Genomic DNA, 212700 nt, shown 5'->3' with positions numbered 1-212700 from the left:
TCACAGTGAACTTGCAGGAAATGGATCTTATGGTTTGAGTCTTCACTAAAATGTTACCACTGACAAAGGCGGCTCACTGGAAATTGATTTTAAAAAGTTATTGCTTAATAAACACATATTTAATATGATACAGCATCTCTAATTTCAAAGTAATGCTCTGGTTCACAAATTATGAAATTAACCAAAAAGAGATTCTCCCATTTTAATCCCCAGCAGGTCATTTAATAATTCACATTTAATAGTTTATTTTAAATTAGATAACACTTACATCAAGTTCTGTTCAAAAAAAAGGATACTGCAGGGTTAAATATTCTCATTAACAAGTTCTTTAGAAGGACATTATCATAAACCACAAACTTCTATGCCACTATTCTGGTTTTGATAATTGACAGGCCGGGAAAGAAAAAAACACTTTTACCTTGCAAATCATATCCTGCATTTTTTTTATTTATTCCATATGACAAAATAGTAACCTAGACTAAGACATCCATTTCAATCAGTAGATGTGTCAAGCCAACAAGGTTTAATAAAAATATTGGATATAGGTAACAATTCCCAACTGGTTCAGGTTGGTTTCCCAGCCCTACATGGTATCGCAGTATAAAAATAGTGTCTCTCTTCACCATGTAGAGAGGAACAACCAGCACCTGAATACAAAAGGGTTCAGTCTACCTACTGCCCTATTTACATTGCTTTAGAAGTCTTAAGTTACAGATCCGTATGGACAGAACACTACATGGTACCAAATGCTAACATTTGGGTAACAAAAATTCACACCAAAAAATGACACATAAATAAAACATTCAAATGCTGAAAATACAGCAACGTTAAGCCACCTTACAACTTGTTTTGTTTCATTTTATTTATGCTCTTGAAAGGTTGCCAAATTCCCACACTTAGTGCTTAAAAGGTGGAAGTAACACAGGATTGATGCATTGTTCTCATTGTAGGAACAACTCCCCTTGTGGTAAATACAATAGTTTTAGTGGGGGTATAAACAGCTCTTCCAGGATCAGTCATGTCTCTTCATGTTGGTTGGTCATGACAAGATGACAGAAACAACCAGTAAAGTGATACTTTTTAATGTTCTTTAAGAGAAACCTAAATTCTTTCGCAATGAGCAGATTGTCCCACTATCAGTCCATTCAAAATACCCGCCATGCAACTCCACTGTGTGATTACCATGTCTTTTGCCCAATCCTTATTGCAATATCTCTTCAAAAACAATTTCATACAAATGGAAGTTTGTACACCACCGTCCACCGTGCTTTCAATGCAAAAAAAATGAGGTAGTACTGTACACGAAACGGTTACTGTTAGTTCAAGTTTTGATTAAGCTCCACCCATCCCAATTTACTAGCTTACTTAATAATAATGTAGATTAAAACATTGTCACACTTCTTAATATGGTGCACCATTAATTAATGATCACCAGTTGTGTCACTCTTTTACCATAATGGACAGTTGTGCTTGATACCCAAAGCATTCCAAGAAGACAATTAGCCAGTCTGAATGGATTTTCCAGCATTTTAAACATTAATGAAAGTTTACAACACTTTTATCAAATTCATAACATATGTTTTCTTATTTTACATTTAATACTTGTCTTTAGTCTATGGAAATTTGTTGTTCAGTTCTAAATCTGCTGTGTTTAAAAAGGTCAAAAAAGATTTGCACAAAACTCTTTCATAGGTATTCATCTCAGCCGTAGCATAAGGTGCAAGGTACTTTACATATCCCAGCTCCATTACTGAATTCAAATTATACAAATTAGTTTGATGTGAAATTCCTCCAGTCAAAAATTTTAGTGAAAAACATCATTATGAGTGCAAAATTGGATTTCCCACTTTCTGTTCATGCTGCTGTATTCAGTTAAATTTGTTGCCGGTGGAATTTACCCTCTTAATGATCAACTGGCACAAAGATCTGACATTCAAGGGGTTCAACAGTGTCAACAGAACTTTTAGGGACACAATATTGGGTTTGTATGGCTTCACTTTGTTTCTAGGTCCTCATTTCATTTCATTTACTGTCCTACATAAAATAAAAACTCACAGAAGTATTACTTGTGCAGGGGCAGTATTATGATCATGTTTTGGAATAACTTGCTCTCAATCAGAATAAATAATTGTTACATAACCAAACTTGTGCTCAGTTCCATGAGTTGAGAACATTATCCAGATTTTTTTCCTCACAACTTGACATTTCTCCAGTCACCAGCCACATGCTCATTGCTGACTCCATGAAGATTGGGCACAGCGATATTAGTGGTTGCTTCTAGTTACTGAGCAGTACGTCAAAGTAATTACGAACAGAATCTGAGGGGAACAGATGCAAAAGAAGTAGATATCTCAACACCTCAATTACACAGGACATCACAGCATCTGCTCCAGCTATGCTTTTACACTTGATGATACTGAGTAATATCGTTAGTTCCAGCTCAAGTAAATCGGAATCAGAAAACTTAATGAATTGATGGAAAACTCACTATTCTAACTTGGAGTTAATTATGACATGCAAAGGGATTATTGTTTCCTTAAGAGCTCCTTGCTTCCTTCTTGTCCCAAACGTATTCTGCTGTCAACACAAAAGGCGAAGGCTCCATGAAGTGTGCAAAATGTTAGTGACTCTGCAGAGCAAAGGGGCAGAAAATCTTGTGCTCCAGTGTACAAATGCCCCTGTCTATGGTCACTGAAAAATGGAGCAAAGCCAGAATCTACTGGCATGTAGATTAAAAAAAAGACTATCCCTTTGTGCCTCATAATTTGACATTCTACTGCACCAACCACAAAGCAAGCAGGATAAAAAAACAAGGATTGCCAAGGTATGTTTTCCACGATCTTAACATTTAAAGGCGGACTTTAATTGGAGAAAATAATAATAAAGGTTTTCATGTTGTCACCTACTTTAAGGGAAAAATAAAATGTTCCGTTAACAATTTTTAACCAACTCAAAAATACAGGACTCTGGTGGATTCAGTTCCTTTTGTACAGTTTTAACACACCCATTAACACATTCGCATACATTCCTGTGTGTGCCATTTTAATGTAGAAGCTAAGCAGTGTGAAATAATTAATTTAACATCTATGCTGCAGTAGAAGAGAAAGGATTTTTTTAAAGTATTAACTGGGCTGAAAACAGTTGTCGTCCAATTGTGGATGCTTTTATCTTAAAATAAAAACACATCATGTGATGCAAATACATGTTTTAAAACTAAATGCAGTTCCATGGCATCAAGAATGTCCTAAATAGACTCTTGTTACCACCTGTCAAAATACATGTCATTTAATAACATATTAAGTACTGGGTTGGACCAGCAACAAATGTGTACCAGTTGATCAATTAAATACCTTAATAATTTTAAAATGGAAGCAGCCAGCATAGGTAAGGAAGAACCATCACATTGTTTTGCAATGGGTCTATGAAAATAACATTTTAGCACAAAAGTGTTAAAATAAAACAGACTAAACTTTTTTGGGAGGACTGAGATACTATATTCCATGATTAAATTTTAAAATGTACTTCAGTATACATTTGATTTCTGACAGTTTAAATAACAAATAGGGTGTGCTCTCTCTACATAAGTGAAATTGGAAGTGATTACATTTAGATTCAGTCCCAGTCTAAATTTTTTAAAGGTTGTTTAATGGAGGATTTCACTTTTTCAAACATAATCCTACCCTCTCTCATTGGAAGTACATATCTGACCTAAAAGGGCGAAATAGCAGCTTCTTTAAAACAGTTTAAAACTTTCAACCAAAAAGTCGCAATGGCATTCATTTGCAATTCGGAAAAAGAAAGAAAACTTGACAAGTCCACAAGTTTTGTTTTTTCCAATAGGTGAGAGAAGATACTTTCAAATATCATTACGTATCTGGCTATAATTTAAAAACATGTAGATATATATATATATATATATATATATATATCTTGCATATATTTCTGCCAATACCAAAATTGAGGGTGGGGTTGGACACTATTTCTGACCCGCATAATTTTGACAGTATAAGTAGTACAGACAAGCACATTTCTTTTTAAAAGTACACATCTCCAGGGACACAAATAAATCACCTTTTTCTCTTTTTAAAGAGTAGGACATCTTAAAAAGGAAAACAAAATTATAATTTCAAGTTTCTACTTTATGTGAAGACAATTAGCACACTTGTCCAGCCATACTCCAACCAGTTTATGGTTTCCAGGCCCTTAGCGATTCCACTCACAGTATCGTTATCAAGGAACTAAATTAGAGCTATGGCCCCACCCAGTTTCCAATCCATCAAACAGTTCATCTGTTCACGGTAATCAAGGGTCTATTAATTTTATGAATGTACAATTTTCTTTTTAGTTTTGAAGTACTTTTCTGTAAAATTTTACTATTGAAACAAGTAGTACCATGCAAATCTTGCAAGACAACTGAAACCATAACCAGAATTTGGAACTTTCATGATTCTGGGTATGAGTAAAGGAGCAAGAAAACACCAACAACTGAGTATTTGGAGTTGAAATTGTATCTTAACAACTATTGAAGGTATGCTCCAAAAACTGTACATAATATAGTACAAGATTCCAATGGTAAAATGGTCCATATGTTAATTATATTTAAGAGTGCCATGTTTTAGTTAATGCCAATTTCTTTGTTATCTTCAATAAATCTAGCGAATGGCCGATTTGCTCCTCCTTCTGTGCTTGGTTTCTCCAGCCCAGCTACAGGTGGACTGCTGCCTGTGCGAACCCTGTCCATTCCGCTGGTCACATTAGTTAAAGCAGGGATACCACTGCTGCCCAAGCTAACAGGAAGCTGAGGAATGCCTCCATTCTGTATAACAGAAATCTCGTTATTTTTCAAAGCTAGACCATTCGTAATAGCAGCAGCGTACTGGTTCCAGAATGTTGCATCAACATTCATTGCCCGAGCTGCCAAATCCTTTTGAAAGATCTCTGAGAACTTCATAGCATCACCACCAAGTAAAGCCATTGGGTTCTCCACTGACAGACGACGCCCTCGTCTTGCTGGAGCATTATTCCACATATGGGTTCCCATGTGAACCTAACAAAAAACACAAAACAGTAACAAAAAAAAATCCACTGTTAAAAGGAATATAATTTCAAACACAATACAGTTTGTTATATGCAATACATTTCTTAAATTACCCACTATTACAAACATCTGCATAGATTTTCTTTTAAGGGTTTCATTCTGCAGGGAAATCTTGAAACAGTGAAGTTTGCGAAATGCAAGTCTGAAATAGAAGCATAAAATGCTGGAAATGCATAGAAGCACCAATCAGCATCTGAAACAGAAAGATAGATTAGCATTTTGGATGCGTGGACTTTGTCAAAACGTTGTTTGTTTCTTTTAAAAGTTTAACAACCCAGCAGGCATTTCCAGCATTTTCTATTTAATTTATTTCCAATTTTCAATTTTTAAACATAAATTCACAAATTCAATTTTGCTGTGGTTATAATTGCATCTAATATTCATGACATTCATAATCAGGTTTTCAAACTGAATATTTAAAATATGATTGCACTTTATGGCTCTTAATCACAGCGTTGTACGTTAAATGATCTGAACATTCAAATATTTTAACACGATATTTTTACATTCCCTCACTATTTATGCTGTTTCATTTGGATTATTGGATATGTCAACAAAAGCAACTAAAAGTCTTTGACTTTTGACTCTGCAAAGCATTCCAGAGTGCTTTACAGAGGCCAATAAGGAAAAAAAAAGGGAAAAATCAAAGAAGGAAATGGCAAGGGACGGGATCATAAGCTTGGTCAGAGAGATACCTATTTTGTGGTGGAGACTGAAAATAATTACTTCAGTAGCTCTAACACTTAGCCTGATATAGTTGGGGCTCTTCCAGGATTGAATGTCGAATGTTATGTGACAACACAGCAAAGTTGGAGCATTTGGGAGTGGTACAGCAGTGGTAGCAGCATGTATCATCAGTGCCTATGTTTGGAAGTTGACCCCAAGTCTACAAAGGAATCTAGTAAAAATCTATGCAGTGGATATTAGGCTTGGCAAACGAATATAACTCAGGCTCTGTCAATTGTTAAATCTTTATTGAAGTTTCTTGATTTGCATTTCCAAACTTAAATAAGAATTAAGGAAAAAAAATCAATGATGACAGCCAACTGTTTGCTCACTTTCATGACTTGTCTGTAAAATCAATGAGGAAGAGGAGTCAAAGATGGATTTTCGGAGCATTTGGGGCTACCATTTTGTGGACTGAAAGAGAAACCAATAAAATACAGGAGGTAAGTGTAAAATCAAGCATTAGGGGACTCATATAGCTAATGAGGAATAGACTATATTTAATTTTATAGAACCAAACATCTCATGGTAGTGCTCATGGTTAAATAATTGGGGTCAAATGTTGCTAATTTACCACCCAGCACAGACTGGCATGAAATGTTTTAAATTCTCAGCCTTGTTTTCTAATTCTACTACACCCCATTTCCGTAAGCACTAGCCTGACAAACTTCCAGTATTTCTGCATTCCTTAATTCTGGCTTCTTGCGCATCCACAGTTTCTAGCTCTTCATGACTGGCGGTCATGCTATCAGCTGCCCTGGCCTCAAGCTCTGCAATGCCCTCCCCAAAGCTCTTTACCTCTTTATTCTCCTTTGAAACCTATCTCTTCAACCAAGTTTTTGGTCACCTGTGCTGACATTGCTTTGTGTGGCTTTGTATCAAATAATGTTTAATAATGATCCTGTGAACTAGATTGGGATGTTTTCCTTTGTTAAAAGTATAAGCTGTTTTTTTGAAGTCAGCATATTCAACATGCAGTGACTCAAATTTTCAGCACTTTGTGATCTCTGGTCCATCTTTTAATCAGCTTAGAATCTGAGGGAAAATGGTTTCCCAACACTTACCTTTTCATTTTCTCATGACAGTATCCTTTGATAAAATGCACAATAAGTTACTTTTGTTTCTCCAGTGCACTTGCATTAAGTGGTTATGCTTTAGGGCCACAAGTATAATTGTTGTGACAAAAGAACACTGTCAATGGTCACTCAGAGTTAAACTGTTGCAATAGGGTTTGCAAGAAATTTGCAGGTCAGAATGCACTCATCAGTTTAGTTTTGCTGCTCAATCATCTGAATATTAAACTTGCTTTGCATATGAAACATTTCAGCGCATGAACTGAAGTGGGATTCAAGACTAGTTCAGAGAAAAATACATTTTATCTGAGAAAATGCCAATATTCTTGATATAAGATGATGTCCGAGTCCATTTAGCATATTTGCAAGTTTTGATTTAAACAAGACTTCCTCTTCTTTGTCAATCACTGTATTTCTTTGGTAACTGAAGGTTTGTTATCAAGACACTATGTTAATAAAGTAACTATCACTGTCATCTAAACTCACGCAGAGAAACATGTTAGGACAATTGTCTCAGGATGTCTTTTTTTCTCAGTTTGCTTAAAGCTACAAGCTTTTGAAAACAACTTTTGTCAGGATTTGTACATCTAGGATTGCATTTAGAAATTTTCTTTTTAAATTGGGAAGGATGTTGGGTTGGAAATAAACAATTCTTACAGTGCTACTTGGCAAACATCCTGCTAAGTTAACAGTGATATTGACAATGGAGATGCAAATCAAGGAGTCAAAATAAAGGGGCATCCTCAATTTTGGAGAATTTTTGCTAATTCAAAATATATTTAATAGTTGGCTAGTTTAAAAAATGATTTTCCTGTACAATGTGTCTTATCTTATTGTTTAGAGATGTCTCAAAGTGATGCGGACACAAAGTGAAACATTTCCTCAGGGGCTTTGCAACTTCAGAGGAAATCCTGTTTTTCTTTGCAGAAGGGACCTCCAACTAAAATTATGGTGGCAGAAGCCTTTAAAAGGCATTTGGCAATCAATGTAATTGGTGTCATGACTGCTTGTTCGGTAGATGCAGCAGCCATTAGGTGCTAAATAAGTTCGCATAAACAACACTGAAAGAAATCATTATTCAGTCATTTTCTGATAATACCAATTGAAAAGACAGTAATCCAGGGCACTGGAACGTCCAGCTCCATGGTACTAAAAGTACTTTTACATGCATTTATCCAAAACTAGTAAAAGTGTCCTTGTTGCTCAAAGTATGAAATGCAAGGTCACTGAGACATTGACAGTACAAAAGGAGGTAATTGGCCCATTCAGTTCATTCTGGCTGCGGAAGATCAATGAAGTCAGTCCAACATCCTGCTCAATCTCTGCAGCTTTGCAAGTTTACTTTCTGACAATGCTCGCCCAATTTCCTTTCAAAACCACTGATTGTTTTACGTTCACCTCCCTCTTGGGCAAGCCATCACCATTTGCTGCATACAAAAGTTCTTCCTCATCTTCCCTGTATCTCTTGGCGTTATTTCTTAAATCAATGTCTTTTCGTCCTCATACTTCAGATAATTCAAAAATTTTTTTCCTGTCTACTCTATCAAAGCCTGTTATAGCTTTGTAACATCTGTCTTTGCTCCAAGGAAAGTAAAACCAGCCTTTCCAACCTAATCTTGTAATTAAAATCCTCTCCTCCATGAAAGAAAGCTGTTAAATCTCTTCTGCACCTTCTCAAAGACTTTCACATCACTCCTAAGGTGTGGTGACCACAACTGGACAAAATGCTCGAGCTGGGGCCGAACCAGAGCTTTAGATATGTTCAACAAAGCTTCTCTGCTTTTGAACTTAATGCCTCTATTTATGAAGCCCAAATGCTTTAATAACCACTCTCATTATGTCCTGCCATTTTCATTCACCAATGAACACACACTCCTAGGTCCCCATGTTCCTGCATATCTTTTAGAATTATAGCATTAAGTCCATGTTGCTTCTCTCATTCTTTCCACCAAAATGCATTCTTTCAAACTTTTCTGCATTAAAGTCAACCTATCACGTTTCTGTCCATTATTGATGTCTATTTAAATGCTTTCTCTTCTAAATGTAGTGGTGGGTGTAAAGATGGGTAGGATGCCATGTGCCTCCACTGCAAACAGGAAAGCACATTGGATCTTGGACCCATCATGTATCTGCCAGATCACTTCCAGGGACATAGGTATCCTGCCCCAACTAAAGCTGAGTGTCAATCCGATGCCAGCAGCCACTATGCAATGCAGCACCACTTCAGAGGCCAAGGTTATTGGTAGCACAGCAACATCGTGGCTCAGTGGTTAGCATTGCTGCTTCACAGCACCAGGGTCCCCAGTCTGATTCCACCCTTGGCTGACAGTCTGTGTGGAGTTTGCACATTCTCCTCATTTACATGGGTTTCCTTTGGCTGCTCCAGTTTCCTCCCACAGTCTAAACATGTGCAGGTTAGGTGGATTGGCCATACTAAATTGCTCATAATATCTGGAGATGTGCATGTTAAGTGGATTAGCCATGGGGAATGCAGGGTTACCGGGATAGGGTAGTGGGGATGCTCTTCGGAGGGCTGGTGTGGATTCGATGGGCTGAATGGCCTGCTTCCACACTGTAGAGATTGTATGATTTTAGGGAGGTCCAGAAGCAGTAGACCCAGTTCAGGGATATCAAAGACTCACGGGGAAAGGCTAAGGGTTAGAAGGTCAGAAGTAAGGGCTGGTGTAACTTTCAGTAGCCATTTCCCTGCCCCACATCCTGTTCCCCATCACCCACAGTTTAGATCAGATAAACCACCCAGCCCCATCCTCCCCCACTAAACCAGGCAGGCAAGCTACTCCATTTGCTTCTTGAAGGCAGTGGTATTCTTCCATGTAAAGAACAGAGTTAATCACAGTGCTGGCATGAACAATTCCTTAAGACACATTAATTGATCACTCAAGGGTCTCAACTGATAGCAGGGTGTGAAGACCTTCCACTCAGTTAATTCCTGTGGTGGCCGGAAGGTGTTTTGTATATCCTCAGTGCTTATCTATCTGATTATCTTCTCCTTCTTGGTGGCATGGTAGTGCAGTGGTTCACTGCTCCCTCACAGTGCCAGGGACCCGGGTTCGATTCCAACCTTGGGCAACTGTCTGTTGGAGTTTGTATGTTCTCCCCATGTATGCATGTGTTTCATCGGGTGCTCCAGTTTCCTCCCACAGTCCAAAGATGTGCAAGTTAGGTGGACTGTCCATACTAAATTGCCCATAGTGGCCAGCGATGTGTAGATTACATGCATTAGCCATGGGAAATGCAGGATTACAGGGCATAGGGTAGGGGGATGGGTTTGGGTAGGATGCTCTCAGGAGGTTCCATGTGGACTTGTTGAGCCAAATGGCCTGATTCCACACTGTAGGGATTCTATGATTCCATCACCTTTCCTGCCAGCTTGACAGTGGAAGATTTTGCCCTATGACATGTTGCAGGCAAGTCCTACCACCCTCCCTACAACTCACTGTTTGCCATTCCTCCAAGTTTGTATCGTTACCAAGTTTTGAATTTCTACTTTCTAATCCAAGATCCAAGTCACTGTAAAATTAACTGGTCACTACTCTTGGGAAACACTATTATCTATCATCTCACAGACTGAAAAAACAATCATGCACCATGACACATGCTTTCTGAATTTAAGTTTTATTTAATCCCAAACGTATACTTGCCTTCCCTAATCTGTACACCTCAATTTGGTTAACCAGCCTTTTAAGTGGTACCTTGGCAAATGCTTTTGTAAAATCTACATAGACAACATCCATTGCACTTTCTTCATCAACTTTCTCTGTTACTCAATAAAAAAACAATTAGATTAGTCAAGCATGATTTGCCTTTCACAAGCATCGCTTGACTAACTCAAACTGGTCCAAATGCCGACTGATTTTTGTTTCTCTTAATTAAGAATTCCAAATTGTTACCTCGCACAGATGTCTAATTGGCCTATAGTTGTCAGAATTGTTCTAGGTCCTTTGTTGAATAAGAATGCCACATTTACCTCTTTCCAATACTTTGGCACTTCCTCCATATATAGGGATTCTTGAAAAATTAAGCAAAGCCCACTGTTATCACACTTTAAGGAAAGATGATGGCCTAGTGGGACTATCACTAGGCTATTAGTTCAGAGACCCAGGCAATATTCTGGGAACCTGGGTTCAAATCCTGCCATGGCAGGTGGTGCAATTTGGATTCAATAAACACAAAGTCTGGAATTAAGAGCCTAATGGTGACCTTGAAATCATTGTTGATTTCAGGAAAATCCCATCTGGTTCACTAATGTCCTTTAGGGAATGAAGCTGCCATCCTTAACTAGTTTGGCTGACATGTGACTCCAGACCCACAGCAATGTGGTTTAGATTAGATTAGATTAGATTACAGTGTGGAAACAGGCCCTTCGGCCCAACAAGTCCACACCGACCCGCCGAAGCGAAACCCACCCATACCCCTACATTTACCCCTTACCTAACACTACGGGCAATTTAGCATGGCCAATTCACCTGACCCTGCACATCTTTTGGACTGTGGGAGGAAACCGGAGCACCCGGAGGAAACCCACGCAGACACGGGGAGAACGTGCAAACTCCACACAGTCAGTCGCCTGAGGCGGGAATTGAACCCGGGTCTCAGGCGCTGTGAGGCAGCAGTGCTAACCACTGTGCCACCGTGCCGGTTGACTCTTAAAAATTAGTGACAAGCAGTAAATGCTGGCCCAGCCAGCAATGCTCACATGCTGTGAATGAATCAAAAGAAAAGTCACACTTCCTTTAGCAGTGGGATGCAAACTATCTAGACCAGGTGACTTAACAACCTTGTGTATTGCCAGTTTTTCCAGTATCCTCCTCCTCCTTTTTAATTTCCACACGCTCTACTGCTTCCACTATCCCTGGTTCTACTGATACTTTTTCAGATTTCTCTTCCTTAGTAATACTGAAAACCCATCGGGTACTAGCCCTGCCTCATGTCTCTAAGCATATATAACCTTCTTTGTTCCCACTAGGATACTCTCCATTTCTTGCTACCGTTTTACTATTTACACTCTGGTAAAATATTTTTGGACTTCCTTTTATGTTGATTGCCATTTTTTTCTCATACACTCTGCTAATTTTTTCTTTCGTATCTCTGCTCAACCTATTATATTTTATACAGTTTTCACATAAGAAATGCACATAAATCCTCCTTTTTAAAAATTTCATCATCATCTCTTTCTCATCATCCATGGCTTCCCGTTTTGGCTCCCTCACCTTTTGCTTTTTTTGGAATGTACCTCGCCTGTACATAAAGTACATTCTAATTGATACTGCAAGTATTTAAAGCTACCACTTGATAGATTTTATGGTTCTCTGTGATTTCCCTGAGGATTTGCTCCTCTGACTCTCACTTTTCTATTGGAGGCCTATAGAATATTCTCAGTAGCATGATCCTAGCTCTTTTGCTTCTTAGATCTAATCAAATGCACTCTATCCTTGGGCTGTTGTGGAAATATCTCTTTCTAATACTACAATGATTTACCTTATCATTACTACCACTTCCTGTTTTATCCCTTCTCTCATCTCTTCTGATCACTTCATATCATTGTGCATAAAGTACTCTGTTCTCATTATTTTAAGTCATACTTCCATTGTTATCACAACTGAATATTCCTAGACTATTTGTGCTTCTAGCCCCCTAACTTTATTCACCATGCTTTGTGCATTTAGATATGTGCACTATAATTCTCTCTTTGCACTCCTTGGTGTCCTTCATAGACCCCTCCTACTATTATAACACACATTGCTTTCTCTGGTACTGTCCATCTCATGCATTGTTTTCTTTTTTACTTCTCTAAATGGCTGCGCACCACTCATATCAATTTAGTTTAAACTCTTCCTAACCACATTAATGAACCTTCCTGCAACTATATCAATGCCATTCACGTTGAGGAGCATCCTATCCTTTTTAATAGGTGAATAGATCAGAACTGGTCCTGATGTTCCAAAAATCCAAAATCATCCCTCCTGCATCATGCTTCAAGCCATATATTGATCTTCCCTACTTTCCTATTTCTACTCCAGCTAGAGCACGGCACAAAAGAATTCAATCCTTCAGGTTTCATGTTTCTGCCCAGAAAATCTGAGCCTAAAGACAGCAGAAATTGAAGTCATATGTCATTGATAATAATGTTTACCATAATGCCTAACTAACTCCGCTTTCCCAACAGAATAGTCTGCATCCCCTCTGTGATGTCCTTTACCCCAGCACTAGTGAGGTAGCTCATCATGCAGGGCTTCGATGATAGGTATTAATAGAAGTATGTCTACCCCCCTCTAAAAATGGAAACTCCTTCAACAACTGCATTCCTACACTTTGCTGTTCCCTCCAGTATAGCATTTAATTGCCCTAGTTTTTTCAAAAAATTCATTTTGTGGGCATCGCTGGCTGGCCAGCTTTTATTGTCCATCCCTAGTTGCCCTTGAGAAGGTGGTGGTGAGCTGCTGCCTTGAACTGCTGCAGTTCACCTGCTTTGGTTTGACCAACAATGCCATTTGAAAGGGAATTCCAGGATTTTGATTGAGCAACAGTGAAGGAACGCCAATATATTTTCAAGTCAGGATGGTGAGGGGCTTGGAGGGGAACTTGAAAGTGGTAGTGGTCTGTTATATCTCCTGCTCTTGTCCTTCTAGATGGAAGTGGATGTGGGTTTGCAAGGTGCTGCCTGAGGATCTTTGGTGAATTTCTGCAGTACAACTTGTACATGCTACACACTGCTGCTACTGACCGTCTGTGGTGGAGGGAGTGGATGCTTGTGGATGTACCGTCAAACAAGTGGGCTGCTTTGTTCTGGATGGTGTCAAGCTTCTTCAGTGTTGTTGGGCTGCACTCATGCAGACAAGTGGGGAGTATTCCATTGCACTCCTGACTTGTGCCTTCTAGAAAGTGAACAGGCTTTGGGAAGTCAGGAGGTGAGTTACTCATTGCAGTAGTCCTAGCCTCAGTGGGATGCACTCCTTCAGAGTATCATCAGTCCCAATATCTCCCATTCTGAATGCCTGTTTGAAAGTAGACTCCTGAGCTGCCTGCTTTTTTTGCCTCTTTCAAATGGCCACTACCTACTATCCTGACCTCTCACTGGTTTTGGAAACATATGCTCCAGGAATGTTTCATCCACTGCAGTCATCTGCATTGACTTGATTGACAATGAGCAATAATAATTGACAGGTCAGTTTTCACTTATTCATTACAACTAGAGTTGGTATCCATAACGTTTAAGACTCTATGGTACTCACAATGATATAGACGTGTATACAATACAACACATTAACACTGATCTAATTATTAAATTGAACTGACCTGTGAAAAGAACCTGTGCATGTAAAGCAGATCATACTCTGTTTGTCCTGAAATATTGAATTCTTTGCTGTAATTAATATCCGACAAATCTGATTCTATAGCTCAAACAATAAGAACAGGAAGTCATGGAACTGCTTTGGACCACAGTGAGGTGTTTTGTGGAAGAGGGAAGCATTCTATTTAGAATGGGAGCATTCTTTAAAAAAATGGCAATTGACTTCAGCCAAGCTGTGAAGATCCAAAAACTGATCTCAAGCAAAATAGTCTAGGGATAGGAGAAAATCAATCGTAGGGCTCCTTGTATTATTCAGTGACTCCTGTTGGATACAGCATGTGCAGAAGTCAAATAAAGACTGTGATGTTCCCTAAAATAAATATACTGGACACTCTCCAGGCTCAACCATGAAAAGTGGGAGAGAAAATACACAATTTATTATTACCATTACTGTTGTATAACATTTGAGTTTAAGAACAAGTTTTAAAAAGTTACAAGTTACTTCACCCAGGAACAATTTCTATTTAGTTAGATTTGTTTTTGTTGCCAAAATTTGTGTTAAAAGTGCTGAAGCATTGTATCATCAGGGTGCAGAGATTAAAGGAAGATATTAGATGGTAATGTAACCTGACTGCTTCTCTCCCTACCTGATGTGCAATACTGCCCAGGCATTCCAATACATTCAGGCTCAAAGCAGGGAGAGTAGCCCATGAAATCCACCTATGATTGAATGAAATCTCTCATACAATTAGTCCTATGTTGCACACCATCACCCATTTAAACATACAACAAATGTGAGCCTCGAAATATGCTTATAGTTTGTTAAAGAAAATGCGCACATGAACTAATGTACATTCCACCTTTTGAAATTTCTTGCTATTCCAGTTAACCCCTTCAGAAAGGTGTCTATCAACTATTTGATTTCTTTGCAATCTCCAATATTGTATGATTTTTTTTCCAGCTGATAACATCAGTTATCAATAAGCGTCATGATTTTGGACCAAATACTAATTAGAAAATCAAATTTCCAACTCAAACCACTGAGGAAAAACAATACAAAGTTATTTCTGGAGGAAAGAAATCTCAATGTTAATCATAAACGTTAAATTTGAAAACTAAAACAGAATTTACTGGCCTTACACGATGAATTAGCATGGAAGTTGCATTAATATAATGATAAGCTATGCTGCAGATTTCTGTCTTCTCCTTCTCCCCTATTTGACCTTAAACAGGCATGTCATCAACTACAAATAAACTAGCAAGCAATGCTTTGCAAGAATTGTAATCAACTGGGGCAATTTTACCCTAATTTGCGGGCTGAGAAACCCATGCAATCAAATGAGATACTAATTTTCACTCAGCCAAATTGGTGGTAATTTTGAACCTATGCTACCAGTTGGCAAATTGATAGTTTGGATACAACAATGGTCTCAAACCTGCCCAGGTTTAATCTCCATCAAAGTCACCGAGTAATATGGGGTGGGGTGTAAAATTAATGTCACACCTAATCCTTTGGATTTGCCATCTGGTGACCGGTGTCACAGTTATGCCCACAATTGCGCCCAATCTTGTGAACCCAAAATATCTAATGTGAGGACAATGCACACAGTTTGATACAAGAACAATGCTTCTCCTGGAAGAGGGCTTAGGGGTTGGAAGGTGTCCTAGAACCCCAGGGCAGAGCATCAGAATGTCACAAGCCATTAAAAGAAAGTTCTTCACTCAGAGTTTTGGACTTTTGGAATTCTCTACCCCAGCGGTCTGTGGAAACTCAGTCCATGAGTATATTCAACACAGTAAGACAAACCAGGGCCAGGACGTACACACTTAAAGGTAGGGCCCTGGGAAGTGTTGCTGAATAAACAGAGCTAAGGGTGCAGGTGCATAGTTCCATGAAGGTGGAGTTGCAGATAGACAGGATGGTGAAGAAGGCATTTGTCACGCTTTGGTCAGAACACTGAGTATAGGAATTCGGAAATCATGTTGTGACTGCACAGGACATTGGTGAGGCCACTTTTAGTATACTGCATACAATTCTGGTCGCCATTCTATAGGAAAGATGCTGTTAAACTTGAAAGAGTTCAGAAAAGATTCACAAGGATGTTACTGGGACTGGAGGGTTTGAGTTATAGGGAGAAGCTGAATAGGCTGGGTTTTGTTTCCCTGGAGCATCGGAGATTGAGGGGTGACCTTGTGGAAGTTTATAAAATCATGAGAGGTATTTAGAATCAGAATCCCTACAGTGTGGAAGCAGGCCCTTTGGCCCAACAAGTTCACACCAACCTCCGAAGAGTAACACACCCAGATCAAATCCCCTACATTTACCCGACTAATGCACCTAACCTATCATCCCTGAACACTACGGGCAATTTAGCATAGTCAATTCACCTAACATGCACATCTTTGGACTGTGGGAGGAAACTGGAGCACCCACTGAAAACTCACACAGACACGGGGAGAATGTCCACACAGACAGTTACCCGAGGCTGGAATCAAACCCGGGCCCCTGGCGCTGTGAGGCAGTGGTGCTAACCACTGAGCCACCGCATGGATGGGGTGAATAGCCAAGGTCCTTTTCCTAGGGTGGGGGAGTTTAAAACTAGAGGGCATAAGTATAGAGGGGAGGAAGATTTTAAAATGACCTGAGGGATAACTTTTTCATGCAGATGGTGGTGCGTGCATGGAACGAGTTGCCAGAGTAAGTGGTGGAGATGGGTACGATTACAACATTTGAAAAGCATCTGGATGGTTATATGAATAGGAAGGGTCGAGCGGGATATTGGCCAAATGATGGCAAAAGGGACTAGATTAATGCAGAATAGATGAATTGGACAGAAGAGTTTGTTTCCATGCTGTATGACTCTGATAACATTTCTAGATTCTAATGACATCAAGGGAAATGGGATAGCACAAGAATATGTAGCTGAGAGATAGATGATCAGCTGTAATCTAGAATGGTGGACCAGCTTGAGTGGCTAAATGACATTATCCTGCTTTTATTTTCCTCTGTATTATTCATATTTTGAAGCCCTATTGGCTCTCCATGCTCTTTGTTCTCAGTTGGGATAAAGGTATGGTGGGGTCAGGATTGAAATTGGTCTCAAGAGGTAGTTCAAATGGATGGTACTGTATCAGCTGTTGTTCCAATTGTAGAGGAGCTTCAGGATAACTCATCATCATGAATTGAACCGAAGTGGGCAGGGAAAATCAGATGGTAAGGTATTCGGCTTCCTGCATGATATGAGCTTCCCATGGGTTGATGACGCCTCTATTGTTCCAGCTTACTTATTCATATCTGACATTGACCAACACAGAATGTACCCATGGGTTTTGATTCTCCAGGTTGTCAAGACCCTTTTCCATTCATAGAAAGGTGAGAGTCTGTCCAAGGAAATAATGCCTGTGGCAATGTAAATTAATGGTCAAGTGGCCCCAAGTGCTGCCAGCTGGGACTATAGGCGGTCTCCAAGAGAGATTTTCTCTGCAGTCAGTCAACAGGGAATGTGGATGGGGTTGCAATTGATTATTCACTTGGGGTTCAGGCTGTCTTAGGGCTTGGAAAGGGAGATGAGGGTCGGGTGGGAGGTTGGGTTTGAGAGGCTAGGGGCATAACATATAATAGGAAATATGAAAATGTGATCTGGAGCTGGGGGTGGAGAGGGCGTTGTGTGGGTTTTAGTGAAGCCTCTCTTAGTCATTGGGGTCATGCAAAGGAGGATCCTCCCCCACCACACAACCCCACACCAGTTATGTAGTGAAAGGTATTCGGTTTCCTGCATGATAGAGCTTCCCATTGGGTTGTTGATGCTTCTACTGTCCCCTTTAAGCCTATACACAAATCATTGGAGGAGGTGGAGGAGGCTAAAATTCAGCCCACGGTACAAGAATAGACTGGGGAAGCGGGCTAGGCCAGCATTTGTTGCCCAGGCCTAAATGCCCTTGAGAAGGTGCTGAGGAGATGCCTTCTTCAACCACTGTGGTCCTCAAATATAGGTTTTGACACAGCAACAGTGAAGGAACAGTGATATAGTTCCAAGTCAGCATGGTGAGTGACTTGGAAGGGAACTTGTATGTGACGGTATTCCCATGCATATCCTGATCTTGTCCTCTGATGATATAGACTATGAGTTTGAAAATTCCTGCTGGAGGAGCCTGGGTGAATTGAATTATTATAGTGCCCTTAGCAATTATATATTTGCAGTCCAATTCAATATCAATCTTTAAAATTTGTATATAAGCTATACATGTAATAACATGTTGAAATATACAGCTTTAATAAACTAAGAGATTTTCAGGGTTTAACTCATGTAAACTTATAGCTACTAACTTCACAAAAGATAGTGGTTTCAGATAAAGGACTAAGAAAACAGAAGGCTGAATTTTGACTTTTGCACCTGAGACAGGAAGCAATGTTAAATGTAATCCTAAATAGCATGCACACATTCAAATTCAATCTCACAGATTTAGTATTAATTCACTGGAACAACATGATAAATTTAATGAAGTTAAAGTTTTGTTGGAAAAGAAAATCAATTTTGTCCATTTTATTATTACATGGCTTTTTAAGATCAACAGTTCTTGAAGCCCATAATCATAATTTTTACAGTAATTATATAGGATATCAGCAAAGACAGTTTAAAGTGCAGAATGAAAGTCATTTTGTGTTCAATCTATTAACTACATAGCTCAAATTGTACATTATATATTTAATCATGCCTTCAGCCAAAGCTATGTACATCATTGTAATATTATCAGATATCTTATAGCTCTGGATTTTGAGTTAAGTTTGCACATAACCATTATGGAACATTCTAATGCTTGAACAACACATATATATATATATAGCTGAAATCCTTATTTATCATATTTTGTGCATATGGTATCTATCTGCAAATGAATGAACTGCAAGGACTGTAATTTGATTTATACACTTGTCTGGAAATCTCTAGCTTTGTTGCAGCAATGTGTAAAATTTAGAATATTTAGGTTAAGCAGCTACTTACTGACAAGATTCTTTCAGTGGTTACGATGAATTTCTAAAATTCATGACTTATCTAAACTGACCTTTTTAAAGGGACAACTGCATTGCACCTACTGATTGTGAAGTGAGGTATTTCCTACAGGTATATGCTGGTCAGATATATTCCAGTGACAAATTAAATGACAAAAGCAGATAGGCTTGATTGCATCAAACGGGGGACGTTGTACCATGTGTAGGGTTATAAGAATGAATTGTGTAAAATGATAAGGTCTTTTAATCGTCAAGGTCACAGTCTCTTTTTTAAGTTTTAAAATAATATTTAACACCATACATAATGCATTAAGTTACATTTATCTTTTTTTATCACTTCATCACTTTAAATATTTCTCCAATCTATCAAATGTTTTCCTGACTTGTAATAGTTAGTGGATTGCAAATGCGTATGTGTGTGCATTGCTTGTAAATATGACCTAATTAGCACGCTATATAAAATCAAACCTCAATGCAGACATAAACAATGTGTGATTAGGCCATCTTTTTAATCATTAAAGCATTACATTTGCTGTTGCTAACATTTTGAATCATGTTTACTTTAGCAGAGCTAACAATCACACTAGGTTATAGTTGAACAGGTTTACTTGGAAACACTAGCTTTCAGAGCGCTGCTCCTTCATCAGGTGATTGACCACCACCTGATGAAGGAGCGTCGCTCCGAAAGCTAGTGCTTCCAAATGAACCTGTTGGACTATAACCTGGTGTTGTGTGATTTGTAACTTTGTACACCCCAGTCCAACACCGGCACCTCTAAATCATTACTTTAACAGGTTCATGATTTAAAGAGTTGTAGCCTATAAGTTCTTATCACTAATTTATACATTAAAATGATCTTACCTTAAGATTCCCTTTTGTTGTAAAAGCTCTGCCACAGATTGTGCAGCCAAATGGCTTTTCACCAGTGTGTGTGCGCTCATGGATCTGAAGAGCACTTGCAGAAGAAAAGGTCTTCCCACAGGATGGACAGTTATGCTGCTTGGGTGTCCGACGAGGTGGCGGTGCCAGAATGGGTGTCATACCTGGACTCATAGCTGTCTGTGGTGCAGATGGAGCCTGTATACCAACTGGAACCTGCGTACCATCACCTAGGGAGATCGGCTTGCTGTGACCATTGACTTCCATTTTGACCACGGTTGGTGCGGTGCTGGTGACCAGGCTAGGAGTACTTTGGGTGGGACCTAGAGTGGAGTTGGGTTCAAATAACTGAGAAGGAAGTTCTTTCATCTTGTGCGTCAGTAAGTGCTGTTTTAAATTACCCATAGTGGAGCAACCACGATTGCAGATTGTGCAAAGAAATGGACGCTCTTTAGTATGGCTGCGGTAGTGAATTTCCAATGCACTTTTACAAGCAAACGGTTTGCCACAGATACTACAAACAGTACTTTTCAACTTACCACATTCTTGGTTGGGGAACAGCATACTAAAAGCCTCTTCTTTGATGATCGGCCGACCCAGGTTGTTGGCTGTCAGATCTAGTGCACCTCCATTCTCCCGATGAGTTGATGGACTGTCTGCTTTTTCTGATTTCACTGATGTCTCATGTGGCTCTTCTTGGTTGCCAAATCCTGGGGACTTTGATCTTTGACTGTCAGCATTACTGTGTACCGGTGACAATACCTGCATTGAAGAAGAACACTCAGACATTGCTGGGCTACCTGCACTCTGACTTTCTAAGTCACCCACAGCGGAGGAGGAGTCATTAGTTAAGCGATCACTTTCCATTGATCCATTTTCAACAGATTTAATGCTGGAATGCTGTTGTGTGCTCAAAGCACAGTCTATTATCTTCATTTGATTTTCCAGTGCTGTGATACTAGAAATCACTGAAGGAGGAGAGTTTGGTGATGAACCAGAATAACATAACAATTGCTTTGAAGACTCAGATGTGGTAATGTTTAATTCCGCCTCCTCATCCATTGAATTTTCATCCATCAGTTCATCATCAGGATAGTTGCTCATTAGTTCAGCATTCACTTCATCACAGGCTAGGTCAGTGTCCATGCTATCTGAAAAGCCCTCTGGCAAAGGCGTATTTGGAATCTGTCCACCCATATGCATGCGAATGTGCTGCTGTAAAACAACAGCATTTGTAAATTTCTTCTGGCAAATGGGGCAAGAGTGTTGTACTCGAAGAGGTGGCTTTGCTCGGTGGACTCCGAAGTGTGTCTTTAAGTTGCCCTTGGTAGTAAAAGCGCGCCCACAGATTTTGCACTTAAATGGTCTCTCACCTGTGTGTGTGCGGTAATGCATCTTCAGAGCACTCTGGCAACTAAGTACGCGATGACAGATAATGCACTGGTTGGGGTCGGTCATCTTTTTGTCAATGTTCTCCACCAGCTGCTGCAATTTTGAGGTCTCAGATGTTTGCATAGAGTCTAATAGGCCGCCAAATGGGAACTTTGCCTTAAACTGACCAGATATTATGGGCAGCAGAGGGCTTGAGAGAGTTGTAGGAATGCTGTTCACTCCATTGTCCGCAGCAGTAGAGGATGTGGTAGAGCAAGGAGCAGAGGCAATTGACTGTCCACTCGGGCAGCCCTCTGCTGGCTTGAAATTTGAAGTAGGTACATTTAAACCTTGCACAATGGGAACCAAATTGCCACCATTAATTGACTGTGGAGATTCTGCAGTTATTGGAATGGTAGAATCATTCTTATTCATGTTTGGTGATAAAGACGCACATTCACTTGATGGAGGAGATGGTCTTTGAGGTGATCTGTTTAAAGGAGTCACAGTTGGGGACTCAGCCAGACTGGTAATACTTGATAGAGTTGGAGGCAACTGTAATCCAACTGAAGTTGGTAACGTTGACAGCACAGGTTTGGTGTCCAACCATGTTGTCACTGGCTTTTCTGGTGGTAAGGACATTCCATAAGGAATGCCTGTGCTAGTTGGGACATTATCAAGGTATTCAGGGACTGGATATGGATTCATCTGGATGTGAGGGTATTTTTCTTTATGCCTCTGAAAGTGAACTTTGAGATTGCCTTTAGTGGAAAACCGATTTCCACAAATATTACACTTAAATGGTCTCTCTCCCGTATGAGAACGGAGGTGAATCTGTAATGCACTGTCACTTCCAAAGACCTTAGCACAAAACCTACATTTATGCTTGAAAAATGGATCTTCTGAGCTTGTTTTGGGATCAAAAACAGAAACATTGGGTGGTTTACCTTTGCGATGTTTCATAAGGGCAGCCAGTGGATCTAGAGCATTAGTAGTTGCAGCAATGCTGACCAGTGGGTTTTGGAAGATCACACTACTTGATGTGTTCTGAGGTAGCAGTGGATTAGGTATGCTGGAAGCTGGGCTGAGAAGATTACCATGGCCAAGTGATGATGTTGAATACTGTAACTGTGAGGAAGTGTTACTTGTATTTGAACTAGAACTTGGAGTCAATGAAGATGAAACTCCAGTAGTGGATGGAGGCATGGTGGATTCTGACCTGGGAGATACACTGCTGGGCAAAACAGGAGTGCTAGCTCCAGAGGCAGGCTGTGCTATTTGCTGTGAACTATCAAAGGCAGAAGGGTGGATACTGGATGCCTGTCCTGTTCCCGAAGCTGAAATAACAGCTGATAGCTGGTTAGAAGAATGATTGGTGAATGAAACATGCTGACTAGCAGCGGATACAGGTGTACCTTGGGAAGATGCTGATGGATTTAAAGGGTGCAAAGTTTGTGGATTCATCATTGCTACTTGGTTTCGGATTTGTTCAATCAGTTGAAGCTGGTGGAGTTGCTGCTGTTGCAGAGCCATCAACTGTTCTAGAATCATTGGGATTGCAATGGTGGATACTCCACTATTTGAACTAGGACTGTTAGATCTGGTATCTTGTGAAAATTGTGCTACCGCCACTTTCGTACTTTGTAAAGTCTCTAAAGTCACATTAGTGTTTGGCATATTATAATTTGTCATGGAAGATGATTCAGGAATCTGAGGTAGCGACGTAGCAGTACTTGAGGTCCCTTGATTCTGGTAACCCTTGTCAGTGGAAGCATCCACCTCCATTGGCTCGTCTTGTTCTGCACTCTTTACCTCCGAGCTGTCATTTCCTTCCAAATGAGTGCTCTCCTCAGCAGCTTCACTCTCTCCTTGATCACTTGGGCTACTGGCAGGAGAAGGCTCAGGGAAGTCTTCTGAACGTGCTGCGTCCTCGTCGTTTACAATTAAGACTAGTGGATTCTTAGTGCAATTCTTCTGATGCTCCATGAAGTCAGACCACTTGAAGAATTCTGCACAGCATTTCTCACAGATGTGGGTTTCCTCACTTCCACTTCTGCTTTCGTTCCCACTATCAGCATCATCTGCTCCTTCCCCTGGGGCTGCTAGGAAATCAAAAGGACATATCAAGCAATGACTTGCAAGACTATCCCTCCCTCCAATTTCAAGTTTTTGCACATAAGTAAAATCAATATTTTTTTATTTTGTACAAATTACCTCACTTCAACACATCTCAGGTCCCTCTGTGTGTATTCTATCACTCTTTCTACCTAGCTAATCATTTTCTTTGCACAATCCATCAAATTATGAGGCCCTATCAATTGTGGATACTGCTGCTTAATGAAATTCCATAGAAGCTATTGATTTCCAATATTTTCATACAATTCACAGCTGCCTTGTCTGTTGGGTACAAATCAAGCCTTTGATGGACTCATTAGGATTCCCCTTTACCATCAGGTTCCTCATTTCCAGCAAAATTAGAGAAGCCTTTGCCAGTTCACTTGACATCACTAAACTAATCTGTAACCTTTCAGGCTCAAATCAGTAGCTGACAGGACAAACTGGCCCTCTGTTACTCAAATGTGGTCTTGGACTGACCAGATTTATTATCTTTATACAGCATCAAGACAGTATGGATTTAATGCTACTCGATATAATGTCCTAAATCAATGACCATATCTTTAGCCTCTTTCGAAATCTGAAGAGCAATGTACCCTTAAGCAGTAATTTGGCCACAGTAGCTTTTAAACTTTTGTCTGATTTAACTAAATTATTTCCTACCCTACTAGAAAAACAAACACGGTGTCGTATTTATTAAAAGTTATTCGTATGATCTCAAACCCATTAAATCCTTGACAACAGAAGGCCACATGTTACAAAAAGACAATTCTAACAAAATAAACTACTGCAAGAACTAATACTGTCATAAAAGGAAAGGTAAAATGTAGACCATTAGGCACTGGAATACTTTTCAATGAAACCTTCATACATTTATACCTTGTTTGCAGTGGTTCTTAGCAAGGCATTCATGAAATATGAGAAGGTGTCTTAAAACTAAAAGTTATTCAAAAAGAAGTTCAATGCCTGTAATTTTTTTGCAAGAGCACTCTCAGACGTCAACATTTACCTGTGGCTCCAGAAGGCGCTTAGTGAATTATGAGCCAGCATTGTGGCAGAAAACCTGCTAATTAGATATGAACAAAATATGTATGTATGTAGCCACTTCTCTGGACTAGACTTAGCACTGTGTGCCAAGCAACAATTTAACAAACAGAATACGATGGTACGTCTTAACAAGGACGATGATCTGAAATACCAGTTCTGTCTACGATAGCATTTATTACCTTTATTATGCATCTAGTAGACACCAATGCACTGTCACTAATGTCTAGTCTTTGTCATTTACCTTTTTTTGAAATGAAGTTATTGAACATACAGCTACTTCATATGTTATGGACCAGATCAAGCTCCGTCAAAATATATTAAGACAATAGCCTAGACCCTAACTTGTTCTTATTTTACAGTGAAGTGTAAGGCACTGCATTCCAGACTCAATTTGATTGGTCAAACTACTCAACATTATGCAATACACACTTTATTTTTACACTGCAGTTAAAATACAGGCAAAATAAAAACAAAAGAACGGTGAATGGCAAAGATCTTTTTCCCAGGGTAGGGGAGTCCAAAACTAGAGGGCATATGCTTAAATTGAGAGGGCAATGATATAAAAGGGAAATAAGGGGCATCTTTTTTCAAACAGACAGTGGTGAGTGTATGGAATGAGCTGCCAGAGAAACTGGTGGAGGCTGGTGCAATTACTATATTTAAAAAGCATCTGGATGGGTACATGAATAGGAAGGATTTAGAGGGATATGAGCCAAATGCTGGCAAATGGAACTAGCTTAATTTAGGATATCTAATTGGCATGGACGAGTTGGACCAAAGGGTCTGTTTCCGTGGTATGCAACTCTATGACAAATTGCCTTAACTGTAACACTATCGACATGCTTAACAAAATAATAAATATATTTACTGCTACTAACTAACTTTTCATGTTGCAACTGTACAGGACATTGGTTAGGCCACTTTTGGAGTATTGCGTGCAATTCTGGTCTCCTTCCTTTCGGAAGGATGGCGTGAATCTAGAAAGGGTTCAGAAAAGATTTACAAGGATGTTGTCAGGATTGGAGGATTTGAGCTATAGGGAGAGGTTGAATAGGCTGGGGTGTTTTCCCTGGAGCGACGGAGGCTAAGGGATGACCTTGTGGAGGTTTATTAAAACCTGACGGGCATGGATAGGATAAATAGACAAAGTCTATTCCCTGGGGTGGGGGAGCCCAGAACTAGAGGGCATGGGTTTAGGGTGAGAGGAGAAAGGTATAAAAGAGATATAAGGGACAACTTTTTCACTCAGAAGGTGGTATACCTATGGAATGAGCTGCCAGAGGAAGTGGTAGAGGCTAGTATGATTGCAAATTTTAAAAGGCATCTGGATGGGTATATGAATGGGAAGGGTTTGGAAGGATATGGGTCGGGTTCTGGCAGGTGGGACTAGATTGGGTTGGGATATCTGGTCGGCATGGACGAGTTGGACTGAAGGGTCTGTTTCCATGCTGTACATCTCTATGACTCCATATGTTCCAATATAGTAACATCCTATAAACACACCCTTCATAAAGGCAAATTCAGTAAAATAGGTTGTCTCACATGCAATTCCGGCAGCAGGAAGAGAACCCCAGCTTTTAACTGTAACACAGAGAGGAATAAGATCTTCCACATCCAGCTTCAAGACCCCAGCAGTGCTGAAAGCTAAAACTAAAAATCCTGGTTCTGGGGAGCTTGATCTCACCCATTAGGGCTACTTCTATTGTTCCAGCATTTTAAAAAAAACCTAAGACCTCACAAGCTATTTATTTTATTGGATTTGGGGAAATCACTTGGCACCTCTGCCTCAACCTTTCTTACTAATAAAAACCAGGACAAAATACACCTCTTAAAGCCATAATACAATCACACCTCTCCCTTTAAAAATTGAACCATCAATATACAAAAATGGCTTCGTTTCTAAAAACCTTCAGCCTTACATTGTTAATACACTACAATGCACATACCTTACATTTTCTCTAAGCATGCAAGCATTCGCTACTATAGTCCATTTCAATCTGATATTTCTCAACACCAAACTTCTCTCTTTTCCTGCATCAAAGTCACAACAACGTCAACAATTACATTCTCTCATGCTGCCACATTTCAAATTGAATGGCTGCAATAATAAACGCCATCTAAACAGTCTGAAATTTTTATCCTTAAATTTTCCCAAAAACTTCAAGGGGTTATGCTCAGTATATACAATTGTTTCAGACACATTACTGCCAATATAAGTGTTGAGATATTGCAACGCCAATTCTAACTTCATGGTCTCCTTCTCAATTATGGAATTTTTCTGCTTATGATTATTCAATTTTCTGGAAAAATACACAATAAGTCTGTTTATCTTCTTGCAAGAGTACATCATCAACACCCACGTCCCTCACATTGATAGCCACCTTGAATAGTTCTGAGTAATTTGGCTGTGGCTAACACTGGGGCAGTGGTTAACACAGCTTTCAGGCCGTCAAATGACTTTTAACATTAGTCAATTGACTGAAAATTTCTACACTTCTTCAAGAAGTCGGTCAGTGGAGCAACTGCACTGCTAAAATTCAGTATGAACCTCCAATAAAAAACACACAATCCCAGGAATCATAGTACTTCCCTCCTCATCAATGTTATGGAACTACAAAATAATCTTTGTTTTTACATCTCAGGGACTATTTGTCCATGTCCCATAACATAGTCCAGGAACATTACTTGGGTGTCTGCAACTCACTCTGTCACGCTAGGTTTATGAACAAGCCCGCCTCCTGATGTTGATTGAACATTTCTGATGGATACTCCAAACGTTCCTTCCATGTGTGACTAAGAATCACCAGATCATCAATATACACCACATAATTGAGTAATCCAGAAAAGATTTGATTGATTAAACTTTAAAACGGGCTGGTGAGTTTTTCATAACAAATGGCATGACTTTAAACTGGTACAGTCTATTTGGCATCATGAAATCAGAAATTTCCTTTGCTTTTTTGGATAAAGGTATCTGCCAGTATCTTCTGAGTAAGTCCAACTTTGAAATAGTAGTTGCTTGTCCCACTTTCTCAATACAGTTTTCCAAACATGGAATAGGATATGAATCAGATTTTGTAAGTGATAGTCTTTGTGATAGTCCTCACATAATCACTGGGTACTATCTAGTTTTGGCACCATTACCATGGGTGAGCTCCATTCGCTGGTACTCACTTCAATTATATTGTCTTTGATCATGCATGCAATCTCTTTTTAAACTGTGCCAACTTTAGAGGATTACGTCTATAAGAATGTTGGTTAATTGGAACAGCATTTCCTATATCTACATGCAAAATCAAATTAGTACTTCTCAGCTCATTTTCAGATATCTTGCATGCAATAACTCTTTCAGGTCATTTTGATTTTCCTCTGGAAGGTAACTCAATAATTTATCCCAATTGTTAAGAACTTCCTGATTGTCCAAACTTGAGTAATCCTTCTACAATCATTTTAGCTGTGATACCGCGTAATGGAATGGCCTCTGGTAATCTAGTGGACACATCCATTATTTTCAACAAATACTTAATCCCACTTTTTGTTTTAGGTAGAGATCCTGCGCAATCAATTAAGACTCTTGTAAAAGGTTCTTCATATGCTGGAATAGCTATTACATGTGCTGGTTTTTATCACAGCTTTAGGTTTTCCAATTACATGGCACATATGACACGTGTGACAAAAGTAAACCACATCCTTATGCAGTCCAGGCGAATAAAAATGTTTGTATTTTGACTTGAGTCTTCCTCACTTCCGAATGACCTCTGACTGGTAGATCATGTGCTACTTGTAACAGTTCCTTTCCATAATCCACTGGTGATACAACTTGAAGAACTTCTGCTCATTTCCCATTCCCAGTCTCGATTTCCTCATTAAGACTTCATTTTTAAGATAGTAACATTTTGGGATACAGTGAGATTCATCTTCTGTGTACAACATTTGATACAACTGCTTTAGTTTTTCTTCTTTATGTTGTAATTGAACTAATTGCTCAAACTAAAGATATCCACTTTGAGCTCCATTTGCTCTTGTTTCTTTTTTCTCAACAATTTCAGTAAATATAGTTTCTGACAACTGAACTTCACCTTTCTTATCTTTACCCCTATTTACTCCTCCTGCTTCAACCTGTGGCTTTGTGACTTTGCACCATACAGTTGGAAAAATCTCAGGTTATACTTCTTGTAATACCTCAGATACCTGATTTTTCACTGGCTTTACAACACCAGTCAGCGTCACTCCCACCCGTGATCCAGCTATATTATTATCAATGATCAACCATATTTCTGGAACTGGGAATTTCTCTATTACTCCTACCACTACTTCACCACTTTTCACCTGACTCTCCAAACTCGCTTTATATAATGGAACATTGCTCTTCTCACTGTGAATTCCACGTATTACCAACTTTTCTAGCAATACTCCTTCTGAATTAAAAATCTCATCTCTCACCATCAAAGATTGACTTTCTCCTGTATGTCTTAAAGTCTTAATTTCTTCACTTAGTCCTCCTAGCAGATACGAGTATACTATACACACACAATTAAATTCTTTAATGATATCTGGCACTTTCTTCTCAACCCACCCCTGACCAAGTTGTACATTCTTTTGCAGCTTTTTAGTTTTCACTGTGCTTTCCTTTCCCACTTCAACAAAACTCACTGGCTTATCCTGTTTTCCCACATCCACCTCCCAGTGCTTTTTCGAAACTACCAACACTGCAACTTCATGTGGCCTACTTTCTTACAGTGAAAACCTGAGAGATTTTTTACTTCTCTTTCTCCCTCATGGATTTGCTTTTTACCCTGTGGTAATCTGTCTTAACTGTCTTCAATGTGATCTCCTTTTTCCTTACCAGCTGAGGATTTCTCTTTCCCTCAATTTCTATCCCTCACAGATTGAAATTGATGTCGGAAGTCAAACTTTAATTTAAGAACCAACTCATAATCTGCCATTTAAGCTGCTAATCTTTCAGTCTTAACTCTCTGCTCTGCCACCAGCGTTCTCCCTACTACAAGAAGTGAATGCTTGAACTCCTCCAAAATAATCATCTAAGTGCATTACATGTTTGATGTATTTTCAATGCCCTTATCCACCCTATCAAAACTACTTTGTTTGACTCTTTCAAACTGTATGTACGTTTGACTAGGCTCCCTCCTTAGGCAGATGATATTTTTCATTATACTCCCCAGATATCTCCTCTGCCAGCGATTCAAATACCTCATTAGCTCTACCTACCAACATTGTGTGAAGCGACAAAACCCACATGGTCACCAACTACTTCATTTCTGTAGCTGCTTTCTCAAATGAAATGTAAAAGGCTTCTACATCTTTCACGTTGTACTTTGGTAATGCTTGGACATACTTAAGTAGATCCCCACCAGATTACTGGTTACAATGGGCTTGCTCTCATCACTGTCCTCATCACTACTCCTACCATTCACCTCTACTATTGCCATTTTAAGTCAACTTTGAGTTTTCTGTTCCAACTTCCAAAGTTCAAAAACTCTTCTTTCCTCTCTTTGTTCTGCTACAGCCTTCCTTTCCTTGTCTTTTTCCTCTGTTAAAGGTATTCTCACTTTCTGTTTTTCTTCTGTTTTCAGTCTTAATTCAAACTGTTTCATTTTCTTTTCATGTCAAGCTATTGCTGCAATTACCTCCCATTTTTTCATTGGCTAAGGCAACCCCAACTCCAGCTTGCTTGCCAATACCTTGCTTTTCTCTGCCTTGCTCACTTTCTGTAAAGTTACCAAGTGACTTCCTCCAACTCCTGGAAAGTCTTAGTGACTGAAAGAGCCGTTACTACAGTAGACACATCCTATTTAAACAACTTAATGTAACACCCAAAATAAAAAAAAACATCAACACTCACCACTCACTGCCTATGAGTTCAATAATTCTAAACTCAACTTGGATTTTGATCCTAACAAGAGCCTCCAATTTGTTATGGATCAGACCAAGCCCCCTCAAATTATATTAAGAAGATAGCCTCGATCCTAACTTTTTCTTATTTTAAAGGTACGTGCAAGGCAATGCATTCCAGATGCAATTTGATTGGTCAAACTACTCAACTTTACACATAACACATTTTACGTTTACACTGCAATTAAAATAGAGACAAATCAAAAATAAGGGAATTGGCTTAATTGTAACTCTATTGAAATGCTTAACAATATTAACTGTTCCAATACAGTAACATCCATAAACATACCATTGGCAAAGGCAAATTCAGTAAAATAGACTGTCTTACGTGCAATTCTAGCAGCAGGAAGAGAACCCTAGCTGTTATCTGTAACAGAGAGAGGAATAAAAGCTTCCTCATCCAACTTCAAAACCCCAGTAACTGCTGAAAGTGAAAACTAAAAATCCTGGTACTGGGGGAGCTTGACCCCACCCATTGAGGCTGTTTTTATTGTCCCAATTTTTAAAAAACTGAGGCCTCACAAGTAATTTACTTCATTGGATTTTAGCAGATCACTTGGCACCTCTGTCTGAGCCTTTCTTCATTAAAAAAAAAGGGATAAATACACCTCTTAAAACCATGGTATCATCACACATATTATAAATTATTCATGATTATTTAACATGCCAAAAAATACAAACAATAATGAAAATCTTTGGCATTTTGACAGCCTTCGTTCAAAAAATAAATCTTGGCTTTTCGAATACTTCAGCTGATAGCTCATTATTCCACTGGACCATTCCTGGTACTGGCCTGGAAGCTGTTTAGTGTCCATTTTTATTCTGTTTCTTCAGCAAGGTACTTGATAGGTGTTTGCAATTGGTCAGAATCAGTTGAGGTGTGAACACACTGGTCTCAATGATATTGGGTTAGGGAGAGGGAAAATTTGAAAGTGGTCAAGGTTCCTGGTCATCTAGTCAGGAACAAGTAATGACTCTACATGTCATTCTGATCTTAGCTGTGCTGAATCAAAGCTTCAATGTCTCCCCGCAGGGAAGGGATATCAGATTAGTGATACTGTTGTTGCGTTGTCATGACTGCACTTCCCAGCAGCCCGCAGCTAAAAAGGGCATTTACAGAGGTCTGAAAACAGACTGTAAGGCTGTCCTCTTGGCAGAAAACTCATGAGACCCACTGACACCCTGAATATAATGGAGAGAAAACTGAGGCAGCATGTCCTTCACGGATGTAAATTGTTGACCAATATGTACAAAAATAAAAGAAATGTTGTAAAGCTACTGACTTACAGCAGCATTACCTAGCACACAATACAGAGATGACTCTGAGAAGCAAGAACTAAGAGGATATATATATTTCTGTTTCTGCATGCTTTACGCATGTAAAATATATGCACATATCTTACAATATTTATTGCACCAGTAATTTGGACTACATTTACTTAATTACATTATGTTGCAACAGTGACTTTATTTTTGAACAATTTCATTGATTGTAAAGTGCATTAGGACATTATAAAGACATGCCAAGTGTGATAGAGATGTAAGCCTTTGCTAAAACTGCAACTTAATATAAACTTGTCCTCTGCAAATTTGTCTTTTGTCATTTGTACACGAAAATAGGTCTAGACTCTTGGCATGAGCAATTCTTAGGGTAATTTTCAGTTGTGGAGGAAGTACACACTACATGTAATAATGCAAACATGCCATTAAAAATATCGCTTACGTCATATGTGGTATGCACAGTTTTTGATGCAGTCATCCAGGGAGTGTGTTAGAAACAAATTCTTACAAAATAATAACTTTGGCATTTAATGGTCTTCAAGTGGATATGAATGCAGGCCTGCTGCATTTCATAAGGATAAAATGAGTTAAAAGATTCAGTTAATGGCAAACACTATTTTTGGGAGTGAAAGCCTAGGGTGTGAAATCAAACTTAACAAGTGGGCTAAATGCCTTTCAAATGTGATATTAAAATGAGGCCTGGGCTGTTCTGACAAATGCACTATTCAAAGAAGAATAGCAGGCTGAAATTACAAACTTGTCATGAACTTTTACCTGTAACACAGAATGATAGGATTGTAATGTGAGGAAGGAAACATTCTGCCCATCATGAGTTATCATCAGTCATCCAAACAATCTCATAGCCCTGCTCTTTTCACATGTATATAAAAATTCTTTACTTTCCAAATATACATTCAATTTCCTTTGATAGTTTCTGGGCACAATCTTAACCTTTCATAAATAAATGGGTTTTGAGTGAGTTAAAGTTTTTCTGTACAAAACTGTTTCTATCCCCCTTTCAGGGACAGTGCATTCCAGATGATAACAACTCACTATGGGGAAAAAAAACTGTCTTCCATTCCGCTCTGTTTTTTTTTTGTCTGTACCCCATGGCTATCAGCCCTTCTGCCAATGGAAAGTTTCTCCCTCTCTGTTCCATCCAAATCTTCATAATTTGGATGCTGTACCTCAATGGGCATGAGATTAAAAAGTAGCTTATGTGCACGGTTATGAGGCAGTGCATGCAAGGTATTAAAAGCTTTCAGGAGAAACTGAGGACTGCAGATGTTGGAGATCAGAGTCAGAAAGTATGTCGCTGAGAAAGCACAGCAGGTCAGGCAGCATCCGAGAAGCAGCACAGTCGACATTTTAGGCATAAGCCCTTCATCAGGAATGCATTAAAAGCTTTCAGTCATTCTGTCTACAACTTTTTGGCAGCTTTCAAAACCACTGTACCACCTCAGATGGTGTGGCAGTGACAATATTGCTGAAGTACCCTTGGGGATTTCTGGATGTGCAGCGATTGGCTTCCTCTTGGTTTGGCAGGTCTTGCCAGGAACTGCTCTACACAGCAAGCCTGATACCATCCCAGATAATCGATTCTGGTTATAGTGGGTTCAAAACTATGCCAACCTCAGTAATTTGTAAATGAGGAAGATACAAATGTGTTTCCAGATCTTTGCACTGCTATCTATTTTGAGTGGGTTAATGCTTTCATTGAAATAAGAGAGGGAAATTTCAGCAGAACATGTGAAACATTCATAGAGTTGTTGGTGGAAATTCAGGATTTGGGCCTTTGTGTAAATTTTAAGAATATAGGCAGAGACTTTCAAGTCTATCCTGCCAAGGAAATGCTGTCAAAATTGATTAGGTTTACTACTGAAAGCACAAAGTTATGGAATGCACGCTCATAAAGATATAGAAACAGAAAATCTGTGGCTGTCCAAAATATCAGAGTTAATAAATCAATGCCAGCATTATTGCTGACCACTGTGTACAAAAATGACTTGGAGCTGGGGACATAAATAATACTCACCAAGTTTGCAAATAAAACCAAACTGGGAGGCTCTATGAACAACAAAGAAGAGACCATTCAAATAAGAAAAGATGTAAAAAAAGTGGGATTGCGTGGCTGATAAATACATGTGGCAGTTAATGTCAGCAAATATATGGCCCAGCCAACAGATTGCAGAAGATAATTATTCTATTAGCTACCAATTCTAATGGAGTACATTTTAAAGTAGTTGCAACTCTGAGATACAGGTTTTACTGCCTAAATTCTGTGCTCTCTTATGCCAAGACTATAGTACTTTTGAGTCATAAAAAACTCTGAATTTCAGACCAAAAACAATTTCACATATGACAAAAGCAAAGAGCCTAAATTTAGAAAAAGGGGGCAGGGGAGGAAAAAGCAGCTTAGATAAAACTACTTTATGCAGAGACTGGCAAATGAACACAGGCTGATTGTAGCAGCTTATCCAAGAGAGAGCTGGTTAAATACCTGGTAAAATAAATTGATATGGCGTCATGCAAAATATTATGGGATATAATATTTCCTAGACACTGTAACTAGCCAGTCCATTCCAGGCCTGTACATTCCTAAGTTCCTATAATCACCCTTTAGGGAATTATTGCAATTACTAATTGCAAGCTGTGATATTCCATATTAATCACCTTTAGTAGAACCTTTTTAGAAAACATACTGAAATGTTAGGCAACGGTATATTTTTGTTTATTTATGATCAAACAGTTTAAGGATCAAAACACTCAGAATAGCTCTGTGATGAATAGATCATTTGATCATATTACCAAACAGTTGGAGGCCATTCAGTCCATCTAGTTCCACTTTACCCTCCTCCCCAATATTTTCCCATTGTTCTGCAATTATTTTTCTCTTCAGATCAATATCAAATTCCTCTTTGAAAGCTGTGACTGCATCTGTCTCCACCACACTTTGAAACAATGAATTTTAGATCATAACGACTCATTATGTAAAAGGTTTTCCCTTATACTGTATCCGATTTATTCCCACTGATACAAATTAACATTGTGAGAAATCCTTTTGCAACTATTAGATGTCCCCAAATGCTTGTATTGAATGAAGTGCTGCTAAATAATGGTCACACTTGGACTAGGGAATTTCTGCAATCGGCCTTGTGAAGCAATGTGCCACAAATAGCAATGAATAAACAACCAGGTAATTTATGTTCACAGCATTGGATATTCACGTCAGAGGTGGTGGTATGGTATAGTGGTAATGTCACTGAAAAAGTAATCCAGAACCTCAGGCTAATGTTCTAGGATCATGAGTTTGAATCCTACCAGTAAAACTATCATCCATGCGTGTGACTCTTGACCCATAGAAATGTGGTTGACTTTTAACTGCCTCTGGGCAATGAGGGATGGGCAATAAATATTGGCCTAGCCACTAACACCCAAGAACAAATTTTTAAAAATTTAATTTATTTCTTCAATTAACGTCATACTAACTGTGGTATTTATTACGTGTGAGATGGCAGAATTGGCTTTAATTTAATGCCTTATCAGAAAGACAGCACCTCTGACAAGTCCTCAATACAGCACTGTTTGCCTTATTACAAATTTCTCAAATGTGGCTAGAATTTGTAATGTTCAGACTCAAAGGGAAGTGTTCAATCGCTGAGTCCAAGTTTACACATCAGACCACATTGTACTGACACTCGTTATCCAAAAATTCCCGAAATAAAAGATCAATATCCAAGTGGCAAAGTGATGAATTAGAATGGTTATGTTGTATTTGATACAGTTATTGTTTCTGATTTTGTTTGTCATGTCAAGATGAAGGATTTCAATGTTGGGGGACAGAAGCTAATTTATCACCAAGCATTGCAGGTGAAAAAAAGATCGTAGATGCAGATTAAAGCTCTCTCTGTCCAGAACAACAAGATGCCTAAACCCACTGCCAGAAAAACAGTCTCAACTCACCAGTGCTTATTTTCTATTCCCCTTACAAGCAATCTTTATTACTTGTGTGAGATTACCAGCTAACATCAAATTACATCCAGTTTTGATATGAATGTGCAGTCTTTCAAAAACTGGGGCTAGAGTTCCTCCTTTCTCAAGGAGTGCTTTATGGCTGCTGATCACAAATCTCCTTGGAAAATGTGGCTTTACAGATAACTGTGATGCTGACAAAATTAAGTTAAATATTAACGTATCAGAATGTACTGAGGATAGCGATCAGTTCAAAGTTGCTTACATTGCTCACAAGCTACTCACCCTGTATAAATCTTAAATAATCCAGCTGTGAGGGAAGGCACAGAGAGAGATGGGTGCAACTGTATTAGGTGACAGCTTGAGGGCAAATAAGGAAAGCATATTTCCATGACTGCACAATGTAAACATTTATGATTATGTCAGGATCATCTTTCTATGAGGTAAGGAAGAGCTATAAATACGCAGAAGACAGATATGCGGGACTGCGTCACACAAATGAGTGAATGCTGTCTGCAGGACTAAAAGGACCTCTCAGTAAATGAGAGGGCGAAAATTATACAATTGCAAGAAGGATAGCAAAGTTGTCAGTTTTGGTATTACTGAAAAGTATTAGCACCAACTGATAACATGAATGATAGAAAATTGATCAAAACATACACAAAAACATTCTTTTATAGAAGGGGATGTTAACACAAAGATATAATAAGGTGCTAGAATATGATTATGTAAACTTGTGTAAACATTATGCAAGAAGGGGAAAGGAACATGATGCTTACAGTAGAGGGAAAAAAAAGAAAATGTTCTAACACTGTACAAGGCAAACATGGATATTTTTTAAAAATAATTTGTCAACAAGTCTTTGGATGCTGGAAGAAAGCAAATAAGTTATTCCATGAATTGCATTGTTGAAATATTCAAGTATTTACACTAATGTCACCTTAATGACTCCACAACCAATGATTGTGCCCTGGAGCATAATAAAGCATCTAATGAGAATGCAATACCCATAGGATACATGTGCTTATATACTCATAATGCGCCATCTGTTAACTTTTGAGGTAGGAAATAGACTTTTCTCTACTACAAACAAAGGGGCAAATTTACCAGAACTGCAACCACTGCACACTTGATCTATCCTCATGGAGGGCAGTTAAGAAAGCTATCACTGAAGAGAAGATTGACTCCAACTTATTATGTCTGATGATGAAAATTCAGGATTTGGTTAAGCTTGAGTGGCTGCCCTAAAAATCCAAATGTACAGCAATCAAGTCAGCATTGCTCTGGCACATTTTGGCAACTGGCCTTTGAGGTGGCTCCATTAGAGCCTGGAGAGAGAAAATAGTTAGAAAGGAAAGAGAGAAAGAGTGATAAAGAGAGCAAGAAAGGCAATTGAACAATTTTCATTCCCAATCCAGTGCACAGAAGCACAAAGATTCGTGAATCCAACTTTTAAAAATGCCTGCCCAGACTCACCATTTTCACTCCAGGGTGGAGGGCTGGATTGGAAGTCAGGCTAGGTGATCTGCGAAGAGCTGAGAAGGCTGCTAGTTGCCAAGGTGAGCTGGGTTAAAAGCCTACCTCTGGCTCCAGCACTGTGTCCAAAAATTAAAGTAAAAGAATATAAAACACTCCTGCAACCCTCACCCCTCAGCAGCACCCATACATTTCCCATGCCCAATCACAGACAACCAATGTTACCCTATGTCCCCTATCAATCCCCTATGGCCTCTCATACCTCTTTGCCAAACTTTATCCCTCTACCCTTTTCCTCACCTACCATGCCAACTCATTTAGTATACACTAGCACCCAAGCACACAGGGGAAACAAGTTCTATTATTTGAAGTTCTATATTGCCAAGTACACTTAATTAAGAAAAGCATTCTCCTTTGTAAAAAAAACATTTTGCCGGTTTTCTGCAGGTTCTATATGTATATTCTATATTATGCTTTGCTGACACATGGGCCAAAAATAATTGCTTATGTCCAGCATAGGTAAAAGTACTTTATGAGAATTAGATAGAGATATGACTGTGAAAATACAGGATAATGGAGCACTGAGCACATTTATACTAAAGAGATAATAGTGGGGACTGGATAGCAAGAGACAGGCATTAGTGGCCCTCTTTTGTAATTGAGGTAAATACAGTGGCAGGGCCATACTCACCACTCATTTGAATAAATTGGGCTTACTTGTATAATGTTTACGCATGTGTTGATGACAAAATATAGATATAGTGAGATTACTCATAGATGATTATTAAGAGGACCAGCTGTATACGTTGAATGTCCGTCATTGAAAAAGTGAAGAATAACTAGAGTAGCAACCAAGGCTATCCAAACCATAAGGACAGTGGACAAAAGTCTTAAGAGTGCCCAGTGTTGCTATGCAGACTTTAAGTTGCAAATGCGACACAAAGTTGAGTTGCACAGCAAATAGTGTTGATGAGAGAAGGGAAGAAATGTGGGAGATGGCGTTCAATTTTGGGAAGAATCAAGACATTTAAATTGGGTTTAACAAAAAAAAAACATTTTCCTTACTATTACAGCAAAAGATTTTATCTTTGCTTGGATAAATGAATTATGTAAAACATACATAAAAAGGATAAAAGTCAAAAAGACAAAAAGTTAAAAGACAAAAATTACAAAGTCATCTTTCCACTGTACAGAACCTTGTTAGATCTCATCTGCAGCACTGAGTATGATTTTCATACAGGTCTTTAGGCCTTGTGGGCAGACTCCTTCCAGACAAGAATGGACGAATAGCTGGTTGGTTACATGTTGGTGTGTGTTTCATTACTTGTTCCTGCACACTTCTGTAAAGATCCCATAGGGTCTTCAGATAAAATGGTTCTTGACACTAATGAAACTTCATCGGGATCTGTTGTAGATACATCACTGGACTTTCTGTATTGCATGCAGCTTGTCAGTTGGAATACAGTTGGTCACCAGTTCTATGATCGCAACTAAGACAGCGGGTAACAGTAGTCATTACAGCTTAAAAATGCAGAAATATTTTTGATATATTACTCAGAAGACATGAGTATCACTGGCGAGGCCTGAATTTGTTTCCTATCTTTAGTTGTTCATAAGAAGATGGCAGTGTGCTTCCTTCCCAAGATGTGCAGTTGAAAATGCAAGATATATCTAGTGTTGCTGTGCTATGCAATTGCTGAAGGCAATTAACAGTAAATCACATTGGTCAGTATTTGGAATTCCACATGGGCCAGACTTGGTAATGATGGCAATTTTTCTTCGATAAGGACTTTGGTTAACCAGATGGATTTTTATGACAAAACCGCAGCTTTACAGTCAATCATTACTGAGAAGTTTTAATAATTCCAGATTTATTAATTAAGCTTAAAATTCAGGCTGGTACAGGTGCAATTGATCTTCTATCTGTACAGCATTAGTCTAACCTCTGGATTATTACGTCAATGACATCACCACCATTGTCGTATTGTTCACGTTCACACCAGAATGGGGAAGAACCATCTACAAATGACATTAAATACAGTAACTGTATTATCAAACAAATCTTCCATTCATATAAACAAATTCAGATAGATTTGTGGATTTCTATATTTTTCCGAACCAAACTAGTTGTATGATTGCTATGCAAATAACTCTAAATCTTAAAATGACTAGTGTCAAGTCTACCCAGACATTAAACACTTAATTTTCAACTGCAATTGTTTGTTGAAATGGGTCTATTTAGGGATTGACAAAGGGCATAAAAAACAATTTTTTTTTCCAATCTTTTTACTAAAGTTGGTTAATTTATTTCTGGAGGTGCAGACAAACAGTGCTGTCTCTGCATGTGGAAATTCTACATGTAGAATTCACAGTTTTTTCACTAAATCTGGCAAGCACAGCAGTTTTAACCTTGGTTTCGGCTGGTAAAATTCAGTTAATTTACTGATGGCAGACACGCCCACCACATTAGTCAGTACTATAGCTGAAAAGGCATTTGTGCCAAAAAAGGTTTTCCATTTCATACATTTGAAAAAAAATCTTTCTAATCAAAATGATTTCAAGATCCTTGTCCTTACTTTGGAATCATTCCAAAGCCTCACTCCACCCTACCTTAGTAATTTCCTCTTGCTAAATGTCTCCTGTTGCACACACCCACTGCTGCTGTGACACTGTTAGTGCTTGTTCACTGCTCCCACTTGAATTACTCTGAGAGGTTTCCCTCCATTCGAGCAGCACTATTCAAAAGGAAATTGTTGAAATTTTGACTAATAATTTTGAGATAGTTAACAGCAGTCACTGTTATTTATGGCCAGTTGATACAACAATGTAAGCTGAATGAAAGTGTAGTTGAACATGAAAATCCAAAATCTGCTGTCCAAAATGCACTGCTCTATCATTACCTTATCAAAAATGGCATCTTGCTGACTGCCTTGACTTGAAATGCATTGAATGATAGATTGAGGTTGCTGTACTCATACACTGCATGCAACCTGAACCTCCCACAGATAATGAAATGTGGCCCATTTAAAAATTGAGTACTCATTTAATAACATATGAAGTATTAATTATTGCCACTTAATATATCTCTGGCTATGAAATTTAACCAGTACTAATGCAGTCTCATTCCTTCAGGTTTTAATTGTTGTTGGAGAATTTTTTAAAAAGTAAAATTTTGTGTTAAAATAAAATCCTTCTCCTTTCTGTCATATTCACCTCTCTCAGTTCCTTGTTTCTTTTTCCCTCTTCTTATTTCTCTGTGCATGTTTTGATATTTAATTTGTCCACTTTCCTTCTCAGTGAATGTGCTGTTCAAATTGGTCAATCTGAATAATTAAATAGATAATTTGTCGTTCTCAAGCTCCAGATGTTCTGTTTCCCCTTCAATGATGTTAGAAGCTTGTACTTTAAACAGCTTGCCACTCAAAAACTCCAAAGGACCTAAATTTGCAAGCGCAAGTCTAGGTGTCATAAGATGCCTTCTTACAACAAACCATGGCACGTTATTTTGAATCATTACAAGTATGTTTAATTGCTTATGCGTGAGAGGAGCAGGGCTAAATATATAACAGGACTTCAAGGTTCTTAATGAATGCACAATGGCTTGAAAATGTCAAGTTTAATTTCTACTTGCCATTTCTTGTTTAATCGTATAGTATGGGGTTTATGTTGCAGAGGGGTCAGGAGTGGATCCTTTGTCAGAAATACAGAAATTGCATCACTAGCTTGTACAGCCAAGCTGATTATTTAGCCCATTCCTGTTCAACGGGTAGCTGCATTTATACTTGCAGGTTAGCATACTGCTGGCTCCTGAGGCACCAAGGAAATGCTTTCTTTCAGCACCTCTGGAGAAACCAGCTCGTTTAAGTTGGAGCATGGCTACTGAACTCAAAAGCTCACATTAGCCAAGGAGTGGTGACACTTTTACAATGATTCTTGGCATTTCCCCAGCGATGGAATGAAACAATCAGTCCACATTTTGGCTTTTGATCTCTATTCAGTTACAACGCCTGGGAAGTCCATGTGTACAAATGTGTGTATATCCAGTGCAGACCAGATCAGATTTGATGTGATGACTACACCTGCTACCCTTGCAATCAGCCAGACAAACAACTGATGAGCATTTATGATGAATGGTCACTTCCAAATGATATCAACTTTCATAAAATCCTAACCCAGTTAAGAAGAAAATGCAGTAAAAACTTTGCTTAAAACCAAGGTTGTATCAGGAACAAATTAAAACTGCAGAATAGCCACTTGCTACATACTATCTAGTATTAAGTGCTTTTAAGAGAAAATTTTGCCAATGCTCTGAAAAGGAAAACTCAGCTAAAATCATTTTGATTTAATAACTTGTTATGATGTTTAAAATTTGCCTATATTTAAGCAAGATAGTAACGCAAAACTGAATTCTTTTGGGCGCTGCATGCTTTGGTTAAGAGACAAAATAGCTTACCTAAAAATCTCTTCATGCAACCTTACAACCCACCATCTCTTTACCGTGGCATTTTACAGAAATCTTTTTAAGATAGAAATCTTTTTACTCTCAAGTTTTCTTAATGAATACAGTATTTACTTTCCTGGCAGGCACCAATATAATTCATTACCTTGCAAGAAAGCCCTCTTTATTAAATGTTCCTACAGACCTCTTAATGCACAGTATCTGTTGCCTAATACACAAGTATGATCTGTAGCATTAATCTTGTTACCTAAATTGCCGCTGCATGGAAAGCTCTATAAATGACAATAATCTTATTGCTGTGTATTCTGATTTGTAATCTCTTCCCCCATTTTCCACTGTGAAATCCACATTGGCAGCAACGTGTCACTGTGATTCAATACTTTGGGCCACATGACTGCTGTACAGTTATCAGTTACACATTAAACAACCCACAGTTGGGTACATTTCAGTGGGATTGGGATTAGAGTGATAGCAAGCAGTTTTTCTTGCCTTTAATCTCCCACCTCCCCTCTGCCTTCCCTTATAAGCTTGATTAAGTTCAAGAAACTGGGTAGATGGTATCAATCGATAGGTTCACAACTAAAGCTTCTAAACTTTCCCACCGTGGGGCTGCAGCTAGTGCTTCAAAGAGTCTGTGTTATGCTTTTCCAAATCCATATTTTTGAATGTGAATTTTACTTTGCCACAACATGAGGTGAAGGGCAAAGACCAATGACATAGCACACTACCACAATTGAAAAGAGCAAAACAAAAGATTAGGCAAATCTGGAAGCAGTTGTAAGATGATGCCCAGTCCGGGTTTTTGAGAGCACATAGATTATAAAAGGAACCAGGTAATGAGAAAGGAATTGTGCTTTGTTGCTGGTAATTGGTGCATTATAGTCTAAAAGGATGTGCACCCAAGTTTTATGTTGCAAAATGAGAGTTTATCTTGCAGGAATATGATGGGAAAGTGTAAAGAAGCATGAGTGAGAACACTATCAATGAGATAGAGTGAGACTGCCAAGAGAACTCATGGCAGAGAAAGACACATTGGAAACCAATGGTGAGTAGAGGTTTCAGCTGATAGGAGTCTTCTAATCTACCTGGGGTGGCCAGGGATGTTACGTGATAATCTTTTGTGACATCAGCTTCATAGCAGTTAAAAACGATTAAGGAGAAAATAAGTGTTTGGCATGAAAGGGAAAAAAAACAAGGATTTCAATAGCTTTAGTAATGCAGGGAATGTAGGAGCTTTCTTTAAGGTCAGAGGAGACAATGAGGACAAGAATACTGAATGGTGAGAAAGGACTAAAGGTGAGGCCATTAAAGTTAATGAGACGTAGCTGTTAAGCTTGAAAGAAACAAAAGCAAAATGTGCAGAAGAACTGAAACTGCATTTTCATTGTTCCACTGAAGATAGGTGAATGGAACTAATTTAGAGTCATAGAGATGTACAGCTGGAAACAGACCCTTCAGCCCAACCCAATCTAATCCCAACTACCTGCACCTGGCCCATATCCCTCCAAACCCTTCCTATTCATATACCCATCCAGATGACTTTTAAATGTTGCAATTGTACCAGCCTCCAACACTTCCTCTAGGAAGCTCATTCCATACACGTACCACCCTCTGTGTGAAAAAATTGCCCCTTAGGTCTCTTTTGTATCTTTCCCCTCTCACTCTAAACCTATGCCCTCTGGTTCTGGACTCCCAACCCCAGGGAGTCTACCTGCGACTCTATTTTCAAGGAGCTATGAACTTGCACTCCAAGGTCTCTTTGTTCAACAATACTCTCTAGGACCTTACCATTAAGTGTATAAGTCCTGCTAAGATTTGCTTACCCAAAATGTATCACCTTGCATTTATCTGAATTAAACTCCATCTGCCACTTCTCAGCCCATTGACTCATCTGATCAAGATCCTGTTGCAATCTGAGGTAACCTTCTTCGCTGTCCACTATACCTCCAATTTTGGTGTCATCTGCAAACTTACTAACTGTACCTCTTTTGCTTGCATCCAAATCATTTATATAAATGACAAAATGTAGAGGACCCAGCATCGATCTTTGTGGCACTCCACTGGTCACAGGCCTCCAGTCTGAAAAACAGCCCTCCACCACCACTACCCTCTGCCTTCTACCTTTGAGCCAGTTCTGTATCCAAATGGCTAGTTCTTCCTTTATTTCGTGAGATCTAACCTTGCTAATCAGTCTCCCATGGGGAACCTTGTCGGACACCTTACTGAAGTCCATATAGATCACATCTACCGCTCTGCCCTCATCAATCCTCTTTGTTACTTCTTCAAAAAACTCAATCAAGTTTGTGAGACATAATTTCCCAAGCACAAAGCCATGTTGACTATCCCTAATCAGTCCTTGCCTTTCCAAATACATGTATATCCTGTCCCTCAGGATTCCCTTCAACAACTTGCCCACCACCGAAGTCAGGCTCACTGGTCTATAGTTCCCTGGCTTGTTCTTACTACCCTTCTTAAAGAGTGGCACCACGTTAGCCAACCTCCAGTCTTCTGGAACCTCACCTGTGACTATCAATGATACAAATATTTCAGCAAGAGGCCCAGCAATCACTTCTCTAGCTTCCCACAGAGTTCTCGGGTACACCTGATCAGGTCCTGGGGATTTATCCACTTTTATGTGTTTCAAGACATCCAGCACTTCCTCCTCTGTAATATGGACATTTTGCAAGGTGTCACCATCTATTTCCCTACAGTCTATATCTTCAATATCCTTCTCCACAGTAAATATTGATGCAATATACCCATTTAGTACCTCCCCCATTATCTGTGGCTCCATACAAAAGCCGCCTTGCCCTATTCCCTCCCTATTTATCCTTTTGTCCTTAATGTATTTGTAAAAACTCTTTGGATTCTCCTTAACTCTATTTGCCAAAGCTATTTCATATCCACTTTTTGCCCTCCTGATTTCCCTCTTAAGTATACTCCTACTGCCTTTATACTCTAAGGATTCACTCGATCTATCGTGTCTATACCTGTCTATACCTTACATTTGCTTCCTTCTTTTTCTTAACCACTTCAGATGATAGGTTTAAATGCACTCTACTGATGACACCAAAATTGGAGGTGTAATGAACAGCAAAGAGGGTTACCACAGATTACAACAGGATCTTGGCCAGTTGAGCTGAGAAGTGGCGGATGGAGTTTAATTGAGACAAATGCAAGGTGCTGCATTTTGGGAAAGCAAATCTTAGCAGGACTTATACACTTAATGGTAAGATCCTAGGGAGTGTTGCTGAATAAAGAGACCTTGGAGTGCAGGTTCATAGCTCGTTGAAAGTGGAGTTGCAAGTAGATAGGATAGTGAAGAAGGTATTTGGTATGCTTTCTTTTATTGGTCATAGTATTGAGTACAGGAGTTGGGAGGTCATGTTGCGACTGTACAGGACATTGGTTAGGCCACTGTTGGAATATTGCATGCAATTCTGGTCTCCTTCCTATCAGAAAGATGTTGTGAAACTTGAAAGGGTTCAGAAAAGATTTACAAGGATGTTGCCAGGGTTGGAGGATTTGAGCTATAGGGAGAGGCTGAACAAGGTGGGGTTGTTTTCCCTGGAGCGTCGGAGGCTGAGGGGTGACCTTATAGAGGTTTACAAAATCATGAGGGGCATGGATAGGATAAATAGACAAAGTCGTTTTTCCTTGGGTGGGGGAATCCAGAACTAGAGGGCATAGGTTTAGGGATTAGGTGAGAGGGGAAAGATATAAAATGGACCTAAGGGGCAACTTTTTCACACAGAGGGTGGTACGTGAATGGAATGAGCTGCCTGAGGAAGTGGTGGAGGCTAGTACAATTGCAACATTTAAAAGCCATTTGGATGGGTATATGAATAGGAAGGGCTTGGAAGGATATGGGCCAGATGCTGGCAGGTGGGACTTGATTGGGTTGGGATATCTGGTTGGCATGGACGGGTTGGACCGAAGGGTCTGTTTCCGTGCTATACATCTCTATGACTCTAAGTGGGTGCTTCTAAATAAACCTGTTGGGACTATAATCTGGTGTTATGTGATTTTTAACTTTATAATCTGAAGGACACTGATGCCTGTCGAGTCGAAACATTAACAAAAATCTGGCTGCAGAATATGTGGAAACGGCCATTACATATAGGAGGAATATTCTGGGTTAGAGAATTTGGGTTACAGAGCTAAATGAGTGTAGATAGCATAACTTTAGAGGAAATTAGATAACTTTGGTAGGAGGTAATAACTTTTTGGAAGTGTCGTACCAGAACATATCAAAACATTTTGGAGTTGCTCATAGCAATGATTGAAGATGTACTAAAGTGATCAATAAGAGTTCCAAATGCACATCACATATCAGTGGTGGATGACCCTTATAAAGATATGTAAGTTTCCAATTGTGGATTTGATCAGATCTTTTAGTTTCCTGTATTGATTGAGAGGTACAGCAGATATCTACTAATTTGCAGATGACTAAGTATAGAAGGGCAATGAAACAAAATAGAAAAGAGTGAACCTATTTTTCTCAGAAGTAAATTTCTAAACAGAAAAATAAATTATGAAACAGTAAACACATGGACTTCGGAGACATTTTTCTTGATGGGAGGGATTAGAGATCCTACTGGAGTTCAGATAGCAGAGGAACTGGCAGAGTAGGGGTAATTACAGGTAATAAATTGGAGGTGTGATCTTTAATGCATTCAACAAGAAAAGTCCAAAGAGAAAAGTGGACCATAAAAAGTGCCCATGTGGCTGGTGAAGTAGAAATAAACACTGATTTCAAAAGAAAATGAATGAGCTACAGGGATTGAACAGGGTTGTGAGACTGACAAGACTGGCCCCAGGAAAAACCAGATTGGACTTGATGGGTCTAATGACCTCCTTCTATGCCATAAATGACTCGATGACTCTATAACAGGGTCAACATTTTCTTTAGCAGAGCTTAACAATTACATCAAGGTGACAAAAGAAGTGGAAAGAAAGATGTTTAGAAATTGGCAAGGAATTAGACATAATAGCAGACAAGATGCAGGAAGACACAGATTGATGCAGCTTTTCAATATCATTAAATTTAGAGGTAGAACTGAGGTTCAGCACCAATTCTAGCTGGAGAGTGAGGTCTGAAAACTTTAGGTCAGCTGCAATAGCGTCAGTTACTTTACTTGTGCTGACAGAACCAATAAGAGTAAATGCTACAATAGGGCTAGGTAAAACAATCTTCAAGACTGTCTAAGTTACTTCATTTATGCTCTCAAATGAAGAAGTAGTGACTGATTTGTTGTTGGATTTCTGAAAGAAGTAAATGTAAAAACATGATCAGAATAGTCTAATGAGACAAACACATTTGAAGCTGAACAAAGCAAGGTAAAGATTTTGCATTTATATTGTGTTCTCATGACTTTAGAACATACAGATAATGAGGTACTTTGATTTGAGATTATTGTTGAAATATAGGGAAATGCAATACCCAGTTTGTACACGGTAAAGTCCTACAAACAGCAGTCAGATACACACCAGATAATCTGTTCTTCTCAGTGCTGTTGATTGAGGGATAAATTGGAGGACTCCCCTGCTTTTCACTTAATTGTGTCATAAGATATTTGGCATCCACCTGAAATATAAATGGGGACTTCAGTTTAGGTTTGGTTAGGTTTTGATTTGGTTAGGCTGAGATGTTACTTGTGATCACGGAGCGAAAAACTCAAAATTAGTAGAAACATTGCTAATGACGAACACTTCGTGACTGCAAGATAGGGGAAGATAGACAAGCACTTGAAAATTACAGACCTATCAAGTTTAGGACAGGAATAGACAAATTTACCATGAAGAAGGAGAGAGATTTTGACCACAAAAATTTAAAATACATTGAATCAAGGCAGTGGTGCAAAATAAACATAGTATCAACTTGATGTAGCCAAAAAGTACTGCGAATACCAGATGAAAGATCACAAGCATAAAACACTAACTCTGCTTCTTCTCCACAGATGCTTTGAAACCTGCTGAGTACATCCAGCATTTTCAACTTTCATATCAGCTTTATTCAAGCTTATCATATTGCCTCTGGGTCAGATGCTTAGGTTTGAAAACCCAGTCAGGATCCAAGTCATAACTGGCATTCAAACACATACTGAAAATATGCTGCATTATCAGAGGCATTTTGCTTTAAATGAGTTGTGAAACTGAGATCCTGTTTGCTTGTTCAAATGGAGGTTAAGGCTATGACAAGAAGGTATTAGGATTTTCAATGTAGAATGATTAGATTCACTATGCATGAGAACCCTTCTCATGTTAGCCTATCACAAAATAATCTAAGTACACAATGAGCTGTGTTTAAATCCTTATTTACTAGAAACATGGCCTTTATCATCTTGAAACCCCAACCCCTCCATGCCATGTTCTTCCACAATACCTATTCAGATTTCTTCCAAAGTACAATTACCTTTTTAACCAATACGTCTCACCTCAGATTTAATGCCAGTGAATTCCATTCACCATACTTTTTTGATTCTGTCATTATGTCAATATGTTTTTACAGCTTCCATTGCATTTCCAATTTGTTTGCAATGTCTCCTTTTTTTTAAGACCACCTGTACATTTGGACATCAGTATCTCTGGACCATGTATCTAAATCATTGCTGCATTCTGTAGTGAACAGAATGAAACCTGGAACAGAACATAACTGGATTTTCCATTTCCAACCATTTTGAGAAGTATCAGAGGGAAACTTTGGCAGCGTGAAGGAAGATCTGGTGAATCACAGAGCATGAGTGAGAAGATGCAAGTGAAATAATAGTGAAGAAGCATGAGGCTGCTTGCTCGATATCCTAGACATTTTTATTCAATTGAAGACTAAAGGGATTCATCCCAAATGAAATCTGCCTGAATCAGGGCATTGTTACTGGAGCTGGCCCATCTGATGACACCCTTTTGAGAATATCCCTGGCTATATATAATATGGTGGCAACTGCTGACCCTTGTGCCAAGATCTTGGTGAGGCCTCACTTGGATACAGTATCTGCTTTTGCTCTCTCCACATGCTGCAAAGTATTGAATCTCTCAGAGGAGGATTACAAACTTAATTCTCAGGAATGAAAAAAGAATCTTAGCCAAGAAAACAGAATAAAAGGGTTAGGACTCAACATTTCAGAGAAATGTAAAATCTGAAATAATTTGATTGAGATTAATATAACAACAAAAGGAGTAGATTAAGTTTCAATTGGCACATTGTTCCAATCAAAGATTAGTGGGAAAACGGTCACAATTTTACATAGTACAAAGTCAGAACTAGATCGGATATCAGGAATTGGTTCTCAGATCTCTCGAACAAGCAGCCACCTCATGTGGTAGGATTTATTTAATTTATATAATTCCCTTAAGTGAGAACAGATTGATTTCTGACTACCAGCCTTTGCCTTTTGCAAACGGTAAGCACTGTAGAAAACCCAGGACGAAAGTAATCTCCTGGACTAGAGCTGTTTGCAACAATGTCTAAGAAGAACTTGCCAGCTTTCTTTTTTCCATAATTGGCTTGAAGCTTTATCTGGTTTCTCAATTCTTCTAGGGAATCGCATGGGTCAGCAAGACTGCAGAGTCTAATTTTAGCAATATAAAAAGTATTACATTTTGTGTAGAACAGACTGGATGATGCAGGGGCTCTTTACCTAAATTGCATTGTACATACGTTTATATAAGGCCAAACATCACATGACACCAGCTTACAGACCAACAGGTCTATTTGAAATCACAAACTTACTAAGTGCTGCTCCTTCATCAGGTGAGGTGAAGGGAAGTGCACAGGCACAGAAGTTATAGGCAAAGAGATCAAAAGATAGTACAAATGGTGTGAGTGGAGTGTTAGCAGGTTGAATAACAAGTCTCTGCAAATGATCAAAAGTATCAGACGATGTGAGTAAAGTGTCAACAGCTGAATAGCAAGTGAAGAGATGACCTATGATCCAATTAATTGAGTAACCCAAAATTGTTACTTTGGTTAAACCCTTGGCATGCGACTCTTATACCTATTATGTTATTCCAGCCATTTGGTTTATCTCCAGCACCATCTCATTTTTAATGTTTTGTAATTATCTCTCTGCCTGAATTAATCAGATCATTGGTCATCTCTTCAATTGCTATTCAGTTGTTGACAGTTTACTCACACCGTCTAACACTTTTGATCACCTGCAGAGACTTGTTATTCAGCCTGTCCACATTCCACTCACACCATTTGTACTATCATTTGATCACTCTGCCTATAAATTCTGTGCCTGTGCACTTCTCTTCACTTCACCTGAAGGAGCAGCATTCCAAAAGCTTGCAAATTCAAATAAACCTGTTGGGACTATAAGTGACTTCTGAACTTGCCCACCCTGTCCAAGATCAGCACCTCCACATTATTATTTATATATACATGCAGGAAGGTTTCTTAGCACTGTCAGCTGCAACAGAACATGATGAGATCCTAAAACATTAGAACAATGAAATACTGGAGGCTATTCAGCCCATCTTGCCTGTACAACCTCTTTGAAAGAGTATGCTACAATGAAAACCAAAAATTCTGCAGCTGAGGCTTTAATGGTAAAGCTCTTACACAAAATGGGACTATTCCAACATGAATTATTGAGGCCTTGAACTCCAGCATCCAAGAGGCTCTCTTGTCAACTTTTCCATGACTTAATCGTTTTGAGAGAACACGTGTTTAGTTTGTGGTATTGAAAAATATCCATTGCCGTAACAACAGTGAATCAGAAATTGTGCTGTGCTAGAATAATGTAAAGCGATCCTGGTTGTCCAAGAGATTCTGGTGTCTGGTAGTTCAAGCAAAACGTGTGGATGGCAATGCATCTTGTTCTGATGCACCTTGACCACATGTTAAAAGGGAGGGGATGAGCTAATATGAAGATAATGAAATTTTGGCGTATTCAAGTTACTCTAACTCAAGTCTCCAGGTCTTGTGGATCCCACTGATGTCGCTTCAGTAACTATTCTTTTCTAATAGACATTGTGTTGAGAAAGAAGGCCTTTTCACTTTTTTCCACCTCCTTTGCCAATGCCAGGATGGGATGGCATGAATCAAATTTACACTTACATAGGAAGTTATCCAAAGGGCACAAATTCCAGCACCCTGGAGGGCAGTCCTATATTCCAGTTTCACCAGGCGCTACCTACAATAGTTCAACATCTGGAACAGCCTAGGACCTTGTTATCTGTTTCAATTTATTATCACATCCAGAGGTTATATTGAACAACAGTCTCAATCTTGAGTAGAGATCAAGGTTTCTTTAATGTACAATAGCTTACAAAAATGGTGACAACGAGTTAAATAAAACTAAACGTTACTACCCTAATTTTATCATTATATGTGAAACAATTAATCAGATGTTGTGGGGTGAATTTTGATTTAATTAATCTTCAGGTACACTATTAGGATATAATACAAGCAACCTATGTCAGCTATACACTATATTAAAATTAAATAGCACTCCATCTTTACTGTTCCAACAATCAGACTGTACACTCTTTCCAAAAGCTTCTTTGTATATCTGACAAATAAATACATGTTTTTTCTGTTGCCTCACTAGTTCCTGCAGACTATAATTTGATATTTATTGAAATGTTCCATATTATCAACTTTGGTTAACTTGAAATACAGGTGGTAATCTAGCAGTGTAGGGAAAAAGCGCATTTACTTTAACCATTATACTAATTGGTGTCCTTAGCAAATAATGCATTTTACATGATCTAAATGCAACCTTTAATGCTGCAACAGAAAACAAGCAGAATGTAAGGACCTCTAAATCATACCACCAGCCTCTCCCAAACGAGCTGATTGTAGTGATTCATTTACTAAGTAAAAGCAAAAAATTCTGCAAAAATACAGGAAACATTCCAGTATGTGTGAAGTGAACAAAGCAGTGTTGATATTTTAGGTGTTTATCCTTCATCAGATCTCACACAGGAGCCAAGGCTGAAATTTAGTAAAGGTGTTTTTTCAGAATTTACAGATGGAAGAGGGAAATGTTAAGTGAATAAAATGCAAGTCAACAGTTAGGTAGTTTCCCTGCAATTTGCTTTGACCCCCTCAAAGCCCCTCTGACAGTACATTACAGATTCACAATCTCTACTACCTAGAATGTGTGGGAGTATCATGAGCTGCAAGTTCCCCCTTAGTCACACACCGCCCCAACTTGGAACTATGTTGACACTATTTCACAATTACAGGGTCAAAAACCTCCCCCCCCCCAACAGCACTTTAGATGTGCCTGCACCCCATGGACTGTAAAGTTATACGGTGACAGCTTACCACTGCTTCTCGAGGGCAATTAGGAAAAGGCAATAAATACTGGCCATGTCAGTGAAGTCCACATCCCATTAAACAATGAAATTAAAAAAAGATTTTGGGGCTACTTAGCAATTATGCTCATCAGGCTGAAATTCGTCAGATCTCAGCTGAAATATATGATGATTCACCATCTGACAGAGATAATGTTTTAATTCAGGTGACGGAAAAACTTACACTATTTTACCCATTCGAAACAATGAACATGTTTTGTCTACTCAAAAGCGCAGGGTTAAATTAGGGATTTGTTGAGGAGAAGACCACAGTTAGCTTTCTTGGCTGCAGCATGGTTCATGACAGTGATCAGCTTGTGCAAAAATAACAATTGCAATCACGTAGCTCCAGTAGAAGAACCAAATGTCGCATGCTTTATAATTGAAGATTGTCCTCAAGTGGGAACTGAGGGCATTCAGGGAAGTGGTCACATTTATTGTTTAAAGAGGAGACTTCAAAGAGCATTTGGAAAACAGACAGCCATTGGAAGTTGAAATGGTTTAGGGAGTTCAACTGTGTGAGAGCAGGACTGTTTAAAACTTTTTTAATAAACACAGAATCAAAGGAGGCAGAACACATAGTATGCCTGTATTGAAACAGCAAGGACACATACGAGTATATGGAGCCTGATCTATTCAAAAACGTGGTGATTCACTATGAAAAAGCTGGTGAAGTCACAGCATTAGAGGATGGGCTGAGGTTGACTACAATTTGTGTGATAAACAATTGGGACTTTGTGTGCAACAGGATGAGAGTGACAAGTTCTGAATGATTGGATTTTTTTAAAAAAATTCATTTCATGGACTGTAAGCATCACTGGTAAGGTCAGCATTTATGTCCCATCCCTAACTGCCCTTGAGAGGATAATTGTGAACTGCTATCACACCCAACCTGTTAGGATGGGAGTTATGGAGTGATTATCTAGTGACAGTGAAAGAACAGTGATATAGGTACACCATGGAGGGCAAAGCAGGTGATGATATCCCCATGTGCCTTCTGATTCTGTTCCGCTAGCTGGTAGAGTTTGCATGTTTGGAAGCTGCTATCAAAGGAACCTTAATGAGTTGCTGCAATGCATTTTGTTTATGATGCACATTGCTCCCACACTGCATCAGTGGTGGAGGTAGTGAACTGTTAAGCTGGTAGATAAGGGTCTTGGATGATGTTAAGCTTCTTGAACGTCATTGGAATTGCACTCAATCAGGCAAGTGGAGAATACTTACCATTACACTCCTGGCTTTTGGTTTGTGGACAGATTTAGGGAAAGTAATTTACTCACTAAAGAATTTCCAACCTCTGATCTGTGCATGCATAGGTAGTTCTGGGTTGCAAATGGGTTTGGTTCCTGAGTTTGTTTGCAAATCAATTTGTAACACAATGCAGGACAATATGAAACAGCTCTTCCTAAGTACAGGTAATGTTGGATATTTAAAGTTACACCAATTTATGGGAACACGTTCATAAGTCAGATGTTCATAAACCCCCTGTGTATATACATATATTGATATGAGCTGTCCAGTTCAATTAGGGTTTTGTAGAAGGCACAACTACGAAAGCCAATCATAAAACTGAGCCTGAAAGTACTAAAAATGTGGATGAGAGTTTCAACACAGTGGAAACCATGCAACAAATTGGAGGTTGAGGAAGCACCTTGCTAATGATTGAGAATGGAAATTTGAGTAAGTCACCCTGGTTTTCACTACTGGACAATGCTTGAGTTCTGGTCCAGTCTGGGAGTGGAATTTCAGGGATAGAGTCCAAGTGCTTCCAGCAGAAAACAAATTAGAATAGCTTTATTCTTGTCACTGTCAAAAGTTGGATCGCCAAAGCTTCTCTTTGAGCAAAGCCTTTGACAACATTGGAACTTGACAAATCAAGGGTATCAATGGCTGGGAACCTGTGAGAATTGAAAGTGAATGCAAGGAGGAGTGTCAAGTTAGAAATTAAATAATGAAAATTACCTTAAAAAGCTAAATATTCATATGAAATTTAAAAATAAGCTTAAAATAAAGGAAAACTGAATTTAACTAAAAAACCCTGCCAAACCAGAAACATGTAAGTTCCTAAAATTTACAAATCTTATTGGACATTACTATTTTAGGATTGTTACTCCAAATATTTGCACTAATGGAAATACTTCTGAAGCAGACACAAACATAAAAAAAAATAGCTGTACTATTCATATACACCTTTTTGGAAAACATGAAGTGGCAACTGTGAATAAAGCCCATTTCACAAAGTCTGCTGATTTTTATCTTAAATATGTAAAATGACTGAGATCCCTACTATTTACATGCTGAACCCAATGAATGAATATAAACAGCTCAACTGCCTTTCTTACTATTGGGGAGGAGGAACTGTATTGAGGAATGCAAATTAAGGAAAATTGAGCACTTGAAATGATGTATGTGGTACAACGATGGTGTATCAGGAGAGACAAAAAAGTAGCCGCTTGAGTGTTCTCTCATCGCTGCAACAAAGATTCAGGAACATAGAATCCCTACAGAATGGAAACAGGCCATTTGGCCCAACAAGTCCACACTGACCCTCTAAAGAGTAACCCACCCAGATCCAATTCCCTGCCCTATAATTCTAATGCACCTAATCTCTGAACATTATGGGCTGAACTATGTTGGGGCATGTCATTACAAACTCAGTGAGAAGAAAAATTTAGAAGTCACATATCATTAATAGTTAAGCTCAATTTACATGTCGTAAAATGACTTTTTTTATATCAAAGAGTTGCAATTTTAAGTATCCATTACAGGGTTGCTGATGCATGAATAGTTTGGCATATACAGTATCTGGCACTTCCACAATGAGTGAAGGGCTATTAACATGTTAGTAACCTTTGCTGAACAGCATCCCTTTTTTCAAAAATCTCAGTCTATGGATTAAAATTTATAAAGTATTACAACTGACAGGAAGAAAAGTTCTTTAAATGAACAAACTGTTTTCTTTTCAACTGCTAACTCTGCAATACAAGCGCCAATCATGAAAAAGCTATCTTGCAAGAATTCTCAAAATGCTGGCCTTTGCAGTAGGAAGCAACTTTACTGAGTTTCTTTTTTACAGACAGATCTCTGTAATAAATCTCTGCATTTATTACTAATGCCTGCATTAACCATTCAACTAGTTACAGATGGGAGTTACTAGCTATATCTCTGTTTAATAACTGGTTCCATTTTTTCACAGAATTTGAAATTGTTTTGTATTAAAGATCAACATGTAAATTTTTCTTGCTCTTGTAGCCTAACAAAGATAAAAATGCATCTATCTCACAGTGCTGGTTTTATAGCAGCACAGAATTGGTGTGATTCAAATCAAGACCATGTAAACAGCCCGATTCAAATCCCTAGCTGGTTTCTGCCCCCTTGTATAACACAGGAGTATGCATTGACATGAATGTGATACAGTCTAGAGCACCTCCTGTCATGGTGCCATGCAAGTGGAGTACCAGGATTGAATTTAGCTTTGATCAATAGATCCATATAGAATTCAATCAACAATGTAAATGTGCGATTTGATTTTTAAAAAAGCCTGCTCACTTTGTTGAACGTTTAAGAATATTTCACATAAGCAGAACAAAGGAGTTGTATTGTAATCTGCTTCAATGCAAAGATGACAGAGTGACAAACACTAGCAAAAATTTTGTCTGGCTACTTTAAGGGTTCTTTAATGCAGAATCAATTACTTCCTGATATTACATTTCTCAGTACTCATACATGAGAGATAATTATAATACAACCGTAACTTTTCATTTGCTATTACTTTGCAGAACCCTATATGGCTGGGATCAGACATTTTTTTGTGTGTTGTGGTTTGCAATCCTGAAATAAAAAAACATGCATAATGCATTGCTTTTCTGCTACAGAAAGGAGTTCATTTTCACAGTGTTGTATTTTGCTTTATGAAATGTTAAACTGTTTTATTTTGGCATAAATGTTCACTGCTAACATGTTGATTTAAAATCTGTAAATTGTGCATTCTCGTAAAAGAGGGCAAGTTGAAGGGGAAGAATATTTAGCACAGGCAGCTCTAAAGTGGGTGAAGACTGATGGAGGCCCAATGTGCTGGCAAATGGCTATTAAATAAAACAAATATTAAACATGAAGTCTTTCTGAAATGCAACAGATCTAAAATGTCGACGTTTCAAAAGCAACAAGGTTAATCGGTCGTACGAAAGTGATGGGAAAATTACATATCTCATTACGAATTCTACAGTAAGATAATAGGTAGAGAGTGAGTTAAAAAGAAGTAGTAATAAAAAAAATCTTAAGTACTCTTGGAAGATACTAGTAATTTTTGAATAGCGCAGGTAGACGGCAAATGTTTCAAAATGCTGCTGAATATCTGATTAAATAATAACTATCTGTACATTTATGCTAGAAATTGAAAGGTTAGCAATTTTATTGAAGGTCTGGATTTGCCACTTCTATAAATTGATTTGCACATTCTGAATTTCTTGGTACAGTATGACCTTTATCCACCATTAGTTATATATTAACTTGCACAATATTTTGCTGGCAGTTTTGAGGTGCTTAACCTCCACGTTGACAGTGCCTTTTGTGCAACTCCCATCCTACACTTTAGATCCCCTCTGTGCTTGCTTAGCAATTCTGGTTCTCAACACAGAAAGGTGTATGAGCACAAATACTGAAATGCTCTATGTCAAACGACTGTTTTCTAGCCGATAACACATGTTCCAGAAACTTCTTCCATTTGAAGTATGTTCTGAGAACTGGTCAAGAGTACCTGATTACTTATAAAATGCTTTACTATATTATAGCTATTTCATTCTGCTGTAGAAATCAATTATAGTTTTATACTACCTTTAGTCACTATTTTATTAAATCCTCAGCTGTAGGTACTTTAAATGAAAACTTTACATAACAGAAATGCAGGACACTGCAAATACTGGAGCAACAACCAAAGTGTTATTTTAGAAATTCCACCTTATTTTATAACTGAATGTTTCGAAAAGACATAACAGAGGGAATTAAAAGCTGTAATTCACTGTCTGTATTCTGCAGACATTCATTAATCACCGGAACTTCTCTCATATGATTTATGTCATCAGAATCTCCAAGTTAAATTATAGCCATTAGCTTCCTGTCTAGTGTTTATTATTCATCATTCTGAGTGATATCAAAAAATATGAGGGCATTTTCACCCTCAAGAAAGTACTTTTTAAATACTGTGATCTTAAGTTCATATATTTCACACAAACTTCTACGAGTTAGCATATTTTTCTTTGTAAATTTTACAATTTTCTATTCCCTCAACATTAACAAAATGAAAAATAATGGAAATCAGTTTGTATAGTTACACAAATATTCAATGCATCTAATAACTACCATCTCACACACATCACTATTATTGCAACCACAATTCATAAACACAAACTTACATATATTCCAATATTGCCTCAAATGTCATTTCCATAATGTCTGTCACTAGATGCAAGCATGTCAATTAAATAAACTAAGCAACCAACCTAAAAAATATAGTTAAAATAAAGGTCAATGCATCACAAAATCTGGTGTTCTTTGTCCTTAAAGGTTCACATCAAAACAAACCCACCAAAAATATTTTATCATATAACATAATAAGCAATGCAGTTAAAATTATTTTAATGGCATTTTAAAAAAAAAATTATGATGTTGCTTACACTGGCTACACTGTTGTACATTTCTCATTCATCCATCTATGACCGCTTCTGCCAAAATCTTTTGGCGACAAAATAAAAATTAGTTTGTTCTGTCTTATTTACAAACAGTCATTAAATAAGTAAAATGCCAAAGTTTCTGGCATTCCAGTACACAATCTCATTTGCAAGGCACTGGCTTGCAATTCCTAGCCATGTTGTTAATATTTAAGGTACAGATTAACCCTGTTACACGTAATGGATTAATGTGGGCAAGAAAGTGGCTTGTTCCCAAAAACACTTTATTTACCCAAACAGCTATTTCAATACATAGCGATTATGTTGGGAAAAAAGGGTAAAAGATCTGTTTAATTCAAAACTTAAACTGCAATTTGCTTAAATTAATTTAAATGCAAATCTGATAAAAAATTAAACACTGTGAACGTACGACATTGAGTGTCACACAAATATTTAATGAGTCCTTCAGGTGCTTACTAATCCTAAAGTGCCAAAAGAAAGTATGTTTGATATTAGCAGCCCATAAGAATTTTTTTGTGAACAAATCTGCATAATTTACTTTTTTTAAAAAAGAAACCACACTGAACATTTTCCAGAAGGCTGGAGCCAGTAGTAAATAACTGCTCTGCTTCAATAGGGCAAGAAAGGAACTAAAGTCTGTGTTACTTGGAGCCGAAGCGCATCAAAATGTTTCCTTGTGGTACAGTTTCACTGAAAATTTGTGATGAAGCATTCTGTCTGTTGAATAAATTGTTTTTAACTCTTTATTGTGCCATGAATGCTGTGAAAAAAAGGATGAATCACCGCAGACAGAACTCATGCTGTGAGACAGGAGGAGATAAATAGGGATTTCCCACAGAGTTTAACAATGCGGGAAAAATTCCAGATTGAATGTCGGATTCTTCCACAGTGGTCTTTGCAGCTCAAAAGGCTGCCAGGAAGAGGCTGAACAGAGGAGGGCACTCTCGCTATGCTAAACCCTATCACTGACCTGGCACATTCATTATGATCTATTCAGTGGCCCACATCTCAGGATCTGTAACATAGAACCACCTGTGGTACAGTCTGCAATAGCATTCTATTGGAACAGTTGCATTTTCTAAGTATTACAGCACTGCATTACTTGGACATAACAATTAGCTCTTTGTATACAAAGTGCAGATGTGGAGAGGGCTAACACATTCCTGATATGATGTATTACTCTATACACGTTGAAAGAGTAGCATGTACAATGCTGACATTTTCTTTGTATTGAAGTTAGTTCACAACAAATTTCTTTTGAGGAATAAGATTAAAATAAGTTGTTTCGCAGATTCTAAATTTGCCAATTTATGAATGAGGGTGGTATCTACATAAATTGCTGAATGCATTGGATATGAACTGCTCACAAGTATTATTGGAACACTGACTGGGTGGTCTCAAAGTCTCCAAAATGGTTGATTAAGAACCAGAGAACAATGGGAGATTAAATGAAGAAAACACAAAGTCCTTCTCACTGTGCTATTGTCTCATCAGTCGTTAACAAAATGTTGAGTTTAGTGGAAAACACCGGAACATTAAAAGCTGAAGCTTACCCACACAAAATTAAAAACTTTCAGCATTCCTCTATTAAATGCGATTTTGCAGTAATATACAAACAAATGGTTTTGCGTCTGCACACAGAATTTGCTTGCTGGTTGGTGAAGCTGAGAAGAATCTGACAATTACATTCTTCAGCTTTCAAATATATGTTCTGGAGCGCTGAGTCTTCCCCTCCCCAGAAATATTGTCTTCATTTGTCAACTGCCACTCAAGATTTGTACGCTGCACAGTATGTGCACATTTTAATAGATAGCACAAAAGAAAAATTAAATGTAACATCATCATATGAAACGGTGATAGAGTAAAAACTGGATCTGTACCTGCCTGTTTGAGATGGTTACTGTAAGGTCCTCCTCTAAAAGGCAGCAAATTCAATGCAAATCAAGAGTATGATAGCGTTCGTGCTGTTTTGAAGGTTCCACCTCAGTGACGTCACGGACAGAGAACTGACACATCTGAGACAGCTACATGTACAACTTTTTCAATACTCTGAACCAAATCCCACTGTCCCCATTTTACAGCTTTCACACCCAGTCATATATCTCGCCTCTATTGTCATGTCAAGAAACTCAACATTTGCCAGCAAGCATGACTTATTGGGTACTCTTCATCCATGATGTCATTTCCAGGTTATGTACCAGAGATTGTTCTACTGTCAGCAGGAAAACTAACAAATAAAGCAACAACATTGGAACATGAAGATTTTTAATTCTGAAATGTCAACAAGGGCCCTGACAGGTACACGAAGTTCAGAGTTATGTATTTCCCGAACTGAACACTTTTCCACTTTAAAAATATGAACACCAATACACCATGTAATTTTTTTTCTCTAATAAATGCTGATGGCAATAGTTTTGCTTTAGCCTACAATAAAACATCATTCTGTACTTGGAGGGTTAAGAAACTGGCTGAGCAAACTTTTCCCTATTTAATGACTGTAAACAATTCTCTTCATCTAGATGGGCATGTGATAAGCTGTGGCATGTAACAAACTCACTGGGATCTCTGTTTAACACTCAAATTCAATGTTAACACTTAACAGAACTGTGGTAAGCTGTGCCGCCAAGGTCAACGGCACAGATGTACTAATTGTATTATGAGTTTGACATCTAGTGGCCACCTCTGGCAGGGCAAAGCAGGCAAAGGTTAAATCAGCAAGCTCTGTCAAAGCGCTTCTAACTACCCACCCTCAGGGATAACCCATCAGATGCTTGTTGGCACACCATGCAATCCCACCTTTTCAGTGAAGCCAAACAAAGGAAACTAATGTGTTACACTGGACAACAATGCAGTGCTAATAAAGAAAGGAAACACAAAAGGTCAAAACAACCCCAGTTTTTTTTAAAGCCATGAATAAAACCAGCAACAAATCCTACCTATAATCATACCAAATCGTTACTCCTCCCAATCCTGGAACTGCACAACACCATTTTCTGCAGCTGAAAAGCTCAGTGTTTGTCAAACTGTTCTTTAATATTCATTATTATATAAACCAAACAAGTATTCCCATGCTAAATTACATTATTTTTATTTTGAAAAGTAATATACATTGCTTCTTACAGTTGAGCCCTGCACTTGTGAATATTTTGAAAATGCTGTCATCCACATAAAATGTCCACCTCACAAGTAGTTCAACATCACTATGTAATCAAAGTCTGGTTAATTTAAATTGTGACCAAACACACCATTCTCTCATTGTCTGAATAGAAGTTATACTTTGCCAACATGCTAAGGTAGCAGCAATCAAAAGAACTAATCAAAGTAAATTACTCATAACAGCATCAGTTTGAATGAGGAAAGAGAAACTAAGTTATACTACATATGGTTGCAGATGTCAGTGTCATACTGCTAGAACTAATTATTATTTAAATATTTTCCATCAACTCAACAGTTAAAAAAAGCCTTTGTCATTAGAGAGGCTTTATATATTTTTCCAAAGAGATTGCAAATTTTTAATGCAAAATGTGTTAATAAAACAATAATATGCAGCTCCTTTATATCATGCAATTGCCAACTTGGCAGCTGGAAAACGCAATCTACCTTCTAAATTATCTGTATTAAAACCATTTTGTGATCAGTAGCATGAGACAACAATGAATGTTACTTACACAAGCTTCCTCTATCAAGTTAGGTTCCCTCAAAAACTGAGCAATGTTAACATCTACAGTTGATCTATAACATTTTTTGTGATGGTGTTAAATAAATTTTAGTGAACAAAAGAATTACAAAACATGTCAGACAGAAAATATTCTAACTGTAATATTTCATTTCCTTGGCCTATAACTTCTACAGTTTGGCCCCCATAAATCCTACAGAATGTTGTAAAAATCCACAAATACAAAAGTTTTATAAAAGTTTAAAATTCTTTCATGAAATATTTAATTTGAAATTTGTGATTAAGACAGCAATCAAATGATCAGTACACCTTATTCTTGGCTGTATGAAAATGACATTGCCTTACAAGATAATACGATGTAGGTATACATTTAAAAATGCAATGTGCTGAAACAAATACAGTGCTCTGACAGAACTGATAGTATCTAGTGCTAATGATTTTTTTTAGAAAGCTAAAGACCCAACAGTTAGAATTCATCATCATACCCACCTTCCCCGCCTAACTATCCAAAATGACTGATGTTCATAATAGTGGAACTCAAGTTTTTAATCTGAAGTTGCAATTAAACTGGTAAGCTTATTAAAAAATAAACTAGTTTTAATTTCTCTGTCATTTTGCCTTTGGAACAAGAATATATTTCTTCAGGTGCTAACAAAGTGAGAGAATTGCAAATACCGTTGCTTTTCATGGGCAACACGGCACTCTTGCACAAATTACCACAGTGTAAATGAATGGTCATCATCCTTTACTGAAACATATTGCTGCACTAACCATAGCATCGTCTGTCACAATTTAAAATTAAACAATCCTTTGGTGCTATCTTATGTAATGACAACTTAAAATTTCTGTTGTATTTTCATTCATCAATTGTTAATGCAACAGAAAAAGCATCGCACAAGGTAGTTCTAGCTGTATGTATAAATTCATTTAATGCTGTTGCAAACTCAACTTGCTATCAGTGAACGGTTTTAATTTACCAGAGCAGCAAGTGACAGAAACAGAAATACAGTAATGTCCATTGATGGCTTTTACCAAGCCTATCAGCTATTGTACTAAATAGATTACTATCATTACAAATGACAGGTCATAATACTTCCCACAGAGCTATTTTTCTACAGTATTATCATTCAATTCTGCAAATATTAACACAAAACTGCACCCTGAGAGGGGTGTTTGTCTTTATTAAAGATAGTTTTTGAACCATAAATCATCAAGGAAGCTCAGCCGAGCAATGTATCTGGATGGAAAATATTTGTGTCTCAATGAATCCAGAAACTCTTATTTACATTGAACTCTGTTTCTACTCCAATTTTAAGTTCCTCGTTATGTCATCAATTCTTAAATCAAGATCTTTTCAACAAACAGCATTCTTAGGAAATCAAAAGAAACATGCTTAGTGTAATAAATCCTATAGGAATTATAAGTCAGTGCAATAAAATTGATCATCTTTAATTCTGCATGGTTACATATATCAACTTGAAAACAATCCTTAGGATGTTGGCACTAAGCAACTCAAATTCCAATCAAAACTTCACTATAGCACTGTTTTTTTTCCTCCTAGCATCTCTAAATTGTGTCATAAGAAGAATTATTGCAACATTCATTCCAAAGTATTTAACAGTTCAGACCATAGAAAAATAATTTAACGACCCATTACTCCTACACTGAATTACCAAAGGCAGGGGGAAAAAATAAAGTTAAATTAAATAATAAAATGGCAAGTTGACTAATAATGCTATTTAGGGTAGTGGGGGAGAAAGAGCTCTCATTCATACCTCCAGCCCTGAACTCCAATCAGTTCTTCTGTTGATTTCCAGATTGAAGATGGTAAAATCTGATTAAACCACAGTCCCAATCTGGATGTGTGAAAACTAATCTAAAACTCCCTAGCAACCAATTACAACGCCTGTTTAAAAACTTGTGAATGTGGATGGCATATGAGAAAAGTCACTTTTTTTCCAGCAGTACTGTCAAAATGACACAAGTCAGGAATCCACAACTCAACGATTCTGGTGGAGTATGTTTTTACTCATGTCAGTCGAGCATGGAAGTTTGTGGGTAAATATTTAACTACTATTACGAAATCTTTCTTTTTAGCAGAAGAATGCAGTAAAAAAAATGGATTGTTTCTGAGGACCTCTCTCCCATTTTGCAGTAAATCTTTAAAGACCTAAAATCGTTACATGGTTGCATTGGTGGCTTGTGAGAGCCAGTTTACAGCTATTCACAGATCACAATAATAATGCAAAAAAATTCCACACTGGGATGCAGTGTAGTCCTTTTGATTGTGAGGCTGTCTTTTTTTCCCCTGCAGAAATAAATCCATTCATCCGGCCATGTAGTCATTGAGGACGATACAAAACAAGCCAAGTGTGAGAAATTCTACGTGATGGAGTAAACAAAAAACATTTCCATGACAAAAAGATACTTTGCACTTAATCTACCTTACCATATGCAAACGTTTCTTTTAACTTTTTTTTTACAAAATATATTTTTAAATTGTCCTATTGAAATCTGGCCTGCCAGAAAGCTTGACAAGATAAGAGCGAGTCGCCAAAAAAATGTTAAAAACAGCTCTACATGTATTAATATATACGTATTGAAAAATGTGTAAAGTCACGTGAAGTTTTAACATGAATGTTTATTGTGAGACATTGTAGCTCAATGTCCCTTCAGCGAGGGTTCCTCAACCACAAAATGTTTCAGAGAGGAAGGTTCAAATGGACACGCACAAGTAGCTGAGAAACAAACCACTTTGACACGACATTGCATTTTTTTCACCTCACTTTCTGTCAGAATTATTTCCCTTCCTATGACAGGAAGTCTGCAGATACAGAATTTACAATCTTGATTTTTAAAAATAAATATTTACCAAACAGTGGCAAGTATGTGGAGAGGATGAACCCTTGACCACAATGCGGCTTTCTCCTCTCTTCACCTTCCCTCACACTGGACATGCAAACCCGCTTCATCAAATTGATTCTCTATCTTTTAAGGAGGATGATTTCCCCCTCTCACGTTTTAAAACACGATTGAATATTGCAGGCAAAGAAGAAACGGTGCAGCTAGAAAATCGAATAAACAAGCCAGTCATGAAAACTGCAGTTCTTTTCAACTTGTAAATCCTCTAGCAAAACAAAATGGACATTGTACTCTTCTGATATTTTAAAACACAAAAAAAAACTTGGGAATATTCGATTTCTTTTTCGGTTTGATACCATGACAAGCTATATAATGTGATGCTGATTGGATTTAAGGTTATTCTGTCTCTCTTTGACAATATTTTTAAAATATATGTATTTAGTTTGTTTGAGCCGGCCAGATTTAAAATTCGATGCTTTTCGTGAAAGAAATGTTGAGCCAGGAGTTCAGGAATGAAGTGAGAATTAAAGATGGCTGGCAGGTCAAGCTGGGAGCTCGCCGTCCTGCTTGTTTTATTGTAAATTCAACAACACACACACACACCAATCCCACACTGACCCTTCACCCAGCTCCTTCTGCTGCACCACTGGCCCTGTCTTAACCCTAAACCAAATTAAACAAATACTGTAGTATTTCTTGTTTAACAACATGAGAACTAAACTCCCCCCACCCCTCCACCAACCTCCTCTATAAACTTCTGCGAAAGTCAAGCAAGCTAGGATGTCCTTTGCTGATCACACACTTGTATTTTAACACACGCACTCGTCCCTCTCATCTATCAAACACTTCAAACTTACAAGATTCGCTATTATGCGAATTAATAATCCAGAGAGATTTTCTTAAAAAAATGATTTACCAACCAGTATTGTGTGCGCTCACATCTGTTACTTAAAACACTCGCACTAGAGGGTTTCTTAGAAACACGCAGCTGGGAAGGAGAGTAATAGTGCTGGAGTTGGGGGTGGGGGCTCTTGTTGGTAGTCGCGGGTTGTTATGTATTTGGATGTGTGTGTGTGAGTAGGTGTTCGGTTTCCGGGGTCCGAACCCCCGAGTCCACATCCCTTAGCAGCCCCGGTTACAGCTCTCATTGTAGGTAGAGAGAGAGAGAGAGATAAAGACAGAGCTGTAACCCACCCCTATTGCCCAGAGAACTCACGCACCTCTCCAAAAAACAAGCATCTCAACTTTTAACCAAATAAAAGAAGAGAAAATTATGCATCAGAAGTAGAATATAACGTACTGATCCAGCCGCATCACTTTCTAAAACTAGCCCAACACTCGCGAAACTACTGTCAGGCTGCGCCGCTCACTCGCAGGCAGCTAGAAAACGTGTGACAAATGCTGCATTTTTCCCAATGTAACAGCAAATATTGCATTTTCGGTGTGAAGTCCACATTAAAGAGGGGAGGGAGGGGGAATGGAATGGGGACTTATCTGTAAAAACATTGCACAGAGTTTGCAAGTTACCACTAAAATTGGATGGAAGCTCTTTTACAAAGATAGAAAAAAAATGTAGAGATAGTTTTAGAGGAAAACAAAACCTTTTGCCTGAACATCATCATTGCACACATCCACATCCTCTTAAGTGAAGTGGGGGGGGGGGGAACCAAAGAGATTTTTTCCGGGTAATTGGGGGGGGGGGGGGGGGAATGAGGTGCAATTAAATAAAGAAAAAATTACAACAACGACAGATAATGAGAAAATTGTGTTTGTGGGGAGGGGAGAAAGAAGAATTTAAAAGAAAATTAGACACACTTACAATTTTGCGAAACTATTGCCACTGCTTCCTCGTCCGACTTGAGATGCTGGGGCTTCGCTTGCTTGCGGCGCGACATGGTGGTGGTGGCAGATACATCAGCAACAAATAAAAAAATAATGTTTTTTTTCGCAAATACCCGAGTTGCAAAATTACGGAAATTAGCCGGGCAGGAGCGGCGCAAGTGCGCATGTCAGTATATAATTATGATTATCAATAATGCATTGCGATTAATCATCGCCACATCTGACAGACGATTGGCTCCTGTCCAGAGGGGGGAGACACTTTGGGATTTATTCAAATCAGAAACACGAAGCACAGACACACGCACTGAGAGAGAGAGAGAGAGGGAACTCAGTCACTGATCAATTACCGTCCAGCCACTTGCATGGCAGCCGCCTGCCCTCTTTTTACGCTGCTCCTTATGTGGATGTTTGTCCCTTAAGGAAACCTCCTACACCACCCCCCCCAAAAAAAAAACCCTAAAATGTTGGCATACTCTTCTCTCTGTCTCACCCCTCTCTCTTTGCCCCCCACCCCAAACACCAGCAAAGCTCGCTCCCACTTTTTTTCCTCCCCTCCCCTCTCGTCTTCTTGTGAAATCACTCCTGCCCTTCCTCATATCATCTTTAAGCAATGTTTGTGTGTGGGGGTCAATATTTCTCTTATCTTTTGGATATCGCTCGTTGTTTCTTCCAACCCCGTCCCTCCCTCCCCTAAAATAAATACACACATACACAACCACAACAAAGTTTGTTTTCCCCTCGCTCTCTCTGTCTCTGTCTTCTCCACCTCCCTCTCTCTCTGTGCTGTGTTGGGTGTACGTGTGTTCTCAAATAAAGAAGGGGGAAGAGACCAGAGTGCCAGCAAGAGGCCACCGTTAATACGAGGAGGTGATGTGCGAGTCACGTCTTCTGGTGCCCCCGGTCTCCAATACGCTCGGTGCTCGAAAACCGGTTCGCCTGAAAGAGGTTATAACGTGTCGAGTCGATGTCTTCCCTTGATGTCGAGTGTAACGGAACAAAAAAAACAAAAAAAAACCGACTAATTCCTCCCAGCAGCAACAACAAAACAAAACCACACTATTAGCTTCTAGATAAAATAGCTAAATAACGATTGCTATTAGTCCTTGGGAGAGTTGTCCGCTGGTTTGAAGGCAGCATTCACGGTTACTTTTTTGCCCCCACCCCTCCGTAGAATTTGGAGGAGATTTGACGGTAAGAAGTGCCGGTGTTATGTGTAATGAGTGTCCTTGCCTGTCTCTCTCTCTCTCTGTGAGTGCGTTTAGAACTGGTGGCTGAGCCAACAAGTTGGAGCCTTTCTGCACAAGGCACCAACGCAACAAACACTACGACATGCTGCCGCTAGGATGTACCAGATAGTTACTTTCACTAAACTCTTCAGAACCATCAGCATCGCTCTTCTCTCTCCCTCTTTCTCTCTACACACACACCACGTACTAATTTCCCCTTTATTTTCTCAGACTCCCATCCAATCTCCACATTTCTGAAATCTTGTACACACACCACCCCCCACCCCCCCCCCCCCTCCCCACCACCTCCGTTTTCTTTAAGATCTTTTTTGTTTCTTCATTCAGAGAGAAATGTGAAACAAAATTTCAATCTTTTTCGCGTGTTGGGCGCCTTGACTGGATGGGTGATGAAGGGGAAAAGGGATGGATCGTGTGTGGGGAGGGGGCTTCTGGTTGGTGGGTCTGCCTTAGAATTAGCACTGCTTCATCAGGAATACTTGTTTTGATCCCCCACCCCTCCTGCTTGTATACATTACAAGCTATTACAATACTATTATAACAATAAACACTTGTTGAACTTCACATTGACACCGAACCTACCGCGCGGACCATAGTAATGTACTTGCATCGAGACAGTAACGAAGGACTGTATCTCGTTTAACAGTGCGCTTGCTACCACCAAAGTGCATAATATTCAGGGAAATGGGGGCTTCTAACTTTTGTCATGTTATTACATTCAATATGTGTTTAAAGAACTCGCTCTAGACCAGGTTATGCCTTAAAATGCTTAGTTGAACGCAAATGATAGAACTCCGAAATAAATGAAGGCATTAGTTTAATGGATTCATATCCATGCAAGCAGAACGCACATTTTTCCATTAATTTTATTTGTACTTAATAAACAAAGCAATCTAATAAATAGAGATGTTTACATCGCTAGAATCGAAGGACAGTTAGGTGACTCGAAAAGTGGGGTGATATGCGAACTCAACTGTTTAACCGTATGGTGCGCCGTGAATTAAAGCGGAATCATTTGAATATATGTTAAATAAATTCGAGCTCTTCGTTAACCTGAAACTAGAATCACTGTTTTTATCCTCCCTCCCCCACTTTCTGGTCGGTGAAGCCCCAGTAGAAATTTGGTTAATAATCGCTGCTGGATAATGAAACGCACCTTATTTTACAAAGATTTAATTCACTCTTAAAGACAATTTTATTTTAAGAGGTATCGAAATGTCTTAGTAGCACCTTGCCATCAAAACTTAAATAAAACGAATTCACGGCATCAAGATGTTTATTTTCTGTTGGTAAAGGCTCATTTGCTTGCGAGAACGTTTCAAGTCATTTATTAAATCTTAGATTAAGCTCTTCTATTTTCGACATTAATGGAAATCTCAAAGTATTCCGGTGACTATTTAATTTCCAAATTACGGAGAGTCTTAGCTCCCTTGGGGATGGCGGGGGATTCAAGTCTGAGAATTTATCAAATCCCTAGCCGAGTTATCCTAACTAAAACTTGAACAAACCAAGAAAAATCTAAGTCCATTTCTTAATATGGATGCAGTATTTTAATTCAAACAATGATACAGAAATCGCGATTAAACTTCTTTATTATTGATACCGACCGGCGGGCATTTAAAGCTGTGTTTTGTGTATAAAGTCACATGCGCTTATAGATCTTTAAAGTTTCAAAAAAAAAACGCAGTGCCCTACAAACTACATCGCTTTTCGAGTTCCCCACGCGTCAGCGAAATAAGGTTGGGAGGTATTGGACAGCTTAAATTATCAGCCACTACTTTGTTTCTCTGTACCCCCCTCACAAGACGACAAACTAATAGTGCTTGGGTCAGTTAATGCTTACACGAGCCAAATCATACATTGAGTGTTTTTTAAACTGATTTATATGAAAACGAAGGATCAATTTCAAAAGCTGGGTCAGGGCAGAATCGTCTGGTCAGCAATTGTCAATGCTCTCGGCATTTTCTTAAGATTTTTGCCCGGTCTTTGCACGCTGCAGCGATATGTTCTTGCGTCGCAACTTTATATTTTTGTGTGTGTGAACAAAAGTGTCAATCAGTTTCTAAATATTCGGATAACAGGCTATCTTTAATTCGGGAGGAAGGTTAGGGGCGAGGTAAGGGTTGATAAGAAATTCGGGTTTCTACAGGTCACATTCTCAGAGGAAGCTCCCGAAAGCCACAAGCGAATAGCATGTTTTTGTGTGTGTGTGTGAGAGAGAGAAATATTAGCTAAGTAAGCGACAATTAATTACACATCTGTTCGCGCGTCCCCGTTGTATGGGGCAGGTATTAACATATCCGTATTACACATTGTTATTACACCGACCGATCTCTGATAGCGCAGCTTGTCATTCTCACAGCCAGAAATCACGATGATCTATCTTTCCATCAAATGGAAATCTCAGTTTGTTCCAACACTGTAAAAAACCAAACAGCCTGTCAAACATAAATTGTACTCATTTTTTTTGGAGGGGTAGGGGGTTTGCTTGTTGGGATTCCTCAAAGCTTCTTTCATTCCCTTACGAAAAGAACTATTGTTTGATTGATGTTTGTGGTCCCATCTAGTAGGTTATTATTAACCAACCTTCTCGAATCCAGCTCGAGAAGAGCTGAAGAGAGAGAGAGAAAATCAGCTATTGATAATTGCAAGAACCATACAGCAGCTACTGTATCGATTGCCTTGTGCCATATTCCCCTGGTATAGGAGAGATAAGAGGACACACTATTTAGTAGAATATAATTTCTTTTGACCTATCTGCTTCGTACAGACTTATGATGAATAGCTGGAGAGGCTATAGTGCTTTATCAGGAGACTTACTCCTCTGCTGTTTATGCCCCCCTCCAAAAACTCTACTATCCCAACATCATCAATATCATTACAAAGGCGCCAGAATAAAGATCTGCTCCAGATTAAAGTGCTGCCTTATTATCTGACTAGCTCATCTCTATTGGCCGATGATCGGTGGGGGTGGAGGGAGATGAGGGAGAGAGAGAAAAAAACTGTCATTTCAACTTTTTGCAAAAAAAAAAGCCTTTCAGATTCGCCGTGCAAAATGAAGCACTTATCAAAGTTATTGATCAGTTCCTAAAACCATTTGAGTAAAGAGACACCAGACACACACACAAGAAGCCCTCGACGTGCTGCTGCAGGCTTGTTCTTTCCCGACCGGACTATTATTATTTTTCTCCCTCTCACTCACTTTCAACTGACACGCTGGCTCTTATACTAAACTAGTTTTAGTTTATTTAAATCTTCGTTTGGGAAGACAATCATTTATTATATGTTAAGCAACAGCAAAAAAAAACAAACGCATAATTTCTATGTGCGTGTGAAATATGTAAATATCGAAATTCCGCCTTGTTCTCACAACGTTGGCTTTATTTTAGAAGGAAGATGCGTTATTCAATCTATTAACAATTACTTGGTGGTATGAAATCAGAAACGGGGCAATGCCTTAAAAATCCCCTATGAAGTAAGAATGGCTGAGGACGATATAATTTCAATAAACACGCCATGCTGTCTATCGATAAAGGTTTTATTTACAACTAGTTAAGCTAGTCATGTAACTGAACTGCAAGCGCACTTTTGGACAAACTTGCTATCTCTTTGAAGGACAATCGCAAAATATAACAATGTCAGACGAAGCATCTCGCCTGCTCTGCAAAGTAAAAATATGAATATTGTGAAACCCCTCCCCCACACAAAAATATGATTTCAGTTTCCACATCGCGACAACTTCTAAAAATATTGCACCTGGCTTAAAGTTTGCACTGAAACCTACCTACTCCTCATGTTGCGGTTTATTTGTAGGTTAAATTCAGCAGCCCATCATTTTTGTTGATGTTAATTCTCGAGTGCAATTCTAAAACATAACAAACGTTTAACTTGAGTGAAACAAAGTCTGTCAATCGAGCTACTGTACTTTGCACCGAGAGTACACCACCGAATAGTTTGCAGAAAATAATTTCAGAAAATCAGTCTCTTTTTGCAAGTGGAATGTAATCCTCAAACAAACAGCCTGAAGAAGAAAGGACCAATGGAAAGATTACAAGAATATTCATTTTTACAAGTTTTGCTGTTAATAATTCACATATTACACATTTCTGCGATCGTAAGCATTTATTAAAATAGGCACACTTGGATTTCTGAAAAATTGCCTTTATTTCAGGGGGTTTTTTTGCGTTTGTTTTCTCCCCACTTCCTCAGCTCCTCTTTTGTTTTTGTTAAGAAGCCCAAGAGTTCTGAATAACTGAGGCCACCCTAATTACGTTTGTTTTCTTGATGTTCGTTAGTAGGAGGTGAAGCTCAGAATGATACAGCTGGGCACCGACGACACAATCTGTCTGCTTCTGCAAGGTACTTTAAACTGCTCAGGCAGGAAGAACGCTTTCACGCTCAGAAGTATTTCAAGTGATGCATCAACCAGGGTTCGTATACACTTGGTAGTCTGATCTAATGTGTTAACTGTTGGAAAATATAGGCGATTATAGGTCGTACACGCGCAGCTTCAACTGTGGCAGGGAGCTAGAGTAGCAACTGGCTAACTTAAAGACAAAAGGATATGCTGATACTCTTTATCAAGGAAGGTCACATTTGGAGCACACATCAATCTCCTCCAGTCTATTCAGCAGACACTCCTACCACTCCGATTCTGGATTGATGCACTGCAAACATAATAGATCGCTCTTTTAAGCAAGATATAAACTTTGAATAGTTGTAGTTGTTCAGGCAAAGAAGGTAAAAATGAAAACGAGAGAATGGGAAATGTATAAGCAGGTTTCTTGAATTTTTAATCTTTAAGGTATACTGAAAATGCTAATATTAATTAAAATCCAGTATAATTGTTGAATTACAAATGTATTGCAAACTATTTTCATAGCATTTAAATTAGGCATAACTTGTATAGGCTTTTCCCTTTCGTGGCTCATCAACATTTTAAAATCTACCCCTCATTTATCTAGTGAAATATATCAACATGCTCAGGCTAATGAGTAATTTTGCTTGAATGTAAAATGTTTGACTTACTTGATGACAGGTAACTTTTCAATAATCTGTAAATAGTGAAGTACTTCAGATTTAATACAGATAGTGAAATTAGATATTTGTTAGGTTTAGAATTGCAAGTTAGATTGAATTGCAAGCAATTAAGAGTGATGAAATTGGGATTCAGTTAAATGGGCAGTTTTTGCATTTGCATGTGGGGAGTTTGAAAATATACAAGAAACCTAAAACTATTGAGCAACTGTCTTCAACTTCTGTCTTTTCAGCCTGCTGCTTTGCAGCTCTCAGTTAAACTCTCTCTATCTCCAAAAGGTTCACAGCTTATTTGACTGAAACTTAGGAAAACAAATCCTTGTAGATTAAAATGTGCAATGTACAAAAAAATCATAGGTTGAATATGAAAATTGAAAATATTCAATTTAGCTTTCAAACGCTAAAATAAGCAACATGTTAGTGCCAGTAACTCACATGGCAAACATGGAAGTAAAAAAAAGGTTAAACTTTATAACTGGTCAACACAATTACTTAAAGCGCTGGCATATTAATTATTTTCCATATAACTAATATTTGAACTAACATTTGAATCAAGTTTATAATTTGTGCTTTCTTTTTACATATACTTACATTATGCTTCAGAACATTAGATCTACTTTTATTAATTTTATATTTTATTAATTCAGTTTTAAACTTAATAATTAAATACTAATTCATCCCGAGTGAAAGCAAGTGTCACCTTTGTGAAGAAGGACATTGCAGTTTGCAGTCGGGTTGAATAGAACTATCAATATTGTGACATTAACAGCAAAACTAATTATGAAAATAGCCCAAAAATAGAAAATGCCTATGCAATTTTCTTTGCTAGATTATGCTTTGGGCAACTGTTGCTGAAATTCATTAATTATCAATTGATTAAATTGAAGTAATACTTTGGTTTGCAATGTTACTGTTTGGGTTGAAAACAAAAGATATATTTGCTATTCATTTGATTAATTATTTAAGTATTTAACAAGTTCTTTACTGTTTTGTATATCTGTTGGTGCTTGTATTGAGAGGACTGGCTGGCTGTGGAAGAAAGCTTGTCACAGGCAGTTGCCACTCAGTGAAGTTTCACAAACATTCCTTCATTATTCATGCATGCTGTGCTTTATTACATACACCAGGTGTGAGCTCTGAACACTCCACTACACACAGGCAGTTAAAAAAGGTCAAATGTCACTGTTGGAGTAATAACAATAAAAACCTCAACAGCAGAGGTGTGCTGTCATGTGACTGACCACATGTTTGTTACACAAATATAACCAAATAGTGCTTATGTTTTTAGCAAAGATTAAAAATGACAATTTTAACCAGTGCCTATCTTAGTACAGTGTGATAATGCTTTGTTAATTCAGTGACAAGGCCTGGATCTTGGCTGCATTGACAACATGTTTAATTTTAAAATACCTTACTACCTTTGAAGTTATCACTGTAATTCCCTTTAATACTTTAATTTAGGGTCAAATGAGCACAACTTTAATAAAATGGGATGTACATTTATATGCTTTAATACTATCAAGTGGTGCTTATTTTAAGGAAAATCCTTTCTAACTCAGAACATTCTCCCCTCTTTAACATTAAATAATAATTGCACACCGTATGATAGAAGATGCTTCTTAACATCACTTTGTATCTGTCTGAAATGCACATCTTATAAACTCAGCAATTTTGGATTGCTAAAATTGAGTTAGAATGAATATTTAGTAATTCAAAAACAAATAAACCATGATAAATAAACATCCCTATTTATATTTAAGCCAAAGTGTCATGATTGGTAGTTATTGTATGCTAGTAAATAATTATAATTTTATTTAACTGTTTAAAAAATATATATTTTGTATTTTGTTTCACAAAATAAATTAGATGTGTTTAGTTTTCTATCAGGTTTTTCCCAAAAAAAAGTTGAGCATGGTTTTTCTCAAAAAAGCGACACAATCATTATGTTACCAGAATAACTAGCTGGTATTTTCTAGCATGTTGTGTTTCTCCTGTAGGCACGCTAAAATGAAGGACAGTTTACTGAATATCCTTCTTGAATATCCTTATGATGTGTACTTAGTAATCCTGACAAATTCTCTTTTTTATTCTTTTAAATAACATTTTAATAGACAAAAGACAGTTTGTAGCCAGTTTGCTATCCATTCTGTGCAGTTCTGCCCTTCGGTTTGAATTTCTCACGCATGATGAATACAATCATTTATAACCGTTCAATTGTACTTTCACTTGTGATGATTTGAAATTGTAACTGTAATCCTGTTTAAGATTTGTTTTAACGTCAGGAAATTTCAACATTGATAAAGTGAGCTCTAAGCATCTTTTGACTACTTAAATATTTTAACAGTGTTTTGTGGTGCTTATTTTAATCAGATTCTTTCACTTCCCAACATTCTCCCTCACTTTACATTAAATAAGCATTGTATGCCATAAGGTGAAAGAGGCTTCTTCACATTACTTCCTACCTATCATGTAAAGTGGTGGAATAGCAATGGAAAATCTTTCATTTATCGACATGTACCACACTTACACATACACACATTCACTCCTCTTTACGACGACTCAAACCTTTCTAGTCCACTGTGGCTCCAGCATTATTGCTGTTTTGAAGGATAATGGTCCACCGAGTCAGTCTAGAGTTAAACCTATCTGATTTAATAATAGTTTTGCAGAGATTTTAACTGTGACACACAGAAAATACATTTCTTAAACACATTTAGTTTGGATTATAAAGGACAACACAATCCATCTGAGTTGGTAACTTGCAAAGGGCTGCTCTGGGGTGGAGTAGTTGGTTAGGGAAAGGGAAAACTCGCAATTTAAGAGGCCTGGAGGTTTCAGGAAGTGATGAGTCAACTGAGCCCACTGAAGTGACAGCAGTTTTGCCGTTATTAGCTTCAACAGCCTGAACTACACAGGAGAGAAACAAACAAAATCCTAATTCCTATCACATGCCTCCATCAGAAAGATGCATATTGTGATCCTCAGATTAGGGCTGAGCTAACCTTTGGTGTAGTGCCCTCTTGGAGGAATTGCCTGCACTTACTATTCCACTTTAATAGAAGTAATGGTTATTAGGTGAGGTCTTGGAAAGTGACCAGGTTGAACTATCCCCTAGTCTGGATCAAAACCTTCAGGAGCAAAGGGTAGAGAATAATCGCAGAAAACTGGCAAAATAAATTATATAATACATTTGTACTTATCATTGGCGTAATATTTCTCAATTTCTTTAGATAAATTCCATTCATGTCTTAATATGTATATTTGAACTCCTATATACAACGTCATAATGTTGTTCATATTTGCCTCTGCTTCAGCCTACCATATCTTTGTTACCTATAGATTTGACTATTCCAAAGCACTTCAGGTTAGATTCCTGCCAATAACCCTCTGTAAACATCACTGCCTGTACACTATCTCAGACCAAGTCCCATTAATCCTTTATCCCTTTGTTGACCTACATTGGCTCGTATTTGGAATGTTCTTTGATTTTTAATTGTCATCTTTGTCTTCAGATCCCTCCTTTCCCTTATTTTTCCCTAACTCTGAAATCTCTTCCAGATCCACTACCCCATCCTCCAAGATTGCTACATTCCTCCAATTCTGGCTTATTGTGCATTTTGTTTGATTATAACTTTTGTGAAGCATTCAGGTACATTGTTCTATGTTAAAGACCGTATATAAATGCAAGTTGTTTAAATGATTAGCAGTGAGTTGAGAAGACAGTAGGTTTTTCAATCAAATTAAATGTGCCCAGGGAATCAAAATTTTTAGTTTTAAGAATACTGTAAATTTGTTTTGCACTTGCTGTGATTATAGGGTACATTTACACAGTACCTATCCAATTTAGACTTGTCTTTGTAAATCAGGTTTTAGCAAGCCAATTTTTATTTTACATACATGGCTTCTGCTTTGTTGAAATTCTAACTGCCTGCCTTTGGAGAGTTCTACATGTTAGAGGGGGCCAGTTAGCTCACTTAGCTTGGCAGCTAATTTGCCATGCAGTGTGACACCAGCAGTGTGGACTTAATTCCCACAGCAGCTGAGGATGATATGAAAGACTCTCCTTCTCAACCTCTCCCCTCACCTGAGGCATAGTGACGCTCAGGTTAAACCACCACCAGTCGTCTCTTTATAATGAGAGAGCAGCTGTATGATTCAGTAGGACCATAGTGAACTTACCATTACCTGCATATTATAGATATATTGCACAGATCTCTCTCTTGCCTGTGAATAATTCAAACATTTAGATGAACCATAAGATTTTTTAAAGAAGTATCCAGGAGGTCCACTATACCTTTTGAGCAGTTTGTAACTTAGATTTAATACTGCATTGAATTTTTAGTCTATGCAGTGCTAGGGGAGCTTATAGAAATTACAGAGAATTTACAGCACAAGAACAGACCATTCAGCCTAACTGGTCCATGCCAATAGTAAAGTTCCACACAAACTTCCTCCTGCCCAACTTCACCTTTCACTGTCAGCAAAATCCTCCATTGCCTTTCCCCTCATATGTTTATCTAGCTTTTTATTTTGTATCTATCTTTGCATCAACTATTCCATACAGAAGTGAGTTCCACATTCTTAACCCTCCCTGGGTAAAGAAGTTCCTCTTGAAATAGGAGGATAATTAAATAGGAAGCCAGTTTCCCTTTGTTTACAACTCCATTAGGAATCCAATCATGCCCATCTTTACATTTATACGTGATGTTTAGCATCAGGGCAAAATAGAAATTGGCAAGTAATTGCAAAATTGATGCACCTATATTGCAACCTTTATACAGCGGCAAGGGCATAAAATTACAGAATTGCTCTGGGATCTTCTCACACCTGAAAGAGTGATAACAAAATCACAGCTTTCTAAAATCCACACCATACCTGCTAGCATACAATTTCAACAGTTAATGGGGAAGGCAAATGGAATATTAGCCTTTATTTCAATAGGAATGAAAGTTAAAATAGGGAAGTCTTGCTCAAACTATACAAGACACTAATTAGACTGCAACTAGAATACTGTGAACAGTTTTAGGCCCTTTATCTAAGAAAAAGTATACTGGCATTGGAGGCAGTCCAAGAAGGCAGGTTGATCTTGGGTGCAGAAAAGAATGTCTTATGAGGAGAAGTCAAGCAGGTTGGGCTCATTGGAGTTGAGAAGAATGAGAGGCAACCTTATTGAAACATATAAGATTCTGAGGGGACTTAATAGGGCAGGTGTAGAGTGGTTGTTTATATTTGTGGGAGAGTCCAGGACTAGAAGGTCTAATTTTAAGAGTAAGAGATCACCCAATGGGACAGATATGAGAAAGACCTTTTACTTTCAGAAGCAATGTATCTATAGAACCCTTTACCACAGAGGGTCATAGTGGCTGGGCCATTAATTATATTCAAGGCAATGAGATCAGCCATGATCTCATTCAATGGCAGAGCAGACTCAATTGGCCAAATGGGCTACTTCTGCTCCTCCATTTTATGGTCTGATAATTGGCTTTATTCTTGAGTAAATTCACATTCTTAATTTTAGAATTTTTGAAAGAAAAGTTTTATGAGCATATTGAGTGTAAACATTGATCTAAACATGAAATTAAGAAACCATTTTACCATAATAATTCTTACGTTTTAATTCACTAATTAAATAATTAATACATATTTAAAGACAGTATTCCTGAATTTGCACAAACGTTGTCCAGTTGACCAAAGTAGTACTGGCAGGAGATTACAAACCTCCACCAATAAGGTAGAAATGGACTGTATGGTTGGAAATCAGGATTACCACAATGCAATTCGGTGCATGAATTAGGATTAGGATCCCTCTTCAAATTCCAACTGCTATAGTGCATGATCTTGTTTTTTGTTTTATTCAAGCAATTGTGGTGAATTAGATGAATGTCTTTTGTTTAAAGAGCAGGCTGTTTACTCAGGAAGATATTCCCTTGGCCTCTCTGACTTTAGTTGCTCTACGGTTTGTGGCTGAGTCTTTAGCAGCCTGTCCCCTAATCAATTCTGCCCTCAACCCATAGTATCATTGAGTCACAGAGTTATACAGCACAGAAGGAGGCCCTTTGACACATTATGTCCATACTGGTCATCAAGCACCAATCTATTCTAGACCCATTTTGCAGCACTAGGCTGAATTGAATTGAACTGAATTGAATTTATTGTCACGTGTACTGAGGCACAGTGAAAAGCTTTCTCTCGCGAGCAATACAGGCAGATCACATAGTTAAGTAGCATAGATAGTAAATAATAGGTAAACAGCGACAAAAACAAAAACACAGATACAGATGAATGTTAAGGGTTTTTGAGTCCATTCAGTATTCTAACAACAATAGGGTGGAAACTGTTTGGAACCGGCTGGTGTGGGTGTGTTCAGGCTTCTGTACCTTTTCCCCGATGGTAGAGGTTGTAGAAAAACATTGCCAGGATGGGATGGATCTTTAAGAAGGAGAAAGTGAGGTCTGCAGATGCTGGAGATCAGAGCTGGAAATGTGTTGCTGGAAAAGCGCAGGAGGTCAGGCAGCATCCAGGGAACAGGAGAATCGACATTTCGGGCATAAGCCCTTCTTCCTGAAGAAGGGCTTATGCCCGAAACGTCGATTCTCCTGTTCCCTGGATGCTGCCTGACCTGGATCTTTAAGAATGCTGGCGGCCTTTCCTTGACAACAGGCCTGGTAGATGGATTCTATAAATGGGAGGTTGGCCTTTGTGGTTGTCCGGGCCGAGTTCACCACTCTCTGTAACCATCTCTGATCTTGAATGATACAATTGCCATACCAGGTAGCGATACATACAGACAGAATGCTCTCAATGGCGCACGTATAAAAGTTGGCAAGGGTATTCACGGTCATGCCAAATTTCCTCAGCTGCCTGAAGAAGAAGAGACGTTGTTGTAACCAATGCGTCCACATGAAGAGTCCAAGAAAGCTTGTTGTGGATGACCACTCCCAGAAGCTTGACACTCTCCACTTGTTCCACCTCTTTGCTGTTAATATGTGTGTGTGTGTGTGTCTGTGGAGTGGTGGGTGGGTGGTGGTGTGTGTGTGTGTGTGTGTGTGGAGGTGGGTGGCATGAGTAACATCCCACCGAAAGTCATTAATGAGTTCCTTGGTTTTGTTGGCATTGAGAGCTAAGTTGTTCTCAGTGCACCATTTTTCCAGGTCTTCCACCTTCCATCTGTAATCTGTTTCGTCGCCTCTGAGATTCGACTGACTATGGCAGTGTCATCAGTGAACTTGTAAATGGCATTAGTCCGGTATTTGACGACGCAGTCATGGGTATACAGTGGGTACAGTAGGTGGCTGAGTATGCACCCTGGGGGGCTTCAGTGTTGAGTGTTAGTGAGGATGAAATATTGTCTCCAATCTTCACTGATTGTGGCCTGTGGGTCAGGAAACTGAGGATCCAGTTGCAGAGGATGGGGCTTAGTCCAAGATCACTAAGTTTAGTAAACAGTCTTGAAGGGATAATAGTGTTGAAGGCTGAACTGTAGTCAATGAGTAGAATTCTTACGAGAGGAGTAGCTGTACGAGAGGAGTGAAGGGCAAGTGATATGGCATCTGACGTGGATCTGTTGGTCTGATAGGCAAATTGGAGTGGGTCAAGAGTGGTGGAGAGGCTGAAGTTGATTAATGCCATGACCAGCCTTTCAATGCACTTCATGACCACCGAAGTTAGGCTCATTGCTTATATGCTTCAAGTGATCATCGAAATACATCCAAAATGTTGTGATGGCTCCTGCCTTCACTATCCTTTCAGACAATGAGTTTCACATGCCCACCACTTTGGATGAAAGAAATTCTCCTTAAGTTCCCTCTAAACATCCTGTCATAGAGTCATAGAGTTAGATGGCATGGTAACAGTCCTTTGGTCCAAGCAGTCCATGCTAAACATAATCCCAAACTAAACTAGTCCCACCTGCCTGCACCTGGCCCATATCCCTCCAAACCTATTCAAGCACTTATCTAAGTGTCTTTTAAATGTTGTGTCTGTGCCCGCATTCATGAATTCCTCAGGAAGTTCATTCCACATGCAAATCTGTGTAAAAGATTTGCCACTGATGTCTTTTTTAAATCTCTCTCCTCTTACCTTTTAGGTATGTCCCCATCCTAGGCAAAAGACACCTATCATTAACCCTATCTGTACCCGTCTTAATTTTATAAACCTCTATAGGGTCACCTCTCACCCTCCAGTGATAAAGGTCCCAGCCTATCCCTCCTTTCTTTACAACTAAAACCTCCCTGCTTGGCAACATCCTGGTAAATCTTTTTTCACCCTCTCTCACGCTTAATAATATCCTTCCTATAATCTTTACCTTAAATCTATGTCTTCTCTACTAGGTAAAATGTTTCTTCCTATCTACTTTATGTATATGCCTCATATTTTTGTACAAATTACATACTAATCAGGCTCCCCCTCAGTCTTCGTTGCTCTAAGGGAATTACCCCCAGCCTATCCAATCTCTCTTCTTAGCTGAAATGCTCCAGCCAAGGCAACATCCCAATGAAATCCCTGTGCACTGTCTCCAGCACGATCACATCCTTCCGATAGTGCAGTGGTGATCTAACTAACATCTCATATAGCTCCAGCATAACATCCCTGCTGTTGTATTCAATGCCTAGGCTAAAAATGGCAGATAACTACCTTACCCAGCTGTTCTATTGCCTGTAAGGATGCTTGGGCATGCACAACAATATCTTTGTGAATTTCTGTACTTTGTAGGGTCCTACAGTTCATCATGTACTCACTTGCATTGTTAGTCCCTCCAAAATCGATTTCCTCAAACTTGACCTGCCCATCTGACCAGCCGATCTGTATCTTGTAGTCTAAGGCTTTCGACCTCACCATTTACCACATCACCAATTGTCATGACAACTGTGAACTCACTGATCAATACTCTTACATTTGTGTTTAGGGGTTATTAAAGTGTGTTATGAACAGAAAGGAGCCCATTACATAACCTTGTGGTATGACACTGGACACAAGCCTCCATCACAAAAACAATCTTTGACCAGCACTTTCTACCTCCTATCACTGCGCCCAAGTTCGGATCCAATTTTCCAAATTGTCCTGGATCCCATTGGCTCTTACCTTCTTAACAAGGGTCCCATGTTAGACTTTGTCAACAGATTATATTCACTTCACCGAACTCATCCACACATAAGATACTCCTGAAAACCTATCACATTAATTGGGCATTTGATCAGCTGTCCTGATATGTTCGTACGCTGCTTGGTGTCAAATTTTGTCAGACAAATCTCCTGCGAGGCATCTTTGAATGTTTTACTATGCTGAGGGTGCTATATATATGTAACTTGCTGCTATAGTTAGTGCCTGTCCAGATAAATCTTAAAGATGGTTTCCAGTTCAGTAAGCTTCCTTCTGTTCCTTTTGTTTTAAAATAAGTTGTTTTCCTCCTTGTCACGATTGAATAGGTTATTCAGAAAATACTTTGAACAAACCGGATTTTAAAATGTCGAGTACAAATCATGTGATCTTTGGTATTCTGAGATCCAGATAGTCCTGAGTATCCAGAAAATAGTCAATTAAATATAGACATTTATAGCTATCTGAGGAATCACGCATACTTTTGTTTAAGGATGTACCATCAACAAACAGAGCAATAACATTCCACCTTTTGATTCATGATGAATAAAAAGAAAGATCGAAACTCACTGTGTTTTGCACAAATGTGAAATGGAACCTTTCAAACTTCCTTTCTAATATTAGGTCCCTCACCAAAATTAGACCAGATGAATTTCAAAGTATCAAACAACAGCACAGGATATGTATTCAAATCATCAACTTTGGAAAAAGGGTTTGGATATTTGAGGAATGCCATTTTATTGGCTTCTTTAAAACTTAAGCAAGAAGCTTCTTACAAATAAAGTTTCACCGTAAAGTTGTTGAACCAGTTGAGAAAAAAAAAGCCTTTAAGTATCCACAGCAATATCTTGAATGTGAGTGAAAGACACTCCATAGCTTGTTCCAACTTCAAATTCACCTAAAATTCAAAGTCCAGGAAACCTGATTTGAGGAAGCCACACAGCCTACTTCCTTTCTTTTCAAGACCTTCATTTCAGCTAGGTCATCAATTTATCTAAGAAGCTACAGGGTTGCTGTAAAAGAAACTAAGACAATTACAAATTGCAAATCAGTGGGTATTTTTCTTTATTTGTACTTAATATTTGCGATAATGTGTGTAAGTGAAATGAGTGAAATATAATGCTTTAGAAATCATCCAGAGCAAGTATAATAAAAAATGCTTCTATATTTTAAGATGTATGAAAAATGGTGGCTGCTGAGATTATTTACATTGGAATAATCATTCTGAGGGAAGATGACAAATGTGTCATATAGAAAGCACAGTAATCATGCTCAGTAAGAAGACTTATAAATTTGGTCTGTGACATCATCATTTCGCAGAATCAAGATTTTAGACTGGTTCTTTGGCAGCGAAGATGGAATCATATACTCGCACTGTTTATTCATAATGAAAATTCACTTATGCAACCTGTTTATTTTTGGAGCACCAGGTATCATATGTGAATCAACAAAGGTACCTATTATTTAAATATTCCAAATTCACAAAGTCTGCACAATATCAGAAACTGAGAGATCCAGAACAATGATTCTCATTTGCCTCAGATATCGCTTGACTTTTATATCATTTATTTAATGTTATGTGCATTTGGTAAAATTGGATTGTATAATGTTTAATCATCTAATTTAGCTTAGAAGCGCAAAGCAAGATAAGTGGAGTAATTTTGAGTGCAAAAATTAAGTAGAATCCTAAAAATGTTTCAACACTATAAACACTCACCATTGGGATAAATTGCTAGTAATTGGGTCTTGAATTTTCCTGTGATTCAGCATGAAAATGACTTGGTAATGTTGCTTGTCTTTGATAAGAAATCCAATATACCTTCAGGTTCTGCTTTTCAAGTTCAATATTCTTTCAGATGCTACATTATTAAATTGATATTCTGTCAAGGCCTGTGACAGTTGACATTTGGACACACCAACTGTAAGAAACTAGCTGCAAAAAGTACTCACCAGTTTTATTTCCATAGGTGTTAAAAAAAAGCTGATATTAGTGAACTTTGAGCAAATGCAACCTCATAAGTTAGTTGAAAAGCCTTACGTACTCGAACCACGTGCACATTTATTATATTACTGTTTCTCAGATTGATATAGTGTAGGTTGCATTGATCAATATGGAAATGTTCTCTCCCTGTGCAGAATCAGCACACCAGCACCACACACCATACTGAGTCCTGCTGCACTCATTGTTTGGTCAAATTAAGTACTCCATGTGTGTTACAAACTACTGAAATGGCATCCACATGTTGACCTTACATTGTATTGAAATTGAAGTGAAACATGTTTTTGTTTAAAGTGACCATCCTTCTTAGATTATGAGTATTGATGACAGAGTCACCAAACCTGCTCCTAACAAAACTAAGTTACAAACTTAATCTGATTCAGTGGTAAATCCAATTAATTAGTTAAGGTATGACAGCCAATCCTACTTTTCCGGTCATAGATTGGTGGCTGTCAGAGATAATGTCCTAGAAATTCAATAATGCGGCACTCATTTTTCAGACAAACAATGAGTGCAGTAGGATCCAAGATGGTATGTGGCATATATGTGCTTATTTTGCACAGCATTCCATATTGAACAATGGAACCTGCAGTCATCCAGGTCATTTGCCTGAAAGTTTCACAGCCCTTTGCAACATTTGCTCCTGACTGTCTTTTTTTAACGATTTAAGACACGTGGGTGTAATTGGTTAGACCAATGTTGTCGCCCATTGATGGTGGTCTTGAGGAACATGGTGTCAAACTGTCATCTTAAACCACTGCAGTCCACTTGATTTAACTACACCTATGGTGATGTTAGGAAGGGAGTTACAGGATTTTGACCCAGTGACAGTGAAGGACGGCAATGTGGTTGCAAGTCAGGATTGTTTGTAGCTAGGAGAGGATTGAAAAATGGTGGTGTCTCAATGCATCTGCTGCCTGTGTCATTCAAAGTGGAAGATTTTGTAGGTTTGGAAAACAATGTTGAAGGAACCTTGGTGAGTTTCTGCACTGCACCTGTGCACTGTGCATTCTGTTGCCGCTGTCCACTGGTGAAGGGCATGATTGTTGAAGGTGAGGTACCAAATAAGTTGGCTGCTTTAATCCAGATGGCAGTATTCAAACAGGTCAACAGTATTACAGTACACTCCTCTCTTGTGCCTTGCCAATGGTGGCCATGCTTTGAGGATGTAAGGGTGAATTACAGGCCACTGAATTCCCAGCCTCTGGCCTGTTACTGTAGCCACACAATTTATGTGGCAGTGTCAGATCAGTTTATTGTGAATGGCAATTGCAGGATGTTGATAGTGGGGGAATTAAGTGATGGCAATGTAACTGATGATAGAGGGGAGATGGTGTGTTTTGTCTTGTTGGAGATGGTCATTGCCTGGCACATTGTGGCACAAATGTTAGCGTGACTGTGGGCAATTTTACCAGGCACATAGTCAAACAAACAGTCCTTAGATGTTGCTATAATAAAATGTGTTTGATACTAAAAAAGGGTAATTCTGAGGACTACATTAAGCTGCATCCAAACTAATAACACCATAAGAACTTAGGTGAACCCCAATTCACAATAGTCCCCTCAACTAACCCTCTGCCAGACCACTTACACCCTCCAGAACCTAATCTGACACTTCTGTCTCCTCTGGGACCCAACGCCTGACACATCTCTTTCCCCAGGAACTGACAGCCCCATCCTCACTGAAGCCAACAACCCCTCTTTCCCCTCTGGACCCACTATCCCCTGCCCACCCTGACCTACCGTAAACATTCCATTACTTACCAGGTGCCCTTCCCTTCCCACCTTGTACCTTGGCAACCTACCCACCCAGTGTCCTACCAAATGGGCACTGTACTTACCTGGAACCATAACCAACTGACATCCCATCTACATGGATTCTGTTTATCTCCCCACAGATGCTGCCTGACCTGCTAAGTTTCTCCTGTATTTTTCGTATTTGTTTCAGATTTCCAGCATTCACAGTATTCTCTTTAAGATACTACCAACTTGGCACCTTATTTACCTGGCATACTGAAACCCTAAGTTCACACCTATCTTATGTACTTAACATTTCACATTAGCTGTTTAAGTGGCTGTCTATGATGCTGAACAGAATATCAATAACATAACACAGCAAGTAATGCTGTGGAAAATGGGATGCCATTTGACTTTCACTGATTGTCCTACATGATGAGGAGTCTATCAGATTTAAGATACACATTGTATTTCTGAAGACCCCGAATTGGAATCTCCTACTTAAAATTTGGAATTCTTTGATTGTGATTGCCACTCCTTGGAAAATAAGGCTTCAAAATCCATACTTCCCTATCTATCTTTGGGTCATCTGCAAATTTACTTATCATGCCTTCACTTCCCTCATCATTAGCTGTGAAAAGCTAATGCCCCAACACAGACATCTGCATCTTCCCACTTATCAGTCAGAAAAAGATCAATTTATGTGCACTCTCTGTATACTCTGAGGGTTTATAGTAATTTAAATGTATCATACAAAAGGATGCATATAGTGCAAATTCAGGAGAACATGAAAGAATTTTCCAGGCACATTTTTAAGAGAATGACTTGTGTTGGGTAGCTTAAAGAGCTGAACATTTGAGAAGCCTGCAGACAAGCAATATGTGGCAAGATTCAACAAAGCAGAGTCAACAGATTACAAGAGTTGGGAGGTCATGTTGCGGCTATCCACATTGGTTAAGCCACTGTTGGGAATATTGCATGCAATTCTGGTCTCCTTCCTATCAGAAAGATGTTGTGAAACTTGAAAGGGTTCAGAAAAGATTTACAAGGATGTTGTCAGGGTTGGAGGATTAGAGCTATAGGGAGAGATTGAATAGGCGAGGGCTGTTTTCCCTGGAGTGTCAGAGGTTGAGGGGTGACCTTATAGAGGTTTAAAAAATCATGAGGAGCATGGATAAGATAAATAGACAAAGTCTTTTCCCTGGGGTGGGGAGTCCAGAATTAGAGGGCATAGGTTTAGGGTGAGAGGGGAAAGGTATCAAAGAGATTAGATTACTTACAGTGTGGAAACAGGCCCTTCGGCCCAACAAGTCCACACCGACCCTCCGAAGAGCAACCCACCCAGACCCATTCCCCTACATTTAACCCTTCACCTAACACTACGGAAATTTAGCATGGCTAATTCACCTAACCTGCACATTTTTGGACTGTGGGAGGAGACCGGAGCACCCGGAGGGAAACCCAGGCAGAACATGCAAACTCCACACAGACAGTTGCCTGAGGCAGGAATTGAACCCGGGTCTCTGGCGTTGTGAGGCAGCAGTGCTAACCACTTTGCCACCGTGCCGCCCACGGGCAACTTTTTCACGCAGAGTGTGGTACGTGTATGGAATGAGCTGCCAAAGGAAGTGGTGGAGGCTGGTACAATTGCAACATTTAAAAGGCATCTGGATGGGTATGTGAATAGGAAAGATTTGGAGGGATATGAGCCAAGTGCTGGCAAGTGGGACTAGATTAGATTGGGATATCTGGTTGGCATGGATGAGTTTGTTTCTCTGCTGTATATCTCTATGATTGTATGATTCTATAACAGCCAATGCTGAAAGCTTTTCAGACTTGCTAAGAGAGGAGCAGAAGCAAGTTGTGAGCTAGATGCTATATGGAGCTGGAACAGTAGTCTCAATTAGTCGCTACAGAGTTCATTGCCAGTGAACTATAGGCACAGTACTGAGTCAGACTTGAATCAGAGAACACATGAATGTTGGAGGCTATATGAATAAAGTTGAAGGGCAAATGGAAACCTTTAAAAAAACCACAGAGCATTTACAAGCTGGGAATGCTAGAAATAAGTAAAATACCTAGAGCTCAGTGCATGCATTGTCACAGAGTGAATGGGCACCACAATGCAAGGCTACATTAAGGCAAATCAAGAGCCACATTGATAAATAAGGAATAAGGTTGCAGCACTGGGAAGATCACAAAGTTAGAATTAAAGTGAGAAAGGGGAAATTTAGAAGCCTAAGTAGATAGAAGACTCAAATAGAAGAAAAAAAGGAGAAAAAGGTTCCAGTGAGAGCAGGCAGTCGATAATTGAAACCATAATAAAACGGAAAAAATTTATTTAACCCACAGACAGTGAGATTTCTTCATTGGAGCCATTAAAGTAAACAGAAACTTTTGCTAAAATAAACTATAAAGACACTGGGGGTTATTAACAATATGTGGATTGTGTGAACTATTGAGAGAAAATTGTCTCAAGAATGGGATTTAGCTTTAAAACTACAGGCAGCGGGATTCATTTAGTAAAATGGAATTATTAGACTGCACAAGGTAGGAATCTTCCATTCTGTTTGAAAAAGCATGGGAAAGCCAGTCAGTATAGAGAAGCAGCATTGTAACCCGACAGAAACAAAATCCTCTAAAACAAGCAGAATAAAACATTTACATACTGCAGAATTGGAAACATTTAGGCTAAGAAGAATAAATGATCACATTTGGACAAATACTAGCAGAAATAGTTTACCTTAAAGATTTAGCTTCAGAGATGAGCCAACTAGAACACACAATTGGACATCTTGGAGAAAACTGTTTTTAAGATATAGGATCACTTTCAGACTGGACAATAAATTAGAAGGTTAAGCTGAAAAAGTAAGCACACCTTTGTACTCAATTGAGATTATGGCAGTTTATAGCTCAATGAGGCATGTAATAAGGCACAAATTCTTTTGATGGGACAATATAGTGGCTCAATGATTAGTGCTGCTGCCTCACAGAACCAGAGACACAGGTTCAATTCCATGCTCAGGTGGCTGTCAGAAGAGAGTTTGCCCATGCTCCACATGTCTGTATGGGTTGCCTCTGGGTGCTCCAGTTTCCTCTCACAGGCCAAAGATATGCAGGTTAGGTGGATCGCCATGCTAAATCACCCATAATATCCAGGGATGTGCAGGCTAGATGGGCTAGCCATGGGAATTGCAGGGTTAGAAGGATAGGGTAGAGAGATGGGTATGGGTGGGATGCCCTTCAGCATATCGGTGGACTCATTGGGCCAAACAGTCTGTTTCCCCACTGTGGGGATTCTATGATCCTTCTGTTCTAAGTCCTAAAATTTGACAATTACTTCAATCTAAGAACAAACAAAATGATTGAGAGCTAGATTTAACTGAAGCATTCAGTATCCAGGGGAATCCAAAGATAATTTCATTCGTTGTCTCTACAGATTGGTGGAGAAGTGTAACAATGAAGCTTTGAAATCAAAATTCCTCAGAGACAAAGTTATTGTTGGAAATACAGATGAATCTTTGACAGTTTTACTGTAGTTCAAAGAAGTTATGACTTTGGAGAAAGTAATTCAGATGTTGAGTGAAGCAGAAGTCCAGACGCAGCGCATATCAATCCTAAGAGGAAAGGACAGGACAGCAATAGAATTCATTCAGTTTGTCATATATGAAAATCCACAAGATACAAAGAAGAAGCCAATACTAGAGAGAAGGCCAGACAACAGATTCTAAGAGCCATTGTCAACATTGTAGAACAAAGAAACTTCACAGTCACAAGCAGTGTCCAAGTAATCAAAAAGTAATGTTCTATCTGTAAAGCTACTGGCCACTTGAAGAAGATGTAGTATGATGCAATTACAAAGCAGCAAATGGTCAAACAGCCCCTTAAACAGAGCTGTTGATGAAGTAGAGTAGCCGACAATAAAAAGAAATCAAGTGTATACCTAAGTAGACAATTTGAGCCAATAATTTGGCAAGAAGAAGTTTATGTCAATGGCTATCTCATTAATTTTAATCCTTGTATTGGTGCCAAGTATCTCCGTATTATCAGGACATTTATAACGGATGAAGAAACAGAGATAACAGACTATGACAGTGAAACAACATGGCTAAGAGGTGTAGCTCTTCCATTTAAAAGTAGAGTACAAGCAACTCTAAAACACAAGGGATGTCACAGAGTTAAAAAATATAAATGTAATTTGCAATCATTAATTCTAACTGTTGAGCGTGAATATATATCTTGACCTTAAAATTATTTAATGGCAGAAGGTGCTAAATTAGTTGCAATTGACAGTGAATTGGTTGAAGGCCAACAGTTCAGAGACCAACTGTTCGAGGAACAGCCAGTCATAGAACCATAGGTCAAGAAAATGCTAATTACTGAACAACTGGTCAGGAGACAATTGGTGGAAAATTTCTAAGTGCTACCTACAATCATGCCAAATTCAAAAAGAAGACAGGGTCTTTCGAGTTTACATATATTGGCATAAGAGAACTTATTCACGCTGTAGATGGGATGGAAAGTTTTGATTATATAGCTTTGGCAGAAATGTTTGCCAATTCTAGACTGAAGTGGGGTTTGAATGACAAAAGTCATCAATATTTGTGAGAAATTGCAAATAATGATAATAACAATGAACAGTATGACCCATCTGAGCACAAAGATGATTTTTTTAACGATGGTTGTTCAGACAACATAGCCTGGCAAACAAATCAGATCCAAATTCAATATCAGATGATGACTTGATAAAGTTTCAAGATGAACATTTTCTATTTTTTAATTTTCCAAGGAAACATTATCAGTACTAGTGACAGTGATCGTATTAGGTGGGCAATAATTCTCAAGTAGCATGACTGAGGAAGTGAACAAGTGAACAAGTTGGTTTAACCAGTAAAGGAACAATAGACGGTAAATGCAAATAGCCAATCTAATCTAAACATCAAAGTACAAAGTCTACAAATATTAGCACAGATTGGCCGCCAGATTGAGAGAAATTCTTCCCTTACACAGATGGATTGCATATGACTCGATAGCAGCACTATTGTGGTGGGATGACCAATGTCAGCAGAATCAGGACATGGTCAAGAGTAAATTGACTGGTCCAGTGATTTAGGATACTGTAAGCAAGAAAATACCTGTCTCAACAGAACACCAGTCTCCACAACAGGCATTGATGAGATTACCTGCAGGGTAAACTCAAAAGGCCCATGACTCTTTTACTTTATTTGTTAAAAGAATGTGAACGTTGTCAACTCACCCAGCATTTGTTGCCCAGCCCTCAGTGCTCTTCAGAAGGTGGGGTTGAGCGGCGTTTTGCACCATTGTTTTGCTAGGGATGGAGTGCCTGGATTTTGACCCAATGACAGTGAACAAAGTTTTATATTACTAATGCTTAATCTTGGGTAACTACGAATGATACTCTTCACCAAGACATTGTGGAAGATGGGATTCTGATACAAGGTGTATGTTTGCTGTATGTGTATGGCACCTGCAATATGCTCATGTGTTCCGTGTTTTTTATGCTTTCTCTCTCTGATGCTTGGTTGAATTGCTGATTTGAGCAGCAGGCTACTGTCGCTATTGAAACTCAGGTATATTTTACAACTTTAAAGTTTATTAACTGAACAGGAGCATGCTTAATTTGTTGGTACTATAGCTCCCTTCCTAAAGTGCATATTTTTAATCAATCTATTTAACAGTGCTATGACACACCTCAAGAGCAAGTGGGATTATGAACCCAGTCCTTCACAACCCAAAGTTAGGGACACTGCTATTGTGCCACAAGATTCCTTCTCTGCCTATTGTAGGGAGATAGTATACCTGATGATCATCAATGGGACCCATTGGCTGTGCAAAATTGAATCTGGGGTTTACAATAGAATCACAAAGTCGGTAGAGGTGCTTTATTGGGGGTTTGAACAACATTAAGGCAAAGAGAGAAAGAAACTATTTGTGAGCACCGTCCACTGATGCTACTATAGCCATGCATCCTTGTGCGTGTTGACTGAGGACACGATTGAACTCAGATACTATGCCTCACATTGTAGAATAGTCACATTCCCAACACGGATACAGACATGCATACATGCAAACACACAGGCAGGAATACACATATGCATGCACAGATATATACATAGTTGATAGAGTGTGGCACTGGAAAAACCGCAGGAGGTCACGCAACATCTGAGAAGCAGGAGAGTCGACACTTCAAGCAGGACCCTTCATCAGGTCCTGCCCGAAATGTCGACTCTGTTGCTCCTCAGATGCTGCTTGACCTGCTGTGCCTTTTCCAGTGCCACTCAATCTACTCAGACTCTTCAGCATCTGCAGTTCTCAATATTTCCAAATATACCCAAACACAAGATGCACACATATTTACACCTAATATAACACCAGTCATACAACCTTTCAACTTCAATCCATTACGTTAATGTGACAGGACTGACAGATAATCCAAATGCTATCAAACCTGTGGAAAGTAAATCACATTTGTTCTGCAAGATTTGAACATCGTGCTCTGTCATATCACGGTGTAATAGAAAAAACCGTTAACGCAGATCAGAATGTGCTAGACTGTTTCGCGCGCAAGAGGAGGTCACGTGGAGACTGTATTGCGGGCAGAAGGAGGTCACATGGGGTTAGACATCCGGGAATGCGAGAAGGCGGAGAATGGAGTCAGATCAACAGCCAATCAGAAGACAATCCCACCTCAGTGATTGCATGACGTTCTGTACTACATAAAAGACTGGGTCAGGGACAGGAATGCGTCGGACTTCATGAACTGACACACTTTGCTGTTTGTCAGGGACAGGAAGACCTAGACCCAGAGCTCTGTACACTTTATCCACTTACTGCTAAAATAAACTAAGAGTTTGAGATTGAATATCTTCTCCTATTGCTTCATTGAAAGAACACGCAGGACTCGGCTCACACATAGAGGAAAGTAAGCTGGTAGATTGAGCCAAAGTCCAACAACGGCCAAATGTTGAAGTCATAACTTTACATGCAGATGTTCTTCCTCTGAACATTCACTTTTGGTTGGTTTATAGATGTGAACAGTTGAATGCAGGACTTCTGAAATGACCAAGTTTCTAAGTAGTTTTATTATTGAAAGGCTACTACACAGTGCTTTGAACCTTATTTATTGAAAAATATATCTTTCAAGATTTTCCAAACAAATTAATATTAGATAATGTAAATTACATAATTCACATTGAATTTGTGTGCTTTACAGTTGGTGATAATATACAGAATTTCATGACATGATCTAAATTTATAGCATTTGTAAATTTAGCATTTTAACTCTAAGTCTTCCCTCAAGACATCAAAAATTAGTTAAGATTTCTGTTGTTAAAATTATTTCTACCTTGGTTTCACGCTTCCACCTTTTGTCTTCCACTTTGGGTTTTTCTATAGATCATTGTTAAACAGTTAGTCCTTTTAGATCATTTAGTTTGTTCAGTTTATTCATCAAAGTTTTCCGTTAAATGGTCCAATTTGCTTGTTTTGTGGAAGAACTTGGACCCAATTATTTTGACCCTTAGATGTTTGTGATTCTGAGACTGTGCTCCTCTTTATTTTACAGATTGTTAACTAGTACATAAGCGATCCTTTCTCTGTGAAATGTGGCACTCACTTCTGTTATTTTGGTTGTCTGAACTTCACTGCAAAGCAAAACAAAAACAATACTCTGTAGAAATCAGAATTTGTGTATACTGTACTTTCTGGCAAAGGGTGCTGCCTGTTCCACAAAAGCCATTTGGCTTCCAATTCAAATCACTCGTGCATTGCCTTAGTATAGAGGTCATAGATATTTTCTAGTCTACCTGTGCAGAGATGTTATTACACACTCCTAAAGCAGGTGGGACTTTAACCTAGGCTCCCTGTCTCAGATGTAGGGACACTACCATTGCACTACAAGAGCCCCTGCATATCACTTATGTCACTAAAAGATGGTATATCAGTCTCATACTTTCCATACATTGATACATTGGATCAATATGATCCTAATAGCTTTATATTTGATCCTAAATGATGTTACAGAATTGTTGGCAGAAATTTGATTGACCATTTGTGTTACATCAGTGTGAAATTGTGAATCTTACTTACATAATTCTTTTTTCACAATAATGAACTTGTCCTGGATTTAGCTTTCTTTGAAGCCATGCCATTTCTTGATTAAGGAAAGCCAAGCATATGATGGCTTCTCAGTCAAAGTCATAGAGTCATAATTTGCAGTAGCAGGTTATCCAATGGCATTTGCCATTTGTTAGACTTGTGCTTGCACATTGAATCCTTAAATACTTAGTAAAGTTTTTTGTGTGTGCCAAGCTGCTGAGAGTGTGAGCTTGTAATGGTAGTGTGACAGAAGAGCATCTGTTAACAAGCTGTGAGAGTGGCAAAGCTTTTTATCTTTATCATTTCCTTAAAATGAAGTACTTGTCTCCTGGAGAATAGAAGAAAGAACATGCATTGGGATTGCACCTTTAACAACTATAGGGCAGTCCAAAGCACTACAGACAAAGGACATATATTAAGTATAGTTACTGTTGAAATATAGGAAATGCAGTTGCCAATTTACTCACAGCAAATTCCCATAAAATAAGTCTGTGGCAATGATCAAATAGTGTGTCATTAACTGAAGTTTGGTTGAAGGATAAACGTTGGCCAGAGTGTGGATCATCTACTTGCTCTTGTTCAATATAGCATCACGGGATCTTTTACAAACCCCCTAGAAGGCAAATACCCTCTTGGCATAATGTCTAATCTGAAGGACAGCACTACCAACCTTGCAGTGCTCCTTCAGCACTGCAGTTGAAAGTTGAACTGGATTATGAGCTCCATTCCTGGAGTGGGACTGGCAACTAACAATTTCTGGCCAAGAGTGGAGAGTGTTATCAAAGAACACTGAACATCATGGATGAGATTTAAACCAAGCCCTGAAGTGAATTCATGAATTTTGAGTTTTCACATGACAATTGTTTTGTCAGAATATTGAAGTATTCAATATTGTTAGTTCAGCATACCCAAACTCCTTACTATAGCAATTTCACCAATCAGTGACATTTTTGTAATGCATATTAACTATCTTGTTTACATTGGTATTGTAAATATTCTACTTACTCTGAGTATCAGTTTCTGATTCTTGGGTCTGCTTCATTTGGCACTAAGACTGATTCTTTAATACTCCCCATTAATCTGCAGTGTTTACATAAGTACCTGGAATTACTACAACAGACTCACTGCAGGTGGCAGTCACAAGTCTGCATTCTTTATGTAGCCACAGACTTTAAGATTTCTTAAATTCAACAATACAAATTCATAGGAGAAGACACCAGCATTATTATGTTAACCATCACACTGGCACCCTTTATTGTTGGAAGACATGCAGAGAAATAAAGTGCTGACTATAATGTCATGTTATGCATGCAATACTGGCACTATAGCAGTATCATGCTGGTAAAAATACTATGGCCAAAAAGCCTTTCGTATTAATACAATTCCTTTATGGACAGTTTATATTACAAAATTAACTGAAGTAAGTAGGGAACCATTATTCACACTTATGTTACTTTCCCACTCAATCACTGCAACTGCTTTTGCTGAGTTTTCAACCAAATCAAATTTTGCTGCCTTATATGAAGACCTGTTCCCCTATCAACTATGACCTTGTCTGCATTCATTGGCTTTATTTTCAGCAATGCACTAAACTCGAAATCTTTGCCTTCTTCTATAGTTCCATATGACCTCATCAGATATCTTTCTTTTCCTTCTGTTTGCCCTAACCCTATCACAAATGTCTCTCCTTGTGGTGTCAGCTGTAGTTAAATTGGTAGCACTCTTGCCTCTGAGTCAGAATGTTTACATTTAATTGCAGAAAATTGAACCAAGGAGTCAAAGCTTTCACTGTGGTGCAGTCCGAATGGCATGCTTTTGTTGGATTCAACCTTAGACTGAGGCCCTGTCTGACCTGCCAGGTAGATATAAAAGGATACTATTTCAAAGAAGACTAGGGGAGTTATTCCTTGTAACTTGAGCAATGTCAATCTATCACATCTCATAAACAGATTATTAGAAAATTATTACATTATTAGTTTTGTGGTAATTCACTGCATGTCTTCAAATTGCTGACAGGTTTCCTACAATAAATACAGTTCAAAAATATTTAAATGACTGCAAAGTCTTATGAGATGCCTTGTGGTTATGAAGGTTGCTATATAAATGCAAGAATCCTTGAAAGCTACCTGCTGATGTTCACCTTCTGGTTTTTTGATTACGGACCCCTTGCATTTCGCTCATCTGCTCCATCCTTGCTGGCAAATCCATTAGCTGTCTTTGTTTTGTTGCCTTGAAAATATCAATTTGAAGCTTTCTCTGCCTATGAGTTAGAAGATTGTGAATCATGTAATATTATTGGAACTGCCATTCTTCAGTTGGTATGAAGGAACTATTTTTATTCTTAACTGTCCCTAAGATTTTTCTCTAGATTGCTTGCAGCATTAATCTTAAATTCCTGGAGACCTTGGGAAAATCCTGGAAGGTTTGCAACCCTGTTGATCATGCTTAATTAAAAGGAAATTTTGTGGGGATGTGCTGAGGACTTGTTAAGGCACAATATAAATTTAAGGTCTTTCTAAGAAACGTGCAATCTGAACTACAGCATTTGTGTTTAAAGTTCAGAAGTATTTGTGTTTATATTTTAAATGGGCTGCATTGGGCTCCATCCTCATTAGGCATTGTGTAGTCCTCCAATAAGGCCAGTCCATATCAGAAAGAAGCAGCTTCTTTGGTTTATTGAAATCAAGTTTCAGAAACATGCAGCCTATCCTATCACTGACAGTATGAATAGAATTCCATATTTGAAAATGGGTGTACATGGATTCACGATACTTAATCAGCATGAAAATACTTTGAAACTCAACTGAGGGAGTTTTTTTTGACATAATCTGTGAAATTGCTATCCAAGGAATTGGAGAAAGTGGTTTGTGGAATGAAGCTCAATGCACAAATGCCACAGGCATGAGAAATTAGGCCAATAGTATCATGAAATGTATTTTCCATAAGCCATTAATTTCTGTTGTGTGTATAATTTGAATACAGGATTTTGCAAGCTTTAAAGCCATCACCATAACACTATTGGCTTGTACAATGGTGTTTTAGTTTAATAATATTACATCATCATTTTAACACATTTAGTGTGCGTGTGGCTGATTACATTGGCTCTAATGGGAAGAGTTAAAGACTTTTCTATAGGCCACATGTACTGTATAAAAGATTGTTACAACTCCAAAGGGATCAAGATTGTTGTTTTTAGACATATTAAAGCCTTTGTTAAATTAGTGGACAAGAAACTATATGCTAATCCATTGAGGGATTTGTTATTGATATTGGACAGTGTGATTTCAAACCAAAAGAACCTGCTGTCGTGATGAGCTGTCATAAATAATAGATGCATTGTGGTATAAAACCAGTGAGTAATAACTAATACATTTTCAATGACTGATATTTATGAACCACTAATTTATGAAATTGTATTGTGATATATCATGACAGGAAATTTAGGAATAACAAGTTAAACTGTTCAGGACATGACAGTGTTTGGATTATGATTCAAAGGGATTCAGTGCCATGTGAACAGCTTATCCCTGTTGCCAGTAGATTTGCACTCTGGGAAGACTGTAATCATTTATTTAAACAATACTTTGGCACATGAAGTATCCTTCAACCGCCATTACAGTCAATAGATTTAAAGCAAATAGTAAAAGCATGTTGGAAATGAAAGTATAATCGTGGGAGCACATTAAGTCAAAGAACTTTGCTTGTGAGATAAATGAGGTCTGTAACATGTCAAGGCCACCATCAACAGGTTATATTCATATATTACCTTAATACAAGTTGAAATAGCCCAAAGCATATCACAGGAGTGACATCAAACAACATTTGGCATCAAGCCACATTAAGAAGATATTAGGATAAATGCCCAAACCTTAGTCAAAGAGGTAGGTTTGAAGAAGATCTTAAAGGAGAAAGGGAGTTAGAGAGATGGAGAGGTATTGCATTCCAGTGTAATCATTGGGAATATATTGCTCTAAGGTTGTTGTTTACACAATGGCTCTCCCTGTGCTTCTCCATCATCCATTTTCCTCATCCAAAGTTTCATAAGCAGCCATTAGCGCTGGTGCTAGAATTTCCAGTCCCCATCATTTTTTGGTTCTTATGGAAAAACAGGTGATGCGAGAAAAGTATTCAAGTGAACTGACTTCAAGTTATTGTCCGCACCTGGATGTCCCCAAAAAATGCCAGAGTTCCTAATGTTATGTGAGAATTGCTATATTGCTATATTGATTCTATACATTGTTTGTGATACAAACTGAGGGACCTCAGCTACCTGGAAAGACTCAAGATGTTAGAGTTACTATTCTTATGGCAGAGAAGATTAAATGGCCATTTTACTGTGGTGTTGAAAATCATGAAGTGTTTTGATATGATGGATAAGGCAAGACTTGCCACTTATTGGAGAGGAGATCGATTTAAATTAATTGATAGAAGAAATAAAGGAGAGCTCAGGAGAATTTTTCAACACAGTGAATTGGAATACATTGTCACAGGGAAATAGGTTCAATAATAAATTTCCAAAGAAGAATGGAGGGGAGAGAAATGTAGACCCGTGGTAATAGAGCTGGGGGTTGGGGCTAATTAACTAGTTCTTTGAAAGAGTGAGCAGGAAAGATTGACTGTATGTTTTATGTTTGCATGGCACCATTGTCTCATTCTATAAAACATGTAGCTTTATAATGAAATAAATATAACAGGTTTCATCAAAATACTAGTAGTAATCAGGAGGCCAGATATTGTTTTACATAAAGTGCTAAAGCCTTCCAACTTTCTCCAACTGCAGAGGGATGTTATTGTGCTGTAATACAGAGGTTGGTGGGAGATCTGAAATGCTCCACAACATAAAATATTTTCTCTTTTCACACGTGTAGGCTTGACTTAACCAGCCATTAGAGGGCTTAAGGCAGATCTAAATGGCATTTTGCTATTTGCTATCAATTCCCCAGAGGCAGGTCATAACATCATGTGGAGATTTACATAGGTTCAGACAGCAGACCAGAAAGGGACATGCCAAGAGAATTTTAAGGGTTAAAGTGGAGATGAAAGAGCTATAGCCCTATCCTCATTATCAAGAAATACCAATGTATTTTTGCAATGGACTAATAAAGCTGTATTTTTGCAGCGATTTGAATGGCTGTTTTGTTGTTGTTACACGAGGAATGAATGTTAATTAAAGCAGCTTCTGTATTATTACTTTGTCAGTGCATTGGGTATAAACTGCAAGGAATGATGTCGTACCATTGAGGAGGTATAAAGGGCCTTTAAATCTGTCATCTGAAAGATGGCATCAACAACAGTGCACTGCAGTTCATGTAGTTATGTAGTTAAGTTTTCAGACTGGGTCTTGAACCCATTATCTTCTGATCCAGAGGCACAAGAGCCATCATAGAAGCAAGTTTGGTACACAATTGGATGGCAGAAATTGGGAAACTCTGGGAAAAGCAATAGTCCGGGGTGAAGGGGCAGAGAGGTTAAAGGGAAGATGAAAAAAAAGTTAAGCTGAAGATAAATGATAGAGCAACATAGCACCCAGCTGCCTATTTGACAGTTGCTGAAATGTGGATTATGCTACAGAAGAAAGGTGTGGATGTGACAGTCCATTGTAGTTCTCCATTGCATCTTCCTCGGCATTCAATCAGCATTGCAATTTGTGCCCATGGAGATATAGCTAAGTTTTTGAGCCACAGATTACGGATCGCATATATTGCAGAATTGATGCAGATACCTTTGCCGTAGATGGTGCAGTACTCAGTGGGCAATGTAAGGTTGGTGTGCCAGGACCTTGAGAAAAGGTACAGCCAATGGAATTTCTTAAGGCCGTGATCATCTTGACATACAATCAGGATGGGCAAGAATCCATGGCTATGAAATAGAAAATACCTGTGTACTCCGAATGAATCATTCATATAATGCTTGGCCAGATATGTTCCTGGTGTCAGCTTATAAAATGACATAGATTTTTGAGTACCAGTAGGTGGGCACCGAGAATATCCCATGCAGTTTGATTTTCTCTGATTATCCGATCAGGTCTGATTGAGAAAGCCAAAGTTACCAATTGTGCCATGGAGGGCAAAAATAAGTAGGGAAATAAAAATGAATAATTAAGATTGAGCTGAAATTGGACCATCTGATTAAGTCACGGTGTATTTCCATGATACCAAATGGCAGCGGAGCCCACAAAAATGCTGAGGGCTTGCATCCTTAAGGTTTACAGGATAACATTTTTTTAATAATAAGCAATGCCCCATAACACAAAGGGCCTGTGGGGGCTGGTTCATATTCTGGGTGGTGTGCGAGGAGGGACCAGCCTCAATAACTGCTACAGATGTACCATCGATCTGTAAAAGCCTTGCTTCTCATGGTGTCTTCCCGTGAACTGTGAATTTTGACAGAGTTACAGGATAAACAGGGAAATTGATATATCGCTCCCTTCATATTTCTGGGGTTTACCTTTTCTTCTTTGTTTATTACATGTTTGAAAACATAAAAGTCTGAATATTTTAATCCATTGTTTGATGGCAGAAATGAAATAAAAATAACTTTCAAGTTAATTGATTTTCCTTGGAATTCCAATGCAAATGGATTAATTCAAGGCCTTGGTTATTAGTGCTTCCATTTGATCATCAGTGCTTTAGAATTAACATGAGTATTATGACTTGATAAAAATAGACCAACAAGACATTTTTCAATTCCAATTTATGGAGGACAGAATGGAAATCTGCTTACATATTGCATTTTATTCTTATCCAGCTGGTCAGAATGACAATCAGCTCTGAAGATAAGTCTGATCTGACTTGAAACATTAACTCTTGTTTCTCTCTTTGCAGATGCTGTCAGGCCTACTGAATGTTTCCAGCATTTTCTGTTTTTATTTTTGGCAGTGTTGACTTAATGTATGAAATATAAGGCAAAATAGTCACTTGTAAAAATTGTTGCATTTTTCTCGACTAATAGGTCATTTTACAGATTTTAATGCAAGAATAATCCTACAATGTTTGGGAAACCCAAATCTAAATTCCTGGAGTAATTGGAACTCCATGCTGGCCAAATAAGTTTGAATAAGGAGAGCCTTAAAAGCAAAATTCGAAGTGAAGAAAGCAAAAGCTAACTATTTTTAATTTAACTTTTGACATCTTAATGTTCAGATTTCCAGCCAAAATGGCAATTCATGCTTTTCTGCACATTATTCATTTTAATCCAGACAAGGGGCTATTTGGATGGGCTCATCCACCTAAAAGATTCTGTTGTGATATAGAAATAATCACTACCAGTAATGGTTGGGGTAGAGTGCTGCCACCAGTCCCTCTTTCTACATTAATTCTCATGATCTATGTGGTTAACAGTGGTAGAGGATGAACTACTGGTGAGTCTTAATAACAAGAAACACATTTGAATAAACAGGAACAGACTATGAGTTGGATAATCAGTCTTCATCATAATGAATGGTGGAACAGCACATCCACTAATATCATTCATTGTATCCGTTGCTCCCGATGCGGTCTCCTCTACATTGGGGACGCCTCCTAGCAGAGCGCTTTAGGGGACACCCGCACCAATCAACCACACTGCCCTGTGGCCCAACATTTCAACTCCCCCTCCCACTCTGCCGAGGACATGGAGGTCCTGGGCCTCCTTCACCGCTGCTCCCTCACCACCAGACGCCTGGAGGAAGAACGCCTCATCTTCCACCTCGGAACACTTCAACCCCAGGGCATCAATGTGGACTTCAACAGTTTCCTCATTTCCCCTTCCCCCACCTCACCCTAGTTCCAAACTTCCAGCTCAGCACTGTCCCCATGACTTGTCCTACCTGCCTATCTTCTTTTCCACCTATCCACTCCCCCCTCCCCCCTAACCGATCACCTTCATCCCCTCCCCCACTCACCTATTGTACTCTATGCTACTTTCTCCCCACCCCCACCCTCCTCTAGCTTATCTCTCCACGCTTCAGCTCTCTGCCTTTATTCCTGATGAAGGGCTTTTGCCCGAAATGTCGATTTTACTGCTCCTCAGATGCTGCCTGAACTGCTGTGCTAATCCAGAATCAAAGGGCTGAAGGGCCCACTCCTGCCGCTATTTTCTATGTTTCTATGTGCTTTATTTGCCTGATAGCAATAAATAGAAGTTACATCTGTCTCCATCAGGATCTCAAGCTCCACTCCTTTATTTCCCACCCAAGATTATTTGACATCATCTGCATAATTTGTGATTAATGCAGTTTCCAATATTAAACCTTTCAGAACCATTACCTTTTGGCAACAATTTCCACAGCCCCTGCTTTCGTTGTCCAGCAACACAATGCTTCTCTGCCTGAAACATGACTGCCATTACCTCGTCCAGGTAGGCTGATGGCTGGAGGTAGTTTGCAAAGCTGCGTTTGGCATCTGGGTGGTTGATCATTTGAGGAAGCAGCTGATGATCAGGTTGATATCCAGTTGCTCCCTTGCACTACCATGGTGATGGAGGCAATAGTAAAGGTCACAGACATTCCAAGTGAATATGTCTAAATTTCAGTGATTCAAGTTAGTCAGTACATTTCTTGTGAAGGCCATCTACTAACTGCTGTAAGGATCAGCTCTTGAACAAACCTGTTGAGTTGGTATATACCTCCAAGGCAAACTACAACAACAGCTTGAAATCTGAAACCTGGTGAAAGATCACAAACCTGAGCCATGAACTGTGATTCTCTGTCCACAGATACTATCTGATCTGCTGCATATTTCCATCATTTTCTGTTTTATTGCAGCTGGAATATAGGTTGGAGGATTGAGCGTACAAGGCTGATGCTTTGATGTCTTCCTTTCAAGTGATTAACATTAATCAGCAGAATTCTTACCTGATTTACATTGAGAACTGAAATAAGAATAAAGTTAAAGTAAAGAAAGAAGATTAAAGGTATAATTGTACACGGTAATGACAGCGCATAAACAGGTCATTTGAACAACAGACACGTGCTAATATTAATTCTCTATATGAGCCTCCACCCTCCCCTCATTCCACTCTTCTAGTCTGTGCTGTTCTGAGAAAGAAAGGGACACTATGATCCGACTTGACTTTGACATGTTGCTGATTCATGGGGAGCAAACAATGGGGTAATCTTATTCCCAATAACAGGTCCATTGCTTTGTGTGCAAAATAAAATGTTAACAATCTGAAACAGAACTTCAATTCTATTCAAACCCACCCAATTACTGTATTAATGAAGGTGGGATGACAGGAGATAGCCACCAATCCTCTCTAAGTAGATTGGTCAATTGTTGATATTTCTTAAGGAGTCAGTGTGTGGGATAGCCCTGGAGTGGGACAACTGAAAGGACTGCCTCAGATGTCATTTCTTTCAAGAGCTTATTTGTTCCCTCATTGAGTACTGAGAACAGATCTGAACCTCCCTGTCGATACTTAAAAATGATATGAGCCTCTTCAATTCTGAGAGTAGGTTTATCAAAGTTACTGTCTCCACAAAATTTGGCCCTTACACGAAATCATCTTCAGTCTCTAAACACTTCCTCAGTGACCTCTTGCCAAGTTAACTTGGACCATTTAGCCCTGAAAATCCCCTAACTTATGAGTTGAGAAATTTCCTGGCCTTCTGTCCTATCTCCATGGCCATTCTCACCTCTTCTCACTTGACAGTATTGCAGGGGGCCCATGAGGCCCATCCGTCCTAGTGAAAATCCTAAATGGTCTGATCTTAGGCCTTTCAATAGAGGCGGATAGGGTTGGCTATGAGTGTTGCTGGCTAGGCCACCATTAAGCATCAACCACATTGCTGTAGAGTCACATGTAGACCAGAGCTACATGTGACAGCAGCTTTCTTCCCTAAAGGACATTAGTGAACCAGATGGATTTTTCCTGACCATTACCAACAGTTTCATGGTCAACATAAAACTCTTAATTCCAGATTTTCATTGAAGTCAAATTCTATCTACTGTCACGGTGGGATTGAACCAAGGTCCCCAGAACAAGGTACCCGGGTCGATAATATTACTCGGCCATCACCTTCCCTGCCCCATTTCTTTCTTGTACCCTTGAAAATGGCCGCCAATGGAATTGGAGATGGGGCTTTTCCCTGCTGCTTGGCAACCATTTTTTTTGTCATTGCACCTCCACATGAATTCATTTTTGAATCGCAGATTTCAATTGGAAAATTTTGATGGCAGAAGTGGCCCTTAGTATGGAGCCATCAAAATAAGAGATTGGATTGTCACTTACACTTGAGACAGCGTGTAGCAGCGCCTCAATAATGATGTCAAAAATATATTGGGCTCAATTTTCTGCTGATTGGTAACCTCACCACACTGGCAGCTGGGATTGCCACCCTGGCAGTTCCTTTTTTATGAAAGAGCTGTGCACTTTTGAAAGGAGATTTCATTCAGGCCTCCCTCAGAAACGTGATGCCATACTTCCATTCTCACGGTTCTTTCATAACGGAGGACTGTCAGATGTGAAAGCAGACCACGTCCCCTTTCCACAGCAGCCAATAGCTGCATTGTGAAATATAACGGTTCTGACAACCACTTTGACAGTTGTTGTCAAACCGTTAATAGAGAAGGTAAGTGAGATATTAGGATGATGAGAAGGTTTGGGGTAGAGGGCAAGTAAATAGAGTGCCAGGTTGGTAGGGTGCCAACTGTGGAGGGGATAGGATGCCAGTTAAGTAGGGGTAATGAGTAGGTTTGGGTGACAGGAGCAGGATATTAAATGAGTAGGGGTGGCTGCCAGCTACATAGGAAGCAGGCACATTAAGTGATGCAGTGTTTAGGATATTTTGGGTGGTTGTCTGAAATTGGGTCTGGTGGAGGCTGGGGATGAGGAGTATAATGTCGAGGGTGTCTTGTTTTTGGGGTGGGGTGTTGTGGAATCATGGCTGTGGGATTGTGAGGGAAGTGATGGGAACAGATTGGGTCAGGTCTAGCAGGGTGGACAGTCTGGCACTGTGTTGAGGGGGTGTTTGTTGGAATTGCCTGGATAGGTGCAGAGTGTCTATTGGTGACTGGGTTAATTTGGGTCTAGCAGCAAGGGGATTGGGTCGGTTTTAGTTGGTGGGGAGGTGTTGGGTCTGATGGTGGGGATGGGGTATGGTTCCCACTCTCTCAGTGGTCTGGGGAAAGTGTGATGGGGGGGAATGTGTGATATAAGTATGGGATCAGTTTAATTTTTTATGAGTTTGATGGGGTGGCACGGTGGCTCAGTGGTTAGCACTGCTGCCTCACAGCACCAGGGTCCCAGGTTTGATTCCAGCCTCAGGCGACTGTGTGGAGTTTGTACATTCTCCCCGTGTCTGTGTGGGTATGCTCTGGATTCCTTCCAAAGATGTGCAAGTCAAGTGAATTGGACATGCTAAATTGCCCATAGTGTTACGTGTATTAGTCAGAGGGGAAATGGGTCTGGGCTACTCTTTGGAGGGTCAGTGTGGACTGGTTGCCCCGAAGGTCTGTTTCCACACCGTAGGGAATCTAATCATATTTACTAACTATTGAGTGATACTTTACTAATTTCATTACTAACCCTAACCTCCAAAGTCTCAAATTTGAATGGAAAGTGGAAATTTCAATTACCAGGTATTTCTTTCAGAGAGTGCTATAATGGGCATTCCAGAGGGTCCCCATGCACAGCTCCCATCTACACTAGAATAATCACTGGTCATCAGAAAATGCGGGTCATCATAATAAGTGGTCTAAAACTGTGGCATGTGTAGAAAAATCAGGAGTCTCTTGACTGAATTATGTAGCTTGGAGCTAATATTGAGGGACAGTGGAGGAACTAGAAATTAAAATGAATTGGGATATGCTGTAATAACTCCCTACCTGAAGAGTTTCCTACAAATATGAGAAATAAAAACAAAACTGTGCATTCATTGGATACTCAGTGTTATATACCTTATACACAGCATGCAAAGTTGTTTACTTTTCCATCTTCAATGAACAAAAACTTGTCGAAAATGAGTCTGTTGTTTCAGCCAAATATTACATTTTGCAAATGAATATGTGCATGTAAAAATTGAGTGGTGGAGTGTCAGCTGGTTATAGATTAAGCTCAGAGATTCAGCTGGGAAGATTTGTCACTCTAATAATATCATTTCTCTACTCCTGAACAATGAGTAAAATGGACTAAGACCTCAGCAATGAGGTTTAATCTCATTAGAATTCCTTGTCTGAGCTGACCTTGGAAAGATACTTACCACAGTGAGTGACATTGCTTGTCGGAACGTTGGTACCAGGGGACCTTTAGTATCAATGTGATGATAATACTTGCTGCATGCCACAGTTTAAGTCCAATTATGTTGGGCTGCAAAAGTATTTTCTGCTCAGAAATATGCAATGAGAATACACAAGCTAAATGATTTCAGATTCAGCAGTTTAACAATAATATGAAGTGTATTTCTTGAATTGGTCAACCATTGTCCTTTGAAAAGTCATCTATTAACTTCCACGCACACACCACCTTTTTTCATTAGCAACTTTTATTCTCCCTTGTTATCCATATACCTGGTAACACTCCTTGACCAACCTCCACGTGCCAGAGGATGACATCAATTCCCTGGTTGTTTAGCAAAGTGGCCTGTTTTTCCTGTGAGCAATGACAAGTATTTGACAGTTGTGGGAATCACATCAGGCCTCATTTCATGTTGGGCCAGAACACTTGAAATGAGAACAGGAAATTTTTGCTCTCAGGTGGAAAGACTCCCAAACTTGTGACCTCTACCGTCTAGAAGGACAAGAATTGAAGACCCAAGGGATTACTCCCACTTGCAAGCTCCCACCAAGTCACATACCATCTTGACTTAGAACTATGTCACTGTTCCTTCACTGTCACTGGGTTGAGCACCCTTCCTGGCTGTGGGTGTATGTACATTACGTGGACTGCAGTCATTCAAGGAGGTTTCACCTTCTTCTGTAGGGATGGCAATAAATGCTGACCTTGCTAGTGATTTTCACATTCTGTGAATGAATAAGAAGTAATTTTGCTAACTGTTCATTGTTTAGGGTGGGGCTGTGGGGTTGGGGCCTCAGAATGGGGAAAAGTTGGAGATTTGGTTTGAGAGATGTGGGGAATGGGGATGGTGGGGAATGGCCAGGTGCTGGAGAGCTGGGCAGAGGAGACTGTGTGGCCCAGAGGACCATTTGTTTCCTCCTGGAACCTGCAGTCAAAGAACTGATCTCAAATGCTCTGCTGTGCTTCCAAGTCTCTTCAGACATGAATTCACAATGACACTGGTTTCCCACTCAGGTCAGAGTTAGCATTGCATTTAGAGCCCAATGGGTTCAATAAATCCAATTTTTTAAAAGTCAATTCCTCTGCAAATTCAGGTAGTTGAACTCACCATCTAACTGAAAGTTTAAGTGAACATGGCTATCGATTGAAAAAACTGATTTTTAACGTCCTCTACCTGTTCTCCCCAGATGGTCTCACATTTCACAGTTTGTAGCCTCATAAACGCAGGGGTTCTGATTCCAGGTACTCACTTTGTCTTCACATAGATTCAGTTACTCAGCCCAAATCATGGGATTTGCCTGCTCTGTATTAGCTACTCACTGGCTTGTTTGTTTGAATTATCCTGGAAGGCCAATTACAGAACTGACAAGTAATATCGTACAGTTTTATTTTGTAACTCTTTTCACTAGATTTCTCCAAGGTTGCTTTTCTTACCGATGCTAAGATGGTGTCCAAACTCTACAATCTTTCTAGTTCTAGCTCTCTCAGTTTGTTACTAATAACATTGGTCCTAACGATAAAAGGCAACTGTATTTAGCAAAACGGCAACAAATAATCTGCAGTATCTAAACCTGAATGCAGTGTGGTCATTATGAAAGGTACATACAGCTAAACAACCACAATTCCTTCAGCTTTATGGCATTATTTAAACCAATATTTTGCTAATAACGACAGAGATTTTTTTTAGATGTTGGTGTCATACCATCTGCTAATCCATGTCCTGATTAAGAAAGTAATCCTAAAACCCATTATTCCTAATGACAAGCCCATGATCCTTTGGTTGTGCAGGCTTAAAGCATTAGCTGTCGCAAGCAAAGGAGAAGAAATGGTAGTGGATATCAGTGATCTCAGCTGCAATTGAGAAATTGGCCCGTCTTACACACAACAAAAGTGATACAAAAGAATTACACCCTCCCTAAAGTCTATTTCCCCTGTATAATCACACAAAATGATTTTTCTTAAATATGATAATAAATCACAGCAAAAATCAATGTGACAGAGTCCAACTGCTATGGCCTGATAACGCATCAATCAATATTTAGTATTTAGATTTTAATTAATACATAGCAGAGAGGATGCCTTTTAAGAGAGAAATATTATCTCAGATAAAAAATCCGGCAGCAGCAGCATACAAAAGTTGTTGCCCATATCTGTCATTGATCAATAAGCCGCCACTCTGATTAAAAACCCCTTTGAAAATATCAGGCATGAGTATAAACAGTTTGAGCCAGTGTGTGCCTCAGACATCACAGTCTGCCTCGGATACTGGGTGAATTCATCTCCAGTAATCCTGCACAGGAAACTCGACGTACCAAAATCCATCTGGTGTCGAGTGTTGACATTTACACAGACAAAAAAAATCACAAATTTTTAGTTTTGTAAACTGAAAAAAGACTTTTAAAAATAGAGTGAGGAACTGTTGGTTTTAATGAACAAATTCAATTCAATAAATATAAAGCTGGGAATGTAGAAGCAGAGCTAGTTTGCAGTTAGACAGCTATGGCTAAAAACACAGAAGTGGGCACGAGGAACATGTCAAATCGTTTACATCAAAATTGCAGCTTTTGTTTGCTCTGCATTATTGTACTATTAGTCAGTTTGGAGGCTCTGAATTAAATAGCAAACATTATTGGTTTAAATATATTTGCATCTCTTATGAAAGAGAATAAAAATGTATAATTGTGAGGAAGCAGAAAGATATTGCACTTTCTGAAAATCGTGTTTTTTTTAATATATCTGTTGTAATGAGCCATAGCACAGGGTAACTAATGTTATTGAAGTTCTTACCTTCAACATAAATTATGACACTAGCAATTTATTGTTAATAGTTCTACCTGCAGGAAATGTTGATTGACTTTGCATTTAAAAAACTCAGCCCTTAATGTTTGCATTATTAAATAAAACCTAACTACCACAGAGAGTTTCAACATTTAAAAAAAGGATAAATCAAATCCACACATTTTCATGCAATTGAAAACAACCAAAAGATTTTAATCTTCTGCAAGTGACATTAATATTAATTTTCTTCACAGTATTATTTGGCATTTTTAATAATTTTTAATATTTATTTTCTAAAAAAAGCCCTGTCCATACAGCAATTATTTCACTAACCTTATGTAAGTAGATAATTGCTCTATAACTCCATAGTAGCTTTGAGACAATATACCATGTTAAGGTGGCTGTATATAAATTTTGACAAGATGAAGATTTTTACTAAGGTGATGCAGCACCTGAAGTTTTACCTAAGTTATGTTGTGTGCAAATTCTCAGAGGTTGGGACATTTAATCCAGTAAAGGTAACATAAATTTTAACTGCCTGGGCACTGGTCCTTTCACAATCTTCATAATAAAATGTAGTTGACTTAGAAATCACAAGCACTTAAAAATGTTAAGATAACTGTCAACATTCTGTAATTAGAGAGAACCAAGAAGTCACATTTCTGCAGGTTTAGAGTTAACTTGCAAATTTATTAGCTAAAAATAAAAAAAAATAGTGCAAAACCCACTTACATTTTAAAAGGTAAAAGGCATTTAAAGTGTGTGTCTGGAAAATGACAGACCAAGAAACACATGTGTTTGCAATATTTTCTTTGAAAGAATGGGCACATAATAAAATTTCTGTTAACTCCTTAATATATCTAACACCAGATTTATTTTAATAGAAGTAGAGCTGTACTGAAAGGCAAAACCCCCTCAGTCATCACAAATCACACTTTGTGACCCACAAAGTCCTAGGTCGAACACATAGAATGAAATGGCCAATGACCGTCAAATAATTGGCTTGAGAAATTTGAGATAGGTTTGCCGCTGTTGTTCTTGGAAAATAACCCACCAGTTAATGTGTCTTGGATGATCACGTTTTCCATGGGATATTTTACATTTATGCACCCCGCCACTCCCTCCCCCCAGAAAAGGTTGTGCCAGTCAAGTGTCTTTCCACCACTGCTGTATGTAAATACCTTTCCAAACCATATGGGCCAATTGTCATTTTATTTTAGAAGTAATGCAGTCATTAATGGTACACTCACTGAAATCTCTTTTTTAATTGCTTTATCTTTAGATATCATGAAATCGGAATGAAGGATCCAGACATGGATTTAAAAAAAGCTTGTAGCATGACAGGCAGATGGTCGACAAGGTTGTTAGTTTATGTAGGCTATAGGCTGAGTCAACTGGAAAATTTTGATCACTTTAATTTACTATATCCAGCATGCCTGCTCTCCTTGTCCACCACTTTTATCAAGGCTTGTGAGGCAGTATTGATTTTTTTATTTTCTATGTAGGATAAGAAGACAGAGAGTTAGTAGGAAGAGTGAATGAAGAACTTTCCTCAGATTACTGCTATTCTCTAGCTTATTGCATCCTGTCGTTTGTAGTTTCAGATGATGTCCAGTATGTCAGGATTACTTCAAGCAGGAAATAGGGTGAATAACAATAGAAAATGCTAGAAGAGAAAGATTGAAAAAAAAATAGGCAAGGGAAGAAAGTAGAAAAAAACAGGAGGGGTGAAAAGAAGGGAAATCTGATGTGGGAATCAAAAACTAGAAATTATCTTTGTAAGTCATTGGAACCTTAACATACCATAAGAAATGTTGTTTCTCAATAAAATGGAAGATATGCTATTTGCAATATTTTGCTTTTTTTTGTTTTAAGCCATGTAATTCGACCAAAAGTCTTTAGCAGCTTAAAAGCTAATTAGTAAAATATTGCATATGGTCTGTTCTAACACAACAGATTAAAGTATTTAAATCGTGTGAATGTTTCTATGTGTATATTTGTTAAAGCTTTGTTAAACAATTCTTTTCAGTCAAGATAATCAGTTGTACTTAATACTTAGATTTACAAATTCAACAAAACGACCAAACCTGGAGGGTAATATGTTTTAACCAAATGCATTTCCAAGATAAGGCATGAAATGCATGTAAATACAATCCAACTGTCTAACAAACAATTGGAAACAAAATTGAATCTAGGTCATAATGAAGTAGAATTAAAAAAAAAACTGGATGTTGTAATTGTAGTTTTTTTCACAAGAAACAACATAACATCATTAGCTTATTGAGACCATTTGAAATATCCTATTTTGCTTTTCCATTTTCACAATTGAATACTTAACTGCATATTTCTTATGTTTTTACATCTGAGAAAAATACTTTGAATGCCAAAATTCTACGAACAGTGAAGTAAAAAGTTGCAGAATGACTTTTATCATAAATTGTTCTTCCAAACTTCAAAAAGATACAACAAATTTGAATATTTTTGTTTTGGGATACTGTTGCTATCCTTAAAGTAATTAAACTAATTTTATTGACTTTCTGCATTCACTAAATTGACAATGATTGATATGCAGAATTGAATTGTAAACAAAACCTGAAGAAACCATGGATATATAGCAATATTTCTATTTGCAGTTAAAAATCTGGCTCACACTTCATTTTGAATAAAAAATAAACAAATGAAAATTTTGCACAAATATGTTTGTCACTAATAACCTAATAAAGCTAAACCAGTCAAATATAATTAAAATTCTTGGGTGAATTTTAAAGATAAATCACTTCAGTTCTGCATCACTATAAATTGCAATAGAATAGAAAATAAATTTGCGTTAGATAAAACTCAACCACTGATTGAAAAACTCAGCTATACCAACTGAAGTTATAATGCAGTTTGAGATGATTTAAACACAGTTTCAGTTAATATTAAACAAAATGGTGGATTAAAACTAATAAAACCCAAATAGCAGGTTTAAAATGTGGGCCATTTATTGCCACCTGTAAACGTTTATTTTAATATAGTTTTATTCAATTTTAAATGAAGATTTTCTTTTAAACGAAATTCTTCTTGTGCTGTTTGAGCAAGAACTGAATACTTGTGCCTTCTGGCATTGCACATATAACTGCCCTCTGCCATCTTACTTAAATGACCCTGCAGCCACTGTGAGTCCATGCCAACAGGCCAGAATGCTGTGTAACTATAATACTCAAGCTCGATTCCTTCTTTGCCCAAATTTCACAGAAGAACACCTTCCATCAGCAGCAGAAACCCTTACCGCATTTTAAAATCTCAGGGCTCTGAGGCTGTTTGTCATGGTTCCATGACCACCAGAATGAATCATCTCAGCTAGGTGATGGATTGGACTTGGCATTTTCCTGGTTTCTGTAACTCAGTACCACATAACGTGATCGCCTTAAATAGTGTGTCTCTGCCACCCCAAAGATTTAATTGAATAGATAAAAATCGATAAAGGAGTGTGGAAGTTATTGCTGATTCTTTGTAATGAGTGAAGGCCACTTTATAAAATATCAGCTGTTCCCAGTTACCTCTCACTGTACCATGCACTATAGTGACTGAGGAAATCATTATTGTGGGTGACTGACTGATTGGTCTCCAATGTTGCTTCTCTTACATTTAGGATTGCCAAATCTACTTGGGTGCATTCTTAGAGATTTCATCATATACCTCTGCCCTCTAGCCATGCTTCCTACTAGTGGCCTATTCTGGAAGTATGTGGAAATGGAATACTTTCTCAGCTCATTAAATTAACATTGACTATTGGTGAAGCAGCCTTTTATCTTGATAGCCAATGTTTGTATGACTGGCAGGTGTTCAAGGAAGTTTTGAAAAAAAATTAATGATTTCTGTTCACAAGTAGCTCTCGGCAGTGACCTTGAGGTTAATCTTCAATTGTTTGTGACTCCAGGGTAATTCCAAAGAGTTGCCAAATTCATGGCAGTAGGGTTGCTTTCCCTCAGTAAAGCCAAATGTGCTATTCCCGTTGCTGAGTACAGACCTAAAGATAAATCCAAGTTCTTCCTGGATTTGATGGCTCAATGCAACAGAGCATTGGGTGCATTAACCCATAGGATCGGCTATAGGAACATGAAACAACCATTATGTAAGCATTTCAAAGGATGCTGTTTGTCAATGGCTCACAAATAGTTAACCAATGATCCATAACAGTTAACATGAAAAGAATGGGTCAACGATTGCAGCTGCTGTTAGCATATGCATTGTCGCTGTGCCTAAAGGCTGGATGATGGGAGCTAAAATGGGAGGAAACCTGTTTGAAGCACACTCACTAGTACAGACTAGTTGGCAGAATGGCCTGCTCCTTCGTTGCCATACATTCCATATCACAAATCTCACTGAGAGACAAAGTTGTAAATATGGTGCAAATAAGTCTGTAAGAAACCACAGTGGGTTTTCTGGCTTGGAACGCTGGCCCTAGCTAGTGTTTAACTGTTCACTTTGCAGCAAGCCATGTTTGCAGTACATATTTAAAAAATAACAGCAATGGTACGTTCAAGGAGTTTCTGCAGCATTTAATTCAAAGCTACTATTTTGTAGACCTTAGCCACTGAAATGGAATGTAAATGGAATGAATACCATGCTATCATTAGAATTGAGTCATTACAGATTGCTCACAACTTTTGCTCAATTTTTTTAGATTTACAACATATAGACAAAAAAATTTGTAAATATAATGGGTAAATGTTACTTGATATGAAGTGAGGAAAAAGGATGAAATACCAGTCTCCTTTCCTTCCTTACAAGACAAAGCAGGACTGTAAGCATTATTTTTAAAAATGCACAGGGCCTAATAGGACCCTGTTAGGAGCAGATGAAAATATTTTCAAAATTGAAATTAGACTTTTCAATTTGGAGTAGGATCACATAACTACACACTTCAAATTATCAAATCATGTGAGAAGCACCTTGGAAAGTTTTATTATGTCAAAGGGTATATATAAATGCAAGCTATTGTTGTAAATCTGCAAAAAAAATACATTGTAACTGGATTTATTCCCTCAAAATTAGGATTAGAGCAAAAATTAGGGAAAAGCAGTTTATGAATGTACAATTCCTTAAGCATGCAGCCAATTTATTAGCATAGCCAATTTTACATGCAGCTTGCTCTAAGCAACCTTCCTCTATTCTTGCCTTAACCTGACTATAGCAGGATGACAACTGTAATGAATAGTGAGTGCACTTACATGTTTTCAACGAGGAAGCCTCTGCTCTTGCTCTTCTTTTGGTTTGGTTAAAAGAACTGCTGCACTTGGTTTCACATTAACCTACCTTAGTGTGACCAGAACATATCTCCACTGTTCCATTGCCTGAATATGTAGCCTCCATAAACTTGAGTTCAGAAATTTGCTGCCCCTATTCTATTCTCCATTTCATCACATCTATGCTATAGTGCCCCAGCCCTTCCAATCTCATTACTATGAAGTTCTTATCTTTGTGCTTATGTTCCTCCATGATTTCACCCTTCCCTGTATCTGTACCTTCTCCAGCATTAGAGCACCTCACTGAATCTCTTTTTCTTTGCTTCTGTCTATTTATACATTCTTTATTATTTTCACCTCACCAATGACATCTTTGCATTCAGGCCACAAACTCTAGAAATCTATACATAAATACATACACCTCTCCACGTCCTGATTCATGGTCATCTTGACACCCAGCTCCTTGACCAAACTATTATTCATCTCTTTCAATTCTCCTTCTTTGGCTTTGCAAATATTTGCTTTTTTCCATTTACTCTGTGGTGTCTAGGGTACATTTTTTATCCAGAAAGTAACATATAAATGCTATCAATAATGAATGTTCGATGTTTTGGATTTTTCAGCATTCCATGTGTGACATTTGTTTGGCAATTTTCAATGATTTGAGAAGCCACTGATTGGCAGCAAATTGTAAAGCAAGTGAAATTGTTCAGGGTTATTGCTTAATTTATAGAAGAATATCATAAAAGCTATAGCTTCAGTAGAATACTTTAGAAATAAAGTGAAATGTATGGTTAGTTTTAATAATAGTTTTCATGACTGAAGCATGAAGTCATTTTGATACCTACAAAAGAACAATTCAATTGAAATTGTTAAATGATGATGTAAAGTTGCCATTCAATTACTTATTTGTACTTAATGCATAGTAAAAAAACTTTGTTGCAAAGGTGATAATGTTATATAAGGAAAATCAAAAATATATGAGTTAGTAAGTAACATATTGTAGTTTGAAAAGCCATTGATGGGATAAAATTGCAAATTGAGAGACCAAACTCAGAAAGATTAAATTGTTCATCTAAAAATTACAAAGTGTGTGCCACACATTTATTTTACATTTTCTCCAATTGGACTGAAAAAGTAAGTTTTATTAATCTCTTTCATAATTAGGTTCAAATTAATTCAATAAATATTGAGAACCATTTAAAATAATTTACACTTTTGTAGGACTGTCATATGGCCTCATATCTGCAATTGTTTAACACTGTTTCCATTATATATTTACAAATTACTGATACATATTTTTGCCTTCGTTATAACTAAGCGCACTGCAGTTTTTTGTGCCATTTGCAAGCTTTTTGAGTAGTTCTGCTTCCTGCTTTAAGAAGACTGTACATAAAGGTAAAAACAAATAAATTGTTCGATCGCGCTGAAAATAAGGACACACATTTCATCCTGTGACAATTTGCATTGTACAATGCTTGAGTAGATACTGTAAACATTCATCACTCTGAAGGAAAACAAAAAGTTCATTTGTTTTTGCAGCTTTGGCAAAATGTTGCTAACCAAAATAAAATTGATTATCCAAAACATTGCAGAGTAATTTATAACTTAAAATACTATATCGTGAAAACATTGATTGAAATATTACAGAGCAATGTAGCTGAGTTTTATTTCACAGTTGGGCTTGTGCCTGTCCAGATATTTCTTTAACATTTACAAGTGAGTTGAGTCGTATTTAATATGGCTTTGAACATGCACTAAACACTTGTATTTCCAGACCTCCAGACATTTGTGTTTTACAGCGCATATGAACATTTAGTTAGTTGTGCATTAATAGCAATCAGTACTAATATAAAACTTGAGAATTCTTTTTCCAAAGGTAACACAAGTCAAGAAATAAGAATCACAAGGACTACTTTAATGGCATTAACCTGTTTACAGTCACTGTGATAAATATGGATTAAAAGGATTGCAGAACCTTTAATGCATTACCAACTGCTTGAGATTATATGAATCTTGCTTTCTATTTTTACAAGTTCTGTCTGGCATTTCCTTCTAAAAATGTACATATGATTGGCTATTTGAAGTTCAGTATTCTCCGTTTCTCTGTTAAATATATAAAGACTGCCTCATTTCACTATGTGCTTATCACATATATTATTGCTGGAACGCTATCTAACAAATGAGTAGTGCATCTGTGTCGAGCAAGTGTTGCTGTACTGGTTCAATCAAACAATGTTTTTTCCATAATGGAGGGTCTGGGTTATTCTCTTGTATACAGCATGAGAGTAAGCATAAATTCAGACATTACAGAAGTATTCAGAAAAATGTTCTGCAGTTATGCTGTTTGTGATTTCTTTTTTGTCATGCAGTGCCACGTTGTTGTTTTTTCCTGCCATAATCATAAAAGAAAACTTATGATGGCAGAATAAGAAGATCAAGAATGTTTTTCACAGCAAAATCAGCAACATCATAATTATTGCTATTGACTAAAAACATGTATTAAAGCCAAACTACAGAGGCAATGTTTGCAGATCAATTATTCCTTTAGTGTTTGCTGTTTTCCAAGTGAGCTGATCATTTAGTTGACAGTTCCTGCTTGTAAGAAAAATGCAATATGCCAGAGATCAGTTCAGTTTTACATAAATACAACTAATACTTTCATCCTATTAAAAACAATTTCATCAGATTTCAATGTATCTTCCACAGCAGGAGCACTTGTTTTCTGGTTCAAAAAAATGATAATTTCACATTTGACATCTTTATTTTCTTTGGACTACAAAAGAAGAACATGAGGTTTCAAATTTGGTTTTCTTAATCTTTGCTTGCTCAATAATCTCATTCTGTGTCCTCCTTGTCTATGGGTATGATTTCATGGGTACTGACACCCTCCTGCTACTTTGTTTATTCCATATGAAAAACCAAAGCAGTGAGTGTTTAAAGCTATTGAATGAGACAGGGTGACGGTGATACACAGACAAATCAGCCAGGATTGCCGGTTGTTGATCGCTTTCCAAGGTTCACTTTGTCTTCCTCCCTAATTAAAAGGAGTTCAGGCCAATTGCAGTGCATTACTGGCTGCTACTCCAGCTCAGTCCAGTTAACTCAGTGGAGACTGAACCCGGGCTCTTCCTGGTTTCACGGCTCAATAGCACACCATGGGGTGCATTCAATCACTTAACAATCAGGAGCGTGTTTATACGATTCATGATCCAAACCAGAACATACACTTCCAACTTATTCACACAGCAAGGCACATTTGTAATCTAAAACTCAGTTACCACAACTGACAGTCATGGAAAGATCCATAGCATCAATAACAAGTTAACAATAGACTGGCCCGAAATGTTACCATATCTAACGTTTTCTGTGTGAGTATAGTGACAATGTAAAATAAAAGGAGATTTTGGCCCAAATAGATTTCACTTAAATCCCTCTGTTTGCTCACAAGGAGGTAGAATGTCAAGATGAATGTCTGCTTGTGTCAAACATTTTGGACTATGCAGTGATTCAAATGCACACTGGTTATTGATGACATAAGTTCTCACTACAGTTGCTTTATTTGATAACCTTGAGTATTTTTGTCTCTGCATCAAACCTATCAACATTTAAAAGTTGATTCTGTGTATATATATTAAATGAAATATGCATCTAATTGGAATAATTAAAAACACTAATCAAAATAAGAATCCCTATTTGTTTTGCTCATTAAATGTCCTTACCTTCTACTTTGAAGAATGACACATGATTAAACTAAGGACAGAGGCAAGGAGATGGAATTAAGATAATTGCAATAACATATATGGTTAAAATGCAACTCATCCAAAGATACTGAATCATTTTCAATGAAGATTTAACTAAAAGAGATCATATTTAAACATAAGTAGAAAGGCACAATTGTAATTTTAAAACACCTTCCACAACTTCAATACGTCCCAAAATCCTTCACAACCAACTTTTGAAACATAGTCTTTGTGGTCATGTAGGAAATGCAGTTAACACTGAGGAAACTCCTACAATTAGAAATGTGACAAAGGCCAATTAATTGATATTAGTTAATGACATTGAGGAGTAAACATTGACCAGGATGTCAGGAAGACCTCTCCTACTTGTGTTCATAATACTGCCATGATCTGTAATGTGGCAACCTGCGAGGCCAGACTCTGATCCAAGAGATAGGAACAGGCAGTTTTGAAATTATGCATCACATCAATAGCTGCTTAATAGTAACTTGTTAACCTGGGATATCTCTTCAAGAAATTCTTTGGACAGGTGGAGAAGTCTTCTTCCTGATGTTGAAAATCCATTAACCAGGGAACAACCTTTGTCCATCCTTTAAAATTGAAGACTTTTAAAGAAATTATGTAACCTCTTCAGCTTTCCGTGGTGCCTGAGCTTTTTGTTATTTGTTGGATAGTGGGTACTTGTGCTACATCTCTAGTTGCCCTTGAGAAGGTGATGCTGAGTCATTTTCTTGAACTGCTGCAGTCCATGTTGTGTAGGGAAAAGTGCTGTTATGGAGGGCAGTCTGGATATCGAGCCAGGATGGTGAAGGAGCAGCTGATACATTTCAAAGGCAGGATAGTGTGTGACTTGGAAGGAAGCTTGCATGTTGTGGTGTCTCCTGCTCCCGGTCTTAGGTTGCAAGTTTAGAATATACTGTTGGAGGTGCCCTGGTAAGCTGCTACAATGTATCTTTTCCCTTGGCATCATCTTGCAGGACACAGGGATTTAGCCATATTCAAATAATCTGTAATATTCCAAAGGCCCACAATTTCTGCAGCAGATGCCATATTTGCTCACCACAAATTCAGCCTCAAAAAGCACTGATTTCAGCCAAGATCAGAGAAGGCAGCAGAGACTAATTATCTGCAATAATGATGATGTTGGGAAGGAAGGACAGGAAGAAAATTGTTCAGGGTGCAAAGTCAGACATTCCTACATCAGCTAAACTTGAAGGAAGCTGAAATTTATAATATTTTGATTCATAGAATCACTACAGTGTGGAAACAGGCCATTTGGCCCAACTAGCCCACATCGCCCTCTGAAGAGTAACCCATCCAGACCCGTTACCCTACCCTATTACTTTACATTTCCCCTGACTAATACACCTAACCCTGAACACTATGAATACAGCCCTGAACACAATGGACAATTTAGCATGGCTAATTCACCTAACCTGCACATCTTTGGAGTGTGGGAGGAAACCGGAGCACCCGAAGGAAACCCACGCAGACACTGGGAGAATGTGCAAACCCCACACGTTCGCCCGAGGTTGGAATCGAACCTGGGTCCCTGGCACTGCTAACCACTGAGCCACCGTGCTGCTCATTTTGGTTGTCATTTTGCTGAGTTTAATGGAGCATTTCTCTCCAAGAGGCCTAGTGGATTTTCTTGTGTTATCATCTCAAACTTGACTTGTTAACTACCTACCACAATCAAGCACTTCAATGTTTTACTCAAAGTGTATCTGATTACCTGCATTGCAAAGGAAATAGATTACCTGTTCAGTATCACATTGCTGTTTGAGGGAATATGCTGTGTGTAAATTGGCTGCTGCTTTCCTACATTAAAGCAGTGACTACGTCAAAAGTAGTCCATTGTTTGTGAAACACTTTGTAGCATCCTGAGGTTATGAGCAGTGTTATAAAAATATAAATCTTCTTTTGTACTCCTTTCTGCTGAGAATATTGAAGTCTGCATCAGATCGAGACTCAGTCTTCAGCAAGGAAGAAAGAAACTGTGGAAAATATTAATATTTAAAACAAAAGCAAAATATGTGGAATGAACTGCCAGAGGAAGAAGTGGAGGCTGGTACAATAGCAACATTTAAAAGGTATCTGGATGGATATATGAATAGGAAGGGTTTAGAGGAATATGGGTCAAGCGCTGGCAAATGGGACTAGATTAGGTTAGGCTATCATGGACAAGTTGGACCGAAGGGTCTGTTTCCGTGTTATGCATCTCTATGACTCTATGACACTATTACAGATACAGAATTCTGAAATAAAAGCAGAAATGATTGACTTGAAGTGTTAGTCTGTTTTTCTGTCTCCATAGATGCTGCCTGACCTGCCAAGTGTTTGTCATCACTTTCTGTCAATACCTGGAAATGCATTTTAACCAAACAGCATTATATTACATTAACAATCATAACACATTATACCAGGTTTACCAGTGTCAGCTTAAGTTCACTTTGGATTTCAGTGGGAAAGAAAAGCAGGTGCTTATTTGTAGCATCTGGTTACAACTGCTGAGCAAACTTAAAAATGCCCTCATAGAAATATTACTGATCTTAGGAGATGCACACACTGTGGTTGAATTGCTTATGAAAGCTCACTGCTTGGGCACCTATCTGGAGAATGGCCTCATTGACAAGATATAAACAGCCAAATGGGACTGTGCAATCATATTGCAACATGAGCTGTCACTTTCAGGAGTAGTAGGGAATCACTTGGAGCTGACGAACACTTGGGAAGTGCAGTGCATGTCGCAAACAACTCAGCACTCAATGAGTTACATATCTCTTCAATCAATAACGTTGTTATACTTCTAATTTGCAGTATATTATGCCATATGAATAACCATGATCATTTTACACAATGATTTCTTACTGGTGAAGGCCCAATCCATTACGTGCTTCAGTGAACCGTCCTGTAGCTTATGTGCAGCACTTTCACCCCTAGGTGATGGAAATACCTGCACTGTTTCCAGCTCCAATTAATTATGGTTATCATTATATGTTTAATTCATGAGAAAATTTGTTTGCTCAGCATTCCGGACAGGGTACTTAAATCCTAGATCAATTGATAATGTTCACACCACCTTGAATTAAAATACACCAAACTGGAAACTTTCTTCCCATGTTTACTCAACTTTCTTTCCTTAAGCAAATAGAATTAGTACTGCATTCTGAAAGTAGAATTAAAAGTAAAATTATACATTACTGGTCTTTTGTCTCATATAGTCAAAGAAATTTAGTAACTGATTTTCATGGAAATTACTATTGCATGAATAGTAATCAGAAATTCCAGTTGGAATTTCTGTAGCACTCATAGAATACTGATTGGAGGTGGCTGAATTTATTAAACAGATTTCAGTATTAGAGACTTTGGACAGGTTGACCTGCATTTATCATTGGTTTTCCTTTCTAATTTATTCTCTGTGATATTTTCCCAAATGACCACTGTTGGTATCTTGTGGTATTTGCCTTTTCTACTGGTACTGGGTAAGGGTATTTTGAACTTGAAAATATGCATTTACAAAAGCTATTTTAAATAGATACGATAGTAGAGCTTGTTAGATACTAAAGAGCAATGTTGCAGTATTTCCACAAGGAGGTTGAACAATTCATCCACTTTACTAACACATTCCACCCCGACCTCAAATTTACCTGGACTGTCTCAGACTCCTCCCTCCCCTTCCTCGACCTTTCTATTTCTATCTCGGGCGACCGACTCAACACAGACATTTACTACAAACCAACCGACTCCCACAGCTACCTAGATTACACCACCTCCCACCCTGCCCCCTGTAAAAACGCCATCCCATATTCCCAATTCCTTCGCCTCCACCACATCTGCTCCCAGCAGGACCAATTCCACTACCGAACAACCCAAATAGCCTCCTTCTTTAAAGACCGCAATTTCCCCTCCGACGTGGTCGACGATGCTCTCCATCGCATCTCCTCCACTTCCCGCATCTCCGCCCTTGAACTCCGCCCCTCCAATCGCCACCAGGACTGAACCCCACTGGTCCTCACCTTCCACCCCACCAACCTCCAGATACATCGTATCATCCTCCGTCATTTCCGCCACCTCCAAACAGACCCCACCACCAGGGATATATTTCCCTCCCCACCACTATCAGCATTCAGGAGAGACCACTCCCTCTGCGACTCACTTGTCAGGTCCACATCCCCCACCAACTCAACCTCCACTGCCAGCACCTTCCCCTGCAACCGCAAGAAGTTCAAAACTTGCACCCACACCTTCCCCCTCACTTCCCTCCAAGGCCCCAAGGGATCCTTCCATATCCGTCGCAAGTTCACCTGCACCTCCGTACATATCATTTACTGTATCCGTTGCACCCAATGTAGTCTCCTCTACACTGGGGAGACAGGCCGCATACTTGCGGAACGTTTCAGGGAACACCTCTGGGACACCCGCACCAACCAACCCAACCGCCCCGTGGCTGAACACTTTAACTCCCCCTCCCACTCTGCCAAGGACATGCAGGTCCTTGGCCTCCTCCATCGCCAGAGTTGAAAAATGTGGTGCTGGAAAAACACAGCAGGAGGAGCAGAAGAATCGACGTTTCGAGCATAAGCCCTTTCCCTCCCTCCTACCCTTTATCTCAGCCCGCTTGGCACACCAGCCTCATTCCTGAAGAAGGGCTTATGCCCGAAACGTCGATTCTCCTGCTCTTCGGATGCTGCCTGGCTTGCTGTGTTTTTCCAGCACCACATTTTTCAACTCTGGTACTCCAGCATCTGCAGTCCTCACTTTCTCTTAGTTGATCTCCTCCATTGCCAGACCCTGACCACACGATGCCTGGAGGAAGAGCACCTCATCTTCCGCCTCGGAACCCTTCAACCACACGGGATGAATGTAGATTTCTCCAGCTTCCTCATTTCCCCTCCCCCCACCTTATCTCAGTCCCAACCCCCAGATTCAGCACTGACTCTTGATCTGCAATCTTCTTCCCGTCTTCGCCACCCCCACCCCGTCTCTGGCCTATCACCCTCACCCTCATCTCCTTCCACCTATCGTATTCCCAGCGCCCCTCTCCCAAATTCGCTCCCCCCTACCCTTTATCGCAGCCCGCTTGGCACACCAGCCTCATTCCCGAAGAAGGGCTTATGCCTGAAACGTCGATTCTCCTGCTCTTCGGATTCTGCCTGGCCTGCTGTGTTTTTCCAGCACCACATTTTTCAACACGTATTTCTTTATTTGCCAATCTTTTTCATTCCATTTTTCTGCAATACTGATTTGAATTCTTCAATAATGCTTTAACTTGAATTATGTACTGTTCTATAGTATGCTATAGTTTGTATGTACTATAGCAGTGTATCCTGCTTTCACTCCTTTTTCTTCATAAAACTGTATCTCTGTGTTGCTTGTTGAGTTTCCCCAACGTTTTTAGGGTTTTCTCACTTTTCTTAATTAGGAAAATGATGGATACTTGCTATTTTGAAGGTTTTTCTGCATTCTGCAGCCAAGTTGGAGTTTTCCCACTTCTTGCTGGGTAAAATGAATGTTTTCCTGCCTTTCATGGTCTAAAACATCAGGCACTTTCTTCTACAAATTTTCTAAAATAAAGTTCTCTTTATAAGCTGCAGCCTTTATAAGCTATCCCACTGAAATTGCAGCTTAATTACTGAGTTTCAGTCTCTTTAAGTAATGACATTTGGGCAACTTACCAGTACAACCACAGCTTAGTATGAGGATTGGGTGTTCACCACAGCTTAGTATGAGGATGTTCTTCTGACTTGAGACCCCATTCCCATCAGAAATGGTGACCAGAGGCTGGAAATGCCCAGAGCTGGGAAGGCTAACCTGCCCTAAATATTAGCCCTTGTTTCCACCCCCACTCCCTGATGGACACTTACTGTGAGGTTCGGGAGAACCCATTCTACTAAGCCCACTGTTGGGGCTCGATGCTGATCCTCTACCTGAGCCTCCAGCTATATCGACAATGGCCACTGCTCTTGTATAGGCGAGCTGTTGATTGACTGTAGGTTCCGTAGGGGCAGGAAATTCCTCTTAAGAATGGCAGGAATCCCAACTCCAATTGGATAAGTTCCTGAGTGGCACTTAAGTCAGGTGGGGCCATATAGGATAATAGCATGATAGCCAACTTAGCTGGAAATGCATCCTGGTTAAAAGTAAAGTTCCCATAGTTCTTGCATATCATAAAGTTACTTTCTCATTTACAGAGAGGGAGAGAGTTGAATGGTGATTGTTTAACCTGAGAGTCATCCCACCTCAGGCTAAGAAGGAGGTTAAGAAGGAGAATCCTTTGTGTTAACTTTAGCTGGTGCTTTCTGTTTATCTTTTTGGCTGAAGAAGCTGAAGTTGGGATGGTTAATGGCTATTTTGCATCAGTCCTTGCTGCTGAAGATGCTATTCAGTGCTGTTACATACAGTTGATAGTACAATTACATGTTTAGAAAAGGTTTTGGGTTCTTGGAGCATGCTGTCTAGTTTGGCTTTTCAAGCCTTTGGTTGAGGGTAATTCAAGAAATGGTGGATGATTATGGAAACCACGAGCACATAAAATATAGACACATAAAGACTCCCCAAGGCTTTAGGTTGTTCTCAGGGACTGAAGAGGCTACACGGTGTCTAATATGTTAAAAGAGCAGTAAGTCAGAACCAGGAAACTATTAGCCCAATAGCTTAATTGCACAGTCAAGTTGCTGGAGAGAGTGGTGTTTGAGATGGATTGCTCAATTATTTAGAATGAGCAGCTTTGTCAAGAAGACCTCTCAAATTATCCAGAATAAGGAGCAAATTACTGCAGATGCTGGAATCTGTACTGAAAACCAAAATGCTGGAAATCACAGTGGGTCAGGCAGCATCCGTGGAGAGAGAGCAAGCTAATGTTTTGAGCTGATAAGTTCTGGTGAAGAGTCATCTGGACTCGAAATGTTAGCTTCCTCTCTCAAATGATCAGCCTGGGCTAATGGCATGCCTTCACATCAGAAGGTTGTGGGTTCATACCCGACTCCAGTATTTAACCAGATAATCTAGGTATCACCCCAGTGCAATACTGTAGAAGCAGGCCACTGCTCAGGGTGCTTCTTTCTCTTTCTGTGACCTTTCCTAAAAGATATTATTAAGCTGGAGAGGGCTCAGAAGAGATTTACCATGATGTTGCCAGGTATGGAAGTTTTGATTTATAAAGGTATCAGCCATGCCAGCTGTGCCATTAGCAGTGTGTGTTTGTGCCTGCTGTGTCATTGCATTGCCAGTGAAGGACAATTCTGCAGTGTCAACACTTGCCTGGATGTTCTGCTGAAGTTGCAAGATGGCGATGGTGCCAGAGATGCCAGTCTATTCTGAGATATCTGAGCAGTGGTGAGTTCTTCTGGCTACAGTGCATGGTAGAATCTGGGTACCATTGGCAGGTAGGTAGTTAATGACGTGAGTTTTAGGCTGAACACGTGAGAAAACTTGCTAAGCCTTGCAGAGAGAAACCCTCCATGAAACTTGCTGAAATTGAGACCTGGTCAAAAAAACATAAGATTCAGTACATTAATGATCAACCTTGGTGCCATACCGATGATTCCACACTGTACGTTCTCTCTGGGTTCTTTTAACGCATTAACCAAATCTCACACAATGAACTGAGGCAATATTTCAAAGTTTTAATATCATTTGATACATTCCATTATAGATATATGTCCCCGATTTCCATTCAGAATTAACTGGTGGGGGATGAAGCAGCAGGGCAAATGGAGCAAGGATACATAGTGTCCTTAAAATCAGGATTGGCATGAATTATCCATTCCCCATCTCGAGTAGAGATCTTGGGTGTCACCACTTTATATATCCATTATATTCATATAATAAAGTAGTGGGCTTTTCCCTACCTTCCTCATGTAGTAGGTCGTAAATGAGGGAGAGCCCTGGTTTAGGTCACCTGTGCTCTTCTCCAGTTGAGTGAGTGCTGTGCCAGTTTATTCTCAGGTTCATACTAGATTTCTCGGAATCTCTGAAGTGCCCCATCCCCCTTTAATTTATACCCTTCCCCATTTCAGTGCTGCAAGTTGAATCAAGTTCTTTCGAATTGAAGTGCAGTGCGTCTGCTATCCAGGAATGTTCCCTGCACAACCCTATGCTTTCTGACAGGGTTAACTAATGGCCTACAAATCGAGTTTGAAGACAGCAGCGATTACCACTTCGAACGGAAAGTGTAAGTCAAGTCCCCTCACCCAACTTATGGGATTTGTGTGAGAGTGGAGAGGATGGAAGAAAATAGCTGCAGCATTGCAGGAAAGCACATCAGGCTTAGTATTTGTGGACTGGATCTGAATAAGAATGCACTCATTTCAGAACAGATTCTTATGTAGAAGCTGACTTATGTATTATGATGGTATATAGCCCATTGAATGCCAAATTAAAACAGATCACGCTAATGAGCAAACGAATAAAGGATAATAAACACACAGTGTTTACTTAATGTTGCTAACTCGGAAGCCACATGTTTTACCATTTTCAAAAAAGAAAACATATTATAATGATACTTTTCTTGGAAAGGAATGAAAGGATCTATTTTATTTGTGGATGTTATGCTATGCAGATTTTTTCTTTCTGCAGTGAGGTCAAACAAGATACCAATGTTAGTCATTTTCTTTTTATAACCAATTAAACAACGCACCACTATTTAGCATCACAGGCCCTATTAGCCTAATTTATTTATTTTACTCCTTTACTGCCAAATGCTTTCTGCTGTTTTTGTTCACTTGAAAGATTTGCACTGTTGCTGGAGGGACATCTTCCACAGGGCTCATCACCTCAGGGTGGGGGTTCCCATCCCAGTCACTATCCTTCACTCACAAATATAAACCATTGAAGAGATTTTCACCCTGAGGACAGTAACTTTGAGGCCTGAGGCAAGTGAGGAAGGAAATGGTAGTTTAATGTAGTTGTCAGGACAGATAGCTGCATCTTCCTATCTATGCCCAGGTAAGTTCTGGGTGGGAAGGACCATGGGTGACCATCTTGCCCCACCTCCAATCAAGAGCCTTCATTGGTCAATTAAGGATCACGTAAGTGTTTATTCCTGCATGAGCTGCAATGCTCTCAGCTCCAGGCAGAACAAAATAGAGGCAGCACACCTAACAGGCATAGCACTCGTCTATCAGTTGTGGATGGACCCAGGCAAGAATGTGTACATGTTCAAGGGAATGAGCATGAAACAGGAGGGGATGCCTACTTAAAGCTACCCATAAGCTCTTGCTTTGAATCTCCCCAGTCCTCCTTTCTCTGCCACTTTTACAATCCTCCATTACCCAAAAGCAGGTAATATTGTCCCTAAACAGCTGTTCCATGCTTGGATTCACAGGGAGTGTTGCACTGACAGCAGCCTTGGCCTCCTTCATGGCACTGCTAAGCAGTCGGGTTGATAGCCTCTGATTGGCTGGCAGTTCCGGAAGGCTAGGACATTCTATACTCAGGTCCCCAGTTGGATGGAAGTCTGTCGGTGTCTTCTGAATTGTCTGACGGGCACAAAATCTGTTAGGCCTAACAGAGAAAATTCTGCCCGGTGTGTGTAAAATTGACACGAGAATTGGTTGCCTTCAAAAGCCCAGTTGGAATAGTTGCAATTCAAAATGAAACATGGGCACTATCGTCAATGATTAGCATTTATTTATTACCTTTGATGAAGTAAAATATCTTTAAACATATTTTCCCAGGAATGTGAAAGCATCACGTGAAGAGATATTAGGACAGACAACCAAACGTTTGGTTGAAGATGGACATTTGAAGGAAAATTTTAAATGACGCGAGAGAGGTAGAGAAGCAGAGAAGTGCAGGGCACAAATTCTAGAGCTTAGGTCTTGGGCAGCTGAAGGCATGGCCACCAATTGTGGAGTGATTAAAATCAGGAAGCTTTAAGATCCAGAATTAGCAAAATAGAGAGATCTCAAAGGTTTCTGGGGCTGAGGACATGACAGAGAAAGGAAGTTTTGAGGCTGTGGAAGAATTTGAAAGTAAGGATGAAAATGTCATGACCGAAGCCAATGCCAATCTTGATGTTAGTCGAAGGGGAGGATCCCCAGCAAATATTGACAAACTATTCACCTGTATGGGGCCTCAGAGCTGAGATCTATTAGATTATCTACACCATGGAAACAGGCCCTTCAGCCCAAACCAACCCTCCAAAGAGTTACCCACCCAAATCCATTCGTACCCCTGTCTAATGCACCTAACACTATGGGCAATTTAGCATGGCCAATTCACCTAACCTGCACATCTTTGTGATTATGGGAGAAAACCCACATAGACACAGGGAGAATGTGCAAGCAGTCACCCAAGGCTGGAATTGAACCCAGGTCCCTGGTACTGTGATGTAGCAGTGCTAACTACTGAGCCACTGTGCCACCCCAGCCATTGTGCTGCCCTGTCTGTCTGTCTATTCTATCTGTCTGATCTCAAAGTTTGCATATTTTCAGCAGAGGTTACTGAACAGTGAACAGAAAGGCTGAAGAGGTGATAAATTGGTACAAGTGAGAAATGGAAGAAGTAACAGCTTTTGAATTCTATTGAATTGAGGTCCATTCAGTGAAAAATGGATTCCATGCAAAGTTTTGCCCATGATTTGCAATATTATTAGGTTGGCTTTTTACTAGAGTACTCAAAATTAGCTCAGTGAGTGATGAGTAAGCCAATAAAGCAAGCTTCATTTTTTTTAAACCAGTAAAATGTAATTGCTGGTTTTCAAATTGTGTTTAAAATGGCAGCGAAGAAGGACTAAAAGCAGTAATAAGTTGGATCTTCCACTTTTTTGCAATATTTTCTTGTGATCTAAGAGGCCTCAGATGGTCTGTAGAAACACACTATGAAAAGGTTGTTGAGGTGGAAAGTAGTGAACTTGGCAAGGGCTGGAATAGGGGGGTGGTACTGGGGACTGCGGCGTGCAGTATTTTGACTTTGGCAATAGTATAAAATAGTTGACTTTGGAAATAAAAATGGAGAGGGATTTTTAATCCAATGTGTCTAATCCAATATCGCAAGTTTTACACTCACAGCCAAAGTTAAAAGTACCCCCATCTTGTGATAGAATGTAGAAAAAATTAGACTTACGTGAAAGAGTGAAAACTAATATTGCTTTAATGATACAATTTTATCTTTAAATTTCAGATCAAAGGCAGTCTGAATATTTCCATTGTGTGGTACAGGCACACAGGAAACATACTGTGTCTTTAATGTCTTTAATGAATACTAAGTGTACCAGACTCCCTCTTCAGCGTTTAAAATGATGTAAGTATGTTGATCATTTAAATTATTTAAGTAAAAAAGATGACATCTTATTAAACTGTAAAGTGCTGAATTGTGGAAAAAGCAATAAACACAAATGGAAAACCATAGAATCTCTCTTGATTATCAGTGGTTTCTGACTTAACTCAAATGTTGTAATTGATAAATAAAAAATATTCAGGTAAAAGGCCACAAATGATTACGATGAAATTATCTGGAAAGCACATTTTGTTTTGCGAAAATTCAATCAGTTGGATTCAGTTGACGTTCTAATTAATAAGTAGAACTGCTAAGTATATTTCTTTGCACTTCAAAAATTGATTTTTTTCTTGCCAATGAATATTTTTATCCTATGACACATATCACACATGACAGTGAACTTGCACACTATAAACTACAAAAATTGCATTTTGAGAATAGTTTGTTCACCTTATCTCTTTTTTTACCTCGGTTTGTCTTGGTAATTGGTTGTCAGGAGATGCACACAAAAGGCTAGTGCAGTATAGCTGTAGTGTTAGCTTTTCCTGTGTAGAGAGGCCTGAGGTTTTCACTCATTACCTCCTCACATCAGTGTGGTTTTGATCAAGAATTTTCTATTTTGGGAGGTTTTGACTGTATGCGGATCTTTTCACAACTTGGTGTTCAAACTGTGACTCAACATTGTACTTTGCAATTCATTTCACTCATCAAATTTAGCATTTAAAAAAGTTTGGAAATTTTACTATTCAAAATATTTTTTCACAATTTCCTCTTGGGTAATAAAAGGATTACCTGAATAATGCCTCACAGTTCTTATGTAGAACAGGAAGTCTTGATAAAAATCATCCAACAGTCGGGGAATGTACCTCAGAATTGGCATTTAGACAAGCACTGTAGCATTAATTAGGTAGCGTTTACTCAACCTTGTAAAATTGTATCTTAAAAACCATTGAACCTCTATTGTCTTTCAATGCTGATTGTCCACTTCATGAATATATTACCATTATCACAATGATAAGGGGAGAATGATTGAGATCAAAAGGTCACAGATTTTAAATTTTAGGTAAAAGAAGCAATGTGAGGAAGACTTTTTAAAAAACATTGAGTTGTTAGGACCTGGAATACACTGTGAGACAGCGTAATGAAACCTGATTTAATTGGGTCTTTGAAAATAATTGGATAAGCACCTGAAGAAAGAAAAAAATTGCAAGGTTACAAGAAAAGGAGTGGGTAGTGGTAATCACAGAGTTGCTGTTGCAGAGATCTGCCTTGGACACAATAGGCCATACAGCCTTTTTTGTGGTGTAACCTTTCTACAATTGCACTATATTTTTGCACAAAGAGTGGTTGGAATATAAAGCTCACAACAGCCCACATTAGCAATGGCTATCTTTAAGCAGTTATAGGTAACTATAGTGGGGGTGATGGTGACAATATGGTAATGTCATTGGACTAGTAAGTCAAGGCTAATAATCTGGGACATGGGCTCAAATCCCCCCATGCTAGCTGGTGGAATGTAAAAGAATGAATGCACCTTGGAGAAAAGACTAGTCTCCGTAATGCTGACCAGCAGAAAAGGGAAGCAGTTTTCTTCCCAGAGGATGGTGGTTAACCAGATGGATTTTAGGGTAATTAAGATGTGCAACAATTGCTCACATTGCCCACATCCCATGAAAGAATTTGTTAAATCATGAGGGAGAAAGAAATAGAAATATGCCGATAGATCTGGATGAAGTAAGAGTAAATGTAAGCACAGAACACTTGGGCCAAATGACCTGATTTTGGTGGTGTGAAATTCCACATAATTATCAAGCTCTCCAACATCCAATAAAGACTGTTTTCTGGTATTTTCACTGTGTTTATCTTTGTTTCCACTCCACTGGACACTGCAGAAAACATTTTGAGTTATTTCTTTTAATCACCGTGGTGAAACATGAAGATTGTGCTGAGATATGTAATAGTGAATAAATTTCAAGGTGCAAGAGATAAATATTCTGTATACCAATCGTCATTAAAAACATTGGCATAAATTTGTATACCTAGGTCAAGTGTGTAGAAGCAGAAGAAATCCTGGCTCTATGAAGCAAATCTTAATAAATCGCTGCCCACATTTTTTTATTTATAGTCAAGGGAGTTAGGCCATGTGCCCCTAAAAGAGAGGCTGCCAATTCACAATGTGTTTAAAGGCTGCTTGGGGACTCTGATGCTGTGTTCATTATTCAAAGTGAAGGTGAAAATATAAACAGTCCCTCCAGTTCACCTCCTCACATTCCTCACATCCTCTATGCCCATTCATGCCATCTAATGCCCTGTCACCACCCCCATGTTCCACATCCTTCATGTCAATCTTCATGTCTGCACACCTATCTATGGTCCCTAAAGTTGCTTGTGACACCCGATGGCCAATTATCTATGTCCCATAGACCATTATATTTCTCTGCCCCAATAATGCCCATGGCCTGTTATAGCCCTTGTGCCAACCCAGTGCCACCACTCTTTCCCTTCCCTCTCCACACCAACACACATAGTATTCCCTGTGGACATTCCTCAGGAAGCATGCTGACAGAAAATAAAATTATGTCAATTGATCCAATTATTGAAAAAAAATCATCCTTTAACTAATTCCTTATGAGAAAAAAAGCAACTTTAAAGTTTAATCCTTCCTATCGGAAAGATGTTGTAAATCTTGAAAGGGTTCAGAAAAGATTTACAAGGATGTTGCCAGGATTGGAGGATCTGAGCTACAGGGAGCAGCTGAACAGGCTGGGGCTGTTTTCCCCGGAGCGTCGGAGGCTGAGGGGTGACCTTATAGAGGTTTACAAAATTATGAGGGGCATGGACAGGATAAATAGACAAAGTCTTTTCCCTAGTGTCGGGGAGTCCAGAACTAGAGGGCATAGGTTTAGGGTGAGAGGGGAAAGATATAAAAGAGGCAACTTTTTCACGCAGAGGGTGGTACGTGTATGGAATGAGCTGCCAGAGGATGTGGTGGAGGCTGGTACAATTGTAACATTTAAGAGGCATTTGGATGGGTATATGAATAGGAAGGGTTTGGAGGGATATGGGTCGGGTGCTGACAGATGGGACTAGATTGGGTTGGGACATCTGGTCGGCATGGACGGGTTGGACCGAAGGGTCTGTTTCCATGCTGTACATCTCTATAACTCTATGACTCTTTAAATATTTAATCTCTTCTGCAAATATCTCCATTCTCATAAATAATTGGAGTTGTCCATTAAAGTGTTTATCCCATATCGTCCTATTGTGAAAATGATAGTTTGGGAAATCAGTCATGCAGCACCAATCCTATTATGGTTTATGCGAACACAAATAGTGAAAAAAATCTCAAGCTGTTTTTGGACAGTTTCTTAACAGCTTTGACAGTTCTTTGACAGTTTTGATAGTCCCAATCATCAACCGAGTTATCAACAAAGTGTTGGGAGAGGACATTGACAATTCTATCAAGTGGCATTTGCTCAGCAATAACCTGCTCACTGATACTCAATCTAGGTTACCAAGGTCATTCAGCCTCTATCCTCATTACAGTCTTGATCCAAACATGGACAAAGGAGTTACTCTCCAGAGGTGAAGTGAGAGTGACTATTCTTGGCATCCATGCAGTTCTTAAATGAATATAGCCTCAAGGATTCCTAACAAAATTGGAGTTCATCAGAATTTTAAAATGGGAGGAAAACACTCCACAGAATGGACCCATACTTAGCACAAACCAAGATGCTTGTGATTGTGATGAAGGGTCACTGGACCCAAAACATTAACTCTGCTTTCTCTCCACAGATGCTGCCTGACCTGCTGAATTTTTCAGCAATTTCTGATTTTGTTTGTTGTGATTATTGGTGGTCAGTTGTCTCAATTCCAGGAAAGTTTTTTTTAGGGTTCCTCAGGGCACTGTCACAGTCCAACCATCTTCAGCTGCTTCATAAAGGAACTTGCGTCCTTCATAAGGTCAGAAGAGGGGATACTTGCTAATGATTAGACAATGTTCAGCTCCATTCACAACTCCTCAGATTCTGAAGCTGTCCATGTGTGTGTTTAGCAAGACCTGAACAATATCCAGTCTTGGTTTGATAAGTGGTAAGTAACATTCATGTCACAAAAGTGTCAGGTAATGACTATTTCATACAACGAAAAATCTAACCATTTCCCCATGACATTCAATGGCAATACCATCACTGACTCACCCACTGTCAACATCCTGGTGGTTACCATTAACCAAAAGCTGAACTGGACTCGCCATATAAATACCGTGACTACAAGAGTATGCTAGAAATTCTGTGGCAAATAACTCACCTTTTAGATCATAAAATACCTACAATGTGGAAGCAGGCAACTCAGCCCAAGTCCTCCAAAGAGCAGCTCACCCAGACCCACCTCATCCCTGTAACCCTGCATTTCCCATGGCTAATCCAACTCGTCTGCACATCCTTGGACACTATAGGACAATTTAGCATGGCCAAACCAGCTAACCTGCACATCTTTGGATTGTGGGAGGAAACTGGAGAAAACCCACACAGAGACAGGGAGAACTCTACACAGACTGTAACTGAGGGTGGAGTTGAACTTGGGCCCCTGACACTACAAAACAGCAGGGCTAACCACTGTGCCAACATGCCACCCAAGCAGGCTTTGTCACTGTAATGCCTGTCCACTATCTATAAGTCAGGAGTGTGATGGGATACTCCCACTTGGTTGGATGAGTGCAGCTCCAACAACACTCAAGAAGCTCAAAGATATCCAATACAATGCAGTTCTTTGATTGGCACACCATCCATCACTTAAAATAATCATCCCTTCACCACCAAACATACAGTGACAGCAATGTGTACCATCTTAAAGGTGCACTGTACAAATTCACCAAGGATCCTTCAACAGCCCCTCTAATTTTTCCCACTGGAAGGACATTTTACAAACAAGCACCCATACGTTACACAGTAACAAAGTATCTATTAGCTCCACCAAAGGGTAGCTTACCTCCTCCAAAACTGTCCCAGGACCAGCTCCAAAGAGTCACTTCAGCTCAAAGGGGTACCCTCCCAAAAACGTGTCCTGAGCACTGAGCTGTGTTTACCTGGTCAAACCATTCCTGGGTCCACCATTCAGAGGCTCCAAAATCTAATGTCATTGGAGCCAGTTGGGCATTTTTATTGGGCGTTGTGAAGAATCATCCCAGACTCAAAATGTTAACTCTATTTCTCTCTCCACAGATGCTGCCAGACCTGCCAAGTTTCTCCAGCTTTTTCAGTGTTGTTTCAGATTTCCAGTATCTGTGGTATTTTGTTTTTATTTGTATGTTATGGGCTTGACTGATTATACTAAGCTTTGAAAGCTGTTGTGATCTTGTTAAATTTAGCTGTGATCTTGTTGGGTTTGTTCCAATGAGAAAAAGACAAAAGGTTTCAACAACTGCTGTCTTCTTTCAGCAATTTTTGCACAAGGCAGTGGAAGGGAATAGCACATGGTAGTGGGATCTTCCTCTCCTTCCTGAATTAGAATACTTCATCAACTAAATTGGAAATTTGAATCAAACAATGTGTTTCACAATGTATGGACCTACAGGATATGAACTAAACACTAAATTCATGACTCTGTAAATGATTACACCCCCACCCGCTCCCACCACCCCCTTCTGGGAAATGATGTCACTGGCAAGCATTTTCTTCCAAAGGATCATTGTTTATCTGCTCCCTGTAAAGCCATTTTTCTGAGTCAACTTGCTGGCAGTATGCTAGTGGGAATAATTGAGGACAAACATCTCAGAGTTTTACTGACAATCAATGTATCATTCTTTGACAGACTATTAACAATCTGTTGACCTAGTGAAAAGCATGTTTCCAAAAAAAAGACCATCTTGCATTTCTTATCAATAAGATGCTCACACTGCATAGATGCATACACATATTGAATTGTTGGATTTGCAGTTAGCACACTTGAGAATCTGCTCATTGTCAATATCTGACCCAAAACTAATGATTTACGTTCCAAGCTAAATGCTGCTTTTATATTTCCCGTCAGCTCGTGTTTTCAGCCTCTGCTATCATGGCAGACCCTGAGTTATCCCCCATACTGCCCTACATCTGCGTGACATGAAAGATAATCACGTCACCGTTACAGTCCTGATAAACTATGGTTTCCTTTGCTCTGTATCCTTTTGAAGTTGCAGACAGTTTCATGATACTTGATAATCTAATCTCTGCCCAGCTTGTTCCTTATGCTGTTCTGGGACAGCAAAGTGAAAATATTATCCGAGGAGTATTGATTGGCATATGTATGGGCTAGGTAGCACAATGATTTAAAGATCCAAATGTGTACATTGTACAGCTGAAATGTTGGAGCTGGAAGCAGTGGAGGTAGGTGTGGTGGTGGAGGATTCTTGACATTCGTAACAGCAGACTATTAGTTTAATGTGAAGAGTATTCAGCTAGATGCAGGATTTGATAAGGGGAGAGGGTGGTAAGAAGTGGAATAATTTCTTGCCTTAAGCAGCTGCAGGCTAAATAACAATTACCAATGCAAGACCAATAAAGAAGTTGTTAGTTATGGGTATTATATCTCTGCAGCCCAAGAGAAGGGAAAACAGTACCAAAGGTTAAAGCACTTTTCCTTGGTAATTCCTAAGGCATATGGAACAAAAACCACCAAAGATACTTAACATGTTGAATAAAATGTCTCACTGAATAGGCCTTGGACAGGAAATGTATGAGGATTACGAGAAGTGGTGGAAAATAAGGAACAACTCTGACACAAAAGGCTTTTTTAGTTGGAGTATAAGGACACAAATACAATTTTAATTCTTTTTCCTTTGCCTAAAAGAAACAAAGTGGGATTTCCACCTGACTGCCTATATCAAGTCCTAACTCAGTGGATACACGATGAACTGTAGTTTATATACAAGATGCGATTGTTTAAAAATTTCATCTACTGAAGTTGAATTAATTTTGCACCAACTTTTTTTTATAAGTTGGTTTACAAGTTCGTCACTTTTCTGTGCAGCACCATATTTCCATTGCTTACCATGCACATTTTAGAGATAATGTACTTAGGAAATGGGAACCAGACTGCTGATGATTGTGGGTCCTAAATTTGGCATTCGTAATGTAACGGTATAATGAACAGATGGTTGAGGTATTTTGAGAGTGTTTCATTAAAGTATAACAATATTTTTAATGTCCCCCCACACAAGTTCATAGCAATGACATCAATGCCAACATTAGTGTGATATTCTGGTCAACATATAATTATTATTTCATAAGACAAAATGGAGAGCATTCCTTGTTAATCAGGATCATATATTATTTTCTTTGGATTGCAAGGATTAGATAATTTACTGTAGCAAATGTTCTATGATATTAAGTGTCAGTAAAGTTTTGTCAATATATCTTTTTGTGATGTGTCAGGAAAAATGAGACAAAGTGAAAAAGGATTTACAGAGGGGGTTTACCATTTCACTACATTTACTACCATCAACAAACAGAAATAAAAAAAAGCATATTCATGTTTATATAATGACAGAATTCTGTGCACAATTAAAGAAACAATTGTTTTATTAGGTTGTCATTTGTTTATAATATTTGTGATCGATAATGGACATAAAATTGATGGTATAGTGCAGTGTGACACCTGGGAATCAGGGGTCTGTGGATGTTGAGGCCTTCCGAATAAGATATTTGGGCAGAAGTAGCCTAATTGGCCCATTGAACCTTCTCCACCATTCACTGAGATCGTGGCTGACCTGATAATCGACAGTACATGTCATGTCATGATCAGACTGTCTTGCAGAGCTCCCAGCCTGTTCAAATATACTGCTCATTAACAGACTGTAAGTTCCGTGTAACTCAGACATACAAACTTACATAGGCAAAAGTGGGTACTGCAGATTCTGGAGATTAGAGTCAAGATTAGAGTAGTGCTGGAAAAGCACAGCAGGTCAGACAGCATCCGAGGAGCAGGAAAATCCCTGATGAAGGGCTTTGGCCCGAAACGTCGATTTTCCTGCTCCTCAGATGCTGCCTGATTTGCTGTGCTTTTCCAGCACTACTCTAATCTTGATACAAACTTATATGTCTGGAGTGTCCTGAATGTATTCATTCACACACCTGGAGCCTGTACTTCCTGGCTAGGGGGTGGATTCTTCATCTTTATTGGGTCCTTACACTTTGAGGGGACTGAGTTACTGACTGTAGATTCCAAGTCTATTTGCATTTGTAACAACATTGCTTTGCTTCTCACCTGAAAACCTGTGGAGGTGTTTGCCATCTGGGAAGAATAGAACTTTTACTGATAACTTCTCAAAGCTGGAACCTCCTTGCCCTGCTGTGACTGATGTTAATTTTATGTGTATAATGAGGCACTATCAATATAGGGGATTACAATATTCGACTGGCTTCTGCTTTTATATGCAGCATAGGGAGTGGGAGGAGGTTCAGAAGAAGCATTTTATAGAATGCATCAGTGCCTGAAAAGTTCACTCTTAGGTCCCTGTCCTTACTGCCATCATCTGTGAGCCTGCTGTGGGCAATTGGGCATGTTCAAAGAAAATGTAATGACTATTGCAGTGAATCACATAGTTCTCTTGTGCTTGCACAGCTGTAATGCTGAGGTTGCACAGAACAAGGGAGAGAACCCCTGTGGAACCTCACCCCTGCACATTTGATTTTCCATCTTGAAGCAGATTGCTTTTACTGTTACCATCAAGCTTTACGCGGAATGAATGTTGTGGTACTATCAGAACTGTCCACTCCAATAGCAGAAGGAATGTTGTCACTTAAACACAGTGTCACCAGGTATCAGGTCAAAATATGTTTCCATTTTGTGTTGCCAAGGCCACTGATGGCAAAAGTAAGTGATTATTGAAGGCTATTCTGTTTCCTGGCCATGGGCAGCATAAGCCTGAACCTCTTCAATGGGTATTCAATGGATTCCTGACCTGGAGACCAGTTCTTGACATCAAGACGGTACGGTCCAGAAAATGAAAGATACAACGGCATGTTTTAAACAACTGCCTCTGTCCGAACTAGCCAATGTGGAAATGTTTTTGAGTTGCTGATTGTCACCCTGAACTCTGGCCCATGAAGAAATGAGGCAGAATTGGCAAGCAAATGCTCGATATGGTGGCTGAGTACTGAAACAGATGTGGTATGTGTAGACTTACGGAAAGCTTTTGGCAATTAACTGGAAAGTGGTAGGGCTTTTCTTGGATGAAGTTCCATTTAACAATCAGACCTTACAACAGTTCTATCAATAGGTAAAACCAATGGAGAAATGGGGGTCTGATGGACACTTACTTGAGGCCTGGTATTGTCCCCGGTCATAGATGAGTGATGAAGGGGGGTGGGTTGGGTATATGGGTTGTGGGGCAGGGGAGTGGGGCTCACTAACAAGGACAGGGATTTGGCTTTCAGCAGCCCCTCATTTCCAGATCTTTCAATGCATCAGGATTTCCTGCCAAGTACCTCACAACGCAAGCCTCCCCCCACCCCCCACCCAACCTCCCCACTGTTGATTGAGTGCCAATGGCAGACTGAAGCGTTTTATTGAGTTTTAATTGATGGAGGGTGATCAGGAAGTCCATTAGATCCCGGCTGCCATCCTCCTGCCCGATAAACTGCAGCCCCACCCTTCCCCAGACACAAGCATGACAGAGGGAAAGATGTTAAATTCTTCCTGTGAAGTGGAATAAAGATAAGTGGATACCATTTGAGGTAATGTTGTTTTTAAGAAGTCACTTGAAGGATCAGGAAGGTGCTTTCCCTGAATTACATGAGGCATGTTGAAGCCTTTGCCCTTCCCATTACTCTCCCTCTCCCATGGAACCATTCCAATGCTATGACTGGTAGCCTCTTGACTCTAGAGCCACCAGGCAGCTGACCTGTGATGTTGGGATGAAGCCTTGGAGTTAAAATAGCCTTCATGCTGCTGCATTCAGGAAAGGCTCAGTGCTCATCAGGCCAGCTGAGGCCATTCCAGTTCAATTCATCCTGAACCCCAGGGAATGCTTCTAAAATGCAGATAACTGTGTAATAAAAATATACCGTAAATAAATAGCAGCCCTTAATGTCATACAATGGGGTGACCTTACACATGGCGATGTTCTCCTTGACTTGAAGATGGATGCTGGCAGCATGGTGCAAACAGTGAACATGACGTGGAGTTTATTGAATTGTGCAGCATGAAATAAGCCATTCAGTTCATTTTGTCTGTTCTAGCTCCTTGAAAGACTTCCATTTTTAAAAGAAAGTATGCATTCCCATTTGCCTTATTTCAGTATTTTGAATTGGTTTTAATGGTTTTAATATGGATGCGAGCATAAGAGGTACAGTTAATAAGTTTGCAGATGACACCAAAATTGAAGGTGTAGTGGACAGCGAAGAGGGTTACCTCAGATTACAACAGGATCTGGACCAGATGGGCCAATGGGCTGAGACGTGGCAGATGGAGTTTAATTCAGATAAATGCAAGGTGCTGCATTTTGGGAAAGCAAGTCTTAGCAGGATTTATACATTTAATGGTAAGGTCCTAGGGAGTGTTGCTGAACAAAGAGACCTTCAAATGCAGGTTCATAGCTTCTTAAAAGTGGAGTCGCAGGTAGATAGGATAGTGAAGAAGGTGTTTGGTATGCTTTCCTTTATTGGTCAGAGTATTGAGTACAGGAGATGGGAGGTCATGTTGCGGCTGTACAGGATATTGGTTAGGCCACCGTTGGAATATTGCATGCAATTCTGGTCTCCTTCCTATCGGAAAGATGTTGTGAAACTTGAAAGGGTTCAGAAAAGATTTACAAGGATGTTGCCAGGGTTGGAGGAGATACCATGACAAGTGTGTATCTTCCTAACCCAGCAACCACATTTTCAGTCCCTTTTCAAGGGAGACTAAGTGAATCCCCAAGTAATGTCCAGTGCCTGCATGTAATTGAATTTAGAAAATATACAATTAAAACCGAATTCAACTGTGATATCCCTCACGGTAAATTATCTCACTGGCACCAATTACCAGATTCCTCCTTGAATTATGAGGTAATATGATGACTAGTGGTTAGCACTGCTGCCTCAGCGCCAAAGACCTGGGTCTGATTCCAGTCTTAGGTGACTGTCTGTGCAGAGTTTGCACATTCCCTTTGTATCTATCTGGGTTTCCATTGGGTGAATCAACAATGTTAAATAGTCTGTAGCATCCATGGATGTGCAAGCTAGATGGATTCGCAATGGTAAATAAGGCGATGGGGAAAGGCTTGGGTCTGTGCAGACATGATGGGCCAAATGGTCTCTTTCTGCATTATAGGGATTCTACCATAATGACTGCTGGATGAAGTTTTTGACCACATTAAACATTGTGATAATGTATTCTACTAAGAACTATGTCCTGTAAGAATAGAAACAAAACCAGAGAAAATAGGCAAGGGAAAATAATTCCCTGTGAATGGTTAATCACAATGTTGGGAATTCTGCGATGTTGAGTAGTTTAATGTCAAGCTCAGCAATCCATCCAGTGGCTGTATCTGATGCAGTGTGTGAATGGTTGTGCTGCCATCTTGAATGATCTCTCAGGGCAGGAGCTGATGGTCTGATTTGCATGAACGCATTCACAATTTGAGCTGTTTCCTCATGTCCCACTGTTTGCAGCAAGTGGCCACATCTTCACTGCTGCAGCTTCTAAAGTTTAAGAGATGCCCAGATTTTCCATGGAAGGTTGAAACCTTAGGCTTCACGACTTTGGTTAGGTTTGCAGTTGGTGATATTTGTTGCCAACCAAGTCGTTCAAACATTGAGAGCTGGAGTGTGTTCCGGTAGGGAATATGGGATGTCAGACTGATGTATAGCTGTGTTTTTTTCCTGTCGTCCTACATCAATGCAAATACTTCGTTAGCTGTCAGCCAGTAGTGCTCTTTGAGGAGGATATTGTCCCCATGGATATGAAGAGGATAAAATGAAATTCTACAAAGAAAATCACATCATGAAAGGATTATGGAATGAAGTTTTATGCATCAGTAGTGCCAAGACATGGAAGTGGGCAACACACTTAAAAGAAACCAGACACCCCAGGAGGAGAAGGTTTTATTTTTGTCAAATTTCCGCTAACAGAGGATTATGTGATTTTTGAAAATTGTTATAAGACAAATCAAGAGCACGGTCTGTGGCATCTTTGAAGGACTGTTTAATCTGCAGCACAGAGGTATGCTAAGCCTCTTTGCTCTTCGTTTTTGGCTCCCCTACTAATGCCGGTCTGCAAAGCAAAGATGATCCCATATCAGTGGGCAAGGAAAGAAAACAATTAGGTGTGGTGATATTAGGCTGCATTGTGATAAGTCGACTGATGAAATAATTCCTTGATCAGTCTCATGGAAGAATTGTTCTGAAAACCTTGTGTTAGTCGCAGGGTTCTTCTTTGTTGCATTACCAGGATATACAGTAGACTTTATTTAGATTGGCCACGATTTTAGATTTGCACTGACGATATTAAACAGACCATATTATCTCCTTGTCACTATCTCTTCTTAACCATACATTGTTTCCCACATTGTTTCATTATGCATCTTTCAATTAGATTGTGCATTTAAAATCAGCCACGTTTAATTGTTAAACATAAACCATTCACAATATGCCCAAGTTTTCGGCAAGTTTTATAATTGTGAGAGTTTTTTTGGGCAAAAGGTCTGCTAAAGCTCACTGTCTAACTTCACACATGAAGTAGCTTCTGTTTGGCTACTGAAGGGCAGCTGCGAGACCTTGAAACCACCCAAAGCACAAAGGGCTCTCAGAATAAGCAAAGATAGGGAAAGAAAAAACACAGAAGGGAGCAAGGAGGAAGAGATTAAGGGCTAGATTTTGGAAATGTGTTCTTCTACCATAGAATTTGGAATGCTGAGACCACCGGAAAAAAAAACTTGCAAAATACTTACCTAAAAACAGAGCACCTTCCTTAACCTTGTGTCTTACAGCTGGTGAAGTGGGTTTTGAAGTGTATTTACTGTTGTCCTGAAGGAAGTGCAGCAGCAAAAGTGTTCACATCAAGGTTCTGAGCGAGAACAGCAGTGTGAAAATGACATTGCACATGATCTGGTTTTCAATGATGTTGGGTGAAGGAGAAATATTGCTCAGGACACCAGGGATAACGCGAAACAGTGTCATAAAATCTTTATCAGCAAATCAAGAAGACAGATGGGACCTTGGTATAACATCCCATCTGACAGACAGCAACTTTGATGTTGCAGCACACCTTCAGTACTGCACCGGAGCATCAGCCTTGATTCTTGTGCTTAGCCCATGGAATGCAATTTGGTCCCAGAATCTTCCAACTTAGCAGCATAGGCACGATACCCTGAGCCACACCTAACACTGGCAGTTCTCTTGTGGAGATTGTCATACTCTGCAGGATTCTCCCTCCATTAAAGAAAGTACTTGCATTTATATAGTATCTTTCGCAAGCTAAGTACTTACTTCTTAAAATGAGTTAAAGTCAATGAAATAGTTTTTGTGAAGAGTAATCTCTTGTGAGAGGTGGCAAATGGAGTTTAATGCGGAAAAGTATGAGGTGATTCACTTTGGAAGGTGCAACAGGAATAAAGAGTACTGGGGTAAAGGTAAGGTTCTTCATAGTGTAGATGAGCAAAGAGATCTTGGTGTCCATATACATAGATCCAAGGTTGATAGGGTCGTTTAGAAGGCATATGGTGTGTTAGCTTTTATTGGTAGAGGAATTGAGTTTCGGAACCATGAGGTCACGCTGCAGCTGTACAAAACTCTGGTACGACCATATTTGGAATATTGTGTACAGTTCTGGTCACTGCATTCAAGGAAGGATATGGAAGCTTTGGAGAGGGTTCAGAGGAGATTTACCAGGATGTTGCATGGTATGGAGGGAAGGTATTATGAGGAAAGGCTGAGAGACTTGAGGCTGTTTTCGTTGGAGAGAAGAAGGTTGAGAGGTAACTTGATTGAGACATACAAGATAATCAGAGGGTTAGATAGGTTGGACAGTGAGAGCATTTTTCCTCGAATGGTGATGGCTTGCACAAAGGGACATAGCTTTAAATTGAGGGATGATAGACAAAAGACAGATGTCAGAGGTGGTTTCTTTACTCAGAGAGTAGTAAGGGTGTGGAATGCACTGCCTGCAACTGTTGCTGACTCACCAACTTTAAGGGTAGCTAAATGGTCATTGGATCGACATATGGATGAAAATGGCATAGTGTAGGATAGATGGGCTTCAGATTGGTTCCCACAGATTGGCGCAACATCGAGGGCTGAAGGGCCTATACTGCACTGTAATGTTCTATGTTCTAATCATTTGAAATGTGAGCAAGTAAAATTAAAATGAAAATTAGATTAATTTAAAGAAGGTTTTGTACCAGAATAATACTCGCGAAAATCTATACCCAGATCTCATTGAAAATCCTGCCACATCACTGCTGAAAACTCAATGAGTGGGTGGGTGGAGGTGTTGAAATACATTTCATCCCAATTTATAGAGTGACATTCTTTCACTTCTCATTGAGTTTATACCAGGCTGTTGCAAATGTCCACTGAGGATCAGTTCATTTTGCATTCATTCCAATTGAAAGTTTGTCATTGTTGGAAAAAATTCAGATTCTTTGCTCATAGAGTCATAGAGATGTACAACATGGAAAAAGATGCTTCAGTCCAACTCGTCCATGCTGTGACAGTTTTATCAGCTCAATTCCTAGATAATACCAATCAATCACTGGATAAAATCAACTGTAAAGTTTTGATTTCCTGATTTAAGAAAGGGTATAACCACAGTGGAAGCTATGCAGAGAAAACCCAATGGACTGATTCCTACGATTAAGATTACATTATGAGAAAAGGATGGATAGGTTGGCCTGTATCCGTTGGTCTTTAGATGAGTGTGTGGTGATTTTATTGAAACATCCTGAGGGACTTTGACAGGGTGGATGTTTCCACCTGTAGCAGAAAACAAGGGGACACAGTTTAAAAATGTTATTTCCCAGTTAAAATCTAGATGCAAAAATCCTTTTCCTCTCAGAGTGTCATTAATCTGTGGAATTCTATTCCCCAGGAGTGCTCATTGAAGTCATTGAATATTTTTAAGGTGGAGTTGAATAGATTGTTGAGGGGACAGGAGATAGATAGGAACATGGAGGCAACATTCAGATCAGCCATGACCACAGAACGTGCTTGAGGGACTGAATGCCTGCTATAATGCAGATCTTCATACATATGTGGTTTGTATCAGAATCAATTGAACAGAGAAAACAGCTAGACTTTTGATTTAGTGTAGGCCACAGAGGATGGCAATTGAGTTGGAATGAAAATGGGACATATATATCTAGTAGCAATGTATCTTGCGCAAAGTTATAGCCCTTACTTTGCAGTTATACGAATATAACCATCTTATATTGAGTCTGAATTTGCTGAAAAAAAGAGTACTCATCAGAACAAATACAAGAATGCAAAATTTCAAAAGAGTGTTTGTTTTCCCAACCAGTAGCAGTGCTATGCCTCTGACTTATTCTCCAATCTGTGATTTGTCATTAGGCCTTCCATTCTTCTTTCTTTAACTTGGATTGTAAGTTTAAAGAAACCATCTTTTACCATTCCTATCAGTGGAGTAGTGCAGTCATCCCACATTTCCAGCCCCTCTATCCCCATAACCTTGTAAGTTTACTTGCCATACGTATGCATCCAATTTCCTTTTGTCATCATTGATCATCTTCACTTCCATCACCCTCATGCACAGTGAGCTTCTTAAATCTGAAATCTGTAATCTCAAACTGAATAGGAGGCAATCCTGGTATAATGGGCCCAGGATGAAGCAACTGGCTGTCATTACAAAATTCTGAATTTTTCTAGCATTTTGTTTTGGACCATGAGCATCAGAAATCCAGTAGATCCCAGAGGGAGGGTATTTTTCAGTGCACATTGGTCCTTGCCTGATGGCCACATACATTGAATTCTGGCAAGGGTCATTGGATTGTTATCAGAGGCAAGAACTGGAGAATGAAATGACCAAAATGATTTTGTTACCATTTGATAGCAAGGTCTATTTTAGAACTACTGTCTCCCCCTGAACCCATGATGTGAGAAATGCAGAATCTTGACATTCTGTAAAACATTAGCTCAGCACAATTAAACATTACAGTGATAAAATCCTTTGAATAGAAATATTTCACCAACGTTAGTGGATTTAATTTAAAAACATCAAGAGATTCTAGAATAGAAACTTTAATAGTTAAGGAGGAATGATGGTGTAGTGGTAATGGACATGTAATCCAACACCTAGACTAAAGCTCTGAGGTATAAATCCCACCATGGCATCTGGTGGAAGTTTGACCTAATCAATAAATCTCAAATGTTATTGGATTTGGGACCGATTCAGGTAGTCAGTGGCTTGTGAACCTGGTCAGACCATGTGTTCATCTACTGCAGACTCTTTACAGAAAGAATGTAATGTTAATCTTTTAACTTAATCTCTTGCCAACTCGGTGAATATCTCAGCGAATATCCTTGCAAATTTTTATAGGTGGGCCATCGAGAGCATTTTGTCTGAATGTATCACTACCTGGTACGGCAACTCTACTTTTCAAAGTTGGAGACGGTTACAGAGAGTGGTGAACTTGGCCCGGATAATCACAAAGGCCAACCTCCCATTTATAGAATCCATCTACCAGGCCCGCTGTCAAGGAAGGTCGTCAGCATTCTCAAAGATACATCCCACCCTGGCAATGTTTTTCTACAACCTCTACCACTGGGGAGAAGGTACAGAAGCTTGAACACACGCACCAGCTGGTTTCAAAACAGTTTCTACCCTACTGTTGTTAGAATACTGAATGGACTCACAAACTCTTAACATTTGCCTATACCTGTGTTTTTGGTTTTGTTACTGTTTACCTGTTATTTACTTTTCTATGCGACTTAACTATGCGATCTGCCTGTATTGCTCGCAAAACAAAGCTTTTCATTGTGCCTCAGTACATGTGACAATAAATTCAATTCAATTCAATTCTTATTTTTCTAACTTGTACTATGAATAACAGTCAGATAACATAACTTTTAAAATTTATTTCTCTATACTATATCTAAGATTTGTACCTATGAACTTTGTACCTGAGACAGAGCCATGTGGGGTTACATTGTAAACTTTTGACTGCATTCTGTGCTTGAATACACATGCCAGTAAATGTGTAGTTGATTTTGGTATAATGCAATAGTTCCATTCGTGTGCAATCTCGCGTTATAAGAAAATTGTGCAACAGCCAAGCTATTTAAACTAATGGGGCCAAAATCGTGTTATAGCCAATACAGGTAAGGAAAGTTTGCGTTCTACAAATAACGGTCTAAATTCTGCAATCGTGTTAAAGCCATTTCGCATTGAAGAAATGTGCGTTATAGCAAAACTGATTGTAATTCTAGTTACAATTCTAAATCTATCATCAATTGTTATAAAACTCCATTTTTTTTTAGTGTTTATTCATTGGATGCTGACATTTAGTGCCCATCCCTAATCACCCAGAGGGGAGTTAACTGTTAACCACACTGCTGTGCATCTGGAGACAAAGGAGGGATGGCAGATTTCTTTCTCTAAAAGGCATTAGTAAACCAGATTTTTTTTTTTAATCCCCCAACAATCAGCAATAGCTTCATGGCCATCATTAGAGTCTTAATTCCAGATTTTTATTGTATTCAAATTCCATTAGCCCCAGTGGTGGGATTCAAGCCCCAGGTTCCCAGAACATTACCTGGGTGTCTGGATTAATGGTCAATTGATAATACCACTAGGTCATTGTCTCCCCCAGGCCAACTAATGTTCTTGTTTCATCTGGTATGTGAAACCAGACTAACAGTAATGAGAGAACAGGTAAGAGTCACCCAGATTAAGGGCAATTAGAGATAAGCAACAAGTGCAGGCCTGGTCATCAAGCCCACATCCAAGAAAAGAGCAAAGAAACATTAATGCAAAAGTTATGAGTAATATATATCCTAAGCTCATGACCGAATTGAGGATAAAACAAAGCTGCCACCCAAGAGCTCTAAATATCATTCAACAAATGAGTTTTAAGCTGAAGAACAAATGGAAAATTATTTAGCCGGAAGCTGTATTTTATGTTGATGGTATGTATTATATATATGGTATGTATGTTTGTGTGTAAGGTTTGAGAATGCTGATTATTATGGTCATACCGAGACTTAGGTGAAACTCTAAGAGGCAAAAGCTGCAGCTATATGATATGAGCTGCAGTTAACTGATATTTAAAGGTACAATACTACATAGCCGATCAATAATTAAACTTCAGCCACAGATAGATTGCAGCTGTAGATCGTGTTCCTATTAAAAGAAAAACGGAATCCCTCATCTCATCTAAATTTCTGTTATTTAAGTCTTTGTGATGAAGATCAGTTTCAGTAACATGATGTCACTGTCCTTGATCTTCCTACTCTGTATTTTGTCCCTATACTGACAAGAACTCTTGTGTAATGATCATAGCTCAGCCTTGTGAATGTTCAAACTATGCATTTTACTGAAAACAATATTTGTTTGTAGAAGGGGCTGTTTACATTTGGGCCCTCACCAATACAGAGAAGCAGAGCCTGAAATATACTGCTTGAGGATTGACTGCTATTGCCTTCCAGCATGTTGTAAATGTGCAATGGAGATGGAAATTATAGTAGCCACACTAGAACTAAGTGTTTGTTCTGGGAGGGAAGGGGGCTTCAAGTTTGAGTAATACAAGGACGAGAAGCAAGAGTTAGCAATTCAGCTCCTTGTGTCTGTTCTGCCATTTAATACAATCATGGCTGATCACATCTAGCTTTGATGTAGAGGTGCCAGTGTTGGACTGTGGTGGACAAAGTTAAAAATCACACAACACCAGGTTATAGGACTATAACCTGGTGTTGTGTGATTTTTAGTTTCACCGAGCTTCAACTCCACTTTCCTGTTCCACTCTCCATACCCCTTCAACCCATCACTAATTAAAAATTTGTCTGTCTCCTTCCTTAAACTTACTCAATGTTCCAGCATCCACCGTACTCTGGATATTGAACTCCACAGATTTATGACCCTTTGAGAGAAGTAATTTCTCCTCATCTATTTTAAATCTTCTACCCCTTATCCTAAAGCTATGATCTCTTGTTCCACTGTGTGTCCCACAAGTGGAAACATCCTTTCTACACCTACTTTGTCAATCCCCTTTAGAATCTTAGATGCCACAATTAGATCTTCTCTCATTCTTCTAATCTCTAAACTGAATATTGCCCTAGATTGCTTCACCTGTCTTCAGAAGACCTCTGGAACAATTCAGTGAACATCAGCTGAACTGCTTCCAATGCAACTATATTCCTTCTCAAGTAAAGGACCAATGCTGCACAGTTCCACTAATACTTTGTACACTTGTAGCCACACTTCCCTACTCTTATATTCTATTCCTTTAGCAATAAATACCAAAATTCCATTTGCCTGCCGTATTACTTGCTGTACCGGCATAGTGGTTTTCTACAATTCATGCACGAGTCACTCAGATCCTCTGCACAAAATCACTCTTAAGTTTTTCGGCATTACTAAACTAAGATGCCTTTCTATTCTTCTGATCAAAATAGATAACCTCACACTTATCCATGTTATACCACATCTGCCAAATTTTGGTCTATTCATCTAACCTATCTATCTATTTGTAAATTTTTTATTTCTTCATTGCAAATTCCCAGCTCATCTATTTTAGTATCATCTGCAAAGTTAGCGATGATACCTTTTATCCTTGCATCCAAGGAAATACCATAGATTGTAAATAGTTGGTGCATGAGGACTGAACCCTGTGGCACCCCACGAGTTACATCAATAAGAAAAAGGATGCTTTTACCACAACTCTCTGCTTTCTATTGGTTAGCCAATCCTCTATCCAAGCTAATATACTGTCCTAACCATGTGTGATCTTACCTTGTGTATTAATCTTTTGTGCAGCAACTTATCAAATGACTTCAGGAAGTCCAGATATATTATATTTACAGGATCCCATATTATCCATCTTGTTTGTTACATGGACATGAGATAGCTTTGGCAAATAGAATTAAGGAGAATCCAAAGGGTTTTTACAAATATATTAAGGACAAAAGGATAACAAGGGGGAGAATAGGACCCCTCAAAGATCAGCAAGGCAGCCTTTGTGTGGAGCCACAGAAAATGGGGGAGATACTAAATGAATATTTTGCATCAGTATTTACTGTGGAAAAGGATATGAAAGATATAGACTATAGGGAAATAGATGGTGACATCTTGCAAAATGTCCAGATTACAGAGGAGGAAGTGCTGGATGTCTTGAAACAGTTAAAGGTGGATAAATCCCCAGGACCTGATCAGGTGTACCCTAGAACTCTGTGGGAAGCTAGAGAAGTGATTGCTGGGCCTCTTGCTGAGATATTTGTGTCATCGATGGTCACAGGTGAGGTGCCGGAAGACTGGAAGTTGGCAAACGTGGTGCCACTGTTTAAGAAGGGCGGTAAAGACAAGCCAGGGAACTATAGACCGGTGAGCCTGACCTTGGTGGTGGGCAAGTTGTTGGAGGGAATCCTGAGGATGTACATGTATTTGGAAAGGCAAGGACTGATTAGGGATAGTCAACATTCCTTTGTGCGTGGGAAATCATGTCTCACAAACTTGATTGAGTTTTTTTGAAGAAGTAATGAAGAAGATTGATGAGGGCAGAGCAGTGGATGTGATCTATATGGACTTCAGTAAGGCATTTGACAAGGTTCCCCATGGGAGACTGATTAGCAAGGTTAGATCTCATGGAATACAGGGAGAACTAGCCATTTGGATACAGAATTGGCTCAAAGGTAGAAAACAGAGGGTGGTGGTGGAGGTTGTTTTTCAGACTGGAGGCCTGTGACCAGTGGAGTGCCACAAGGATCAGTGTTGGGTCCTCTACTTTTTGTCATTTACATAAATGATTTGGATGTGAGCATAAGAAGTACAGTTAGTAAGTTTGCAAATGACACCAAAATTGGAGGTGTAGTGGACAGCGAAGAGGGTTACCTCAGATTACAACTGGATCTGGACCAGATGGGCCAATGGGCTAAGAAGTGACAGATGGAGTTTAATTCAGATAAATGCGAGGTGCTGCTTTTTGGGAAAGCAAATCTTAGCAGGACTTATACATTTAATGGTAAGGTCCGAGGAAGTGTTGCTGAACAAAGAGACCTTGGAGTGCAGATTCATAGCTCCTTGAAAGTGGAGTCGCAGGTAAATAGGATAGTGAAGAAGGCGTTTAGTATGCTTTCCTTTATGGGTCAGAGTACTGAGTACAGGAATTGGGAGGTCATGTTGCGGCTGTGCAGGACATTGGTTAGGCCACTGTTGGAACATTGCATGCAATTCTGGTCTCCTTCCTATTGGAAAGAGGTTGTCAAACTTGAAAGGGTTCAGAAAAGATTTACAAGGATGTTGCCAGGGTTGGAGGATTTGAGCTTTAGGGAGAGGCTGAACAGGCTGGGGCTGTTTTCCCTGGAGTGTTGGAGGCTGAGGGGTGACCTTATAGAGGTTTACAAACTTATGAGGGGCATGGATAGGATAAATAGACAAAGTATTTTCCCTGGGGTGGGGGGGAGTCCAGAACTAGAGGGCATAGGTTTAGGGTGAGAGGGGAAAGATATAAAAGAGACTTAAGGGGCAACTTTTTCACGCAGAGGGTGGTACGTGTATGGAATGAGTTGCCAGAGGATGTGGTGGAGTCTGGTACAATTGCAACATTTAATAGGCATTTGGATGGGTATATGAGTAGGAAAGGTTTGGAGGGGTATGTGCCAGGTGCTGGCAGGTGGGACTAGATTGGGTTGGGATATCTGGTCGGCATGGACGGGTTGGACCGAAGAGTCTGTTTCCATGCTGTACATCTCTATGACTCTATGACTGTATCTTTGAAGAGCTCTAGCAATTAGACAAACACAGTTTACCTTTTATTAAACCATGCTGACTCTAATGGATTGTATTTTGACTTTCCAAATGCGGTGTTATTACTTCCTTAAAAGTAGATTCTAGCAATTTCCCAATGACAGATGTCAAACTGACTGGTTTGTAGTTTCCTACTTTCTGCCTGTTTCCTTTCTGAGTAAAGTTATTATTTTTCCAATGCACTGAAACGTTTCCACATTCAGAGAATTTTGGAATATTATAACCAGATGCACTATTTCTACTATCACTTCCTTCAAGACCCTGTAAACCATCAGGCCCTGGGGTCATGTCTCCTTTCAATCCCAACTGTTTGTCCAGTACCTTTTTCCTACTGATGATTGTTCTAAATTCCACAATTTCTATAACCTTTGCAATATATGTTACTATTAGTATAGTTTCAGTGTCCTCTGCTGTGAAAATTGAGACAAAATATTAATTTAGTGCCTCTGCCATTTCTGTTTCCCCCTATTAATTCATCTGTCTCATCCTCCAATTGATCACTTCAGATTATCACTTCCTTTTTATATATTTACAGAAGCCTTTGCGGTCAGTTTTTTCTATTTCATATTTGTTTTCTTTCTTATTTTTTACATGCTCTTTTTGTTACTTTTATAGTAAACTGAAGTTTTCCAATCTTCCAGTCTGCTACTGGCCTTTGAGCCTGGTATGTCTTAATTTTTCTTTATGGTATCTTTAGCCTTGGATGCCTTTCCCTCCTTGCAATCTTTCCTCCTTTTTAGAATATAGAGTCATAGAGATGTACAGCATGGAAACAGATCCTTCGGTCCAACTCGTCCATGCCGACCAGATATCCCAACCCAATCTAGTCCTACCTGCCAGCACCTGGCCCATATCCCTCCAAACCATTCCTATTCATATGCCCAAACAAATGCCTATTAAATGTTGCAAATGTACCAGACTGCACTACTTCCTTTGGCAGCTCATTCCATACACTTACTACCCACAGCGTGAAAAAGCTGCCCCTTGGGTCTCTTTTATATCTTTCCCCTCTCACCCTAAACCTATGCCCTCTAGTTCTGGACTCCCCCACCTCAGGGAAGAGACTTTGTCTATTTATCCTATCCATGCCCCTCATAATTTTGTAAACCCCTATAAGGTCACCCCTTAGCCTCCGACGCTCCAGGGAAAACAGCCTATTCAGCCTCTCCCTATAGCTCAAATCCTCCAACCCTGGCAACATCCTTGTAAATCTTTTCTGAACCATTTCAAGTTTCACAACATCTTTCTGATAGGAAGAAGACCAGAATTGCACACAATATTCCAACAGTGGCCTAACCAATGTCATGTATGACCGCAACATGACCTCCCAATTTCTGTACTCAATACTCTGACCAATAAAGAAAAGCATACCAAACACCTTCTTCGCTATCCTATCTATCTGCGTCTCCACTTTCAAAGGAGCTATAAACCTGCACTCCAAGGTCTCTTTGTTCAGCAACACTCCCTCAGACCTTACCATTAAGTGTATAAGTCCTGTTAAGATTTGCTTTCCCAAAATGCAGCACCTCACATTTACCTAAATTAAACTCCAATTGCCACTTCTCAGCCCATTGGCCCATCTGGTCCAGATAATAGACAATAGACAATAGACATTAGGTGCAGGAGTAGGCCATTCTGCCCTTTGAGCCTGCATCACCATTCAATATGATCATGGCTGATCATCCTTAATCAGTATCCTGTTCCTGCCTTATCTCCATAACCCTTGATTCCACTACCCTTGAGAGCTCTATCCAACTCTTTCTTAAATTAATCCAGAGACTGGGCCTCCACTGCCCTCTGGGGCAGAGCATTCCACACAGCCACCATTCTCTGGTGAAGACGTTTCTCCTCATCTCTGTCCTAAATGGTCTACCCCGTATTTTTAAGCTGTGTCCTCTGGTTCAGCACTCACCCATCAGCGGAAACATGTTTCCTGCCTCCAGAGTGTCCAATCCTTTAATAATCTTATATGTCTCAATCAGATCCCCTCTCAGTCTTCTAAACTCAAGGGTATACAAGCCCAGTTGCTCCAGTCTTTCAACGTAAGGTAGTCCTGCCATTCCAGGAATTGACCTCGTGAACCTACGCTGCACTCCCTCAATAGCCAGAATGTCTTTCCTCAAATTTGGAGACCAGAACTGGACACAATACTCCAGGTGCGGTCTCACCAGGGCCCTGTACAGCTGCAGAAGAACCTCTTTGCTTCTATACTTAATCCCTCTTGTTATGAAGCTGAAAATGTGTTGCTGGAACAGCGCAGCAGGTCAGGCAGCATCCAGGGAACAGGAGAATCGACGTTTCGGGCATAAGCCCTTCTTCAGGCTTATGCCTGAAACGTCGATTCTCCTGTTCCCTGGATGCTGCCTGACCTGCTGCACTGTTCCAGCAACACATTTTCAGCTCTGATCTCCAGCATCTGCAGACCTCACTTTCTCCTCTTGTTATGAAGGCCAGCATGCTATTAGCCTTCTTCACTACCTGCTATACATGCATGCTTACCTTCATTGATTGGTGTACAAGAACACCCAGATCTCTTTGTACTGCCCCTTTACCTAAATCAATTCCATTTAGGTAGTAATCTGCCTTCCTGTTCTTGCCACCAAAGTGGATAACCACACATTTATCCTGTTGTAATCTGAGGTAACCTTCTTCACTGTCCACTACACCTCCAATTTTGGTGTCATCTGCAAACTTACTAAATACACCTCTTATGCTCACATCCAAATCATTAACATAAATGATGAAAAGTAGTGGACCCAGCATGAATCCTTGTGGCACCCTACTGGTCACAGGCCTCCATTCTGAAAACAACCCTCCACCACCACTCTCTGCTTTCTACTTTTGAGCCAGTTTTGTATCCAAATGGCTAGTTCTCCCTGTATTTCATGAAATCTAACCTTGCTAGCCAGTCTCCCATGGGGAACCTTGTCGAACGCCTTACTGAAGTCCATTTGGATCACGTCCACTGATCTGCCCTCATCAATCCTCTTTGTTACTTCTTCAAAACACTCAATCAAGTTTGTGAGACATGATTTCCCACACACAAAGCCTTTCCAAATACATATACATCCTGTCCCTCAGGATTCCCTTCAACAACTTGCCCACCACTGATGTCAGGCTCACTGGTCTATAGTTCCCTGGCTTGACCTTACCACCTTTCTTAAACAGTGGCACCACGTTTGCCAACCTCCAGTCTTCCGGCACCTCACCTGTGACTATCGATGATACAGATACCTCAGTAAAAGGCCCAGCAATCACTTCCCTATCTTCTCACAGAATTCTCAGGTACACCTGATCAGGTTCTGGGGATTTATCTACTTTTATGCATTTCACAACATCCAGCACTTCTTCCTCTGTAACATGAACATTTTTCAAGGCGTCACCATCTATTTCCCTATATTCTATATCCTCCATGTCCTTTTCCACAGTAAATACACATATATATATATACATATAAATACTCATTTATATATTGTAGTTAGGAGAAATTTAATATCTCTTTAAATATCTGCACTGTTCATCATGTATCCTACCTTTTTTTTCCTATCCTGTCAACTGGGGTCAAATCTGTCCTCATGCCCATGTAATTACTTTTGCTTAACTCCAAAAGCTAGTGCAGAACACCAGTTTAAATATGAGTCCCTTCAAATGCCATTACACAGATACCCATACATTTAAGCTGAGACACAGTTACATGATTTGTGAATGTACTGCATGCAGTGCAAATTCTTGCCCTAAGAATCCTGACCATATTATGCAAGATAATAAATGCATCCCACTAATACGTGTGATGCGGCAATAATATTGATCTGGAAAGACAGAGCAATCACCTGCGCATGATGCAGAGGCTGCCCACTTCATACCCTGGATTATGGAAGGTCATGAAGCACTCAGGATGGGTGGGCACGCTACCTTCAACGTTGCAGTTGAAGTGAGACAGTGAATTGCAAATGGTGAAAAGTGAACATACATTTACAAAAGTAAAAATATATGTATGTTGACAATTCACTGTTGCTACCTGTGTGCCTTCAGAAACTTGTCTTCTTCCTTTCCCTCACACTGTGTCTCAGTACAGTCCTGGAATCTGTAGCTCGATTGGAGGGAGCATATCCTACCCAGGAACACACTGACATTGGAAATTTTGTAGATGACCCTGGAGACATTTTTGACTGGATGGCTCAGATCTGCTGGGTGTATCTTCCTTGGTTTGGCCTCCCACTGGGCTGAGGAAGGCAGACAAGGTTCAGGTGTAAGGCCCATTCACCTCTGAAATGTCCTGAGGGGAGACCTCTGAGGAGCCTGTATGTGGTTCCTCCTCTTCTGGCTGTATGTCTATTGGCATTGCCCTGTCTCCTTGTGAGGAAGGGGCACATGGAATAATCTCAGGGTCCCTCCTCTCCTTGTCTGGAGCGATAGAGTATAGGTCTGTGTACATATCCAGCAGACTCAGATTGCTGGACCTGGCTCTCCATGGCAGCTGCCAACCTCTCCATGGAGGCAACCAAACACTTGCAGGCCTTAGATAGCAGCCTCCCGATATCATTGTTGTAGCCCTGCATGTTTATGTCAGTTAGGCCAGTGCCCCAGACAAATCTCCCTATTGTATCTGCTTGAGAATGATATCATGAACTGCTGTCACCACTGGGTCCTTGCTTGCCTGGGGTTGAGCAGATGCCTAGTCTTTGGTAGTCCTCTGTGTGTCTTCTGGGCTTCTGTCACATGGACAGGTGTTGAGATGTGTCGGTGAAGATCTCACCAGGAGGTGCTCCAAATTCTACTCTAACTAGAGTTCCCAATGAGGTGGCTGGGATCTGAGCTGGCAGAAGGTGGAGGAAACAATCAGTTTCCTCTGAGGGATCAGTAACTCCTTACTTGGTCGCTTTGACATGGAGGTTTCTGCATCCCCATATAAGTGGTCCTGCTCTTCCCCTGTGAGAGCCAAGGTTGTCTCCTCATGGAGAGTGAGAGCTGAATATCTCACACTCTGCCATTTATTCTGACATTTTTTAACCTGCTAAGGGATGTTTTCTCCTATGCCGAGAGAAAGGGAGGGGCTGAATGAGATGAAAAAGGCTGGGATAGCCGTTAGTGCTGCTGCAGGTAGGGAAAAGGTGGTGAAGTGTCCTGAGTGGGTTAGTAGACAATGTAGAGGGCATGCAGCATTCGTGACGTGGGGTGAAAGAAAGTAAGAAGCACTTACATTTATGTAGTGGTTTTCACAATCTCAGGATGTTGCAAAGTGTTTTACAGCCAATGAAGTGCTCTTCTAAGGTAGAATGGAGGAACCAAAGAGTCGGGAATTAAGTTAACTGGAGAACCATTCAAAAGGAAAGTGCTTCATCTCAAAACATTACTTCTGTTTCTCTCCCCATTGATGTTGCCAGGCATACTGGATATGCCATTCAGTAAAACCATGGTTAATTTGCTATGTTATTGCAATATATAGCTTTTTACGAACTTCAAATACTTCTTTAAGATAGAATTTCTTGTGAATGAATTAAAGATTATTTTTTAATATCACCACTGATAATTCTTTTGCATAAACCTCATTCTACATCCAACTTACTGAGAGCCAGCAGCATAAGGCAGACAGAAAATTACATCAATGATCACTTAAAATTGTGCGAGTACAGATTATAAACCATGATGAAAAAGCATGTGTGCTATAACATCAGCTTTAATCACCACTTTTGTGATGCAAGTGAACCTGTAAATTTCAGCTCAGCAATGTGGGCGGCACGGTGGCACAGTGGTTAGCACTGCTGCCTCACAGCGCCAGAGACCTGGGTTCAATTCCCGACTCAGGCGACTGACTGTGTGGAGTTTGCACATTCTCCCCGTGTCTGCGTGGGTTTCCTCCGGGTGCTCCGGTTTCCTCCCACAGTCCAAAGATGTGCAGGCCAGGTGAATTGGCCATGCTAAATTGCCCATAGTGTTAGGTTAAAGGGGTAAATGTAGGGGTATGGGTGGGTTGCGCTTCGGCGGGTCGGTGTGGACTTGTTGGGCCGAAGGGCCTGTTTCCACACTGTAAGTAATCTAATCGCTTTCCCAATCGCAAACTTAAATAACATAACCACAAATAAAACTAAGGGGGTGAGACTGGTCCATGCTACCAAGGCACAATGTATGTGCAGTGAATCATTGTTTACATTTTTTTTCACTGACTTGGAAAATACTGTCAAGATTTTCAATTTTACATCAAATAAAATTGACAGCGAGATTCAATAGCGTCCCCAAACAATTTGAACTGTTGTCTGTGAGCTTCAGTGGAAAGAGGATTGGGCATGGTGAGAAATCTGCTCTGAGCTTATTTTGTGCTGTTGGCATTGACCCCTTTTTTGTGTGCTGATCAAATCAAGCTTAACTTGTGAAACTAAGCAGTAAAATATTCAGTCTTTTCCTACGCAGCAAAAAAAATTAAAGTAATTTATCTATTGTGATGTGAACAAAAACATCAACCATTTAACTTGAGGGCAATATTGAATTCTCCACCCATTCCACACCCTAATTTACTAACAATTTACTCTTTTATTAACTTCAATAGTTGAAAATATCATATTAATATACAATGACATAGAAGAATGCATGTCTGCAACTCCCACATTTTGTAGGATAAATGCCCTGCCAATGTTTGACTTTTTTCAACTTTAGTTTACTTGTAGTAATTTTATTTTAAGTTATACCTGATACAACTGCTAATAAACCTTACCCATACTGATAAATTCAAGCAATACTTAACACACCTCACTAGTTGCTATAAATCTTACTTAAAGCACCCCTTATACTAAATGGCCACACAAAACTAATTTGCTCTTCACTCAACCTATGTTTCAGTTGGACAGAGTCTCTTGACTCTGCATTCTGAAAAACATCTCTCTTCTATTAGAGACTCTGATGAGTCATGGGCTAGTTTGTCTTTCTGTTACAATAATTAGCCCAGATTAAACCAAGTACTTCATGCTGATTGACAGATAACTACCACTGCTCGTCAGTTCCCCATTTAACAGAACAACTTATTTGAAGGGTGTTAGTTCTGTGTCAGAGTTTGATTCTTAATCTGTATTTAAACATGACAAAGGCTTACCAAAACTTGCAATGCGAACCTGATTTGCGACTTACTTAGCCAATGTCTCACACCTGGTCAAGTGCTCCAGACTGATATATTTAGAAGATGAGTAGATGTAAGACAGCATAAGAAATGGAAGTTACCAGGTGGCAATTCACATAACACTGTCTAAACAATACAACACCCTTCATTAGGAAAGATACTTGCAGTTGACAAGGTAGTTGAGAAGGTGACAAGAGCCACTTTTTAGGGAATTAACTAATCCAGACATGTGTTATGAATATGTGGGAACTATACCTTTAAGAGAGAAAAAGCGAGCAATGACAGCACAAAGTGTTCTCAATAAGACACAGTGTAACATGTGCTTCAGATACTGGGCTAGCTGGTTGCCTGGAAACGACAAAGCAGATTTGAATTAGGCCAATCAGTTCAAAGTATACCCCAAAAATACCAAACTCCCGTCCAGTCTGAATTTAGTATATTGACAATCTTAAAAGCCAATGACACATTCCGATGCTCTGGGGGGTATAAGACTGGGGAAAATGGAAAAGTTGGGAGGAGAACTGCCCAGCTACCAGCATGTAAAAAGACTGCCTGAAAAATAGCTCTCTTAAAAGGTACCTTTTTTGATCAGTAACCTGTGAAGCAGAATTCCTAAGAAGAAGAAAAGAAGACACAGGAAGATGCAAATAGAATAACCGAAAGCTGCCTGATTTTGGAGATAAGAAATTTTGGTTTGTAAATCATAATTGGGAGTTTTATCAGACTAGTTTAAGGGAAGGTAAAAGATGGGTTAGAGTAAGGACTTGTAAATAGTTGTTAGTTAATTATTCTCTGTTATACTTTAAGAAATAAAGTTGTTAATTTTTACTTTAAATAGTTCTTGGCCACCCAAAGTTTTACAGATTACTGAACGAGATAAATCTTTTCTGTGTTGTTTGTTTTAAATTAAGCAGGAGGGTTTACCCCGTGTTGTAACACATGGTAAAAGAGAGCAGAACTTGTCTGTGTCAATGTACATCCTGTTGATTATGCTTTTGATGCAGGAACAAGTGTTACTGTCCTATTGGACCAGTTACCATTGCAAGAGAAAAAAAATGACATGGCATAGGTGGACTAACTGAAAGAAGCACAGGAAGTGTTACAGGTTACACCACAGTGCAGCATGCAGAAAAGAGTCAAAAAGATGCACATTGTTTGCAATCAACCAACTTCACTTGGAGCCTGTACTCCTGCCACAACCTCAAGTTCATCAGAAGAACTGAAGGGGATCGACTTTCAGAGAACAAATGGTTCAGACTAATCCATGAACAAACTGTTATCCACCAACCAGTCAAGGCGCCACCAATAGAAGATTTTTTGGGTTCTACCGTAAGTTTAGATTGCCAAACAGAAAATAGAATACAGCAGTATTGCTTAAGTTGGCAGACGTGATGGGGAGACAATGGCCTAAGGTTGCTTAGACTGTTAATCCATGAAGTCAGCTACTGTTCTGGGGACCTGTGTTTGAATTTTGCCATTGCAGATGATGGAATGTGAATTCAATTAGAAAAAAGAATATCTGAAATTAAGAATCTACTGATGACAATAAAACCATTGTCGATTGTTGGAAAAACCCATCTGGTTTGCTCATGCCCTTCAGGGAAGGAAACCTGCCATCCTCACCCGTTCTGGCCTACATGTGACTGAACAGAAGTTGTGATACAGTCGCATACAGTCAGGAAGGATTTGCCCTGGGAACCCTCAACATGGACTCCAGACTTCATAAAGTCTCATGGCTTCATGTTAAACATGTGCAATGAACCATCCTCTTGATTACCACGTACCATCCTTCCTTGGTTGAACATAGAACATAGAATGTTACAGTGCAGTACAGGCCTTTCAGCACAATGTTGCTGAATCAGTATTCCTCTATTGAACAACTGTTGCAAGAAGCATTGAAGGTGGCTAGGGCACAAAATGTACACTGGAAAGGGATTTTAATGTCCACCACAAAGATCAGCTTGGCAGCAGCCCTTCTGATTGGACCGGTCAGGTCATAAAGAACATAGCTGCTAGACTGGGTCTGCGGCAGATGGTGAGGGAACCAAAGGAAGGAAAAACATACTTGGTGTCATCCTTACCAATCTGCCAGCTGCAGATGCATTACCTCAGATATTGAATCAGTACATGCTCAAATGCAACAAAATCTAGACAATGTCCAGGTGTGGGCTGACATGTGGCAATAACATTCAATCTACAGATGCCAGGCAATGACCATCTTCAATAAGAGACAATTTAATCACTGCCCTTGACATTCAATAGTGTTACCATAATTGAATTCCCCCACTATCAACATCCTTGGTGTTACCGTTGACCAGAAACTCAGCTGGACTCACCACATAAATACAGTGGCTACAACAGCAGGTGAGACGCTATGAATACTGTGGCAAGTAACTCACTTTCTGACTGCTCACCATCTAAGGCACAAGTCAGAAGTGTGATGGAATGCTCCACACTTGTCTGGATGGTTGAAGCTCCAAAAACACTCAAGAAGTGATACTATCCAGGAGAAAGCAGCCCCCTTCATTGGCACCACATCCACAAATATCCACTCTCTCCACCACTGACCCTTAGTAGCAGCAGAGTGTAGTATCCACAAGATGTACTGCAAAAACTCACCAAAGTTCCTCAGATACCACCTTCAAAACCCAACGACCTCTTCCATCTAGAAGGACAAGGGCGGCAGATAGATGAGAACACCATCACTTGCAAGTTTCCCTCTAAGCCACACACCATCCTGGCTTGGAAGTATATCGCTATTCCTTCCCTGTTGCTGGATGAAAATGCTGGAATTTCCTCTTGAAGTTCATTGTCAATCAATCTACAGCACATGGTCTGCAGCAATTCAAGAAGGCAGCTCATCACCACTTTCTCAAGGGCACTTCTCTGATTGGATGATAAATACTGGAAATCCACATCCCAGGAGTGAATATTAAATAAAGGCACACTTTTAAACATTGTCATCATAGAGGAAGTCATTTGTGGGAATGTTCAATGCTCTAGTCTCCTAAAACAAAACAGTCAGTGCCACTGGTGGACAAAACACTGAATGAGCAACAATCTTTCAGTCATATGATTGAGGGTCTGAACTAGTTTACTTCATTCAGCAAACATTCACAAATAGCTATCCGAAGGCATCCAGCCTGATCAACAATTTGAGGGAAATTAGCTGCATGTGACTCGACTGGAGCCAGACCGATGTTCACAGAGACAGGATACAATCAAGCAGAAGAGGCTGCCTGCTCTAAACATCTAGGATACTGTAAATGAAAAGACTATTTCTTTCAATTCAAAACTGATTGCTTGATCCAAAAATCTAAGATACTATAAGGAAGAAAGTACTTATTTCAACAGAGCAGCTGTCTTTCAGGAAGCAAATTCAGGAGATTAAATGTGTTTCAGATAAGTAACGGACCAACAACAATATCTACAAAACCAGCCCATTCCACAGAGGATGTCTGAGAATTACAAAATCCTCCAGTGGAGTATCTTTGGGGAAGAATGCTTGGAGTTATCATTGTATAAGGTAATGATTCTAAAGTTTATAAAGTTCATGTTATATTTGCTTCAACCAACTAGATCAGTCTGCGGATGGTAACAAGGAGATCTACTCCAGCTTTTGGAGGGAACAGATATATTTTTACTAGCTCGCTAGTATTCCAGTATTTATGCCTGTCCAACTGTAGTTTTACTTATTGATATCATGCATAAGCCTTCTTGTTATCTCAGTGCTTTTTCAATAGAAACTCTACGATGGTGTATCCTCGACCACTGATAACTAAATGGCCCATAACAAAGGAGTGAAAACAAAAAAATGCTAGCGATCACAGTGGGTCAGGCAACATCCATGGAGAGAAAGCAAGCTAGTGTTTAGAGTCTAGGTTATTCTTCATCTGATGAAGAGACATCTAGATTCGAGACGTTAGCTTGCTTTCTCTCCATGGAGGGTGCCTGATCTGCTGTGACCTCCAGCAATTTCTGTTTTCAGTTCAGATGCCAGCATCTGCATTAATTTGCTCCTCCATAACAAAGGAGAACTGATGATGGTAAACTATTTCAAACAACTTTCCCAGTACCACATACTGGTGGGGGTGGCAAATATGACAAAGTACAAGGAACGGTCATTTGGAAAAATGCCACAAGAATATCCTAAAATGCTTTCCAGCAAAATATTTTGAATTTATTTTTATGCATGTGATCTTATGACCACTGTATCATACTGTGAATACCTTTGATAATATGTGAGTAAATTGTTCTGTAACAAACGTGAATCAGCCTTCATCTGTGTAACAAGCTGGGACTGCACTTTTTTTATAAACAGAATTTTCATATAAAATATTTATTGTCACGTTTGCAGTTTTAAAAGCCTCCTAAAGCATCGTTATTGTAAAGATCTGAGCAGACTTCTACTTCTATGGCTACCTTTGATGATCATGATTAGCTGTTTTTCTGTTCCCCTACAAATATGTGGGTTTCATAAAACAGGATTTCCTTAAGACTTTAAGCCAGAAGTTTGTGAAAAAAAAACAGATTTGTAGCATTGTTTGCAGAGCTGACCCAACAGAATGCCTGTTGTTTATTTTAGGAGTCTGTGTTTCTTCTGTGCCCAACGTTTGAGATACCGGTATTACAGGACACTTTTATACATTGTACACCCAGTGCCATCAGTGGTAACCGCAAGGTCAAGTTGATCACAGATCTCCATGCATTTTGCCTTCACAATTTACCTGAATCCTGTTGGTAAGAGAACACGTCACTGCTGACCGAATGTGAGGTTCTGATTTTCTGGATCGACCAACATTATAAATACAACCTTTTGTGTTCTTGGTCCTCCTCCAACCTCAGTGTCTTGTACATCTCCGGTTTTCGTTGCTACATCATTGGTGGCTGGGTTTTCAGTGCCTCGGCTGAAAGCACTGTCGTCCTGTCATTTAAAAGGTCCTCTGCCTCTCTATACTTTTCTCTCTTTTAAGGTGTTCCTTAAAGTCTCCTCTTTTGGTTTCTGTCTATCTTCTTATGTGGCTTTGTGTCAAATTCTATTTGATAGTGCTATTGTGAAGCACGTTGGGAAATTAAGGATACTATATCAATGTAAGCTGTTGTTACACAATACCTTAACTGTAGGTTTTACATAAAACCACCCTAAAACTCTTAAACCTGGTGGTGCTTCAGCTACAGTCATCTTTCATTTCTGCACCCCCAACTATCTGCAACTAAATTGCTGTCAAACACATAATCCTCACAGCTTGCCACCAAAGAGACACTTGCAGCTGTCTGTCAGGGACATAAATGACACAGGACTGCAAGAAAGGCAGGGAATTATTAAAGTTCAACAAGGCAGAAAGTATGGGTTAACCAGTGAGTAGTAAGGCTTTTTTTCTTAACGGCTCCTGAATATTTTAACAGTTCCACACTCCAACCTTTTATCTCTGTCTGAATGCATTTAAGAAAAAAATCTCTATACATGCCCCTTTTTATGAGATTGTTGACTGAGGGTGGCCACCATCTGTGCAAACTGTCTCAAACAGTGACTTCCCCTCTCAAAGCCAAAATGCACATGAAATGTCTTAGCAGAGAGACTTGTATCAGTTTGAAGAGGAATAAGTTTATTATGCAAGTTCATTTCGGCATTTTCAGCAAATAAATTGAGATTTATTAATGATATTGCTGTGCAGCTTTCAAAGTTCCAGCATTTTAATGTAATGGTGTTGAGAGTTATAGCAGTGCACATGTTTCAGGAGCATATGGCTTTGTGCAGACTAAATATAAAAACACAGTTTAAGAACCTGTAAATATTGAAACTTGAGAACTGAACAGTGAAACTATTTAATGTTCTGCAGAGAAGAAAATTAACAACACCACTGCAAAGATGATGATTGAAAAAATGAATCTCAGAATTGCCTTTGTGGACCCTTTCACCTTGCTGGCACTCTGTCTGACCAACTTTACCTCATCAAGATACACAAAGTTGGCATCTATATTCAGTACAGCAGTAAGATACTTTATGTGAATTTTTAAATATATACTCGAGGATCAGATGGTGAGGATGCCACCACAGACTCCATTAGTTACGCTTACCTTTTAATAGTTCTTTCTTTGCTTGAAACAACAGTTTAGTTTGATCTGCTTTCTGTGCCAAGAGGGAAAAAAAAGACAGCAATGGTCAATCATTAGTGCTCTTTTGCAGTAATAAAATGTCTAGACAGCAATTAACATCCATTTCCCTCAAGAATTTAACTGTGTCATCAGTGACTCTTCGCAGCTTGCAGTGACCAATTTGAAGATGTTTCATCATCAATCAATTTCTAAATTTGAACAGTATTTAGTTTCAAGAGTGCTTTGTCTTCCACGCCCGCTTCCTGCCCTGACAACATTGCAAGAGAAAAAGATAAGGCCAAAGAGTTTGAGGTCAGTTCAATTAGCATGCCCTCTAGATAACGTGTGAATTCCAAACAACGGTGATGCTAAATATCTCCAAAATGAAAAAAGAGAACTGCAGATACGGGAAATCAGAAAAGGCAAGGAGAAATTGCTGGAAAAACTCAGCAGGTCTGGCAGCATCTGTGGAAAGAAAGTAGAGTTAACATTTTGGGTTCGGTGACTCTTCTTCAGAACTGTTTCTGACCTCAAAAATGAAATTTGTCACAATTTTCTCACAAACTTCACAGATCTTCACTACCAGCCAGGATTAAACAGGCAAAAAACCCAATTGATCCTTGTTTTACCTGTTGATTTCTTTTATCAAATTATTCTGTTATTGTTCTATGGTGCTGGTCAATTGAAAGGGGGCCTGGCTAAAGTGCATCTCCTTTTCTGAACAATGCTCCTGAGATTATATTTTTAAAATGCAAAAGGGGAACTTGCCTGAGTTGGAAGTGGACAGCAAAGTTTTAATTACACCAGAAAAGTGTGAGGCAAGTCCTCTGCCATAATCAATTTAACCAACAAGCCAGTTTTAATGGCAAATATTTTCTGGAGATAATTAAAATAAGCTGTTTCTCACAAAGTTGAATATCCTACCAATGGTAGCTTAACAGGTCTATTACAAAAGATGTCCAGTTTTAACTTAATGGCAACCTTATTCAACATCCTCCTAACCTGTTCTTAGCATAATTCATCAATATTGCAACTGTTACCTTGCCTTCTGAACATTATTTCTGATTCTGTATTTACTTGCTTTGTCCAGCTGAGATATAGTGGAAAATTTTCACATATTGCATTGCTCAGTCCTAGTATAGGTTAAGTGGACTTGTAGCTTGTTCTGTGATTTCTACATTTCTCCAATGTTGATCTCTTGAGCATCCTGGTCAATGGTCATTGCTTCATCAATGGGCAGCATCCTTCAGTTGTATAGGCTCTGGAATAGCATATCAAACTTTTTTTGCATGTCTGTTGCTCCTTCTTTAAGGTCCTCCTCAAACTTGTAGATAGTGAGGACAGCAGATGCTGGAAAGTCAGAGTCTATAAAATATGGAGCGGGTAAAAACACAGCAGGTCAAGCAGCAGCAGAAGAGCAGGAGACTCAACATTTTGGGCAGGACTCGCGAAAAGTCCTGCCCATCTTCTGATGCTGCTTGACCTCCTTAAAACCTACCTCAGTGACCAAACTCTTGTCAAATTCCCTCATATTTCTTTATGTAGCATGGTGTATTAACAGGATGTTAATTGTATTATCAAGGTTCAGGATACCCAGGTGAAGGGTATTGATTAATGAAGTACCTTCAGCAGCCCTTCTGTATTGTTTCCTATAGTCCAAGTATTGATTGTGTAATGCTAATTGGTCAAAGGAGCAGAGATGACGGACACTTAAGTTAATTAAAATATTTGTTCATTTCATTTAGTCAAAAGGGGATAACTGACCAGTTAAGCGCCACAGGAATTTCATTAGCTTTTTTGTGTCTCTATAAGGGGCAGTTTATAAATTAACGAGTATATTTGTCTAATTGGAATATTCAAAGAAAGCCTTTTGCTTCTGCATAGGCAGGAGACAGACATAAATGAAGCTGCATTCTGTAAATATACCAAATATCAGGTGGCACAGTGGCTAGCACTGCTGCTTCATAGCACCAGGGTCTCCAGGTTCGATTCCAGCCTTGGGCGACTGTCTGTGTGGAGTTTGTGTGGGTTTCCTCCAGATGCTCTGGTTTCCTCCCAGAGTCCAAAGATGTGCAGGTCTGGTGAACTGGCCATACTAAATTTCCCGTATTTTTAGGTGCATTAGTCAGAAGGAAATGGGTCTGGGTGGGTTACTCTTCGGAGGGTCGGTGTGGACTTGTTGGGCCAAAGGGTCTGTTTCCACGCTGTTGAGAATCTAATCAAGATCACGATTTGCATCCAGTTTTATACATCATCATCTGGTATGGCATCCATTTAAAATGTTGCCCAGCTTTGCTTTCTGACACTTCTCTGCAAGCTAATACAACCATTGGAAAATACAGAGTTCAAGATTACGCATACAGATCATTGAGGATGACAGGACAGGTGGGGAGAACAGTAAATAAAGCATACAGTCTTCTCAGCTTTATTAATAGAATATACAGTACAATAACAAAGAGGTGATGATGAACTTGTACAAGAAGTTTGTTGGACCTCAGGCAGAGTATCGTGTACAATTGTGCTTGCCACATTATAGGTAATACATGAATGCATTGGAGAGAGTGCAAAAGCGATTTACTAGGGAGGTTCCAAGCATGAGAAACCTCAGCTATGTAGGTTGGGACTCTTCTCCTGGAGTGAAGAAGGCTGTGAAGAGATCTGATTGAGGTTTCAAACTCAGGCTGGACAGAGTAGAAACAGTGATGAAGTGCTTATGCCCAAAATGTCGACTTTCCTGCTCCTCAGATGCTGCCTGACCTGCTGCGATTTTCCAGCACCACACTTTCTGACTCCGATCTTCAGCATCTGCAGCCCTCATTTTCTCCTTGAAGCTATTTCTACTTGAAACAAGAATGAGAGATCAAAAATTTAAAGTGATGTACAAACAAAGCAGGGGAGAAATGTGAGAAAATCATTTTTGTGCAGCAAGTTGTTAGGGTATGGAATGCCTGCAAATATGTTGGAGACAGGTTTAATTGATGTGTTCAATAGGGCATTGGATGTCTTTTTGGATAGTAATGATGTGCAGGAAAAAGACAGGAGATTGGCATTAGACAATAGAGCTGGTTCTGGCACAAGGGACCAAATGACCTTCAGTAGAGTCATGATTCTATGTTAAGTTTTAAGGAACATCTAAAAGAAGAGGAGAGGTTCAGGAAGAGATTTCCAGAGCTTAGGACCTGAGCAGCAAAAGATGTGGCTGCCAACAGTGGAGCATTTAAGATTCCCAGACTGGAAGAGTGCAGAGATTTCAGATGGTTGTGCAACTGAAGAATGTAAAGAGATAGAGAGGGGAAAGACAATGGATAGCTTTGAAAACAAGGATGAAAATTTTAAAATGGTACCAATGTGTGTCTGGGTGCCCTGTTCCCAATCCTCTGCAAATACCTCATCAAATCAATGATTAATGCGCATACTGGAATAATCTGTTTGTTTTTTACATTTCTCTTTTGAATACTGGCTCAGCTCTTCGCCATAGTGGTTTACTACCTTGAGATATTTGCACATGAAATGCCTGATTAATAATGAAAGTATTAGGACTTCAGTGTAATTGAAACACTGTGTTGGCATCTTAAAACTTACCTCTTGCACTGAATCTTTGGTTACCTGCCCACATGGAGTCAAACCTTGGCCGATAATCATTCTTATGAAGTGCCTTGAGCTATTTTTCTGTGTTAAAGCCTTTTTATCAATGCTAGATGTTGAGATTAGAAACCCAATGATTTGAGGATTGCTGCTACTATCACATTTCCCAACACTTTATAGGACTGTAGTTTGGGAATTCAATCTGCTGTGCTAGCATACCATTGTGTAAACTGCTCCAAAATGTATTGCGCTAAATAGTCTTTGGAACTAAACAAGCTGTTTTTACTGTATTTAGTTCATTTATATGATCTGAACGTTGGAAATACACCTGGCAAGATGTGAATCTGCTGAAATACTTCAATTCGTTTCAGACTAAAACAGTTGCAGAAATGCAAAAAGATGCATCACATGGTCCAAGATAGAAACAAATAATCTTGCTGAATTTTCTCAAATTGTGGTCAGTCAGTTTGAGTAACCCCCGAATTGATCTCTGATGCCACAAGGTCTTTTCCCTTCCCTTTTCCAACTCCTGAAGTTATTTGTTCAGCGTTTTAGATTAGATTCCCTACAGTGTGGAAACAGGCTCTTTGGCTCAACAAGTCCGCACCGACCCTCTGAAGAGATTCCCTACAGTGTGGAAACAGGCTCTTTGGCTCAACAAGTCCGCACCGACCCTCCGAAGAGTAACTCACCCAGACCCATTTCCTTCTAAGTAATGCACCGAACACTATGGACAATTTAGAATGGCCAATTCACTTGACTGGCACATCTTTGGATTGTGGGAGGAAACCGGAGTACCTGAAGGAAACCCATGCAGACACCGGGAGAATGTGCAAATGCCACACAGACAGTCGCCCAAGGCTGGAATTGATCCTGGGTCCCTGGTGCTGTGAGGCAGCAGAGCTAACCATTGAGCCACCGTGCTTTTCTTTTCCATTTAGACCTTCGTCCATTTCAGTCTACCCAACTTTTCATTACCTTTATATCTCAGTTAATGGTCCTAGGTGACTTCTTAATACTGAAGTCTTGATCGTCTTCAATCCGCTCCTTCCAAGATGTAACCTAAAATTAATCAGGTCTAGCACTCAGTACTATTGAAAGAATTACATAGATAGTCTATTAAACATTTTCATGTCAATGTTCATCCTCCATACAGATCCACTCATCCCCTTCCACTTTCATCCCATCTAAACAGGAATTCTCCCTCATGTATATATCAAGTTTTGACTTAAATGTGTCTATAGTTTCTGTCTGAAAGATGGTCTGTGCTCGGGGGGTGGGGGGGGGGGTTCCACATTCTAACCACTCCTGGGATAAAGGAGTTTCTCCTCAAATCACATACCATTTTTATTCAATCCTCTATTTGAGCAGTGAGGACACTTTTTTTTAACACTCCGCTCTACTCCCTGGAGCTGAGCTCCCAGGACCTGAACCACTTCTTGGAACTACTTAATGAACTGTTTCTGGTCACCTGAAATCTGAGACCTCCTGCTAGAAGAAGGGATTCTTAATGAAGTTAATGGGCTGAATTTGCATATATTTTTGGCTAATTGCTATTTTTATCATTTCATTGAGGATTTCTCTCTGTTCTCTCCAATGCAATCACCCCAAACTCGCCTCATTAACTACCTGCCACACCCCAAGGCACCCCTTTCATATGATGCTAGCCTGATTCTCCTAGTCAGAAGCACTCATCAATGCTATCTTTGATCCCTGGTTGTAAACCTGGTCATGTGTTGGCAGACTGAAGTTGCTCTTTGCTGTGAATGTAGTGGCACAGCAACCACAAACTAATGCCTCTGATGGCATGTCGATGGCATGGCTGTCACTTCCTTGCATATACAATTGCATATTCTTACACCCATTGCAGTGGCAGTACCAGCTCACAAAGCTTACCTGTCCTTGCCTATCTTCCCTCTTACAACCCTCTCAGTCACTGCTACTCTTTTCTGAATGCCCACTGTTCAATGTGGAACTATCACATACAGGGGAGAGTTCATATGGTACAACATTTTTACTTTTATTCCTCAACAGCAATAGGAAACAGAAATCAAACAAACATAAGCTGCATTTGCCCCAGAATGATACCAATTGCATGCATGTTGAGCACCAACAATTTTACAGTCAATGAATAATCACTGCGCCCAGCTTTCATTTACTGGTACCGGATGTCAATTTAACCAGCCTGGCTTGTCATAACCATACTGCTACGCTCTATCATGCTGAATATAATATTTCTCCTGCTCAATGTTCTCATCCTCTTGCTCAGTAAACTGCTCCCACTCTCCAAACGTGGCAACCTCTCTCATATCCTGTCATTGTCTTTTCCAGTTCTACAACCAAATATGCTAGGATTATGCAGCACACTCAATCTGGAGCATACTGCAAGGCCCTCTCTTCCCCCCCAGATTGATCCAAGCATCTGAACCTCAATTTCAGGAGGTTTATTGCCTACTCCACTATAGCCCTGGTCAAAGAATGAACTACCTGCGGCCTCAGTCAGGTTTCTGAGTCGTGGAGTCATCAGCCTTGGTCATGGCGAGTACTCTTATCCCCAGGAACCATCCTTGTAAAATGTCTGACCCATAACACACAATGGAAATCTGAGTTCTTAAGCATATAGGCATTATGACAGCCTCCATAGTAACATGCACAAATTTCTAAGAAGTGGAATTCATGATCATAGCTCACTTATACACATTGATAGAATGGAACCCTTTTCTATTCATGAACTCAACTGTATAATACTGCAGTCCTCTCAATGCAACATATGTACAGTGTATCTGGGTGTAGCCAGCTATATGGTCAAAGCCTACTGCCCAGCACTGATGTCATAACAGGAAAACCAGATGAAGTGTGTGATTTGATATAGCTGGCATCGGTAACAGCCTTGATACATTTGTGGGTGAATAATTGCGAGATCCCTCACAGATCCCCAGTGGCTCTTTGGAAGGTGCCAGTTGCATAGAAGTGCAATGCAGCTGTCACCTTGATGAGCACTGGGGTGGAACTCCTTCAGGCTCTAGTCCCACTCCAGCAGTGTTAGTGTCCTGGGACATCCTTAGTCTGTGTGACTCTGTGCCTGGTCTGGAGGATATGACATTGAGGATGACTCTGACCTTCCTGTACCTCCTTCACATTCTGAGGGTATATTGAGATGCAACTTCTTTATGCACAGCATCCAGTGGAGGTCCTGTGCTTCTTGGTGCATCTGTTTCTCCTCCATTTCTCTGTGTCTTAACTGCATGGATGGCACCGTGCAGTGGCTGGCTCAATAGGTAACACTTTCAATGAACTTCAAGGAATACAATGAGACCTTAGTAATGAGAGTGATCACTGATTACAGCAACTCTGGGTGCAGTCCCACACAATTTCCAATTGTGAGTTACCTTTAGGAATTGAGAGATCAAGGGAGGTAAAGCAGGTCACACTGGGCACCATGAATTTCAGACTCCAGCTGATCATCAAATGCCTCTGAAAATACCATTTCACTTTCTACCTGACACTACTGGACAGCCAAGGACTACTGCCCACAAAATGTTCCCATCCACTGCCTGGAATTATGACTGCAGATCTCACCCAAACCTCCTGAGCCTAGTCACTATTGTTTATATCTTTCCACCATTGAAATGCACAGTCCCTCTGCTGAGGTCATTGCGCTGGTGACCAGTTATAATGCCCCTCCCACCATATCCCAGGTCCTCTCATGCACTGCCCTCCTTATATGCCAAATTTCCCTGCTTCACCATCCGTGCCACCTCTGCAATCCAGGTTGCTGCCTCTAATCCCAAAATTCCCTCCTTCTTCCACAACTGTGTCCACTGATATCACCAGCCCATAGCCTTGATGTTCACTGAACAGATCTCCAGGATTGACCATGTTCCCAACCTTTCGCGGACCTGGATAGACAATCCATGCTGATGACCAATTGGACGCCTAATTTGCCCTGTGAAGATCACTGCCTGATGATCATTGTGTCTCTGTGGTCTGCAGGACTGGGCCTGCAGTGGTGACTGTGGTCCACTACCTGGAGTGTTGCAAAGAGGAGCCCCTGTACAAGACCACACAAGTTGATGACTGACCATGCCCAAGGCCCATGACTGTCAGAGAATGCTTTCCTGAACTGACTGCAGGAAGACTCCTGATTGTCAGCAGAGCTCTTGAATTGATTTAGGTTTACACCCCTTCAAGTTTGAGGCATGGCCATTTAATAGTTTGTTTCCCAGATGGTGTGAGATTGATATGGTAATGTGCTGGACAGTAACACCTTCAACCCCTTTGAGTGAGGAGTACTGATAACCATGACAAGCTGCCTGGCTTTGTTCTAGTTCTAAAAGGCAAATCAAGGTGAAGGGCATGTGAAGCTTTGAGGTCTGATTGAGGGGGAGAAACAGCAAAACCATGGCAGGGAAGCTGAGAGCCTCCAGGTAGGCACAAACTGAGTGTGTGAGCAGTGCTGACATGTACTTGGTCCTATCTGTGTCCTTGCCACAGCACTGGAATGAAAGATGTCAGTGTGCTCCACAGTACAATGTGGCAGTGTAGAAGCATATTGTAAGTGGATTGGAGATGGTCCATGATGCTGTAGTAGTGAGTCTGATAATTGTCAGATGCCAGTATCTGTGGACATGTGGTGCATGTCTCCACTGATCATCAAGTGTACCCTGAGATTCTGGTGCTGGGTATTCAAGATGGAGGGCTGGAGGAGTAAGTGGAGAGCCAGAATCACAAATTTACGTTCAGACGTCCAGGTTGGGAATTTTTACGTTTAGTGTCTATTCAACCAGTGAAAGAATGGGTGCCTACATATCAATGAGGCATGATTAGGTCGTAATGAGGGTCATTATGAATCACAATCCCTATTAATAGGCTCCTTGCCTCTTATTAGTGAAAATCACATCTTGACGTCCAGAACCTGGCTGGAAAATGCACTTTGATGGCCACAATGTTAAAAAAGGATATCACTTGACATTTCATGTGATTCTTTTAAATTTTCCACCATTACCCACATCATTCAGGACTTGGGAATACCTAAACTAATGTTTCCTTTACCTCAGGAGACTCGGTAAATATTCTTTAGCAGCACAACAAGACCAAGAAAACTTTGAAGTCTGTTTTGTGACTGAACAAGCCAAAGACATACTTTGATATGAATAGATCAGTGTAACATTATGTCTGTGATGAACGTGAGATTCAGGGCTATTGTTTATACCTAATAATTTCAGTAAAAGGTTTTGCACTTTACCTGTTTTGTGAGAAGGTAATTTTGGTGTCGGAGTGTGGGTTGCCATTTGATATCTGAATAAACAATAATTTAAAAATACCTGCTTTTCTTAATTTTTCAAAATACCAGACCACTTTTACAATACCATTGAAATACTATTGATTTTGCAGCTCCAGAAACCCAAGAATGCTATTAGGAATAGCAAGATCAAAGCGAGGAACTGAAGCTTAATATCATTCTAGAGATACCTTGTGCAGCATTGTAATTTCCAAATATAATGCAGTTTCTCTCCTTCATCCCCTCAGCGGAGAGCTGGTCTGGCTAGAATGGTTTCATCGTGATTATTAATTCTGCAGGAAGCATTCATCAGTTGCAACAATGATTGTATGTGTGTTTGCTGGGGGGAGGGATAGGTCCATAATAACTCTTTGAAGTGGCTTTTTACTAAACTTTCCAATGACTAACTTTGCCAGAAAGGATAGGAGGGGGATGGTAGTATCACATGAAAAGGAAATGCAATAAAGGCTTCCTTATGACACCAATTTGCACATTTGTTGTTCTTTGATATGCTAAGCAGGCTTCATGGAATATAAAGCTGAATTACTATGAGATCTTTGGTTAGCAACAGTATATTTCTGAGGGGATGAGCTGACTCAAATGACTACAAGGTCTTTTGAAACAGTCAGCAGTTTATCTTGTTCAGTGTCGCAGATGGGGAGTTAGCACAATTTCAGCAGTGAGTTCTTCAAGTATCCTGGCTATTATTTACATTCCTTAACCAACAGTTGATTATGTTCTCAGTGCTGTTTAGGGGAGCTTGCTGTGTACAAATTTACCTACATCACAACAATGATTATACTTCAAAAACAATTCATTGGCTGTGAATCACTATGGGATGTCCTAAGGGCATGGAAGAGTTAGTATTCATGCAAGTCCTTTTATTTCCTGCTTTTACATTAAAAGACTACAGGAATGTTGTTGCATTTAAATATAAAATGATGTAATTCTTCGATTAGATTAGATTCCCTACAGGAATCAGGCCCTTCGGCCCAACAAGTCCACACTGACCCTCCAAAGTGTAACCACCCAGACTCATTTCCCTCTGACTAATGCACCTAACGCTATGGGCAATTTAGCTTGGCCAGTTCACCTGAAGTGCGCATCTTTGGACTGTGGGAGGAAATCAGAGCACCCAAAGGAAATCTACGCAGACACAGGGAGAATGTGCAAATTCCACACAGATAGTCACTCAAGGCTGGAATTGAAACCGGGTCCCTGGCACTGTGAGGCAGCAGTGCTACCAATTGAGAATATATAGTATTCTGGATCCATAGTAAAGCAGATTACAAACAGCAAATTGCTTTGATAATTTTAAAAAATTCACTCTGGGACATCGCTGGCTGGCTAGCATTTATTGAAACTTTATTGCTGGAACAGCACAGCAGGTCAGGCAGCATCCAGGGAACAGGAGATTCAATGTTTCGGGCACAGGCCCTTCTTCAGGAATCTTCAGGATTCCTGAAGAAGGGCCTGTGCCCGAAACGTCGAATCTCCTGTTCCCTGGATGCTGCCTGACCTGCTGTGCTGTTCCAGCAATAAAGTTTCAACTTTGATCTCCAGTATCTGCAGACCTCACTTTCTCCTCCGGCTAGCATTTATTGCCTGTTCCTAGTTGCCCTTGAGAAGGTGGTGGTGAACTGCCTTCTTTAACAGCTGCAGTCCATGTGCTGTAGGTTGGACTCACAATGCCAGTAAGGAGGAAATTCTAGAAATTTGATCCAGTGACAGTGAAGGAATGGTAACATATTTCCAGGACAGGATGGTAAGTGGTTTAGAGGGGAACTTGAAGGCCGTGGTGTTCCCATGTATCTGCTACTGTTGTCCTTCTAGATAGAAATGGTCCTAGGTTTGGAAGGTGCAGTATAAGGATCTTTGGTGAATTTCTGCAGTGCATATTGTAGATAGTACATGCAGCGATTGTAACGAGGTCAATCAGGTGGACCTCATAGAATATGGGTTCCTGATTTTGGCTATTAATCTGGTCTATATAGGGAGCCCTGGCTGACAAATCAGAACAGGAATGTCAGCCATCCTGTTCACTCTGAGAGCTGGTTCTGAGGGAACTGGATTAGTGTCAAGGATTCTTCACATATAAATAAAGGGTGACGTGGTGACAGGATACTGGCCTCAGTAGAATTATTTCAGTGGCAATGAGAGAAAAGCACGCTCTTGAAGAAATTTGTTTGCAATAATCGTCTTTGAGTTGGGGGTAAGCATTTCTGGTATCAGGCTGTTATTTGGAAAGCTTGACTCGTTCAATCCTGCCACCGAAGACTACGCCCAATATTTGTAAAGGATGGCTTATTTTTCTGGGCAAAGGAAATTGGGGCAGATGAAAAGCAATGAGTTATTCTTCTAACAGCTTGTGGACCTGCTGCTTTTTTTTTAGCTATTAAGAGCCTAACTTTCTCTGAAGCATCACACACTAAAACTTTTCAAGAGTTGATGGATTTAGTTAAAGAATATTACAACCCCAAGCCTCCTCTACTTCTGAGATGGAATCAGCAATTCAAGTATTGGGAAATCTATATTGGGATTTCTGACTAAGTTAAGGTGACTTGGCAGAGGCATGAGTCATTGGTGTAACCCTTGATGAGATCCTGAGAGAGTTTAGTATGTGGCATTAATGATGTAACCATACAAACAAGTCTACTAGCTGAAGCCCAAATGGACTTCAAACCGTTACTACAATTGTTTTTATCATTAGAAAATGCAGCAAGTGGAGCATACAGGTTGCAGGGTACTCTGATGTTAGTGGACAACTCACACCAATCTGACTGAGCTTGGGGAGCACTGGTTGAGTGAAGTCAATTGCATGGCTTCACTCAGGACATACCCTGAACAGAGGGACTCTACATCAGCCTGCACCAAAACCCCAAAACAAAGCCAAGCCTCAGCCAAACAGTTAAAATTTTCTTGAAAATCCAGGCTGGCAAGCCATTGTAATTGCTGCAGAATGCAGACTCGAGACAGCAAATGAATGCTACTAGACCTAAATTGAATAAGAGAACTCATTGGTCAGAATCCAGAAGAGTGCACACCGTGGGGAGGACCTTGACACTGATCCAGTTCCCTCAGAGCCAGATCTCAGAATGAACAGGATGTCTGACACTCCTGTTCTTTTTTTTCCCATGGTTCCAAAATGTATTTATTTTTTAAAAATCTCAGAAGAAATGAGGTCTATGAAATCTACCCAGCTTACCTTGTTACAATCATTATAGTATACGCTGCTGCTACTGTGCATTGATGGTAGAGGGAGTAGGTGCTTTCAGGTGTGGTACCATCAAGTGGGCTGCTTTGTCCTGGATGGTGTTAAGTTTCTTGAGTCTTAAAGCTGAGCTAATCCAGGCAAGAGGGGAGAATGCCATCACACTCCTGACTTGTGCCTTGTAGATGATGGACAGGCTTTAGGAAATCAGGAGGTGAGTTACTCACCACCATATTTCTAGCCTTTGATCTGCTCTTGTAGCCACTGTGTTTATATGGTGAGTTTCTGGTCAATGGTAACCTCAGTAGTGAGGGATACAGAGATGGGAACATCATTGAATGTCAAGACGTGGTGGTTACATTGTGTCTTATTGAATATGGTCATTGCCTCATATTTGTGCAGTGCGAATATTACTAGCCACTTGTCACTTCAAGCCTGGATAGTGTGCAGATGGTGTTGCATTTGAACACAGACTGCTTTAATACCTGAGAAATCGTGAATGCTGAACATTGTGCAAACATTGGTAAACATCCTCACTTTTGACTTTATAATGGAGGGAAGGTCATGGATGAAGCAGCTGAAGATGGTTGGATCTAGGATACTACCCTGAGGAACTCCTGTAGAGATGTTCTGGAGCTGAGATGGCTGATGTCTAACAACTACATCCATCTTCCTATGCACCAGATATGACTCCAACCAGTGGAGGACTTATCCCTGATACCCATTGATTCCAGTTATGCCAGAACTCTTTGGTGTCGTACTTGGTTGAATGTAGCTTTGATGTCAAGGCTATCACTCTCACCTCATCACTGGATTTCAGCTCATTTTGTCCATAGCGTCCAGAAACAGACCCTTTGGTGGACAAGTGGGACTGAAGTGTCTGTTTCTGTGCTGTACATCTCTATGATTCTAACTCGTCCGCACTGACCAGATATCCTAAACTGATCTAGTCCCATTTGCCAGTAGTTTGCCCATATCTCTCTAAAACCTTTCATTTTCATGTACCCATTCGGATGTCTTTTAAATGTTGTAACTGTACCAGCCTTCGACACTTCCTCTGGCAGTTTGTTCCATACGCTCACCACCCACTGCATGAAAAAGTCCTTTCTAAATCTTACCCATCTCACCTTAAACCTATGCCCTTTTAGTTTTGGACTCCCGACCCTGGGAAAAAGATGTTGGCTATTCACCCTATCCATGTCCATGTTTGAACCAAGGTTGCAATGTGGTCAGGAGCTGACTAGCCCTGGTGGAACCCAAACTGGGCATCACTGAGCAGGGTATTGCTGAGCAGGTGCTTCTTGAAAGCATTGTTGATGACACCTTCCATCACATGATGGACGATTGAGTGTAGATTGATGGAGCAGCACAGAGGAAACCTCAGTTATCCAAATATCAATTATCCGAATTTTGGATTATCCGAAGAAGATCTCAAGGTCCCGCAAAAACGTTACATCAAAGAGGTAAGTGTGTTCAGATTACCTGTATTGAAGAACATGCGAAAATGCTGGCAAAAACAAAGAAACAAGCATCTCAAGCATCAGTGACTGGATATATGTTAAGTAAGGGTTAATTACACAGCCCTTTGTAAAAGTAAGTGCTTTCCAGGGATTCCCGTCACTTTACCAGGTCATTCCTGAAAAAAATAGCAGAGAAAGTAAACGCATGCGTGAGGCGATGCTTCTCTTTCTATCACGAGCCTGAATACAGAAACTGACAAATGCTCTTGCAATTGTAGAAGCTGTTTGGGACCTTGTTTAATGCTGAGAGTTCATTTACAGTATTTATGTGATGGTAAGGATTTAGTCCTTCTCAGTTTAATATGTAATTTGCAGAATGCAAGGATTAATTTATTTAAATAGCAGACTCATTAAAATTATAGATTTAAATAAATTCTCTGGTAGAGCACAGTGTTAGATTAGTATGGCTTCCTTTGTTTAAGGTAAAATTGATTATCCAAATAATCAATTATCCAAGGGAAATAGTGCCCGCCCATCTCATTTGGATGATCAAGGTTCCTCTCTAATTGACTGGGTTGGATTTGTCCTGCTTTTTGTGAACAAGACATACCTGGGCAACTTTCTACATTGTCAAATAGATGCCATTGTTGCAATTTTAACAGCTTGGCTCAGGAAGCGGCAATGTCTGGGGCACAAGTCTTCAGTACTATTGCCAGAATGTTGTCAGGGCCCATAGCCTTTGCACTATCCAAAGTGTCTCCAAGCATACCCTGATATCACATGGAGTGAATCGAATTGGCTGAAGACTGGAATTTCTGATGTTGGAGTCGACTGGAGGAGACGAAAATGAATCATCCACTTGGCAATTCAGGCTGAAGATTGCTGTGAATGCTTTAGCCTTATATCTTTTGCATTTATCTGTTGGGCTTTTCCATCATTGAGGCTGACCATTCAATGTAGCAGCTCTATTAACATCAGCCTGGCCAAAGAAACACTAACCTCACTACTAGATGAACCAAAGACACAAATACCAGACAGCACCAACTCCATCAGCAATGACAGCATCCTCCAGCTAGTAGACCTGTACTTTACTACCCACCACCTTCAACAACAAGACCTATAAACAAATCAACTAGACACCCATTGGATTACCGATATCAGGATTCTGAGCAGAAGTAGTGATGCAGAGACTAGAATGAACAGCCCTCCCTATGATCCAAACCAAACTTTGGGTCTGCTATGTGGATGACATTTTTGTTATCATGAAACTGAACAAATTAGAGGAAACTTACAATATCATTAACAACATCCTTACTAGCATAAACTTCACCAAAGAGGCGGATAACAACAGCATACTCCCCTTCCTAGATGTCACAGTGGATTGAACAGTCAATGGAGAACTTCAGACCAGTGCATACAGGGAAGCATCACATACAGACCAGATACTCAACTACAGGAATAATCATCCCAACACCCACAAACAGAGCTGCATCAGGATATACTTCAAATGAGCCACAACACCCTGCAGCACCCAGGAACTATGAGCAGCTGAAGAAAAATACCTACACAACATATTCAAGAACAACGGGTACCCGATAATCACAGCCCACTGATTCTTACACAACAAATCCAAACAAGAAGACACAATACGCTCACAGACTCTAGCCACACTACCATACATCAAAGACACCTCAGAGATGACTACCCGACTACTCTGACCTCTTGGCATCATGGTCGCCCAAAACCTACCAACACACTGAAATAGCTACTGATGAACCAAAAGGACCCTGTACTAACAGCCAGCAAATCAAATGTCATATATAAAATATCCTGCAAGGACTGCAACAAACACTACATTGGACAGACAGGTAGAAAGCTAGCCACCAGGATACATGAGTACCAACTAGCCACCAAAAGACATGATCAGCCATCACTAGTATCCTTACATACAGATGAAGAAGGACACCACTTCGACTAGGACAACATGTCCATCCAGGTACAGGCTAAACAGAGACATGCATGAGAATTCCTATAGGCCTGGCATTCAAACCGAACTCCATCAATAAACACATTGATTTGGATCCCTTTTACCAACCTCTGGGTAAAAGAACTGGAAATGATAATCACCCACCTTAACACACCAAGACACATAAATGGAAAGCAGGATAGAACACCAGCGCTTCAACAGAGGCTCACTAATGATGTCACCCAGCATGGTGACGAAATTCTGAGAACAAATCTACCAGCTCAGCGAGCAAACTTACAACTTTAAGCACTAGCTGTTGTTTTTAAGATGTGAGTGTACTGTATCTTTAAAAGAGTTAAAAGCTAGCAGTGACAGCACCAAGTGTTTTCAATAAGACACAATGTAACATGTGCTCCAGCTACTGGGGCAACTAGGGTAGTTAGTTGCCTGGAAACAAAAACAGATTTGAAGGCCAATCAGTTTAAATGATACCCCAAAAATACCAAACTTCAATCCAGTTTGGATTTAGTATATTGACAATCTTAAAAGCCAATGACACAATCTGATGCTTTGGGGGTATAAGACTGGGGAAAATTGAACAGTTGAGAGGAGAACTGCCAAGCTACTAGTATGTATAGGCTGTCTGAAAAAATAGCTCTCTTAAAAGATACCTTTATCGATCAGTAACCTGTGAAGAAGAATTCCCAAGAAGAAGAAATGACAACTGGAATACAGCGAAAACTGAAAGCTGCCTGGTTGACATAAGTTTTGTAAATCATAATTGGGACTTTTATTGGGCTAGTATTATAGAAGGTAAAGTAAAAGATAGGTTAGAGAGGAGTTGTAAATAGTTGTCAGTTAATTATTATCTGTTATACTTTCTGAAATAAAGTTGTTAATTTTTACTTGAAATAGCCTTGGCCTCGTGAATTTTCAGATTACTGCACGGGATAAATCTTTTCTATGTTGCTGGCTTACAGTAAGCAGGAGATTTTACCCCATGTTGTAACACCATTACAACAAATAATATGAACCGATATGGTGTTTATGAAAACAAGGAGGAGTTAGGGGGATATGGTACACCATGGTAATGTCATTGGTCTGGTTATCCAAAACCCCAGACTAATGCTCTGGGTACATGGGTTTAAATCTCAGCACATCAGCTGGTGGATTTACATTTAATTTGTTAATAAAATCTGGAATTGAAAGCTAGTCTCAGTGATGGTGACCATGAAACTTTCATCAATTGTCGTAAAACACATCTGGTTCACTATTGCCCCTAAGAAAGGAAATAAGCCTTCCTTACTTGGTCTCATTTAAATTATGACTATGGACCAAAAGAGACATGGTTTACTCTAAACTTTCTATTGAAATAGCATAGCAAGCCACTCAAATCAAGGGACAGGTTGGGATAGGCAATAAAAATGCTGGCCTTTTAATCACAAAACTAAACGATTTAAGGCCTTTAAAGCCATTCATTAGTTGCACATCAAAAGTTGTTTGACCTAAGAAAGTCAGTACCACAGTAAATATTAAGTGAACTCTGGTTATTCTGAAATAATGTAATGGCCGGTGATTTCAACTGCTGAGGACCTTTGTCTCTTAAGATGAAGTTTCAGTCCCTTTCAAAGGTAATTGCAATTAAACAAAACAGGTTCAAGAAAAGGAAAAAGGCTAAGAGCTAAGATCTTGAAGAGGAAAGGAGGCTTTGAGATGGTAGGGGTGTACAAATAATATAAACAAACCAGCTATGACCTAGGTTAGTGATCCTACTACTGCCTTGACTAAGGCCACCTAAGACCCTCAGTCCTTCATAGCTAAGTGTCTTTTCTCCATTAAACAATTGACAGCCAAAAGATGGACCCCAAACAATTGATTAGCTGAGCTGTGCTGACTAACTAGCCTGATATCTGAAAGATGGCCAACCAACAAAAGCTAATTAACAGATGCATTCTTAAATTAGGGAAAAAAATGATAGCATGGAAATAAAAACATTGAAAATGGAAAAAAAGATCTAAATTGATAAAAAGAAATGTGTCAGGGATGCGATATCATAAATGTGACATACTTTGCACCAATGCTTACAAGAAATCTATCAACAAGAGACAAAGGAACATCATTCACATGAGGCCAACAAGTAAGTAAGACTCTTGTTACCTATACTTTGAGAACAATCAGCATAAGTATTTGCCTGATAACATGATGCCATTTGGTACAAATCCATTCAACTACAATTACATTTAACCACTAGGAGTTTGACTTGATTTGCATTCTAGTTATTTACAACCAAGATTGAGACCTTAAAATTGGAAAGATTGTATAAATCTATTTAACTGTATACAGCTGTTTTTCTTCCTAACTGAAATATTTTACTTTAACAGCAGCAATAATTCTTTTTGTGAGAAAGTCATCAGATTTTGCTGGCATCCAGCTCCAAACGTTCACTCATTTACAATATAAAAATGGTTGGACCAATTAAGAACTGTGATACATCCAATGTATATAATGCTATTGTTTAAGTTTGCTTCCAATAGCTTTTTGTCACTATTGGTACTACATCTTGGTTCAACTAAGCATAACAGTCCTTTGGAAAACAAACTCAATTTATTGTATGTTGTAGAATCATAGAATCTTGGAATTTTACAGTACAGAAGAAGGCCATTTGACCTATCATATCTGTACTAGCTCCTGAAAAAACTACCTAGCTAGTCCCATTCAACAGCTGTATCCACGTAGCCCTCTAAATTAATCACTTCAAATATATATATCTCCAGCTCACTTTTGAAACCTTTCATGGAATCCACCTCCACCACTTCTCTAGCAGCACATTCCAAATCCTAACAATACTGAGTAAAGAAGTTTCTCCTTATCTCACTCCTAGCTCTTGTGCTGATATCTTGAAGTTGCATCCCCTAGATACTGGCATACTAATAAGTGGAAACAGAATTTTTTTTTTACACTGTCAAAATTGTTTATAATATTGAATGTCTGAATAAGATGACCTCTTAATCTTCTTTGTTCCAAGGAGACTAAGCCCAATTTCTCTATTCATTCCTGATTTCATTCTCGTAAATCTCCTTTCCTCTCTCTCCAAGGCTTTAAAATCCTTCTTTAAATAAAATGTCCAGAACTGAACACAATGCTCCAAACCAATGATTTGTCAAGGTTTAGCATCACTTCTTTGCTTTTCTACTATTTTCTCTATTTATAAACCTAAGGATTCTTAAAAACGGTTTCAACTTGCCTGGCCACCTTCTGAAAATTATGCACACGATTCCTGAGGGCTCTCTGCTCCTGTACTCCCCTCAAGGTTGTACCATTGACCCTGTATTGTCACTCAGTGTATCTTCTACCAAAATGTATTACCTCACATTTCTCTGCTTTGAATTGCAAAACTGCAAAAATGGCAAAACCTGTGCCCACATCTCCCCACTTACCTCAGTCCAAGGCCCCAAAGAAGCCTTCCACATCCATCAGACTCCCCACCCCATCTGCGTTCCGTAAAGACCATTCCCTCCATGACTCCATTGTTGGATCCATGCCCCCCAACCACTCCACCCTCCACTCCTGGCACTTTCCCCTGCCACTGCAAGAATTGCAAAACCTGTGCCCACACTTCCCCCCTTATCTCCGTCCAAGACCCCAAAGGAGCCTTTCACATAACAGTTTGAATTTCATCTGCCAGGTGTCTGCCCATTTGGCATAAATTTGATACAAAATTCAAAGTCTGAATCAATGTTATATAAATCATAATATGTTTCAGAGGAGGAATTCAAATCAGCTCTTAGCCACAATAATCAATTTAACATACTGTTCCAGCAGGATAAAGAATGGGCCAATAACAGAAATTGGTGACAAAACTCAGCAGGTCTGGCAGCATCTGTGGGAAGAAAGCAGAATTAACACTCTGAGTTCAGTAACTGTTCATCAGGACTGATAGCGGCCAAGAAAAAGTGGATTTGTGCTGAAGATGAAGTGGGGGAAGGGGGGAAGGAAGAGATGAGCAGATAGATGGAGATGGAACTAAGAGAGAGAAATATGAAAGGGTAGGTAAATGAAGGGTTTAGAGATGGTAAGCCAGGATTGAGAAGAAACTGAGGCCAACAGAGAATTACTCTGTGCTGAAAGCAAACCATGTCATAACATGACTGGGTGTCAGAAGGATGAAACTCGATGTTGAGTCCCAGAGATTGTGGGGTTCCCCAAATGGAAAATGTTCTTTGAACTTGTACTAGGTCTTGCTGGAACACTGCAGCAGGCCTGAGACAGAAAGGTTGGCCATGAACATGGTGGCATGTTGAAATGGTAGGCGGCTGGAAGCTTGGGGCCATTTTTGCAGACAGAACATAGGTTTTTGCAAAGCGGTCCCCGAATGTCTCAATATAAAGAAGACCATATTGTGAGCAGTGAATACAGTAGACTAGACTGAGTGAAGTGCAGGCAAATTGCTGCTTCGAATGGAAAATGTGCTTGTGGTCTTGGATAGGAAGGAAGGAAGAGGTAAATGGATAAGTGTTACACCTACTGTGGTTGTATGGGAAGGTGTTGTGGGGATCTGGGGAAGTGTTGGGAATGAAGGAGGAGTGTACCAGATTATCCTGGAGGGAATGATCCCTATGGAAGGCTGACAAGGGAGGGGAGGGGAATATGTGTCTGGTGATGTCGAGAGATACTTGAACTCAAACAGCAAAGGCAGTAGCTGTGCAGATTCACTGCTGTGTCAGATAGCAGTGTAGGTTTCTTTCCAATTGATTCACTGACCATGTAGTCTTTGCCTTTGTCTCTCTTTTTAAAGTGCCATTGCTTTGATCTTTTCCCCCAAAATTCCAAAACAATGCAACAGCTTATAAAACAGTAATTACTGCTCCTGGAATTTGAAGAAATCAGCTCCAACACCGAAAAGACCTCAAAAAGGAGCAGCCCTTACTGCCACAAATTTTTCTCATCCTCCACTTTGGATTACCCAGAATAGGTTTAAAGTGAAAGGGGAAAGATTTAAAAGGGACCCAAAGGACAACATTTTCATGTAGACGATGGTGTGTGTATAGAATGTGTATAAAGCTGCCCGAGGAAATGGTGGAAGCTGGTACAATTACAACATTTAAAAGGCATCTGGGTCAGTATTTGAGTAGGGAAGGTTTAGAGGAATATGGACCTAGTGCTGGTAAATGGGACTAGATTAATTTAGGATATCTGGTTGGCATGGATGAGTTGGGCCAAAGGATCTGTTTCCATGCTGTACAGCTCTATGACCGTATGACTATGGTGGCATCCATTGGAGGGAGCTCATGACCTTTTGCACGAGGAAGCTGGTGCGGTGTTGGTGAGATTGTGAGAGAGAGGGTGATGGCTAAAGTGTGGGAGATGGGCTGGAAACAGCTGAAGGGCTTGTCAACCAGGGTAGCAGGGAATCTTCTCAGGAAAAAAGTGGTCATTTCTGTGGAAGGTAGCATCAGCAGAACAGATACAACATAGACAGAGAAAATGGGAGAATGGGATGGAATCTTTAGAAGAAGCCGGGTGTGAAGATGTTATAGTCCAGGTAACTATGGGAGTCGGTGGCTTTGTAGAAGATATCAGTGGCCAGCCTATCCCCAGAAATAGAAATAGAGGTGTTGAGGTAGGGAGTAGAAAAGTGAAATGACCAGGTGAAGGTGAGGGCAGGGTGGAAATTGGAAGCAAAACTGATAATTTCTTTTCTAGTTCAGAATGAGAGAGGGAAGCAATACTGATGACATCATCAATATACTGGAGAAAGAATTTTGAGGAGGGGCCCAAGTAAGATTGGAACAAGGAATGTTCCACGTACTTCACATTTGGACAAGTATAACTGGGGCCCTTGTGAGTACCCATAGCCACACCTTTGACCTGAAGAAAGTTTGAGGAGTTAAAAAAGATCTCCTTGTTAACCAATCCCTTTCACATTTCTCTCATCTCCACCTCTTCACTTCCGCCCTTTCCTTCCTCACCCTCCCAACCTTGTCTTCAGCATAAAGACCCCTTTTTTTGAGTTTCTGATAAATAGTCACCAGACTTGAAATGCCAAATCTGTTTTCTCTCCACAGATGTTGTCAGAACTGCTGAGTTTTGCCAGCAATTTCTGTTTTCGTTTCAGATTTCCAGTAACTGCAGTTCTTTGTTTTATTTTAGTTACAGAATGGATTTTAATTCTGAGTAGAATTTGAACCTGGAGGAAATAAAATGCCTCTGCTTGGGGTCATTTTGTAAAACTCTTTATATTTGACTCAGGAATTAGTTTTAAGCAAACTCTCCGTACATACAAATGCATATGGCAGATGGGACTCAAACCCAGACCTTCTAGCCCAGAAGTGGAGACACTACCATTGTTCCACAGGAGTTCTCCATATTTGTTTTAGAAGTGTTTGGATACTAAGTTTTGTTCTTTTAAGCAAATGATCTAAACTGATTCTTCAGCACAATATTAGTGTGCCATGGCAGTGCACTGTGGTTGTGGTGTTGCTGTCTTTCAATATCTACCTGCTAGATGTGTAAAATATTAAGCGAAGGAGAAAAAAAGGGCCAGCAAGTTCCATTCTGGCAGGGAAGAGTGCAGGAGGGCAAGTCAAGAGCAGCAACAGGCTTTCTTAAAAAGGAGCTGTCAATCTAGCAAAGCTACAAGGTAGGACAACTTGCTGAAGCAGCATGCCTTTGACAATCACTGACATTATCATTGCTGAATACCTCACTATCAATATTCTGGAGTTAGCATTGACAAGAAATGCAACAGATTCAGCTACATAAAGACTGTGGCCACCAATGCAGGACAGAGACAAGGTACTCTCTGTTGAATAACTCACCTCCTGGCTTCCTAAAGCCTGTCATAGAGCCATGCAGCCCAGAAACAGACCATGCCAAACATAATCTCAAACTAAATCCCACCTGCCTGCTCCTGGCCCATGTCCTTCCAAACCTTTCCTATTCATGCACTTATCCAAGTATCTTTTAAATGTTGCAATTGTACCCATATCCACTACTACCTTAGGAATCTCATTCCACACATGAACCACCCTTTGCACAAAACATTTTCCCCTCATGCCTTTTTTAAGTCTCTCCTCTCACCTTAGTTTTGAAATCCCCCATCCTGGGGAAAAGACATCTATCGTTAACCCAATCTATACCACTCATTATTTTATGAACTATATAAGGTCACTTCTCAACCTCTTTGCCCAAGTGACAAAAGTCCCAGCCTGTATAGCCTTTATTTATAACTCAAACCTTCCATACCTGGCAACATCATGGTAAATCTCTTCTCAACCCCATCCAGCTTAATGATATGCTTCTTACAACTGGGTAACCAGAACTGGACACAGTATTCCAGAAGAGGCTTTGTCAATGTCCTGGTCAACCTTAACATGATTTCCCATCGACTATCTACAAAGCACAAGTCAGGAATACGATTGAGTATTCCTTACTTGTCTGATGTTTCCAACTCCAACAACACTCAACAAGCTTGACACTATCCACGATAAAGCAATTTGCTTGATTGTAACCATATCCACTAGCCTCAGCATTCACTCCCTTCACCACCAATGCACAGTGGCAGCAATATGTGCCATCCACAAGATACAATGCAATAACTCAACAAGACTCCTCCGGCAGCACGTTCCAAATCCAACATCCACATCAGCAGGTGCATAAGAACACCACAGCCTACAAGTTTCCCTCCAAGACATTCACTTGGAAATATATTACCATTCTTTCAATATCACTGTGGAATTCCCACTGTTGAATTCATGAAATTCCCTTCCTGACAATACTGTTGGTGTGCCTCCATCAAACTGTCTGCAGTAGTTCCACCTCACCACCCGTTTCTCCAGAGCGTTTAGGACTAAGCCAAGCCTGCAATGCCCACATCCTATTTACGAAAATAAAAACAACAGTTCTGGGTTCTGGCCTGTCTCTGTGACCATCTGTACAAGGTCGTAAAAGCTTAGAAGGTCTTCATCTGCAAAGTGACCAGGGAAAATGAGGAGCTGGAACCTGGGATAAGGAAGGGAAAGGTTGTTTATGAAAATGCTCGGTAGTTTTATCTTTTCTAAGCAATGACTTCTTTCCCTCAAATCAAACTGTATCATCCCCGTTCCCACCACACTATTGGTCACATGCCCCATGGAAATCATGGGAAGTTAGAAATGAGCTTTTAACCAGCTCCCTAATGAGCTTGACTCATTAAATTAACAAGGTTCCTGAGTTCACTTTCCCAATCACTTGTCCCTTGCTTTCAAAACTGTTCCTGGGAAAGTCCTGGGAACAGAGGTAGCAGACTGGCATGAAGGCATTTATTCTACTGTCATAACCCCCATTCTGGCCTAACTCAGTGTGAGAAATGTCAGTCCAAGAAGTTTAATTGACATTCTTCCCTCAAACACACCTATGTACAACACACCAACTGATCAATCCGCCCCTTTGCCATATATGGGATGTTACTGTATGTACATTGAATCCTGACAGTGTGGACATGCCAGTTGACCCATCAAATCCACACTATCCCTCCAAAGAGCATCCCACCCAGACCCAACCTCCAGTAACCCTGCATTTCTCCTGGCCAATCCACCTAACCTGCACTGTGGGAAGAAACCCACACAGAAACAGGGGTATTGTACAAACTCCACACAGTCATCCAAGGGTGGAATCAAACCAATGACCCTGGCACTGTAAGACAGTGATACTAATGACTGAAGTGTTGTCATGCTGCCTGTTTGCTTGCATGACAACACTTGTTCATCATCAATGGTAACTAATTGCTTGTGAAGCAAATCGAGTTATTTTAAGGATATGATAAGGAATTACATAAATGTTGTTTATTGTTTCCAGCTGCAACTTTAATCCCTCACTTTGTAGCTTTTTGGAATACAGGGAGAACTAGCCATTTGGATACAGAACTGGTTCAAAGGTAGAAGACAGAGGGTGGTGGTGGAGGGTTGTTTTCAGACTGGAAGCCTGTGACCAGTGGAGTGCCACAAGGATCGGTGCTGGGTCCTCTACTTTTTGTCATTTACATAAATGATTTGGATGTGAGCATAAGAGGTACAGTTAGTAAGTTTGCAGATGACACCAAAATTGGAGGTGTAGTGGACAGCGAAGAGGGTTACCTCAGATTACAACAGGATCTGGACCAGATGGGCCAATGGGCTGAGAAGTGGCAGATGGAGTTTAATTCAGATAAATGAGAGGTACTGCATTTTTTGGGAAAGCAAATCTTAGCAGGACTTATACACTTAATGATAAGGTCCTAGGGAGTGTTGCTGAACAAAGAGACCTTGGCGTGCAGGTTCATAGCTCCTTGAAAGTGGAGTCATAGTTTAATGAAGAAGGTGTTTGGTATGCTTTCCTTTATTGGTCAGAGTACTGAGTACAGGAGTTGGGAGGTCATGTTGCAGCTGTACAGGACATTGGTTAGCCCACTGTTGGAATATTGCATGCAATTCTGGTCTCCTTCCTATCGGAAAGATGTTGTGAAACTTGAAAGGGTTCAGAAAAGATTTACAAGGATGTTGCCAGGGTTGGAGAATTTGAGCTTTAGGGAGAGGCTGAACAGGCTGGGGCTGTTTTCCCTGGACCGTCGGAGGCTGAGGGTTAACCCTATAGAGGTTTACAAAATTATGAGGGGCATGGATATGATGAGTAGACAACGTCTTTTCCCTGGGTTGGGGGAGTCCAGAACTACAGGGCATAGGTTTAGGGTGAGAGGGGAAAGATATAAGAGAGACCTAAGGGGCAACTTTTTCACGCAGAGGGTGGTACGTGTATGGAATGAGCTGCCAAAGGATGTGGTGGAGGCTGGTACAATTGCAACATTTAAGAGGCATTTGGATGGGTATATGAGTAGGAAGGGTTTGGAGGGATATGGGCCGGGTGCTGGCAGGTGGGCGTAGATTGGGTTGGGATATCTGGTCGGCATGGACGGGTTGGACCGAAGGGTCTATTTCCATGCTGTACATCTTTATGACTCTATAACTCTATAAATATGAGGATGTTTCACGTTATGGCCCAGGCATTGATCTTCTTATAGCCACCTGTGGAGTTTAGAAAACTGTGCTGGTGCAACCAAATAAGGTAGAAATATCAGATGGAGTGCCTTAATATAATGTAATTGTCTTGGGATCTCAGGATACCATGATTGCCAGCGTTTTGCAGGTTTTATGCTCCTTTCCTTGTTAATGTATCAATAGGCTTCGATTATTCTGTGATTATGACATGCCTGTACTGATCTATGCTCACAGTTCTTGATTAGGTTAACCATTGGCATGGACTCAGGTCAAAGTAAACAGCTACCACAGAAACTACACAAAGTGAGCTGTAAGCATGGGAACTGACATTTTGTGATTGCAGAAACATTTTGAAACTTTTGTAAATAAATCTTTTGCACATTTTGAGATTAGTTTCAACTCTGCATTGCTCTAAGATATATAAAATATACAGTAGTATCCATTTTTTAAAGTTGTTTTAAAAGGCTTGAAGCACGTTGCATTCCAGGGGCAACATCCCTCTTGCAACTACTCTAGTTGATTGATCAAGGATTTCTCACCCATTAAACCCGATCACTGTAGACCCTCACCCTGACAGAAATGTTGCTGGGAATCTACTCAGAATAAAGCTTCCAATGGCTGTCTGAGGGAGAACAAGAATCTGTGAACACGAACATCAAATACCAAGCCAAGAGGAAGTGCTGGGTAATTCAACATTAGGAGATGAGTTTAATGGAAACCCTTCATGTCAGAGGTTATTGAAGAAATTTGGTGCTTTTCCCATTTGGCTGCTTTTCTGACTGAGATCTATTCTGTGCATTTTAATAGAAAGATTTTGAACATTTTAAAATTAATACTTTTCTTTTAGGTTTTTGGTTGTTGTGCACAACTAATGACCACATTTGGTCCATCTGTAACCTGTTGCAACAAGGAGTACTAGATACAACTAGATTCAGAGTCTAGCATCACCACCATTATCAATATCTTTTTGTCTGGGCCAGATGACAGGCATACAGCAAATTCATTCTGATAGGGCAGTACAGTTTCAGATGGCGCATTTGTGCTGATGACTGTAAAGATCATTTACGGAGTGGCAGGTTCAGCCCAACATGAAGTGGTCACCAAGTGTCATTGTAAGTTGTAACTTTCAGCATCGGCAGCAGTGTCACTGCTTGTTGTGGTGATGCATGCTGGTTAAGAATATATGACTGAGGAGCAGGAGTGGCATAATTGACCCTTCAAGCCTGTTCCACCATTCATTAAGATCAAGGCTAACTAGTTTCCTCTGTAGTCTGCTTGTATCTCCCAGATGTGAAAATCGATGTTTAGGATCGTCATGTCAAATGCACAAGTATTCTTGAAGCAGAACTTTGGAGGTCCTACTGGTGCTTTGGTTTCAGGACAGAAAATCCTTGGGTATACGTCTATCTTCCAGCGAACATGTCAGAGCCAGCAAGGTTATATCTGACTGATGAATGTCAACACATTTGCTAGCTTTGCCTCAGAAAGGCCACAGTCATTATTTTGACCTTCCAAGAGATGCCCAGACGGTGCAGCAAACAGCAAACATAAGATTTGTTGACCTCCATTTTTTTTATAGCTGTTACGTCATCCATGTTTCATAGTACACAAAATACAGGCCTCATAAACCAGCATTTTGGTTCAACACCAGACATCAATTTCTTGAGGGGTGTGATCATGTCTTTTCACCAAGAACAATTACTAATGTTCAGAAAATGGCGAACTTCCATGCATCCAAATTTATAAAATGCTCTCATGACAGGAAAGCCTTCCACAAAGAATATTGGATCAGAAAATTATGTACCAATATTTTATCAGTGTGAAAAATCAGTATCTAATTTCCATCTTTGCAAACAAAATATTTTCCGATTCTTTGTACTTTAACACATTAATTTGCTTAATGTCTGGCTGTTTTCCTGTTTTAATTTGTAACGCGTCTGTAGTGATTGTTTTCTTGAAAACAGTTCAGGACTGTTTGCACAACTGTGTAATTTTTTTCACTTGATTATTTAGGTTGTTACTGCACAATGAGCTAGATTAACAGACTTGGAATTATGCAGGAAGAAAATGTTCTGTTCTAAATAGTTTTTCCTGGGGCTAGAATAACTACTTAAGATAGTGACAATATTCAAGGAAGTGCCTCAGGGAACTACTGTTACTGTTTATGCATGGTCCTTAAGATTACAAAAAGGTTTGATATGGATAGGTAAAGAAATATTCTCACTTATGGGGAGATCAAACCAGGGGTGATAAATATACATTAGTTACAAATATATCTAATCGGGATAGTATTGCAGGACAGGCAGATGTCCTTCTGGAACATAGACACAGGCACTGCCTGATGAGTTGAATGGTTTGTTTTTGCACTGCAAGATCTCTCGGGAAAGTCAAAGTACAAAGTGATACAAAGCTCAAAAGTTATAAAGCAAAGATCTATACAAATTGTTTAATTCTAAACATCATAGTATTTACATTTTGTTTAGGGGTAATTGTGAACTGTTGAGTAGGTGGTGGCAGAGCTTTATGTAGCTGGTAAGATGTTCAGGCTATTTTCACAGAAATGGCAAGTTGCCATCACATGCTGAGCACTGTTGGGCAGCTGCCTGTTTTTGGAAAGTGACGATACATTCCAGCGATCCCAATTATTTGAATTGAGTTGACAACACAGTATCAATGGGGAACACTGAATTATAGAGGTTGGGTGAGAAAGATTGGAAAGGAGGGTGCAGAGTAGGGGAGACTAGCAGACACGAGCTGAAAAATGTGTTGCTGGAAAAGTGCAGCAGGTCAGGCAGCATCCAAGGAGCAGGAGAATCGACATTTCGGGCATAAGTCCTTCTTTAGGAGACTAGCAGACAGGTAAGTGAATGCCTTAGAGAAGTCATGGACCATCACAAATAGAAGCAGCAGTAGGACATATGGCTCCTCAAGCCTGCTCTGTCATTTCAGGTCATGGCTGATTTTCTATCTCAGCTCTGATTTCCCACCTTATTCCCAAATCCCTTGATTTCCTTGAGTCCAAAAATGTATAAATCTCAACCTTGAACGCACTTGAAAACTAAACAATAGCCCTCCATGGTGGAGAATTCCTCAAGGTATTTTCATATCTTCCCCCTGTATTCCAGCATCTCAATGAGAGACACAGGCGAGACTGCTTCCTTCCCAATGCTATTTTCACAACCCTCCTGCTTCCCACCCTGTGTCCATTGCACTGACAAAATCCTGGCCATATTTTGTGAAAGACAAATTGAGCATCAAAAACGCACACAAGCATATCATCTTTTCCCGCCAGAATCTGTTTCGGTTTTAACAAAAGACAAATATTATGCTGAACTTTTTCTGACAGGCCAACCTTGACAAATAAATGTAAAAAATTGTTTGAATCATTTATGATCATTTTAGAAATGTAAATATTGGAGTTAAAAGTAGAAGACACCAGACAGTAGTTCCTGGAATAAGAAAACATCTTACTCTGGTGTTTGCATTCTGTCTGCTCTTGTGCAATTGTTGGACTGACTGTCAGTAACACGTCCCTCATCGGTTGCAGAGTCCGACAGTTTGTTGCTCAATCTACTGCAGCTAATTTTGGCTGAAGGTATTCCTGGTTGTTTCATCACATGATCTCTCTGCTTCTGCCATCAGTCATCTGACACATTCATTTCTTTAAAATGTTCATTTACAGAAAGCTAATTGCCAATTGCTAAAGGTCCTTACATAAGTGTCTTTCCAGGCTATCTCAGTTAAGTTACCGCAGTATGGTCAGTTGTAGACCAGTCCAAATAAAGAATCACAATTTTCTTTCCTGAGTAGATATTAGTAAACCAGATGTGTTTTGTATAACAATTGGCGGTTGCCCAGTCACCAGCTTTCTTCTTAATTATTCAAGAATATTTTGTTTGAATCCAACCTCCTTAGCTGCCACCATGGGATTTGGATCATTAATCCAGGACTCTCTGGATTACCAGCCAAGTTACGATGGTGGCACAATGGCACAGTGGTGAGCACTGATGCCTGACAGTACCAGGGACCCAGGGTTGATTCTAACCTTGGATGACTGTCTGCATGGAGTTTCCATGTTCTCCTTGTATCTGTGTGGCTTTTTATCAGGTGCTCCAGTTTCCTGCCACAATCCAAAGATGTGCAGGGTAGGTGGATTGGTCGTGGTAAAAGTGGGGTTATAGGGACGGGTTATAGATCCTGATGGGATTCTCTTTGGCGGGTCTGTGTAGACTTGATAGGCCAAATGGCCTCTGTCTGCACTGTAGGGATTCTATGAGCATTTATGACTAAAATCCCAGTCCCAAGTCATCCAGCTCTAATTTCATTTTCATTTATAACGCAAATAAGGCCAGCATATTTTGCCCATTCCTCTCAGCCCTTGGAATGACTTGGTAAGCCATTTCAGAGGATGGTTAAGAGTCAACCACATGGCTGCGGATCTGGAGTCACATGTAGACCAGACCAGGTAAGGATGACAGAGTTTCTTCCTGAAGTGAAATTAGTGAATCAGACAGGTTCTTATGGCATTTAGATTTAGGTTTAGATTTAGATTACTTACAGTGTGAAAACAGGCCCTTCAGCCCAACAAATCCACACCGACCCTCCGAAGAGCAACTGACCCAGACCCATTCCCCAACATTGACCCCTTCACCTAACACGACAGGCAATTTAGCATGGCCGATCCACATAACCTGCACATTTTTGGATCGTGGGAGGAAACCGGATCACCCGGAGGAAACCCACACAGACATGGGGAGAATGTGCAAACTCCACACAGACAGTTGTCTGAGGCTGGAATTGAACCCGGATCTCTGGTGCTGTGAGGCAGCAGTGCTAACCACTGTGCCACCCTGACGCCCATTTGTTGATGGTTACCATTGCTGAGACAATCTCTCCATTTCAGAGTTAATTCAGCTGTTGTGGTGGGACTGGGGCTGCGTCTCCTAAGCATTTGCCTGGAACTATCATCCATCCATTCTCTTCCATGAAGTTTTGGCTGGTGAGTTATAAGACTGTGCCATTGTGGTGCTCTGGAGGCCAGTCTGTTGTAGTAGGACTGTCACATGAAAGGAGGAGCTGGTGGTGATGGGATATGGGGTTGGGCTGTGATGGAAATGGTGATTTTGGGGAGGCGAACAACTGCTGAGATCTCCTGTTCCATTTCCCTGGCAGTCAAATTGTCAACAACTGAGATTTTAATTCTTGCAACTTTCCCAAAATAAGAGCTGGATGTGTGAAGAACAAAATCTAGCAACTAGAAAATACAACAAACAACCTGTTCCCTTAATCCTTTTGTGCAGGATGGTAATTTTCCATCTGTTACAAGCAAAGAGAAAAATCTTGCCTTCTCCCACAGTAATTTTGGGTTTAATGCGTAAAAGTCAGAACTGCCTGTTGGTTAATCTGTTAACCTATGTCTGGTGGAAATGTAAGCTGACTATTGTGGTAATTAACAGTGTCACATATCCTCACATTAACTAGCGAACGTGGCAATTGAGCAGGATTATTGTTACATTCAATTAACATTACAGTGGCACGTCAAGTTCTGAGGTATTCAGTAACAAATTTCCCAAGTCTCGGGAGAAAGGGAGGAAGAAAGAAAAAGAAAACATTTCATGGTCATTATAGAAAATTTATGGGGTGCAGCTGGCATTAAATAAATACAATTTACACAAAAAGTATAACGTGAAGCTGGAATGGACTGGTCTGGCAAGAAAGTATTCACATTTGCCTGATGCTTATGAATTATGACTTTGCTATGAGTTATTTACTTTTTGACATGACTTAGGTCATGAAAATGTGATCTGTAGGAGATTTTGCAGTAATTACCAAACAACTTGTTAGTCATGAAACCCAGCAAGCAAAACAAGACAAACAAAGGTGATGTTAGCTCCTTGTACCTGTCTGCTACTGCAAAAGGAATAATCCAACATGCAACCAGCTATAATTGTATGATATTGGGCCAGACCTTTGCAGAGTCATGTGAATCTTAAATATGGTGGGCAGGTCCCACCCCTATTTCCAACAAATCCCATTTACATAGGTTTGGAAAGGTGGTGGGATATGACTCACACATCTGGGGAACCTAAACTCATCAAGTCTATTTGAACCCATCACCATCAGTTCCTCCTTTCATGAAATAAGATATGTGGAACTGTCTTGCTGTCAAGTAATTTAAATCCAAAATCTTTTTTAAAAAATACAATGTGCTTGTATCCACGATAAAGCACAAGCTGCGAAGGTATTTAAAGATCCAGCCCTTTATAAATTTGAAAAAAAAACAGCTTGCCTATGTCAAGGAGTTGAAAAATGTTGTTCCATTTGTTAAAACAGCAGTTTATAATTAGAATTAGAATTAGCTTTATTGTCACATGTACTCACATGGTAAAGTGAAAAGTTTACAAGTCACCGCTTACAGTGCCATCTTCGGTACCGAGGTAACTAGGCAGAGATTCTTAGGTCCAAATTCTTAGGGACAAAAATAAGAGAAATAAAAACAGCAAAATGTCCAGCAATAAATTCTGAACATAGAGAAATAAGAGTTCAGAATAACAGTCCTACCAACCCAGAACACAGTGGGCTCCACCTCGATCCCGTGCTGAGGCCGGGAGTCTGAGCCCACGCTGAGGCTGGTTTGTTTACATTAGCCCAATTGCTGGCATTACATCATTTAATAATGAATGTCTGCTTTCTGAAACCTATAATAATTGTAGTGAGAATATGCAAGTTTACCATTTGATTATCAGCTCAAAGGGATTATTTAAGGGCTAGTTGTGCTTGGTGTCCGGTGAAAAATCCGATATTAAATATTTGAGTGAGATTTAAAAGTTTTAACTAGCTTTCATGAATGGGAGTATAGTTTTTAAACCAGTGAAAGCTGAAATAGGTATTTAGAACATTATTTTATTTCACGTCAACCTGGCTCTTGAGGACTGTCCATTGGTGAATTGTCATGAAGGGTGTAGGCCAAGGGTTGATGGGTGTAGGACATGGTAGGCTTGAGTCAGCATGGAGTTTAGTTTAGTTTAAGGAAGTTATAAGGCACCATGGGAATTGGTGGGGAGCAGGATTTGAGGGAAGGAAGAGGAGGCCATTTTGGATGGGTGGAAGGGATGAGAATTACTGGTTGGGTTGATGGACTGTAAGAGGTGAGGTTGTAAACTCCTAGAGAATCACATCACACCTTTTAAATAGCCTTCTTCAGCACTTGGCAGCCCCCTTTGGCACTCCTAATCTGAGTCTGTGGCAAGGATCCTGCCTTTCAGAGCTGAGCTGGGAAATTTCCTGACTAAAGCTATCCACTTTGGGAGCGAAAGTCTGGCCCATTTTACTTTGGAAGTGCTGGCTCAAAGCTTTCCAAAAGAGGAAATTAGCAATTTATTTCAACCTTTTGACTTGCACTTTTCACTGGATAGCTACAATTGCATCAGTGGGACTTGAAAATAATTTTAATGAAATAGGAAACAATAATGTAAGTATTTGTTTCATGTGATAGATTTGGTATTTTAATCCAAAAACTGTAGATTTCTTTCCAAAAGGATAGTGCAGTTTTTTCTAATATTGTTTATGTTTTGATCATAAGATGTAAGCAGGTGTGATAATTTCAGAATTTGTGATACAATTGTCCCTGAGAAGGTAATGGTGAGTCCTCCTCCTTGAACTGCTGCAGTTCATCTGGTGCAGACGTCCCAATGCCACCGTTTGAGAATGGTGTTTTGACACAGCGACAGGAGCAGTGGGAATGGTGTGAGGCTCACAGGATAGCTTGCAGGTGGTGGTGTTCCCAAAAATCTGCTCCCTCTTTATTCTTCTAGGTGTTTGAAGCTATGGACTTTGCAAGTTGCTTTCGAAGGAGCCCTGGCAATTTGCTGAAGTAGGTGGTACGTCCAGCTGCCAATATATGTTAGTGGCAAGACTCAGGACAGTGAAGAGCATCAAGGTGCCATAACCCAAGATTCTATAGAGCCTGCTGTGCATGGGGTGAGACATGGCTGCTGTGTTTGGGTCAGGGGCAGGGTAGCTGTGATTAAGTCAGAGGTAGGCTCACTGTTCTTGAATTGAGGGCATGGGGCCTGGGCCCAGGGCAGATTTTTATCTCTGGTCCTGGATATTGGCGGGGGATTAAATATCTACCATGGTGGATGAAATGTTGACCAGGTAGCTGCTTTGTCTAGATGGCATTGAGGTCTTTAAGCAGATACATGGGAACACCACCACCTTCAAGTCACTCAGCCCTGCCTTATTTGGAAATATGTCGCAGCCCCTTCACTGTCACTGGGTCAATATCTTGGAATTCCCTCCCTAATGGCTTTGTGGGTCAAGATGGGTTGAAGCAGGTCAAAAGGCAGCTAACCACCACCTTCTAAAGGGCAACTAGGTCTGGGCAATAAATGCTGGCCAGCCAGCCACACCCACATGCCACAGATGAATAAATAAGAAAGTGTGGTTGGAGCTGCACTCATCTAGTTAAGTAAAGGCTATTCCATCACACTCCTGACGTGCATCTTGTAGACTATGGACAAACTTTGAGGATTTAGAAGATATTCACAGATCTAATATTTTCCTTTGTAGTATGCCCAGGATGTAGCTGTTTTTTGTAATATACTTTCCTAGCTCAGTTATGATGTCTCAATGAGCTTCAAATGTTATAATTGATAACTGGGGTCTCTGGATCAAATCCAGCATCTTTAGGTGTGAAATTGCTATTTTTCTTTATTTATTCAATGATGCAGACATCATTGGTTCAGCCAGCATTTATTGTCCTTTCCAGGGATATGTACCTGGAGTCACATACAGGAAAGACCACCTCAGGAATTTAAAGGACTCTGGTGAACCAGGCAGGTTTTGAACAACCTAGACAGTGATTACAAGGTTGCCATTGTGCAGGTTTTTGTTATTCCATACTTTTATTGAATTCAAAGTTCAACAGCGCCATGGGCCGGGTGCTGGCAGGCGAAACTAGATTGGGTTGGGATATCTGGTTGGCATGGACGGGTTCGACCGAAGGGTCTGTTTCCGTGCTGTACATCTCTATGACTCTATGACTCCAACGAATGGGATTTGAACCCGTGTCCCCAGAACTGTCAACTTCAACTTGGAATTCTGGATTGCTAGTCCAGTGACATTACCAACACACCACTCTCTCCCCACAGCTCTGCACTCATTTACTTCAATGCATATCTTACTGTCCTGGCCAGTCTCCCACCTTGCATATTCTGTATGACTCAGTTCATCAAATCTCTTCACCTGTAATCTAATTTATATCACATCTTGTTCACATGTCACCCCATGTGAACTTTGGGAGTCTCTGTCAGCTTCTGATCCAGCAAAGATTGCAATTAATTTTGTCCTGAATTGGTACTTGTCTGGGCCCAAACTTTTATAACTTCTTCCCCAAATCTCTCCACCTCTCTCTTCTTAATGTTGCTTTTTATAAACCTAAGTGTTTGGTCAAGCTCTCCGTCACCTGTCCTACTTAAGTGGTTCCCTATCTATTTGCACGATCTTGTGGACTACCTGGGAACATTTTACTTTGTTAAAGGTGCTATGTAAATGTAGGTTGTTATTGTTGTTGTCATATTACTAAGAACAACCAGCAAATCCTAACGAATGTAATCCTAGCAGGTGAAATTCATTGCTCCGAGCCCAACTTCATTAAATTGACTTCTTGATGTCAGAAAAAGCTGAGAAATGGTGACAAATGTCAATCATAAAAGAACTCAAACTTGAAATTTAACTGGAAACCTGTATCTCCGATTAAGAGTACATCAGTAAAAATATGATTTCAGCAAAATTACAGGTTATATTTATGATTCATGAAACCTGTCCACAATTAAGAAGGAAATTGAAAATTTAAACAGTTAAGTTGCTATAACAGATGATTCACTGTATTGAAAGTTCTGAAGTATAAGATCAAAGACATTTATTTTCAAACAAATGATGTGTCACCTTGCTGCTCTATGTTTTGTGGCACTACAGCAGAGTGCAGCAGGGGGAGAAAAATAACAATTGTGGCATGGACTATCATTCTAAAAAATTAACTGATGTATCCTGGGGGTAGTCAATACAAATTACAGGGAGAAAGTGAGGACTGCAGATGCTGGAGATTAGAATCAAGAGTGTGGTGCTGGAAAAGCACAGCAGAATCGACGTTTCGGCCAAATGCCCTTTGTCAGGAATGCCCTTCATCATTCCTGATGAAGGGCTTTTGACTGAAACATCGATTTTTCTGCTCTTCGGATGCTGACTGACCTGCTGTGCTTTTCCAGTACCACACTCTCGAATACAAATTACAGAAGTTGCGCTTGGTATTCATGACATCTTCATCTCTACATTTGACTATTTCACTTAGTCTTGGCAAATTTCCCATAATGCACTTTGTGTGAAGTCAAGGTCATCCAAAAATCTGCTTCACATTCATACTACAGCAATTCTGGATGTTTTGAATGTTGCAAGGTGAGTTCAATATGCTTAAAATTGTTCTTAGTATTGTAGATTAGAGACAAACAATATGCACGGTTCTCTGCACCTCATCAGTATTTAGCAGCATGGCTGAAAGTACTGGTGCGCAGATGTTTGGAGAGCTGAAAATGTGTTGCTGGAAAAGCACAGCAGGTCAGGCAGCATCCAAGGAGCAGGAGAATCGATGTTTCGGGCATGAGCCCTTCTTCAGGAAAGCTGTGACACTTCATAGCAGCATGGGAATCAGGAGCAAGAGTCGGCATTTGATCCGGTGACACTGCACAACCTCTCAATAAGATCATGCCTGATTTTCTATCACGGCTTCACTTTCCTGCCCTCTACCCATATCGCTTGATTCACTGAATAACCAAAAAAGCTATCAATCTCAGCTTTCAATATCCTCAATAATTGAGCATCTACAGCCTGAGTTGGAGAATTCCAATGATCCACAACCCTTTGAGTGAAGAAATTTCTCCTCCTCAGTCTTAAGCGGCTGACCTCTTATCCTGAGACTATGACCCTGAATTCAAGAGTAGTTCAACAATACAACATTCACTCACAGACCACCTTTGACTAATAAAATCAGTTTAAAACATTTTTCAGCAAAATTTGATACCAAGTCACATAAGGAGGTATTAAGACAGATGATCAAAATAATTTTTTTGCAACAGTTAGATTTAATTTGAAGGAGAAAAGAGTGATTGAGAGCTAGAGAAGTTTAATGAAGAATTTTATAACCTCAGCTTTGACAGCTGATGAAAGTCTCCAATAAGTTAGCAAAGAAGATCGGGTACTATATGCAGAAGAAGCCAGAACTGGGAAGTTGCAGATTTCTGGCAGGGTTTCAGAGCTAGGAAAGGATACAGAAGGAAGTTAAAGCCATGAAGGGATTTGAACACAAATATGAAATTTTAATTTCAAAGTATTACTGACTCAGAAATCAGTGTAGGGCATTGGACGCAGAGGTAACAGGTGTTATATAAGCTGATGGTTTTGAAAGGGCTAATGCTGAAAACTGCATTAAGCTCCATTAAATCTGACTATGTCACAAGGACTTTGATGATGAGTTGCAAAACAGCTGATGGATGCATGAAGGAGATAGCCCTACTATCATGGTTACCATCACATAGACATATGCATTATACCAACTTAATAAGTTTCTGAAATGTTAGCAATAGTTTCAATCTTATTTAAGACTTTCCAGTTAGACTACCTAGTGGTTTTCCTTCTCCATACTAGACTGAATAGACCTTTCATATTCCACCCTAGAAGAAAATTGGTAGCAGCAAATCTACTTTAGAGTCATCGAGTTGGACAGCACAGAAAAAGAGCCTTCATTCTAACTCCTCCATGTCAACTAGATTTCCTAAATTAACTAGTCCCACTTCCTGCATTTGGCCCATATCACTCCAAACCTTTCCTATCCATGCACCTGTCCAAATGTCTTCTAAACATTATAATTGTACTGACTCCTCTACTTCATCCAGCAGCTAATTGCATATGCACGCACCACCCTCCAAGTGAGCAAGGTCCCTTTTAATCTTTCCACTCTCACCTTAAACCTATGACCTCTAGTTTTAATAAAATATAACACCTCGCATTTATCTCAATTAATTCCATCCACTGTTCCTTGGCCCACTGGCCCATTTGATCAAGATTCCATTGAACTCTTAGATGACCTTCTTCACTGCCCACTATACACCAATTTTGGTGTCATCCGCAAACTTACCAGCAATGCTTCCTATATTCTCATCCAAGTCATTTATATAAATGATGAACAACAGTGGACCCAGCACTGATCCAAATGGCACACCACTGGCCACAGGTCTTTAGTCTGAACAACAACCCTCTACCACCATCCTCCACTCCTACCATCAAACCAATTTTGTATATTATGCTGATATCTAGATATTTTGTATATCTAGGTAGCTCATACAAGTTCACGTGAGCACTGGCTGTCTGAAGACTTAGTTTAGAGCAACATTACAACAATATTTGACTGAGACTTATTAAAAGTTAGGATAAGAGCAATAGAGATCACCTGACACTCACTGCCAAAATTCACAAGTAAGCAGTTCTCAATGGGATGAGTTGCTGGAGTGTTAGTCAGTATTTGTGGAGCCATATCAATAGTGAGTCATGATTTGGAGATGCTGGTGTTGGACTGGGATGTACAAAGTTAAAAATCACACAACACCAGGTTATAGTCCAACAGGTTTAATTGGAAGCACACTAGCTTTCAAAGCGACACTCCTTCATCAGGTGATAGTGATGAAGGAGCGTTGCCTATCACCTGATGAAGGAGCGTCGCTCCGAAAGCTAGTGTGCTTCCAATTAAACCTGTTGGATTATAACCTGGTGTTGTGTAATTTTTAACAGTGAGTCAATGAGACTAATTTTCCAAGTTGTCAGTGAAGCTAAATTCAAAGTTCAAAATAGTCCAGACTGCTTTTAATCCTTCCTGAATCTCAAATGGAAGTACTCAGCTTACCCTCCAAATAGCAACCTGACCTGAATAAATGGGGAGTGAGATTTAGAAGTAAATGGCACAAAATAAGGGAAAGATGATCCGAGATACACACACTTGTGCCCTGACAAGTGCCAACCTCCAGATCTTGCTGGAGATGAAGTGTTGCTGCTCAATGTAATTGTCAGGACAGTCTTCTTTGGGACAACTCTGAAATATTATCTTCGTAGGTAAATAATGCAATGTGTGCAAGGAGATACAAAAGAAGAAACAAAGGCTTGCATTTATAAAGCACAACTATCTCAAAGCAGCTTAGAGCCAATGAAGTACTTTATGAAGTGTAATCACTGTTGGAATGTAGGATATGTGGCAACTAACAGGCTCAGCAAACACCAACAAGTAGCACCATGACAAAGATCAGATGAGTTTTTTTTGTCTGCAGTTGATTGAAGGATAAATATTGGTCAGGATGCCGAGATGAAACATCCCCCCCCCCTTCTCATTTTCAAAACGTTGCTTATTTGCATTTCCCCAAGCAGACAAAGCCCTCCGTTCTAAAGATTGATCCAAAAGACAATACCTCTGACAGGGCAGTGCTCCCTCAGGCCTCAGTTAACTATTACTGTCGCTGTGCTAACCCATCTACTGTATGATGGTTACAGCTTTCACGACTGACCTAGTAAGGACAAAGCAGGTCACCATATCATTCCCGTGTAGCTATGCCAGAGACTAGCAAACTGATTGGCACTGTCTTAAACTGGGCAGAGCTGCCTTGCAGTCACATTGTAATGCCTTTTTTATGTAGGGAGGAGGAATATGGTGACACAAGAGACCAAGAAGGATTGGGAGAAGAAAGTGTTGCCTTTAACCAGGTCTCTTCATTGATTCAGATGCCTCTCAAGAACTTTTCAGAATAAAGAAAGAAATAAAAGCTTGGATTTATGACCATCAAATGCCCAAGATGTTGGGCAGCCAGTTAAAGACCTTTATCGAGAGGCCATTCATGTAATATTGGAAATATAGCGGTCAAACTCTATATATCAACCCCCCCTCCCCCCCCACCTCCCCCAGAAACAGCAACGTCATAATGAGCCAATCATCTATTTTAGTGATGATAATTGAAAATAAATATCTGGCTCAGTGGTTAGTACTGCTGCCTCACAGAATGGAGTTTGCACATTCTCTCCATGCCTGCCTGGGCTTCCTCTGGGTGCTCCGGTTTCCTCCCACAATCCAAAGATGTGCAGGTTAAGTGAATTGGCCCTGCTAAATTGCCTATAGCTTTCAGGGATGTGTCGGTTAGGTGCATTAGTGAGGGGTAAATATAGAGTAATAGAGAATGAGTTTAGGTAGGATACTCCTTAGAGGGTCGGTGTGGACTTGTTGGGTTGAAGGGCCTGTTTCCACATTGTAGGGATTCTAAGCTTCTAGCACAGCAAGTGTTCGCTTTACTTCAAGGTATTACCATGACATTCTTTAATGTGAGCAGTCAGGGCCTTGGTTTCAGGTCCATAAAGCACCTCTGCCAGTGCAGCACTCCCTCAGTGTCATAGCAATTGCAGTGGTTAGTTAAACATTCACAGCTGATAGGAACCACCAGGGCTGTGCTGGAGGCAGCTGCCCATGGCAAGTGCTGAGGCGCCAGTGTGACTAACATCTGACCAAGTGAGTCCTCTGTACAAATATGAGAACACAAGTTCTAGTGATGTGAAACAAAGCATTTCTGTGGTAAGCTGACCTGTTTGTCATTTCCCTTCCTGCCTCTTCTTTCTCAGGTTACATTGAATTACACAGCTTTTACAGCACAAAATCAGACCGACAGGTCTGCACCAATGTTCATATTTCACCACTTTAGTTCATCTTGTCCTATAACCGGACCCATCAATACCTTTCTTCTTTAAGTACTTATCTGGCTTCCCTTTAAATGCATCTTTGATTCTCCCTTTTTTTTGAACATGCCAACTTGGAAGATTTCCACTGGCAAACCTACTGATGCCAGTAAAGGGATTTGGAAGCAGAATCTAGAAATAATTAACAATTGGCACAAATCCTTATGAAAGCTCAAGTGCAAGGAGTAAAAAGAGAAGACTATAAAGACAAACAACAAATGCTTAGAAATAAAACAGACACCATTGAATCCCCTGTTTTTTTTGTCCCCACCTGAAACGCCACATAATGTTCTTGTCCAATGGATTTGCCTGCTAGGGAATTAAGAGTTAACCATATTGGTATGCAACTGAAATAGTATAAATCTACTGACTTCATAGTCAGTTTGACTGATACCAGGTTTTACTTTCTGATTTACAGTTGAAGTGGGGACTCATCATGGTCGATATGGTCAATTCATCTTGTGGGAAAGTCTAGGACTAGAGGACATAATCTCAGAATAAGCGGTTACACATTAAAGACAGAGATGAGGAGGAATTTCTTCTCTCTGAGGGTAATGAATCCGTGGAATTCTTTACCTCAAAGGTAGGTTATTTTAGTTTAATCAATAAGGGAATCAAGGGTTATGGGGAAAAGGCAGGAAAATGGGATTGAAGATTATCAGAGCAGCCATGATCTCATTGAATGGTTGTGCAGACTTGATGGTCTTAAGGGCCTATGTTTGCTTCTAGGTTTTATAGCGTTAGATTTTCAAATTACAATGCTGGGATTTGAATGTATATTTTTCTAGATTATTAATCCAGGTCGCTGGACTGCTTCCCTAGTGACATAACTGCTCCATTATCATGTTTCCTGAGGACAATGGGCTCTAGGCCTGCACCATTCTCACCACCCAGGAAGCAGAACAGCCTTTGCTCTGCGGTTTTTGAACTTCTAGAATCTCGTACTTGCTTCAATGTAAACCTGTAAAGTCTCTGTCAGGCAGCTGACTGCACAATGGAGCAGGGGCCAAATTAGGTGACAATTTAACAGAATCATTTTGGGCGGAATTTTACTTCAAGATCCCAGTGTCAGAGCCGGCATTTGCTGCCTGCTGTTGTGGCATCTGATTATAGCTGGTGGGCATAAATTAGAGGGTGAGCCATGCAAAAGGCTCATTTGTGCCACCAGGAGGGGTGGTGCTGCTGAGACAGGTTGTAGACTTTGGGGCTGAGGTTTGAAGGGAAAATCCTCCTGTGGATTGTTGGGGTTCCCTTTCCTGCCTGGTGCCCCTCTGTAGACCAAGGAGTCTCTGGGTGTGATAGCCCAGCCACTTCTTCCCAGCTGGTGGCTTCCCAAATGGTGTGGGATGTCTCCTTGTTCTTGGCAAGATGTCTACAGCTCAATAAAATGGTACTTAACACAATGCTAATGCAAATTGGCTCTCACCACCTCTTTGGAGCATCCCACCTCCTTTTAGTGGAGGCATCAAGCCCCATATTAGGATGGTGCCTTGTTATTTTACCAGTTTCTCCCCACCTTCACTCCTGCCACACAGACTGGGTGGTAAAACTGCCCCTTTCATTCTGGATCAGCCTATCTGTGAAGTTTGGGTTTACAGGATATTTTGCCTTCTTGAGACGAGAGCAGAAACTTGGCATGCAAATAGCAAACCTATAATGAGGTAACCTAACACAAGTTTGATCAAAGGCTATAAATCCAGTTTATTGTTCCTTTGCACTCCTATTAGCTGGAACTTTGGATCTGATCGCGATCTCGATCTTAAGTTTTAATGTTCTTCGGCAAATCAATTGTGCATTTAATCAGGGTTAAAATGGGTACATTTATCATAGACCAGTAGAAAAATGTGAAAATTAAACAAATATTTTTGAGCGCCCTCCAAAAAGTGCTGACAACTGAGAAAAGCCCGTAAAAACAACGATCCAATAGAAGGAACTGGTTTTACTTATGATGAAAGTGGAGCAGGGGCAAGTTTGTGCTAACTTTAGTCAAAGAATATCCAAATTACCCACCCCAAAATAATCAAATACAGGAATTTCAGCAATGGTGAATTTAGAAATTCCAAATTGAACAGATAGAGTCAGATTCTGGATGATTTTGAAGGGGAAATACACCAGAAAGCTTTGTTTTTTAATATATTATCAGGCTTCTTTCCACAGGGCTGTAACATTGTCATAAGTTTGCTGATGACACTACAATTGGAACTGTAGTGGACAGCGAAGAAGGTTACCTCAGATTACAACGGGATCTGATGGGTCAATGGGCTGAGAAGTAGCAAATGGAGTTTAATTTAGATAAATGTGAGGCGCTGCATTTTGGGAAAGCAAATCTTAGCAGGACTTATACACTTAATGGTAAGGTTCTAGGGAGTGTTGCTGAACAAAGAGACCTTGGAGTGAAGGTTCATAGCTCCTTGAAAGTGGGATAACAGGTAGATAGGATAGTGAAGAAGGCATTTGGCATGCTTTCCTTTATTGATCAGTGGGCGGCACGGTGGCACAGTGGTTAGCACTGCTGCCTCACAGCGCCAGAGACCCGGGTTCAATTCCCGCCTCAGGCGACTGACTGTGTGGAGTTTGCACATTCTCCCCGTGTCTGCGTGGGTTTCCTCCGGGTGCTCCGGTTTCCTCCCACAGTCCAAAGATGTGCAGGTCAGGTGAATTGGCCATGCTAAATTGCCCGTAGTGTTAGGTAAGGGGTAAATGTAGGGGTATGGGTGGGTTGCGCTTCGGCGGGGCGGTGTGGACTTGTTGGGCCGAAGGGCCTGTTTCCACACTGTAAGTAATCTAATCTATTGAGTACAGGAGTTGGGAGGTCATGTTGTAGCTATACAGGACATTGGTTAGGCCACTGTTGGAATATTGTGTGCAATTGTAGTCTCCTTCCTATCGGAAAGATGCTGTGAAACTTGAAAGGGTTCAGAAGAAATTTACAAGGATGTTGCCAGGGTTGGAGGATTTGAGCTATAGGGAGAGGTTGAATAGGCTAGGGCTGTTTTCCCTGGACCGTCGGAGGCTAAGGGGTGACCTTATCGTGGTTTATAAAATTATGAGAGGCATGGATAGGGTAAATAGACAAAGTCTTTTCCCTGGGTTGGGGGAGTCCAGAACTAGAGGGCATAGGTTTAGGGTGAGGGGGGAAAGATATAAAAGGGACCTAAGGGGCAACATTTTCACTCAGAGGGTGGTACGTGTATGGAATGACCTACCAGAGGAAGTGGTGGAGGCTGGTACAATTGTAACATTTAAGAGGCATCTGGATGGGCAAGTGAAAAGGAAGGGTTTGGAGAGATATGGGTTGGGTGCTGGTAGGTGGGACTAGATTGGGTTGGGATATCTGGTCAGCATGGACAAGTTGGACCAAAGTGCCTGTTTCCATGCTGTACATCTCTATGACTCTATGTCAAGAGGATTCTGAGTTTAGAATACAGCTAGTGTCTCAGAAGGTCCCAGGTAAACGTTATGTTCTTAAATTTCAATATGGTTTGTGCAAGACAACTATTTACCGTGGTGGGGAATCCAAGAGTCATGAGTCAGATTCTTAGAACTTATTTACACTGTTCAGAAGAGAAATCAGGAAACACTTCTTCATATAGAGGGCAGATTGGAATTTTCTCCTCCAAAATACTGTAAATGCAAGTACAATTGGATCTTGTAGTTTAAGATTGATAGACCTTTGTTCAGTATGGCACGAAAGCAGATAAGTGTAAGTGAGCCACACAGAGTTGAGAGTGTGGTGCTGGAAAAGCATAGCAGGTCAGGCAGCATCCAAGGAGCAGGAGAATCGACATTTCAGGCAAAAGCCCTTCATCAGGAATGAAGCCTGTGAGCCAAGAGGTAGAGCAGATAGGTGGGAAGGAAGATAGACAGATTGGACAGGTCATGAGTGCAGTGCCAAGTTCAAATGTTGGATTTGGGAGAAGGTGAGGGGAGGGGAAATGAGGAGAGTGGTGAAATCCACATTGATCCCATGTGGTTGGAGGGTCCCAAGGCAGAAGATGAGACGTCAATTCCTCCAGGCGTCGAGTGGTTGGGGTTTGGCAATGGAGGAGGCCCAGTACTTGTATGCCCTTGGTGGACTGGGAGGGGGTGTTGAAGTGCTCGGCCATGGAGCGGTGGGGTTGGCTGGTACCTGTGTCCCGGAGATGTTCTCTGAAGCGCTCTGTGATTAGACTTATGTCTCCCCAGTGTAGAGGAGACCGCATTGGGAGCACCAGATACCGTAAATGACATATGGAAGTGCAGGTAAATCTCTGATGGATGTGGAAGGATCCCTTAAGGCATTGGACAGACATGAGGGGCAGGTTACCTGCCCTCGATCTCTCAGCTACCTTCCCCCAAGGCTCACCCCCCTCCCATTTATCTCTCCACCCCTTTGGCTCACAAGCCTCATTCCTGATGAAGGACTTTTGCTTGAAACATTGATTCTCCTGCTCCTCGGATGCTGCCTGACCTGCTGTGCTTTTCCAGCACCACACTCTTAACTATGATCTCCAGCATCGGCAGTCCTCTCTTTCTCCAAAGTGAGTTGCACATTAGCCATGAGTTCATTGATTTACAGATTGGGGCTAAATGGCTCACATTGGTTCTCATGTTGGGGATTGGGTTTAGGGAGAGGCTGGAGTTCTAGGATTGGTAGAGAGTCCAGACTCAAGTTCCAGGAAGGCAGTAGTTCTAGATTGATATTAGGGAGAGGAAGAGAGTTGAATTGGGGGGCAGTGTAAACATTGTACATTCAGATAACTTACTTAGCATCTTTGTTGCAGGCAATTCTAAGACGGGCTTCTCTGAGAACAGTTGGAGATGGAAGGGCTGCCTATGGACAAACTGTTCTTGAAGAAAGTGTCTCAGAATGGAACAAGGACCATTATTTGCAGATGCAAAGAATCTGATGTCTGCTTTATGTGTGGGTAAAGAATACCTCTTCCTGCCCTTAATTCAATATATGAGGCACACATTTCTGGCTGGTTATGGGCACGCCTTTTCTGCCCACCAATTTTGAGGCCTTAGGTAGCTACTTTGGCCAGCATAGTGGCTCAGTGGCTAGTACTACTGCCTCTCAGTGCCAGGGACCCAGATTCAATTCCAGCCTCAGGCTGGGTCTGTGTGGCATTTGCACGTTCTCACCGTGTCTACATGGGTTTCCTCTGGATGCTCTGGTTTCCTCACAGAGTCCAAAGATGTGTAGGTTAGTTGAACTGGCCATGCTAAATTGTCCATTTGTTAGGAATGTGTAGGTTAGATGCATTAGTCAAGGGAAATGTAGAGCAATAGGTAGGGAAATGGGTGTGGGTGGGATATTCTTCAGAGGGTCGATGTGGATTTGTTGGGCCAAATGGCCTGTTACATTCTGTAGGGATCCTATAACTGAATGGCTAAGAATCAGACACAATGGTGTGTCCAGTATCTTTTTTAGGTCATCAAATCATTGCATGAAACAGAAATTCGATAAGAGCGTGAAATGGCACTCAGTTGAGATGGGAATGGATATAAGCATAAAATAAAATAGATTTTCCAATACAGAGTTTAAGACTTGAGACAAACTTGAGATGAGTTGAGAAGACTTGAGATGAGTTTCTCCAGCATTTTCTGAGGTGGTTTCAGACTTCCAGCATCTGCAATATTTTGCTTTTATACAATAATAAGTCAGATAGAAAGTACCCTTTATTAAGTTCTTGTTCTTAACTAATTAAATTCTTTAAACAGAGGGTGGAGTTTGGGCCCTTTTAAAAAATAATTAAGGAAGTTCACAACCCCACACTGGCAGGCTGTTCAGCTGTCTGGAAGATTCTAGAAATGGACCATTAAGGATAGCAGGCAGGCTCCTGAGGGAGCTTGCTTGGAAGTCAGAATTCATCGAATCACAGATCTGATGCTTGAATATCTGAATTTCCTCTCAGTCCCACCCTCAGGCTTGCCCTGACCTGCCCACATGACTGTGAAAATTTCATGCACAGAGTGCTGAAAATATGGAATTTGGCTCTTCAAAGTGTGTTTTAAAAAAAAAAAATTGAATTTCACAAGCCAACATTTATTGCTTATCCCTTGGTTACCTTAAGAACGTATTTTTTCTTTCATTTTGTAGTCTGTAGGGTGAAGATGCTCTTACTTTACAATTAGACTTGGACTTTAAGGGGTTTTTCTTAATGAAGCTACAGCATGAACAGATTAAAGAGCCAGATTGATGTATATGTGAGAGACTAGCCAGCAGTTGGATATGAAGGAAAGGTGTGAATAGATAGTTTGAGAGGTTGCAGGCTTGTGTGGAACATAAACATTGAGCAGAAATTGAGTGAAAATTAAAACAGAAAATGGGGTGACCAAGGGGACACAATCTGACTGAGGTCTGTATGACATGGGCTAGGTCGAGATGCATAGCAATGATGGCAAGGCATTGAGAGCAACTCCCAACATCGTTTATGCTTTTCGCAAGCAGCACAGTGAGATTCTCACGCGGCAGCAGTGAGTTGTCAATTATGGCGATTGCTGCTCATGAAACACCTTGTTAAAAAAAGAAGTCAAACTCACCTCATTGATATTCAGCTTCCTATCTTACCAAACTCGCCAGACAAACTCGGCATTGGGAAAACTCAACATGGAAACCAGATTGTGTACCCGGTGGATTCGGCTCGACACATGCTCCAAACAACCTCCAAGTTGGACACTGAGCATCAGCTTCTCGGGAAATACTCTGAGGTCACCTGCCACATGCACCCCACTTCCACGAATATTGGCATCCAACCTGTACCAACTTCTAAGAACCCTCACGGTACATCTCCAATCCACTTATGGGATACTTCCGCATATGAATGTGGCATCATGATCTGTATCATATTGTCCCTGCCTTATATATCCTTGCCCTGCCTTTCTGTGCTTTGGCTCCTGTTACAGACCAGACCAAACTCCTTCAAAATATATTAAGAAGGTAGCCTGGACCCTATTTCTTTCTTATTTTAAAGGCCAGGGATTGCATTCCGGATGCAATTCAATTGATCAAACTTCCAGACTTGCAGTAAAACATATTTCATGCATACACTGTAGTTAAAATACAACAAAAGAAAGAAGAAATTGGAATAACTTAACGGTCTTGGAAAACTTAACAGAATAATCAATTATTTAACTACTAAACAGTAACTGTTCCGATATAATAACAGTACAGAAACACACCCTTGGCAAAGGCAAATTCAGTAAAAGAGATTGTCTCACATACAATTCTTGAGTTCAGGAGGAGAAAACACTATGAGAAAGCTCTGAGAGAGACGGTAGTGGAGGGTGGGGAAGGTGGGGGGGGGGGGGGGGGGGGGGGGGGAGCAGAGCTGTACGCACCTTCCAAACCTAGATTCAAGACCCCAGCTAATCCTACTGAAAAACAAAAGTCCTAGTTCTGTTGGAGCTTGACCCCATGCATTTAGACTGCTTCAATTGTTCCAATTTGAAAAAAACCCCAAGGCCTCAAAACCTGTTCATTTTATTGGATTCAGATAGACAGTTCTTCACCTCTGTTTTAAAACCTCTCTTTAAAAAAAAGGACAAAATAAATCTCTGAAGCCATATTATCATCATACCCCATATCCAAAGATACACTGTCTTGCAGACACTTAGTGCTGACACAAAGCCAGGAATCTTGTCATCGTTATTAGCAGGCCTCAGTCAAATCAAGGATTATAGCTTTCTCTTAGGAGTTCACTGAATGGTAAGTCAAAGGCAACCTCTGATACCAGTCCAGACCTCATCAGGGCATTCAGAGACAGGAACTCTTCTCACAATGTGTGGAGATCCAACTGTCAAGTCGTCATCACCCCTCTTCAGTTTTCCTACCTTATTATGTGCTGCTTTCCTCCTGGAATGGAATGGAAGCAGATATTCCAGGTGATCAAAGTGGGTGGCACCATTGTTAATGTTGGCAGAGGTGGGGATGTGTCCAAGTGAGTGAATCAGCATATAAAAAAATGTGCAGGGTTATTGGTGTTGGGGCTGGACTGGGTGACAGTGAGTGAAGGAAGATGTTGTGGGCAATAATGAAAATGGTAGAGTATGGGCCTTGGTGGGAGCTGGGCACAGTCACAGAGGTAGAATGGGTTTCAGGTATTGGAGAGAAGATATGGAAGTTAATCTGGTGGAGAGGAGCCATATAATGACCTTCTTTACACAGTGCTGGGCATTCCTCCAGATGGCTGAGATTGCTTTAACTCAGGTGGTAACCTGAGAGCAGCCTGGCCTCCACTGCTGGTCCTGAGGGAAGAGGCTATCCCGTCTGTGCACCAACCCACCCAGCAGATGCTCCAGGTCACTGCCCATAAAGTAGGGTGCTAATTTCATTCTGTCTGCCATGTCCAAAACAAATGTCAGAATTGTGCAGCACCACTCCGGACTGGCAATGTTTGTTGGATCCACAACAGGCTTTTAGTGAGGGTGTGGGCATAAGGGATGCCAGTGAATTTCAGAATGTCCGTCAATCACAAGTTGTGCCAGGAATGGCACATGGTAAAATGGGGCAGAAATCAGACCTCTGAGGCACCAGATGAGACATGGTAAATAATTAATGAAGAAAGTTTGATAAGAGAGAACAAGAGAACTTACTAAGCCTCGTGGTGAAAAACCCTCCAAAAAAACTCAATGCAACTCTGCCATGGCCAAAAGAATGTAAGTTTCAGACCGAGATTTTCAAAACTGAAACCTTGAAACACCTTGAGAATGTGATGATCGGCACAT

General features: G+C 39.8%; 1 protein-coding gene and 1 long non-coding RNA gene across 13 annotated transcripts; one reads left to right on the top strand and one right to left on the bottom strand.

Annotated features, from left to right (window-relative positions):
* Window positions 1–426: 426 nt before the first annotated feature.
* LOC122549207 (sal-like protein 3) lies at window positions 427–66524 on the bottom strand. 11 transcript variants are annotated; one of them, XM_087986237.1, is made up of 6 exons: window positions 65184–65712; window positions 64274–64466; window positions 20082–23572; window positions 14857–14929; window positions 6157–6238; window positions 4910–5047 (listed from the first exon to the last, which is right to left on the bottom strand). In XM_087986237.1, the coding sequence occupies exons 2-5, from the start codon at window positions 64371–64373 to the stop codon at window positions 6195–6197; spliced, it is 3708 nt and encodes a 1235-aa protein (XP_087842363.1). In that variant the 5' UTR covers window positions 64374–64466; window positions 65184–65712; the 3' UTR covers window positions 4910–5047; window positions 6157–6194. The 11 variants fall into 11 exon arrangements, 10 of the variants coding, with proteins under 10 accessions (XP_087842361.1, XP_087842362.1, XP_087842359.1 ...); XM_087986235.1 differs by lacking the exons at window positions 6157–6238; window positions 14857–14929 and having other exon boundaries at window positions 427–5047; window positions 20082–20422; window positions 20639–23572; window positions 65184–65710; XM_087986236.1 differs by lacking the exons at window positions 6157–6238; window positions 14857–14929; window positions 64274–64466; window positions 65184–65712 and adding exons at window positions 37275–37393; window positions 38471–39293; window positions 47224–47320 and having other exon boundaries at window positions 427–5047.
* Window positions 66525–66851: 327 nt separating this feature from the next.
* Window positions 66852–145592, top strand: LOC122549209 (uncharacterized). Of its 2 annotated transcripts, none has more exons than XR_006311460.2 (5): window positions 66852–67296; window positions 71648–71779; window positions 125323–125477; window positions 128429–128548; window positions 145037–145592. It is a non-coding gene; the product is annotated as an uncharacterized LOC122549209 (long non-coding RNA). The 2 variants fall into 2 exon arrangements; XR_006311459.2 differs by having other exon boundaries at window positions 71645–71779.
* Window positions 145593–212700: the final 67108 nt, after the last annotated feature.

This window comes from Chiloscyllium plagiosum, unplaced genomic scaffold (genome assembly GCF_037043375.1).
Source record: "Chiloscyllium plagiosum isolate Xiang-an unplaced genomic scaffold, Cpla_swu_hap1 HiC_scaffold_4, whole genome shotgun sequence".
NCBI classification, from domain to species: domain Eukaryota; kingdom Metazoa; phylum Chordata; class Chondrichthyes; order Orectolobiformes; family Hemiscylliidae; genus Chiloscyllium; species Chiloscyllium plagiosum.
The sequence above is the reverse complement of the archived record's forward strand: the minus strand, read 5'-3'. Positions and strand labels throughout refer to the sequence as shown.

Coding starts and splice junctions, on each gene's coding strand:
- LOC122549207 (XM_087986233.1), bottom strand. CDS start 64,373: ATGAAGCGGGTTTGCATGTCCAGTGTGAGGGAAGGTGAAGAGAGGAGA. Junction 23,573..64,273: donor CACATACTTGCCACTGTTTG/GTAAATATTTAT, acceptor TTGATTTCCTAG/CAGCCCCAGGGGAAGGAGCA. Junction 5,048..20,081: donor CAACAAAAGGGAATCTTAAG/GTAAGATCATTT, acceptor GTTTTTTGTTAG/GTTCACATGGGAACCCATAT.